We start from the raw sequence: 288358 nt of genomic DNA, 5'->3' as shown, positions 1-288358 counted from the left end.
AGGGGCCTATGGAGATTAGATGACCAATGAATTTTTAGTTCAGATCTTTCTCCCTTCTATGGGTATTTCCCCAGACCCAGAATGCTTAGTTGGAACAGGCATACTCAGGGGCACTTGGGTGGCTCAGTGGTTGGATGTCTGCCTTTGGCTCAGGTCATGATCCTGGAGTCCTGGGATCAAGTCCCACATCAGGCTCCCCACAGGGAGCCTGCTTCTCCCTCTGCCTATGTCTCTGCCTCTCTCGGTGTGTCTCTCATGAATAAGTAAATAAAATATTTTAAAAAGTGAATAGGCATACTCAGCAATCAGTAGAATCCACCCACTGGTTCCCTAACCTGTAGGACAAGGTCTGTAATGGTGGTTTAAAAAACAAAAACAAAAAAAAAGTTAAAGCCACTGAAACTACCTTTTCCAACAGAAGTAGTAAGTCAGGAGCAATACTGCATTCCTGGAGGGATTTCAAAGATTAGTGCCATCAAGGACTTGAAAGATGCAAAGATGGTCATTTCTACTCATCCACATCCAATTGTCCTATTTGGTCTGTGCAGAAGAGAGATCCATCTTGGAAAATGACAGTGGGGGGATCCCTGAGTGGCTCAGTGGTTTAGCGCCTGCCTTTGGCACAGGGCGTGATCCTGGAGTCCCAGGATCGAGTCCCGCGTCAGGCTCCTGGCATGGAGCCTGCTTCTCCTTCTGCCTGTGTCTCTACCCCTCTCTCTCTGTTTCTATGTCTATCATAAATAAATAAATAAAATATTTTAAAAAAGAAAAGAAAATGAGAGTGAATAATCATAAGCTTAATCACCTATTGGCCCAAATGCAGCTGCTATTCCAGATGTGGTTTCATTGTGGGAGCAAATAAACACATACCCTGGTACGTGATATGCAGCTATTTTGTTTAAAGATTTATTTATTTGAGGGGGGACCAGTGGAGAGAAGAAGAGGGAGAGAAAGTGTCAAGCAGACTCTGTGCTGAGTGCAGAGCCCAACACAGAGCCCCATGTAGAGCTGGATCTCATGACCCTGAGATCACAACCTGAGCTGAAACCGAGGCTGATACCTAACCAAATGCACATAGGAGCCCCCTGATATGCAACTACTAATCTCATGAATGCTTTCTTCCTTTAAACCTATTAGTAAAAACAGCAAGAGATTGTTTTCACCTGACAAAGTCAGGAATGCAACTTAATTATTCTAGCTCAGGAGTGTATCAACTCTCCTGTTCTATGTTATAATATAGTTATAAAGGACCTTAATTACTTTTCCTTTCTTTGTCATGTACCATTATACTGATGATATTATGACGATTGGCCTCCTGAGCAAGAAGTATTATGTTAATGTTATAACATTTGTGTGCCAGAAGGTGAGAAATAAATCTCACAGAAAGTCAAGGTCATGACACCTCAGTGAGATTTCTAGGGATCCAGTAGTCTGAAGCATGTCAAGAAATTCTTACCAAAGAGTAAGTTGCTGCATCTGTCTCATCTACCACTAAGAAATACAACATCTAGTAATGCTCTTTGCATTTTGGAGACAAGAAAAATTGCTTCTGAGATTGCTGCTCTCCATCTCAACCCACACCTAAGGCCTCATGGCATGCTCCGTTTGGCCACTTAATTGAGGAAGAAAAAACTCAGGCTTACTGCACAATGTATAGGCACTACCCAAAAATGGACAGTTGCAACCCTTCAGCCTTATTTTGGAATGCCACTGAAGAACAGTGGTGAATGGAAACGGCAGAACTATGAGCAGTACATCTAATTGTTCATTTTGCCTGGAAGGAAATATAGCTAAAAGTATAGATCTGCACTAATGCATGAGCTATGAATAATGGTTTGGTCAGATGGTCAGGGACATGGAAGAATTACAATTAGAAAATTGATGGCAAGGAGATCTTGGAAAAAATCAGGTGTGTATACCTCCCTGATAAGGCAAAAAGTATGAAATATTAGTCTCCCATGTGAATATTCACTAAAGGGTGACCCAAGCAGAAGAAGTTTTTAATAATCAAGTAAATAGGATGACCCTTTCTGTGTCATTTAGCCTCCTTTCCCAGCCTCTTTACCCTCATCAACAAAGAGGCCATGGTGGCAGTAGCAGAGGTTATGCCTGGGCTCAACAACATGTACTGTGAGTCACCAAAGCCAATCTGGCTACAGTCAGTGTTGAGTGTCCAATTTGTCCATAGTAGAGACCAACACAAAGCTCTCAATACGCCACCATTACTCAGGATGATAAGCCAACTACATCAGGGCAAGTTGATGGAAAGTAATCAACTCCATGCTGGAAGAGGCAGCACTTTTACCTTCATAAAATAGACATTTACTTTAGATATGCATTTGTCTTCCCTGAACACAATGTTTATGCCAAAAACTACCATCCAGGGGTGAGCAACTTCTCCACCTTCCCCTGGATAGTCCTTCAACTTCTCTGACTTCTGGGCCAAGACTATGTTTTTAACTCTATGATGAAACATCCTGACATCACCAAGGCTTAAGGGAAAAAGAATACAGGTTTGGGTCCAACCTCACAGAATGCAGCTCATATTTATGCTTTCTAACTTATTCTTGCTCTCCCCCACCTTACTTCTATTTCCCTTCCTGATTGCCTACCTTGAGGACTTCAAGCTCTGGCTTCAGATATGAAGAGCCCTATAGAGACCACTTAAACTAACAGCTCCTACAGTTGCATAGTCAAAACTCTATACAAATTATATACATATAAACATGTAACGTAGAGTTGACCATTGAACAACACAGGTTTGATCTGTGTGAGTCCACTTAAATGGGGATTTGTTTTCAATAAAAACAGTACAGTATTGTAAATGTATTTTATCTTATGATTTTCCTAATAGCATTTATTTTCTCTAGCTAACTTTATTGTAGGAATACAATATAACACATATAACATTTTTATGTTTATTGGTAGGGCTTCTAGTCAACAGTAGGCTATTAGTAGTTAGGTTTGGGGGGAGTCCAAGGTTATATGTGGATTTTCAATTGCACTTGGGTCAGTACCCCAAGCCCCACATTGTTTAAGTGTCAACTGTGTTTGTGTGTGTATCTCCTAGTTTTTCTCCCCTGATTGAACACTAATTAATATGGTTGAGAAAAGAAATATTGGAGGCATGGAAAGAGGTGCAATGGTTATTAAAAAATGGGGAACCACCAGCGTGGAGAAATAGTCTTTATAACACAGGCAGAGGGATTAAAGACTTTTTCTCAAAACTGAAGAGAAATAGATATTTAGGAAAGACACAAGTTAACATGGAGACAATATTAGGGAGTTCACCCAAGGTATCCAAATCTCTGGAAAAGAAGGCAAGGTCTCCAGCAGTGTGAGAGAAAAAATGTTGCAACCAGGAAAATGGTATAAAGTTCTCTAAGCAGCAAATAATTATATATTTTTAAAGTATAGCAGAAATGATCCAGATGATGATGTCTATTAGAAATTCATCCTACTTAATGCTTCTTCCGGTATCCCTTCCCTGCTATCAGAAAAGAGAGAGGACACAAACATTAGGAGTAATTCAGAGTTAAGGAGGCAGAGCAGAAGATAAGGGTCTAGGAGCCTATGGTGTTTCCAAGGAGTAGCATTAAAATAGCAAACCATAATGACCATATTGGGTCAAGATTCTACTGAACTGGAGTAGGCCATTGAACATAATGTATGCTAGAAGTGGAGTGTCCATTGTGGATAAGCAGCAGACTCCTTGACTATTACACATTGAGAGGAAAAAAATTTATTAGTGAAGATATTATCACAGAGAAAAAGAAAAACACCAAGCTCAAAGCTTAGCATTATAATAGTGTCCTATAATGAGGAGAACCTGAGTATGGAACATGGTGATGAAAATCAAGTGTTGAGGAAACTCAGTTCAGACAACAGTCCTAAAAATAGGTACTGTAATTTTTAAACAATATTTCAGGCAATCTGACTGTAGCCTCTGTTTCTAGCCTATGAAAGCTGATGAGAAAAAACCTGATTCAGTCTCTAAGTCTGTTCTCCCAGCTAGGTGATTTAGAGACAATTTCAGGTATACATCACTGTAAGAAGTATAATCTTTAACAAATACTTTCCAATGACCTGTTATTTTAGAGAAACATCATTAGCTTTTTACAAATCTAATCCAAATCTTATGCCATTTGTCTGGAATCTCTTACACATTCTGCCATTGCATCTGAATTACTTAAATGTGTGTTAAAGCTAAGGAAATCTTTTTTTTTTTCTTCCAAGATTTTTTTTTAAATCAAGTTAGTTAACATATAGCGTAGTATTAGTTTCAGGAGTAGAATTTAGTGATTCATCACTAACACATAACACCCAGTGCTCATCCCAACAAGTGCCCTCCTTAATGCCCATGACCCATTTAGCACATCCCCCAACCTCCTCCCCATACAGTAAGCCTCAATTTGTTCTCTACAGTTAAGAGCCCCTTATGGTTTGGCTCTCTGTATTTTTATTTTATTTTTCCTTCCCTTCTTCTATGTTCACCTCTTTTGTTTCTTGAATTCTTCATATGAGTGAAATCATATGGTATTTTTCCTTCTCTGACTTACTGATTTCACTTTAGTTCCATTCATGTCATTGCAAATGGCAAGATTTCATTCCATTGCATATATATACCACCTGTTCTTTATTTACTCATCAGTCAATGGACATGTGGGCTCTCTCCATGATTTGCCTATTATGGATACTGCTGCCATAAACATTGGGGTGTGTGGGCCATTTAAAATCAGTATTTTTTTATGAATACCTAGTAGTGCAATTGCTGGGTCATAGGGTATTTATATTTTTAGCTTTTTGAGGAACCTCCATACTGTTCTCCAAAATGGCTGCACCAAGTTTGCATTCCCACCAACAGTGCAAGAAGGTTCCCCTTTCTCTACATCCTTGCCAACATCCTTTTTGACATTGTTTCCTGAGTTATTAATTTTTGTCATTCTGTCAGATACAAGGTGATACCTTATTGTGGTTTTGATTTGTATTTCCCTGATGATGAGTGATATTGAGCAATTTTTCATGTAAGCAATTTGTGCAACTTCTTTGGAGAAATGTCTATTCATATCTTCTGCCTATTTTTCAACTAGATTATTTTTTAGGTGTTGAGTTTGATAAGTTCTTTCTAGATCTTGGATACTAGCTCTTTATCCAATATGTCATTTGCAAATACCTTCTCCCATTCCATAGGTTGAATTTTAGTTTTGCTGACTGTTTCCTTCACTGTGCAGAAGCTTTTTATCTTAAAAGTCCCACTGGTTCATTTTTGCTTTTGTTTCCTTTGCCTCTGGAGTTGTGTCCAATAAGAAGTTACTATGGCCCATGTTGAAGAGGTTGCTGCCTGTGTTCTACTATAGGATTTTGATGGCTTCCTATCTCACATTTAGGTCTTTCATCCACTTTGAACTATTTTTATGTATAAGAAAAATGGTCCAGTTTCATTCTTCTGCATGTTGCTGTCCAGTTTTCCCAACACCATTTGTGGAAGAAACTGACTTTTTTTCATTGATTAGACTTCCTGCTTTGTTGAAGATTACTTGACCATAAAGTTGTGGGTCCATTTCTGGGTTCTCTATTATGTTCCATTGATCTATGTGTCTGTTTTTTTGCCATACCATCTTGATTCAGCTTTGTAATATAGCTTGAAGTCCAAAATTGTGATACCTCTAGCTTTGGTTTTCTTTTTCGATATTCCTTTGGCTATTCAGGGTCTTTTCTGGTTCCAAACAAATTTTAGAATTATTTATTCTAGCTCTATGAAAAATGATGGTGTTATTTTGATAGGAATTACATTGAATGTGTACATTATAAAGCTGAGGAAATCTAAGAAAAGTTTTTTTTTAGGTTTACCCCACTTACTAATTTACCAATGTTTACTGTTTTACCATATTTCTTGCCATAAATACTGTAATTTATGGCAAGTCCCCTATTAGAATGAAAATTCATATTAGGAGACATAGTGAATGCTAGCTATAGTCTATGGATAAGAGCTTCTTTACTTTGCCTAAATCAATTTTTTACTCACCAGTATCCTCACATAGGCACTTGGGTTCACTCTAGAATCAATTTATCATTTGACCACTTCTTTCCTCTTTAAGCAATAATCCTAAAAATATTTCATTTTGATAAAAATTTTCAGATAAAATGTCTTTTGCAAACCCTCTGAAATCATAAAAGAAATAATAATCATCAAGAGCCTATCACTTCGAAGATGAAGTCACTTTTTCTGCTATTGTCATATACAAATAGCACATTGTGCCTGTTTATTAAGCCCTGAGGCATTGGCCATGTCATCTCCCATGGTTTTTGTTTTCTATTTTTTGGTTTTTATAGCACTGAGTACACAGCTTGTGGTCAACAAATAATAAATAACAATCATTTGCAGGTGGGAGCATTTAAGAAATGGAAATTTTTCATGTGAGCTTGCCAACAAAATCTCCCTCAGCTCATGGAAAATTATCCTAATCCACTCCTTCCCCTGAATGCAGGTTTATTCTCAGACAGATATCCTAGTGTACATGAGGGTACTAAAAAAAAATCCAACAATAATGAACGTAATGTTCCTGAGAATGATGCTACATTGTGCAATAGCAGCAAGCACACAAATACATTTGAGCACATTCCCACAATGCCAGACTGGAGGCAATTAGATGCCTGGGGCCAAACAACCACTAACACCCTCTTTTAAAAGATACAGAAAGTACAGATTCCTGATAATGTCTAGTTCAACAATGTCTAGTGAAATGTCACATTGGGTTTTCTTAATTCATTGAATTCATTCAGTGCAAATTTATTGAATGTCTACTATATGCCCAGCACCATTTTAGGCAATAATTACTAACAGATTAGTAAGACCTGTGTTCATCCCCAAAGGGGTGCACAGTTTTCTGAGGTCAACGAATGTATAAATAAACTATTACAAAACAGTATGGCAGGACAGGTGCTCACATACTAATTTGTACAAAGTAGCATGAAAACATTAAATTCCTTTGATTTGCAGATGTTTCAAGATATTTCTCTCATATTAAAGGACCTACTTTACAAAAAAAAATACATCTTTAAAAAACACATGAAATTATGTCAAAAGTAACAAAAATAAAGGCATTCAAATTGGCAAAGAAGAAGTCAAACTCTCCCTCTTCACCGATGACATGATACTCTACATAGAAAACCCAAAAGACTCCACCCCAAAATTGCTAGAACTCATACAGCAATTCAACAGTGTGGCAGGATACAAAATCAATACCCAGAAGTCAGTGGCATTTCTATACACTAACAATGAGACTGAAGAAAGAGAAATTAAGGACTCAATCCCATTTACAATTGCACCCAAAAGCATAAGATACCTAGGAATAAACCTAACCAAAGAGGTAAAGGATCTATACCCTAAAAACTTCAGAACACTTCTGAAAGAAATTGAGGAAGACACAAAGAGATGGAAAAATATTCCTTTCTCATGGATTGGAAGAATTAATATTGTGAAAATGTCAATGTTACCCAGGGCAATTTACACATTTAATGCAATCCCTATCAAAATACCATGGACTTTCTTCAGAGTTGGAACAAATTATTTTAAGATTTGTGTGGAATCAGAAAAGACCCCGAACAGCTAGGGGAATTTTAAAAAAGAAAACCATAGCTGGGGGCATCACAATGCCAGATTTCAGGTTGTACTACAAAGCTGTGGTCATCAAGACAGTGTGGTACTGGCACAGAAACAGACACATAGATCAATGGAACAGAATAGAGAATCCAGAAGTGGACCCTTAACTACTAAATGTGGTAAATAGCAATAAAATCTAAAATCTATAGACTAATATTCGACAAAGGAGGAAAGACTATCCACTGGAAGAAAGACAGTCTCTTCAATAAATGGTGCTGGAAAAATTGGGACATCCACATGCAGAAGAATGAAACTAGACCACTCTCTTGCACCATACACAAAGATAAATTCAAAATGGATGAAAGATCTTAATGTGAGACAAGATTTCATCAAAATCCTAGAGGAGAACAGAGGCAACACCCTTTTTGAACTTGGCCACAGTAACCTCTTGCAAGATTCATCCATGAAGGCAAGAGAAACAAAAGCAAAAATGAACTATTGGGATTTCATCAATATAAGAAGGTTTTGCACAGCAAAGGATACAGTCAACAAAACTCAAAGGCAACCTACAGAATGGGAGAAGATATTTGCAAATGAAGTATCAGATAAAGGGCTAGTTTCCAAGATCGATAAAGAACTTATTAAACTCAACAGCAAAGAAACAAACAATCCAATCATGAAATGGGCAAAAGACATGAACAGAAATCTCACCGAGGAAGACATAGACATGACCAACAAGCACATGAGGAAATGCTCCACATCACTTGCCATCAGGGAAATACAAATCAAAACCACAATGAGATCCCACCTCACACCAGTGAGAATGGGGAACATTAACAAGGCAGGAAACCACAAATGTTGGAGAGGATGCGGAGAAAGGGGAACCCTCCTGCACTGTTGGTGGGAATGTGAACTGGTGCAGCCACTCTGGAAAACTGTGTGGAGGTTCCTCAAAGAGTTAAAAATAGACCTGCCCTACGACCCAGCAATTGCACTGTTGGGGATTTACCCCAAAGATTCAGATGCAATGAAACGTCGGAACACCTGCACCCCGATGTTTCTAGCAGCAATGTCCACAATAGCCACACTGTGGAAGGAGCCTCGGTGTCCAGCGAAAGATGAATGGATAAAGAAGATGTGGTTTATGTATACAATGGAATATTACTCAGCCATTAGAAATGACAAATACCCACCATTTGCTTCGACGTGGATGGAACTGGAGGGTATTATGCTGAGTGAAATAAGTCAATCGGAGGACAAACATTACATGGTCTCATTCATTTGGGGAATATAAAAAATAGTGAAAGGGAATAAAGGGGAAAGGAGAAAAAATAGTGGGAAATATCAGAAAAGGAGACAGAACATGAAAGACTCCTAACTCTGGGAAATGAACTAGGGGTGGTGGAAGGTGGTGGGTGGGGTGGTGGGGGTGACTGGGTGACAGGCACTGAGGTGGGCACTTGATGGGATGAGCACTGGATGTTTTCTATATGTTGGCAAATTGAACACCAATAAAAAATAAATTTATATAAAAAAAGAAATTATGTCAAAAGTGTGTCTTCTTTTACATCTAAACATTACTATAGCTTTGTTTTTTGCTTACTTTTCTCACTATAAACTTTTCATGGGAAAGAACAGTCTTACTTGTAAGAATTAACTTACTTGGAGACAGTTGCTTGTGGAGTATGATTTGAGGCCCCTGACTCATCCCCTCAAGCAGTTTCTAGACACTGAAGATGCTTACTTTTCATGCTCTAGATTTTTTTTTTAAGCAGGCTTAATAGAGGCCTGCCAACTTTTTTTTTTTTTAATTTCAAGGACCCCTGATAGGTAAAATATGTCTAATCACTTAAATATCTCACAAAATCTCAAAGAAAAATTATATCTGAAACTAAATTCATGGCCATTCCCACTAAGCTGTCCTTTCGATATTACTTTTCTTTGCAGTGGTAACTCTACACACCTAACTGCTATTGTCAGAAATCTAAAAGTCATCAGGATTTCACCTACTCCACCAAAACTGCTCCTTTCAAGGTTTGTCCAAAGCTTCTTGTTACTAAATCCAATGGTCTACTCTCAATATTCATCTACTTGACTTACCTGAAGCACTTGACACAAATAGCTACTCTCTCTACCTTGAAAAGTAAAGACTCCTCCCCATCTTTACTTGGTTTCCTGAACACCACCCTTAGCTCTGCTGACTTTCCTCTTACCTTACTCATTGCTCCTTTTCAATATTCTTAGCTTGTTCTTCCACTTCTATCTGACTTCTGAATGATGGTATATCCTAGGGTTTAGTTCCTAGAACTTTTTCCTTAAATGCATTCCCTTGAAAATCTCTGTCAGTCACATAGCTCTTATTAGCAGCTATGAGCTATGTTATGGACTGAATTATATCCTCCTCAAATCTCTATGTTGAAGTCCTAACCCCTATTACCCCAGATTGTGACTATATTTGGAGATGAGGTCTTTAAAGAGATAATTAGGTTAAAACTGAGTCATTAGAGTGGCCTCTAATCCAAAATGACTAATGTTCTTTTAAGAAGAGATTAGGAGGGATCCCTGGGTGGCGCAGCGGTTTGGCGCCTGCCTTTGGCCTAGGGCGCGATCCTGGAGACCCAGGATCGATTCCCACGTCGGGCTCCTGGTGCATGGAGCCTGCTTCTCTCTGCCTGTGTCTCTGCCTCTCTTTCTCTCTCTGTGACTGTCATAAATAAATAAAAATTAAAAAAAAAAAGAAGAGATTAGGAGACGATCAGACACAGAAGAAAGATCATGTTTAGACTCAGTAAGAAAATGGTCCTCTACAAGGAGAGAGGCCTCAGAAGAAACCAACCCACTGACAGCTAAGTCTCAGATTTCCAACTTCCAGAACTGTATGACAATAAATTTTAATTAAGTCAGCCACTCTGTGGTATTTTGTTATAGCAGCCCTAACAAATTAATATAAGCTAAATGTTTATAACCTGTCTTTTATATCTAGCTGCCTACTCTGTATCTCATCCTAGATGATGGACTAAGCATTTCAACCTTAATGTCCCAAACCAAGTTCTGCATCTCAAGAAATGGCAAAACCATGTTTCTAGTTACTCATGTCAAAAAGTTTGTGGTCATTCTCAACTCTTCTCTTTCTCTCTTGCCCCACATCAGCCCACTAGCAATCATACAGTATCTATCTTCAGAATAGATCCACAATACAGCTACTTCTCACCACCCTCACTGATGCAACCCTAGCCCAAGCCACCATGATCCCTCACCAGGATTATTACATAGGCCTCCTGACTGGCCTTCCTGCTTTTGCTCCTATACCCAATTCATTCTATTTTCAATGTAGCCTATAAAGTAATCATATTTAAACAGAAGTTAGGTCATGCCATCTTTCTACTAAAACCCACCTATGGTTTTATACCTGTTTCCAAGTAAAAGCCAAAGCACTTACAATGGCCAATCAATCAAGCCTTACATCACCTCCCTCCCTCCTGCTCTGATCTCAATTCCTACAGCTCTTCCCTTTGTTTGTATTACTCCAGTCCACTGCTGTCCTTGAGAAATGATGCTCACCACTGTTATTTTGAACTTGGATCCCTTGTACTTGCTGTTCTTCTGCTGAAGGCGCTCTTCACATATTCCACAAAGCTCTGTCTCACCACCCCGCACCTTCTTCATGTATTTACTCAAATGCCATCTCCTCAGAGATGATTTCTATGGTTAGTATATTTAAAACTGCAATCCTCTCTTACTACCTAGTCCCTCTCCTCCTTTATTTTAACCCCATAGCATATCATCTTTAACCATCTTTATTACTTAAAATATAAAGTACTTAAAATACTTTATATTTTTCTTTCTTATTTACTATGTCTGCCCTGCCCTCCCACAACCACCCAGTTAGAATATGAGTTCTGCAAGGTCAGAGATTTTCATTTGTTTGATTCACTGTTTTAATTCATATAAGGCAATCAATAGATTTTGTTGAAGAATCATATAATGATTTGTGGAATTTAAGATCTGTCTTCCCATTAGGCTGTAAGATCCTTAAGAGAGAGACAAAGTCTATTTTGTTCACCAGTGAATTTTTAATACCTAGCACTTTTCTTGACTAGGGAGTCATTTAAATATCATTTTACTATTAAATAAATGAACAGATGGATCATATTTAGTATGAATTATTTCAAAAGATATTCATAAGCCAATCACCTTGAAAGTGACTCACAAATATGCGACTAAATGTGAATCAGATTGACTATTTGATAAAAGTAATAATAGCATAATGTAAAAGAGTGTATAATTACGTAAAAACCACTTAATTACTTAGGATATTCAAAAATAAGCTTAATCTCATAACATTTGGTGGAAAATATACATAATGTGTTATCTATCTCAATATAAAGCATGCAAAATGCTTTACATTGTAAAACATGCAAAACAACTCTACTTATTATTGAGAGAGATGTGCATATGCAAAAAGAAGAGAGAAATGTATGGAAATGATAAATGTCAAATTCAGGAGAGCATATACATCTACAGGAAAGGAGAGGATTGCAACTAGGAAAAGGCACATGAGGGATCTCGGCAGGGTTTGTAATGTTTTCTTTGGATAAGTCAGTTGGGGATTCATAGCTGTTCATTGGAGTATTCTTTATATCTTTTTGTTTTTCTGAAATAATCCCAAATAAATAAAAAGACAAACACATAAAATAAACTGCCTATAATTCAAGAGGCGCTTTAACTTTCTCTATGTTTTTCCCTTACTATACAATCTACACAAGCCCTCTGGTTTTCCCTGGGAGGCATAATTACTTCTAATCAGTAGGTTGCTTGCTTCTCCAAGTTTTGCCTCATTCTGCTGTGCTCTGAATTCTAATAGGTGTTAACACTTTTGTACACAGCAAGGAAACTGTTTACCTGTTAATTGGTTTTATTCCTCACATTAAACTATAATTATCTAATACCATCTATCTTTCCACTTGGTGATAGCTAGAAATAAAGTAAAATGAGAAACACAGGTAAGTTTCTTTCATCTACATATCCAGAAAAATGATCTTTAGGAAATCACCAGGGAATACAGTTTTTAGTCCAAAGAAAATGTCTTCTGTTTAGGCTAACTGGTACCAACCACAATTCTATGTAGTTCTTTAACTCTCAATATTTAGGTCCTGAAAAATGTGAGGGGGGAAAACAACCTTGCAAAATTTTCGGCACTGAGATCAAAAGTGCCAATAAACATTCAAAGTGTAATTAGTTCTTTTATGTCCTTGGGAGGGCCTCATACATTACAAAGTCACATATTGAAAAGCCTGAAATGCAACAAGAAATGAGCACTCTCATTTTACAGAAAACAAAATCTCTACATATCTATAGGTCAGTCAGAGTTTTCACCAGAACTCATGCTTCCCAAATTCTACTCTGATGCTCATGGCATTATTCGCGGAAAATGTACTCTAGCGATACTTCCTCCTGGAAGGGAATAACGGAGCTAACACTGAGAATTCTGTTGTCTCTTGCTAAACAGCTTAGAGAGAACTCTCACAACAACTATATGAGGTAGGAATTATAATTCCATTTTCCTGAAGAGCAAAATGGGGCTCAGACAGGTTATGTCACTTGCCCTTATTCTAATAAGTGATAGAACCAGTAAGACAACCAGAATCCAGGCAGATCTGCTCAAGTCCAAAGCTGTGCTTGCTCCACTCTGCCTCTAAAGACTCTCTAAATATTAGTAATGGGGTAGGAGTTAGGGGCAAGATACTACAATAGTCTATGTTATGCAGCCTCAATGGAGGCAATATTTCCCCAAGGAGGCAAATATTCTGTTACAATGCTTTGTGACCCTCCAAAGGGTCACAGAACATATAAATATATATGATAATTCCATAAGAAGAGGAGCAATCTGAAGAAAAAAGTTTTAATGTCTCCTTCCAGGAGAGATCATAGAAAACAAAAAGGTTGAGACACTGGGTCTGTATGTTTGAAGAAAAAAGATGCACATCAATCTTTTTTAAAGACTTTATTTATTTATTTATTCATGAGAGACACAGAGAGAGAGAGAGAGAGAGAGAGAGGCAGAGACACAGGCAGAGGGAGAAGCAGGCTCCATGCAGGGAGCCTGACGTGGGACTGGATCCTGGGTCTCCAGGATCACGCCCTGGACTGAAGGTGGCACTAAACCACTGAGCTGGGCTGCCTGGTGCACATCAATTTTTAAGTCATTTTTCTTACTATAAATATCAACTCAAAACTAGGATTCCTCTTTCTCAAATCTATGAAATATATGTTTTTAAGCATCAATGGTTCTTTTCTCTCAAACTCCAGGCTTTCTGCCATCAAAGCGTGGATTTCAGAGACAAGCAAATCTATCAAGCTGGAAAATCAGCTCAACTATTCACAGGCTACTTGCATTATTACTTGCATTTTCTGAGTTTCATCTTATAGGACCATTGAAACAATTAACTGGAATAGCACGCAAAAGGCCTAACATACAGTAAACTTTCAGCAAACATGAGTCCCTTCCCCACATTTGCTTATTAATTTCTTTGAATAGTAAATCTCTACAAAAGGAACAGGAATGCAAGAATTGGTTAAAATAAAGCCTTTCTTATTTTGAGGAAAGAATTGATTATTTAAGAATGTTGTAGGATTATGCAGTTTCCAAGTGGCTGGGATTTAGTTTTCAAGCATTTAGAAAAGGAAGAGGGTTGGACAGCAGCAGAATTTGCTGGGGTATTTTGAAGAAGTGGTACTTTAAATGTCCTGTGACAGAAGGAAAAATAAGAGGTTAGATTAACTTCAGGATAATAACCTTCGCTGGCCAAACAGCCTGTATTAGAGCAGTGAAATCGCACAGGATAAATATCTTAAAGGAAAGAAAGTAAGAGGCAGCAGATAGACTGGCCTTTTCAGTGGTAGAAACTGGATTGAGATTTGGGTTTCTGAAATTGTGATGTAGGGTATTATGCCTTGATGCAACTATTTCAGTTCCAGATTATATTAAATGGAAGATTGCATCTCCCCTCCATTGTGCTAGCTTAAGCACATGACAGCAGGAGTCATAATCTTTATAACTGCTCATATTTAATATTTCACCTTACCTTCAATGATAGGCAATATACTTCAACTAAAAACAAATGTATACCCCAAAGCAGATTCCTTAAGGATTTATTTTTAAAATTCAAATAAAGATATTACCTCATAGACATTAGCCAAAAAAAACTTCACCAATAAATTCCATATTTCAAACAACTTATTTTATAGGTAAACTAATATCAATACCCATGCTTATTTTTGTTTATTACTATAATCCCCTTAGTTTTTCCTTTAATTGCTTAGTACAAAGGAATATGCCAAGTAGAAAGGATTATAAAATGTAATATAAAAATACACATATACATAATGTATATTTTTATTGAAGAATATGTATATACATTTATGAGTATGCCTATCTATTTAAATCTTACATCTTATGTATATTTGGCAGACTTGCTGTACATAATCACATAGGCATTACAAATGGGCAGATTTTATTTCTCTCACTAGGAAATAATATCATTTTAATTACATACTTATCACTACCCTATAGCAGCAGAAATTTAGAAATACACCATATAAAGTTATAAAAAGAATGAGTCAAGAACTGAGATACTGAATGAAAGATGATGTAAAGAAGGAGATGACAAAATTTGAAGCTGAGTTTCTATTTGTCAGGAATAAATCATCACTATAATAAAAAAAATGTGAAAAAAAATCATCACTCTAGTGAATATGCAGCCATTGGCTATACAGATTTAAGAATAAAGAAGCTTGTCTGTGGGGTTTTAATTATCTTAATCCTAAATTATCTTAATCTTATCTGAAAAGAGAAGAAATAAAATATTTCATCAAAGGGGTGCCTGGGTGGCTCAGGCCATATCTCAGAGTTCTCCGATTGAGCCTCACACTGGGATCCCTGCTCAGTGCTTTTCCCTCTCCTCCCAGCTAGTGCTTTCTCTTGCTATTTCTGTCTTTCTGTCTCTCAGTCTCTCAAATAAATATATAAAATCTTAAATTTTTCATGAGATAAATAGACATGGTTCTGACTACTATGGGAGCAGCAGTCCACAAGTGTGTTCATTTTAAGGCACCAGTTCCAGGTCCAGATGCTCTAGGTTACTATCCACTAAATATTAGAGGAATCAGACTTTTCTAATCCCATAGTGGTGAAGTGGTGAAAAAAAAAGCAGAGTTTCAAAATCATTCTTTGCTTCTTTTTAACCAATTCTAAAATTTTACTAGAAGTAGATCATCATGGTAAACATAAAAATACCAAAAATGTCCTTCTCTGACATCCTGTCTCATTTCCAAAATCCCTTCCTATGAGTTTTTAAGTATCCTTCCTGGGTTTTACATTATGTCTGGACTTCTCACTAATTATGGTATTGAGTGCTCTGGATGACTATTTTGCTTCATGGTGTTACAATTATATCATAGAACCAATTACACTATGTCAGTGCAATTTTCCACATAAATAGTGTTGACAGCAATTGATACTATGGCTCAGAAGCTTTAGAAATGGGCAAAGTCCCAGTTGGAATAGTAGCTATTTTTTTTCTTTTGCTTAAGTGAATCAACTTATTTCTTTTTCTTTAGTTGCCTTTTTCCTACCTTGTGTTTAGAGCCCAGTAGAATTGAACCATCACCTTAATAACCAGAACAAAAAAACAAAGGACCCATTTAAATGAGATGACAATTTAGCTAAAGAACATCAACACATCCACATTTAACTGTCTTCACTTCTCCATATCTCAGAATTTACATAGCCTTTATAAATTCTTGAGTTCTTAGGTTTGTTTATTTATATGAGTAAAATATACTATCATCTCATCTATGTTCGAGGAGCAAAATATAACAGGCAGCTTTGCATAGACCACAGACATGAGAAAATGAGCTTTCCCAGACTTTTTAAAGGTCAGTTCATTCTGAAATAATTTACAAGAATGATTTTGCTATCTTTTCAAATAAGCATTTCTGTGAATTGTCAAGTTTGAAATGTTATATTCAAAGTTTTCCATTTATATATGGCTATTGCAATTAAAAAATATATTTAACATTGCACATCACCATGCAAGTTACTTTATGAAAAAACGGAGCCATTTATAAGCCCCAAAACAGTAATGCTAGGGAACAAACCTATACTACTATTACAGAAAGAGCTGGGTCTTTCTCCTTTGATCTCAGAAGTTCTTCTGGAATTTATATAAGAGCTTAGGCATGATCAATAACCTAAACAGGGTTTAAAATCTAGTTTTCCAAAATATATCATTAAGCTGAATGTCTACATCAGATACTTTTTATAAATATTTCATATACTTTAGATGAATCATCAGGATCAAAACCCAGAAAGCCTTCATTCCAATACCCACCAAGGGCCAGCCACTGATTGGAAGCTTAGTGTGAAAAGGTGCTGAAAGCATGTTTGCTTCCTATCTGAAACATAGAGGGGGATATAATAGGTTAGCTCAAAGTCTGAGGAAGAGATTCAATTTATTTTATTCATATCTTCACTATATCTTGCATCACTTTAGGAAGTGTTTTAAGCTGCTTTCTTTCTGATTAATTTTAGAACTTACTTGAAAAAAGTCAGTTTTGAACTTTCAGATATCCTAGCAATGTCATCAGATTGATACATTACACCAGACATTTTTAACACTACACAAAAACAAAATACAGACTCATTGTGAACCACAGAAGCAAATGTTCTGCAGCAACAAATAAATTTTAAAATATAGAGATAAGTTAGAATGACAGGTTAAGCTGGTTTAGAAAGTGCTTGTGGACAAGAAGTATGAACTGGGATATAGTTTGATTTCTGGAAACTCTCAAATTAGAAAATGTGAAAGATTTAGTGAGTGAAAAACATCCTGTGATCCAATCCTCTATCAAATATTCATCTTCAATCCTACTTACTAAGAATTCTATACCCATGAGAGAGAGATATGGAAAGCAGGAAATGAGACCATTATGATAACTTTGGGTTGATTTGCCCTTATAACATACTCCCATCTGAAGGATCTGTGCTTCTTTAGAATATGTCATGAAAAATAGGCAGAGAATATAGAAACTGAAAATGCAATCTATGGACAGAACCATTTTAAAAGGAAATGATTTCCTGACTCTTCTTTAAGGAATCAATAGCCCTACAGTATCATGTAATGAAATTCAAAAGGAAAAATCATACTCTCCCAAAGTCTTAGGTATATGACCATTTGTCACCAACAACACAACTATGAATATAGCAGTGAACAAAAAGAGGTAACCACACAAAGACTACAGACAAGAACATTCCACACAAAAGGGCAGTCAGTACGAGGGCCTAAAGTGGGTATATATATGGTCTGTTCATTATGGTTCATTGTGGTTGGAGAGAAAGGAACAAGGGAAGAATAATATAAAATAAAGTAGAAAGAATAGGCAAGGGCCAGTACATGTGATATTTTATAAGTCAGGGCAAGAGATTTGGGTCTCATTAGCTATGGTATTTGGTGATTTTTAACAGATCATTCTAGCTCCTGAATGAATTATAGAGAAAGCATAATAGAAATAAGGGATACCCATTATTGTAGGCCAATTAAAAGGTGATGGCTGATCAATAATAGAGTTAGAAGTGAGCAGACGAATTTAAGATAGATCTTAGAAGTAGGCTCTATAAGACTAAAATGAAGAACTAGAAAAAAAAAAAAAAAAAAAGCAAGGGATGGAAAGTAATTAAGAAGAAGTCCTGGATTTTGTCATGAGTGATTAGATGAAAAATGGTGCCATTTTCTAAGAAGGAAGTTCAGAAATAACTTTAATTACTCAAAGATGAAATAAACTTGTCTCCTAAAAAGAAGCACAACTTCAATTCTTTTTTTTTTAAGATTTTATTTATTTATTCATGAGAGAGAGAGAAAGAGAGGGAGAGAGAGAGAGAGGCAGAGACGCAAGCAGGTTCCATACAGGGAGCCCGATGTGGGACTTGATCCTGGGTCTCCAGGATCAGGCCCTGGGCTGAAGGCAGCGCTAAACCGCTGAGCCACCCAGGCTGCCCCACAACTTCAATTCTAAGTTCCTCATGAGACTAAGTCACTGAGAATCACACTGCAATATGTTAGATACTAAACTTTTTTCATTTTCCTTTTCAGACCTTCAAGCCCTCCAACGTAGTTCATAGATCAATTTGCTATGATCCTGTTGATTTACACAGCAGTGAGAAAATGAATCTTGCCTTCTAAAGTGGAAGCACCACAGGGTTCATGTTGAGTCAAATGGAATTTAAAAGGTTTATAGTGAATTTTACAAGCCAGCCAATAGTAATGCTGTTTCTTCACAGCTTGTTTCAATTTTACTTAATCTACATACACCATTAAATGACATTAAAAGTATTACAGAATATCTATATGACTTTTGTTAAAAGAATAAAAGAATATGGGTTGTCTCCCACAAGCAACCTCCCTTTTACATAAACAGCCATGGTGGGGTGTGCAAAGAACAGTACTGAGTAAAAATTAGTTTTCTTAACAAAAAGAATTACTAACACTTCAAGAATTATTTTTCTTTTTAAGGCCTCAAGATAATATGAAAATAGATAGATACAGGAGAAACATAACAGAAAAACGTAAAGTTCATACTCACAGATACTTAGTACCAAGTGAGGGTCCATGAAGTTTAAACAACTTCTCACTGTCAGGACACTTAAGGACTCTCCAGAGCATATTTCGTCGGTCATATTACCAGAAAAACTTGCAAAATAAATTCTCTTTTAATCTATGTTGGATGAAGCAGGAAAGACCCGCATTAACCTATGTTTAATGATTTCAGAGACTGTCTTTGCCCGAAAGGTTTAGGTAGGGGGCACCTGAGTGGCTCAGTCGATTAAGCCTCTGACTCTTGATTGGGGCTCAGGTCATGATCTCAGAATTGTGAGACTGAGTCCCATGTCAGGCTCCACGCTCAATGCAGGCTGCTTGTCCCTCTCCCTCTTATTCTCCTCCCTAATAAATAAATAAATAAAATCTAAAAAAAAAAAATTAGGCAGAAAAGAGCCAAATATTTCTCTGGGAAAAGAGAAAAGGGTCCTTTCAATTGTCATAGAGTTCTTTATAAATCAGACAGATCCAGAGGCCATATTTTCATTTTGTCTTAATGCCATCTACCTGTATGCCTGTAACTTGTCTACCAGTGTGGACTCTATATTGTAGGGGCTCTAATGTTAGTCATTTATCAAGGAAACCTCCTTGCACTTGTTGTTTTTCCCCTTAGAAACAATCTCCTCAAAGCACCTGTGGCTGTTTAATTTTCTTCTGTCCCAGATTTCAGCTCAAATAGTCTCTCCTCACAGAAACCTATTCACCTGTATTTGTTTGGTAGCCAAAAATTGTGTAACATATAAGCCCAATATGCAATAGTTCAACTACAATAGGAGTTTATTTCTCTTCCACTGAATAGCCCAGGCGAGTCTTGTAGGTTGCAACCAGGATAGGAAGCTTTGCTCCACACAATCATTCAAGGACTCAGGCTGACATTAGCACTACCATTTTTAACACAAGATTTCCAAAATTGCTCTGGTCACTGATAATTGTTATGACTTTCTAGCCCACAAGAAGAAACAAATGTCATTTAAAAACCACATGTGGGGATCCCTGGGTGGCGCAGCGGTTTGGCGCCTGCCTTTGGCCCAGGGCGCGATCCTGGAGACCCGGGATCGAATCCCACGTCGGGCTCTTGGTGCATGGAGCCTGCTTCTCCCTCTGCCTATGTCTCTGCCTCTCTCTCTCTCTGTGACTATCATAAATAAATTAAAAAATTTAAAAAAATTATAAAAAAAAACCACATGTGGAAGGATTTATGATCCAGGCCTAGAAGTGAATACTCTTATTAGTCCCACTTTAGAAATGAAGAAAGTGAGATGTAGAAAGGTTAAGTAATTTGCTCAAGGCCTACAGTGAAAACAACAAAATTGGATTCAAGTCTTGTCCTAGAACTCAGTTTCCTGAGCCCACACTCTTAATCACTAAGCTATAAGCTATATGTCCTCTCATAAAATATTTATTCATTAACAGCAGTGTTTATCAACTGAGACAATATTGGCAATGTCTGGAGACATTTTTGATTATCATAACTTGGGTCAGGGAGTTTCTGGTGTTTAGCGGGTTGAGCTCAGTGATGTTGCTAAACATTCTATACTCACATGACCTCCTCCTCACAACAAAGAATTATTCAGCTCAAAATGTCAATAGTCCCAACATTGAACAACCCCAATTTAGAAGGATACACTGTTATTCAATGACATGTGCTTTGAACAAATAATAAGCAATTGCTCTCTTGCTCTGATTTTCTAAAAGATTGTTTTTCTCAAATAAAAGGCATCCAAATGGGTAAGGAAGAAGTAAAACTTTCACTATTTGCAGATGACATGATACTCTAGATAGAAACCCTAAAGACTCCACTAAAAAACTATTAGAACTGATAAGTAAATTTAGTAAGATTGCAGGATACAAAATCAACAACACAAATCTGTTGCATTTCTCTACATTAATAATGAAGCAACAGAAAGACAAATTAAGGAAGCAGTCCCATTTACAATTGCACAAAAAATAACAAAATACCTAGGAATAAACTTAACCAAGGAGGTGAAAGACTTGTATTCTGAAAACTATAACACTGATAAAAGAAATTGAAGATGAAACAAATGGAAAGATATTCCATGCTCATGGATTAGAAGAACAAATATTGTTGAAATGTGCACACTACCCAAAGCAATCTATAGATTTAATTCAATCCCTATCAAAATACCAATAGCATTCTTAACAGAACTAGAACAAATAATCTTAAAATTGTCTCTATGTTGTTGCTTACGTTCTCTTTACATACCTTAGGATCTAATTTTAATTTGCCCCTGAAAATTTTATGATTATCTTCTTCAAGCTTGTATTATCTTTCGCAACAATACAGGACAGTCTCTATTGTTTTTCATTCTAACATTTTCCAATATCCTGCCTCTTTATGACACCCACTTCTACAGGTTAACAACCTTTGCAATGACCTCCACAATGGAGACCAAAACCAAATGTTCACATAGCTCCTCCTTCCCTCGTTAACACACCAGACATACTTACCTCATTTGAGGCCACTGTGTTCTCCTGAATCTAGACAGGATTTTAAAGACCATCTAATGTAAAACTCCCATCTTATTTTTAAAATGAAATTAAAAGAGCAATAGCAAAGCCAAGATGAAACACCAGGCCTCCTGACTTCCAGTTGATGATTATCTTTAAAATGCCACACTGCCTCCTACCTGACAAGAATGTCCATATGCATTTACATTTGCTTGTATTAATGCTTTTAATCTAGCTAGAGCCAACAGTAAAGTTAGAGGAGGCTGCTAATTTCTAAATAAGTTATTTGGTACAATTTGCTTTGTAGATTTGTATAGTTGCTCAGACATTATATACACTTTAAGACAGTGTTCACAGAAGTCAAATTTGCTGATTTTTACATGTTGGATTGCCTCTTTATTGGTTTTAGAGCTAAACAGTATGATTTTGTGTCTTTTATAAATTAAAACTGAAATGCTCTATTTTAAGTATAGTAGCAGTGAGTAAGCTGAGTAATCACAGAGAACATGAAGAAATTCCAGCATTCAGGAGAAAGGATGGTGAGAATTCTCACATCTCTTCTGAGCTCTACCTAGTTTTGATTCTAACATAAATTGGTTCTGGAGCGGGGTGGATGACAGGATGGATGCAAGAGATAATAGTGAAGATGATGAAAGGGGAAAAAATGCATATGGAAAGATCTATTTGGAGGAAAACAGAGGGAAACCAATTGAAGCAAATCAGAAAGCAAATGGCCCCAAAATGTGAACTTACCACCACCAAACCCAGGATCTCCAGGTGTTTTCCTTTCTTTTCCTACAGAGACAAGATTGTCAGGATGTCAAGCACCTGATTGAACTCTGCTGCACTGCACTGTGAATTCCAGGGCTATGTGTGTCATTCTGTCCATCTGTTTCCAATTTAACATGCTCTTTCTCTCCAGATAGCTTTACAAATAGCTAAGCACATTTAATGTGGTGACCCAACCAGGAAGGATGTGTCAGACTGCTAACTCTGGTGCTCCTTTCGAATGATTGTCTGGACAGGCAAAACATGACCAGCAGCTATTCCTTGCCAGGGATTTCCATGGCAGAGAGCCGTCTAATCTGGATATGATCTTTCTCATGACCTTGGCTGCTGTTTCACTGTAATTATCTTAAACCTACAGGTAAAAGCTAGGCACTCTCATGCATATGGAATTTTTATGGAAATGAACATCAAATATGGAATGTAAGCTTTATAGAACAATGAAGAAGCAACAGATGTGAAGGAGCAAGAAGGGAAAAACAAGAGGAACCAGATGGTTAACATTCCTATGAAAAATGGTATGTGATACGGCACAATTGCCCTCTTGGTAGAAACAGAAATGCTGTGGCTTTAAAGAGAATTCAGTGCCTAGCTTCATCTTTTCATATCCCCCACTATTCTAACTCTTTGCCACTCTGCTGTAGTGCTGACTCCAGGACTTTTACAGTGCCAGAGTATCCAGCTTATCACAGAAAGATGAACCACACAATTAAAGACGAGAACTAACCATGAAGTCACATTAGATCTGAATGGTTGTTGAAGCCTGGAAGGACTAGAAACAAAGAAGGAGAAGGAGAAGAAAAGTCTTAAGATGTTCCTAATAAAAAATGCAGCAAAGATAAGAAGATAAATGCATAGAGTGGTGATTTCATAGAAAAATATCCCATAGTGGTGCAAAGATTTCAAGTCTATGTGTAAATTACCATTAAAAAGTCCACCTATAATTAGATCCACATTTCTCCACCAAAAAAAAAAAAAAAATGTAAGGTATATCTCTACCAATATGTGAAAACACACATGCATTATGAATACAAAATTATGATACACCAATTCCATATGCACACTACATTATTTAAGATATGATTTTTTTTTTTACTGTAAAACCATTCATTGCAGTTTACCATAACACAAGCTAAGACATTATATCTTGTGCCTATAGTCAGAGTTCTCACAAGCATCCCACATATGCAAAAGTCCCATAGAGGCCTCAATAAAAAGGAAATGCAAGGAGACTTGAAAACAAAGAAACAAAGACAAATTAGCCTTAAAAACTTAGAAAATGTTTTGTTTTTTTAAGAGAAGAGGAATGAATGGAGAGGAAAGAAGTGGATTTTACTCCAGCTCTATTTGGTCCTAGACAGGAAGACATGAGAAGGTGATAGTTTGTATGACAACTCTAGTAAAGGGAATATCTGATTAACTGGTATTTCCAGCTTATAATAAATTCCATATAAATAAATCTAACTGCAGTTTACTGTTTGTGAAATTAATGTCAATACAATCTTTATCACCTGTTTTAATAAATATTATACTAGGGTTACTAAAACACTTAAAATTCTTTGAAGACATATGAAAGAAATTTTATGTGTTTTATGATACTATTCCTGTATAAAGCTGGTCAATTCTTTTGAATGTGTAAGCCCAATAGAAGATTTTCAAAACTGCATTTTTAAACAGAGACCCAAATAAAGTACCTTGATCTTGGCAATGTGTTAAATTTGCATGTGTAAGTAATTAGACTATATTTTTAAGCAGTATTCCCTTGTGCAAGTCTTTGTTCTCTACTTTCTGCAAATGAAATTAAAGAAGGATATATGGAATTTAAAAATCTCTTGTTTTCCTTTTAAAAATACTTTGCAGTGGGGCACCTAAGTAGCACAGTTAAGCCTTCCATTCTTGGTTTTGGTTCAGGTCATGACCTCAGGGTTGTGAGATCCAGCCCCACAGGGGAACTCTGTTCAATTGTTTCAGTTTCTCTCTCCCTCTCCTTCTGCCCCTCCCTGCCATGTGCACATTCTCTCTCTCTTTCTTTCTCTTTCTCTCTCCCTCTGTCTCTCCCTCTAACTCTACCTCTCTCATAAATGAATAAATCTTTTTTAAAAAACCTTGTAGTAAAGTGTACTCAATTACAAAGGAAATCACAAAAGACAAGAAGAACTCTGATGATTTCAGAGTGTGACAGCCACACACCAATAGATTAACTCCCAGCAGATGGCAGATGGATTACAAAAATCACAGTTTGTCTTCATCAAAAGTACTTTCAGAATTTAACATTGAATATCATTTCAAGTTCAAAATGTTCCCTCCAGGCACACCTGGGTGGCTTAGTGGTTGAGTGTCTGCCTTTGGCTCAGGGCATGATCTCGGGGTCCTGGGATGAGTCCCATATGAGGCTCCCCACAGGGAGCCACTTCTCCCTCTGCCTATGTCTCTGTTAGTATATATATGTATATATGTATATATATGTGTATATATATAACTTTTATATCTCTTACATTCTTATTATAGACATAATCAAATTCATTATATTTAAAATAAATATTTTTAAATTTATTTAAAGTATTACTTTCATATTCTTTAAATTCTCACTTTAGATATGTTTAGTTTATATGTAAAATAATACTTTAAAAATCTATTTTAAAATTTATTTATACTATGGGTTAATCTTAGAGGCTAAAAATTATAAAATAGAATAGTTGAGGAGACAGAAGGAGAGCTCAAAGTTACACTATTTTAGTCATGAGAATCTCAAGAGAAATTCTCTACGCATGTTGTCTGGATGTGACTTGAAACAACCCGAGATTGTATTCTAGCTCAGTTACTAAATCAAGCAAATTGTTTAGCATCTACATCTCAAGTATCTTACCTATAAAATGGGAGAATTTATTTCTCGTGTCAACTAAGTAATCATGTTATTACACTTCTTAAAGATTGTTTTCAAAGAGATGAAATTAAAAAAAAGTGAAATGGCAAAAAGCATATATGCCAAATATTATCCTTTCTACATGCCATTTAATTTCTCACTCTTCAAGATGGCAGAAATACAAACTTCGTATCTTCACATATCAAGCAATCACTTCTCAAAATATTAATCAAGTGTATGCTATGCGCCAGCAATAAAAAACTAACAACTCTGTTTTCGTGAGTTTTATGTTCTAGAGAAAGATAACAAACAAGTAAATAAATAAACAAAATATAGTGTTCCAGTAGTTTCTTAGGGAAATGAAACACATCTTAAATACTCCAAAACTTAGCACAATATCTGAAACAAAATATATATTCAATGTATATAGAATTAATGGATAAAGGAAAAGAGGAAAATAAAAAGAAAAAAGAATGATTTAATAAGTTGTTATCCTGGGGCACCTGAGTAGCCTAGTCAGTTAAGTGTCCCACTTTTGATTTTGGGTCAATAAATGATTTCATGTCATGCAATCAAGCCCCTCATTGGGCTTGTGCTCAGTGCAGAATCTCCCTGAGTTTCTCTCTGTCTGCCGCTTCCCCTAGTGTGCGCACTCTCTCTCTCAAATAAATAAGTAAATCTTAAAAAAAAAAAAAAGTTCTCACCCAACAAATTAAAAAAAAATGACTTTGGCTATGGCAGAGTAGCATTTTACAGACAAACTATTATACTGAAGACAACAAAAGCTCAGGATAATCCAGCTCATTAAAGGCCTTGGAAAACAACAATGGTAACCAAGATTTAGAAGGATAAAACCCCAAAGAAAAGAAAAAGTATTGAAGTGAATCCATAACTCTCTGTTCCTAGATCCCAAAGGGATTTGCAAATTTCTAAGATGAAGATGGCAAGAAGCCAAGAGTTGATTTTTTAAGTAGCCTCATGATCTCAAGTTGGTAAGAAAGTTCCTACCAAAGAGAAAGGATCTTGGTAAAAAAGAGAGGCTTTCCAGTCAGACAATCCAAAATCTACAATTTAGGAATAAGGGCAAATTAGAAATAATCTGGCCCTTAGAAATACTGAAACTCAGGGGCAGCCTGGGTGGCTCAGCAGTTTAGCAACGCCTTCAGTCCAGGGCCTGATCCTGGAGACCAGGGATCAAGTCCCACATCAGGCCCCCTGCACGGAGCCTGCTTCTCCCTCTGCCTGTGTCTCTGCCTCTCTCTCTCTCTCTCTCTGTGTCTCTCATGAATAAATAAATAAATAATCTAAATTAAAAAAAAGAAATACTGAGATTCAAATTTCTCAATCCTTCCTTGGATCAAGATGATGTGTCCAAATACTATCCCCAAGAGAAGACAAACACATTCTAAAAAAAAGATAATATTACCCAGAAGCTCCATAATTTTTGTATTAAATATGTGAGGTACTCAAAAATTATTAAGTATGCCAGGAGAGAGAGGACCATAAAAGCCAAGAGATAAAATAAGAAACAGAAATAGACTCATAGATGGTTCATATGTTGGGCTTATCAGACACAGACATAAAAATAACTTTAATATGTGAAAAAATTAAATGACAGAGAATTCACCTAAGAACTGGAGTCTGTAAGAAAATTATAAATTGGGATGCCTGGATGGCTCAGCAGTTGAGCATCTGTCTTTGGCTCAGGGTGTAATCCTAAGGTCCTGGAATTGAGCCCCACACTGAGCTCCCTGGGAGGAGCCTGCTTCTCCCTCTGCCTATGTCTGTGCCTCTCTCTGTATATCTCTCATGAATAAATAAATCTTCAAAAAAAAATTTTAATTAAAATTTTGGAACTGATGTCCCAGGTCACTAAGACTCAGAACTCAATATATCATTTTAGACACTCTAGAAAGAAGTATTAATGAGATGGAATACAAGTCAATAAACATACCTAAATGAAAATAGCTTTTTTAAAGATATAAAACACAAAGTGTAAAAAACATTTGGGACATAATGAAAAGATATATTATACATATAATTGAAATCCCAAAAGAAATATAGAAAAAAAAGAAGGAAGTAGCCATAATTTTAAAATATAGGTGAAAATGTTCAAAAAAGGAACAAAGACATCAAGCAACACCATTAAGAAGCTTTACAAACTCAAAACAAAATAAATGCAAAGAAAACAACATTAATATATATACTTCTGAAAACCAAAAATAAAGAAAAAATCTTAAAGGCATGTAGAAACAAAAACTGCTTTCCAATTTAAAAAAGTGATAACTCATTTATGAACAGGAATGAAATTAGAGAATAATGGGATCATATTTTTAAATTTCTAAATCAGGGTAACATCTAACCAGAATTCCTTACCTAGAAAGATACATCTCAAAAATAAAGGGCAAATCAGAGTGTCTGGGTGGCTCAGTTGGTTGTGTCTGCTTTCAACTCAGGTCATGATCCCCAGGGTCCTGAAATTGAGCCCCATTGGGCTCCCTGCTCAATAGGGAGCCTGCTTCTCCCTCTCTCTCTGCCACTCTCCCTGTTTGTGCTCACTCTTTCCCTCTCTGTCAAATTAACAAATAAAATAGGAATGCCTGGGTGGCTCAGTGGTTGAATGTCTGCCTTTGGCTCGGGTCATGACCCCAGGGTCCTGGGATCAAGTCCCACATCAGGCTCCCTGCAGGAAGCCTGCTTGTCTCTCTGCCTATGTCTTTGTCTCTCTCATGAATAAATAAATAAAATCTTAAATTAATTAATTTTCTTAAAAATAAATAAGTAAAGTAAAGGGCAAATAAAGATTATATCAGAAAAACAAAAGTAGAGAAAATGTACTGGCAGCAGACCCATGCAAACAACCAAACAAACAAAAAATTCAAGATCCTTCCAGCCAGAGAAAGTGATTCTAAATGCACAAAAAGGAATAAAGTATGATAAATGAGTAAATGTGTAGAAAAATCTAAATGAATTTGAATTCATAAAACAAAATATATTGTGCATTATGGAATTTTATACACATAATTAAAATATGTGACTAGAATAGCAAAAAGGCTAAAGGAGGTGGGGTAAGGTATGCTTAAAATTATTTCATTGTCACTGCTCCTGGACTCTTCCCAGTAAGCATCATAAAGTCTCCCCTCCCACTGCCATCAGGTCTAAGTCTGTGTCTCCCAAGGAGCCTGAGCAGCTGCAGAAGCTCTTCATCAGAGGTTTGAACTTTGAAACAGCAAATCAAAGTCTGAGGAGCCATTTTGAGCAATGAGGAACACTTATAGACTGTGCAGTAATGAGAGATCCAAACACCAAGTTCTCCAGAGGCTTTGGGTTTGTCACCTATGCCACTGTGGAGGGGGTGGATGCAGCCATGAATACAAGGTCACATAGGTGCATGGAATAAATAGAATCTGAAGAAGAAGAAGAAGAAGAAGAAGAAGAAGAAGAAGAAGAAGAAGAAGAAGAAGAAGAAGGAGGAGGAGGAGGAGGAGGAGGAGGAGGAGGAGGAGGAGGAGGAGGAGGAGGAGGAGGAGGAGGAGAGAGGGAAAGGGGGAGGGGAGGGGGATTGGAGGGGGAGGGGAAAGGGAGGAGGACACTGAGGAACATCATCTAAGAGATTATTTTGAATAGTATGGGAAAATTGAAGTGATTGAGATCATGACTGACAGAAGCAGTGGCAAAAAAGAGGTTTGCCTTTTGTAACATTTGATGACCATGAATTCTGTAGACATGATTGTCATTCAAAAATATGAATATGAAGTAAGGAAAGCCCTATCTAAGCAAGAGATGGCTAGTGCTTCATCCAGCCAAAGAGGTAGTAGTGGTTCTGGAAACCTCAGTGGTGGTTGTGGAGGTGGTTTTGGTGCAAATGACAACTTTGGTCATGGAGGGAACTTCAGTAGACAAAGTGGCTTCGGTGGCAGTCAAGGAGGTGGTGGATATGGTGGTAGTGGGGATGGCTATAACATATCCGGTAATGATGGAAGCAACTTTGGAGGTGGCAAAAGCTATAATGATTTTGGCAATGATGACAATCAATCCTCAAACTTTGACCCATGGAAGGAGGAAATTTTGGAGGCAAAAGCTCTGCCCCCTATGGTGGTGGAGGCCAACACTTTGCCAAACCATGAAACCAAGGTGGCTATGGTGGTTCCAGCAGCAGCAACAGCTATGGTAGTGGCAGAAGGTTTTAATTGCTACTGTGAAACACAGCTTAGCTGGAGAGGAGAGCCAGAGAAGTGACAGGAAAGCTACAGGTTACAACAGACTTGGGAACTCAGCCAAGCACAGTGGTGGCAGGGCCAGGCTGCTACAAAGAAGAAATGCTTTAGACAATACTCATTTGTATGGGCAAAAAACTTGAGGGCTGTATTTGTGACTAATTGTATAACAGGTTATTTTAGTTTCTGTCCTGTGAAAATGTAAAGCATTCCTACAAAGGGTTTTAATGTAGATTTTTTTTTTTTTGCACCCATGCTGTTGATTGCTAAATGTAATAGTCTGATCATGATGCTGAATAAATGTGACTTTTAAAAAAATGTGCTGTGTAAGGTTAGTTTACTCTGAAGCCACTTGATAAACTACCCCAAGAGTATAAAGTTAGAATTCCTTCAGGGTGATGCTAAGTTCTGTTCAAAATTTATTTGCAACCTGCTTGGGCACAGGAGCCATTGTTTCCACAAACCTTGGTATAGATGAAATGACAATTAATGTGTTGTGACCTGGAGTTCAAAGTCCTGGAGTTTATTTGGTTATTATGATTGTTGGCACATCCTATGCAATATATCTAAATTGAATTATGGTATCAGATAAAATTATACATGGGATTTTTAAATAAAATAAAATAATAAAATTATTTCATTGTGTATCAATTGATAAAAGTAGTAAAAATTATAATAGTACTAATTTTAGTAGAGTTTACTGAGTAAAAGATTCATTTTCTAATATCTAGAATAGGTATTAGCAAACTATTCCTAAGAATTGACTTTAACTCACCACCTATTTTTATTTAGCCTGAAACCTAAGAACAAGTTATATCCTTAAATCTTAGAAAAATATTTTTTTAAAAATGCAATGATTATAGAGTGCTTTACAATACGTCATGCATTGCTCTCAATCTTTGCATTTATTAGTTATTTAATCTTTACATCAACCTTGTGAATTACTCATTGTGCACTGAGGAAATAGAAGCTTCTAGTTACTTCAATAGTTAAGTTATTAAATAGTTAAGGATCACACGCTAATGATCACTCCTAAAATTCAAAGTCAGGGAGTCTGATTCTAGAGATTGTGCTCTTATCCAAAACCAGAACAATATACAGATGCAAACATCATATTCTAGCACATTTTCAGGAGGTAATCTTACTGTGGTTTACAGAAGCAAGAAGACGTCGTATTTCTATAATGATGACAAGAATACTAAATTTAAACTCCAAAATAACTGAATACTAAATTTAAACTCCAAATAACTGAAACTGAAACGTTTATTTCCTTAAAGAAAGAATTCCATTCTTCTCATCCTATATTACAAAAAACCCTTACTCAATTATTTTTATTATATTTTGAAATTTGTTTATAAACAGTTTGTGTAAATTTGTTCTTTTTCTTATTATATAAGTAGCTGCATAGTATCCTTGATTTTGCTCCTTGGCCTGAAGAACATAAAGTATTCACCATCTGGACTGTTGTAGATAAATATGCTAACCTCAGTTCTAGAATAACCAGAAAAAGGGTACCAAAAAAATGTACAGCTATGAGATTGGCAAAATCAAATAATCTAAAAGATGTCAAGGAAAGAACATAAAAGGAATAAAAAAACATGTGAAACAAAGAAGAAATAAATATGAAGATTTAAACCCAAACAGGGGTCCCTGGTGGCTCAGTCGGTTAAGCATCCAACTTTTGATTTTGGCTCTGATCATGATCTTAGAGTTATAGGATTGAGCCCGGAGTTGGGCCACATGCTCAGAGTCTCCTTAAGATGCTCTCTCCCTCTGCCCACCATACTCTGCTCATACTAAATAAATAAATAAATAAATAGATAGATAAATAAATAAATAAACAAACAAACAAAACAAAGACCTATGGGCATAAAAATAACTAAGTAGATATTAAAGCAAAAAGTATTAATGGAGACAAAAATGAAAAAAATGACAGAAATATTGAATAAGCATTTCCAAATAGCCAAAGATATATGAATAACATTTGACCTCCCTAGTATGATAAAAAATAAACTCATAATGAGATACATCCCAATATAACAACAAAATGGATAGAATGACAGAAAAAAAAAGTTATTGAACGATTAGAATTTTCATACACTATTAATATCAATGTGGAAAAGGTATACCACTTTGGAAAACTATCAAGCAATATCTGTTAAAACGATACATACATATTCCCCATGACTCAATGATTGTATATATAGGCATACACCCCTAAAAATGTATATGTCTGCTAACCATAAACACATATAATAATACATTTGTTTGTCATCTGTCCCTTATAAGCACTTAGGAAGTAAGAATATATTAAATTTTTATTATAATAAAAATAATAGCTAATATTTACCAAGCGTTTAATATTTTAAATGTCTCTTTTGTGTTACCTCGTTAAGTCCTCACAATGAATCTCTGATATAAGAACTATTACTATCCTTAGTATACACACATTTCTTAAATGGTGGGAACAGAATCTAAACCCTGGAAGTTTGCATCCTGAGCTAGTTTGTATCCTCTACTGTCTAAGACAGAATATTGTCTTTTACTAGGTCGAAAAACAAAGATGAAAGTCAGGCAGTATTTCTAATATCAAAATCTATGTAAATGAACATGGAACTTGACAGATTTTTCTGACTTCTTCCCAAAACCAAGACCCCTTTATCCTAGAATTATAAATTATAATATCATATTCAAAATTGTACAAATACTGTGGAGAATAATTTGGAAACAGCTATTAAAATTTTTGAAGTATTTATCCTAATATAAGAGTTTCAGTCCTGGAGATCCCTGGGTGGCTCAGTGGTTTAGCGCCTGCCTTTGGCCCAGGGTGTGAGCCTGGAGATCCAGGATCCAGTCCCGCGTCGGGCTCCCTGCATGGAGCCTGCTTCTCCCTCTGCCTATGTCTCTACCTCTCTCTCTCTCTCTGTGTGCCTATCATAAATAAATAAAAATTTTTTAAAAAATTAAAATAAAAGAGTTTCAGTGCTATGAATTTACCCTACAGATAAACACACAAAAGTAGGAAATAACACACACAAGAATTTTCAATACTGCATTTTTGTAACTTATTTGCCCCATCAATTAGCCACTCTAAATAAAGCTATTACTGTCATAAAATTAAGTATAATGTAAGCTTTAAAAAAAACAGATAGTTCTATAGGTAGTGATAAGAAATGATCCCATGGTAAAGAGAGATGGTATGGATGGTATGGTAAAATGAAATGAGGTGATGAAACAAAATGGGTTCTCATTTATGTTTTTTAAAAAATGAATATATGTATGTATGTAGAGAAGATTCTAGATGGATATAAAAAGAACTGGTTATAGTGGCTGCCTCTAAAGAAGAAAAAACTGCTTAAGTATCAGTGTAGGGAAACAAAGCATTTTTCAGTGGAATGTCTCTTATGTTTGAAATTTAGTATCAATGCATGTAGTACCATAGAAATATAAGTTAAATATTTTAAATAAAATACAAAAGTAATAATAATTACTATCTTCTGTTCTGGGAAAGTGTGCAATGGAGAAATACAGTACAATTCTTAAATGGGACTAACAACCATGAACTCTAACAACCACAAATTCTCAACCTGGAGAAAATCAAACACAGTCATAAATGATAGAAAACAAACATTTACTTACAGTAAATAGGATTGCCCTTAACTAAATAATGTAGGTAAATGGTCATCTAGTGCAAAGCTAAGCCTTCTAGGTTTCTTTCTAAATTGAATGCAGTAGATTCATTTAACAGTTTCTCAGTCTCCTCACCACCACCTCCCTGTCTCTCTCTCCTCTTATTTACCATCTCACACTTTTTGAAAAGTGTTATAAACACTCCATTGATTTTTTAAATGACAATAAGACAGCAAAATGAAATGATAAAAACACTTTTGTTTTGTATTTTCCCTACTGCAGATGCACATATGTCAATTTCTCTAAAACTAATTTTTTCTAAGAAACAATCCACAAAGAACAAATGTTTGCTGATGAAGACTATAATAAGAAAAGTTTGTTACTATTGCTTAGCATTGTAACTAGTAAACCTACTTTGACTGTTGTGTCTTGGAACAGGCTTATTTATTTAGCTACAGTAAGGGGGGGAGGGAACTCTTCTGTTTCCAATATTCATGAAAAAAAGTCTCAATTTTGGAAAAGATAAATTTGGATATACTGAAATGGGATCCTCTCCCTGCTGAAATGTTCTGGAGACACTCTGCAGACCAGGGCTGCTTCTCTTCTGCTTCCTCTTTCAGCCCTCCCCTTGACACAAGGCACTACTTATTTAGAAGATAAATCTAAACTGCATAATTTGGAAAAACACATACTTAGAAATATCTCCCCTCTTGGGGACTCAGAAAAGGAGAAGCCTATCTCCACTGGAGATCTGCTTATTTTTGTAATTAAAACAGCATAGGAAAGCCTTTTTAAGTGTTTTTGCTCATGGGCTCAAAATTTAATCAGATGCCTCTCATAAAGAAGCCAGTTTTTTTTTTTTCAGCGAGTAAAGGAAGCTAAGAATTTATTAGAAATATGTCTACCTTAAGAAGTCTGACAATGAGGATTTCTACAAGGCTTGGTTGGCAGTGACTGCACATTAACAGGCCCAAAGACAGAAGGGATTCCAACTTTCAGAACATAACTTCTTCACTATGCTACTTTTAATACTGGTCAGCCACTTCCATGGGTTAATTTATGGTAGCAAAATCTTGTTCAACTTAGCCAGGGGCAAAATCTGGAAGCAGTTTCCAAAGATTCTTTCCCTCACTAGTATTCTCTTCATATGCAAATTTCATACTCCTCTGGCCCTTTCTTCATGTAACCCAGCCATGGACCACCTCCCCCAGTTGTAACCTCTAATTCTAATTTGCCCCGGTTCTTTTTTCTTAAGTCTGCAAATTTGCCCCTTTCTAAAGATCTGGAATCTCTCCAACCCTCTTACTAGCACTTATGTCCATGGTTGAGATTTCACTCTACCCGTCACAGATTGCCATCTCTTACTTATTTCCTAGTCATGAAATCCATTCATTTTTCATTCATTAAGTATTCACTGATGACAGTATACCAAGCACTGCTTCAAATACTAAGAATAAAGAAGTAAACAAAACACAAAAATGAGCAATAGCAATCAACAGTGATTGTCTTCTACCTGGATTCAATGTGAAGGGTAGAAAAGTTGTTTCTCAAAGACATCCTAAAAACTCTAGGGACTTCTATGGAAGATTATGGAATGGAAGGAATTCAAGCTCACCTCATCCCACAGATACAACTAGATAACACTCACATCAGTGTAAATAACCCCCAAAAAATGGTATGAAGACTAACAGAACAGACTGTCCACAGCTAAATGTAGAGAAGCCATATTGAAAAGGGTAGGAAGGGCAGAGACACAGTTGGGAGCCAAATGTCCCATGGGACTGTCTATGGTAAGGAGAGACAAAGTAAGTGTGGAGAGATGAGAAAAGCAGACCCCTAACTCAAGCACTCCAGACATTCCAGTCATGGGGACCTCTATTGGGGAGACAAATCTCCATAAAACTTGGTTTTGAAAACTGTAGAGGCCAAACCTCACAAGTTCTTAAAATCAGTAGGACTTAACATTTGGAACATTACACAGGGGTCTCAGCACTGGGAGAGACAGAGGACAACAAGAAATTGAGTCCCTGCACTAGAAAAGACAGTACAACAAACAGCCCCGCAGAGTTACACCATAGAAGCAGCAGTTTGAAAAACCCCTGGGGTTTACAGGAAGATTTATTTACTGATCACAGAGCATGTGCTAGAGGGGCAAGGATATTTGAGAGACTTCAAAAACAAAAGAGCTGGCAGGTACCATTTCTCTCCCTAACCCCCAACTTAAATATATGGACACCTGCAGGAATCAGCACAGCATGAACTCTCTCCACCTGGCTTGCTAATAGCATTCCCCCACCAACTTGGCTGACCTCAGCAGGCATTTTCTTAGGCCACTGCAGGTTCCCCCTTGTATACCCCACCAATGTGTTCTTCTGCAGACTTGTCCCCTCCAATCCAGCCTGAGCAGAGATCATCCAAAGCAATGCCATAAGCCTGGCAATATGCAAGCAGCTTCAAAAGAGGCCAGCAACACCCCAAAGTGACTCCTGCCCTGAGAAGGGGGGAATATAACCACACTCACTAGTCCAACTGCACGTCTAGCAGTGGGTTGGAAGCAGACAGCAGGTCTGACTGCAGACACCATCCATCAACAAAAGCTTATCAGGAAACAATAGAGGAAAAGCACCCTGCAGTTCAATGCTATCATACCTCTGACAAATGACTGGTCTGACTCACCTGAAGCACAAAGTGGCCCCAAACTGGTCCACTAACACAGGAACCAAACCCTGCCCATAACAGGTAATGAGAGCCATTGCAGACAACTGGACTTAAGGTAAACATGGCTCAATCATAACAGTAAATCATCGACAACACATATAGGAGACACTCCTGAAGCACCAGGTCCTGCTGAACAGGGAATACTGCACTTTAGGACCTATTATTCATTAGGCCACTACTTTCAAGAGCAGGAGATGTAGCTAACTTTCCTAACACAGAGAAACAGACACAGAAATCTAGATAAAATGACCACACAGAGGAACATGTCCCAAAGGAAAGAATAGGAAAAAATCACAGCAAAAGAGCTTAACAAAATGCAGATAAGTAACATGCCTGATAGAGAATTTAAAGTAATGGTCATAAAAATACTCACTAAACTTGAGAAAAGAGTGGAGATCTCAGTAAGACCCTTAACAGATAGAAAACTTTAAAAAGAACCAATCAGAGATGAAGAAGTTGATAAATGGTATGTAAAATGCACTACATGGAGGGCCATCTGGGCGGCTCAGTCAGTTAAGCATCCAACTCTTGGTTTTAGCTCAGGTCATAATCTCAGGGTCTTAAAATCAAGCCTTACCTCACCTTGGCATGGAATCTCTATCCCTCTCCTTGCCCTTCTACCCCTCCTCTCCTCTCTCTCTCTTTAATTGATTAATTAATTAATTATTAATTTTAAAAACTATTTTTAAAAATGCACTAGATGGAACAAATAGTTGACCAGGGGAGCAGAAGAATGGATTAGGAACTTATAAGACAGAGGAACAGAAAGCAGTCAAGCTGAACAGGAGAGAAAAAATAAAATAGACTAAGGGAACTCAGTGCCTTCATCAATCATAACGACATTTGCAGTGTAGGGATCCCAGAAGGAGAAGAGAGGGAAAGGGGAAAGAAAATTTATTTGAAGAAATAATACCTGAAAACTCCCCAATTCTGAGGAAGGAAACAGAATTCCATATCGAGGAGGCATATAGAGCCCTCAAAAAAATTAAACCAAGGAAGTTCACACTAAGATACATTCTAATTAACATGACAAAAAGTAGTGATAAAGAGAAAATTTTAAAAAGAGAAAGAGAAAAGAACAAAGTTACATACAAAGGAAACCCTGTAAGGCTATCAGCAGATTTTTCAGCAGAAATTATTCAGACCAGAAGGAGTGATATGATATATTCAAAGTGCTGAAAGAAAAAACTTACAAATAAAAATATTCAATCTAGGGCAGCCCAGGTGGCTCAGCGGTTTAGCGCCACCTTCAGCCTAAGGCGTGATCTTGGAGACCTGGGAACGAGTCCCACCTCGGGCTCCCTGCATGGTGCCTGCTTCTCCCTCTGCCTGTGTCTCTGCCTCTCTCTCTCTCTCTCTTTCTTTCTCTCTCTCTCTCTGTGACTATCATAAATAAATAAATAAAAATTAAAAAAAAACTCAATCCAGCAAGGCTATAATTTAGAATAGAAGAAGAGATAAAATATTAAAATAAAATTATTTTAATTTCAGAGAAACTGAAATTAAAGAAATTCATGATCACTAAACCAACCCTACAAGAAATGTTTTTTTTTTATCCAAATTGCTTTTTGTGGGTTTTTTTTTTTAAGATTTTATTTATATATTCATCAGAGACATAGAGAAAGGCAGAGACATGGACAGAGGGAGAAGCAGACTCCCTGCAGGAAGTCTGATGTGGGACTCGATGGCAGGATCCAGGGATTATGGCCTGAGCCAAAGGCAGACACTAGGGGGGAGGAGCAAGATGGCGGAAGAGTAGGGTCTCCAAATCACCTGTCTCCACCAAACTACCTAGAAAACCTTCAAATTATCCTGAAAATCTATGAATTCGGCCTGAGATTTAAAGAGAGACCAGCTGGAATGCTACAGTGAGAAGAGTTCGCGCATCTATCAAGGTAGGAAGACGGGGAAAAAGAAATAAAGGAACAAAGGCCTCCAAGGGGGAGGGGCCCGCGAGGAGCCGGGCTGAGGCCGGGGCGAGTGTCCCCAGGACAGGAGAGCCCCGACCCGGAGGAGCAGGAGCTGCACCGACCTTCCCGGGGGAAAGGGGCTCGCAGGGAGGTGGAGCAGGACCCAGGAGGGCGGGGATGCCCTGGGCTACCGGGGACACTAACAGCAACTGCGCGCCCAGGAGAGTGCGCCGAGCTCCCTAAGGGCTGCAGCGCGCACGGGGGACCCGGCGGGACCCGGAGCAGCTCGGAGGGGCTCGGGCAGAGGAAGAGGCTCCGTGCGGAGGGGGCTGCGCGGTTCCAGGAGCAGCTCGGAGGGGCTCGGGCGGCGGCTCCGCGGAGGGGGCTGCGCGGCCCGGGAGCGCGAATCCACCAGCGCAGGCGCCGGAGCACAGGGCGCCGGGACACAGCCCAGGATCCCGCCTCCCCCGGGACAGGCAGAGGCCGGGAGGGCCCAGGACAGCGAGGACGCTCCTGCCCCGAGCTGAGCAGATCAGCGGCCCCGCCCCGGAGCCTCCAGGCCCTGCAGACGGAGTTCCTGCCGGAGCTGAATCCAGGTTTCCAGAGCTGCCCCGCCACTGGGGCTGTTCCTCCTGCGGCCTCACGGGGTAAACAACCCCCACTGAGCCCTGCACCAGGCAGGGGCACAGCAGCTCCCCCAACTGCTAACACCTGAAAATCAGCACAACAGGCCCCTCCCCCAGAAGATCAGCTAGACTGACAACTTCCAGGAGAAGCCAAGGGACTTAAAGAACACAGAATCAGAAGATACTCCCCCGTGGTTCTTTTTTTTTTTGTTTTTGTTTTTGTTTTTGTTTTGTTTTGCTTTTTGATTTGTTTCCTTCCCCCACCCCCTTTTTTTCTCCTTTCTTTTTCTTTCTCTTTTTCTTCTTTTTTTTCTCGTTTTTTTTTCTTTTCTTCCCTTTTTTTTTCTCTTTCTCTTTTCTTTCCTTCTTTCTCTCCTCTCTTTTTCTCTTTTTCCCAATACAATTTGCTTTTGGCCACTCTGCACTGAGCAAAATGACTAGAAGGAAAACCTCACCTCAAAAGAAAGAATCAGAAACAGTCCTCTCTCCCACAGAGTTACAAAATCTGGATTACAATTCAATGTCAGAAAGCCAATTCAGAAGCAGTATTATACAGCTACTGGTGGCTCTAGAAAAAAGTATAAAGGACTCAAGAGACTTCATGACTGCAGAATTTAGAGCTAATCAGGCAGAAATTAAAAATCAATTGAATGAGATGCAATCCAAACTAGAAGTCCTAACGACGAGGGTTAACGAGGTGGAAGAACGAGTGAGTGACATAGAAGACAAGTTGATAGCAAAGAGGGAAACTGAGGAAAAAAGAGACAAACAATTAAAAGACCATGAAGATAGATTAAGGGAAATAAAGGACAGCCTGAGGAAGAAAAACCTACGTTTAATTGGGGTTCCCGAGGGCGCCGAAAGGGACAGAGGGCCAGAATATGTATTTGAACAAATTCTAGCTGAAAACTTTCCTAATCTGGGAAGGGAAACAGGCATTCAGATCCAGGAAATAGAGAGATCCCCCCCTAAAATCAATAAAAACCGTTCAACACCTCGACATTTAATTGTGAAGCTTGCAAATTCCAAAGATAAGGAGAAGATCCTTAAAGCAGCAAGAGACAAGAAATCCCTGACTTTTATGGGGAGGAGTATTAGGGTAACAGCAGACCTCTCCACAGAGACCTGGCAGGCCAGAAAGGGCTGGCAGGATATATTCAGGGTCCTAAATGAGAAGAACATGCAACCAAGAATACTTTATCCAGCAAGGCTCTCATTCAAAATGGAAGGAGAGATAAAGAGCTTCCAAGACAGGCAGCAACTAAAAGAATATGTGACCTCCAAACCAGCTCTGCAAGAAATTTTAAGGGGGACTCTTAAAATTCCCCTTTAAGAAGAAGTTCAGTGGAACAGTCCACAAAAACAAAGACTGAATAGATATCATGATGACACTAAACTCCTATCTCTCAATAGTAACTCTGAATGTGAACGGGCTTAATGACCCCATCAAAAGGCGCAGGGTTTCAGACTGGATAAAAAAGCAGGACCCATCTATTTGCTGTCTACAGAGACTCATTTTAGACAGAAGGACACCTACAGCCTGAAAATAAAAGGTTGGAGAACCATTTACCATTCGAATGGTCCTCAAAAGAAAGCAGGGGTAGCCATCCTTATATCAGATAAACTAAAATTTACCCCAAAGACTGTAGTGAGAGATGAAGAGGGACACTATATCATACTTAAAGGATCTATTCAACAAGAGGACTTAACAATCCTCAATATATATGCTCCTAATGTGGGAGCTGCCAAATATATAAATCAATTATTAACCAAAGTGAAGAAATACTTAGATAATAATACACTTATACTTGGTGACTTCAATCTAGCTCTTTCTATACTCGATAGGTCTTCTAAGCAAAACATCTCCAAAGAAACGAGAGCTTTAAATGATACACTGGACCAGATGGATTTCACAGATATCTACAGAACTTTACATCCAAACTCAACCGAATACACATTCTTCTCAAGCGCACATGGAACTTTCTCCAGAATAGACCACATATTGGGTCACAAATCGGGTCTGAACCGATACCAAAAGATTGGGATTGTCCCCTGCATATTCTCGGACCATAATGCCTTGAAATTAGAACTAAATCACAACAAGAAGTTTGGAAGGACCTCAAACACATGGAGGTTAAGGACCATCCTGCTAAAAGATAAAAGGGTCAACCAGGAAATTAAGGAAGAATTAAAAAGATTCATGGAAACTAATGAGAATGAAGATACAACCGTTCAAAATCTTTGGGATGCAGCAAAAGCAGTCCTAAGGGGGAAATACATCGCAATACAAGCATCCATTCAAAAACTGGAAAGAACTCAAATACAAAAGCTAACCTTACACATAAAGGAGCTAGAGAAAAAACAGCAAATAGATCCTACACCCAAGAGAAGAAGGGAGTTAATAAAGATTCGAGCAGAACTCAACGAAATCGAGACCAGAAGAACTGTGGAACAGATCAACAGAACCAGGAGTTGGTTCTTTGAAAGAATTAATAAGATAGATAAACCATTAGCCAGCCTTATTAAAAAGAAGAGAGAGAAGACTCAAATTAATAAAATCATGAATGAGAAAGGAGAGATCACTACCAACACCAAGGAAATACAAACGATTTTAAAAACATATTATGAACAGCTATACGCCAATAAATTAAGCAATCTAGAAGAAATGGACGCATTCCTGGAAAGCCACAAACTACCAAAACTGGAACAGGAAGAAATAGAAAACCTGAACAGGCCAATAACCAGGGAGGAAATTGAAGCAGTCATCAAAAACCTCCCAAGACACAAGAGTCCAGGGCCAGATGGCTTCCCAGGAGAATTTTATCAAACGTTTAAAGAAGAAATCATACCTATTCTCCTAAAGCTGTTTGGAAAGATAGAAAGAGATGGAGTACTTCCAAATTCGTTCTATGAAGCCAGCATCACCTTAATTCCAAAGCCAGACAAAGACCCCGCAAAAAAGGAGAATTACAGACCAATATCCCTGATGAACATGGATGCAAAAATTCTCAACAAGATACTGGCCAATAGGATCCAACAGTACATTAAGAAAATTATTCACCATGACCAAGTAGGATTTATCCCTGGGACACAAGGCTGGTTCAACACCCGTAAAACAATCAATGTGATTCATCATATCAGCAAGAGAAAAACCAAGAACCATATGATCCTCTCATTGGATGCAGAGAAAGCATTTGACAAAATACAGCATCCATTCCTGATCAAAACTCTTCAGAGTGTAGGGATAGAGGGAACATTCCTCGACATCTTAAAAGCCATCTACGAAAAGCCCACAGCAAATATCATTCTCAATGGGGAAGCACTGGGAGCCTTTCCCCTAAGATCAGGAACAAGACAGGGATGTCCACTCTCACCACTGCTATTCAACATAGTACTGGAAGTCCTAGCCTCAGCAATCAGACAACAAAAAGACATTAAAGGCATTCAAATTGGCAAAGAAGAAGTCAAACTCTCCCTCTTCGCCGATGACATGATACTCTACATAGAAAACCCAAAAGTCTCCACCCCAAGATTGCTAGAACTCATACAGCAATTCGGTAGCGTGGCAGGATACAAAATCAATGCCCAGAAGTCAGTGGCATTTCTATACACTAACAATGAGACTGAAGAAAGAGAAATTAAGGAGTCAATCCCATTTACAATTGCACCCAAAAGCATAAGATACCTAGGAATAAACCTCACCAAAGATGTAAAGGATCTATACCCTCAAAACTATAGAACACTTCTGAAAGAAATTGAGGAAGACACAAAGAGATGGAAAAATATTCCATGCTCATGGATTGGCAGAATTAATATTGTGAAAATGTCAATGTTACCCAGGGCAATATACACGTTTAATGCAATCCCTATCAAAATACCATGGACTTTCTTCAGAGAGTTAGAACAAATTATTTTAAGATTTGTGTGGAATCAGAAAAGACCCCGAATAGCCAGGGGAATTTTAAAAAAGAAAACCATATCTGGGGGCATCACAATGCCAGATTTCAGGTTGTACTACAAAGCTGTGGTCATCAAGACAGTGTGGTACTGGCACAAAAACAGACACATAGATCAGTGGAACAGAATAGAGAATCCAGAAGTGGACCCTGAACTTTATGGGCAACTAATATTCGATAAAGGAGAAAAGACTATCCATTGGAAGAAAGACAGTCTCTTCAATAAATGGTGCTGGGAAAATTGGACATCCACATGCAGAAGAATGAAACTAGACCACTCTCTTTCACCATACACAAAGATAAACTCAAAATGGATGAAAGATCTAAATGTGAGACAAGATTCCATCAAAATCCTAGAGAAGAACACAGGCAACACCCTTTTTGAACTCGGCCATAGTAACTTCTTGCAAGATACATCCACGAAGGCAAAAGAAACAAAAGCAAAAATGAACTATTGGGACTTCATCAAGATAAGAAGCTTTTGCACAGCAAAGGATACAGTCAACAAAACTCAAAGACAACCTACAGAATGGGAGAAGATATTTGCAAATGACATATCAGATAAAGGGCTAGTTTCCAAGATCTATAAAGAACTTATTAAACTCAACACCAAAGAAACAAACAATCCAATCATGAAATGGGCAAAAGACATGAACAGAAATCTCACAGAGGAAGACATAGACATGGCCAACATGCATATGAGAAAATGCTCTGCATCACTTGCCATCAGGGAAATACAAATGAAAACTACAATGAGATACCACCTCACACCAGTGAGAATGGGGAAAATTAACAAGGCAGGAAACAACAAATGTTGGAGAGGATGCGGAGAAAAGGGAACCCTCTTACACTGTTGGTGGGAATGTGAACTGGTGCAGCCACTCTGGAAAACTGTGTGGAGGTTCCTCAAACAGTTAAAAATATACCTGCCCTACGACCCAGCAATTGCACTGTTGGGGATTTACCCCAAAGATACAAATGCAATGAAACGCCGGGACACCTGCACCCCGATGTTTCTAGCAGCAATGGCCACGATAGCCAAACTGTGGAAGGAGCCTCGGTGTCCAACGAAAGATGAATGGATAAAGAAGATGTGGTTTATGTATACAATGGAATATTACTCAGCTATTAGAAATGACAAATACCCACCATTTGCTTCAACGTGGATGGAACTGGAGGGTATTATGCTGAGTGAAGTAAGTCAGTCAGAGAAGGACAAACATTATATGTTCTCATTCATTTGGGGAATATAAATAATAGTGAAAGGGAAAATAAGGGAAGGGAGAAGAAATGTGTGGGAAATATCAGAAAGGGAGACAGAACGTAAAGACTGCTAACTCTGGGAAACGAACTAGGGGTGGTAGAAGGGGAGGAGGGCGGGGGGTGGGAGTGAATGGGTGACGGGCACTGGGTGTTATTCTGTATGTTAGTAAATTGAACACCAATAAAAAAATAAATTAAAAAAAAAAAACAAAACAAATTTATAGGCAAAAAAAAAAAAAACAAAAACAAAAACAAAAACAAAGGCAGACACTAAACCGAGGTGCTCCCCTACAAGAAGTATTAAATAGGATTCTTTGAGTAGAAAGAAAGAGCACAAACAAAAATTTTTTTAAAAAAAGGAAGCCAAAAAAAAAGCAGTAAATTATTATATCTAGAAAAATATGCCAAGGGATTCACAAAATAAAAGGATATAAAATAAGACACCACATACTTAAAACATGGCAGATAGAGAGGTAAAGAATGGGTTCAAACTTGAGCAACCATCAACTTAATATAGACTGCTATATGCAGAAGATGTTATATACAAACTGAATGGCAACCAGTAACAAATACACCTAAAATAAAGAGAAAGGAATCTAAGTATATCACTAAAGAAAGCCAACTAATTATGAGAAGAGAGACCAAGAGAAGAAAGAAACAGATAACTATAAAACAAGTGACAAAATGGCAATAATTCCATACCTGTCAATGATGACTTTCAATGGACTAAATAGACTAAACATTCCAATCAAAAAAGACACAGGGACCGATGACATGATACTCTACATAGAAAACCCAAAAGACTCCACAATAGCCAAATGTCCACAATAGCCAAACTGTGGAAGGAGCCTCGGTGTCCATCGAAAGATGAATGGATAAAGAAGATGTGGTATACGTATACAATGGAATATTACTCAGCCATTAGAAACGACAAATACCCACCATTTGCTTCAACGTGGATGGAACTGGAGAGTATTATGCTGAGTGAAGTAAGTCAATCGGAGAAGGACAAACATTATATGGTCTCATTCATTTGGGGAATATAAAAAATAGTGAAAGGGAATAAAGGGGAAAGGAGAAAAAATGAGTGGAAATATCAGAAAGGGAGACAGAACATGAAAGACTCCTAACTCTGGGAAATGAACTAGGGGTGGTGGAAGGGGAGGTGGGCAGGGTGGTGGGGGTGACTGGGTGACAGGCACTGAGCTGGGCACTTGACGGGATGAGCACTGGGTGTTATTCTATATGTTGGCAAATTGAACACCAATAAAAAACAAATTTATATATATAAAAAAAAAGACACAGGGTGACGGAAGGAATAAAAATGCTAGTGCCATCTATATGCTGCCTACAAGACATTCATTTCAGACCTAAGGACACCTACAGATTGAATTTGAAGGAATGGAAAAGCAGTAATCATGCAAATGTAAGTGAAAAGAAAGTTGAGATAGCAATACTTATATCAGACAAAATACACAAAACAAAGACTGTAACAAGAGACAAAGAAGGAACTATAATCATAAAGGGAGCAATCCAATAAGATAAAATAATTATAAATACTTATGCACCCAATATGGGAGCACCAGATACATAAAACAGCTAATAATAAACATGAAGGATGTAATCAATAATAATACAATAAGAGTAGGGAACTTTAACATCCCACTTAGATCAACAGACAGATCATACAAACAAAACCAACAAGGAAACAGTGGCTTTTAATGACACACTGGAACAGATGAATTGAATATATTCTAAGTGTTCCATTCTAAGACAGCAGAATACACATTCTTCTCAAGGGCACATAGAACATTCTCCAGAATAGACACATATTAGGCCACAAAACAAGTCTCAATAAATTCAAAAAGATCAAAGTCATACTATGCATCCTTTTTGACCATGATGCTATGAAACTGGAAATCTAGAAAGAACACAAATACACAGAAGTAAAATCACATGTTCTTGAACTATGAATAAGTGAACACAGAAATCAAAGAAGAAAACAAAAAGTACATGGAAACAAATGAAAATGAAAACAAAATGGTCCAAAGTCCTTGGGATGTAGCAAAACTGTTTTAAGAGGGAAGTTTATGAATACAGGCCTACCTCAAGCAGCAAGAAAAATCTCAAATAAACAACCTAACATTACATCTAAAACCAGTAGAAGGAAGAAAATAAACAGACATAAACAAAATAGAAACTAAAAAAACAAAACAAGAAGAATAAATCAATGAAACCAGAAGCCAGTTCTTTGAAATGATCAACAAAATTTATTAACCTTTAGCCACACACATAAAAGAGAGAAAGAGAGAAGACACAAAATCAGAAATGGAGGAGAAATAACAACAAACACCACAGAAATATAAAGGATTATAAGAGAATATTATGGAAAATTACATGCCAATGAATTAGAAAACCTAGAACAAATGGATAAATTCCTAGAAAAATATAACTTCCCAAAACTGAATCAGGAAAAAATGGAAAAGATGAACAGACTAATTACCAGGAATGAAATTGAGTTAGTAATCAAAAAACTCCCAAGAAATTAAAATCTAGAACCAGACAGCTTTATGGGTGAATTCTACCAAACATTTAAAAAGAGTTAATACCTATTCTTCTCATACTATTCCAAAAAATAGAAGAGGAGGAAAAACTTCAAAATTAATTCTATGAGGCTAGCATTATCCTCATACCAAAACCAGATAAAGACACTACAAAAAAGAGAACTAGAGACGAATATCTCTCATGAACATAGATGCAATGATACTCAACAAAATATTAGCAAACTAAGTCCAGCAATATGTTAAAAAAAAAAAAAAAAGTTAATCACAATTAAGTAGGATTTATTTCTGCAATGCAAGCATGGGTCAATATTCACAACTCAATGTGATACATCATGTCAATAAGAGAAAGATTAAAAACCATACCATCATTTCAATAGATGCAGAAAAAGCATTTGACAAAGCGCAATATTTATTCATGATACAAAAAAAAAAAAAACAATGAAAGAGGTTTAGGAGGAATATACCTCAACATAATAAAGGCCACCTATGAAAAACCAACAGCTAATATAATACTCAATGGTGAAAAACTGAGAGCTTTTCTCCTAAGATCAGGAACAAAACAAGAATGTCCACTCCACCATTATTATTCAAGGTAATAATGGAAGTGCTACCCACAGTAATGAGACAATAAAAATAAAATGAAAGGCATACAAATTGGTAAGGAAGAAGTAAAACTTCACTATTTGCAGATGACATGATGCTATATGTAGAAAGCCCTAAAGACTCCACACACACACAAAAAAATACTAGAACTGGGCAGCCCCGGTGGCCCAGTGGTTTAGCACTGCCTTTGGACCAGGGTGAATCCTGGAGACCTGGGATCAAGTCCCATGTAAGGCTCCCTGCATGGAGCCTGCTTCTTCCTCTGCCTGTGTCTTGCCTCTCTCTCTGTCTGTCATGAATAAATAAATAAAATCTTAAAAAAAAAAAACTACTAGAACTGATAATTGAAATCAGTAAGAACACAGAACATGAAATCAAAATACAGAAATCCACTGTTTTTCTATACACTAATAATAAAATAGCAGAAAGAGAAGTAAAGAAAACATTTCCACTTACAATGGCACAAAAAGTAATAAAATACCTTGGTTAAGCAAATAAACTTAACCAAGGAGGTAAAAGATTTGTACTCTGAAAATAATAAAATACTTGTGAAAGAAATTGACAACACAAACAAATAAGATATACCATGCTCATGGATTAGAAAAACAAATATTGTTAAGATATCTATACTACCCAAAGCAATCTACAAATTTAATGCAATTTCTATCAAAATACCAACAGCATTTTTCACAGAACTAAAACAAATATTCTTAAAATTTGTATGGATACACAAAAGACACCAAATAGCCAAAATGATCTTTAAAAAAAAAAGAAAAAGAAAACTGGAGGTATCATAATCCCAGACATCAAGATATACAACAAAGCTGTAGTAGTCAAAACAGTATGTTACTAAACAAAAATAGAATAGAACAGAATACAGCACCCAGAAATAAACCCATGATTATATAGTCAACTAATTTTCAATAAAGGAGGCAAAAATAGGTAATGGGAAAAAGAAAGTCTCTTCAATAAATGGTACTAGGAAAACTGGATAGCAACACACAAAACAATGAAAGTGGACCACTTTCTTACAACACACACAAACTCAAAATGGATTAAAGGCCTAAATGTGAGACCTGAAACCATAAAAATCCTAGAAGAGAGCACAGGCAGTAATTTCTCTGACATTGATCATAGCAACATTTTTCTACATATGTCTCCTGAGGCAAGGGAAACAAATGCAAAAGTAAAATATTGGTACTACATCAAAATAAAAAGCTTCTGCACAGTGAAGGTGACAATCAACAAAACTAAAAGACAATCCACTGAATGAGAAAAGATATTTGCAAATGACATACCTAATAATGGATTAATATCCAAAGTGTATAAAGAACATATGTAACTCAATACTAAAAAACCAATAATCCAATTAAAAATGGACAGAAGACATGAACAGATATTTCTTCAAAGAAGACAGCCAGATGGCCAAGAGACACATGAAAGAATGCTCGACATCATTCATCATCAGGGAAATGCAAATCAAAACTACAATGACTTACCACTTCATACCTGTCAGAATGGCTAACATCAAAAACACAAGAAACAAGTGTTGGTGAGGATGTGAAGAAGAAGGAACTCTCTTGCACTGTTGGTAGGAATGCAAACTGGTACAGCCACTGTAGAAAACAGTATGGTTCCTTAAAAATTAAAAATAGAATTACCATATAACCCAACAATTCCACTACTGTTTACCCAAAGAATACAAAACACTAATTCAAAAAGATATGTGCACCACTATGTTTACTGCAGCATTAGTTACAACAGCAAAATTATGGAAGCAATCCAATAGATGGATAGATGAATGGATAAAGAAGTTGTGGTGTATATACCATGGAATATTACTCAGCCATAAAAAAGAATGAAATCTTGCCATTTGCAAAATGGATGGATCTAGAGGGTAAAATGCTAAGTGAAATAAGTCCACTAGAGAAAGACAAATACCATATCATTTTAATCATATGTGGAAAGGAAACAAAGAAACAAGACAAACAAACAAAAAATTAAAAAAAAGAAAAGAAACAAGACAAACTAAGGGGGGAAAGAGGCAAGTCAAAAGACTCTTAACTGTAGAGAACAAACTGGTAGTTACCAAAGTGGAAGTGGAATGGACAGAGCAGGTGAAGAGGATTAAGAGTTCACTTATCATGGTTAGTACTATGTAAATATATAGGATTATTGAATCGCTCTATTGTATACCTGAAACTAATATAACACCGTATGTTAATTATACTGGGATTAAAATTTTTAAAAACTCTAGATATTTCAAAATAAAATTAATTAAAGCATTTATTATGTACATTTGCACACATGCATGGGGTTAATTATAGTATAAGTAAATAAGTGGGGGTTTTTTCATTAGTGATAGAATTAGTGCTAAAATGCTTTCAGAAAAGATCTTCAAGTTACCATCATCATTTTGAGCTCGAGCCTTGCTAGAACAATGTCCCTGTTAAATCTTCATTTTCTCTACTTCCATTGGAGCCAGGGGTGGCCATTTAACACAGTCTGAACAATAAGACATAAAGAAAAAAAGTCTGTTAAGCGTAGAAAAAAAAGTGTTTCTGGGGAAGGCTTTGTTTTCAAATTAAAAAGATGTTTGTGACTCTTCTCCCCCCTTCTTGCTTTGAAAATAAAGGTTATGCTTGAGCTGTGGAAAGCACCAATACCATGGAAATGAGAAGCCAACGTGCTAAGGACAGATTCAAAGTGCCTGGGTCTTTGTTGACATCAAAAGGCCACAGCATCAGCACAGGGCTACTTCCCTCCAGATTTCCTCAAATGTGAGAATAAACCCTATTTGCAAAAGTTCTGGTTAGCTGCATTTTTTGGATGCATGTACCCCAAAGGTACTGACACAGTATATGAGTTAAAATCCATACTCAAACATTTGATAACTGAGTGACCTCAGAGACAGTTTGTACCCTCTCCTGGTCTCATCCCTATTCACACTTCTCATATATTTACAGACATTAATAATCTCCCTTCTATGGTTATCATTAGACTGACCACATCAGCATCTTTTCATCAGAAATCAACCTACCTTATCCCCAAATCATACTGATTTTTCTAATGACAAAAAAAGACACAAAGAATATTTAATAAAATCATTCCAGATTTGGAATGATTAGATGGGCATGCATGGGGAAAATGAAAGCTTACAACAGAGAAAAAATTAACTTACTCTTTTGCATGCTGATGTGGTGCTCTACTTGAATTAACTGTTTCCATGTACAGACAAGAGACCATTCAAATGCTAGCACACAGAGAAGTGGGGGGAGTTAGGCCATTAGGGGAGAAGCCAGATGGAACCAAGCTCCAGTCTCTGGCATGAAAAAATAGGGGCTGAAAATGTACTTCAGAATTAAGAGACCAAGAAACCTGGAAGATGGATTATAATACCTGGGGAAGAAAAAGTTCCCAAACTGCAAATAAATCTATTGTTTAAATCCCCATGATCTCTGCACAGACTATGAAAATGTCCTATGTGTTTTCCTCAAGATACATATACATTAGGATTGTCTAAGCAGGGAAAACAAAGCAAAACAAAATGAAGGGAAGACTGTCTAAAGTGTTGGTCAGAAAATGAGGTCTTACAAATTAAAGCCAAGAGACTGAGTAATGAAGGAGAATAAGCATACATGTTTCTGGGGCAAAAGGGCTAAAATCTATACAGAGAATCATTATCAGATTGTAAACCAGCAGGACCTATCTTCAAACTAAAGTATGAAGGTGAAAAAAAGAGAAAGTATTGTTCCCTGGAAAACTCTAACTCTATAAGAGAAGACACCAGAAAAATACTTTTGAAACAACTGGCTCCATGGTTTTGGACAGGAATATTTAATCCATCTCCTTCATTTTATTGATGGGAACCTATGGACCAGAGAGGTTACAGAATAAAGAGTAATCATAAAGTTGTGCTTACTCTCTGTGACCTTTCTCCCTTGGGGCTGACTATATCCTCCCTCTCTAAGAGACACAAGGAAACATTCATCTGGAACATAAGGAGAACACAAAAACAAACTTGCATCATAGATAAAAACCTTATACTGATCAATTTCTTATCATTTGATATTTCTTAGTCTATCTCATTGAGATATAGAAAACAAGGTAAGAATATTTGTGACACTATAAGCATCTTTATTAAAAATAAGTGAAGAAAGGAAAAATAGGGAGGTGGAGGCAAAATTTGTCCACAGTTTATATTTGCATTCACTTTGACTAATTTCAGACCCTCTTCCCTCTTTGCACCACTCACCACACACACGTGTCAAGACCCATCCCAAACAGCTGTTTAATAAGTGTTAAGTGAGACGCTCTTTCTGGCCGCCTCCTGTCACTCAGGTGCAAAGAATGAACCAAAATGGTGGCTCCCTTGGATCTGGAATTGAAGAAGGTAAAAAAGGATCTTAAACAGGCAAAGGCTTCTCTTAAGAAGAGGGAATTGTGGACAAGAATTCTAAGTGAATCCCAGGTCCTGTAGAAGAAAGCAAGAGGTTCCAGGACCCTGGGAAATGGTTTCACAGAGTCCCAAGATAGGTCTCTGGCTGGAATGGGAGCAAGCATGTCTTGCAAGATAAGAGCTGGTGAGCTGAGTCCAGTTGTCTGAGGCCTGCCACTGGCCTGGCCTGTCACTGCAATCTCTAGAGCTGTTTAATTGCACTTGGAGCTCTCAGGAACTCAGTTCCACAGTAATTACCAAAGAGAATGTTTCAAATTGGAGCCCCTTTAGGGCTTTCCTGAGCTGAATCATCTGTAATTCTGCTTCCTCATTCACTTTGAAAAACAACAAACCTGTGCTTTTTAGGCCATTTATTCTATCCTCATACCTAGATAGGATGCAGTATCTTCAGTTCAGAAAGTTAGAAATTCTTATAGCAGTGTTCATCTCAGGACCTTGACCCTCATCCCCACCCAGTTTTTTTGAAGGACTTGTCAAAAAAAGAAACTAAGTCCCATAAAGTTTTCCCAAACAAATTGCTGTAAGAAAAAAATTGGATGTGTTATTCCCCAGAAATATTTTTGGCACCTAAGAGTGGTCAGGATTTTCACACCACTACAGACTCAAAACCATATACCTTATGGAAAGGGAGAAAAAGGAGGGAGATTAGAAAGGAGGCTAGACTTCATCTTGTTTGAATCTATGCTTTCTTGGAAAAGGAAATGGAGTTCCAGAAAGTCTCAGTCAAAGGCTGAGATTAGAATTCAGTATATTGTTTTATCCCTCACATTTTGACTATTTTTGAGAAGAGCAACATGTTACTTCTTAAGACTGCCTTCTGGTCAATCTTTGCATAACAAATAAGCCAGCTGGAATAGCTATTGCTCTTAATTATTAAAACTGTTTGTTATTACTATGAGTGGGGAAAAATTGTTACATGATAGTGATCAACCTAGGTTCCATTGTCAGAGTCATCACCTGAATCCTTGGAGTGACAGACTGTCTTCTCTGGTGTTGGCCATTTTCCTACTGGAAAATTACAGGAAATGACTAAACCTGGCTTCTGACAGCAGCAGACTTTGAAGACAGGAATGCTGCAATGGTACTTGTTACAATTGAGCATGTAAAATGAAAGTTCAAATGAATAAATGGCTAACAACATAGATAAAGACTGAGATGACTAGAGCTGGCATCAGAGCCAAAGATGACCCCTGGGTACTCTCCCTGCTCTGATCCATCCATGCCATCTTTCCTAGGAGGTGTTTCTTCACATCTAAACAGATTTGTGGTCCTCAACACTGGTGACTCTAGGTAGATCAGCTTTCTGATCATGTCAGAGAACTGTGTGTCCATCCATTCATCTATTTGTGATTTTATCCTTTGGATGTTGTTTTGTTTTGTTTTTTAAGTAATCTTTACACCCAACATGGGGCTTGAACTCACAACCGCAAGATCAATAGTTGCATGCTCCAGTGATTGACCCAGCCAGGCACCCTTATTTGTGATTTTATTCTTGTTCCAGAAAGACTTTTAAATAGCTCCTTGTTCCAGAAAGAATTTGAAATAGCTCAAACAAAATGTAACAAAATAATTTAAGTTAAAAGCAGGAAGGAAAGAAAAAAAAAAGTGAAGGAATAAACAGTATTTAGGAATGAAACTGAAAGTGAATGCCTCCAAATTCATTTTGTGGTCATTCATCCAGCCTCACACATGTGCTCTATATACTTTTCTGTATGGATATATGCATAGCAATAGAAAAATCCATTTTCCTTAAAAAAGCAATAGTAACTGACAGAGAAAGACAAATACCAAATAATGTCACTTATATGTGGAATCTGAAAAAAAAAAGTAAAAATCTAACTTATCAATACAGAAAATAGATCAGAAGTTGCCAGAGCCTAGTAGTAGGGAGAGGGCAAAATGGGTGATGAGTTCAAAAGGTACAAATTTCTAGTTAAATATAAATAAGTCCTGGGGATCTAATGTGCAGCATGGTTACCATAGTGAATAATACTGTATAGCATACTTGGAAGTCACTAAGAGAGTAGATACTAAACTTTCCCATCACAAGAAAAAAACTATATGTGGTGATGTATGGTTAACTAGATCTATAGTGATTCATCTCACAATGATCTATATACACATACCAAATCAGTATATTATACACACCAAACTAATGTTATATGCCAGTTATATCTCAATAAAAATAATAGTAACACTTATTTTTAACACTTAGATGTCAGTCACTCTTCTGACCAGTTCATTCACATTATCTCAATTAATACTAACACCTCCATGAGAGCGATTATTGTTAATTTCTCTACTTTAGAAGATTAAGGACTTAAAGAACTTGTTTAATATAAAACATGGAGTCAACTAAGGCATCCATTTAGCCAGGCTGTCAACCACAGAGCCCACACATTTAAACTACTCTGTCAATGGTGCTCTATCTTTATGAACATTTCAGGGTTGTTTTTATTTTCTTACTCATCATAAGGACAAAGCAAATTGCATGCAACAATGTGTCATAGATGGGTATTTGAAAGCCTTGTAATTTTAATTAAAAAATTATATGGAGCTTTCACATAAACTTACAGGATATCTTGTACTGATTTACTTTGAAGTTGTCATATTTTATTAGTGAGCTAGGGCCTTAGGTGAAGCCCATGTTTGTGAAGTTAGCTATTAGGTCAGCATTTGTACAATGGCCCTCTCCTTTTACTTGCCCCAAAAAGTTGAGCATTCATAGCAATCAAATCCCCATCTGATATTTTAGGTATGAGAAGGAATGATAAGGCATCAAAAATACTTTTTTTGAGTATAAGGTGTCACCTTCTTTTTCTCAAAAAAAAAAAAAAAAGAAAGAAAAAGAGGGCAGCCCGGGTGGCTCAGCGGTTTAGCACCGCCTTCAGACCAGGGCCTGGTCCCTGGGGACCCGGGATGGAGTCCCACATCGGGCTCCCTGCATGGAGCCTGCTTCTCCCTCTGCCTGTGTCTCTGCCTCTCTCCCTGTGTCTCTCATGAATGAATAAATAAATTTTAAAAAATATATTTAAAAAAAGAAAGAGAGCTAAAGTTGAAAGTTCAATTGACAGAATCTTGCATTTTATTATGTCTCTTAATCTTATTATTTCATTATCATAATCATTTCATTCATATCTCCCATAAACTAGAAAATGAATTACCAAGAGTTCAAGTTCATAATATAATTATAAATATTCTACAAGGTAGTCACTTGCTATGAGGCCATAGATGACCAAAAAAGGTTTAAAATTTGCTATAATAAAGCACTAATTTAAAACTGGGGCAAATAATAAAATGAAATATCAGTACTTAGAGGAACCGAGACCACCTTTTAGAAAAACAATTAGTGCAACATGGAGCTATAATTTCAAATAGGCAGAGAGTGAGGAGGGAAGGGCAGAGAGAAAGAGGACACACACTTATGAACAGAAGGTTCAGATGCAAGACTTAGGCTATTTTTGTGTTAAGACACATGTTGTTGGGAAGAATTAGTTTTCACCAAAGAACTGTAGCATACTTGAAACATGAAATCTTTGAAAGGGTTCTACTAGAAATGAAGCATAATTTATAAGATGTCACAAAAAATATTTTCTTGGGGGGCTTCATGAGTCACAAACTATCCTAAAAATTAAGAAACTAAAAATAAAACAGCTACATAATTTGACAGCAAATACAGATATGAAATATGTCATCGAGCTGGTAAAAGAACCAATAGATTTAAGTATAAGACTCAACAGAGACTTTACCATGTGAAGAACAATAATAAAAAAAAGCAGGAAAAAATATGCAATATAATAATTTAAATATGTATGACTTGAGTGTTTGCATATCTTCCTTTTTTGGTAATGTTAGTTTACAAATGGCTTGGCCAAAATATACTGGAAAGCTGCTTTACATAAAGATCAGGGATCCCTATTACCTAATGATTTACAGAGATGACACCAGCATGATTCCTATTAAGCTAGAGATTCACCAACCCTATTATGGAAAACTGATAATTGAAATACCCAAAAGTCCATGCAATATTAATAGCATGGTAAACTAGATAATTACTTTAAAATTCTTGCATAGTGGATCTCAAAATTAAAACTTCCTGTGAAATGCTGGTAGGTTCTCACATAAAATGGTTATATGGAAATGCAAAGAAAGGTAGAACTGAACTCATGTAATGTGTGTATGTATCTCTGTAAAGTTCTTTTTAACCCCTCTTGGTCTCACAATTTAATAAAATGAGAATTCATGTTGTGAAGTCAAAAGGTCAACCCAAACTCAATTCTTTTTGTACTCCCAGATGGTCTTAGCCTTTACCACAACACAAGAAATAAAAAAGGGCAGTGTCTTTTTTTATTACAGAGGTATAATTGACATAAAATAAAATATAGTTTGAAAAGTTATGACCTATGTATTCACCAGGGCAACCATCACCATAATCAATATAGTGAACACATCCATCACTCCCATAAGTTTATTCTTGCCTCTTTGAAATCCTCCCCTCTTCTTCTCCACTCTCTGTCTCTTCCTTTCCTTAACCTCCAACCACTGATCTGCTTTTTGTCACTGTGGATTAGATTTTGCATTTTCTAAAGTCTTTTGTAAATGGGATCACACACTATGTACTCTTTTTTGTCTGGCTTATTTCACTCAGCATAATTACTTGGAGATTCACCCATATTGTGTATATTTACCAATATTTCACTTCTCTTTGTTGCTGGGCAGTACTCCATTGTATGGGCATAGCACCATGTGTTTATTCAATCCCTTGTCACTGGACATTTGGGTTTTCTTCCAGCTATTTGCTCTTACACATAAAGCTGATATGAGCATTCATGTACAAGCTGTGTTAAATTATGCTTTCTGTTCTCTCAGGTAAATAACTAGGAATATAATGAATAGATCATATGGTAACAGTAGGTTTAACTTTTTAGGAAACTGACAAATCACTTTGCAAAGTGGTTTTACCATTTAAATTCCCATCAACAATATATGGGAGTTCAAGTTCCTCTGTATCCTGGTCAACACTTGGCATGGTCAGTCACCTAACTTAAGCCATTCCAATAGGTGAATAATAATATCACACTGTGTTTTTAATGTGAATTTTTCTAATGAGCATATTTTCATGTGCTTATTTATCATCAACCAATTTTCTTTGATGACATGTCTGTTCAAAAAATTTTATGAACTTTATTGACCTGTTTAACAATTATTAAACTTTGAGGATTTTTTTAATACATTCTGGATATAAGGCCTTCATCAGACATACAGTTTGCAAATCTTTTCTCATAGAATGTGAATCATTCTCTTAATAGATTCTTTAAAAGAACAGAAGTTTTAACCTGTGATGAAGTCTAATTTTTTTCTTTCATTAATTGTATTTTTTTGTGCTGAATATTAAGAAATCTTTGCCTAACTTATACCAAATATAGAGGTTTAGCATTTTTGCCTCTTAGTGATTGTTTCATATGTGTAACATTTTGGTTAAGATGTTAAATACTGGACCATTACTGTGGATATTGAATTTGGGAAGTAATTTTAATCATGTGTAATTGGTCACAAGGCCTAAGCTGCAGTAACTATTGCTGTTTATTTAACAATGTCTTGTTGTTTATTATGCATTAATGTCTGGGTATAAAGATTGTGTGACAACAGGGAGCCACAATATTTAAATTGCCCAACCTAATGTTACAACTACTTTGAGGTGGCCAAATGTAAACTAAAAGCCTTAATTAAAACATTGCAATTTTGTATAATTCAGCATCAGTAGTTCAATAAGTTTGGAGTGCCATGGGAAGAAGAAAGAGACAGAGGAGAAGGAGGAGGTGGAGCTGGAGGAGGAGGAGGAGGAGGAGGTAAAGGAAGAGGATGAGGAAGAATAAGAAGAAAAAATCTTTGCCTAACTCAAGGTCACAAATATTTTCTTCTATGTGTTCTGCTGGAAAATTCATAGTGTTAGGTTTTACATTTAGATCTATGATTCATTTCAAGTTAATTAAAAGATCAAAGTTAATTCATTTTTCATGTGAATATCTAATTTTTTCAGTTCCCTTTGTTTAAAAAAGTCTCAGGAGTCTACAATCAAGGTGTCAGCACCTCTATCCCCTCTGAAAGCTCTAGGACAGAATCCCTTTCTTTGCCTTATGTAGCTTTTCTTGTTTAGATTTAGCCCACCAGGAATATCCAGGATAATCTCTTCATTTCAAAGTCAATTGATTGGCAAACTTAATTCCACCTGCATCCTTAATTTCCTTTGCCATGTAACCTAACATATCACAGCTTCTGGAAGTTAGGATCACTGGGTATTATTTTGCCTACCACACATTTACTGAAATTCACGTTTTCCTATTGTAAAAACCTTTCTCCATCCTTTAAAATAGACTGGCTAACCATAAGCAATTATTCTACTACTCTACAGATGTTAATTCCCATTCTCTACTGTTAACCCTGTCCTGCAGTAGTTAAATTAACAATGTCCTGCTTTAATGTATGCAAGTTAATGTCAGTATCTCCTAGAAACCTGTGTTGTCTATTTCTATTTGAGAAGAATCATTGAAATAGCCATGCAACCACCATGTAATTGTTTGAGTAAACCTGAGCAAGTATCTATTATAGTAATTTCATAAAACGTATTTTCTCATTGAATGAACTGTCATATGCAATGAATAACCTTTCATGTACTTCTCAATTCTAAGCATATTTAACTGTGTAAAACCAAAATAACTATAGTTAGGATTTACTCAGCGCTTTTTGTGCATCAGATGTCTGTGAATCAGATATCAGATATCTTGTGTAATCCTTACAACAAACTATGAGATAGGTTTTGTTTTCCCCATTACACAGGAAGCTAAAGTACAGACTTAAAGGGGTATGACATAACCTGCCAAAGGTCACATCCTTAATGTACAGAAGAACCACTGTTCGATGTCTAGTACATATTCCTATAACCATGATACCATTTTGCTGTGATACTTAATTATAGGGGTCCACACACAGGCTGGCAGGGATAACGAAGAAACCCAGAAACCTGAACTCTCATTCTTGTGCTCGATCTCAAACTAGCCCTTTGGCCTTTCCGAATCTCATTGTTTGCTCCTTTCTGCTTTATATTAATCAACTTTGGTCAGGTTCTGCTGCGATAACAAATGACCCCAAAATCTTTGTGGCTTTTAACAACAAAGATTAACTTCTCAACTCACACTGCGTGCACATCACTGACAGCTCCTACCTGGAATAGCTTGATCACCTGGCAGAGGGAGAAGATAGAAACTCTGTAATGGTTCTTAAAACTTCTACTTGAAAGGAGTATACATCAATTTTGTTGTTCACTTTGCTTGGCCAAAGTAAACCACAAGGCTAAGCTTGGTATCTGCTAAGCAGACATAAACAAAAAGGGGCAGTACATTTGGGAAACAATAACACAATATATCTCAAACTTCTTGCTCTGGCTTACTCCAAGCTCCCCCACTCAATATCTTTATCCACTGGTTTCTCTAGCTCTCAAACTCACCCTACATCTGTCCTTTGTTGCAATTCCTACTTTTCTCTTCTTCCTTGTCTCTGTGCTTGCCAGATGCACATCTGCTAAATGAACCCCTTCAGTTAGGTCTGGGGATTTTCCCATATAAATGGCTCTAACAGAGCCCCAGTGTCCAGGGATCCACTTCTCTGGCATTAGTTTACATGGATATTTCCTGAATTTACTGAATGACTTGAATCTGAATCTTAAAGAAAAAAAAAAAGAGAACATTTCATATTTAACAATGGATAGCCTGAAGGAGAGATGAAGTATCTCTACTATATGATAAAAATGTATTCTAGTTATAGGAAAAATTAATCAAGAGGAGAATACTTTTTGGTGATAACTTCTACTTCTAATTTCTTGTACCTGTATAGGCTGCAATCATTATTACACATGTGAGGAGAAGTGGATTACAAGCTATGGTTTTTGTCTTTGTGTAAAATATAATAAACTTGCTTTATTATATTCAATTATTATTCAGTAGTAACTGAAAACTCTGTTGTTTTAAAAATTAATTTTAAGATGAGTTGTGCTTTGTGTGCATCTGTACACTCTTAAAAATAGTTTATAGCAATATGATTTGCTTATGGTGTACATATAAAACTGCTTTACATTTTATTTAAATTTGTCCTCTCTCAAGTCAAGAAAGGGCTTAACTGACTATTTTTAAAAGATGTCCATTGTGTCCTCAAAGTTCACATTTATCAACACCAACTAGATACTTAAACATTTCCTTAGAAAGTGCAGAGTCAGTGCCTGGATATTTATCCCGAGCATTAAAACCATATACCTCTTTCCCATTAAAAATTTACTCTGAAATATCCCTTAATCACACCAAACTCAGCATATTTACCATGTTTAATCCATTACTCCAGTGCACCCTTCAGTCTGCCACTCCCAATCTCATTCCCACCAAAACCCCGCTCTTTATCTATTTCTTAGGTTGTTAAAAGGTACCATCATTCACTTAGTGTCCCAGACAGAAATTTGGGAGTCATGATAGACTCTTTTGTATCTCGCCTCCCTCATCAACTCAGTTGTCAAATCCTCTCACCTCCTATACACACTCCCAAGCTGTCTATGCTCACCATTTCTACTATCTGTGCCCTGGTTTAGACTTTCACCAAATCATACTAAAAAAACCATTGAGTAATCTCCTTATTGGACTCACTCTTCATTCTCAGATGACATTATGGTATTTTTGAAATGCACACCTCACTGTGTTATTTCACTACTTAAAATCTTTAATTGTAAGATCTACCACTTATCAAGCCTACCATAGAAATCATTCTAATAAATTTTCATGTAACAACTCATTACGTCTTCACAATTAGCCTGTCATGGAGACACACTATAAGATTCTCTACAACTTGATGTGATGAAATTTATGCACAGAGAGGCCAAGCAATTTGCCCGAGGTCTCAGAACTAGCAAAAAGCCTTGGATTCAAACTCAGTTGCCTCCATAGTCTATCTTTTTAACTATCACACTATATTATAGTTTTGTATTTATATTTATTCACTACACAGAAACCACGACTCCTCTTCAGCTTCAGGATAAACTGCAAGGCGTATGAGGTGCTTTGTGCTCTTATTCAACTCTCCATTTATCACTCTCTATTGGCCTTAGTGCTGTCTACACATTTATATCTGCTATATGTATCTATTTATCAAAACATTTCTTGATCATATCCTTTGTAGCCACTATTTCTGTTCTTATGCTATGCAAACAACAACAACAACAACAAAACACTGTTCTTGTTCTCAAGTAGTTTCAACAGTACGTGGAAACTGATGAGCAGCTCAGCTATTTCAGGAACATGACACGATGACAATGATGGGCTATGCACAGGTACACAGGCACAAGAGGACAAGCACTTGGGACAGGAATACTTTCTAGAGAAGGTGATATTTGAACTTAATCTAAAGAAATGAGCAGGAAGGGTCACCTGGGTGGCTCAGCGGTTGAGCGTCTGCCTTCAGCTCAGGGTGTGATCCCAGGGTCCTGGATTGAGTCCTACATCGTGCTCGTTATGGGGAGCCTGCTTCTCCCTCTATGTCTTCTGCTTCCCTATCTCTGTCTCTCATGAATAAATAAATAAATCTTTAAAAAAAAGAAATGAGCAGGAGGAAACAAAAAATAAAAATATTCTAAGGGGAGTGAACAGTGTAAACAAAGGCATGGCGGCATTAGAAAGCTTGCCAGAGGCAACACAGTTGTACCATTCAATATGGTAGTCATAAGCCACATGGAACTATTGAACATTTAAAATGTGGTTGGTCCAAATCTGGATATACTATAAGTATAAAATGCATGACGAATTTTTAAAACTATTATAAAATATTTCATAGCTTTTATGCTGACTATATGTTGAAATGGTAATAGTTTATATATTTGATTAAATAAAATTTATTATTAAAATTAATTTTATCTGTTTACTGGTTTTACTTTTTTAATGTGCTTCTAGAGGATTTTAAATTACATATGTGGCTTCCTTTATATTTCTACTTTACAATGCTGTCTTAAAGAAATGGATTTAAAAGGTTAGCTAGTGCTGGTTAGCAATGCTGGCTTAGGCCACAAGATGGTGACTTGGGACAATATCAATTGCTTGGCATGAGGTGCAGCTGCAAAGAAAATTCGAAGGGAAGAGTAGAGAGCCATGCCCATGGCAACAATCAAATCAAGACTTCTAGACTATCCCATTACTGAAAGTTGGCATTTGTCGGAAAGACTACTTATTTAGGAAGGGGGGAAAGATACAGATAACTTATTATAAATTGATAGTCTATAACATAATTCATGAACAAAAAGCATGAATCATATCAGTAGGAACTTGAACTCTAGGGGAGGCATAGAAACAAGAAGAGCATAGTCACAGTCAAAGGTAAATCATAAGGCAACCCCTTCATTCACACAGCCATGAACTTGTGCCTACCACAGAGCTGGACACATAGATGTTCAATTCATAATTGTGGAATGAACGAATAACTGAATTAGCACCAAAGCAAGTCAAGGAGCCAGAACAATTGGGTTTCACGGTGAATTAGCAAGAATTACTTAAATTTGAATTAAGTTTAGCCTCCTGATTCCTTTACTTATGGTTCTTAGATGGAAGAACATATCCTGACATTGAGTTTACATAGGAAATGTGATCCAGGTTTTTAGATTCTAACTTCATCTCTAAACTCCTATCTTAATACTGTCTGTTTTCTTTTGCTTTGCTTTATTTTGCTTTGGAATCAAAAACTTGAAATAAGATATTTAATGGTCATAGGATCTGAACAGAAATTCCTTAATAAAGCCTAACTTATCCACAGTATGATTTATCTGGAAACCTTAAATATCCAGGAGAAAGAAGTAATCAATTAGTACATTGAAGTATCAACATGGTTGTCTCAAAATCCATACCTTAATGACCATGCACTTAACTCAGAGAAATAAGTTTAATATTCAGGTTTATTTTCTCTAAAAATTAAAATTAAAAATAATATTATTTTTAATTTAATTAATAATTAATTACATAATTATTAATTATTAATAAACAATTACCTATAATTGTTTATATCATAATTATTAATTATTTATGATTATCATAATTATTAATGAATAATTATTTATTCATTAATAATATTGATTTAATTAATAATAATTTATTCCAGTTATCTCTTACAAATTAAAATTTGAAATAATATTAATTTTAATATTTTTTGAGCATTTACTGGACATAGCACTTTAGTCCATGAAAGAGGTATTATTTTCAGTCCTATTCTACAGATAAATAAAAAGAGGACTGAAAAGATTAGAGTCAAATTCATATGTATCTGACTCCAAATCTAGCAATTAGGGCTAGATTATTAGTGCTGATTATTAGCTAGATTATTAGATTAATTAGTGCTAATTATTAGTGCTGTATTCTGATAAGCTACTTCTGTAGCAGATTAGCAGACCAAACTGGCAGTGGATGGGAAGTGATAGCTGATGAGCAATGCATGGCATCTGCCTTCTGATCTGGTCAGGCAGACTAATTGTATTATGATACGGTTTACTGCTATAATGGAGACATAAAGCACAACAGTGAACTTGTGAAGTAACCAATCCATATTGAATTTGGTGATGAAGAGAGGTCAAGAGTGGATCCTTAGAAAAGGTAGCACCTGAAGAGACTTGAGAGGCAAATTACTTAGGTAAGAAGGGTAGGAGATATTTACTCCTGGCAGGACAAAAACACTAGCAAAAGAAAAAGTTTGTGTCACGTTCAAGACTGCAATGGAGGAGAAAACACTGTGCCAGGTGAGAAAAGAGGCTGAAGAGTTGGGGCAAGGTCAAGTTATGGTGGCCCTTACCTAGTAAATTATATGTGATAGAGTAAAGGAGCCACAAAACCATTTTTAAAGTCACGTGATTGCTTTTTTTTTTTGAGAGAGCGCAACAGAGTAGGGAGGAGGGGTAGAAGGAGAAGGAAAAAGAGAATCTTAAGCAGGCTCCATGCCCAGCACAGACACTGACATGGGACTCAATCTCCTAAGACCTGAGATCATGACCTGAGCTGAAACCAAGGATTGGTGCTTAACCAACTGAGCCACCCAGGATTACACTGCATTTTTAAAAGCTCACTGGCTAGTGTGAGAAATAAGAGAAGAAAGGGAAGATAAGAGACAAGGAAATGACAAAAAGAGCGGTGGTGGCAATCTAGGTGAGAAACTTGAAGAACTAAACTAAGTCTCTAGCAATGGGAATGGAGAAATACAGATGGATTTGAGCACTACCAAGAAGGTAGAATTCAAGGTTTAGTGTTTATCTGGATATAAAGAAAAAGATGTCATGTCATTTACGACTTGTAAACCAAAGGATTCTCCAGAGATTCTAGAGGCAAACTAATGGTTTTATTGTACACTGCACTATAAATTTACAAAGTACTTACATAGATACTGATTCATTTGATTCACAATTATTCCTTGAGCAAAATAGTATGTTATCATTCTCATATTACAAATTAAAAAACTGAAGCTCAATTTAGTTAAGAGACTTTCCAAAAGTCACCAGACTAATGGTTTGTGGAGCCAAGTCCAAATCCTAATTTTCAGATTCCACATTAGGCCTTTTTACTAAACCAAATTGCTATTATTGTTAATATTTGGTGCAAATTCCAATTTAGAAAGAGCATGAATTTTTACTTGAATTGGTGGTGCTGAAAAATGCAAATGAGCCTGAAATTCATCTGTGTCTAGCAAAATTCGACGGTTTGGAGCAATTTATTATCAGTGTTAGAGATACCTAGACTTTTAACCTTTTCTACCAGCACCAAAAACTGTAAGTGTATCTATTGTCCCACGGTCTTTCAGATGAATAGGTCAGCTTGGAAAAAAGCCAAAATTAGCAACCTTCCAGGCTTTGTGACTTGAAAGCTTTCAGATCTTTTCCAACAGAGACCATTAAAAGGATCTTGAGCCCTTGAGGCTGAAAACAAACGTGACATTCTGCTGCATTCAATAATTATTTGCTTCTGAGCATTTGTTTGCCATTATTTTCTGTAGCCCTTTTGTAGGATTTGTGTTGAGATTTCCCATATTGACATACCAAAATGAATTCATTATAAATTCCTTTGGTGGATGATTAATACCTTTCTGAGTAAAATTCAAAATAGGGTAAGGGTAAAGATAGGCATAGAAAAAAATAGAGAAGTGAATTCAATTAATCATTTCTTTTGTCCATGTGAAATTGAAAGCACAAGATTATGAAAGCAGAGCTATCCTGGGTTTAAAAAAAAAAGAAAAGAAAAGTCAGAATATCTTTTTGATTGCCTGGACTTCCATTCAAAAGAACAGATATAGCTAGCATAATGTTCTAAATCTATAAAGTCCTTGGATTCATCTTATTGGAAGGTGAGTTACAAAGTGTTAGTAACTAGCAAGTAATTTTGGCTAAGTATATATTGTAATTAATATTAAGAAGTGTCCTGATTAACAGCCTTAAACAATAAGTATTTTAAACTTGGCTAAGCAAATTACCCACATTTTAGAATTTCTCTCTCCCTAAACCTAAAGATGCTGGATCAGTTAGCTTTTGCTATAGAACAAATCACCCTCAAAACATAGTGTCTTAAAACAATAACCAAAGTGGAGTGTCAGATGCCACCAAGATGATCCTGACCTCACTCCCTTTCACCAGAAAAACAACTAACAATTTTTCAAGAACAAAAACACCACTGAGAGAATCCTAGAACATGAGGGCAAGACTAAAGTACTCACTGTAGAACAGAGACCAAGACAGACTGCTTCAGAAGGCAAAAAGAAGTGATTATATGTTAACTGCATTGCCCTTCATCCAGGCTAGCACAGCACCATTCAGAAAGGTCTCCTAGGAGTCTCCAGCTCCTACAGTGGAAAAAAAGAAGCCAAGAGGGACACTCAGCAGACCCCAGTACTGTCGGTTGTGGTGGGTCACTATTGTGATCTCCCATCATGGGGACTTCAGGAAAATTTATGGGGCTTGACCACTGGGAATCAAACTGACAGAGAAGTGAGAAGGGGCTTACAGTAGCCAGCACATGGATCTTGACAGACTGAGTTCATACCTACAGTACCCAAGTAGTCATTTCAACCAGGAGTTTTGCTCAACTGCAGAACCAAGTCAGGGTGCATTCTGACCAAGGAACTTGGTAGGATGCAGATCTATCTAATTCAGATCCTAAAACAAGGAGTTTTACCAGTCCTCCAGTCCAGTTTGCCCAGGCAGGGAGCAGAATCACAGCCCCACCCTTGTGGAGAGTGCCTTACAGCCCGAACAGACCAGAAGCACTGGCAAAAACTACTGGAAGTAGTGTGGCCCAATGGTGCTCCAGGCAGTTAGGCAGGGCTGATTGCCTCAGAGCAAAGCCAGAACTGGGTGTGGAACCCAGTTCATATGCTAGGCCAAACAGGGGATTAATTTATAGCCAAGGATGAGAATAACTCCCAGGGCCTCCTACCCTGAGAGCCTGTTTAGAAAACTGAGAGTAGCCCAGAGTAAACCCTCTCCTCCTGCCCAGGCAAAGAGTTGATTTATAGGCCAACCAACATAGAGAATGTCTTTTGGCCCCATCTGACCAGTAGGATTGGTAACAATTCCTGGAAGCTGGGCAACCCAGCAGTGCTTGAGCTAAAAGACAGAAAGGCAATGTTGACAGTTTGGAGAACAAAGCTAGTGGCTCTGTTTGGCCAGGGAACTTGGGGTATAGTTGGCTTGAGTTAAGACAGCAAAGAGCTTGCTTTACAGCTGCTTCTCCTAATGTGCCCAGGCAGGGAACATAGTTCATAGTCCACTCATTACCATACATAGCATCCAGACTGACCAACCTAGGAACCTAACCAAAGCACACAGGAAACTTCTTAGCAGTTCAACAGCTCTAAGTACAATGGCACTTGAACAGCAACACTCTTCTGAACAATCAATGGATTAGAGAAAAAAATTACATGAGAAATAAATTTTGAGACAACTAAAAATGGAAACACAATATGCCAGAACTTGTGGGATATAGCAAAAGCAGTTCTAAGAGGAAAATACATAGTAATAAATGCCTACATTGAGAAGCAAGAAAGATCAAAATAAACAACCTAAGTCTATACGTTAAGGCACTAGGAAGAGAAGAGCAAATGGAGCCCTAAGTTAGCAGAAGAAAACAAATAATAAAGAGCAGAAATAAATGAAATAGAGAATAAAAAATAATAGAAAAGATTAAACTAAGAATTGATTCTTGAAAAGGTAAGCCCTTAGCTAGACTAACCAAGAAAAAAAGATAAAGGACCAAAATCAACAAAACTATAGATATAAAGCAAGCATTAGAATTACCACAAATTCAAAGGACTTTAAGAAGCTACTATGAACAATGATACATCAATAAACTGGACAACTGGGGAAAAAATGGAAAATTCTTAGAAACATACAACTTATCTAGCATGAATCAGTAAGATATAGAAAATCTGACTAGATTAATTACTAGTAAGGAGATTGAATGAATAATCAAAAATTTCCCAATGAATAAAAGCCCAGAGTCAGACAACTGCAGAAATAATTTCATCAAACATTTAAAGAATTAACATCAATCCGTCTCAAACTCTTTAAAAAAAAAACAAAAAGGAAAAAAAGTAAAAAATAAAAAAATAAAAATAAAAGAATAAAATAAATAAAATAAAAAAATAAAAAAACAAAGAGGTGGGAACACCCATTTTATGAGGCCAGCATTATCTCAATACCTAAACCAGAAAAGGACACTGTTAGAAAAACAAAAACAAAAACAAAACAAAACAAGAAAAACCTGCAGGCCAATATTACTAATGAATAGAGATGCAAAACCTCCCAATAAAATACTAGCAAAATAAATTCAGCAGCACAGTAAAAGGATCATTCATCATGATCAAGTGAGATCTATCCCAGGAATCTAAGGATGGTTCAACAAATGCAAATCAATGTGATACATCACATTAAAGAATGAAAGAAAAGAATCATAAAATCATCTCAATAGATACAGAAAAAGCATTTGACAAAAATCAATGTCCATTCACAATAAAAACCCTTAACAAATTAGGCATTGAAGGAACATATCTCAGCATAATAAAGGTCATATAAGACAAGCCCATAGCTAACATCACAGTCAATGGTGAAAAATTGAAAGCTTTTTCTCTAAGATCAAAAACAAGATCAGGGTGCCTACTCTCACCATTCCTATTCAGTATGGTACTAGAAGTCCTAGCTAGATGAGTCAGGCAAAAAAAAAAAAAAAAACAGAAAAAAGAAAAGAAAAGAAAAGTTTCAAAATTGGAAAGGAAGTAAAACTGTCTTTATTTGGAGATGGCATGGTTTTATATATAGAAAATCCTAAAGGCATAGCCAAAAAGCTATTAGATCAATAACTTCACTAAAGTTGCAGGATACAAAATTAACATATAAAAATCAGTGCTGTTTCCATACACTAACAACGAATTTTCTGAAAAACAAAGAAAGAAATCTATCCTATTTATAATAACACCAAAAATAAAATGCTTAGGAATAAGTTTAACAAAGGAGGTGAATGATCTCTGAAAAATGTGAGACACTGACGAAATTAAGGATGACACAAATAAATGGAAAATTATATTAACTTATAGATTGGAAGGATTGATACTGTTAAAATGTCAATACTACCAAAAGCCATTTAAAGATTCAGTGCAGTCCCTCTCAAGAGTCCAATGGCATTTTTTACACAAGTACAAAAACTCTCCTAAAATTTTATGGAACCACAAAAGATCCCAAATAACCAAAGAAATCCTGAGAAAGAACAAAGCAGGAAACATCACACTTCATGATATCAAGCTATACTATAAATCTATGGTCATCAAAACAGTATGGTACTGGGATAAAAACAGACAAATAGACCAATGGAACAGAATCAAGAGCCCAGAAATAAACCCAAGAATATATGGTCAACTAATATTTGACAAGGGAGCTAAGAAAATTCAATGGAGAAAAAACAGTCTCTTCAATAAAGAGTGCTGAGATAATTGGATATTCTCATAGAAAAAGAATAAAATAGACCCATATCTTAAATGCTTATGAAAATTAACTCAAAATGAAGTAAAGACTTCATTGTAGTAAGACCTGAAACTGTAAAACTCCTGGAAGAAAACATAGGAACAAAGCTCTTTGGCATGAGTCTTGAGAATGATTTTTTTGGGTATGACACCTAATGCATAAGTCACATAATCAAAAATAAACAAATAGGACTACATCAAACTAAAAAGCTTCTGTAAAGCAAAAGAAACTGTCAACAAAGTGAAAAAAAAGCCTATAGAATGGGAGGAAGTATTTGCAAATCATGTATATGATAAGGGATTAATGTCCAAAATATATAAATAACTCAATTTGGCAAAAACCTGAATATAAATTTCTCCAAAGATGTACAAAAGGCTAACAAGTACATGAAAAAAATGCTTGCCATCACTTTCCATTAGGGAAATGCAAACTAATACCACAGTGAGATATAATTTCACGAACCTGTTGGAAAGTCCATTATCAGAAAGAAGGGAGATAAATGCTGGCATGCATGTGAAGAAAAAGGAACCCTTATGCACTGTTGGTGGGATTGTAAATTAATATAGCCCCTATGGAAGATAGTAGAGAGGACCTTCAAAACTTAAAAATAATACTACCATATAATCCAGAAAATCCATTATATACAATATATATACAAAGGAAATGAAAACACTAACTCTTAAAGTTATTTTCACCCCCATGTTCCAGCAGCATTATTTATAATAGCCAAGACATGGAAATAACTTAAGTGTCTGTTGATGGATGAATGGGGAAAAAGTTGTGATATATATACCATAGAATATTATTTAGCCATTTAAAAAATGAGGAATTTCTACATTCATGACAACTGGATGCTCCTTGGAGGTATTCTGCTAAGTGAAATAAGACAAAGATAAGTACTGTGTGATCTTACTTATGTGTAGAATCTTTAAAAAAAAAATCACACTGATAGAAAGAATTCAGACTTGTATTTACCAGAGGTGGAAGGGGGTGGGAAGAAATTGGAGAAAGGTGTTCAAAATGTACAAACTTCCAATTATAAGATAAATAAGTACTGGGGCACCCAGATGGCTCAGTTGGTTAAGCGTCTGAATCTTGATTTTGCCTCAGGTCATGATCTCACAGTTATGAGATCAAGCCTTACATAGGGCTCCTCACTGGACATGAAGCCTGCTTAAGATTCTTTCTCTCCCTCTCCTCCTGCCCCTCCCCCCCTCAATCTCTCTTTCCCTCTCTAAAAAAAAAGAAAAGGAAAGGAAAAAAGAAGATAAACATAAATAGATAAATAAGTAGAGGGATATAATGTACAACATGATGACTAGCTAACACTTCTGTATGATATACAGGAAAGTTGTTGAGAAAGTCAATCCTGGGGACGCCTGGGTAGCTCAACAGTTTAGACCCTGCCTTTGGCCCAGGCGTGATCCTGGAGTCCTGGGATCGGGTCCCACTTGGGCTCCCTGCATGGAACCTGCTTCTCCCTCTGCCTGTGTCTCTGCCTCTCTCTGTGTGTGTCTCTCATAATAAATAAATAAAATCTTTTTTAAAATATATAAATAAATAAATATTAAGGGTAAAAACAAAATAATGTTAGAATTAATAGATTTCAAAGAACAATTAATTCCACAGACACCACTGGAAAGCTATTGTCACAGAGGAAAAGCTTGAGGTGATCACAAAAGATTTACATAAAAAAAAGAAATAATAACATTCAGAGAAAAATTAATGAATGAGAAAAGCCAAGATGATCGAATTAAGAATATTTGTTTTCCACAAAGTAGTAAGTCCAATAAAGGGAATCAAATTTTTATTCAATGATGTAATAAAAGAAAAATGTTCTAGAATGAAGAAAAAATTGAATTTGTCATTGGAAAAGTAAATGCAATATGCTCCAGAAATTACAATACTGATGATAGATAGATGATAGATGATAGATAGATAGATGATAGATTGATATAGATAGATAGATAGATAGATAGATAGATAGATAGATAGATAGATGATAGATAGATAAATGATAGATAGTAGTCAAGTTTTTATGCTCTAAGAAGGAATAAGGAAGGAATTCTGAAAATATCTAGGCTTTAAAACAAATCATTGACAAGGGGGAAAAGGTGGGTCTCAAGCTTTTGCAAAGCAATATTATATGCCAGGGTTCAACAGAGTAGTATCTATGAAATTCTGAGGGAAAAAAAGTGTGAGCCAAGCATACCGTGCTTAGTTTAGTATTCAGGTATAAAGGCAATAAATAGACAATCATTCTGAAATGTGAAAGAATTTGAGGAATATACAAGCCACGAGTCTTTCTTTCTTTTACTTTTTAAAATGTATTTAAATTCAATTATTCAACATATAGTGTATTACTAGTTTCAGAGGTAGAGTTCAGTGATTCATCAGTTGAATATAACACCTAGTGTTCATTACATCATGTGCTCGCCTTAATGTCCATCACCCAGTTACCCTATCCCTTTATCCCCTACCCTCCAGCAACCCTCAGCTTATTTCCTATACTTAAGAGTCTCTTACAGTTTGTTTCCTTCTCTGATTCATCTTATTTTCTTTATCCCTCCCTTCCCCTATGATCCTCTGTTTTGTTTTTTAAATTCCACATGAGTGAGATCACGTGATAATGGTCTTTCTCTGATTGACTTATTTCACTCAGCATAATATGCTCTAATAATATGCTCTAATTCCATCCATGTCATTACCAATGGTAAGGTTTCATTTTTCGTGGCTGAGTAATATTTCATTATATATATAACATATATATCTTCTTTATCCATTCATTTGTTGATGGACATCTGAGCTTTTTCCATAGTTTGGCTATTGTGGACATTGCTGCCATAAACATTGGGGTGCAGATGCCCCTTCAGATCATTATGTTTGTATCTTTTGGGTAAATACCTAGTAGTACAATTGCTAGGTTGTAGGATAGCTCTATTTTTAACTCTTTGAGGAACCTCCATACTGTTTTCCAGAGTGGTTGTACTGGAACCATAAGCCTTTCAAAAAACTACTTGGCAAATAGATCTATTCAAAGAAAACTCAAAGAATCCAGGAATATGAAAGGCCTGGTAGTTGTTAAAATAGATCTATTCAAAAGAAAACTCAAAGAATCCAGGAATATGAAAGGCCTGGTAGTTGTTAAAAATATAGAATTAATTTTTAAAATCCTGTGAGAAGTCTGGTCACTGAAACAAATGGGTATCAAGTGCTTATGCATTGAAGGAAAATCAGGGAAGCTTCAGGATCACTTAGCATCCAGCTCTTTTACTGTAGGCATTCAATTGCCACTCGTTAAAATTTAACCAAGCAGTTAAAAAAAAATTAAAAACACAATGTCTCTAAATTCATATTTTTCCATTATATATTTTCTTTTTTTAGCAGGATATTTTAGGATATATATCTTTTAATGAAATAGATAGATAGATAGATAGATAGATAGATAGATAGATAGATAGATAGATGATAGATATTCTGTACATATATCCATATATATGAAGTTTTGGGATTCCTCTGTATTTCAATTCAGTATGATTTTGCTTAATTCAATTCAAATTATATATACATTTTTATCAGAAATAGTATCAATAACATGATCTTATTTTGATAAAAGTATATCTTTCCATCTTTCTTCTCTATATTTATGTGAATAAAAAGAAGTTTCTAATGGTATTTCCTAAATGTTAATGATGTTTGTTTCCAGGTGGTGGGAGTGATTGAATTTTTTCAATCTTTTTAATTTTACTTGCTCTGCACTATTTGAAGTCATAGTGTGAGGACATATCAATTTTATAGAAATGGCAAAGTGATTTTTCATTAAAACAAAATGAGAGGGGGATCCCTGGGTGGCGCAGTGGTTTGGCGCCTGCCTTTGGCCCAGGGCGCGATCCTGGAGACCGGGGATCGAATCCCACATTGGGCTCCCGCTGCATGGAGCCTGCTTCTCCCTCTGCCTGTGTCTCTGCCTCTCTCTCTCTCTCTGTGTGACTATCATAAATAAATAAAGAAAAAAAAAATGAGAAGCAAATGCAGCAAAATATCAACAGTAGTACATTCTTGCTGGTGGGAAAATGAACGATTATTACATTACACATTTTTTTGTGGTACTTACTACAATTTTTTTTAATTTCTAAAAAGTTTTGCTTTAATTTGGCAAGAAAAATGGATGTCAATCACAAAAAATTGATGCCTATTAATTTTTTAAAAATATTCTTTGGTCTTCTGCTGTGTTATAGCTCACATCTGCAGTAAGAATCTAGGATCATCTTTAGATTGTTCCTCTTTGTTACCTGATATAAGAATACCTGACTGTGCCTCACCAAGAATCAAGGCACGGCTTGGAAAAAACCTGCTACATATGTGAAATATGCCCATTATATAGTCTGATTAATATGAAAAATCAGGATGTTTAGCTCCAAACCCTATTAAAGAGACACCTGTTTGAAGGCTGTGAATGATGAATGCAGTGGGGCATATTAAAAGGAGAAGATTATGTGAAAGAACGATAACCATAAACCCAACAGTAATCGGGCTGCTATCGAACAGCAAGCCACGGGCAGTAAGTAAACCTTGTAATGAAGTTGAAATAAAACATGGAGCAACAATGATTAACATCAGGAGAAAGAGAGAAAGTAATACGGTAAAAATGCTGCTATTTAAACCTCCTCAATTCTTTCCTTCTTCCTGTCTCTGCCTCCATGCTAAAAGTCCTTCTAGAGAATATTGTCTCTAAGAGACATAAACACAAATTCAGCCAAGCTCATAGGCTGAGTCTATGAATCAGGCAGTGCTCTGAGATCTTTAGGAAGTCAGAGATCTCTAAGCAAGTCCTGCATGAAGAAATATAAAAATACTATTACAGTGAGAACTTAGTAAAGTTCAAATAAAAACAACCAAAAACATCTCTGTATTGTCGAAAGGAATTAAAATAACACAACTCTATCCTCAGTTTTGTATGATAATAAATAAGAAACTGTGCCCTGATAAATGCTCTCTTCTAAGGAATGTGCCTTATGCAGATGGGGTCATACAATCCTGTGAGATAGCAGTTATTACTAATCCAATTTTATAGAGAAATTACAGAATTTACAGAGAAATGAAGCAATTTGCTCAAAGCAATGAAGAGTCAAGATTCAAACTAAAGTAGCTCTGATTCCAAAGCCCACACTCTTTCTAACACCTAGCATTAAAAGTCAATGTTACTTAATCATAAGTATAGAAATTGAGTTTGTTTTAAAATGTGATAAAACTGGATGGAGCCCTAAAGAAATGCCAAGGATTCTTTTTACTATAATTAATCGGAACTTAATTCCAATTTTTAAGGTGGGGTTTTTTTATAGATGATACAAAAATAATTAAATTGTAGTTCTGAAAAATATTTAATTTAGCCAAACCAGGAGCAGATCCTGATGACAAAGGAATTATGTCAATGAAATAAATTTCTGAACTTGAAAATAACCTTGGTGAGCTCTAGACTGAGTTTGACAAAAGACTTTAAACACATTTAATGTTTGTTATAACAGAGTTAAGTATCAACACATTCTCTTTAAACCTCCTCCAGATAGTCTATTAAAAAATACATATTTTCAAAAGAAAAAAGATCCATTGTACAGCCAAGCATAAATGAGCACATATTGGTCAAATCTACCATGGAAATACTAGAAATTCTTCTGAAAATCACTCTTTGCAGTTGTAAAAGCAACTCATCTACAAAAAGCATTGTAGGTCATATTCTAAAACAAATGTTTTCACTTTTCAATATTCCATAGTTAAAAGCATGATTTTTTACAGTATCTACACAGGTTATAGTGACTCTTCCTTGTCAAGGTAATAGTATTTCATACATTGGTGTTCCTTTTTCTATGCTTTTTAGTTGGGAATGCTTTGCTGGACCACTGACCTCTAATTTTGTCTCATATCCCTTATACTTTGTTCTGCGCACTGAGGCTCAGTTACAAGGAGCTTGGGGAGTATAGTAGAAACACTAGACAGTATGGAGTTAAAATGACTGGGCTTAAATTTTAAATTAAACTAGTTAGTAGTCAAATCAACCAAGTTGTGTAAATTTCATGAGTTAAGGACTGTTTGTTACCATAATCCCAGTGCCTAGAAGAGTGAGTAGGCAAACAGTATTTATTGAAAATTAAAATAATATTTTAACCCCAGTACAGGATTACTGTTAAGATTAAGGGAGGAAATACTTTTTGGTAAATGAGTAAACTTTTTTAGAGCAGTTTCAAGTTCACAGCAAAATTGAGCAGGAAGTCCAGAAAGGTTCTATATTCTCCCTGTCTCCACACACACACAACCTCCACCACTAGTGACAACCTAAACTGCAGTGATACATCTGTTATAGTCAACGAACCTACTTTGACACATCTTCATCACCAAAAATCTGTAGTTTACATTAGGGTTAACCCTTGTGTTGCACATTTTACAGGTTTTGACAAATATACTGACATGTATCTACCATTATAGTATCTTACAGAATAGTTTCAGTGCCCTAGAAATCCTCTGTGCTCCACCAAATATCCCTCCATACCCACTAACCCAAGGCAGGTACTAATTATTTTACAGTCACCATGGTTTTTGTCCTTTTCCAGAATGTCATATAGTGGGAATCATATTGTGTGTGTAACCTTTTCAGATTGGCTGCTTTCACCTAGTAATAAGCATTTAAGTTTCCTCCATGTCTTGTCATGGCTTGATAGCTCACTTCTTTTTGGAGGTGAATAATACTCCATTGTCTGGATAGACAGTTTATTCAGAAGTACTTTTAAACAATAAAATATAACACTAATTATGATTACCATAATCATGATTGTTGAAGTGACCTTTCAATATTGTCAGCTTGACTATGCCTCTACTCTTGCTTTTTAAGTCACAAAAACTTGCCAATTTCTCATTTCTTCAGCAACAGAAAAGGTATAAACATATGTTCAATACATTGGCTGAGGTTGTGGTCAAACACCATACCCATAAAGTTGTCAGCTTGCAACTGTTGCTCCATAGAATACTAGTGGGACTTGAACTCAATGTCAAATAGTCCCTCTTCCTTTCATAGAGAAACTATGGCTAAGAGAATTCCAACTAAATAAGTATTTCTTTTTTCTCACTTCCAAAGAGCAATTTCAACATTAAATTCCAAAAATTTGGAAAAAGAAAAAGGAAGTGTTAATTTAGGTCTTCTCTGTTATGTGCAAGCCTAAAACTGAATATATCCTAAAGTAGCGCCAAATCCAGATTTTGAGCCTAGAGTACCTCCAGCTTTCCTGTGGTCTGCCAGGCTACGAATCATTGAAGATGAGATAACAGTTCCTCCTTCCTGGATGATAGAACACAACCATAGTGTTTCTGGACACTGGAAGAAAATTCATTTGCTAATTCATCCTTTGATGTTTTTGTCTGAAGAATTTCTTCAGGTGCCATTTTTATGAAATGAGTTTCCATTTCATTTTGTTGTTTCACAAGCTAAAATAATTTCATAAACCAAATTTAACCTGGCAGCTGGCAAGCAATCAGGGCACCCTTATCGGAGTAAACCCACACAAATACAGAAAGAGAGCAGAGTGCCTCTCCTGGGAGCGTGACCCACACTTTTCAAAATTTGACTATTATCCAGTTCAAGAAAAGATACTGACATAGAAAAGGTCAAGAAAGACAGAAAGATCTTGTAGAAAATTGAAACATGATACCTCTGTGTTCCCTAGGTCATTTTTCATGCAGACATGAGCACAACTCACTTAACCAAAATTATTATAGCCACTCCCTCTTTCTGGGAAAGACACTTGCAGATTCTAAGGAAAACATTTTTTTTTTTTTGCTATATTTTATGTGGGGAATACTTCGAAGAACCATGTCAAGTGTAGTAGGGTTTTACACCTCTTAACCCGATGTGAAGGTGACAAGTGCACCCACTAGAAATGGAAAATATGATACATGTGGTCTAACTCCAAAAAGAAGCAGTTCTAATAATTTCTGGAAATAGGGGAAGATCCATGTGTTCTTTCAGGTCCTTCATTTTAGAGTCACAACTTCACTCACTCATTCTTTATCCAATTTTCTAAACATACATCAGAACTTCACAAATTAAGGCAGGAAAATGTGGTAACAGCTTAAAATTTAGTTCAATGAAAACTATCGTCGGTTCTGAAATATAATGGCAAATATGTCTAAACATCTGGGACATGATCTCCCTATATCTACCCTTACTACATCAAAAAGCTTATACCTACCTCTATATGAGGATCGCCTCAGATGAGCCTTGTTAATTCTGGTACAAAATCATTGTCTTAAAATAACAAAATTTTATTTATCTTGTTCTTATCATCTTTACTTGAACATCTACTCTGAAACAATGTTAAATCTACTTGAGACCTAATGTTCTGGGATTTATGTGCCAAACATTGATTCTCCTATTCTAGAGTTAAATTTAATTACATCAATCTTTCATTTTTATGCATTCTTAGATACAAAAGTCAGGACTAAAATTGAAAGTATTTTTCTTTGTCCCTAAATGAATGTACTTCAGCAACTTCAATTTTCATTTCAAGAGCTGCACTGCAGAGTTACAGACCAAGATAGGATAAATATAAGAAACAGAGGGCTAATTTTATACAGTTTTTGCCTTAGATTTTCTATATAACAACATCTGCTTTCCTTACTATGTCAGAACTACCAAATATTATCCTAAAAACAAAATAAAAACATAGAATAGAGTCCTAGTACAGTAAAATTTCCTCCATAGTTAATTAGTCCTAGAAAAAAAAAATCTCCCCTTTAGTCTTGCTCTTTTCAATACTATTACAGAATCATAAATCCTTTCTATTCCTTACATTACTCTCAGATACTGAAAAAAAACACATTGACATGGCTCTAATTTAGCTAGATACTGAACAGAAGTATCTGTGATGCTTTCTATATTGGAAATGATTTTTTGGAATTAATACTGTTAAGTAATTAAAGCATAGTCCCAATGAAAGCAATTTAGTGGGATTTCTCATGATGAATCTTTTTTGTTGTTTAGGCATTTTTCCTTATTTAGCATTCTTAGAGAATTGTTTCCAAGCATTATTTTCACTCTCTTTAATAGTCAATGAGTTTTTCTGCTCAGTCTAAAATATATCCTTGGTCTAAAAGGCAACAATATATCTCCACTCCACAGTAAATAATGAAGGTCATACTTAACAGTTTAAAGCAAAACAAAAAAAGAAATGGTGTTGGGGGAAAGATTGTGAGTATATATAAAGTGCTGGCTCACTGAAGTTTCTTGTTTATGTAACAGGGTTTTTCTCAAACAGAAATGGGCCTGTGTTTACTGATCTCATTTCAATATAATAATTTATTTGCATGTATAGCTGAGAACTAACAAAATCTTTAGAAATCAAAACTCCTTTCAAATAAATTAACTCCTCTAAAGAAGGAGGGTGTTAATAAGCAGCAATTACTTCTATGTAAGCACTACAAAAGTGCAAAGGGATTTGATAGGTACCATTTTCATGATTAATGCTGCTAGGTCTTATAATCTATTTCTCTCATATAGTTTAGTTCTTCGTTTCTAATTTTCTGGTTCAAAGTAATAAAGCAAGTTAGTAAAAAGCTGGAGAAGTGACTTAAAGGGCAGTGTTACAACAAAACATTCTTGAATCAAAGGAGTTTGTTTGTTTATTTTTTTATTTAATTTTTTTTTTTTTTTTTTTGCCAACATGATCCAAAAAGCCAAGAACTGTATCCTTCTGCTCTGAGGTGTGTAGTTTACTGTTTGTTTTCATTTCTGAAGAAGAGCAAAATTATTTTTTTTAAATGTCAGTTGTCACTTCAAGAATTTGGAACCATCCAAAACCTTTTCCTACTCCCCCAAAGACTTGCAGAACTTGGCTCAGAAACCACTCTATCACTGTAAAAATAAATGAAAAGATTGTGCATAATACCATAGAAATCCAAGTTAGTGGTGTATTGAGAGGGATCTGCTTTCCTATTCCCAGATGATTGAATTAAGGCATGAACTGCAGGGAATGCTTTCAAAATAACTCTGTTCATTATAGATGCTTTTGGAGAAAGAATCCAAAGTGTTCCAAATCCCAAGAGCTACTCTGCTACGCTGAGTGGCCTTTGGATTGACATCCATACTGGTCAATTTAAAACAAGCTCAAATCCCACAACAGCTCTGTTGGCCAGAATATTTTTATCGTAGAAAGGATCAAGAAATTGGCTTGAAATAAGTTGATCTTATATGAGAGCTACATTAAAAAAGGATATTTAAAATCCATGAATTAAGTGTGCACTCTATTAGGAGTGCAATCATGTCTTTGTTTATTGAGACAATGAGTGTGGACAAGACAGTAATAAAATGAATATATACTCTAGTTCTAAGCTCAGGCCCGGCATATAATAGAAGCACAAAAAATACACAACTATTAAGTAAAAAGCAAAAAACTTCAGGTGAAATTTTGTTTCTGGAGAAGAAATCAATCACAATTGAAATCACTTGTGAATCATTTGAGTTACTATATAAGATACACTGTTGGCTTGTGAAAAAAATTATCTTTAATTTCTACATCAAGATATAAGAAAATGAGTTTTGTCATAAAGAAAATTTGGAAGTAATGTAATACCACCTTATGGTCACAAGTCCTTTTCTATTCCAGAAATTCAAAATTCCTACTTTGTGTTTTTAGCTGTATCAGAGTGTACCTGCCAATAAACAATTTTGTTCCACTTTGACTCCTATTTCCTGTACCATAATTCTACTTTCCCTTTTCCTCACTCAATATAATAAACAAATACATATTCATCCTCACAGATTCAGAATAGCATGTAGGTGCAATTAGTTCTCTTCTATGATTCACTGATACTTGTTCCAAGAAATAGTTCCTATCAAAAATCAAATCCTTTTATCGAATTCATCAATCACTTACCACAGACTTGAAGGTGACACATTCTTAAGCTATCCTGCCCCAGGGGAATGTAACAATCTAAAGTTATTTCAAATTTCTCAAGATTTGTTCTCATTTTTATCCTTATATAGACAACATCTGGGTCATATGAGATTGGAAGAACTTGTAGAGAATTCCCTACACAGCTGTCTAAAAAGGCAAAGGGACTTGTTAACAGGAGAGGTAATCCAGTTCGAATAATTGGCATTTGCAAGGCATGGTTATATTATGAAGACTCAGCTTGGCTCTCACCCAACCTCACCTCCTATTGCATAGGCAAGGAATATGCACTAATATTGAAGAGCCACAAATCTCCATGGAAATAAAATGAATCTGGGTCATTTCTGAGTGTTAGTCTCTTCTATGCATAGAATAAGCCAAATTACTCTAGTTTACTTCATTGAGGGTGAGAAGAGAGGACTTAGAAGACTAAAGGAGAAAAAAGGACTACTTTTTTTTTAATAGGCAACTGCTTTTCATCTAAAAAACAGTCTGAACTTCATACCTTTCACTGCTATTAAATCATAATTTCCCCCATTGCATGAAAAGAAATTGTACCATGGAAGTAAATCAACTCATACCTGAGATGTAGCCATCAGAGTATTCCAACTTGCCCTACACTTTCTGACTGATTCAGACCTTGAACTCAGAAAGTTGAGTCTGTTTCTTCTCCTCACTTAACAGAAAGGCAAACATACTGTCAGCACTTGATTAATAAACAATAATATGAGGTCCTGAGAGGCAATTTGTGGTCCATCTCCTTGGCATGGCTCACCATGCAGTGATAGATCTGGCTGTTGTTCCCATTGAAATTATGGAAAATATCTGACACTTTACTTAAGTTAGTGGGGTGGGTGTGGAGTAAATACTCTATGTGAGGAATCACCAACTTACCAAGGAGTTATGTAGTGAGAAAAACAACTTCTTTTCACTGCTTGTCAGAAATAGTAAAACTGTACATAGCTTTTGATGAAACCTTGAGAGATAAATTGAGAAGGATTTATGTCATCAGTATCCAAATGTGTTTCTCCAAGGGATTACATGTTCCTTGGAGAATCAGAGACTTAAAAATCAATATGGCATTGCATGGTATCCAGTCAATTATTAACACCTACAATATGAATTACACTGTATAATTAAACTTTTTTTAAAAATACCAGACACCAAGTGCAAAGTATTTTCAAATAAATAGGCAACATGGACAACTTTTTCTCTCAGAACAAAGACATCTAATTGCCTCTACTCTTGTCTTGTTCAATGAGATTTAAGGAGCAGGGCTCTGGAAAGAAAATGCTCAAACTCATTGTGTTTTGTTGTCCACAGTTTCACTTAAGAAGCAACAAATAGATCATTCTTACCAGCATAACAGATGGTAAACATAGCAAATAAAATGTTAATTTATCAAGATACGACAATTTATCTAAAGTAAATACTATTTTAGAGGTGTCTGCTTCTTGGCCTAGGCCCTCCTCTTTTTCTATGAACTGTCTCTACAACTATGAGTTCATTTGATAGTATCTCTTGCTGTCCTCTGGATGCAACTATGTGGTCCAAGGGTGAGTACCTGTCCTGTTCAGATTTTCTCTTTCATGAATCAAAATGGGAAATATGGAATTCCAGTCAGTCAATTGCTTGTAGTGAGCACAGAGAAAGTGTCACTACAAAATTGGTGAAACCATTTCCTGTCATAAATGGAAAGAATAAGAAAGAAAAAACAGAAAGTGTTCAAAAAGAAGACACAAGAAACTACATACTGCCTGAAAGAGAATCAAAGCATGGTTGCCTTACTTTCTGATGTCATTCCCCTTTCTCATTTCATGTCCTTTAATTTCTTGAGTTCTATTTCATTGTAATAGACTTTTCTCCCTTTTTAAGGCTCACTTGAATGGATGCCTGACATACCAGAAAGAATTTCTCAAATATTTTTAAATTATAAATACTTGTGATGAGCATTTTATAAGGCACCGTGAGATAACTGGGAAATGAAATTTTCTACTCTCAAAGCAAATGTATTTTGAAGGAATTTGCAACACAGTTAGTTGTTAGTGCCATAATAAAAGGCACATGAGGTGCTTGAATCATAGATGAAAGTATCAATGCTGGAATGAGAAATGCTACAGTTGAATCCTACTACTTACTCGCTTTGGGTCTGCTAACAAAAAAGTGGTATAATAATAGTACCTACCCAGGAATAAATCCCACTTGATTGTGGTGAATGATTTTTAATGCTGGATTTGGTTTGCTAATATTTTAATGAGAATATTTGCATTTGCATCTATGTTCATCAGGGATATTGGCTGGTAGTTCTCTTTTTTAGTGGTGTCTTAATCTGGTGTCAGTATCACTATAATGCTGGCCTCATTGAATGACTTTGGATTTTTCCTTTCTTTTCTGTTTTTTGGAATATTTTGAGACTAGGTATTAACTCTTCCTTAACTGTTTGGTAGAATTGGCCTATGAAGCTCTCTGGTCCTGGACTTTTGTTTGCTGGGAGTTTTTTGATTACTGATTTCATTTCTTTGCTGGTTATTTTTCTGTTCAAGTTTTCTGTTTCTTTCTGTTTTAGTTTTGGTAATGTATATGTTTCTAGGAATTTATCCATTTCTTGTAGGTTGTTCAGTTTATTGGCATATAGTTTATCATAATATTCTCTTAGAATTGTTTCTATTTCTGTGGTGTTTATTGTTATTTCTCCTCTCTCATTCACAATGATGATGTTTATTTATTTGGGTCTTTTTTCTTTTTGATAAGTCTGGCTAGAGGTTTATCAATTTTATTAACTTTTTCAAAGAACCAGTATCTGGTTTCATTGAGCTGTTCTATTGGGTTTTTTCTATTTCTATATCATTTATCTTGTACCTACCTTTTAGTAAGTGTATAGTAAATGCTAGCTGTTATAATTCCAAAATAGCCAGAAGATATGGTAATTGTGACTTGGAGGGAATTCAGGGTTAGAGTTTACAGAAAGTGACACTGGAGATGAGTACTGAAAGACATATATATAATTTTGGAAGTAGAAAAGATATTCTAGGCAGGGAAATAGAAGCAGCAAAGATATAGAGATGTGGACATATGTGGGCTTATACACATTGCTTACAATAGAGCGTTGTAGGAGATGTGGACGGTAAAAGAAAACAAGCAGCAAAAGCTTTTTAGTGCCAAGTGATGGCAATTGAACATTATTCTGGAAAAAATATATCATCAAAGACTCACTTTTTAAAATTAGAAAGAAACACTACTGTCTATGTTTAAAGAAAACAAAAATACTAAAATATAGTAATAGGACAGAATGAAGACAATGAGGTCAGTTAGAAGGCTATTGCCGTGGCCCAGGAATTTCCCACTACCTACATGATGGTTCTTACATCAAGAGGAATAGAAAGGTGATCTCTGCATTTGAGGACCAGATGTTTAAAATACCTAGGCTTACCCAAAGGCCATTTTATTCATGAATTTCTACATCTAAAACATATGTTCCACTCTTTAACACCCAGTTCAAGATACCCAGGGGGAAGAAATCATCCAAAACTGAGCTTCCTATATCCAGGCCCTAATAATAGATAACAGATCTGCCTTAATGCCCCATATCCAGGATTTACCAGAAGTTCCTTAAACCGCACCTGGCATATCAAAGACTGGTAACTGGAAGGATATTTTATTTATTTATTATTTATACCTTGCTTTTTCCCAAGATGGTTTTCAAGCAATGTACCCTAAAGTATAAATAAGTACATCCCATAACCCTTTTGAGAATCCAAAAACTACAATAAAAAAAATAAAAAATAAAAAAAAAAAAGACACCTCTAAGTTACAGGCCCATCCTAGATTCCTGTGCTCAGAATGACACTCTTTGGAAAACTCATACAGAACTACATTTTTTGTTCTTTATAATGAGTAATGGCAAAAGGATAAAATGAAGGATTAGATGGGAGCTCAGCTAAACAAAAGATGAAAGAGATTAAGTTAGAGCCCAATGTCCAACAAGAAAATAGGGGAAGGAGGGAAACAGAATTGAGTTAGTGATCATTAAAAAAAAAAAAAAAAAAACCACAGAGCTTTACAAAAGGGAACAAGTTAAAACCAGTCAGAAGGGAGAATATAAAAAATATATATTTTTAAAAAACTATAGGTAATATCATAAAATCGACACAACCAAATTCCCCATAAGTTTTTATTGTAGAAACTAACACCCTGATTCTAAAATTCTTGGGGATGTACATAGAATTAAAGTAGGCAAATTTTTAAAAAATTTTTACTTTAGCAGACTGAGACTACCTGCTTTCAAGATTTATTACTATGCTACTGTAGGCAGTGTAATATGATTAGAAAAATAGCCAAATATACCAATTAAACAGAATAAAGTTCATAATTTTATGTTTATGTGTAGTCAACTGATTTTTAACAAAGATGCAAAAGCAATTCAGTGGAAAAAAAATAATCTTTTCAATAGTTCTGAAACAACTGAACACTCAAATGCAAAAATAATAAAAGAATCTCAAATCATATTGTACATCTTTAAAATCTGAACTCAAAATGAATCATAAACTTAAATGTAAAACCAAACTAAAAAACTTATAGAAGAAACATAACAGAAAAATCTTTAGACCTTGAGGTAGGCATTAATTTAGGTATGACTCCAAAATCATGATTCATAAAAGAAAACGATAAATTATAATTTCTCAAAATTAAGAACTCCTGGTCTTTGAAAAGAAAGTGTTATGAGAGTGAAAAGAAAAGCAACAAACTGCAAAAAAAATTTACAAATCACATATCTTATAAAGAACTTGTATGTAGAATATGTAAAGAATTCTCAAAACTCAATAATTAAAAAACAAACAGTCCAATGATTCGAATGGTCAAAAGATTCAAACGCATTTCAACAGAAACAATCGATGTATAGCAAAGTGCACATGAAAAGACATTCAACTTCGTTACTCATTAGGAAATACAAATTAAAACTACAATAATAACCACTACACACGTTTTGGGATGTCTAAAATTTAAGACTGAGTATACCAAATATGGGCAAAGATGTAGAAAAACTAGAACTCTCATACACTGCTGGTGGGAATGTGAAGTGGAACAGTCACTTGGGGAAATAGTTTGGTAGTTTCTTAAACCATTAAATATATACCTACTGTATGGTTCAGCAATCCACATATATGTCTTACCCATGAGAAATGGAAGCATATCTCCATATAGACTTGTACTTAAATGTTCATAGTAACTTTATTTGTAATAGCCAAAAACTGAAAATGCCAAATATATATATCAATTACCAGGTAAGTAGGTAAACAAATTGTAGTATATCTATCTATGCAGTGGAATATCACTCCGTAATAAAAAGAATAAACTACTAATACATGCAATAACATAAGTGAATCTCACAATAGTTATGCTGAGTGGAAGAACCCAGAAAAAATAAGAGTGCATATTTTATGATTCCATCTATATAAAATTCTGGAATGCCATTATTATATGCCAACTATACTTCAATTAAAAATAAATAGAAATAAAATTAAATAATAAAGTAAAATTCTAGAACATCAAACTAATTTACAGTAACAGAAAGCAGATCAGTAGTTTCCTGAAAATGGAGGGGTAGGAAGAAGCAGGAGGGAGGAATTACAAAAGTGAATCAAATAATGGGTACCTTCATTATCTTGATTGTGTAATGATTTCACGACTGTATGCCTGTGTGCACTTTAAACATGTGCAATTTATGTCAATTATTCCTCAAAAAGCTATTTAAAAATTAAAAATACAATAAGATACCACTATAAACACACACTGGAATGGTTAACACTAAAAAAGCTGATAATACCAAATGTTAACAAGTATTTTGAACAATCTGAATCCTCATCTTTAGCTGGTGATGGGTATAACAAACATGGTAACAACTTCTTTAGAAAACTCTTTGGCAGTTTCTTATGTAGTTAAAAAATGCATCTGCCCTATAACCTAACAGTTTCACACCTAAGCAATTACTCAAGACAAATAAAATCATTCATCCCTCAAAAAAACTTGGTGACATATAGCTGATATAACAGCTCTATTCTAGCCAAAAACTAGAAAACAAAACAATGGAATACTGCTTAGTAATTAAAAGAAACAATCTACTGATACATCTAATAATAGGTGATTCTTAAAAATATTTCGTTGATCAAGAGAAGCCAGAAACAAATGCGCACACATTTTTTTACTTACCTATTTGGATTTAGTTCAATAATAAGCAAAATTAATCTATGGTGGTAGAAGCAGAATAATACCTACCATCAAGAACAGGAAAGGAACAGACTGGAAAAGGGCAGGAGGAAAATATCTGGCATGATAAAAATGTTCTCTCTTCATTGGGTTTGGGTTCTGTGCATTTGTTAAAGTCATAGAGCTGTACAATGCAAATATGAGCACTTCACTGTATGTAAATTATAGTTGAATTTGTAAAAATGAAACATAATTTTAAAGGACTTGGAATCAACTGTATGCCATAAAATTAAATAATAAAGAAGTAAAAAGTCCTAGAAAAACACAAAACTATCAAATCTGAGTCGAGAAGAAATAGAAAATTTGAATGGATGTATAACAAATAAAAAGACTGAATCAGTAATTTTAAAACATACAATAAAATCCCAGGCCCAGATGGCTTCACTTGAATTTTATCAAGCATTTAAAGATTAATACAAATCCTTCACAAACTTCCAAAACACACAAGAAGGAACACTTCCTAATTCATTCTATGAGACCAGCATTAATCTGATACCAAACCAGACATATATCATAAAAAAGAAAATTACAGCCCAAATCTCCTATTAAAAAAGATGCAAAAATCCTCAACAATATCCTAGAAAATTAAATCTAACAATATACAAAAAGAATCATACAGCATGATCCAGTGAAATTTATCTTAGGAATACAAGGTTGTTTTGATGTCTGAAAATTAACTAAGGTAATATACCGTATTAATAAAATTAAAGTCAAAAATCACATGATCATCTCAATAGATGAAGAAAAACCATTTGACAAATGTTTTCATGATAAAAAACTCAACAAACTAGAAATACAAAACTTCTTCAGCCTTATAAAACATCTATGAAAAACCCAGAGCCAACATTATAGTTAGTACTGAAGACTGAATCCTTTCCCTCTAAGATCAAAAAGATGAGGATTTCCATCTTACTACTTCTATTTAACATTAGAGTAGCCAAATCAATTGAGCAAGGGTGGGGGGAGGCAACCAGATTGTAAAGGAAAAAGTAAAACTGTTTCAGATTTACAGATAACATGATCTTATATATAAAATAATCCCATGAAATTCATAGGAATACTAGTACAACTAATAAACAAGCTCAGCAAGGTTACAGGATATAAGATCAATATGCAAGCAACTATTGTATTTATACATACTAGCAACGAACAATCCCAAAATAAAATTAAAAAAACAATTTCATTTACCATAGCCTCAAAAAGATAAAGCATTTGAAAATAAGTTTAACAAAATAATATGTCTAGTCCTCTGAAAGGTATACATATTGTTAAAAGAAAGTAATTAAAATCTAATTAAATGGAAAGATATCCCATGTTCACAGATCAGTAGATTTTAATATTGTTATGACTTACAGGTAAACACAATCTTTATCAAAATACAAGCTAATCTTCTTGCAAAAATTAACTTTTTACTTTGGGTAGTATAAATATTTTAACCTTGTTTTTCTTCCAATCAATGAGCATGGAATGCTTTTCCATTTCTTTGTGTCCTCTTCAATTTCTTTCAGAAATGTTCTACAGTTTTAAGAGTACAGATTTTTTATGTCTTTAGTTAGGTTTATTCCTAGGTATCTTACTATTTTTGGTGCAATTGCAAATGGGATAGATTCTTGATTTCTTTTTCTGCTGCTTCATTATTAGTGTATAGAAATGCAACAGATTTTTGCACATTGATTTATATTCTGCAACTTTGCTGAATTCATGAATGAATTCTAGCAATTTTTTGGTGGTTTTTTGAGTTTTCTACATAGAGTATCATGTTGTCTACAAATAGTGAAAGTTTGATTTGTTCTTTGCCAATTTGGATGCCTATTATTTATCTTTGTTGTCTGATTTCTAAGGCTAAGACTTCCAGTACTATGCTAAGTAGAAATGGTTAGAATGTTTATCCCCATTGAAGATGAGATTATTTGCAGATCTTTCATATATGGCCTTTATGATATTGAGGTATGTTCCACCTATCTCTACTTTGTTGAGAGTTTTTATCAAGACAGGATGCTGTATTTTGTCAAATGCTTTTTCTGCATCTATTAACAGGGTCATATGGTTCTTATCCTTTAGTTTATTAATGTGGTGTATCACATTGATTTTTGAATGTTGAACCACCCCTGCAGCCCAGGAATAAATCCCATAATTCTTTTAATGTACTGTTGAGTCCTATTTACTAGCATTTTATTGCGAAGTAATGATGTCAGACAGAAAATGATGCTGAAATCATTAAATAATCAGGAAATGTAAACAAAAATCATGAGATGCCACTTCATACCCATTAGGAAGACAGACAATAACAAATAATCAAAGAGTCAGATGATAACAAGTGTGGTGTGGATGGGAAGAAATAGGAACTCTCATACATTGCTCGTGGGATTATAAAATGGTGCAGCCACTTTAGAAAACAGTTTGACTGGTTCCTCAAAATGTTAAATATGGAGTTACCGTATAAGCCCGCAATTCCACCATGTCCTTATCCAGCAATCCATTTCCTTACTCAGCAATAAAAAGGGATGAAATATTGATACATGCTACATGATACATAATTCATATAGGGTCTGAAAAATAAAGCTAATCAAAGGTATGGGGGAAGATTATGCACAGTACTAAGTACATAAAAATGAGCAAGACAAGACTACATGGATGTAGCTCTTGAACCACTGCCCTTCAGCAACCATAATACAGATATTCTATTCACATAAACCTTTTAAAATGTTTTAGTGTAGCAAAACCCACTAGAAAAAAATCATAAACTAAGATTCAATTAGTAAGATTAGTTTTTGCTTAAAAGTGGATTTTCCATCCAGAAAGAGTGTATTCCTTTCAGGGCTTTTCTCCCATCGGACAGGAGTTGGTATTGCTTAGTACATATTGCAAAGCTAGATTAGCTAAATCATTTAATCAGTGAACCATCCATTTCTTTATTATATCATATAATAGGGAACTCATTGTCATTTCCATTCATTGCCTAAAACATTATATTATTCTAGAAACAGGATTGTGGGCATCTAGAGAGGCATTCTGGCTCAGGAATTACAGTGAGCAACAATGAAGTTAGCTCTAGCTATTAAAGTAACAGATGTAGTCATTAAGTTGATTGAGTCTAATGGGATACTCTTTGTTGGTACTAAGTACTTAAGTACTTAAGTTGGTACTAAATTGGTATTCTAGGGTAAATCTCTTCCTACAGAAATCTTATGTGCTTAGTAATGCATTGCCATACAATCTCTGTTAAAAATTAATATTTTTGTAAAGATGTAAAGGGCACTTTAAAATCTTTTAGTACATAATGTTATTATTTTACAAATCAGTCAGTTAAAGATAGGCTACAAGTTCAAAAGAAACAAACTTGTTGATTACAGTGTTTGCCTACTGGGAAAAGGCAAATTCTGATCAACTAGAATTTGCAGAGTAGAGAACAGGCAGCCATACTAGGGTGATTGGAGTAAAAGCCAGGAGACTGGGGATATTGCAGATAAATGATCCGAATATACAAAAAAAGTTCATTCTATGGCCTTGCCTCAACCTACTTCAAGAGAGGGCCTAACTCCTTTCTTCTGGGGAGGTTCCTTAGTCAGGTGATACATCCGAGCATTATGGGTTGAAAGTCAATGTTACGTGACTTCTCTGGTTGTGAGGGTAATGCAATCCCTTATTTGAAGCCTGAGGTTTTTTTTTTCCTCTCAACATTTTTCTAGGCTAAGGGGAAGCATGGAGTAATAACTTCTTGATTCCTTTGCCAACTTTCTCTAAGCCTCTAAGAGACTTCCTCGTCTTAAGGAGTAGACTGTTTGCAAATGATCTCCAAATTAAACATTCACCTTAGCTGTATGGTGGGGGTGTGGCCCTCTCCTGCATTGTTGAGAAGGAGCCAGCTCTTTGTATATGCTTTCTCTAAAGACCTGTGCAGTGAATTACTCTTACCTGCCAGATTTCTCATTGTCATAAGAGAACAAATGTCTTAAGTACTTGGAAACTCCAGTAATTGAGTTCTAAAATAGGTTCACATTCCAAAAAAATTAGTTCTGACTCAAGAAATTTAAAAAACACAAAATTTTTTAAATTAGATTACATCCAAACATATAATACACTTATTAAAATGCTTTTCACTCTCCTCCTCAATTCTCTTCCCTAAAATCTTCTAAGGGCTATCATACTCCAAATATAGAAAATTTATCTACCCCATTTCTTCACTATTTTGGTCTCTGTCATTCATGCTCAGATAAGACCTTTATCTAGGATGTACTTACTCACTGTGACATATCCTTCCCAAATACCCCCTGAAAGGCAAATTTGAGCCTCCGTTAGCACTATTATCTTGAGAATCTATCACAGTTTCAACCCCAGTTAACATTCCTCTCCATTCAGAAGTCTGAATAATCAGAACCTAATAATGTTTTTCAATACCTGGATATATTAGTATCCACTCAATAGTAGCCAACTTTGGCCACAGTGATGAATATAACCCTCTATACCCATTTCTAAGACTCCAAATTTTTCCCAAATGATTTAATCAGCAATTGATGGTCATCACATTCAGTAACACCAACATTATTTGCCTGTATCCACTTCACCACATCTGCTCTTTTTTTTTTTTAGATTTATTTATTTATTTTAGAGAGAGCGAGAGAGCATGGGCAAGCAGAGGGAGGGACACAGGGAGAAGAAGAGACCATCCCAAGCTGAGTCCGCCCAAGCACAAGCCCACAGTGGGGCTGATCTCATGACCCTGAGATCCTGACCTGAGCCAACACCAAAAGTACGTCACTCAATGGACTGAGCCACCCACAACCGCTCTTTTTAATGCTAATTTAGAGGCCACAGGAAAGGAATTTATTTGAAATCTGCTTCATTTAAAACATCTTTTTAAAAAATCTTTAAAACATCCCTTTTTCAAAATATACGGGGGAGGAGGGGTCATTTCATCTGTGGCATGGGGAATCTGTCCTGCTGAGAAGATGAAAACAATCTCTGCTTTTCTCAGCACCAACCAAGCATGCTGCTGACTGGCCTTCTCCCTGAAAGTAGTTGATTTGCATGATGAAGTACTTGGCTTTGGTGGGGCTTTTTGAAACTCAAAGGTTTTCTTATGTTGAAAAGCTATTTTGTTTGCTTTTGAGTGGAATGCATTTATTTGAAAGATGTAAACTTCTGGGATTTGTGGTAAATTTGAAATCTTAATTCTACCACATGCTCTTCAATGGGTTGTTTGGTTGGAGGAATATATTTAGCTTGAGATGTAATCACTTAGATTATAACAATTTTAGGAATACTAATTTCAAATCTAAACTGTTGAGGCATAGTCCATATATGTGGAACTAGGAGGCTGCATGTGGGATCATTGGTACAGATTCCTTTTTGGAGATAGGAAAGGTTCTTTCACTTCTTGCTTGAAGCTGTTCATTGACAGTTGTTAGATCCGTGGTAACAATGTCTCTGTGCACTTTAATTTTTTGTCAAATGCTTTTAAATTCTTTTTAGCTAGCTCATTACATTACTAACAGTATACTATTTCAATATAATAGTTCATCCTTTTATGATACCAAATAGATAGCAGAGTCTTTACCAGGTTACTCAGCAAAGCCAGTTTGATCAATGAGCTAGTTTAAGATTTCAGAAAACATCATTTTGATGAACTCAACTTTATCATTGAACATTTATTTCAAGACAGCTAATAATAATAAAATACTTTATTTGCCTTGGGAATTCTTTAGTATATTTGTAGTACCAGATTAACTTTTTAAAGAACATCTGAGGGATGCCTGGGTGGCTCAGCGGTTGAGAATCTGTCTTTGGCTCAGAGCATGATCCTGGAGTCATGGGATCAAGTACCACATCAGGCTCCTTGTGTGGGGCCTGCTTCTGCCTCTGCCTCTCTTTCTCTCTATCTGTCACGAATAAATAAATTTTAAAAATCTTTTTTAAAAAATAAATAAAAAATAAACAAAGAACATCTGATTTTCACTGATAAATGCGAAGTAAACCTCCATTTAATCCTGTGCTTAAAGGACAGGAGGGATGGGCTGGCATGTAATGGGCACAGAATATTCTGAGGTGAATCCTGAATAAATTTGTTTAACAAAGGTTATTGATTCCCTGAGTCTATCAAAACCTATCATGGGGATGCCTGGGTGGCTCAGCGGTTGAGCGTCTGCCTGTGGCTCAGGCTGTGATCCCAGGAGTTCTGGGATGGAGTCCCACATCAGGCTTCCTGCTAGGACCTTGCTTCTCCCTCTGCCTGTGTCTCTGCCTCTCTCTGTGTCTCTCATGAATAAATAAATAAAATCTTTTAAAAACCCCAAAAACTTCTGTGTCTTGCCACCTGTTTGTATCCCTACCTTCCAAGTGTACCTGCAGCCCACAAACAAAAAGTCTAAGAAAGGGGGATCCCTGGGTGGCTCAGCGGTTTAGCGCCTGCCTTTGGCCCAGGGCGTGATCCTGGAGTCCCCAGATCGAGTCTCGCCTCGGGCCTCCCGGAATGGAGCCTGCTTCTCCCTCTGCCTGTGTCTTCTGCCTCTCTCTCTCTCTCTCTCTCATGAATAAATAAATAAATCTTTAAAAAAAAAAAAAAAAGTCTAAGAAAGGGGTTCAGAAAAAAGATAAAGAATTTACCTCCACCTGAACCAGACTTGAACCCAAAGGACCTTCTGTGCCTTGGGATAGACAGATCAGAAACATTGAAACTCATCTATGACTTTTACATCAATGGCGATGAAAGATCTTCCTATAATTTCCTTAGATCAACATACCTTCTTACTTTAGAAGAGCTTAGTATTGTCTGCAGATTTGAGTTCTGTTAACACATTTTTGGATTGTCCCAGCACTGTTGTGCCCAAGATTGCGAATCCGAGAAACCACCAAGGAGCCCACACCGATGCAAACACACGAGGGTTTATTTACAAGCTGGAGCTTGGGTCCAAGTATGCCCGACACGGCGGAGCAGGGACTTGGACCCCGAGGTGGGTTTCAGCTTAGTTTTATGGGCTGGTCTAGGGGACCTCCAGAGGGGGTGGAGGAATTTCTCAAGTTCTGTTTACATTCTGATATGGGGCTTTCAAGGGCATTGAGCTCTGTTCTCATTTTAATATGGGGATTCCTGCCCTTGCCTTGGGCTCTGTTCTTATTCTAATATGGGGCTTTCTAGGACGTTAAGCTGTAAGCTGTTTTCCTCCTGTAACTGAAGTAATGTAAAGTTCAGCCCTTATTCACAGGGGCCTGGGATGGCTGTACTTGTGATAACGCTGAACTTAAGTGGAATGGCCTTAATTTTCTCAGCCTCCACAAGCACCATTTATTGAACAGCCTACCATTGCTCAGTGCTCTGTGATAAAACCTGTACCATACAGGCAATAGAGAGAGGAGCTCTCTATTCTGTTTAACTGGTTAACTGTCTTCCTGGCCAGTGCTACATAATTAGTTACTGGATAACAAGTTAGGACACCTGATCAAGTCCTCTTTCCTTGCTGTACTTCTTTAGCACTGTCTTGACTATTTTGAGCCTTTGTTCTTCCATACAAATTATAGAATCAAATCATCAAGTTCCTATAAAACCCTATTTTGGGGACACCTAGGTGGCTCAGCAGTTGAGCATCTGCCTTTGGCCCAAGGCGTGATTGTAATTCCAGAGTTCCAGGATCAAGTCCCACAACAGGCTCCCTGCGAGGAGCCTGCTTCTCCCTCTGCCTGTGTCTCTGCCTCTCTCTGTGTCTCTCATGAATAAATAAATAAAATCTTAAAAATATATATATATTTTATTTGAATTACAGCTGCATCTATGTATTAGTTTAAACCTTTTGACATTGAAATGAAACTGTTCTGACCAACAAAGATGACAATATCATACGGTTCTACCTAAAAGATTGAAGGGGAAAGAAGTAACATTGTTCTGATAATTGAGTCTGTACTCATGAATATGATATGACCTGAAAATTTGGTCTGATAATTTGTCCCCCACCCCCGAAAAAATTCATATGTTGAAACTCTAACCCCCAAAGATGATGGCATTAAAAGGTGGGGCCTTTGGTTGATGCATAAGTTGTAAGAATGGAGCCCCTTCCACCTGTGAGGATACACTTAGAAGGTGAACCGGGAAGAAGATCCTCACCAGAATGCAACTATGCTGGCACCTTGATCTTGGACTCCCCACCTCCAGAGCTGTGAGAAATAAATTTTTATTTATACTCTACTTAGTCTATGGGAAAGCTACCCAGTCTATTCTGTTATAGCAGCCCAAATGAATAAAGACAATATATTGCTCCATTTACTTGGGTTTTCAATATCTTTTTAAGAAACCCCTATGATTTTTCTATTCAGGCCTTAAACATATGTTATGAAATTTACTTCTAGATCTCTTACTTTTTTCTTTTGCATTTTTTTCCTTTTGCTATTGTAAATGCTACCTTTTTCTTACTACTACACTTTCAGTTTATGCATGTCTGGAAACGCAAATTGATATAAACACTTAAATGCTTATAATAATTAATCTTCATATTCTTTGTGGCTTTCTCTGTAGATAATCATATCACCTGTGGAAGAATGTATCATCTACCTTTGATTTGAAAATTGATTGGATTTTGGGGGAAGAAGGAGCAGAGATTCCTATTCTTGGTAAAATAACATGACATTTATCTCCAAATGAGAGCCCTGGGGTTTCAGGGTCATTTTTGTTTAATTTACAATCAATCTCTTTAATGGATTTTCCCAGCTTTTCCAAACCAAAGAATTTACAATTGATTGATTTTTAACCCAATTTGATCATCAGGAAGAAGGTTTAATTGTTTATATTTCTCAATCTCTTTGAATTTATCTCAACCATATATTTCATTTTTACATGGTTAACTTTAGTCTTTTTCCATGGATTATTTACCCTGAATTCATCCAGTTGTCTTTCATCTACCTTTTCTATTGGTTTTGAGTTCCATAATCTATTTCTATTTCACATGGCTTCTTCCATTCAATGCAAAGCCCTTGGAATGTTTTCTTTAATGTCTTGATTTTATCACTGCCTCTTGATTTCATATTATTGTCAGTATCTTAGTTCCATTTTTTTTAAAGCTCCCACTAGTTAGACATAATTTTGATATATTTTTGTCAATGTTTATTCGAATTACCAATTTCTTTACAAGATATGGTTCTTTGTATTCCACTTCTTAAGTGATTTCATTCTGAATGGTGAAAATTGTCAGAGCTTTTCAGGTTTATCTATAACAAACTTTCTCACAAACAAAATTGAATGTGTTTATTTTGCTCATGGTCATTAACAATAGTTTAGTTGGTTTAGAATCCTAGATAGATGTTTGCTTTTCCTCAGCACTTCCAATATGTGATTTTAGTCTCATTCAGTGTCTATTGGTAGTACCACTATTAATGGAAAGTTTGTTATCATCCTAACTGTATTCCTCTCCAGAAGAAATCTTTTTCTCTCTGGACTTTGATTTGGGTTTCGGGAGTTTTCTTGGTTGGTTGGTTTGTTCCACCATAATATGTCCTAGTGTGGTTATGTATTTTTATTTGTTTGTTTACATTTGGGGCTTTGCTTGAGTTTGATGTTAGACACCCATTATGATTTTTTAATTTGAGGGTTCGTGTCCTTCTTCAATTCTGAAAACTCCCAGTCTTTATTTCCTGGAATATTGTCTCTTCCTATGCCTTGCCTTTCTTTTCTTTTCTTTTCTCTTTCTTTTTTTTTCTTTCTTCTTTCTTTCTTTCTTTCTTTCTTTCTTTCTTTCTTTCTTTCTTTCTTTCCTTCCTTCCTTCCTTCCTTCCTTCCTTCCTTCCTTCCTTCCTTCTTTCCTTTCTGGAATACCTCATTCTATCTCTTCATTCTATCTTCTTTATATCTTATCACTTCATAATTTTTTAAAAACATTTTATTTCTCTGTAATATATTCTGGGCAGTTTACTCAATTCCATATTTCAGTTCTCTGGTTCCCATTTTAATTGACATTCATCTGCTATTTATCCCATTCACTGAACTTGTTTTTTTTATAATTACAGTTTTTATATCCATAAATTTAATTTGGTTCTTCTTCAAAACTGCTTGGATTTTTCAAGCAGCCTGATCTTTTGTTCTGGTTTTGTTGTTGTTGTTGTTGTTCTGGTTTTTAATTCTTTATCTCTCCAATCTTTTTAAATATATGTGATTTGTAGTTTTCTTCAGATTATTTTTTGGTCTTCAATTTTGGGATAGCTAATTCTCCTGGATATGTCTACTAGCTCTCTTTCACAGAATTTCTTTTTCTCAAATTCTTCAAAGCACTCTTACTCTGAGCTTATTTCAATAAAGCTTGTTCTGTGCTGATTATTTTGTATATTTTTTCTTACCCACATTGTAAGCTCCTTAAATATCAATATTTTATCTCGTACAACTTTCTTATTACTATGCACCTAATAGGTACTCTATGAATATTTAAATGGATTATGTTCTGAATTTTACCTCTCAAATCAGATTGCAAATTTAAGGAAAGATGCATTTTTGTTCCTTTGATTCTTCCCCACACCTTTCCCAACTCATAACCTCTTTAGTGAGTATTATTAGCAAGTTATTATAAACATTTATGTTTATAAATATTTATATATACCAGTAAATGAATAAGTTTACTAAATTATCAAATACAGAAGAGTAAGAATAACTCTTGGGAACTCAAATCCTTTCTTAGAAGCCAATTAAAAGGTGCCAAGGGGAATTTGATAAAATTTACAACAAAATGCGTTTGCCATCTGCTTTCAATTACATATTATCTTATAATTCTGTCCCAATTGAATATTTTGCAGTTTCAACCTCTTTATAGTAGATATTATATATAAACAAACATAACTACAGTCTTTGATTTTTTTTAATTAGTGCATAGCTGTCCTGTCAATAGTTGAAAATATTTTTAACAAATAGATGTACCACTGCTAGAGGGAAACTCCTTTTCCTAAGGAAAATAATAAAGAAAATGTGAGAAAAACATAAATATATATATGTTTGTTGTTGTTGTTTTAGTTTAAAACCATCACTTCAATTGGTCTCTATAGCTCTGAATATAAAGGAATTAGAAAGTCTTATGAAGAATCAGTCTATCCACTCAATAATCATTTATAAGTTACCTTAATTCAAGTCTTGGCATCACAGAGCTAAATAATCACAATCCATCTTCAAGATTCACTGTATCCTGGGAATGGCAGATAGATCAGCAAATAGCTTGTGATGACTGCTATCTGAGAAAATTATAGTCTATATGAGACTATAGAAGGGTGAGAAAAAGAAGGGCTTCAGAGAGGAAGAATAAGTCTGAGACAGGAAGATCTGAAAGATGAACAAGATCTGATCTCTGGTTCAGTTATGGTAGATAGGTTCAGGTTTTTTAATGTGACAAAGGGAAATGTCTCTGCCATTTATTCAGCAGCCTTCCTTGCTGACTTGTGAAGTTGTGTAAGGTGTCTACACTCATTGCTCAAGCTGAATTATGTGTGTTGGAGCAGGGATTTACTGAGATGCAGCCAAACTCATCCAGTTGATGTGAAAGGAAATCCTAAAAAGAAGCTTTCAGGTGGCTTCCAAAGAATCTCATCTGTGGTCCCGCCTGCCTAGTTGAGTTGCTCTACACTTCCCTTCTCCAAGACCAAGTAAAAAATGTTTGATGTTTTAGTGAGAGAGCCTTCTGCCTAAGGAAAGACAAACAGCTCATGATCATCAGGGGACCATAACCTTGACATTGGACTCAGGAGAAGTCTCTCACCACCAATCCTCTAGCCATAGGATCTGATTTCCTTGTTTAGGTTTTTCGGGTGTTTCACTATTTTGTTTTGTGTACATAAGAACTGCTTCTGGGAAGAGGTGAGAGAGGAAAAAATAAGGAGATAAAAGACAGCAAGGCTAGAGCTGAAGCAAAAAGAACACTCTATGCACTCTAAAGAATGAAATAGGGCCCATAAATCAGGAAGGTTCTAATGACCTATGAGACCACAAGGAGATTTTATCCAACAGACAGTGTAGAGCCGTTGAAAGATTTTGAGCCAAAGGATAATAGCAACAGTGCAGATATTGGATAGAGGTAGGGGACAGGCAGTACATGAGTGAATTCAGTCAGAAATTATCAGAGTAATCCAGACCGGAACTCACACAGGCCTGACTATGGTGGTGGCAGCAAGTAAGGAGAGAAGTGGATTGCTTCAGAAGAGGTTGAGGGAATACACTTAGTGAGAGTTAGAACTCCAAAAGTATTTTTTCTTTTTAGTCTTGTATCTCATTTCTTCTTTACCAATTAATGATGTTGTTCAATGTACCCTCGAGCCTTCCTACTCTTTTGGTGTCTTGGGAATCTGTTTTTGAGAAGTACTAAGTCTATTTGTTACAAGTAGAACTTTCTGGTTTCTTACCTAAGTGAAAGGCAGATAAGTGGATAGAAATGTACATGAGAAGGTAGTTGTGGTGGTATCAGTGCACATTTATTTCAGCAGATTGAATTATCTATAGGCATCTGATCTCTGCAAACTAAATCAAGATGTTCTATCTACTCTTACCTCTAGGAACAATTACACCCAAGGATTCCTCCAGAGTTTTAGCAAGAAAGACCTGCACTCTCTTAATTTACCCTCCCCCGGGAAATGAGAGAAGAAGAAACTATGGAAATGTGCCAAACATCTCACCTTGGTTTTTTTTTTTTTTGAAGATTTTATTTATTTATTTGAGAAAGAGAGCATGAGCAGAGGAGGGAGAGGTAGAAGCAGACTCCCTGCTTAGCAGGGAGCCCAATGAGGGCTCCATCCCAAGACCCCAGGATCATGCCCTGAGCCAAAGGCAGATGCTTAACCAACTGAGCCAACCAGGTGTTCTGGAACATCTCACTTTATTAAAACTACCTTTCAGAGTAATCCAAAAAGGTCTGGGTACTTTATTCCCTAGAGATTACTGTGGGTTCCTCCATTTAGGAGGGAAAGATCCAAAAAAGTTTATTTCTAAAATTCAGCTTTAGGGATTATTTAATTTTACCACTAAACTTGTACCTTGCCTTTAAAATGTTTCACAGTGCTTTAAACCTTGACTTTTCATTATTTTGACTAAAAATTCTATATTTTTGATGCACAAGGTTATTTTTCTTTTTTATTCTCTTACTTTCCCCTTGACTTATGATAACACAGAAGAATTCTGATTTCTTTTAATTCCCACTAGCAATACTTCTTTCTTTTTGTGGGCTCTCTTAAGATCCCAGAGAAATAGGAATATCTATCTAACTTCTATTTTTTATTTTATAATGATACTAATATATCTTCCATATAAGCAAGGAGCCAGAAGTTTTGACCTGATAAAACATCAAAAATGATGGCATCAAGTTTAGTAAACTGAATTGAATCTTTTAAAGAAAAAAAATAATCCTTTCTCCAAAGATGATGATCCATTCTTTCCTAAGAAAACCTTTGAGACAGTTGTCACATCACCAACCCTGCTTTGGTCACACAGAAAACCTCACGAAATTTCCACTCATGTGGTTACTTTGTAGCTGTTGTTGGAAATAAAAGTTCCAAAACCAGTTGGATACAAAGAGAAGAAAATAAAACTTCACTGAGGCCTGAAATACCAACTTTCACCATATGTTGTCCAACAAAAATCATAAGGGAAAAATAATCAAAATAAAACACAACACAATAGAATCACAGAATCAGGGAGATGGGATTTACTAAAGAGGTTCACCCAAACCTATGAAAATGAAAATCACTTTTACACAGCTGTCTCCCAGACCATAAAGGAATGTATTATGATTTGCATTGATCTGATTAGCGTATTTACATATTGCATCCTTCCTTCTGCACCACTCCCAGTCAGTGGGGCATCCAATACATTAAGAATAATACAGTTCTGAAGTTAGAATAAAGTAAACACTCCCAAAAGTCTTTTGTCTTCCCCCATGCAATTAAAACAACCTGCAGAAAATAGTACAGCATCAAAATGGGTTGGTTTCACTCACAAAATCATAGATTTTATTCTTTTTTTGTACCCTAAGTTTTAACAGTTTGTATAATTAGTCCTTAAGTACACACACACACACACACACACAGGTCCTTACTGGTATAAAGTGAAAATTGTAAAGCAATTAGTATACTACTTAGAAACAGTCCAAAATTATAGAATATTATTGCCTTGCAACCATCAATTAAAGCTGTTAACTCAAAGGATGATGGTAGAAAGAATGAGAAACAGTAGAGCAGACATGTAAATTAAAACATGCTCCTGGGGATCCCTGGGTGGCTCTGCAGTTTAGCGCCTGCCTTCAGCCCAGGGCATGATCCTGGAGTCTCGGGATTGAGTCCTATGTCGGGCTCCCTGTGTGGAGCCTGCTTCTCCCTCTTCCTGTGTCTCTGCCCCTCTCTCTCTCTCTCTCATGAATAAATAAATAAAAATCATTAAAAAAATGCTCCTGTGTACAAGATCTAATGAAAGTCAGCCCAAGTCTAAAGAAATCCAGCAGAAGACCTAACAGGAATCAATTTAGCATGGCCTTTCAACTATCCTTTTGGTGGACTACCATGTAGCTTGTTTTTCTTAGGAAACTCTAAGTATCCAGACATGATTGGCTGGAACTTGCAAGGTGTCCTGGCAGGGAAAGAAGTCTTCCACCATAAGCAAGGATGGGATGCTAAGGAAGCTTTAAGGGCTGTGTTATATGGTAGAAATTAACAATAGCTACAATGTATTGACTTAGTACCTATTTCACAAATTAGAAAACTGAATCTTAAACAGACCAAGAAATTTGCTTTAAAAATCACAATCTAGTAAATGGGAGTACAGGCATAGAAGCCAGGTCAGTATGACTCCAAAGTCCACATTCTTTCTACTCTACAGCACTATTACACATCCCAAAGAGTTTATTCGCTCTTCTGCTCTTCACTAACTGTTAGGGGCTGGCAACAGTATGGTTCTCAAGGACAGAGAACCCATGAGGAGCTAGGTAGGAAACTGGTATTCTAACCATCAGCTAGGCTATAGTGGAAGGAATGTCTAGTCCAAGAGAGTGAAAGGGAGCAGACTAGAGAGTGTGAAATCAAGGCAGAACTCTGGTTCTATGTTGCAACTTGGTGATGACACAGGTACCTGGGACCCAACTAAGGTGTCTAGGTTCCAGACTAATTGTCTGTAGACACTTAGCAGTGATGGGAAGAGAGAAAAAGAGGCAACTAATGGCTGAGCACTTATGAATGAGGAACGTGGGCATGTGAGGACAGTTTCTGACAGTACTAAGATAGAAGTCTATCTTGTGAGAGTAAATGGCTCAATCTATGAAGTAAAATAAAGATGACTCCAAAGCAAAGTAAATGTATGTGGCCAATATACAATTTTCATAAACTGTTTTAATTACCTTTTGCCATATTATATATCATCTCAAAACTTAGTGACCTAAAACAGCAATATATTACTTCCCATGACTCTGTGAGTTGACTAGACTCACAGAAAAACAGGATAGTTACTCTGCACCACATTGTGTCACTAAGACCACTCACTCAACCATATTCAGTAGGGAGATCAGTTCAAGCTGGGATAGCCAAGATGGCCTCTCCTCTTCCAAGGTCTCTCTCATTACTCAGTGGTAAAGCCCACTCTTAAGACTACTTCATTTAATGGAGTTGTAGAATTGGCTGCATTTCCTGTCAATCAAGGTAACTTCAATTTTCTCTTACCTAGCAATCTCATTGACACATCTGCCTGTAGGACATACTTGTCTTTATTCCTGAAATTCATTATCATTAAGGGGAGGAATTTTGAGAGGAGTTGGAGGAACTGTCCAGTTCTCATAGTTCCCAAACCAAAAATGTTTTCTACAGATCTAACAGCAGGAATCATGATGATTGCCAGGAACACATCTGCAATTTCTAATTTCTCCATCTAAACAAAAGTTTACAGCACTGACATGCACCTTTTATCATCAGAAGAGGGGATAAATATTAGATATCCATTGACTTAGTGTGCTCTTGTGAGTTTAATTACAAATCCATAATATAATAGTATATAACTTAAGATTATAATAAAAAATGTATAGAATATAAAATACAACTTCTAGTTTTACTTCAGCCATTATTTTACTATATACAAGCTTAAACACATAATTTGGCCTTTCTGATTCTCTAATTCCTGCTATGGACCAAATGGCCGTGCCCCCCCCACCAAAAAAAAATTTATATGTTGACTCCCTCATTATTGTGATGGCATTTGGAAATTGGACCTTAAGGAGGTAATCAGGATTAGATGAGGTCATGAGGGTGAGATGTTATGATGGGATTACGTCTTTAAAAGAAGAGAAAGAGAGAGAGATCACACAGTCTCCATCATGTGGGGACATGGCAAGAAGAAAGTTGTCTGCAAACCAGGAAGAGAGTCCTCATGAGAAACTGAATCAGCTGGTACCTTCATCTTGAACTTCTCATCTTCTGGAATTATAAGAAATAAATGTCTGTTTTTTAAGCCCCTTATGCTGTGGTATTTTGTTATAGCAGCTCAAGTGGACTAAGACAATCCTCCTCCATAAAATGAGCCGTAGGAATAAGAGATCTCTAAAATCCATTCTAGCTAAAATTGTATTCTATTGTTTTGCTTCCTCTATAAAGTTATATTGCCAAGTAAATATTGCCTGGCCATCAATGTAAAAGTCATCTAAAGAGTAAAAATAACTTCCATTCCAAAGCAAGAACCTGGAAATCATTTCAGAAAATACAGATATTCTGCTTATTAAAACTTCATAGCATATCTGAGTCCATCACTATTCCAGTACTATGACTTAGAAAAAAATGTCAAGCCTGCCTGCTTAGAGAAATCAGAAATCATTCGCCCAGAAAACTACACAGGAACTGGGGAATAATCTTTGCATTGATAGTTATTGTTACCTTGCCTTGGCAATCCAGTGTAAAAAAAATGTTTGAAGGAAAAAAAAAAAAAAAAAAAGGAAAAGAGTACTAAAATGCAGACATTTCACTACTTAACCCATAATTGTCACAAACGATAATCTTTTAATCTCTCTCTCTCTTACACATACATACATACTCATAAAGTGCTTCTCAGCAAAAGGTTGACAGCCTAAGAATAAAATAAATCTTTTTTCATGGTTTCATTAGTAAGATGAAAGTCTATTTTTGATTCTAAAAACTACAAAGATGAAAGTATGTTATCATCCAATTTCTTCTTTAAACAATAATATCCCCATAAGCATACATTAAAAATCGAAATGCATGTCCAAGTCTAGGTCAGTGACTTAGGAATTAATTCATAAGTAGTTACCTTTGACTCTGAAGCCCTTTGTGACTCCCAAATTATAGTATGGAACCAGAAAGAAAGGATCTAGCGGTGATTGAACTTTTAATTTTTCTCATTTTAATGTAGAGATAATGTTTCTGGTACCCCCCCGCCCCCCGCCCAAAATCAGATTTCAAAATTACCACATCGGCAGCAAATCCCACAGAGATCATAAAAAAACAGACTTTTTCTAAGTCTCTCCAAATTTATCCTTATGGTGTCAATATAATATGGTGTCCTAAGGGTATTTTACACCATAAAACACACAAATAAAATTAACTTGATTTATCAACATAGAAAAAGTATTTACATATCAAGGGAAATTGGTAGTTAAAGACTCATAAATCATCAGACAAAGAGAAAATCAGCTTTTAAATCCCCTTCCCCTCACCTTGGCAGAGGCATGCCCTGCAGTGATTTTCCACTTGGCTATAAGGTAATTAGCAAACCTAGCCTGCCCAAATTAGACTATTGCAGAAAAATAGCATTGAAATCATTGAGACAATTACCACCCTATCGTCTTTGATTAGGTACTCAGTACATAACACAGTGATTTACCTGAACCACCCAGACTGATTTATGTAGAGTTTTTCATGTAGATAATGAACCAAAAAAGTAATTCAAGTAAGAGTCTACCATTCATTCACTAAATATTTGTGCCAGACATTTAGCAAAAACTAGAAGCACAGTAATGAACAAATGAGATGTGGACTCTGCCCTTCATGGAGCTTTGAGAGGGAGAAAGGAAGAGAAAACTAAATTCAAATTTAACATTAATTTAAAGAGAATATGTGAAATTTTATTATGGCTAATATTGATTTGCCCTATATTATGAGCTCCTCAAAGACATGAATAAAAATCTTTCCATACCTTTAATGGACTATGAAAAAATAAAGTTGGTGCTCAATGTACCTTTATAAATCTTTTTGCAATAAAGCATTTCTAGAAGTATATATATGAACAAACTGGGCAAAGTTTAAGGAACGGGGATCGCTGGGTGGCTCAGTGGTTTAGCGCCTGACTTCAGCCCAGGGTATGATCCTGGAATTCCAGAATCAAGTCCCATGTGGGGCTCCCTGCATGGAGCCTGCTTCTCCCTCTGCCTGTGTTTCTGCCTCTCTCTGTGTGTGTCTCTCATGAATAAATAAATAAAATCTTTTAAAAAAAAACCTTAAGGAACACTCTTCTTTACTAATTTCTAATTAGTAGTACTAATTTTCATTTCTAATATGGTACACAATCTTCACAGGTAATGGAGGCAAAAAATCTTGAATATTTTTTTGTAATCTGTCTTGAAATACATAGAAATGTAGCCAGTCCATTTGTTTGCCGTGGATAGTACACATGGGAACACCCAGTGCAGGTGCTATGACTTACCAACACTCACAAATGTCAGGTGAATAAATTGAAGTATGATTCAGCAAAGCAATAACTGAACAGCGGCATGCATTCCAAAGCATCCATTTCACAACTTTGGTAGCTTTAAGAAGGACTTTAGGAAATATGGATCATTGATTAAACTTTGGCTCTCATCTGGTCATCAGTGTATTGGTAAGTTCACTCTCTTTATAGTGTGTATATGTAAGATATAGGTTTGTGTATGCTATATTACATAAATGGTATATATTGCCTCTCGTGAAATTCCTAATTGATGGTCCTTCTTTCTGCTCCACTTGTGATAATTGGTTCATCACAGTATAATTTAAAAGACTTTAATGATTTTATTAACCAATCTGTTAAACCACAACTCACCTCCTTCAGGTCTTTGCTTCTTAACAAGGCTTACCCTAATGACTTCATTTGAAATTATATCTCCAAAAAAAATAAAATAAAATAAAAATAAAATAAAATTATATCTCTCCCAGTGCAGCAATCTCTCTCTCCCTTACCTTGCTTTATTTTACTTCGAAGCCCGTATTATCATTTCTTGATCTATAAATTTCTCATTTAGTATTCAGGGTCCATGTAAGAGAGGGATTTCATCTTTCCTATTCATTGCTGTATTCTCAGCACCTAGAATGGTGCTTTGGGCACATACTAGGTTTTCAAAAACTATTTGCTGACCGAATGACAAAAAAAGTCTCAACATCACTCCAAAGTGATTATAGCACTGGATGTCCTACTAATTATGAAGAGTTCAATTAATGTAAACTTGAGTGACTCTAACCTTAATTTTTCTTTTGCAGACCAGAAATATGGAACTACTTTGTTTCCCAAAGACACCAGCCTACCTACCTCCTTTCTATCTTTACTCCTGTTTTCCTTCTTCCAGTAATGCCCTTTATCACCAATTCTACTCTACCTAGATAATTCCTGCTAATCCTTTAAGACAATGTGTGTCCAGGATCTCCTTATCTGAATATCTGAGACATGGTTCTTAGGCATCACAGTCCTAAATCCTAAGGTATCATTGTATTTTGCATTGAAATTATTTGTTACTTGTCTCTCTCTTCAACCAAACTGTAATCTCTTATATAGGACATGGATTGTCTTATTCTTCTTTGCATGAATTCAACACAATACAAACTGAGTGAATAACTGAAACTGAGTTCAGTGCTCTTTGGAGTCAATATCAAATGATTCCAATAGAAGCAGGTGCTTCAGGGAGAAATGGAAGGAAGTCCAAAGATCCGAATTCCAGTACTGACACTGACTACTGGTTTTAAATCTGTAGGAGAGGGCTAAACCAGTTCTAGGGCCACTTCCAAAATAGTAGGACAGTACTAAATGTAACCTAATGAAGTAGTTATTAAAATGTCAGGTTTTCATGCTCCATCTGCTGGTTGAATTGTAGAAAAACTTTGAGGTCATTTTGAAATTGAAAAATGGAGTTAGAAATATTTGTGACCAACAAGGAAAATAATTTTTTTAAACATTGTGTGTACTGTTTGTAAGTAATTAATAATCTAGAAATAAAATAGTTGAGAAAGAAAAATAAACAGGATCACACCCCGGGCTGCAGGCAGCGCTAAACCACTGCTCCACCGGGGCTGCCCATATTCACAGACTCTTATTTTTCATTTTCTTTATTGCCATTAAGGGACTTGCCATAGTGATCCAATGTAGATGAATGAGATGCCAAAGTGAAAAAAGATACATAGAGGTGATTACAGGAGATAACACAAGGTAAAGGTGTTGTGTTATCTAGAAACATTTAATAACATTTTATAGTGAGATTTGGATTTAAAGTTTAAAACCTCAAAAACCTTAGAGATAAAACTAAACTCATAATGGCTTAATTAAAGTTTGAGAAGCATATAAGACATATAGATTCCCAATCTAGCTGATGACTTTTAATGAATTTAAATGGAGAAGAGACCAGAAAAGCAAACAAAACATCTTAGCCATGCTCAAATATCATAGAGAATCATGAAAATGATATTTTTCTAAGGGAAAAGGGAAGAAAAAGATTATTCAAGTATCTAACTCTCCATTAAAATGTTTGGCTAAATAAATAAATAAATAAATAAATAAATAAATAAATAAAATAAAATGTTTGGCAGCACCTTTCACATATTGCAAAATTTGACTAGACCATTATGGAAAGAGATATTTGTTCAAAGGTGATGATCTGTTGTAAAGAAGAGAAAAAATCAAGGATAAAGACATAGCTGTCAGGATAACTTTGAGAAGTTCTCTTTAACATTCTCATAGTCTCAATATCCTCTTGTTCTAGAAGTCTCACCTACATTAGCTTATCCTAGTGTGCATCAAAGGTCAACTTTCAGACTTTCATACTCCAGTGGGCTCAGGTGTGGGTTTTTCCTTCTTTTTTTAAGGGGGGCAGTGAGGGGCAGATGAGGGAGAGAGAGAATCCCCAGCAGGCTCCGCACCCAGCATAGAGTCCAAAATGGGGCTCGATCTCACAACCCTGAGATTGTGACTTGAGCCAAAATCAAGAGTCAGATGCTTAACTGACTGAGCTATCCAGATGCCCCAGTGGGCTCAGACTTTAAACCTGACATGCCTAATAAACTTGGAGAGTTACAATATCCCCTCCCAAAAAACTCAAAAAATGAATGTTTGCATTTCCAGTTTTGGCCTTTATTTCTAGAATCGATGTATGCACTAATGGATTTTTTTTATTCCAGCCTTTTAAATTTAAAGCTTATCTTCCTGCCCTCTCCTAAATGGAGAAAAATTAACTTGCCCGACTGGAATCCAAGGGCCTGGCCAGGCACATATCCCTTTCTCCTGGCTCTGTCCACCAGTCTTCTGGGGCAAGTGCTGGAGCATCGTGGTCGCCAAGGCTCCTGCCCAAACGTCAAGTGGAGCAGGCTCTCACGGGAGGTGGACAGAGCTTTCCACAAGGAGACACCCAGACATAGGTTTTCTGTAGAACTACACCAATTCATTATTGAGGGAAGCCTCGATGGAAGTAAAAGAACCATGTGCCGTTAGAGATGGGCAAAACACAGAAACACACTATATTTTTCACTGAGGCCAAGCAACAGCACGTTCTGTTAGGCAAGTCAAGAATATGTAATGGAATCTGATGCACAGGAAATAAAGGAAAATTGTGCTTGGTCAAAAAAAAAATTGAAAATCTATTGTTCTACCTACTAATGGAGGTAGAACAATAGACTCAACTGTGTGATAAGTTTCCCTCATTTTAGTTTGGGAGAATAGACTGTCTATAATTGTCTTGCCTATTATAAGTTACTTATACTCTCATTTCTTTAACTTGCTTTGGCTCATTCATTTTTTAAAGATATAATTCCAATGAATCTTGTTAATAGGAATGGAGGTGGAGGTGCCATAAGTAGAAATTAAAAAGCTAAGCTTCAAGGAGATGTTAGGGCAAGGCCATATCTTGTCCACTGTGACATTACCCAGAGATGCTTCCTGCCTGCAGACCACATTTAGAACACCATTTAGACCCCCTATTTATGAATGAATTACATTTGTTTCTTCTACTATCAAATCAGAATCAAGGAGGCATATCTGCCAGAAATACCACATAAATGAATAATTGACAAATAGCAGGAGAGCAAATAATGGGTTATTCATAATCATTTGCAAATGCTTCAAAGAGAAATGAAACCTCAAAATATCCAACTTAGCACTTACCTACTTCATGTTTATGCTAAGGTTGTCACCATGTAAAAGTACTCAAAGATCAAATCTTTAGCTCCTGGCAGTACTTAGCACATTTTTTGCGTGCATAATAGATGCTCAAAAAATATTTGTGGGAGAGGGAAGGAGGAAGGAAAGAGTAAGTTGGCAGGGAGGCATATTGCAGCTAACAATTACAGAATACAACTACAAGGCAGATTATTCATTGAAGCTAGTCAATATGACTTGATAAAGATTTATTAACGCCCCCACTCTAGGCTCTGCAGAGTTTAATACTATGTGAATTTACTTAGCTCTGAAATACACTATCCCAAAACTATATCACTCTTCAAAGTGAAGAATTATTCATCCTATTCTGTAGTGGGGAGATATGGCAAAGATGGAAAAATAGAAAGACAAGGCAAAGCTATTTTTCTGACAAAGAAATCCAAAGTTCTCTCTATTCTCTCACTTTGAGAGCCCTCCAAGTTTAGACTAATGCAAAAGGCAAAAGAGAGGGAAAGCAGATGAGTGAGCTTGGTCATTTTTGGCATTTGTCAAAAAAACTAAATATTTTCCCTCAATGTTTTACATTCAATAATGCCCAACCACAATGTGCCAAGCCTGTTTTCCCTTAATGTTTCAAGCCCATGTGTATTCCAAGGGAAATGTAATCCATGTGTCTCTGATTCGCTTACACTTAAATCATTATAAAATGTTAAAATTTTAAAAACGATGTCCAAGATATCTTTTGGGCCATCCTCATGATCCTCCTTCAGGATTCTTCTTAAGAAGATGGAATTTTGAAGAGCCAATGAAGACAAAGCCCTGGGTAATTAATTAGATTGACTTACTCAGGACTTACAATCTCTGCATAGATATTTGTCTCTGTGTAGAAAGTATGAATTTGTTTAATCATTAAAAATGAAGGAATGACTAGAATTCTTAAATTTGCTAAATTGGCCTCTTTCCTTAGAATATACTTTCGATCTTAATAATTAGGCCTAGCTAACTTGGATTCTTCTTCCCACTACTCAAATAAGATACCTGAAATAATGCATGCAAGATAAAACTTTCCTTGAGACTATGTAGGAGAGTGTAAAAGATGGTTGAGCAGCCTGAGCACTCCTAAAGAATTAAGTGCATTATTTCATCAGACAATGCCCCCCAATATGGTAAAAGACAAACACTTATATGATATGACAAACTAAAGTTCTAAAGTACAGAGAATTGGAGAAGCTGACTGTAGAAGCAAAATCAGCTAGGTTTTAGGTGTGAACCCGGGCCCTCTAACCCAGGACAGTCCCGGGGTAATGAGACTTGAATATAGCACATATTCTGTGATTCCCTGGCTCCTTTACTCTGGCTCTCTCCACAGTAGTGCTGGACTTTAGCAAAGGGGGAAGGGGAGAAGTGCACAGCAAATCTGCATCTTTAAAATAAATACTTATAAAAATACTTACACTGGGGCACCTGGTGACTCAATTGGTTAAGCAACCGACTCTTGAGACTCTTGATTTAGGCTCAGGTCATGAGATTCTTTCCCCTTCTTTCTCCCTTCCTCTTTGCCCCTCCCCCTGCTCACATGCATGCACTCTCTCATTTTCTCGCTCGCTCTCTTTCAAATAAATAAAATCTTTAAAAAAAACTTAAATACTATGCTTAAATACCATAAATACTAGTACTTAAAAGAAACGTTTTGCATTCCCTGTTCAAAATGTAGAATAACAAACTAATAACGCAAACCCCTTTGACTGTGTCTACAATTTAAGAAGCAAACAAAAATTAAGAGCTTAAAAGCTATTTTACTTAAAAGTACCCAGAAGGGAGGCTAGTTCCCCCAAAGTGAGAGTGGACAAAGTGAATCTGACCTTTGAGGAAGAAGCACAGAAAGGGAAAAAGGGGGAGGAAATGTGTTTAATCAGTGCTTATGTGCTCTGGTCTGTCATTTCATCCACCTAACAAACATAAATGTAATCCAGGCAGTTTTATCTTAAAAAGGTAGTGCCTCCATCTCTCCTTCTTCTCCCTGGCCTGGGAAGATGCAGCACGTAATTTGCAAACATCCTTGGAGACCAGAGACCTTGTAAAGTCTCAGTACAATCCAATCGATGGCTGCTCAGGAGGAGAAGCAGTGGGAGGAGCAGCTGCACAGATTGGCAACCATCTGGAGACCCAGTCGACTAGATTCTGGCATCTGATACAAAGAGGAAACTGCAGAGACATCCGGGACGCCCTGTCATAAACTTAGTTCCTGACCCAGACTTGTGACTCTGAATTTATTTCATTGGGAAAAAGAAGATCTTAATTTGTTCAATTATGTTTATCTCTATCAGGAAAAGCCTCATACACCCTGCTGCTTCTTTGGAGGAGCCCACAATCAGGAATCATAAAAGTTAGGCAAAATATTTGTAATAAAACAAGAGAGCACTATATCTATTGAGATTATTTAGCATTGCTGGATGTGGTCCAGATAAGGTCCGGCCAAATGTTCATCACTGTCTAGGAGAACGTGAAAGAAAAGGATACTTCACTTGAACGTGACTTTCATTTTGCACTTGAAGTTACAGAAACCAAAATTCTATGGGCAGGAAATTGATTTTAACAAGGCAAAATTTGTTTCCTTTAAAAAATGAAAAAAGAACTAACAAAAGCTCTTTTCATGATAATTTGCACTAGTACTCTTTGTGTTTTTTTTATAACACTGATGACTCTCCTCCTTAAAAGTCTTGGCTCCAGGGACACAGTGTTCTTCAACTTCCCTTGTTTCTCTTGTCAAACTCTTTATCCTCCCAACACCCCCACTGCCATTACCTCTCCCACCTTACAGAGATTCATGAAGATTAATGAGAAATATCCCAACACTCAGACATGGACACCTTGTACCCTCTCCTTAAGAAATTCATTTATTTTCTTAGTTTTGATAGTTTGGGTATTACATCAGATCTATATTTCTAGCACTACAATTTTCTCTCCAGTGTAGTGATTATCCCTGATTCTTCAACATTGGCACTGTGTTCTTCTGCACAACTAACAATTTAACTAAATAAGCTGGACTCAAAGGGGTGCAGTCAGAAAGCAGTTTTATTTCTCTCCACCACCATCTTTGCTCACCATGGAGACAGTTCAGCTAAAGGAAGTGTAAAAAGAGTGCGGAGTAGTAAAAAGCTCAGACCCAGGAGAACCAGAATACCTGAATCTCAATCCCAGCTCCCACAACTAATTATAATTAACATACATGTTAGTTAATAGACTATACTATATCGTATTAGTAGCTATCATTACTATTATTTCAAGTACATCCTTTAATTTTTCCAGCTACTATAAGATGAAAAAGACCATCATTTTCAGATTTTTTACAAATCCAATAAAAATTCCAGTCATTTATCCTATTCAAAGTTTATTTTTTTCCATAGTGCAGACCTGATCTGGGCTTTTGCAAACCAACAATGGGGAAATCAGACATAGTCTGTTCTTCTTAATGTTTTTCTAACTTTTCTTCATTATCCTTTCTCTAGTCATATTTTTCTTCTAGATTCTCCAATATCAGGGTGGGAAGGAAGGAGTAAAGGGGGAAAGGACATTTTCCTTAATGGTCCCATCTGAAGTTTTCTCTGGCAGTGAAATGTCTTCTATCAAGGCCGACATTCAACTGCTGCCTGTTTCACATGTTTGATTCTTTCTCAGTAACTCTTTAGACTGGCTTCATCCATATTAGAACACCTACACTACATAAAACAACCATATGTCTTCTGCCCTGGACAGTCATGGTGCATGTATGTTGGCCCAGCATAATTATTAACACCATCCCTCTTTTAACCTTAAAACTACCCTGATGCAGAGAATAAATTATTTAATCACTTAATACTGTACAATTGCTCAACCTGAACAACATACTCTCCAGCTGGCCTCTCCCACACTGTGTGGCTCTACTATCCTTCAGTCTCCTTGGAATCTACCACTTCGTCCATCCAATCAGCAGGCACATGAAATAAGATGGTGTGGCAGGTTGCCTAAGAGAATTTTAGAAATCAATCCTCAAACTGGCATAAATCATTTCCACCCACATACCACTGTCCATACCATATCTAGCTACAGGACTTCAACTTAGAAATGCAAAGGAAACTGGAAAATCTAATTTTCTTGTGTGTCCAAGAAGATGAGAGCAAATTGGTATCTTGCCAGCCTCTGCATAATCTATTCTCTGGTCACCAAATATCCATTTTAATCTTCTTCCCACACACAGACAACATCGACCCTCTCCCCAGAATGACAACCCAAAATCCCCTCCAGTCATGGTGTCCAAGATTTCAGATGATGTTCAGTCCCCTACTTCAGGTCTACTTCTTATTGTTTGATGTCTGATTGACTAAAATGATGTGTCTTCTACTCCCTTCTTCCTTATGTATACTCAATATTCAATATAACAATGGGAGAACAGGGACAGGATAATCTCAATAAATATCCTGTTCAGAGAGAAGAATGGAAGACATATGATTGTAACTGGGCAGACACTGTGTTAACCCCCTGTTCTGGGGGTGAGGTAGTTTTTGTTTACCCAATTCTGTTCTCAGTAAGGAACATTCTCATTCATAATTCTCTTTTGTCCTTGGCCTTGCCCTCAGGGTGGATACCCATATAAAGTGGGTATTGAGTAGTAGGTCTTCTCTGAAAGCTCTTAAATCTTTGAAAGTATAATCTACTTATAAAAATTTTGGGATCCATGGCATGCCTGGGTGGCTCAGTGGTTGAGTGTCTGCCTTTGGCTCAGGGTGTGATCCTGGAGTCCTGGGATTGAGTCCCACATCGGGCTCCCTGCATGGAGCCTGCTTCTCCCTCTACCTGTGTCCCTGCCTCTCTCTGTGTCTCTCATGAATAAATAAATAAAATCTTTAAAAAAAAAAAATGGGGATCCAAAGTTTGCATTGTTGGGACCAGTCAAAGGCTTCCTAAACTAGTGTTGTGTTTTGGGGGGGAATAAATTCCCTCAAACACTCAGTGGACTTCTAATCACTTTATTTCCAGTCATGCTGTGTATACCAGTAACCACACCCAAAATTATTTGCTAGACATAGTAAGATGTGGCATTTAAAAAGACTTTGAAGAAAAAAAATTCCAGTAAAATGTCTTTGTTGAATGCAGTGATTCAGGCAAAAGATCAAATTAAGGGTGTGTACCTCTCATTCAAGCCAGTTAACTTCAAGGTAGTCAATGCTGAGTTGAGAGGCAGAGAGAGGCATGAAGATAAGAAAGCAAATAAATAAAAGGCTAATGAGATTTAATTAACTCCAGCTGCTTTAACAAATATTCTTTTACTTAAAATAGCCACTTTTCCTTCCTTCACGTTGTTTTGTGCAAATACCTGTCTTTTTAACACCCTCACTAAATAAACATACAAGTTAGGCTTTTTCTTACATGGCAAAAGTTATTAAATACATATCTGCTGTTCTTGTTTGAGCTAGTCAAGTACGTCAAGGTATACTCTATGGAATCTTCTGTCCTGTTATGGTTGAAATTTGGCCTCATAAATATAAGAAAAATATCCACACTCCTGTAAGGAGAGGGGAGAAGGTGTGGTGTCCCATTTTTTTTTTTTTAAGATTTTATTTATTTACTCACAAGAGACAGAGAGAGGTAGAGACACAGGCAGAGAGAGAAGTAGGCTCTCTGCTGGGAGCCCAATGTGGTACTCAATCCCAGGACCTCAGTATCAGACCCTGAGCAGAAGGCAAACACTCAACTACTAAGCCACTCAGGCATTCCAGCAATATATCCCTTTAATCAGGAAGTCATTTAACATTTGAATCTAGTATTTTCCACTCTGCCTGTGTTCTACAAGTTTAAGTCAGGCAGTAGTGCTAAACATCTAAGTTTAAATAAAGTAAGATGGACCTATTAATTAAAATATCAGAATTAGAGCAAAAAATTCACAGTATTCAATATTTAACAAAATCTTATAACTTGAAAATTGGAAAATGGGAAAATTTTTTAAAGATTTTATCTATTTATTCATGAGAGACACAGAGAGACAGAGACACAAGCAGAGAGAAAAGCAGGCTCCATACGGGGAGCCCGATGTGGGACTTCATCCTGGGACCCCAGAATCACACCCTGAGTCAAAGGCAGATGCTCAACTGCTGAGCCACCCAGGCCTGGAAAATGGGGAATGTTAAACAAATTGCTGTATGTTGCCATATGGAATAAGGGAAGTAACTTTTAGTTTGGAGAATAACTTGGGCAAACTAATTTCTTTTTTATCTTCTATGAGTTTTGGAAGTGGACCTGAATTTTTTTAATGCCAAAAATAAAGTCACTTATTATGACTTTGATAAATAATACTGATTTGGTTCAATCAGCCATGGGCAAGACAGATGAGGGTGAATTCGTTCATGATATATAAGGAAAGGAAGGAAGACAGGAGGGAGGAAGAAAGGGAGTAAAGAAAGGAGGGAGGAGAGGAAGAGAGGAAGGAAAGAAAAAAAGGAAAAGAGGAAAGGAGGGAGGGAAGAAGGGTGAATTGCAAAATGGAAGATAGTTTCATTGAAGACTCTATATGGTTAACCAGATTCAAACTGGATTAAAACAAGATTCATGGAGGGAAATTATGTACATCAATTGTTTAAAAGTAGCTTGATTATAAGGTTTGTAGATTCAAATTTAGAGTTGCTTGGTTGAGGAGAAAATGCCAACCACAGGTAAAAGGAAGGCATAGTGAATGTTAGACATTATTCTAGGTACTATTATTTTCATTAGTTGGGTTATTATACTTCATTTGAACTTAGATATTTAATGATACTGCCCAATTCAAATTTTGCAGAACACTGGCAGAAAAGGAACAATAGAGAGTTCAAACATTAAGCCAAGAAATTATAATAAAAGTACTATTGGAACATGAATGAGGAAAGCCTTTTTATTTAGGGGACAGTCATGGGAGCTCTGAAATGATTTCAAGAGTCCATTATAAAGCTACTGAAGTAAGTTTTTTAAGATGAATTGGATCTATCAGGCAGACACAGTGGAGAAAGGGACCCCATGCCATTGGAACAACAGCATATATTGCAGCATGAGCCCATGAAAGAATCTGTAGTGTCTGTTAGATGGTGGATAGCAGTGGCAAGAGCTGGAGCCTGAAAAACAAAGAGATTGGTAAGATCACAAATTACTTTGGGTGATTATAAACTTCTAAAAAGTGCTTTGTCTCTAACCAGTGGACAATAGAGACTCATGAGGGATTTTAACAGATGAATGGTTCTTCTAAAAATAATTTTTTAAAAAACCTATAGATGTGTAGGAGAAAGTGAGATTGGGGGCAGGGAAACTACTTAATTGCTATTTTGCAGGCAAAAGAAGATGCATGCCTGAACTAAATCAGTAGTGATGGGAATAGAGAAGACGAAAGAGACTCAAGACATATTCAGGAGAGAGGAAAAGTCCAACTTACATAAAAACTAAATATGAGTAGAAGAGTCAAGAAAGAACCAAAGCTTCTGACTTTGATGACTGGTGGATGATCGTACCATTAATTGTGGTGTGGAATATTGAAGAAAACAGGCTTGAAGAGGGCAAACAACAGATTTGTTTAGAATAAGTTAAAGTCATAATATGGTAAGCCAGTAGAGGTATCTCCTAGATATTCCGAAAGGAGTACCCAAAGCTCCAGAAATAGACATGCTAAGATGAAGATTTAGGATCCAGCAGTGTGGTGGAATCCAATGAAGATGAAACCCTCTCAGAGACTAGATAAAAGCAAGTATCAAAGAAGTAAATGAAACTTCTGGGACATTAGATAAGAACTGGTCATTTTTAAAGATTTTATTTATTTATTCATGAGAGACACAGAGAGAGAGGCAGAGACACAGGCAGAGGGAGAAGCAGGCTCTTTGAGGGGAGACCCCAATGTGGGACTCAATCCTGGTACTCAGGGTCTACACCCTGAGCCGAAGGCAAATGCTCAACTGCTGAGCCACCCAAGCACCCCAAGAACTGGTATTTTAAGGGATACTTGGGTGGCTTAGTGGTTGAGCATCTGCCTTTGGCTCAGGTTGTGATCCTGGAGTTCTGGGATCAAGTCCCGCATCAGGTTCCCCTCAGGGAGCCTGCTTCTCCTTCTGCCTATGTCTCTATGTCTCTCTCTCTCTGTGTGTCTCTTATGAATAAATAAATAAAAACTTTTTTTAAAAAAAGAACTGGTATTTTAATGCTTTTGGTTGCAAGTAATGGTTTGGCTGGGTCCCTTGTCTTTCATTCGCCTTCTACTGTCTTCCTGTTCTCACACTGTGCCTTTGTACCCGGAAAAACTGAATCAGTCCCCTTGAGACCATTTAGCAGCTCTGATAGGAATTTGATATGAGAGAAAACTGAAGCTGTTGATTAAATCATGCGCAACAGTTAACTGCAGGATTCAATTATGTATACATGGATAATTGAGACTCACATATGTGAAAAAAAAAGTTTAAACATTCACTAAAATCTTATAAAGACATCTAAATTTCTAATTTCCCAGAATGGAAGAATGGATTATTCTCTGTTTTCATAACATACTTCATGACCACCACAATACCAATTTCTTTCAGCCAAGAAATGTGAAGTAGGAAATAAAATTCTTAGTGTCTGTCAAGCCTCAGAAAACACATTGGCCATCAATGAAAGAACAACTCTCTTTACTCCAAACTCCATGTTGTACACTACACCTCCCCACAGACTGTGAATTTCTTCTCTCCTAGTGTCTATCATACTGCAGAGGATATACAGTTTAAGAAAAAAAAAACTAAAAAAAGAAAAAAAAAACTACCTTTCCTTGTCTCTTATAGTGAAATATGAAGTCAAACTTCTCAGAGAGTAAGAGAAAGCCACATTAGGAGATATCTGAAGCTAGACAGGAGCATCCAGTCTAGCTTCAGGTCCAAGCAGAAGAGCCATCCAACCAAGCCTCTGGCAGTCCACAGAATGGTAAGAAGTAATGAATTGCTTTATGCTACTGAATTTTGAGGTAATCTGTAACAATTAACTCATAACTAAGAAAACATTTTTAGACCTAAAGGCTGGGTTGGATCTTGGATCCTAGCCCTTCATCTGATAAGACATTTGCAAATATCTTTTCCCAGTCTGCAGGTTGCCTTTTTGATATGTTGACTATTTCCTTTGCTCTGCAGAAGATTTTAATCTTGATGAAATCCCAATAGTACATTTTTGCTTTTGTTTCCCCTGCCTTTGGAGACATGTCTAGCAAGAAGTTTCTGTGGCTAAGGTCGAAGAGGTTTCTGCCTGTGTTCTCCTCAAGGATCTTGATGGATTCCTGTCTCACATTTAGGACTTTCATCCATTCTGTGGTTATTTTTGTGTGTAGTGTAAGAAGATGGTTCAGTTTCATTCTTCTGCATGTGGCTGCCCAAATTTTCCCAGCACCATTTAGTGAAGAGACTGTCCTTTTTCCATTGGATATTCTTTCCTGCTTTGTCAAAACTTAGTTGATCATAGAAGTAGAAGGTCTATTTCTGGGTTCTTTATTCTGTTGCTTTGAGCTTAGTGTCTGTTTTTGTACTAGTATCAGACTGTCTTGATGATCACAGCTTTGTAGTATAACTTGAAGTCCAGAATTGTGATGCCACCAGCTTTGGTTTCCTTTTCAACATTCCTCTGTCTATTCAGGGTCCTTTCTGGTTCCATACAAATTTTAGGATTATTTGTTCCACATGACAGGAATGTCCACTCTCACCGCTGTTATTCAACATAGTACTTGAAGTCCTAGCCTCAGCAATCAGGCAACAAAAAGAAATAAAAGGCATTCAAATTGGCAAAGAAGAAGTCAAACTCTCCCTCTTCACAGTGACATGATACTGTATATACAGAAAACCCAAAAGACTCCACCCCGAGATTGCTAGAACTCATACAGCAATTTAGCAACATGGCTGGATACAAAATCAATGCACAAAAATCAGTGACATTTCCATACACTAACAATGAGACTCAAAAGAGAAATTAAGGAATCATCCCATTTACAATTGCACCCAAAACCATAAGATACCTAGGAATAAACCTAACCAAAGAGATAAAGGATCTATACCCTAAAAACTACCAAACACTTATGAAAGAAATTGAGGAGGACATAGAGAGATGAAAAACATTCCATGCTCATGGATTGGAAGAATAAATATTGTGAAAATGTCTATGCTACCCAGGGCAATTTACACATTTAATGCAATCCCTATCAAAATACCATGGACTTTCTTTACAGAGTTGGAACAAATAATCTTAAGATTTGTATGGAACCAGAAAAGACCCTAAATAGCCAGGAAAATATTGAAAAAGAAAACCAAAGCTGAAGGCATCACAATGCCTGACTTCAAGCTCTATTACAAAGCTGTGATCATCAAGATAGTATGGTACTGGCACAAAAATAGACAAATAGATCAATGGATAGAATATAGAATCCAGAAGTGGGCACTCAACTCTATGGTCAACTTATCTTCCATAAAGCAGGAAAGAATATCCACTGGGAAAAGGACACTCTCTTCAATAAATGGTGCTGGGAAAATTGGATAGCCACATGCAGAAGAATGAAATTGGACCATTCTCTTACACCAGACACAAATATAAACTCAAAATGCAAAATGGTTGAAATATCTAATTGTGAGACAGGAATCCATCAAAATACTAGAGGAGAACACAGGCAACACCCTTTTTGAACTTGGCCACAGTAATTTCTTGCAAGATACGTCTATGAAGACAAGGGAAACAAAAGCAAAAATGAACTATTGGGACTTCTTCAAGATAAAAGGCTTCTCTGCACAGTGAAGGAAACAATCAACAAAACTAAAAGACAACCTACAGAAAGGGAGAAGATATTCTCAAATGACATATCAAATAAAGGGCTAGTATCCAAGATCTATAAAGAATTTTTCAAACTCAACACCTAAGAAATAAATAATCCAGTCACGAAATGGGCAGAAGACATGAAAAGACCTTTCTCCAAAGACCTACTTATGGCCAAGAAGCGCATGAAAAAAATGCTCCACATCACTTGCCATCAGGGAAATACAAATCAAACCACAATGAAACACCACCTCACACCAGTGAGAATGGCTAAAATTAACAATACAGGAAACAACAAATGTTGGAGAGGATGTGGAGAAAGGGGAACCTTCTCGCACGGTTGGTGGGAATGCAAACTGGTACAACCACTCTGGAAAACAGTGTGAAATTTCTTCAAGAAGTTAAAAGTAGAGCTACCCTATGACCCAGCAATTGCACTACTGGGTACTTACCCCAAAAATACTGATGTAGTGATCCAAAGGGTCACCTGCACCCCAATGTTTACAGCAGCAATGTCCAATAGCCAAACTATGGAAAGAGCCAACATATCCATCAGAGATGAATGGATAAAGAAGATATGGTGTATATATACACAATGGATTATTACTCAGCCATTAGAAAGGATGAATATTTACCATTTACATCAACATGGATGGAACTGGAGGGTATTATGCTGAGCAAAATAAGTCAATCAGAGAAAGACAATTATTATATGACTTCACTCATATGTGGAATATAAGAAATAGTGCCAAGGATCATAGGGGAACAGAGGAAAACTGAATGGGAAGTCATCAGTAAGGAGAGAAACCGTGAGAGAAAAACCATTTCTTGGGATCCCTGGGTGGCGCAGCGGTTTGGCGCCTGCCTTCGACCCAGGGCGTGATCCTGGAGACCCGGGATCGAATCCCACGTTGGGCTCCCGGTGCATGGAGCCTGCTTCTCCCTCTGCCTGTGTCTCTGCCTCTCTCTGTGTGTGTCTATCATGAATAAATAAATAAAAATTAAAAAAAAAAAAAGAAAAAAAAGAAAAACCATTTCTTAATTATAGAAAACAGACTAAGGGTTGCTGGAGGGAAGGTGGGTGGAGGGATGGGGAAATTGGGTGATGGGCATTAAGGAGGGCATGTGATATGATGAGCACTGGGTGTTATACACAACAGATGAATTGTTGAACTGAAACTGATGATGTACTATATGTTAGCTAATTGAATTTAAATAAAACAAAATAATAACATTAACAATAAAAATAAATTTAAAAATAAAGGCAGGGTTAAAACCAGGATGCTCCCACACAAGAAGAAGGAATAATGGCATTATAAGTCATTTACTTGCATGCTGATTTAAACTTAAAGATTTTTTTGGGCAGCCCCGATGGCCCAGCAGTTTGGCACCACCTTCAGCCCGGGATACGATCCTGGAGACCCGTGATCAAATCCCACATTGGACTCTCTGCATGGAGCCTGCTTCTCCCTCTGCCTGTGTCTCTGCCTCTGTGTGTGTGTGTCTGTCATGAATAAATAAATAAATAAATAAATAAATAAATAAATAAATAAACAAACAAACTTAAATTTTTTTTAATGGAAGTACTGATACTTATTGATTCATCCATTCTACAAGAAATTATGAAGTGCTGTAACACAATAGACACTCTTCCAGATGTCTGGGTACCCAGTTGTAAACAAGATGAGAAAGATCCTGCCCTCATGATGCAGCTTACACTCAAGTAAAGGGTGGGAAAAGTAGATAATTAGTAAACTGTAAATGAGCAAAAGAGTTTTGGGTCACTAAAAATACAACATGGTCATGTGAAAGAGAAAGAGTGGGTGAGGAACCTTCTTAAATTGGAGAATCTAAAGTGTTGTGTAAGAGTAGGGTTATGTGAGATGAGACCAGAATAATGAGAAATAACCAACAATGAGAAGATCTGCAAGGGAAGAAGAGAGGAGAGCTGTCCAGAGGAAACCACTGGTGCCAATGCCCTGCACAGGATTGGATTAGGCTCACTGGAGGACTAGAAAGGCCACTGTGACCAGAGCAAGGTATGCAAGAGGGGAGAGATATGACCAGAAGAGGAGGCAGAGGCCAGAGAAATCATGCAGAGGGCTTGCAAATCACGGGGAATCATCTGGGCTTTATTCCATAGAAGATGGAACCCATTGGAGAATGTAACTATGGGCTGTTGTTAATTTGCTTAAAGAGTACCCTTGAAAAAACTTTTCAACTCAGAGGCTGAGGACCTATTTCAAAGGTTACCTCAAAACAGATGAAAGAAAGTTTACACTGATGCCAACCAAGGGAGAGGGAACATGCCAGGAAGGAGGCCTGGAACACATGCAAAACTCAGCTCCTCTGACCACTACAGCGATTGTAGCAACGGCCGACAGAATACTGAGCTAAGGAAAAAAACAAAAAACAAAAAACAAAAAACAAAAAACAACCGCCGCCACAAAGAAAAAGGCCAAATTCTATATTCCCAATGATAGCAGTGACTTAATACTTTCATGTCAGAGACTACAGAGAAGCCACATCATCTCACTTGATCCTTACAGCCACCCTGTGAAAAAAGCTAAGAAGGTTTTATTGCCATCTTAGAGATGGGAATCAAGATTCAAGGAAGCTACACTGCTCCACCAAAGCCACACAACCCAGGGTAAAATGCAGATGCTCTGTCCTACTTTCTTATTCCCTTCATTAAGTCACACTGCCTAACTAGATCCTAAATAAAGTACTCCAGAAACATGTGGAAAATTATACAACATGGGAAATTGTTTCAAAACTCATCAGCAACAATATACTGAAAAGCAGCCTCCCTTTCATCTGCATGGGACCCAAGGTTGGGTTGTGGTGTTTGGGGATTCAAAAATGGATATGCCAGGGGCGCCTGGGTAGCTCAGTCAGTTAAGTAATTGCCTTCAGCTCAGGTCATGATCTCAGGGTCCTGGGATCAAGCCCCAAGTTGCATCTGGCTCCTTGCTCAATGGGGAATCTGCTTCTCACTCTTGTGTGCTCTCTTTCAAAAAAATGGATTTAAAAAAAAATCTTTTTAAAAAAATAGGTATGCCCTTCTGAATAGGATATAATAAACCTCACCTGACTGACCTGATGAGGTCTATGTCCTCAACAAATGTGAAAGAGAAGTTCATGTCCCATTAGTGGCTTAAATTTGAAACTTTGCTCAGCAACTTAAATTTCAAAAACAGTGCCTAACTCATTTGGCAGTCTTTTATGGAGTTTCTTACCGTTCTCAGCAAACATTGGAAATAACTACTGAGAAAAAGACACTATGTGTAACTCTCTCTTGTTCTGGTCTGTTCTCCATTTTCATTTACATTTTCCTCAAACAGAATAAAATCATGTTACTAAGGAGCCTGAAATTCTCAGAATAATTCTGCAGCAAATGAGTAAGTCCACCAAGTTTACAAATAACTGAATATTATATGTAAAAGTTCACAAAGAAAATATTAGCAAACATACAGCAAATAGCTTTCAATAAATCAGAAGGGCCTTTATCATGGATTATAGTGACCCCTTTCCTAGAGTGCTCATGGATAATTTGGGAGACAAATCCTAAACTAATGTTTATCTTCAAGGAATGTTTTAATTAATGTCTACATCTTGATAATGAGGTGCTTTGAAAGGCTGAAAGTACAAACATTCCATGTACCAAAATATTTTTAATTAAGTATTTAATAACCACATATGCTATGAGGAAACATATGGGTTTTGATTTATTATTTATTTTTAAAGCAATGAATTTTAAAACAATATTTTGTGTTGTACAATAGATTATTTGATTCATAATCTGACAACCTAGTGTAAAAATTCCAATCTATAGGTCACTGAGTCATTTTCATAATGTATTTTTCAAAGCTGAGGGACTCAAAACTACAAAAATGTTTTGGGGTTTCTACATCACAAACTTTGCTTCCCTAGTGGTATTTAAGCAGTCCCCTACAGAATTCACAAAATGATATGCCCCTCAAGTTTTTAAATTATATCCAGAAAGAACATTATGCTTGCATTATCCCTGTGGACTACTTGCTTTTGACATGATTCAACTTGTTTTGTTTTCTAGTGTTGAAAGGGGTGGAAAAATTGATCTGTTTAATGAACATTTCTGAAAAATATTAACACACAACAAGTGAAAAGGGACGTGCTTTTAAAAGTGTAGAACTTAGAAGAAACAAAGCCAGCTGTTACGGGGGTAGAAAATGAGTCTACTGAAAAAATGAGCACAGTTTTATTTTCAAGCATAGTCCCAAGTAACAGCACTGCTTTGAAACATTAAGAAAATAAGTTCCTGTGGAAGGAGACTCACAAAGAGTAACCAACCATAGTAATAATAATTATCATTACCACCTAGAAGCCTGATGTGTAAGGTACTGTGTACACACTGCAGAGTGAGTTTGTGTGAACATGAACAGGTAAGCAGATCGCCAGCAGTGAGCACATTTAAAGGACTTGGTGGGACAGAGAAAAGATTTCTGAGCTCAATACAACTGAGTTCTCCTGGGTCTTTGGCTAATTAACAAAAAGACTGGTGCCTCCATTCCTCAACTCCAGAATGAAGGAGGGACAGCATTGGGCAACCCCTATGGTGCTTTATAAGTCATCCTATAATATCATTAGAAAATAAACATAGAATTAATTATAAGAACAAAATAATGATACACCTATTCCCACAGGCAATAATTTGGAGAACTTTTTAGTTGAAATATGGCAAATTACCTAGCAATACCATAGCCACACATTATGCTTTATCCTATAATAAGTCTTGGAAAATTATTGGAATTTGAGTCCCTATTTCTTTCTAGCCATTACTGTTTTGTCACCAGAAAATTTGTACCCCTGGGACACTTGGGTGGCTCAATGGTTGAGCATCTGCCTCCAGCTTAGATCATGATCCCAGAGTCCTGGGATCAAAGCCTGCATCAGGGTCCCCACAAGGAACCTGCTTCTCCCTCTGCCTATGTCTCTGCCTCTCTCTGCATGTCTCTCATGAATAAATAAGTAAAAAAAAAAAAATCTTAGAAAAAATTTTTAAAAAATTGTTCCCATCACTAGTGTCCAAGATGTAACAAAGAAGATTCCCACATCAGTAGGTAAGTGCTGGCACTTTCCACACACTATCTCTTTAGACAATATGCATAGAAAGTGTTATCATCTCTGTAATGTACATGAAGGAGCTGAAGCTCAGAAATTCACTCTGCTCATGAGCTGATATTTACACCCAGCTTTAAAAATGGTACATTTTCCCCATACCATCATTTGATGCCATCACAAAACTAAGAAAACATTGAGTAATGAAAATACAGTTTATACTACATTTATGTAAATCACTGGATCTTTACAAACATTTAAGAAAATATCATTTCAAAATTTTTCAATTCATGGTCATTTGCTTATGGCTCATTGTCTATTGCTCCTGAACAAAATGAAATTATCTGTGTGTCTATCTGATCCATTGGATTGGAAGATCATCAAGGTCAGGAGTTGTGTATGATTCATTTACATATTTCCAATCTAGCACTCTGCCTGCCCAATGGTAGTGTTTAATAAATGTAGACATAGGGGCACCTGGGTGGCTCAGTGGTTGAGCATCTGCCTTTGGCTCAGATTGTGATCCCAGGATCCTGCAATGAAGTCCTGCATCAAGCTCCCCACAGTGAGTCTGCTTCTCCCTCTACCTATGTCTCTGCCTCTCTCTGTGTCTCTCACAAATAAATAAATAAAATCTTTTAAAAAATAAATAATAAATGTAGACGTAATTTGAAACATTTGAGATAAATTTATGGACAGTAATCTGAGAAAATCCTAACCATGATATTAGTTTGTTTCACTTATTTTCCTTTACTACTACTTTTACTAATTTAGGAATTAGGGGAAAGCACCTTTGTTAACTTTTAGTGACAAACCAGGTTGAGTGGGCCACCCGCATTTCGTATAAGCATAGTTTGGGAACCACTGGTCAGAGATAGAGATAGAATCTGTGTTGACATCATCCCTCAAGATCTAGTGAGTCCTGCCTCTGGGGAAATCAGTGAAGCCATGTCAGTCTCTACTTTTGACTAGTTGGTTGGTTGGTTGGTTGGTTTTGTTTTGCACATCATAATGTAAGCAACTCAAACAGATCTCCAGAAATGGCTTTTCACATTCCACATTCTTCCCTATAGTCATCCCCACCCCCACCCAAAGACAGGAGGAAATTAGCTCTTTGGCTGACTATCCAATCTCATGTCCACTGAGATACATTAGTAAGTCTCAGTGGGGCAACGGTAGTGAATCTGGCTGATGATAGCTGAGCTGAGTAGTTAGTTGACCTACCTGCTGATGAGCTCATCCCCAAAGCCATTCATGACTCTAGCAGATGTTTAAACTTCACATAGTTGTAGCCTTCTATCTCAGTCTCCAAAGCCAACCAGGATCCCATGCAAATCTGCTAAGCAATGTGGCACACACAGCTAGACCACGGAGAATGAGGAGAAAGACATCCAGAGGACCTGCTACTGTACTACTTCCTCACACCCAAAATCATACTACTGTAACTGCAAATGACTTTGCTATAGTTCACAGCTGTGTGAGCTGTCTGCTGGAAAAAGAATAAAGAAAGAGAGAATTTATACCGAGATCAAAATTTGCCTGCTTACATAAAGGGAAAATATCCCTATAGCAAACAAATCATAGTGATTCTGAAAAAGCTAAATTGACAGCTTCAAAGACCAGCACCTCTTCTTTATCCACAGGAAAAGCATTATCCAGGAAGCTAGTTGTCAAAAAAAAATTGTTAAAACTTTCCTGGCACAATTCTTTCTTTCACCAGAAATAAGTAGATAGTTCACACATCCTGGTGTACAGATCCCAACTGTTTCAGTAGGAATTAAGGTACATTACCAGGCTTTGGTAACATTGGATTGGAGCGTGTAAACACCTTGCCAACCAGGCCAACATATACCAATATCTAGTGATAATTTGATATTGCTGAATTTGAATGTGTGTGTCTACACAAATATATATATGCATACACATATACATATTCATTTTAAACGTGGGCATTGAAAACTAAAAAGCTCTGTGCTAAAATCCCAATTTCTGGCTCAACTAAAAAGAAAGTCATGTACTTCTTAAATTTTACTTTTATTTTAAAAGAATATTTTTCAAATACATGGTATCAATGTTTTCAAACCAAAGAACAATTGTCACCCTATTGCAATGCGTGACTTAGAGATTGTACAACTGAAAAGTCTATGTAATTCTAGCTGAATAGATATACTTTTGATAGATACACAAATGAGATACAAATCAACTGCAAACTTTCATTCAGGCTTGTGTTCAACAACACAAGAAACTCCTCAACAAAAATGTTTAGGTAGTCTCTTGCTTTGGGATTAAATTCCAATGATTTCCAGTCTTGGTTTTGTCACAACCCAGTGAGTTTCTGAAATTTTAAAGTGTGTTAAAAATCTTTCAAATAAAAAAAAAAATAAATAAATAAAAAAATAAAAAAAAAATAAAAAAAATCTTTCAAATAAAATATGCAATTAAATTTGGAAAACCACTCATGCTTTTTAGTGTTAAAATGAAAATGTACATTATGGATTTTGTGGGGGAAAGTTTTGTGAAGTCAACAATTCTGAAAAGGTTAGAAATAGAGGACTAGAGGCTAAAGGCATGTACACTTCAGGTCTTCACAACTAAAAAACTAAAAAAATAATGAAAAAAATCCATCAATGGGACTGCTGCCTCATCTAAACAAAAGCTTATTATTTTACTATAAAATACTTTCAATTTTGAATGTTACTCCTAATACATTCTCCATTTTTCTTAAGTAGAGCAATTTCCTTTTAAGTGAAAGTAGTTGCATCTTCACATCTATTTGAAAATGCAATTAGATGGAAACCTAATACACTACAGCTGGAAAATGAACAATCCATTTTTCCTCTTCTTAGACAAGGTCACACTGTTGAGCACACTCAAGTTAAGCGTGATACAGAAGTTAAGCCATAAATCCATTGAGATGGAAGACTCTGGCACCCAAGCCACAGCAAGGCCTAGTGTCAAAGGGGTTCACACTTGATTCTGTCTGTCGCATTTAAAGGCTCTCAGTTCTTATTAACAAATAACTCCTCTCTTAGAAAAAAAAAAAAAACTGTAGTATTTTATAGACCAGATAAACAAAAGACACTGTCATTTTTAAACCAAAACATATTTAGGGGAAAAATGTAAGTGAAACTAATTTGCTACATATGTTTTATACATACAGTACATAAGGGGGTTTCTCCAACGCCATATGGAAAGCATCTGAACTTGTAAGACAATGACCTTCATAAATCACTCTAGGCTCCAACTCCAAATTATGTCTTGTTCCCTCACTCATGGGATAGTCACTATATCTCATATAAATTCATTATGTTATATGTGCACAATAATCTATTTCTACCTTTATAAGGAATGATGTCATAACATACGGGCGAGGTTTTTTAAAAAGGAACAAGTTCTCCCACCAGATGGGCCAGCCCATAGCACTGCTTCTCTAAATACATTACGTTTCACAATGTAGAGTATCCATGCTGCTCAAAGGAAAGGCAAGTCAATGGGAAAAAAAAAAAAAAAGAATATTGTGAGAACAAAATGTTTTCTGAGCCTTCCTGATTTCTTCTTCTTCCAAACTAAATGTAAAATAAAATAGTCATATCTTTTCACATAACTTTCCTTTTATATATTTTCCATTTATGTTCATCAAAATGGAGTCTATCTTCTGCCTAGTAACTTTTATGTGTACTGGATCACTAACTATGGTACTAACAGGTTTTTCTCTAAACAAATGTCTGGCCATGACAAAAGTTTAAATTAAGAGAGCAGCAAGTTTTTGCCTCTAGTTTGACAAAGGGCAAAAAACAGATATTCTCCATTTCTAGCCTCATTTTCCATAGAAAGTTGATTTTTACCAACTTCCTTACGAATCCAATCTTTCTTCTATTTTTTTCTAGTCATGAAATGCAGTTTTATCTGTCCCCCTTATTCACTTCCAATCATCTGAGGAAATGAGTACTGAGCTAAGATGAATACCAACTGCTTGGTCACTTGGTCCCTCCTCTAAAGAAACTTAAGGCTCTAAAATCCATAACTTTATTGATAACTACAAAAACCATGTGAACCTAAAGAAGTACTACTTTTTCAGTCTTTTGAAATTGTCTCCCTCTTCTTACTTCTAGCTTTCTCTTTCACCCCAGATAGGGGATCAAGCCTGTAACATAAAGGTATAAAAAGGCAAGGTCAATGGCCACAAAAAAAATACATGGTGAGTGAATTCAGTAAACATTATGGCCAGAATGAAGAGTTATTAGGAGAATTACAACCTGGAGAAATTATACCCTATTTGAACTGGGCAGTTCTGGAAAATTGCTGAAACTCAGGATTGCTCTGGGGGTAAGTAAAAACATTACATTAATGGCTGAAAAATTTTGTCTGCAGCCTGGTTCAAACAAAACTGTACAATCTCTGACTTAGAAGTTAAATTTGCTGAAGGAAGAAAGTATAGTTGGAAATACTGGATCCCAATTAACTCTAGCTGCTATACAATGCTAGACATTGTTATAAATATCTAAAAGAGACCAGAAAAGAATGACGAAGTAGCAGACTGTAATAACAGCAAAAACATAAGTAACCTCTATCCTTAATATTCAAATTCTGCATAAGACTATCAGGAGTAATGTGTTTGATAGGAAATTTACAGTTGAAATTATTTTCTACTATTTTTAAATATTGTGGTAATTAGATTAAAACCATTGGAGTCCCTAATTATAGAAAGTATCTTGAAAGCCTGCAAATTCATAAGTAAGCACATGTGTGTACACACAGAGTACTATATATAAGGAAATGTCACCAAATCAGATTTTTCTATTATTATAATTTTGGTGCTTCCCTTGAAAACTCAAATTTCTAAAAAATAAATGTCCTTAATGCCCCTTTTTTATTTAATTACTTACTGGAAATTCAGCATTAGTAGGGAGAAACAAGTTTGCACGTAAATGGTATATAAATATTATCTTATAAAGATTCTGACTCTATTATGTGAAATTAAAAACCGTACTATATTAAGACATATAAAAAAATAAATATCACTATTGCTTTATAAATAATTTCAATCACTGGGTATACATTTATAAGATCAGGCTATTCAATTCATATACCCATTCATATATTTTCATAACTAATCCAAAATTTAACTTTACTTCTACAATTGCCACCACTTCTAACCATTTGATAAAATCACTGCATCCTTATTCACTTCTAGTCATCAGGGAGTAACAGGATCCAGAGTTACACCCTTATTATAAATAACTACAAAGCTAGGCAAAATGGTAAGACAACTTTTTTTAAACATGGATAACAATGCAAGACTGTAATCTTTCAGAACAGGCAAACAAATTAATTGATCCTACAATTGCCTCAGATTTTGACTGGGGAAAATTTTCAGTCCACGGGCTAAAGATGAAGAATACAAATAGAGCCTAGAAGGCTTGCTGAATTAAAGAGACAGAAATCAGAGTTATGAGAGACTAAAGTGCCTATGATTTGTTGGACAGAATACAGAAGAGGGACAAAAAGTTTTAGAAATCTGCATAAAGGTTCCCTGAGACTTAGGATAAATAACAAAGTTTCATGCCTAGAATAAAATACACGTGAGTCTGGGAAGAGAATAATTACCAGGGAGCTGTAAGCTAAACAGTTCTCAGAGCACACAGGACTGATAATCATCATGAATAGTTCCACAATTCAGAGTAAAGAGACTTCATTATGTACACAGGGAATTGAATGGAGACCCAAAAAAAATTATATCTAGCAGAGGGACTTAACTAGTCATGGAATAAAAGTTATTCTATACTTGCACAAAAGAGTTTAAAAACAAACCTTGAAAGGATCAGTCTAATCCACAGGCACCCTGAGGGCCTGCCAAAACAGAGTCCAACAATCTTTAAAGGCCACAACCAAATCAAGCAGTCAACAAGACAACTTCACAATGTCTGGCATCCAAAAAATAAAATTTTTAGACATAAAAAAAAAACCTAGACACATGACCCATAACAAAAGAAAAATCAACCAATAGAAACAGAAAACAGACATGATAAAGATGACAGAATTAACAAACAATGCAGTTAAAATGGCTATTTTCAATATGCTCAAAGATTTAAAGGAAATTATGAATACAATAAGCAGACAAATGGAACATATAAAAACATCTGATTAGAACTTCTAGATATAATACAGCATCTAGAATAAAAATTCCATTGGGTTGTATTAAAGGCAAATTAGATACAGCTGAACAAAAGATGACTAACACTGAAGACAAAACAATAGAAATTATCCAAATGAAATCTGGAGAGAAAATAGACTGAAAAATAAAATGAAAAGAGCCATAGGTACCTAAGAGACAATATCAAGTATTCTAACCTATGTATAATTGGAGACACGATTACACAGAAAAGCAGATGAGGAACAGAAAAAATAACCGAAGCAATGGCTAAAAGATTATTTCTAATTTAATGAATACTACAAATGTACAATTTTGAAGATTCAATGATGCCTAAGCAGGAAAAACACACCAAAAAAGTGTACCAGAGCAGAGAGTCAAATTGCTGAAAATCAGGAATAAGGAGATAATCCTAAAAGCAACAGGATAAAAAAGGGCATATGGAATAACAAAAATGAAAACATTTTCATTTGTTTGTTTCAATGAAACAAGTCTTCTTGTTGTAAACTATACAAGCTAGAAGACATCTGAATGCCATCTTTAAAATGCTGAGGAAGAAAGATCAGCCTGGAACTCTATACTCAAACAGAGATAATTTATTGCTAGCAAACTTTCACTGCAGGTAATCATTCATGGAAGTTCTTCAGGAAAAGGCAAGTGACACTAGATAGAAAATTTTATGTAAATCCATTTGCAAACTATGCAACTTAATGAAAGATGTCAAAAAATGATAAATATGTGGATAAATATTAAGAGATTTTTTTTAGATTTCTTTAAAAGTTAACTGTCTAATGAAAAAATAGCAAAATGCAGTATGTTGTTTATAACATATGTAAATTATTAGAACATAAATAAATGATTAGAACAGTAGCTCAAAGAATGAGAGTGGAAATAAAATACACAATTATAAGCTTTCTACATCATATATAAACTGATTTAGTGTTTTTAAGGTAAACTGTGATAACTTAAAGATGTATATTATAAGCCATAGAGCAATTGCTAAAAAATAGATATATTTTATATAGAAGTAAACTAAAAAAACAAATGGAAACTCAAAAATGGAATAATTATAAAATCAGAAAAGAAAGAGGGGTAAAGTAATAAAAAACATATGGAGTGGGGACAAATAAAAGCTGAATAGCAAAATGGGTGATTTAAATCAAGTTATATCAACAAGTGCATTAAATGTAAATAATCTAAACCCTCCAATTAAAAAGCAAAGATTGTCAGACTGGACAAAAATCAAGACTCTACTGTATGCTATCTCCAAGAGACCCACTTTAAATATAGAGATACAACCAGTCTGAATGTAAAAGAACAGAAAAGGATATACAATACAAACACTACTCATAATATAAGACAAGACAGACTCTACAACAAGGAATATTACCGCAGATAAAGAAGAACATTTCATTATTATAAAGGACTCAATTCATCTAAAAGACATAACAACTGGTGAAACAAGTAGATAGAAATCAGTGGAGATACAAATGGCAATCATCTTCAATTTCAACTTTTTAAAAAAAGATTTTCTTAATTTATTTGAGAGAGAGAGCACACGCACACAAACAGGAGGGAGAGGGAGAAGCAGACTCCTCACTGAGCAGGGAGCCTGACTGGGGGCTCCATTCAGAGCTGGGCTCAATCCCAGGACCCTGGGATCACAACCCAAGCCAAAGGCAGACACTTAACCAACTGAGCCACCCAGTGCCCCCAATTTTAACTTTCTGACATGTCATTCATTCTGTCCCCTTCCACCACCTCCCTTGCTTCACTAGTTATCTCCTCCTTCTCCTGTTTCTCCCATTGCTAATTTACCTTTTTCTTTCCCCTTTGTTCAGAAACAAGTTCATGACTTCCATTCTAAAACAAACTTTTTCTGCCTCCACTTCATTATCTACCTAAGACCGTTTATATTTCCTTCCTCTTCCTAATCCAGTTTTCTGAAAAGTAGAGAGTAGTCCGGGCCTTCTGAAGATCCCCTAGGACCCTGGGTAGTCTTTTGTTATTCAGACAAAAGCAGATCCCCTTCCATGAGAGGATCCCAGCAGTTGCAGCAGTGAGTGTTCTGGCAGCATCCAGCTGCTGAAAGAGACAAAGCACTTTCCTTCTGATGAGGCTGTGTTTCTTATTAGTTACCACCAGATGTGCCCAGCTGGTTCATTCTCCTTTATTCAAAATTTAAACAAGAATGTAGACCTTCTTAACCAATTGAAAAATTATTTACAATTTTAGGTCTAGAAGCTTCATTAATTTATCGATATTTGGAAAGAGTTTCAAAAAAATAAAAAAAATAAATAACTAAAGAGAGCTTCATATCCAGGCATTGAAATCAGGACATTTTTTAAAAGATTAAAACCCCCAGGTCAAGAAGGATGTTTCTAGGATTTCAACCAGTTAAACACTTCACTTTTGAGCCTTTACCTATATGATTTCCACCTTCATATAGCACATCAAATCTTCATGGAAACCAATCTTATATTTCAGCAACAAACTCTTAATTGCTAAAACCAATGACTGATTTACAATCCCCATGCTACTCGACTCCCTTTATCATTTTGACACCATCTAATTCTAAAAACACACATCTCCATTAGAAAAGGGAGATCTGTCATAAAATTAACAAAGTTTAAGCCTCAGGTACTTGGGTGTGCTCAGTCAGTTAAGGGTCTGACTTTGGCTCAGGTCATGATCCTGGAGTCTTGAGATCGAGCCCCACATCGAGCTCTGTATCAGGCCCTGCATCAGGCTCCCTGCTCAGTGGGGAGCCTGCTTCTACCTCTCCCTCTGCCCCCTACCCTGCTCATGCTTGCTCTCTTCTCTTTCTCTCTCTCTCAAATAAATAAATATATATATATTTTTTTTTTTTAAGTTTAAACCTCAAGACCATTTGCTTACACAGGATCAACATGCTGGGAGTGGTGCTCATAATGTATTCGCATGATATTTTCTTTTTACTTGAAAAGGTGAGATATTAGGACACCTGAGTGGATCAGTGGCTGAGCATCTGCCTTTGGCTCAGAGCATGATCCCAGGGTCCTGGGATCGAGTTCCGCATTGGGCTCCCTGCGACAAACTTGCTTCTCCCTCTGCCTATGTCTTTGCCTCTCTCTGTGTTCCTCACGAATAAGTAAATAAAATTTTTTTTAAAGTGGGATATTTAACCTTGATCAACTAAGACTGCTATCTCTCTCCACCCTGAACTCTCCCTTCATAACACTCTTCTGACTTGATGTAGCATTTGAGTGAACATAGGCATTTGAGAGATCCTAACTAAGAAGAAATTCAGTTGGAAATATATTTAGCTTTAGTTTAGAAGACTATATTTGTATGGTTGACAATCAATATATAATTAAGTAATTGTTAACAAGATCTCATAGACTAATAAGTGGCAGAGGTAGGATTCAAATAAGGATTGTCTAACTCTTATCTAACAATCTTTACAAAACACTATATTGCCTTTCATTTATTTACTGATCCATCAGCAGGCCCTGGATTCCTTAATGTAGTCTGTCCTCAACCTCTCCGTAGAATCTGACAATCTGAAAGTTTATTCTCAGGCACATTCTAGTATCTGGTTCCTTTTCCTTCCTCTTTTCCAGGCTTCAATGCACTGATCATTCTTTTTATATATATATATTTTTTTAAATTACAATTGCAATTAATGCTAGATTTATTATTTAAATTTTATCTATTTTTATTTAAATTCAATTAATCGACATAAAATGTCTTATTAGTTTCAGAGGTAGAGTTCAGCAATTTATCAGTCTTATATAATACGCAGTGCTCATTACATCACATGTTCTCCTTAATGTCCATCACCCAGTTAAGTTACCCCATCTCCTTGCCAAATTCCCCTCCAGCAACATTGTTTGTTTCCTATGATTAAGAATCTCTATGGTTTGTCTCCCTCTTTGATTTCATCTTGTTTTATTTTTCTCTCCTTTCGCCTATGATCTTGTTTTATTTTTTAAATTCCACATACGAGATCACAGGATAATTATCTTTCTCTGATTGACTTATTTCACTTAGCATAATAGCCTCTAGTTCCATCCACATTGTTACAAATGGCAAGATTTTTTTTTTTTTTGATGGCTGAGTGGTATTTCATTGTGTGTGTGTGTGTATGAGTGTTTATGTGTTTGTATCACATCTTCTTATCCATTCATTTGTTGATGAACATCTCAGTTCTTTCCAGTTTGGCTATTGTGGACATTGCTGCTATAAACATTGGGGTGCCCTTCAGATCACTACATTTGTATTTTTGGGATAAATATCTAGTAGTGCAATTGCTGGGTCATAGGGTAGTTCTATTTTCAACTTTTTGAGGAACCTCCATACTGTTTTCCAGAGTGGCTAAACCAGCTTGCATTCAACATCAACATCCATCAACAGTGTGAGTTTCCATTTCTCTGCATCCTTGCCAACATCTATCATTTCCTGACTTGTTAATTTTAGCCATTCTGATGGGTGTGAAGTGATATCTCATTGTGGTTTTGATTTGTATTTCCCTGATGCTGAGTGACGTTGAGCATTTTTTCATGTGTCTGTTAGCCATTTGTATGTCTTCTTTGGAGAAATTGTCTGTTCATGTCTTCTGCCCATTTCTTGATTGGATTTTTTTTGCTCTTTGGGTGTTGATTTTGATAAGTTCTTTATAGATTTTGGATACTAGCCCTTTATCTGATAAAGCATTTGTAAATATATCCTCCCATTCTGTCAATTGTCTTTTGGTTTCATCCACTGTTTCATCTACTGTGCAAAGCTTTTTATCTTGATAAAGTCCCAATAGTTCATTTTTACTTTTGTTTCCTTTGCCTTTGGGTACATGTCTAGCAAGAAGTTGCTACAGCCAAGGTCAAAGAGGTTTCTGCCTGTGTTCTCCTCTAGGATTTGGATGGATTCCTGTCTCACGTTTAAGTCTTTCGTCCATTTAGAGTCTATTTTTATATATGGCATAAGGGACTTGTGGGATGGAATAGTTTGAACACTGGGCTCATCTGGGATTGTCCATCAGAGTCTACACATGGCTTCACCATGTGCCTTAAGGTTCCTCAGAGCATGACACCTTCAATGTCGACATACTTCTTTCTTAAATATTTGTTTATTTATTTGAGAGAGAAAGAGAAAGAGAGCAGGTGAATGAGTAGAGAGGGAGAAAGAGAACCTCAAGCAGACTCCTCACTGAGCATGGAGCCTGACTTGGGGCTTGATCCCACAAATCATGTGACCAAGACCAGAGCCAAAATCAAGAATTAGATGCTCAACCTACTAAGCCCCCAGGCACCCCTATGTAGTCATATTTCTAACATTCTAACTTCTAATATCCAGGCACAGGACTCAAACTGCAAATATTCTTCTAACCAAACAGAAAATGCATGATCTTGACTGAGCCTCAGAAGTGACAGAGCTAGGGCAGCCCCAGTGGCTTAGCAGTTTAGCATGGCCTTCAGCCCAGGGTGTGATCCTGGAGACCCCAAATGGAGTCCCACGTCAGGCTCCCTGCAGGGAGCCTGCTTCTCCCTCTGCCTGTGTCTCTGCCTCTCTCTCTCTCTCTCTGTGAAATAAATAAATAAATAAATAAATAAATAAATAAATAAATCTTTTTTAAAAAAGCGACAGAGCTTCATTTCCACTATACTCTATTGATTGAAGCAGACACAAGCTCACCTTGATTCAAGAGGAAGGAACATGATCTACTCTACCTCTCAATAAGAGATGAGTCAAAGAACTTGTAAACATGCTTAAAATTGTCACAGAAACTATAAGGGAATAGTTTAAAGGTCCTGAAATCTTAGCATTCATGTATAAAAGAGACTTTAGATAACACTTCTCAAATTTGATAATCCTAAAAATTTGCTATTAATCATAATGAATGATAAAATCAAAAGAAATTAATAATAAAAATTCCTAAATGCAAAATTCTTAATAATAAGTTATTCAAGATAAAAACTGAAGCTTTACCATCCATCCTAGAGTAAAGACCAAATATTTTTCCTGTCTTTCTAAAGAGAGGAGGCAATTAATAATGCAGTCAAAAAGCATTGGGAAAATACTACACAGGTGTGTTAAACTGTTAACTAACAAAAATGTCGCATTCTTTTTTCTAAATTTTATGATACTTTTTGGTATTTATTTTCTCTTTATAAGTAAACATCCACTTTTTACCTAATCTGCATTAATACTTGAATAAGCATCAGGCTCTATAGAACCTGGATCTTCCAGGTTCCCTATTTCCACGACATTATTTTCTTTTTGCCTTCTTCCACTTCTGGCAATGCCTTGTCACTCTCTACATTCTTTTCCCTCTGCTCATCCTATTCATATAGGTGACTGTCCCCCAAGGTACTGAACAAAACCTTCTAGTCAACTTATTCAATAATCCATTGCCATCAATCTCATTATTTCAATTATCATTTGTAAGCTGATGCTCTTAAACATACATGTAGTTGATACAGTTAACAAGCCGAACTATTAGGGTGTAATCATAGGACAGTTTTATATTGGTATCTTCCTGTGGCTTTAAATCTTTTCTGCCTATGGTGATGAGCCTAACCCTGCCTCTGATGAAAGCTTCAAGTCCTCAAGACTTTTCAGATCATGTGATCAAGATTCAGAAACTAGGATTCTCAGACCAATGTCAATTCACAACTCCAAACCTGACTGAATTTTAATACTCTTCTTTCTTCTTTTTCCCCTTCCTGGGCCTTGTGAATTGTGAATTGGCCATTTGCCCCAGAACTAAGCCTGGCTTTCTTGTCTTTCCCTACTGACTATGTCCATGAAGGGGAAGGAGGCAGTAAAAGAGATTGGAAACTTAATGATACTTGTCACTAGAGAAGGTGCCTTCTCACTCTCTGGGCCTAGCAGGTGCTTACCCCTGAATCTTTCTGTCACAGGTACTACTGTGGATTCCTCAAAGATTCCACTTTTGGATTTCACAAATTGTGACTACCACAGAAATGAGCAATGTCTCTCCTTTACGGGGCTGTCCTTCTTTCCCTCAGATTCAGTTCCCATAGCCTCTTCCCGTTGGGGATACATTGGCCCAAGGGGCTTCTCTCTTGATCAGGATTCTTTCTAAAATACCAATGATTGCCACTCACACTAGAAGTCCCAAGTGTCATGGTTCCTGGAACACCTTGAGCCCTCCATTGGGGGAATACAGCTTCCCAGATGCAGCTGTCTGCTTGGTTACCATGAGCTGCCTCAGCTTTCTCAGGTTCAGACCAATCACCAAGTCCCTGTGTCTTCCCATTTCAGAGCACACATAGAAAGCTCTCCATATGGCCCCAGCAAAGCCCCTGACACTGTACACTGAGTTTAGAAGCAGCAACCCCCTCCCACCACAACACCACCACTTTGGGTAGAAGGAGAAAGGGAGACTCACATCACAGCTTTTTCCCAATGTTTTCTCATAAAAACCCTATCTGTTTTCACTCTCCAGATTTTTTCATATCTTTGAAGTTTTAGCAGATGGCCTAGCACTCCTTTTGGAATGCAGCATGTGCTCTATCACATCACTTCAGATGAAATTTCAGAATGGGCTGCAGAAGTTTAACTCTCCACTGCTCACTCCTCCTCATTCCCTCAATTAGTTGCCCAATCTAGAAAGCTGAACTATGCTAAAACCCTTCCATTACCAAAACTCAACACTTACAGGGACACCTGGCTGGCTCAGTCAGCTGAACATGGGACTCTTGATCTCAGTGTTGTGAGTTCAAGCCCCACGTTGGGTGGAGAGGTTACTCAAAAATTAGAAGAAAAAAAACCTCAACACTTATACCTAAAACATGTCACACATTTGGCAACTTTTTCCTTACTTTGGATCAGGAACCCAAATGTCCTCACTTGGACTATTACAAAACCCTTAGCATTTGTTAAGAATCTGTTGCAAATCTACTATATTCCAATGTACTTTGGGCATAAGATTAAAAATGCAATCCCTGCACTCAAGAATTTTACATGGTAATGAAGGAAATGATAAGTGAACATTTAAAATGTATTATAATCTTATATATCTATGAGGGTAGGATTTCTGTTTTGTTCTCTACTGTACTCCCAAAATTTTAACAGGATCTGGTGCATAATAAAAATTCAATAAATAAAGGAGTAACATGACATTTGGATTCGGATGCTATCAGAGCACACAGCAATGGCCTGTGGATGAGACCTTAGAATGAGAAAGAGACCAGGGAATGCAATGCTTCAGCTAGGTTCAAATATAAGCATCCATTCCTGGTCAAGCAAATAGAATGTGCAAAGGAAAGGAAGCAGAAAGGACATGGGGCAACTGGGAAACTACAAAAAATACAGTATGCTGTATGTGTTGAGGAGGGAAGGGGGAAATTAGGCTAAAGATTATCATGCATCAGACCATACAGAAAACCCTGTCATGCTAAGGAATTTCAACAAGAACTTGCAGGTGGTAGGAAGTCACTGAAGGGCCTTAAGCAAGCACATACCCTGATCAATCTTTCTTTGAGAAAGCTTGCTATGAAAGCAGTGTTGGACTTGAATTGGAGAAAAAGTCTGCAGATAGAGAAACCAGCTTGATAACAATGGTATTTAGGGGTTTAAACAGTGAAATAGAAAAAATGCTACTCCTTTCTCCTTTCAAAAATTACTCCTGAACCACAAATAGAATGAGAAACAGGAACATAAATGCCATTTCAACCAAATTGCATATAATTTTGAACCACAATATACAACAAAAGTTCCCAGATGCAGTGAACATTACAGTGAGGGACCATATCTCTATCATGATGAAAGACACTCCAAGGAGGCAGATGTCTGCAGCTGCACCTCAGACAAGACCACAGAGTGATATTCTACAAAACAGGTGATCCTTCCTGAGGGCCACCCTAACAAGATCTTATTTGCAACAATGGCAAGTATGTGCAAGGACTTTGCCTGCGACCCAGAAGAAATCAGGATGAAGGAGAAACCACACAAACTCCCTGCTCTCCCTGGAATGATCTTTCGGTAAAGCAGAGGCGATTAGATGGATTTTGCATGGCAAGTAATCTTGCAGAGTCTGATTCTTGTTGACTGGAGAGAAGAAAAAGAAAGAAATCACAGAAACAATTTGAATCACAGCGAATTTTGAATAAGCATTGACACTTATAAGCAAAATAATACAAGAACAGGCAAACCATTAATGGTCAAAATTTTATTTTACCTCTCTCTGTCCAAGATCAAGTGGACAAAAATGTATGGATAGGAATGACCTCAATAGAATAATTATTAAGGCAACATAGATCTCCAACTTTATATCCTAAAACCAAAGAATGCACTTCTTTTTTGATGCCAGTAACATTGCCAAAAATTCACTCTATATGACAGCACAAAGAAAACTTTAATAAATTTCAAAAAGCAAGAATGGTAAAGGTGGTAATTTCTGATTAAAACCAACAAAACCGGGCAGCCCGAGTGGCTCAGCGGTTTAGCGCCACTTTTAGCCCAGGGCGTGATCCTGAGGACCCGGAATCGAGTCCCACGTTGGGCTCCCTGCGTGGAGCCTGCTTCTCCCTCTGCTTCTCTCTCTCTCTCTCTCTCTCTCTCTCTCTCTGTCTGTCTCTCATGAATGGAAAAAAAAAAAAAGAATTAAAAAACAAACAAAACAAAACCGAACATACAATTAAATCAAGAACCCTACCACTTGCTTATATAATTTAGCACTAAAGGTAACTGCAGAAATACAGGCTAAAAGCTATGATAGCCTGAAATAAGACAATGGGAAAGAGGAAACAATTAATTGATAGAACTCTGTGGTGATCAGAGGTGGGAGCTGAAGGACATGAAGGGTTTCTAGAAACCCTAAAGCTTTTCACTTGGGAAATGCATAGACCATATCACCACTTGTTTCCATTGAGAATACATTAGGAGAAACAGCTTTTGAGGAAAAAATGAGTTTGTTTTCAGTCAAGTTGAGTTTAAAATGCCAACTAGACTTTAGTTTAGGGTAAAGTTAGAACACGCAGCTGAATATATCAGTCTAAGTCTCAGGAAAGAGATAGAGCAAGAAATGCATATTTAGAAAACAACTGTGTACACTGGCTAAGTGACCTTTGGATTTAGATGAGATTCTTCAGAGGCTTTGAACGAAAAGATAAGAGGACCCAGGCGAAAGTCCCGGGTTTCACGAATGCTTAAAGAAAAGTAGAGGAAAAGTATTTAGACCCAGAAATATGGTTCTCCTTTGATAGCATTTACCATACATATAATTACTGGTTTCATATCCACATTTCCTGCTACACTCTAAGCTGTGTGAAGATTGGGACCCATGTCTATAATAATCACGCTTCACTCTGAGCCTGGCGGGCCCAGTGATAGGAGGTGATCAAAAAGTATTTGTTGAATAAATGAAATATTGAATTAATCCAAACTAAAGCTTCCATTTGAACCACTTTGTCTCTCCCCTCTCACTCTGAGTGAATCTGATCTTTTACCCCTCTCTTTTCTATACATCCAGACTTCTTTTTGTTAGTTCTTCTCTTATTCTATAGAATCTAAGAAAGCATTAAATTCATGAAATATCAATCTTTACAGATACAGTGGCCAAAAAAAGAAACTCAAGAACTAATACTGGGTCTAATGGACCCTGATAGTATACCAAGGATATACTAGTATATTGGTAGGGTGAACCAGTACTCCTAACCATTTTCATGTCATACAGCATATAGAAAATGATCCAGCACACTGGAGTAAATTGAAATATCTTGCAGGAACTAAGAGGAGGCTGCCCATGGACTGATGGAATTAAATGTATAGATTTGTTAATCATCTGTAATGCACAGGTAACCATCTTACAGCCCTCTTGTAAGGTTTGCCCTCCATTTTGAATATTGTTGTTTCCAGAGTATTATGAGATTTGTGGGCATATATTCAGACTGCTTATTTTTATATACTATAAGACTGGTTCAGAGAAGATTGCCTAGGCTTGAATCTAGCTCTGCTACTCACTAGATGTGTGATGTGGGGCAAGTTACTGATCCTCCATGTTTCTGTTTCTTTTTTTATAAAATAGGATATTGGAAAGTACCTACTCCATATGGTTGCTGTAAAGATTAAATGGTTAAATGAGTTGAATATATCTGAACTGCTTAGAATAGTGATGAGAAAATATGGCATTCTTATAAGTTAATCACTTAACATAAAAGACTTCATCTTATAATAACTCACAACAAGAATCTGGACCATATTGTTTTGCAAAAGAGATAAGTCTTTTATGATGTTTATGCACCAAAATTTACTTGACATAATTTATATAATGTAATTTATAAGTTAAAAAAATACTAGAGCAACTCTGTGCACAAAGATAATTGGAAGGAAATATATAATGTATAAATGAAAAAAAATCACAGAAATAACCATTCTCATTGGGGTTTATAAGTCTAAAATAAAAATGATTTATAATTATGGAAGAAAAACGATATCAGTCCTCTCCAAAAAAAATTATTCATCAAAGTTTTCAGAAGCATTGCACTTTTACAGTGCAAATACTGTTAAATCCTTATTAAAACTTCTACCAAACTATTTTTCACTATCCCTTTAGTCTTAATTCACAATTTCTTTGATAAATGCCCTAACTATATTTTTTTAATCAAAGGGATCCATTAGACAGAGAAGATAAAAAGTGATGACTCAATTAAACTCAGGATTTAAGAATGAATAGATTCAGGATCTAAAAGGGGAGAAGAAAATGGAAACATTTTCTCCTTAGGGTTGATTTTTATCAATGTATTCATTATATTAAGCAATTTGATACAGGACTGAAGAAAGCAATAAAAATAAAATTTTTCTTTAGACAAAAATAAGAATAAATCACCAGTTCAACAACAAAGCTGAAAGATGTGAAATGAGGAAATATATGCCAATGGTGATTGAATTATGATTCCATGCAAAAATCCCCCTCAGACCTATCTTTGTAGAGACAACTAAGCTCATGAACCCAGTTGAGTTTAAATAATCTGAGCTAAGAAATCTCAGCTTAGGGAACTCACCAGCAGCCATTCCACTGAACTCTTTATTTGTTGATAATGTCATTGGATAAAACTCATGATGTTCACTGCATACAAAACCACATAAAATGTATAAATTTCTGAATTAAGCATATCAGCAACCTTTGTAATGCAGAATTCTAATGTTTAGTTATATTTTCTCTCATTTATCTCTATCTCCCAGTGTTTTTCATTATAATCATAAAAAAACGACTTTGTTTTTAAAAAAGAAAAGGAGGACCAATTTATTGAAAGGTTGCTGTCGGCCCAGAGAATGAATGGAAGGCTAAACAATCACTAAAGTGGGAAATAATAATGTGGGAAATAATGGAGAGGATTCCTTGAAAGAAAATTGAGATACTATTCAGAAAAATGTGAAAGGGAGCTATTAGTAATTAAAAAGAGAATCTATCATGTTGGAAGAAGGAAGGAATGAAGGTAAGCTAGAAGAAGTGCTAAGTATAAAATCAGTAACTTCAGAAGACCATATGCAGGTCCTCAGGATCTTATAGAGTCAGACTAATAGGAAGTAAATGCAAAGCTTGGATCTCTGCCATTATCATAATGAGGTAAGCCAAGAATACCCCTGAGTCCAGTGGAAACTGAACTATGCCTACATCACTTCTAATTTACTTATTAATAGAATAACTAGCTCAGGCTAATTATAGGATAATGAGAAAATCTACTTGGAAACGAATAATACTCTCCATCCCCACTCCCCGCAAAATTTGCTGTCTCTACAGTCTTTCCCTCTTTTACTGAAAGCATCTGTCTCTGTTCTTCCAGAGGTTCAGGCCAAAGTTATAGAATCCACCTTGATTCCTCTTACTCTTTCACACCCTCTTGACTACATCTTCAAATTATATCCATAATCCCACCCCTTCCTGTCATGTCCACTGGCTCCCCAGATCTGAGTCAACAATATAACTCAATTGCAACATCTTCTAACAGATCTCTCTGCTTCTCTCCTTGTTCCCACCCCAGTCACCTCCATGGCCCAGTCTCAGCATTGCAGCCAAAATAATTATTTTAATTTAAGTCAGAATATGACTTTCCTCTGCTCAAATTTCCAAGCACTCTGCATTTCACTTGAGAAAAATGCCAAATCCTGACAATAGCCTAATGGGTCCTATATGCTGCCCCACCATCATCTCTTCTCCTACCACTTTGTTCCCTGCTCACATTGGACTCTGTTGTCCACCTGCCAGGGATACTCCTACCCTGAGGCCTTTGCTGTGGTTTTTATCTCTGCCTGGAATGCCATTCCCACAGATATCTGCTTGGCTAACTCCTTCAAGTCTTTGTTCAAATGCCATCTACTCAATGAGGCCCACCCTGACCACCTTATCTCATACTGCAAGCCAGCCTTCCACGCCTCCAGTACCTCTGAATCCCTTACTTTGCTTTACTCATCTGTGCTCCACAACACTCGTTAATCTATACTATTTTTTGTTGTTATCATTTATTGTCTCTCTGCTCCTATTAGAAATTAAGATCTAGGAGGGCAGAGAGTGTTATCTGTTTTGTTCACAGTGTGTCCCAAGAAAAATAATTGCAATGTATTGTCTTACAGATGTGATTCTCAAAATATTAGTTGAATAAATGAAATACCTAGGGAGCAATGTATGGAGCAATGTATTTCAATCATGGATCAGGGCGTAAGAAGAGGTTGGATGGGATTTGTCACAGACTAAAAGGATGAGAACATGGGTGAAATAATGTGAGCAAAAAAATTAAACTGTACCTATATATTTGGGAACTATAAAGTGCAGAGAGCCCATCATTTTACAGGAGGAGAATATCTTTGTCTCTATATAAAGGATCTTGGATTAGAGTATTTCTTTTCATCCTTCTCAAGGACCAAATTTATCCAATCCAAGTGTTACAGGAGAAAAAGAGAGTGGATATTTTAATTTCTAAGGACTGCCATAACAAATTACCACAAACATGGAGAATTAAAACAACAAAAATTTATTTTTTCACAGTTCTGGAGATCAAGAAGTCTAGAATCAAAGCATCATCAGGGCCATTCTCTCTGAAGGCTCTAGGGGAAAATCCTTCCTTGCATCTTCCAGCTTCTGGTAGATCCATGTAGTTCTTGGCTTGTGGCTGTGAGATTCCAGTCTCTGCCTCCTTCTTCACATGACCTTGTTCCCTGTGTTCCTGTCTTCTCCTCTTCTAAGTATACTTGTCACTGGATTTAGAGCCCATTCAGATAATGCAGGATGATCTCATATGGAGAGCCTTAACTTAAACATCTGCAAAGACCCTATTCTAAATAAGGCCACATTCAAAAGTTCCAGGAATTTGGAAGTGCACATATCCTTTTTTTGGGGGGGTGGGGCAGGACACCATTTAACCCACTGCAGTTGGGAATACTCAGGTCAGCATCTTTTCTCTTAAGATCCCTGTATCTAGACAAAGTAGCTTCTAGCCATGGGGGAACTCCGTGGTTATTGCCAACCCCCTTGGCACCTTGTGCCAACCAGACTAGCTCTAATATAGCTCTAATAGACATTTGGAGCCTCCATACCCATGTTTTGTAGATATTGCTATGTAAAACAATATGTGCTGCTCACATAGTTTCTCAGCAAGGTTTATAGTGGTTACATATTAAATGATAACCAATATAAAAAAATATTGATATATGGGACACTTGGGTGGCTCAGCAGTTGAGTGTCTGCCTGTGGCTCAGGGCGTGATCCTGGAGTCCCAGGATCGAGTCCCACATCGGGCTCCCTGCATGGAGCCTGCTTCTCCCTCTGCCTGTGTCTCTGCCTCTCTCTGTGTGTCTCTCATTAATTAATAAATAAAATATTTAAAAAATATATTGATATAATATTCTACCATCTTTTTTGTGTGCTATGTCTGTAAAATCCAGTAAATACTTTGTACTTGGAACACATCTCAATTCAAACTAGTCATATTTGAAGGACTCAAATAGGTACATGTGGTTAGTAACTTCCATATTGGAAAGCACAGGCCTACAGCAAAATCTAGCACATAGTTGATATTGAATAAATATTATTGAATAAATAAATGTTTGAACAAAGTATTCTATCTGCTTCCATTGCTACAAAGAACAAGGCCCCTAGAGTGCATAAAAGATCAATTGATAAGGAGATTTATGCTGCACATCCAAAAAACAATGATAAAAGATCCTTCCAATATCTATTCCATAAGACAGAAAGGACCTAGTCTTGCAGAACTGGGGCCATGGCAAATTTCTTTAATACTATTTACTTGGAAGGAAAAGCCAAAAATAGTATGATAGAGGCTTGGAATTAAATAATGACCTTTATTTTTAAAGAATGATCCAATTTTTATCCTAGACCTGAATTCACAAAACATGAGAATTTGACTCCCACAAATCCATACTCACAAATATGGAATTAGTAATAGGCTTAACCCAGCAAAAACTGTAGTCCAGCTGTTGAGCAAGTCTTCATGCTTTACAACTTTTTTATGTTCTAAAAAAACAAACAAAACAAAACACATGGGCTTGTCTGGCAGACGCTGGAGAACAGCTTCTGCTCTTAGGCCTCAAATGCACTGGTGCAAATTAAAACATGAAAGGTAGTCTATGTCTTTATGGCCTTGATTACCACCATGTTCACCCCCTGGGTTCTTGTATGGCCATTTCAGAGTTTCCCAAGACTGGCATGCTTACTTAGTGCTGGGAACATGATTGCGTAAATTCAGTTCTCTGACACAAACATACCATTAGCTCATTCTAAATTGGATGATCACTAATTTCTCATAATTTACTGTGTATGAATACTATAGCACTTCTTAAAGTGCCAAAATAAACTGTCAACAGTTTTAAAATATAGCAGCCCATTAATCTATTTAAACCAAATCCTAGGATTTCCCTTTTGTTAGTATAATGAATGAGAAAGCAGCTCACTTCCTAAATTCTTATACTGAGAAGGACCTCTACCTTGAGCCACTAGTCCAACCTGTTTCTCCTCTCGACACTTAAACCGCATTGTGGAACTTAGGTTTGTTAGCCAAAAGCCTGTCTGCCTGGTATAATAAATTAATACTGAGTCATGTCAAACAATTTCTACTCTGATAAAGGCTTCACAGAAAGTATTTTGAAGAAACTTCTGAAGTCTGAAACAGAAAACTTCACTTACAAATAAGTTCCTTCATGAACTTTGTAAGTTAAGACTAAGTACAGACTAATGAATTGTTTAACTATCAACCCTTGCCCTGCCTTTACATTTGACTTAGAAAAAAACTCTTGTGGGCACCTGGGTGGTTCAGCGGTTGAACATCTGCATTTGGCTCAGGTTGTGATCCCAGGGTCCTGGGATGGAATCCCACATCAGGCTCCCCACAGGGAGCCTGCTTCTCCCTCTGCCTATGTCTCTGCCTCTCTCTGTGTGTCTCTCATGAATGAATAAATAAAATCTTTTTTAAAAAAAAAGAAAAAAAAAATCTTGTTTCTGAACAGTTTAATTTCACCTCTAAAGTCAATGAATGCTTTTACCTCTCACAGTTATTATAATAAAAACCTACCTTTGGATTGTCCTAAATCTCTTCTTTGATGAAATATTTGAGAATTTAAAGAGACTATAAAGTGTTAAACTATCACAAGAAAGCCTACATCTTGTTGCGCCATGATTGTCCCCTCTTTTTAGAGTCTCAGAAACAGTCAGCCACAAGACAGATCTTTGCAAATAAAACAGCCTAGAAGATGATGAACTGGTGAATGTTCCAGCAGTGGCTTATGTTTAATATGATATTCACTTTCTTTTGCTTGAAGTCCAAGTCAGTGCTTGTAAGTAAATGTTAACATTTTTTATTATTTAAAAGGCAGAGTTTAGGGAAGTCAATCTGACTTTAAGAAAACTTCCTTTACAATGAAGATACTGCTTTAGCAGTTGGACTCAATCCAACTTTTATACAAATGAAAATTCCTTAAGTATTATAGGAGGCCACCTGAACCATTCAAACTTTATACCTTTCAAATATAATCATTTCACAGTCAAATGTGTATTATATCTCTATATGTTTAAATACCCATCTCTTCAAAATACTTTTCCCCATGCTCATTAACTCAGCTTCCTCTGTGGACTATTTAGGATTATGTAAGTAATTTTCTGCATACATTTTTTATTTTTATACTATCTATACCTAGAATCATTGCATTTTTGCCACCAAATTTCTATCCAAAAAGAACAGAAGTATCTTGCCAAAAGTTCTCTTATTGGCTATTATTACTCATGGCCAAATATAGCAAAATCACCTTGTAATAAAGGGCATATTTTGCCAAGTTTTGAAATAGTTTTCAATTTAATGATATCTAGTTTATACAGATATTAGATGATTTTAAATACGAGCTACAATATTAAGTCAACTTTTTGAAGTTTGACAGTTTACTGATTTTTTTTTCTCTAGAAATAAAACATTTTCACAGCCTTGGCCATTTCTTTAATAAATAATAATATATATGTATATATATTCTTCAATAAATAAAAATAACATATAAATACGATTCTATGCATATATATATTTAGTGTCAAATATCACTATATACCTTATGGCAAATGCTCTGTACTTCCATTCCTTTTTCCTAAAATTTTACACCCTACCCCAGTCCCTTCCCTCTCCCTCCCTTACCTTAGAGACCATTTTAACTGCTAGCAGATTTTATCATTTCCTCTCAGATTTTGCATGACAAATATCTGAGAGTCAGTCTAGGACTGAGAAGCCTACAAAATTATGGATTCTTTTTAATATGGGGAAAGAAAGAATAAGTTTGTAAAGGTTTATACTAATAAATTGTATTTGATATAATGAATAAATTATGATAAGCATTACTTTGAGAGAAAATATAGATGGAGGTAGACTCTGAGAACCCTTCTCTATAAAAGTTAAATTTGAACTGAACTGAGACCTGAAAGATAAACCAATTTCTGTTTTCAAGATCCTCACAGTTAAAATAACAGACCAGTAAACACAGTGATTAAATGTTCTGTCAATTGACTGAGAAAATGACCTTCATAATTTCCCTTTCAGCATGTCAGGTTTTCATTCAAGAGAGCCTCTTAGGAATAAAACAAAATGTAGTACCACTAGTTCACACACTACCAGGCAGACCAAATGAAGTTGCTGATGTGTGACATTTTTTTTTACCTACCTAAAATAGGGAAATGAAAACAAAGCCTCTCCTTGTAGTCCCTTCACATGCCTTTCATCCCCACATTAACAGTGATGGTAACACCAGAACAGATTGTGGAAATTCTCTGCTTTGTACAATCTCAGTTTAAAAAAACCAACTTGTCCCACTGCCATAGGTATAGGTTGTTAAAAATGATCTCGATCCCAAAAAGAGTTCATAGTTCCCAAAGGAATCTGATTCTCTCACCTAAAAGGGAAATTACATTCGTTACCCATCCAAAGTTCAGGATAATCATTGACATCAGAATATCTGAAAAAGTAAAAATTATCTCTCCAGTTATTTTTGCTACTTGCTCCATTCCACTTCCAATATTTTGTTTTGTTTTTCCTTTGGTGTGTCATATGGGCAAGTTGTAAATGTATGCCTTAGACCAGACTAACAACTTTATAATTAAGAATATTACCTATTGATTGGTTATCTTATGTTTCTATTTGGTTATGTTTGAAGAGTTATAGCGAGGGAAATAAGAGTATGCATAGATAGATTTCTCCTTAGAGGCATCAGGGCATGAATTAGCCTACTACATAGATACAAATGACTATAAAAACATAAAGACATGGACAGAAGAGCATTTCTCTTCGTGCAATGTTTACTTTGAGGACTCCTGATAACTTTCCAGGTAGTTTTGAAAGTATTTGCTTAGGTTTGTGTAGGGGTTTGGGTCTAGTTAGCTGACTTGTTTGATGCTTCCTACATTCTCTACTGTGTTGTTTTATATGTTTGAAAACTGGTCACTAAAAATTAAGATGGTAATTAGCTAACACCCACCACCTCTGTGGTTACCATAGGCATAATTCACGCCTAGTCCAGCATGTATGTGAATTAAATGAAGACTAAAGCAATTTCCTGAAAACAAGGACTATGTGACAGAAAAGACAGGAATGACTGAAATAGTAAGAGCTTTAAAAAAAAAAAAAAAAGGATACATTGCTAGATATTCAGGACTTACAGTCTGGTGTCTCTTCCTCAAAGCACTTTAAAAACAAAAAGCAAAATAATATTTCTTTGAAGAGAATAATACTTATTATCCCTATTCAGGATTCTCTCTGTAAAACACAAAAGCCAAATCCCCACTGGGCAGTATTTCTCATTTCCAAAGTCTTTGCTTCTTTGACTACAGTTAGTGCTAATGGCTGGGGTTTTCTTTATAGTATTGCCACCAGACACAAACAGCACTTTTGCCCTGAGGAAATTTAATTCTGGAGATAAAAAACTTGAGGCATATCAAGACTGAGTGATGTTATTGTTCATTAGTATGTTAAACAATTGTAATTAAAGCTGCCATTATTTTCAGCGGACTACATGCCAGGTCATATACTAGGAATGCTACATTCATGAACTTCTTTCACTCCTCAAACTGGCCTGCAATTTCAGCATCATTTTCCCTATTCCACACATGACAAAAACCTTAAGAAACTGATGATCTTATCACAAAGCTAGTAGGTAACAAAGTGAGGACATTGAATCATTCAATTCACTGCCTCCTAAATAATATAAATTATTTATTGAGCACCTACTACACCAACTATTTCACTCACTTGCTACATTGCATCTTTTAATACTCACTCTACAAAACAGACTATTGTAAACCCCCGCCCATTTTATAGCTGTGGCAATTGAGATTAAGGAAGATCAGTTATGCTATTTCTTCTGTGTCACCATGTCTCTGAAAGATACAGAGGAAGTGACATTTTAAACTCATGGGTCATGATTTATAAATCCCTCCTTGTCAAAGCCTTGTTCACCCATCAATCATTAGCACACTTAGTTATCCCCACATTTAATCATACTGCCAATCCTTTACAGGTAATTATTTATCCTCTGTGGTCATTAGAGTTATTCCTGATATATAATCACCTGTGCTTTAAACTGTTTAAATAGAACTTTAAACTGGTTCTATTGAAATATCTCCAAATGCACTGAAAGTTAAACTTCCACTTTTAATTATCATATCATTAATAATTATTAATGTAAGAGACAGAATGGGCATTTCAATATAAACAGCATCAGTGACTGTAAAATTATGAAAGCAAAAGCTCATAGATTCCAACTACCAGAACAGACAAGGGCTCTGCTAAGAATAACTCTGATCACAGCCAGAGAGAGTCCCTAGAGAGTTTTTTATTTGATATATGATATGATGGTTTAAGACATAACATTTTTGAGAGTTAACTTATTTATCTCTTCCATGTTCCAAATTTAACTTCTGGTTTTAATTTAAAATCATCATAAACTATTTATAACTTATCAGTAAAACACACAGTTATAGAAAGTCAATCCTAGGTCATAGAATAATTCTATGTTGTTTTTTTTTTTAAGGAGGGGAAAAAATGAGTCCAGAGTGTCAGTATAAAAGACTATTAAAAATATGTACACACATCCTCCTCTCTATCCCTGAATCCCAAAATGGAGGATTTTCTTTCTTTCCTCAGTTTGCATATTTTATAGTAAATCCAAATCCAGGTTAACTTTTAATTAAGACTTATTGATTTTAACATAGACTCTCTGCCTAGTGGTCAAGATACCTTTTTATTGGAACTTGATTTGAATTCACCTCCCATCCATGGTCCACAGTCAGTCCCTGTCTTAATAAAGTTGTATGAAATAGTGAATTTTTAACCTAAACTCAGTATATGACTAGTTGTGAAATAAAAATTTTTGATCATATTTGTTTAACTGACAGGTGTATATTATTCTTCCAGAGGCTTACAAAGGGGTAAGAAAAATATAATACTATGTACATTTCAGCAACACTGTGAATGAACTGAATTCTTGTAACATACAGCTGTCCTCAATTTCAAAAAAACAATATTACCTTCTAGATCACAGAGCTTTGGTTTTTAATTCCAAAATGAATTAGGATGGGAGGAAAATCATGAGGAACAGAATATAACATAGCTCAGGGTCAAATAAAGATTTTGATCTTTGCTTTAGCCAGAGATAAAGAATATGTATTTTGGTAAAATATCTGTTTGGATGGTTTTAAATGTGGTGGAGTAAGGAGTGTGTTATTTATTTACATGTAGAAAATTTTAGGGCCATATGTGTCAAGGATTGAGCCAATAAATGGGGATATTTGTGGTGAATATGATGAAAGCTGTTTCTAGTTCTGATAAATCCTATGGTCTATTAGGGAAGACAGGCATTAATAAATAATCACAAAATCAGTATTTAAAACTGAAAGAATGTAAAGAAAAGTTCAGGGACTTGTGAGAACATATACAGGGAGAACCAAACCTAGTTGGGTTGGGAAGGAAGTGGTGAGGAGACAGGGCAGGGTTCTCTGAGGAAGTCTTACATGCGAAGGGGAGTAGCTAGCAGGAAGAAAGGATGTAGGGAGCAAGGGAGTCTCACATTCCCCAGAGACTTTGTGATACAATTAATGACAAAGGAGCCATATAAATGATATCCCTAGAACAAGATCTATTTTGGATGCATAGCGAAAATAATTGTTCAAAAATAACCAGTCTCTTAAATTCATCCCCATATTTTACCATTGGTCACATATTTTTACTAAAAATATAATGTTTGATCTTTATCACTCATGCCCCAGAAATTAACTTATTAAAAAACTAGTTAAATTGTTTGACTTTCTTTTCCCTGTGGTGGGCATGACTCACTTCCCCATTTACATTGTTCTTGCCAACCCTCCCTCACATGGACTCCCCAGTCCCAGAGAGGATTTAGCACCTGTTCCCTGAGGCCATCTCAATACTCTCCTCCATTCCACCAGCCCATCCCCACTCAAAGTGTCTTCCCTAATGATGAACTCACGTATGAGCTTTTCACTGACCAACTATGATAAAGAGCACAAACCTACAGAAAGAACAAATGGCCTTCACGCAAATAGGGCAAACACCACATTTTATGTTCCAAAGCTATCAATTGGTGGGAATTTGTCGATATAAATATATATTTTCTTAAACTGGAAACAGAATCTTGATAAGGAAACCTGGGCCCCAGCATGAACAAAGGAGTATATGTTCCTGTCAGTGAAGAAATACAAACAATTGCAAAAAAAAAAAAAAAAGAAAGAAAAAAGAAAAGAAAGACCTATAAACATTACAAAACATTCCTTTGGCTTGGAACAGAAACTCAAATACTAAGACGTCTTATTTAGGATTGCTTCAATCTGGTACATTCAATATTTCCTTGTTTGTATGTTCATCCTAATACATATGTGAGAAAGAGGTAGAAAATGCAGATGACTTATTGCTAGTGCTTCTACTTATTTTCCAAACTAGGAGAATTAAGAGTAAAATTTATTTTCTTTCTAGTACTATGGGGATTCATAGTCCTTGATTCAATGATATTTTATTGCCCTATTTAAACCTGAGGTAAAGTAGATATGTAAGGGATGATCTCTCTGTAATTTTTAGATGATAAAAAATATGGAGCTACATTATTTTAATAGCTATTCAGTCCACTGAGCATTACCAAATAATTAAAAAAGACTTTTGTCATCTTCCTCCAGACTGCCCTCCAGTCACTGATAAAGAGCACTACTCTTTCTCAGTGTTTCCTGGAAATCACATTCAAGTTTTCAAACTTGATTTTAAGGAGTTTGATCACTTTTCATGTTTTTACTTCCTTTCCCACAGCTTTTTGCCCTTCAAATCCCTAAGAAGAACCAACCCCTTTAAAAAATCTTCAAAAGAGCACTTTATGCAAGGTTTGTTGAACTCACCAAAGTACCTAGATGTCATGAACTAGGAGGAGACCCTTCCTATGGAAATCTTTTGGCAAACCAATGACAACCACCTGAAGCCAAGTGTAATTTAGAATTAATAGAAGAATTGAAAGACATTGGCTTTTACCTAAATCTTAAAATGAATCAAACATCCCTAAAGATTGATCACTTTTCAGATGGAGACTTTTATAGTTATATATTTCATGTATATTGTTTTTCCTGGAACTAATATAAGATATGTGAAAATACCAGAAGAAATACTTTTATTTGTAGTATTTCCAATCTGGTTGGCAGGAGAAAGTAAAGACACATCATAGGAAAATCTATCGTTATGAGCTTTCCAGCACAGCTTTGCATCCTCCAGAGAAATATTCCAACCAAAGCCTCCAATCCTTTTGCCATCCTTCCATCACTGTGGTGCCATGTCCTCCAACACTCTTGTACACTTTTGCTTCTTTAATGGGTAGATGGATATTACATAATAGGCAACATTAAGAATCATTCCAAATAAAAAAAGAGATTTAAAAAATTCAATACAGATCTGACTGAGCCCATTCTATCAACTCAGGCTAAAAGATTTTGGGACTTGGGATGCCTGGGTGGCTCAGCAGTTGAGCATCTGCCTTCAGCTCATGGCATGATCCCAGGGTCCTGGGATCAAGTCCTGCATCAGGATACCTGCAGGGAGCCTGCTTCTCCCTCTGCCTGTGTCTCTGCCTCTCCCTCTGTGTCTTTCATGAATAAATAAATAAAATCTTTTTTAAAAAAGATTTTTAATTATGTACTTAATGAGAGAGAGCAGGGGAAGGGGCAGAGGGAGAGGCACAGCAAGAATCTCTAGCAGATTCTGCGCTGAGCATAGAGCCTGACACAGGGCTCAATCTCACAACCCTGAGATCATGACCTCCACTGAAATCAAGAGTTGGGCACTTAACTGGCTGAGCTACCCAGGTGCACTCCTAGTGCATTTTTTGAATGCAAAATGCAAAAATGGCTTTTATCCATTGCTGGAAACAATGGCTGCTTCCCCTGACAATAGGTCAAATACCTTATATACATGTTTTTCTGTAGTCGAGTTTACAATGAGGCATAATCATCTACAGTGGAAAGAAGAAAAAAAGAGAGTTTATTGGTTTTAGGACTTCTCTTCAATGATTCAGTATGTAATTGAGGACCCTGCCCTACTGACAGAATCAATCTGCAACAAACAAAATAATCTTACCTACCAGCTCATTAAGAAAAATGAAACCAAACCCACCACTACATTGACTATGGACTTTATGTCCTGTAACTGGTCATGGTAGCAATGATTACATTGGGACAACCATAATGCATTCATTCATTCATTTATTCATTCAACATACATTTACTGAGTGCCTACTATGTGCCAACCATAATGCTGTTGCTTTATAATTTGCAAATCTTTACAAAGCTTTTATTCAAATCATCTTATTACAAGAAATGCTAGCTACTAATATGAATTATACATCTCTGCTTATACCACACAACTCCAAACACAGTCCTCTCTTTCCTAGAATCAGTCTGCTTATTTCAGCTTATTACTGTCAACACCCCATTCTCTACAAACTGACAAAATTATATTTTAAAAATGCAAATCAGATCTTATCATTCCCTGTTGAAAATACTCTAATCAGTGGTTCTCAACCACAGACAATTTTGTCCCTTTTTCCAGGGACATTTGACAAAGTCTGGAGACATTTGAATTGTCACAGCTGAGGTGAGTACTATTGGCCTCTGCTGGGCAGAGCCCAGGAATACTGCTAAACATGCACAGGACTGTGCCCCACAACAAAAAATTATCCGGCTCAAATGTTAATAGTGCTATCGCTGAGAAACCCTGCTCTCCACCAAAAGCCTTTGCCCTATTTGCAAGCTCACATGATCTTATTCTAACCCAACTCTCTCTTTAGCTGGCCTAAGATCACACCTCCATTGCTCTTTATTCTCCAGACATGCTATACTTCATCTTCCTTGAAAAGTCCAGGCCAGTCTGTGCCTTGGGACTCTTTTAACTTGCTAATCCTTGGTTCCTTTCCTACAATGTTCTTCTACCGATATTTTGCATGGCTGACTCCTTCTGAACATGGAGATTGCTATTCAAATGTCATCTCCTCAGAGACTGCTTCTCTAACCATTCCATATGAAGCAACCCCATGCTCTCCACCTTCATGCATCTCTACCCTATCACTGTTTTATTTCCATCTGGGTACTTGGCACTCTCTGAATTTTCCTTGTTCACTGCTGTTGTGTGCTCCCCTCAGAAGGCAGGGGGGTGGGAGACTAGCCAGTCTTACCCTTCTCTTCCCTAGACCTGGAACCCTGTCAATCACTCTTTATCACCTGCCAGGCCCTGTTATAAAGCCAAAACACAGGAAAAAGAATGGGACAAAAATGCAATTGTAACAAAAATGAAAAGAACATGAGTGCAAATGGAGAAGTTAAAACTTAGAAGAAGTAGTAATTTTTGTATTTAGGTGCCCTTTGTTTAGGGCACCATTTTAAGTGTTTTAAATGGATTAACTCATTTAATCTTCACAGCACCACCACCCTTTGAAAAAAAAAAATGAACAAACCTGCCATGTCAGCACTATTATCCTGACTTTTCACAAGAATGGAAGCACAGAGAAGTTAAGTAACTTCACACAGTTCACACAGGTTCACACAGTTGTTGAGTGGTGGTGCTACAAGGTAAACACAGGCTCACTGCATTCACAGTCCTGCTCTCTTAAGCCCCATGCCCTGTGCCAGACAAAAAAAAAAAAACCATTTAGGTACACAGAATGCAGTTTGTCCTCTTGCCATTTCATCCTTCTTCATGTACTCATGATCTTGAAGTCAGTGAAGCTATAGGAATGAAGTGAGAGGGAAAAGAAGAAAGAACTGGCAAAAATAAAGGACATAAGGAAAGTGCAGATTCAGAGACTTAGTATATGGGCAGAGTTAGAGTAGTTCACATGTAAACTCATACCAATGCATGCTTAAAATGTATTGAAAGGAACAACCTCTACCAAATATGAGAAAAATTGTAGAATGCTAACCCTGATAACCATGCTTTGGTACCATTTTTTCTTGAACACAGTTTGTGATGAGACTCTAATGGGGCTTCACTAAATAATCCTTTTCAAATAGGAAGAGATGAACCTACTTTATCCTGGTTTGCTTTGAAGCAAAGAGTCCAAATAAAGAGTTCCCACCATGTTTTGAAGCAAGAATATAAAAACCCTCTAGCTCAGTGGCAAATGAATAAATTTAAGTATCCTCCTTTTTCAGTTTCTTGCTGTTCATTCTTTAAAAAATGAAATAGCATTAGGATGTCCCTATTTCAAGGTTCCAACATACTATATTTAAAACACGTGGGTTTAAAAAAAAAAAAACACGTGGGTTTATTTGTCAGGACTCATTATATCCTCCCTTCATATTAACAGGAAGCAGGGCTCAAAATCTCTGATCCCTGTAATATTATTATGGCTAGAGGAGAAAATGTGGGGAAATAGTTCTTCTCCCTGTGGTTGGCGGGTCACATATTTTATCTTGAAAATGTTGGCAGTGAGTTCAGCAGACCATTCACAGATAATGTGTACTGAGGCGATCATGCTAATGATGAGTAGACATGGCTTCCTCCTTACACAAACAGTTCACAGTGACTGAAAGGATTTGTTCGTGAAAGTTCTCTGTTACTTGAACCTTACTATTTCAGTATTACAACCCTCTCAACACCTTCCTCTCTCTATCTCCAAAACCTAGATCAATGTTTCATCTCTAAGATCAACTAACCAATGACCAGCCTTCCCCAAAAGTATCTGAGAGGCTCACTTTTAGTTTTTTAGTTTGGCTATTTGTGAGCATGCGTGTGTGTGTGTGTGTGTGTGTGTGTGTGCATGTAACCAGTACTGATTTTTGCAGTACTGAGTAAGGATGAGATATCTCAGCTAATCCCTTTACTTCAAAAATACATTACCTCTAGAATGCATTGGATAATAGAACAAAGGGAATACAAGGCCCAGATAATTATAGATAGAAAACACCATCTCATTGCTATTGACAATACTTGCAATTGACTACTCTTGCAATGAGAATACTTCTACACCTGGGATGATGCCTATAAAAATTTTTAAATGGTAAATAGGTAAAAAGCCTCTCATGCTAAAAGATGGTGATATAAGGCTCCACTCTGCCATGAACTTTTATATAATCTAGAAATGTTCTATGTCAGGGTATAAATATGTTTGTGTATGTATACATACCCAGGACACACACACATATGTGTATATATATAACATACAATCACATGATTCACTTCTTAAACACTATCATGTTGATAAAATGAACAAAATATTTTTGAATATTAAACTAAAGTACTTTCATTCTGGACAATTTCTCCTTCTTGGGGAAAGTGGAACCCAGCTTCAAGGAAAGAAGTTGTTACTGACTGAATGTTTGTGCCTGCTTCTTTGAAAAAAAAAAAAAAATCTTCTGCTGCGATCCTAACCCTCAAAATGATGTTGTTTTGAGTTGGGGCCTTTGGGAGGTGATTAGGTCATGAGCACAGGGCCCTCATGAACAGAATTAATGCCCTTAAAAGAGGGATCCCACAGGTTCTCTAGCCTCTTCTACCTATATTGTAGTGAGAAGGTGCCCAACTATGAGGCAGTAGACACCAAATCCACTAGCACTTTGATCTTGAACTTCCCGCCTCTAGAACTATGAGAAATGTTGTTTACAAGCTACCCTGTCTATGGTATTTGGTTATAGCAGCCCAAACAGACAAAGACAGAAGTCAATTTTAAGTCTTAAATTCATTTGTCTTATTCAAACAGCTTGTATCCTGTACAGCAAAACATGCTCAGATCTTAAGAGATTTTTACAAAAGTCGGAAGATAGTACCCAAAGACAGTATGACATAAGAGAGGTCTCTCCTGGGTACATGTAGAGTGGGGAAAATGAGCCAATAAGACAGAAAGGGCAAAAAAAAAAGTCAAATTCAGTGTCCTCATTTCTCCCTTCCCAGACACAGATAAACCTGTGATGGAAAAGTGTGGCTGAATTACCCAGACACACCTGGTAGGATGCAGGAGGCGAGCAGTTCATTCCCAGCTCATTCTCTGCTTCCCAAGAGGCTGCCTCTCTGTGGGGCCAGGCTTCACAGGGCATTGTGTGACAGTGGAAGCAGAGCAGCAGAGAAGTGGCCCTGAGAGCTGCTTAGGCAATCTATTCCAAAGTCCAAAAATCTTTGAAAGCCAAAAGTGCACTTAATAACTCCAAATGTAACTAAACTCACAGGCAAATATTTGCAGTTTTCACATACCATGTCTTTGATTATGCTGTGTTGGCCATACATGGTATAGATGATATACAGTCCATGTCCCTACTGCCTTCTAAATCCTAGAAATATATGTACAAATTTCAAAGTATACCTGGCCCCACTGGTTGCAGCTAAGGGAGATGGATTGCATTGAAAACTGAGAGCAATTTTGCAGGCTTTGCTTCTGTAGCACCTGGATGCTTTCCTGGCACACCCTGCATCCTGCAAAATGCTCACTAAAAATAATAGGCTTATGGGGAAAATCAAGTTGCAACCCATCATTCAAATTCTGTGCAAGTCTGTGAATAAAAGAATAACAGAAATAATCATTGTTACCTTGTAAGATAATTGGCAAAGTAAATAAATAAAAATAAACATAAACATCATGATCTTAGCAAGGCTGCAGGTTGCCTCAGTTGGATGTTAAATGCGCACAGAAACATGGTGGGGACCTAGATTCAAGGGGGCTCTGAGAACAGGAGGAACTGTGACTGCTCAGAACTCAGAGTCCTGAGGCACTAGGGGTGCTCCTTGCTGAGGAGAGTCCACTGTACAAGTGTTTCTGTTAGATATTCATGGAATGGAGCTGAAAGGGCTCCTGTCTGTGCAGAAGCCAAGTTGGAGAATTTCCTTTCCTGCTGAAAGTCATCTTTCCACTTCCTTTGTTCTGGATACTCTTGCATAAGAAAATTGCGACACAACTTTCACTTTAATCTAATTATTCTGTTATATACCAATCACAGGCTCAACTGTGCTTACGATCACAGGCGTTGGGAGTCAGAGCAACTGGGAGTGAACCCTGACTGAGCACTGGAAAGGACAGAAGACGTTATAGAACCTACCCACGGGGCACCTGTGTGGCTTTAGTGGTTGAGCATTTGCCTTCAGCTCAGGTCATGATCCCGGGGTCCTGGGATCAAGTCTCGTATGGGGCTTCCCGCAAGGAACCTGCTTCTCCCTCTGCTTATGTCTCTGCCTCTGTGTGTGTGTGTGTCTTGTGAATAAATAAAATCTTTAAAAAAATAGAACCTGCCCACATCCTGACCTCAAGGAGCTCACAAACCAGCCAATGGTAAATGACAGCTCTGAAAAATGACAAAAATCTCTCTAGACTAAGGCTTGACAAAAAAAGCAAAACTCTGGCCAGACCTACAAGAATCAGCAAGCCATCATTTTTCCTCCTTTTATTTTGAGATTGTTGGAGTGTTAGAGGAGGGACACTGAATTTGCACTTAATCGGCTACAATCGGCTACATCTCCTTGGACTTAACCTGTTTGGGCCTTCATTAGCAAAAGCCACCCAACAACATTTGTGATAAAATCAGATCAAATGAGATGCTAGATGGGAAAATACATTGAGGAAAGGGCTTCCCAGAGGTGAAATGTCAAGGCTAATGTGAATGCTCTCCAAAGCTATGCACGTATTGTTAAAGTGCCTTGTGCATATGTTTCATGTAATCCTCTGTTAGATATGCCCTATTACAAATCTGCATTCTCATAGGTGAAAAACTGAGGGAGAAAGAGGTTAAGAGTTTAAACCAACTGAGCAAGCTCAAACAGCAAGTGGGAAATGTCAGAGTCCAACCCAGGGACAATAGGACTTAAAATCCTTGATTACTCTTAATAGTTTCCTGGCAGAGCTGGATACTATAATTACTTGGAAATAACAAAGCTGTATTTTATTTATTTTTTTTTAAGTGGGAGAGAGGGGCGGGGGAGAGGCAGAGGGAGAGGGAGAGAGAGATACTTTAGCAGGCTCCACACCTAGCACAGAGCCCAACACATGGGCAGGGGGTGTGGATCTCATGACTCTGGGATCATGACCTGACCCAAAATCAAGAGTCAGACACTTAGCCAATTGAACTGAGCCACCCAGGTGACCCAGCAAAGCTGTATTTTAAAAATATATACACTGATTCAAATTGTTTTTATTATTCAAAGAATCTTCCTATATAAAAATTCTTAAAAAAATACTTTTCTCTTTTCTTGCAAAACATGAAGACTTTCCTATTTCTACAGCATTGATTCCAGGTAGCAGTCATTCTCTCCTGAATTACTACATTTGTCTTAAATAATTGAAAAGTTAAAAATAACTGTATCAGCATCCTCTAAGCCAAATGACAGATGCAAGTACAGGCAATCAATGACCCATGATCTTCACATACCAGTGTTTTGTCAATGTGCACTTTCATGTATAAAACTGAAACCCAAAACTACCTTTCACACGCAGAAAGGAATCTTTCCTAACTACATGATGAAGGATGACACCAAGATGTTGTATGATTAGGTCCATCACAATCAACGGGGTAAAGGCAGAGGTTTAGCTACAATGGCAGAAGGATGTGCATACAGAACCAGCTAAGTGGGATCCCTGGGTGGTGCAGCGGTTTAGAGCCTGCCTTTGGCCCAGGGCGCGATCCTGGAGACCCGGGATCGAATCCCACGTCGGGCCCCCGGTGCATGGAGCCTGCTTCTCCCTCTGCCTGTGTCTCTGCCTCTCTCTCTCTCTCTCTCTCTCTGACTATCATAAATAAATAAAAATTAAAAAAAAAAACTTAAAAAAATTAAAAAAAAAAAAGAACCAGCTAAGTATGAGGATAAGCAGCCTGCAGACTTTTGTGTCTTCCTTATACTCCCTTGTCAAACCGAAGGCATCTCTGGGTGATTGTATGCACCCCTGCCTTGGCAAGGCAGCTTGAGCGTAGACTTATCTCTATCATCAGCCTCTCCATATGGAACATGACTTTCTGCTTATGATCTGTCACCACTAGAAGATGAACTTCTTAGGGGCATGAGCTATGAATTAGTCACTTTTATATACCCAGCACAAGCACAGTGCCTACGATGAAATATCTACTCGAGTGTTGAATATATGGATACTTACATTGTCTTCAACAAAAAGAGTTATTTTATATTTACATTGCCATGTTATATAATGAATCACAGTAATAGTAATATCCAGATGGTAGCATGACTACATTGAGCATTTCCACAGATTCATCATGCTTGAAAAGACATCAGAGATTTTTATACAGAGAGGTCAGGTGATTTATTCAATGGAAAAAAGTCTCGCTAGATCTCAAAATTTCCTGCCCAGCACTTTATGTCCCAACTATATACTAAACAAACAAGTACACAAGTTATTTTGGCTAAAGCAGAGCTTTCGAAATCAAGTCAAATCAGAAACTTATTATAATTAGAAATATTCGGAACTCAGAAAAGGATATATATGTTGTCATGCATGGGTAGGTGCAAGGGGAAGTCTTTGATGGAAGAAAGCAGATTTGGAAAATATCCAATGAAGTAAAGCACAGCATATATGACCCTTGACTTCTCCTTGCATATTTCAGGCCATCAAAGGAAACTAAAAGTATTACTCAAAGGAAAGAGCACTGCTTCTCAAAATGGATGCAGCATTGTAAGTTTGTTTACACAATGATAATTGTATGGCAACACTGAGGTAAATAGACAAATCATCTCTAGCCCAAGGTGACTGTCTGGCTCAACGGCTAAAGCCACCAGTAGCTAACATACCTGTAACCTGTTCTTTGCAGTTGATCTACTATGAAGTAGAGCAAAATAGAGCTTTAAGGAATTGAGGTTTGAATTCAAACTTCATGAAAACAAAGGGGAATTTTTGCATAATAGTAATGAACTGGCTGCATAAATCCTCATGAAAGCAAAGTAGTCCCACCTCTCTTCTATCATTTATATACACTGCTAACCAAAACTTTCACTCAAACTCATGAGCCCTTTCTCTATCACTCTAGCACTAAATCTTTAACTTCATAAGAATGGCTGTATCCTATCTGAGGTTTTTTCGGTCATATGGAAGTTTCTGAAAAAGGACATTCCTGGATCAGTCTAAACCCACAGGTAACAATGAGTGATGAATATCCTTGGCATGAACACCACGTATCCCATTGCAAGCTTCTTATTTTGCAAGCTGTCCATACTGCAGCGTGAAAATTTCTATTAGATTCCCCAGAGCCATGAAGCAGGTAGAAGATTTTAGCAGCCCTGAACGCAAGGCAGCCCACAGAAATATGGATCCAACTACAGGAAATAATAGTCACCATTGAAAACTATTTTATGCCTGGAGCCAACCCACAAAACTAATGCAATAATAGAGATTCTAAGTTAAAGCTGGAAATTGCTACCCAGGTCAGGCTACTCCCTGGAGCCCAGATAGGATTACTTTGGGTACATTCTGGAACATTGCAGCTGGTCTAGGTTTTCATTGTCTCATATAATGAACTTTCACTATTTCCTTTAATAATCCTCAACCCCTGTCTTGGGTTGTATAGTCAGTCTGAATTTATCTTTCCCCAATTTCAGTTTTTCATTCTTTCCTAATGTCAGACAAAGCTAAAAAAAAAAATCGCACTATCCTTGGAATTATACCTAGATTTTCTTATTTAGCTCTTACCTTTCTATAGAGCCTTTGCTCTTTCAATACATTGGCCACTTTTCTCTGAAACTTGGCCAACTTGTTGAGTTCCCTCAGGTCATTCTGAGATCTAAAATAGATGCATTATAATAAAAAGAAGAGATGATTGGTCTGGGTGCTGGAGCATAAAGTTAGCCTCTAACTATTACTCACATATTTGTTAAGAGAAAAGAAATGATTCTGGTACCATATGTTTTGGTTTTCCTGTTCATAAAATCTAAAATAATACTTCTGTGGTTTCTACCTGCCTCCTGTTACACTGGACTTTCTCCCAAATAAAGACAATTCTCTATTAATCTGGTGGAGAATCAAACAATTTCTTGCTAGTTGCATGGCATTGTACTTTGCTAAGACAAATGAAGTACCTCGTATATTTTCACTTTTATACAGTCTTTTAACCCCAGATTCAAATGTACCAACCTTGAAGTCTGCTCTCAATAACAGGAATTGCTCTGATGCACTTGTCTGAGCAATTGATGTGAAACATACCATCTTGTTTGCAGAAGGAAAAAAAGTGTAATGCTATTACACTATATGTTAACTAAAATTTAAATAAAAATTGGAAAGAAAAAATATTAAGACAAAAACAAAAAAAGGCATGTATAGTAAGCAGCCTTTCAGATGGCCACCAGTGATCTGCACTTCCTGGTGTTCATGCTCTGAGTCACCTTTACGTGGGCTGGCCAAGTGCCTTACTTTTAATCAATAGATTATGGGATATATAATCTATATGGAATATAATCTATAATATAGATGGGATATAATCTCCTTGATCAAGCTATAAAATGTTGTGATTTCCATCTTGTTAAGGACTCTCTCCTCTCTGATTAAATGAGTCATCATAGTGGAAAGACTCATGAGGCAGAGGACTAAGGCAGGCCTCCAGCCAACAGTCAGCAAGGAATTGAGGCCCTCAGTTGAATAGTTCACAGAAGCTAGATCCTGCTGGTCTTTCTGCAAGCAGACTTCAGAAAAGACCCAAGCTCCAGCTAACACCTGATTGCAGCCATGTGAGAGACCCTGAAGCAAAGGACCTGTCCAAGCCATGCCCATATTCTGGTCCCATGGTAACTGTGAGCAAATAAATGCATGTTGAAAGATGCTAAGTTTGGGGATCACTTGATGTGCAGCAAAAGATAACTAACATAATATGCAGGTCATATATTGGGAAAGGAAGCAGAAGAAAGCAAGCAGGGCCTTGTAACCATGATGCAGAACTGACACCTAATAAAGAATAGAGAGAAGAAAGAAGTAATAGGCTGGAAGAGTCCTGGACTACAGTATAGTACTAGGCAAGTTGCCCATTGGAAGAGTTCCACATCTTGCCAGAATGATCCTTCCTTAGTACCCTAACCACGTTCAGTCATTGGCTGGGAACAAGCTGAAAGTATCAGAATCCTGTTGCCAATGTTGTATTGAATCCAGAAGGGCAGCAGCTGGAGCCCCACAGTGGAAGATATGAGTGGTGCATCTCAATGCTACAGAAGAAGCATCATTGAGACACTCAGGGAGGTTGTTTTCTGTGGGCCAAGAGTGATAGTAAAATGTGCTTGCATGGAATCATGGGACTTCCATGGGACTCTGTAATGTCAATATGAATGATATAATCTCAGAATAGCAAAGACCATGTTTCAGCACTCAATAATTAGAAGCAACATAGATGTAATTCTGTTAATACACAGCAAGATCAGAGTAACCATCAGGGATCCTTGACTGTGGGGAATCTATGGCAGTAAACCATCCTGTTCCTGAAGGTAAGATAGAGGGCAGCCAATGATAGTAGTAATCCTCAATCTATATAAACATAAGAGATCAAGAGCTGGTGAGCAAAGACCAATGACAACTTATCTTCTTGGAAAATCATGATCCTTACACAGGATCTGAACCAATTCTCAGAAACAGAGCCAGTGAACTAAAAGGCCAGATCCCCTTGAGAAATGGCCCCACAGTGCCAAAACAAGAATATACTGGTATTAACATTATACTCTAAAGGAATAAACAGCCATTTTTCAGAGTAACTGCATTGGAGAAAATGAGATACCAGATCTTTTGAAAACTATTGGATACAGAATTAGAGCTGACACTGACTGTAGAGGACACAAAATACCATAACGACCCTTCTACTATCCTGAGAATAATTGGTTCAAAGAATATATGGATCCACTTCTGGTATTTTCCCAGTTTCTGAGGTCATACTCAGAATGGATATAGTTTGCAACTGTCAGAACCCTCATGTTATTTCTCTGACTTTTGGAGTAACCACCATCAGAGTGGAAAGGGTCGAGTAAAGTCCCTGATACTATCCCCAGTAGCCAATATAGGAAATCAAAAGCTATACCACATCCTGTTTGAAATTTCAGATATTACTGCAAGTCTCAGAGTCAAGATGCAGAGATTTTGCTCCCACAACTGTTCCCATTCAGATAACCAGTATAACCCTTACAAGAAAGAGAGGAAAAAATAGATCTTTGCAGACATGTAGAGGATTAAAGACAAGGATGTCTAGGAAGAGACAATACACAGACCTATGGAAGTGGGGGAAAACTGTGCAGATCTTTGCCTCATCTTCATGCTCAACAGAGAGCATCTACAGCAGAGGAGACACTGAAGACATTGGGGAACAAGCTAACTTATCCAGTGGAGGTAAGCCAGCTTTTATCCTTACCCACCCTAGTGCTAGCACAATGGGTCCAAAAACAGAGTGGCAATGGTGCCAGGGGTAGAGGCAACACATGAGGCCATAACCTTGGGACCAGCTTCAGCCATAGGGCAGTGAATTCCACCAACACTTCCATTAAAAGTGTTTTGGTGGGATCTTTTTTTAAGTTTTTATTTTAATTCCACTTAGTGAACATACCGTGTTATATTAGTTTCAGGTGTACAATATAGTAATTTAACACTTCCATACATTACCCTGTGCTCATCCCCATTACCTATTTAAACCCATTCCCCCACCCACCTCTCCTCCAGTATTTTTGGTGGGGACTTTTTTATCTTCATTACCTTTATTTTGCTTTTATGGAATTGTGGCCACTCACCACAACTGAAACATTAATAACAGAATGGAAAATAGCATGGGGCATGAATGTATCTAAGTAACATGATGGATGCTCTGTAGGAGACACTAGTGATTCTCCACTCTATTTTCCCAGCAGCAGCAATGGAAAAGAGTTTTCAGCATGATGATAGATTCCCTTCTCAACTGCATATTTCTCCTTCCTTCTTAGCCTAAGGGTTTTCTCTACCAACTTGGAAGCTCACTTAGCTATAAGCAGTTACAACCTGGAAGTATGGGAAAGTCAGCACCTTAGGGGCAACTCTCAGTCAGTAAAGGATGACTACTGGTGGCTAAATGGCCCAGGACCTTCATCACTCCTGTAATGATTATCAGATGTGTTCCACATGGTTTCTTTGTAGAACAGTGTTGAGGCATGTTTGCCTACCATACTAATGCACTCATTGATGCATCCTTCATTAACATTTCTCGTTTGTTTTCTTATTTCCTACCATCGTTTCTGGGATCACCTCCCATATAGACAATCGGCCACCATATTCTTGTCTTAGATCTACTTTTGAAAGAATACAAGCTAAGGCAATAATGATGGTTTAAAACAATAATGCCTTGTGTAGGTTAAAATACAGAGAGAGAAATAAAATACATAGTAGCAATAGCATAAACTTCAGTGGACTGACAAAGGAATGTTCTATGATTTTTATTTTGTCTAAGACAAGGGTAAAATTACTAACTAGCATTAGACTTTGATAAGTTAAGGATACATATTGTGATTTCTAAAATGACCACTCAAATTTTGATAAAAGAATGTATATCTTCCAAACTAAAATATTATAAAATACAATTCAATAAGGGCAATAAGAAAACTAAACATAAAACAGGCAACAAAAAAAGAGAAAAGAATGTGCTAATTGTTAGATTTAAATCTAAATTTATCAGTAGTAAAAGCGTAAAGACCTAAAGCATCAATTAAAAGACAGAGACAATCAGACTAGAAAGAAAAATATATCTGTATCCTCAGATACAGGTACATTGTGTTTGCCTGATTTCCCCAGAAGACAAAGCAGAGTCAAAAACATCTGTGCAGTTCCAGTGTGCAGGAGTGAAAGATATAGGGAGTGATTCAGAGAAGGAGGGAAAATAATAAAGCATTTCAAATATAGGAATATAACTTCATGATCTCAAGGAAGGAAAATCTTGGTAATGAAAAAGACCTTTAACAAATTCTGTGCATGTAATGTACAGCATGGTGATTATAGTTAATAATGCTGCATTATTATATAGTTAAATGTTACTAAAAGAGTAGATCTTAAAAGTTCTCACCACAAAAAAGAAACGGTGATTATGTGAGATGAGATGAAGGTATTAGCTAATGTTATTGTGGTAATCATTTTGCAATATAAAATGTATCAAATCAACACATTGAGGACCTTACCTTACACAATGTAATATGTCAACTATATGTCAATAATGCTGAAAAAATTTAAAAGATGAATAAAAATTTTTTTAATTAAAAAGTACTAATTATAAAGGTAAAAATTGACAAATGAGTCCATACTAACATTAAAGTTAAGAATATTTGTTTATTAAAATACAAACCTAAGGAGCTAAAGGGCAAACCACAGGATGAGAAAAAATATTTTTAATATATAGTGAAAGGGCTTTTAAGATAATATATAAGGAACTTTTTGAAATCAACCAGAAGAAAGACAAAGACAGACAACCCAATAGAAAAATAGGAAAGAGAGTTGAACAAATATTTTTGGAAACAGGATATATGACTAGTCAGTTAAAATGTAAACAGGTGCACATCTTCATTGTAATAAGGAAAACAAAAACTAAAATGACATGAACTATCAGTGCACAATGTCCACAGGCTAAAATTTAGACGACTGATTTGGTAAGCATGTGCATCAACAGGAACAATTTTTTTTTTCTTTAAGTAGGCTCCACAGCTAGGGCAGAGCCCAATGTGGCGCTTGAACTTACAACCCTGAGATTGAGACCTGAGCCCAGAATAAGAGTCAGATATCAACTAACTGAACTACCCAGACCCCCCAACAGGAACATTTTTATGGTACCTTCAGGAGCATGGTTCAGCCCCCTTGGAAAATTGTATTATCAACTACAAACAAAATTATACATTCTCCATGACCAATGTCACTCCTACTTAACAGATATGCATGCACATGAGATCCAAGCAACATATACAAGAATCACAACAGCACTATGTTCATTAACTATAGAATAAACAAAAATTGTGATATATTCATAAATGGATTACTATAGTAATGAACAGTCTACAACTATACTCAACAATGTGGAGTAATCTTGAAAATATAATGTTTAGTGAAAGAAGCCAGATACAAAATAATATATAATGTATAATCCAATTTACATAAAGTTGAAAGAAGTGAAAATTAACTTTTTTGTTTAGAGATGCATTATTAGATGACACTCTATAAAGAAAATCAAAGAGATGATTCCCATAAAAGTTAGGATAGTAGTTCCCTTTGGGGCAGAGACAGGGTAATAACTGGGTTGAGGGAGAACTTCTAAGGTTCTGACAATATTCTATTTCCTCTCCAAAAGATGGTTACACAAGTTTATACTTTGTGATAATGAACAGAGCTATGCATTTATGTTTTCTGTACTTTCCTATACATGTGTTACATTTCATAAAGAAAAGGTTTTTATAGAACAATCCAACAAACCACCTTTGAAAGAACTAAGGGACTATTTCTCTTTAACTGATGACCATAGACTTATATTCTTGGGCTCATTCTCTAGTGATAAGTCATAAATGCATCTATTATCTGTATAGAGGAAAAATTCACTTCCTTGTTGTGTGATAAAATTTGACAGACAAATTCAAGTTATGTTCCCCTACCTTATAACTGTATATTATCAATGTATCTTTAAACACAATCCTGCTAATAAGCACTTAAATTATCTTTATCACTAAATTTAAATCAACATCTGCCTGGAAGTCACTTCTTTTCTTGAACAGTCTGGCTATTGTTTTTTGCAATGCTATGAGACAAGTTTTGTGAAGCTTCTTTGCAAAATCCCCTACTGACCTAATAGCTGTTTCATTCATTCGCATGCCCATGACACTCTCCTTATACTGTTTTCTTAAATGTCATGATATCCAGGGACTCTAAATCCAATTGTTCTTATTTTGTATTATTCGTATTCAATCTCTCTGCTTGAGGCAATACTTTTTTTCATCTTCAATTTTCAAAGCACAAATCAAATTATGCTTCTATTATACTTCAACTCTAATAGCTTCCCTACAGAACAAAGAAAAAACTCTAAAATGTGTTCATGGGTGTCTGGAATACAAGTTCCAATCTTTCGCTCCAACCTCATTTTCTAAGAAAACTATACTTTCGTTCATAAATCCATTCCTCTAGAAAGACAGATGTACACACACACATTATTCCCCAATACACACTTCACTTATCTTCCATAGACCTGTGTTCAAACTCATTTTGTCTGTAATAAATGCAACAAAACCACACTAAAATGAAAATTAACTCAAATCTCATTTATAAACTTTGATGGAAATAATGTAATACTAACCAATTTAAAAGAATAATACATCCTGAAAAAGTTTTAATCCGAGAAAACTGGGAACATTCACCGAAAAATTTATTCATGTAATTCACAATTACCACAAAAGGAAATGACTTTCAACTTTACAAAGAATATTCATCAACAACCTTTAACAAACACCTCAATAAATACAGAAAAAAAGCAAAGATGTTCATGACAACATTACGCCCATATTAACTATATTACCAATGAATAAAACCAAAAAGAGCAAAGTTTTAAATATTTGAAATGAAAACTACAAATAATTTATAAATAATAAATTTGCCTATCAAAGATAAGAATCAACTGAAAAATTAGAACTAGTAAATCAGTAAAATGGCTAGTGATATATCAAACATACTCCAGAGACAGTGCAGGAATAAAATAAAATTCAATGTTCAGAATGTAAGCCATAGAAAGAATTCAAGTATATACAATAATTAGGTATATAACAAATCTCACATTTCAAACTCAAAGGCTAAACTTGTTTTAAAAAATGATGCTGGAAGAACTGGATACCTATTTAAAAATATATGTCAAATCATGCATAAAACACATTGTAGATGAAATAAATAACTAAATATGAAGAAAAAACTATAAAATAAGTAGAAGAAAATATAGAAGATTATCTCTTTATACTCATAGAACAAAGAGGGCTTTCTTTAAAAAAAAATAAGTCATAAAGGAAAAGATAGGTTAGACTATCTTTAAGTTTTCTAATGTAAAAGACACCCATAAACATAATTGAATGGGCAGAGCTGACAGAGAAAATAATTACAAGACAGATACAAAGAATTAACTATCCATATTTTTTTTAATTCTTTAAGTCAATAAAAAAGACCAGCAAGGTTAAATTTTTTTTAAAGATTTATTTATTTATTTGAATGAGGAAGGAAGAGGGTCTCAAGCAACCTCCACACTGAGCAGGGAGCCCAACACAGTGCTCAATGTTGGGCTGCATCTCATGACCTCAAGATCACGACCCAAGTAGAAACCAACAGTCACTTAATCAACTGTGCCACAGGTAACTCAAAGACTAGCAAATTTTAAAATGGGCAAATGACCTGAACAGACAATTAAAATTTCTAAAATGAAAGATGTATCATTAAAGGAATTAAAAATTCCACTAATGTAACTTTCAAATTTGTCAGTTATATTATCATCCAGAAAGTTATTTCAAAACTTTGAGTTATTATCAATAAGACCAAAACCTTAAGTCTGTTCTTTGGAAAAATTAAAAGCAATAAAGTTTGATACTTTGTTAGGTATTTAAATTTTAACCATAAAAAATATAAATGTTAAAATGAGAAATAATCAATATCTATATAATCCTGGAGGTATCATTTTTACCTATTGAAAACTAGAATATTTGTCAACTTACACAATCCTTTAAATAAAACCAACAACAGCTTTTTGCAAAGGGTTTGCCACCAGAACACAGATGTCATGAAAACTACCACTAAACCTAAACCAAAATGGGAAAGGAAAAGACTCATATCAACATCGTCATCATTGGACACATAGATTGGGGCAAGTCTACCACTACTGGCCATCTGATCTACAAATGTGGTGGGATCGACAAAAGAACCATAGAAAAATTTGAGAAGGAGGCTGCTGAGATGGAAAAAGGCTCCTTCAAGTCAGCCTCAGTCTTGGATAAACTGAAAGCTGAATGTGAACATGGTATCACCATTGATATCACCCTGTGGCAATTCAAGATCAGCAAGTATTACGTGACCATCATTGATACCCCAGGACACAGAGACTTTATCAAAAACATGATTACAGACATATCTCAGGCTGACTGTGCTGTCCTGATTGTTGCTGCTGGTGTTGGTGAATTTGAAGCAGGTATCTCCAAGAATGAACAGACCCACGAGCATGCCCTTCTGGCTTACACACTGAGTGTAAAACAACTAATTGTTGGTGTTAACAAAATGGATTCCACTAAACCACCCTGCAGCCAGAAGAGATACAAGGAAATCGTTAAGGAAGTCAGCACCTACATTAAGAAAATTGGCTACAACCCCAACACAGTAGCATTTGTGCCAATTTCTGGTTAGAATGGTGACAACATGCTGGAGCCAAGTGCTAACATGCCTTGGTTCAAGGGATGGAAAGTCCCCCATAAAGATGTGAAAGCCAGTGGAACCACACTGCTTGGAGCTCTGGATTCCATTCTGCTGCCAACTCGTCCAACTGATAAGCCCTTGCATCTGCCTCTCCAGGATGTCTACAAAATTGGTGGTATTGGTACTGTCCCAGTGGGGCGAGTGGAGATTGGTGTACTTAAGCCTGGCATGGTGGTCACCCCTTCTCCGGTCAATGTTACAACTGAAGTAAAGTCTGTTGAAATGTACCATGAGGCTTTGAGTGAGGCTCTTCCTGGGGACAATGTGGGTTTCAATGTCAAGAATGTATCTGTCAAAGATGTTCATCGTGGCAACGTGGCTGGTGACAGCAAAAATGACCCACCAATGGAAGCAGCTGGCTTCGTGGCTCAGGTGATTTTCCTGAACCGTCCAGGCCAAATCAGTGCTGGATATACACCTGTGCTGGATTGTCACACAGCTCACATTGCTTGCAAGTTTGCTGAGCTGAAGGAGAAGATAGATCGTCTTTCTGGAAGATGGTTCCAAGTTCTTGAAATCTGGGGATGCTGCCATTGTTGATATGGTTCCTGGCAAACCTATGTGTGTTGAGAGCTTCTCTGACTGACCTCCTCTGGGCCGTTTTGCTGTTCGTGACATGAGACAGACGGTTGTTGTGGGTGTCATCAAAGCAGTGGACAAGAAGGCCGCTGGAGCTGGCCAAGTCACCAAGTCTGCCCAGAAAGCTCAGAAGGCTAAATGAATATTATCCCCAATACCTGCCAGCCCAGTCTTAATCAGTGGTGGAAGAATGGTCTCAGAACTGTTTCTGTCAATTGGCCATTTAAGTTTAATAGTAAAAGGCTGGTTAATGATAACAATGCATCGTAAAACCTTCAGAAGGAAAGGAGAATGTTTTGTGGACCATTTTTTTTTATGTGCGTGTGTGGCAGTTTTAAGTTATTCGTTTTTAAAATCAGTACTTTTTAATGGAAACAACTTGACCAAAAATCTGTCACAGAATTTTGAGACCCATTAAAATAAAAGTTTAATGAGAAAAAAAAAAAACAACAAAAACTGCCTGATTTAGTTTTAAATGAAAGTTTTTCTGTGACAAATAAACTAACAAATACAGTAACCAAAGTTTAAGGAAAGATGCTCAAAGATAAGAGATCTTTTGCACATTAATGGATTAACTGGCAGACTCACTAAAATCATCCTCCAGAACTTGGAATCTTTTAGGGTGTCATTGTGATAGTTTAAAATGCACAAAACAGGAGTGATATCACCAAGATGGGAAAAAAATTATTTAAGCACAAGACACTACTGAGATAATCCTACAACATGGAGTGAGGCTGAAGCATCCCCTGTACCAGAGACCAAGACACACTGTTAGAAGGGTAAGAGAAGCAGCTACACATTGACTGCATTGCTTTTTCCTGCAGGAGAGAGCAGTAGCATGTAGAAAGGTCTCCCCTTGAGCCTCCAGTTCCCCCAATGGAAACTCAGGTAAGACTCCAGCATTAGGGTCACCTTATGAGAGCCCCTACTCTGATCTTCCACCATGATGAGATTGCCAGAGAGTCAGCAGGCAGGACTCAACCATTGGGAATCTAGTTGTAGTGGAGAAGGAGAGATGGGTTTGTAATAGTCAGCACATGGATCTTCACAGATCAAGTTGACACCTGCTGTGCCCAAGTGGTAATCCCAACCAAAGGCTTTTCTCATGGGCATAACTAAGTTGGGGGCACAGTCTGACCAGTGAATTCAGTAGGGTGCAGATCTGCCTGATTTGGATCCTCAAACAAAGAGTTTTTCTTGTCCTAGAGGCTGTTTTGTCATGCCCAGGTAAGAAGCAAAGCCACAACCCCACCGCTATGGAGAGTGATGTATGGTCCCATCTAACCAGAAGAGCTAACAAGAACCTCTTGAAGTTGTGTGGTCCAGTGGCACTCCAGCTTAGAGGCAGGCAGGCAGAGGCAATCGCCCCCAGAGAGTCAGTGCCAGTCATTAAGGGTTGCTAGGGGATTAATTCATAGCCAGGGCTGATGGTAGCTCCCTGCTCCTCTCAACTGGAGAACCTGTTTGGGAAATTGAGAGGAGATCAGAGTGGCCTCTCCCCTTCCTGCTCAGGCAAGAGACCTAAGATATGGCCTCCAAGTGCCGTGGAAAGTGTTTTCTGGCCCCATAAGACCAGAAAGGCTGGCAACAAATCCTGGAAGCTGTGCAGCCCAGCAGTGCTAAAGTCTAGAGAAAGGCAGCCAGAGCTAATAGTTTGCAAAGTAAAGCTAGTGGCCCTGTTCAGTCAGGGAACTTGGGGCACAGGTCAAATTAAGAAAACAAAGAGCTTTCCTAGCTTTAGAGGAAAGCTTCCTCTGCTCCATCCAGGCAGGGAATCTAATTCATAGCTCTTCTTATCACTGAATATAGTCCTCAGCCTATATAACCACAGAACCTAATCAGAGCACATGGGAAGTTACCTAGGACATTCAACAGCCCTATGTACAGTGGCACATGAGCAGAGAGAACAGCCCATTTCTTCACCCATCTGTATAACCTCACCTGGTCAGGCAATTCAGTGCACACTGTGGTCTGACTCAGGTTCCCAAGCGGTGAGTTATACAGGCCATGGGTCCATCTTCTTGCCTTACCAGGGCAGGGAAGCTAATTCATTACCCCATCTACTATTGAATATAGTACCCAGTCATGACTATCTAATAAGCCTGAACAAATAATCCAGACAACTGTGGAGACCATATAACAACTTCACAAGTAGGGAACCAAGCCACCAGTGCTATCCAACTGTTCCCAACCAGTGGCAAACTCCTCCATCCCCATTCTCAGAGCTCAAACAGTGACAGTGGCCTCACCCAAGAAATGACCATAATAGCAGAAGGACATTACCAATGGACACATCTAGGAACCCAAACTGAACTGACTGCTGAGGAATGCTTTCTGCCAAAACAAAACTGTAAAGTCTTGACAGAAACCAAATTAATCAAATGCATGGATACCAAAGCATCAAGGATTACGAAAAATCAGGTAGTATGTCACTACCAAAAAAAAAAAAAAAACCTAATAAAGTTACAATAACTGATCCTAAAGGAATAGAGATCCACAAACTAAAGAATTCAGAATAATCCTCTTAAGGAAGTTTAGTAAACTAAAAGAAAAAACAAACAGACAACTAAACAAAATCATGAAAATAATCCATAGACAAAATGAGAAGCTTGACAAGGACATAGAAACCATCAAAAAACAACAACAACAACAACAACAACAACAACAGAAACAGTTGAAAAATACAATAACTGAAGAATTGGATAGAGTTGAGTTTCAAAAATAGACTCAGTCATGCAAATGAGACTGGAAGAAAAATGATTGAAAACAAGTGAAGAAAGCCCACATGGATTTTCCAACAAGGTTTTAAGGCCAGAGAGCATGAGATAACATATTCAAAATAATGAAAGAAAATTACCATTAACCAGGAATTCTATACCCAGTAAAGCTTTCCTTCAGAAATGAAGGAGGAATTAAAATCTTTCAAAACAAAGAAAAGCTGAAGGAATTCATTACCATCAAACCTACTTTACAAGAAATTTTAAAGGACATTCTTTAAGTGGAAATGAAAGAACGCTAATTAATATCATAAAAACATTAAAAGGTAGCATAAATCTCACTGGTAATTGTAATTATATAGTCATAGTTAGATTCTGCAATATAACGGCCATGCATAATTCACCTACAATTCTAGTTTAAAGGTTAAAAAAAGACAAATGCAGTAAAAATAACCATAACTACAATAAACTGTTATTACTTACAAAATATTTTATTTTTTTTAATTTAATTTTATTTATTTATTTTTTTTTATGATAGTCACACAGAGAGAGAGAGGCAGAGACACAGGCAGAGGGAGAAGCAGGCTCCATGCACCGAGAGCCCGACGTGGGATTCGATCCTGGGTCTCCAGGATCGCACCCTGGGCCAAAGGCAGGCGCTAAACCGCTGCGCCACCCAGGGATCCCACAAAATATTTTAAATGTAAATTATAACAGTAATAACCTAAAATATGAGGAAGAGAAGTAAAACTGTAAAGTCTACAAATTCTACTAAAGTTAAATTGTTATTGGAGCACCTGGCTGCCTCAGTTCGAAGAGTATGTGACTCTTAATCTTGGGGTCATGAGTTCAAGGCCCACATTGGGTGTAGAGATTACTTAAATAACTTTTTAAAAATGTTAATTTGTTTTCAGTTTAAAATAGAATGTTATATGTTTAAGATATTTTATGTAAGCCTCATGGTAACCACAAGGGAAAAATCCTGTGGTGATTACACAGAAGAATGAGATAAAAAAAGTCAAAAGCAAACTGATGCCAAAAAAAAACATAAAAAAAAAAAAAAGACAGCAGGGTAAGAAACAAAAAACAGTGGATCTACCAAACAACCAGAAAAAAAAAAATGGCAATAGGTCTTAACCTATTAGTGATTACTTTAACCATAAACTGATTAAATTCTCCAAATAAAAGGCATAGAATGGCTGTATGATTTTTTTAAGATACAACAAAATACTGCCCATAAAAAAACTCTCTTTAGCCTCAAAAACACACATAGAGATTAAAGAGATGAAAAAAGACATTTCAAGTAAATGGTAATCAAAAAAGGGGGATAGCTATAATTGTATCAGACATAAAACATTAAAAATGGTAAAGAGAGACAAGAAGATCATTATATAATGATAAATGGTGGTCAATATATCAAGAAGATGTAATAATTATAAATATTTATACACCCAACATCAAAGGATCTAATTATATAAAACAAAATCAACAGAACTAAAAGGAGAAATAAACAGTAATACAATAACAGTTGAGGACTTATCTCACTCTCAACAACAGATAGATCATCCAGACAGAGAATCAATAAGAAAACAGTGGATTTGAACACTATCAACCAAAGAGAGCTAACAGATATACACAGAACATTCTCTCCAACAGCAGCAGAATATAGACTCTTCTGAAGTGTACATGAAACATTTTCTAGGCTAGACCATATGGTAGGCCACAAAACAAATCATAGCAAACTCAGAATGATTGAAATTATACCAAGTATCTTCTCTGACCACAATAGCATGAAACTAGATATCAACAAAAAGAAAACTAGAAAAGTCAAAAACACATGGAAGTTAACACTCTCCAGAACAACCAATGGATCAGAGAAGAAATTAAATGGGAAATTTAAAAGTTTCTTGAGGGGTGCCTGGGGGCTCAGTTGGTTGAATGTCAGACTCTTGGTGTTTGGCTCAGGCTGTGATTTCAGGGTCATGAGATCAAGCCCTGAGACAAGCTCCATGCTTGCTGCAGAGTCTGCTTGAGATTATTTCCCTCTCCTTCTTCCCCACCCCCTGCTCTCTCTCTCTCAAATAAATTAATAAAAAAAATTTTTTTTAAGTTTCTTGAGGGCACCCAGGTGGCTCTGTGGTTGAGTGTCTGCCTTTACCTCAGGTTGTGATCCTGGGGTCCTGGGATCGAGTCCTGCATCAGGCTTCCTGCAGAAAGCCTACTTCTCCCTCTGCCTATGTCTCTGCCTTTCCTTGTATGCCTCTTATGAATAAATAAATAAAGTCTTTAAAAAAATAAAAAATAGAAAAATAAAGTTTCATGAGACAAACGAAATGGGAACACAATATACTAGAACTTGTAGGATATGGCAAAAGGAGTTCAAGAGAAAATGCCAAAGCAGTAAATTCCTATACTAAGAAGAAAGAACAAAAATAAACAACCTAACTCTATACTTTAAGGAGCTAAAAAAAGAAAAACAGAACCCTAAGCAGAAAAAAGGAAATAATGGAGATTAGAGCAGAAATAAATGAAATAAAGAACAGAAAACAATAGAAAAGATTAACCAAACTAAGAATTGATTTTTTTCAAAAGATGAACAAAATTCACAAAGCCTTAGCTAGATTAAGCAAGGAAAAAAGGAAAAGGACCAGATCAACAAAATTATAAATAAAAAGAAGGCATTATAACTGATATCACAGAAATTCAAAAGATTGTAAAAGCTCCAATGAACAACCATATATCAACAAATTGGACACTGGAAAAAGACTGAATATTCTTAGATACTTACAACTAAGCTAGACTGGGTCAGGAAGAAATAGAAAATCTGAATAGACTAATTACTAGTAAAGAGATTGAATTAGTAATCAAAAACCTCCCAATGAAGAAAAGCCCAGGGCCAAACAGCTACACAATGAATTTTATCAAATATTTAAGAAGGTTAACACCAATATTTCTCAAACTCTTTAAAAAATCAAACAGATAGGAACACTCCCAAACTCATCTTATGAAGCAGCAGCATCTTAATACCAAAGCCAGAAAAGTGCACTACTCAAAAAGAATATCCCTGATGAATACAGATGCAAAACCTCCCAATAAAATACTAACAAACTGAATTCAGAAGCACACTAAAAGGATCATTCACCATCATCAAGTGATATCTATCCCAGGGATGCAAGGATGCAACAAATGCAAATTGATCAATGTGATACATCAGATAGAATGAAAGAAAAGAACCACATGATCATTTCAATAGATACAAAGAAAGCGTTTAGCAAAAATCAGCATCCATTCATGATAAAAACTTCTAACGAATTAGGCATAGAAGAAACATATATCAATATAATGAAGGCCATATATGACAAGTCCACAGCTAACATCATAGTCAATGGTGAAAGGCTGAAAGCCTTAGGTTGTTCCTAAGATCAGGAATAAGCAAGGGTATCTACTCTCACCATTCATTTTCAGCATAGTACTAAGATGTCCTAACTAGGACAATAAGTCATATAAATAAATAGTATCAGAATTAAAAAGGAAAAAGTAAAATTGGCTTTATTTTCAGGTGACATGATTTTGTACATAGAAAATCCTAAAAACTCAACCAAATTTTGATTAGATCTAATCAGTAAATTCACTAAAGTTGAAGGATACAAAATTAACATACAAAATAAGTAGTGTTTCTATATACTAACAACAAATTTTCTGAAAAAATTAACTCATCCCATTTAAGATGGCAACAAAAACAATAAAATACCTAGGAATAAAGTTAACTAAGGAGATGAAAGATCTCTACTCTGAAAAATGTAAGATACCGATGAAAGAAATTGAAGATGACAGAAATAAGTGGAAAGATATCCCACATTTGTGACCTGGAAAAAATGATATTGCTAAAATGTCAATACTACAAATGCCTTCTATGGATTCAGTGCAGTCCCTCTCAAGAGTACAAAGGCATTTTTTACACAAGTGTAAAAACTCTCCTGAAATTTATATGGAACCATAAAAGACCCCAAATAACAAAACAAAACAAAAAAAAAAAATTCCTGAGAAGAACAAAGATACCACTCTTCCTGATTTTAAGCTACAGTCGTCAAAACACATACTGGCATAAAACAAGACAAATAGACCAATGGAAGAGATCTAGAGCCCTGAAATAAACCCAAACATAAATGGTCAACTAATATTTGACAAGGAAACCAACAGTACTCAATGAAGAAAAGATAGGTTCTTCAGTAAATGGTGTTGGGATAATTGGATATTGGCATATAAAAGAATGAAATGGATCCATATCTTACACCACTCATAAAAATTAACCAAAAATGGATTAAAGAGTTTAATGTAAGACCTGAAGCCAAGAAATACCTAGAAGAGGGATCCCTGCGTGGCGCAGCGGTTTAGCGCCTGCCTTTGGCCCAGGGCGCGATCCTGGAGACCCGGGATGGAATCCCACGTCGGGCTCTCGGTGCATGGAGCCTGCTTCTCCCTCTGCCTGTGTCTCTGTCTCTCTCTCTCTCTGTCTCTGTGTGTGTGTGTGTGTGTGTGTGTGACTATCATTAAAAAAAAAAAAAATCCCAGAAGAAAACATAGAAACAAAGCTTCTTGACATGATCCTGGTAATGATGTTTTGGATATGACACCTAAAGCACAAATAACAAAATCAAAAATAAGCATGAATACATCAAGCTAAAGAGCTTCTGCATAGCAAAAGAAACCATAAACAAAGTGAAAAGATAACCTTTGGAATGAGAAAAGAGATTTGCAAACCATATAATTGATAAGGGGTTAATATCCAATGTATAAAAAGAACTCATACAACTTGATAGCATAAGAAAAAAAAAGCTACAAAGTAGGCAAAGGGCCTGAATAGACATTTTTCCAAAAAAGATATGCAAAAGACCAACAGGTACATAAAAAGATATGCAACATCACTGTTAATTAGAGAAATGCAAATTAAAAGCACAATGAGATATCATTTCACACCTGCTAGAATCACCATTGTCAAAAAGACAATTGCAAATGGTGGATGCATGTGGAGAAAAGGGAACACTTCTGTACTGTTGGTGGGAATCCTGACCAAAAAAATAACCCAGTGATAAATTATTTCAGACCCAAGTGTTGTAATAGCACCATCCACTAGAATTATAATGTAAGCCACGTATGTAATTTTAAATTTTCTAGTAGTCACATTTTAGAAAGAAGAAACAGGTATTAACTTATGAATATATATTACGTAAGCCAATAATTCAAAATATTCATTTGAACATGAAATCAATAAAAAATTAATCATCTTGCATTCTTTATTTTGTACTACATCTTTGAAATCCAGTGTATGTTTATACTTAACAGCATTTCTCAGTGTGGACATGCCATATTTCAAATACTTGATAACCACATGGGGCCAGTGCCTGTTCTACTGGGAAGCATGGTTCCAGAAGCTCAGAGGGGGGAGAGACCAATGTGTATGTAGTAAAAGGGTCTTGGAGAGGACGTAGGCTTTGGCCATCCTGCAGAGGCAGCTCGAGGAGATGCAAGAGGAGAAAGGACTCTATTAGGGCATCCCAGGCAAGAGGGGCCACAAAGTGAATGGATGGAGACTAAGATTAGGATAAACAAATGAGAAGAGTGAGGTATTTTGCCACCATTATCCCAGAGAACAAGGCTAGATCATCTTGAGTGTGAGCATGCATGCTTTCCTGAAACACATTTCCATTTGAAAGATGGAGTGGGCATTCTATTTATCTCCTTCAGTAAATTGAGAGCCTCTCAAATCTGTCATTTTGCTATTCAGTGGGGGGCGGAGGGGCTCTTGTGGCCTTTCTAATTCAGAGACCAGTGATCTCTGGACTTAAGAACGACCTGCAAAAAGGAATAGAGTGGTTCCCAAGGTCACCATCTTTCTGAAAGTAGATATATCCAGGCCTCAAAATCAGAGGCCTCTCTAATCAATGCTCTTCCCCTCACCTAACTGCTTCATCTAAATCCACAGAAAGTTTCTGAGGCTATGAACTGGTTTTCGGAAACTGGTGGTTTTACTGAGCCAGCATGGATAAGGCCTTATTTTTTCATCTCTAATTTGTCAGGAAGAGTCTACTACTGCAGGAGTGGCAGTACATAGCAAGCCCACAGAGCCTGAGGAAGAGTCACTGCTGGAAATGGATGGGAAAATCTGTGAGTGCATCACAACATCCAAGTGATCAAGAGGCTCAGGCTGACACTATCTAGCGGAGCAGGGACACTGTCTAGTAGGCTGGAATGGGCATGTGTCTTCACTGTATCTTTTATCCTCCCAATGCCAGACTCGGTACCTTCACTAATTAAGTGACCAAAAGAAGTGGAAGAAATAAATGAATGAATGAATGAATAACTGTATAAAGCTCTGTCCCTAGAATACAAGCTACAGTTTGGGAGGAGTTTGCTATGGTCCCTTTCTGTGTGATCCTAAGTTCTTGTGGATGGTTATGGGATAAAAGCAAAAGTCACACATCTGCAAAAAGCCACTATTCCTAACAGACCTATTATCTCCAAGGGCTCTTGAGAAATTTCACAAAGCAGTAGAGCTCCCTGACTTCCTTCCCAAGTCAAGGTGGATGGACAGAGAACTCTGGCATTTACTGTCTCTTCTGGCTGCTAAATTGACTCCACAATCCTGTACACATTCAGATTTGGGCACATTATTGCCCTCTCTCCTTTTCTCCAACAACCCCCAAATCACTCTTTTGACTATTTTGACATTGGTGCTCTAAAAGCAGGCAGCTGAGGGATCTCTGAACCAGAGCAATTTAATGTAGCTTTGCATTCTACCCAAAGCATACTTTGTTCTTCTTAACCTTTCTGTGACTGGTTCTTTACTACACGGGTTATTATACTGCCATGGTGCTCCTTTCTCACCTATTCCCCACTTGTACTCTTGAAAACTGCAACTAAAGAGACCAAGGAAATCATGGATTTGGAGAGACTATCCTTTGGCATCAATCATCACTCCCTGGAAGCCTGATTAGGAAAAAGTGTAAGCGCAGAGAAGCTATACACCTCCTGATGGTGGCAGACATCAGGCAGATGTTAGGAGCACAGGACCCAGAAAACAAAATACTATGTTTAATTGTTAACACTGTTTCTGTTCCCATGAAAGAAGCTGGACTGAAGTCCTGTGATTATGTCCTAAAGCTCAATGTTTGCCCCATGTTCATGAGTTCAAAATAAACCATCTGTGAAAGCTCTTTAAGCTGAGCATCAAACTGCAAAATATGTAAGATGTTGCTATCTGATGTGCGTAAGCACGTTGCTTTTATTTAGGGTGGATTTTTTGTTTGCTTTTTGCTTTCTGCATTCTAAAACAGACCTGCTGCCTGATTTATACACTGTGTTCCCAGAATTCCTTGCAGTTCCTGGTGTGGTAGTGATTTGGGGCTTTCCTAGCACAGTTGCTGAAATAAAGGCTGCTGCCCTGTTTTGTTTCTTCTTTCGTACTGACTAAAGGCATGCTGACCACTACTTATTAGTGCTTTGATCTTTTTTATTTTTGAACATACGGTCAGGACCTCACCAGTGCCCAGAATGGCAGCCTGAAATTCTAGTAGACTTGAGCCCATGTGATAAACTGCTTTGCTCTGGGAAGAAGTGAGTGCCTCGCAAAGACTGATGGGCTGATACATATTAAACATCCCCTCCCAGCGGGAGAGAACTTGCTTTCCTGAGCATCTGTTCATCTGTTTTGTTCACATAGAACCGCTGCCACTCCATTCACATAAAAAGGCCTCCACTTCGAGTCACTTTCTATTAGACACTTGGATGTCACAAATGTTGCCAAATACAGTAGAATTTAAAAGCTGTATTGACTTAAGGAACTCTATTTCACAAGTAAAAGTGGATTTAATTGAACCTGCTTTTGTTTCTTTTTTCCATTTTATTTCTCTTGCTTTTTCTAAACACTATTCAAATGAAACTTTATTCCCTAAGAAATTAAGTCCACTGTGTACCCCAATTCCATTTCAACAAGCCCCATTTCTCTTAATGGCATTTAATGACCGTAATATGTACTGCTGAAAAAAAAAATCCACCAAGTACTTTTGTTGAGCAAGAATACTGTTTGTTGAGTTTTCAGTATGACTTTATTCAGAGCCCTGCAGTGCTAATTTAAAAAATCTGTCATTCTGTCATCAAAGCTTAGCATAAGGCTCATGACATCAATGTCCAAAGCTCTGAAAACAGGTATAACCTTTGGGCAATGATAAAGGATAATGTGGTGGTTCATGAAAGGTAAAAAGGGTAGTCACCAGGCCTCTAGCCTCTAGTGGCTAGAGGGACTAAAATGGAGTCTGATCCTGCCATTTGTTGACCTTAATTAAGTCACCTCCACTTCTCTGAATCTCATTTCTTCATCTATAAAAGAGAAATAATGAATAACCTATGTCATGGGATTTTTTTAGGGGAATTAAAGAATATGTGGAAATTCATGGTAATTATGCAATGAAATTCAAATAACACATTGACTGAATAGAAAGAAAAAAAAAAAAAACATGAGGGATGGGGTGTGTTGCAAATTCTTCCTTACTTGCTTTGGAATAACCCTTTATCAATTGTCCCTTTTTGGCTCTATGAAGGGATTTTTCTTTCTTTTTTTTTTTTTTTTTTTAATTTATTTATGATAGTCACACAGACAGAGAGAGAGAGAGAGAGAGAGGCAGAGACACGGGCAGAGGGAGAAGCAGGCTCCATGCACCGGGAGCCCGACGTGGGATTCAATCCCGGGTCGCCAGGATCGCGCCCTGGGCCAAAGGCAGGCACCAAACCGCTGCGCCACCCAGGGATCCCGGGATTTTTCAAGATTTTGAGATTTTCCCAAAAGTAGAGATCATTGACCCTATAACTTACCTCTACAATATAAGCATGCAGTCATGCTTGCCCTGACCACATGAACAATACAGAGGCTATGAGCCCAGCCTTGTGAAAGCAGTTAACACGCATTGCCTCACCCTCATGCTGCCAATCCTCCCTCATCATAGCCATCACTGCCACTGCCAGCCACCACCACCACTACTCCTCAGATGTTCCCTGGTCCAAATGTCTTTACCATTCCATTCCATTCCATTCCATTCCATTCCATTCCATTGTAAGAGCCCTCTCTTCCTGTGCTCCTGCCCTCTACCTCCTCCTGTCTACAAGCAATCTAGAGAACAGAAAAATGAACCTTCCCTCTAAAACTTTTCCCTTCTCAGACTTTTTTCATTTCATCATAGTCCGGATCCGTGCTCCCCAATGCCGGTGATATTTACATTTTCTCCAGCAATGCAGGTTTGTATCCTCATCCTACTCAAAGAATGAGATCTTGTCTTGATCCTTTACTCCATCTCTGATAGAAATGTCTATATTCAAAAGTCTGACCCTTACCCAAACAGTATCTGAAGCTACAGTTGTAAAGAGGTTGGTAGGTGGACTTTTGAGGGGATAATGGGGTGAGAGGTGAAGAATAGGCTACTGTGATGGAGAATTGAACGAATGCTCATTCTTGAGATTTTGCCTGGGGCCCAAATTTTGATTTTTTTTTTTTCAGTACCACGTAAAGCACATAAGTTCCATGTTTTGGCTACCACTCCATTTATGTATGGAAAATGACAATTCTGTTTATCTACTTAATGATGGTATTGGTGTGAGGATTAATGTGTTGACATATTCGATGTAAATTGAATCTCTGACTTAAAAATGATATTGCTTTAGTGCTTCTACACATAGGCAAATCTTAACTGTGTGGATCCCCTCCTCCATTCTCCCCAGTGCTCAGGTCAATAGGGAAGGAACCTGAACATGTATGGAAGATATGTTTACCCTGGTAGATGAGATTCTATCTCAACCCCATTGAATCTAAATTTGGCCTCTAGAACAATCCCCTGAGACTTGTTTCCTGTGAGATTACCAAAACAAAAACAAAAGAAGGGGAGGGTGGAATTCACCTGAAGGACCTTGAAACGTTTGGAAAAGTACTCAGGGAAATTAATGTCACAGCCTTTTTGGCTCACTAAATCATGGATGTATTGTGTTGCTGCATTTTATATCAAGAATGAAAGCCAATGGCAGTTGGCTCTGTCTCCTGCCAGAGACAGCTTTCCATATGCTAAGTTCCCACCAACAATAAGTCCAGTCACCTCTGCACCTCACTGAACAACTCTCTATGAAAAGAACGGAGAAAGGCAGATTAGTGGAACTTCTAGCATTTCACAGAAAATATGAATGAGATGTCCTCACCCCTTTTTCTTCCCTCTCCCCCAAGTATCAAGTGATTTCAGTCTCCAGGACCCAACTTTCTCTCACCTGAATATGCGAGTGTGTTTATTGTAGTCATGCTGCACTGTAAGACAGTAATAAATGCTGGTTGCTAAGAGGATTTGAACAGATTTCCAAAGCAGATTTTAAGAACATTCTTGGTTTCTTAAGTCACCATGTTGGGATAGCAGATTTAGCAGATGGGAGAGTCTTCACTGGCACTAACCTTCCACTGTCTTCAATTCTAGTCTTTCAGTGCAGCACCTTGATCTATGCCCACGGGTTCTCTTTCTTAGGGTAATTCTTCCAGGAAAAGAAATCTAGGGCAGCCCAGGTGGCTTAGTGGTTTAGCACCACCTTCAGCTCAGGGCCTGGTCCTGGAGACCTCGGATCAAGTCCCACATCAGACTTCCTGTGTGGAGCCTGCTTCTTCTCCCTCTGCCTGTGTCTCTGCCTCTCTCTCTGTGTGTGTCTCTCATGAGTAAATTAAAGAGAGAGAGAGAGAGAGAGAGAGAGAAAGAAAGAGAAAGAGAGAAAGAAAGAAAGAAAGAAAGAAAGAAAGAAAGAAAGAAAGAAAGAGAAAGAAAAAGAAAGAAAGAAAAGAAAGAAAGAAAGAAAGAAAGAAAGAAAGAAAGAAAGAAAGAAAAAAAAAAAGAAAGAAAAAAGAAAGAAGAAATCTACTGTCCTTATCTGAATATATTTTTGCAAAGTAACTACTTTCCACTTTTGCAACATAGATGTCAGAGTGAAGCAAAAAGTGAAAAATCCACTCTGCATGGAAAGAGGAAACTGTCCCTTATTTGGATACTTCTTGTCTTATTTGGATATGTCCTATTTGGATACTTCTGATTTCAAGACAGATCTGAAGAAGATTCCAGGTTATAGTACTATTCCCCCAAATGAAAAAAGTGGTGACTTGTAAGACAAAAATGACAGATAGAACCACGAAATGTGACCGTTATGAGAATTTCCTAAAATGAGGTGCCCATGTAATTGCTTTACTTGGGTTGCTTTTATATGGCGGTTTGTACTAACACCCACAAGTGAGGACACTGATGAAATAAAGGAGACTTGGACTGCCAGAGGCCCATTTTTGAGTTGTCCTCATGAATGCAGCAAGCTCGAGTCCAAATGGAAAAGGGAATCACCTAGAGATCAACACTTGTGAGTTCCAAAGTGCTGCTCTGAAGTTTCATTTGCAATATGATTTCCCAGGAAAAGTGTTCACTGTGTGTAACACAAACAAACTGGGCTTGGTTCACAGGCCTGGTCAGCACCTGTGCCTCTGCTTTCCTGCACTGTTTTAGATCTCCAATGTGAAGACAGGTCTGTACAATGTTTGAGAGAGTCAAAGCAATCCTTCCATGGACTCTGGCCTCTTCTGAGTCTCACTCAAATGCCCTTTCTTTTTCACCTGGAGAAATCATGTGCTATATCAAATTAGAAGCCAAATGATGTTTTTAGGACCAGAGTGTTTTCCTTTGATGATGAACATTTTTTAAAACCACGAATTCCTGTTAAATACTTTGATCTGATTCATAAATAAAATATAATCTAGGAGCATGAAATTTAAAATCTCTGCAATGAATCATTTTAAAAATCAGTATAAGTGGACCTCTTGCATATGCACACACACATATGCACACACACACACCCATTTGCTTTTGGAGAATAATGTAACAATTGTGGTTCTTTCCTACTTATGTGGGTTTTTTTGTTTGTTTTTAGTTTTTATTTATTTATTTACTTAAGAGAGAAAGAGAGAGCAGGAGAAGGAGCAAAGGAAGAGGGAAAAGCAGACTTGGTATTGAGCACAGAGCCCTACTTGGGGATAGGACCTACAACCCTAAGATCAAGATCTGAGCTGAAATCAAGAGTCAAACAAGTCGGACGCTTAACTGACTAAGCCACCTAGGTGCCCTTCTGTTTACATTTTCTAAATAAGTCTTCTGCAAGGTGGGTGGCTGTGAGATCTCTCCCATATATGTTGTTAAATTCTCGAAGAAAGAAAAGAAACTACCTTTGGAACTACATTATGTCTAATTTTGTAGTTCCTACCTACCTTAGGAGAAGCAAGTGTAAACTGATGTGAGGCTGGGCCTCAATCATGCACATACGAGCTCAACCAATGGCACAACCATTCAAGAGACAAAACTTAATGAGATTAAGTCTGAGATCTGGATTCTAATTTTCAATGGGCTGAAGCAAAGGTTACTCTGATGTGCAGGACAGTTCCATGTCCAGTAAATGCTGCCTATATGCTCTTCATGGTCACTTTATCATCACTGATCCTCCGTCACCACATTGCTACTTAATCCTTGTTATTTACTGACTCAATAATAAAAGTAGAATATACTTCAAAGCCACAATGAGAAGAGTTTTATTTTTAAAGATGTTATTTATTTATTTATCTATTTATTTATTTAATTATGAGAGAGAGAGTATGTAAGAGCAAGAGAGAGAGCAAAAGCAAGGAGAACAACAGAGGGAGAGGGAGAGGGAGAAGTAGGCTTCCCACCAAGCAGGGAGCCCAACTCATGGATCTCCATCCCAGGGCTCTGGGATTATGACCTAAGCTGAAAGCAGATGCTTAAGCAACTGAAGTACCCTTGAAGCCTTTCTTAATAAAGTTTTCCATGCTTCCCTCACTTTTTCCATATCTGAGGGCAAATTCCTTTGTCTCTATTCACCTTACCTTACAGAATAGCTCATCTGGCAGTAATTGCAGCAAAAGAGTAACTATTCTATTCAAACAAAATCTGGTGATTTTTTTTTAAGCTTTAAAGACTATCTTAGTCTGCACAGATTGCCATAACAAAATACCATGAGCTGGGTGGCTTAAACAACAGAAATTTATAATCTTCTGGTTCTGGAGACCGGAAGTCCAAGATCAAATTTCAGCAGGCTTTATTTCTGGTGAGAGTGCCCTTCTTGTCTTGTAGATGGTTGCCTTCTTGCTGCAGTCTTCAAATGGCCATCCTTCTGAGCACTGACATGGGAAGGTAAGCTCCTGGTGTCTCTTCTTAGAAGAATGCTAATCCTATAAAGGCCCTACCACAATGATCCTATTTCACTTTAATTATTTCCTTATTCCAAAGAGCACACTAGGGAGTTAGCACTTCAGCATATGAATTTGGGTGTGATACATACATTTTAGTCCTAACAAGGGTACTCAAACTCTCTACTTGGAAATCTCTTTTCTTGATATGCAGCTAGAATACTCACTCATAGATATGCCTTCCTACTCTAAAATAGCTTTCAGGTGTACAAACTGCTATATCAAATAGTCGGCACACAGTGAGAGCCACCATCCTAGATAAACCTTCCCTAAGCTATAATCTATGTAATATGAATAAGAGTTCCTCAGAAAAATGGTTCTTGGTTCAAATACATAAGACAAATGCAACATACTATTATTTTTCTCCTTTAGTTAGTTATAGGGCACATTAAAACTTGAAAGATTCTGAGCAGTCCTACAGTAAAGATAACTACTTTATATACTTTATACACTATAAACTACATACTTTATCATATAACACAATATTTCAAAAGTTTTTTGAAGAACTCCCAGAATGTTGGAAAATAATGTCCTAAATCAATCTAATTAAGAGAGTTTGCAAAAAAAGAGAGAGCAAGAAAAAAGAGAAAGAGTTTATAAATTTTTCTCACTAAATTTTTTTAAATTTTATTTATTTCTTTAAGAGAAAGAACATGAGCAGGGGAGGGGCAGAGGAACAGGTACAAGCAGACTCCCTGCTGAATGCAGAGCCCAATGCAAGGCTCTCCACAGGATTCTATCCCAGGACCCTGAGATCATGACCTAAACCAAAGTCAGACTTTCAGTCAACTGAGCTACTCAGGATCCCCACCAAAAATCTTTTAAACAATTATCTCCCTAATATTTTGTAGCCAAAGATCTGTGGCACTGCACTATATCTTCTATGGTAACAAAATCAACATGCACCTAGCAATTAAGCACAAACTAAAGAATATGAAGCTCTGAATTCTACTCCTGGTTTCTACTACCTACTTGTTTACTTTTCTCATTTTTTTTTCTCTTTTCTACAGCTATTTATAACCAGTAAGATTATTTTGTACTATGGCTGTTAAACATATTGAAAATATGAAGCCCCAGATCTAGAATATATCAAAATAGACAAGTCCATGATCAGGATCACCTAATTCATCCTTTTTCATTTGCAAGGATATTAAAAAAGGGGGGAAAAAACTATCCTTAGAAAGATAATCTATGCATTCAGAAAGCAACCATTCTGATGTTAGTACTATTCCTGTTTCTCATGTGTAATAGAATATAGCTCCAAGATTCTGTAAGGATACATTCAATTATATGCAGACACATGTCAGCACACACCAACATTCGTGTGTGTGGGTAATGAAGTAAGTTAATATGAAGAGAGCTGTCACATCATCCAAAATGATTACATAAGCTAATTGGTCTGTGCATGCAAAAAGATACAAGACAACCATTACACATCCTAATAAATCTGCAAAATATTTACTTCACATTAGATACAATTGCAAACACTATGCAGTTCTGGAAAGTATCAAATGTTAGCTTTTATTGGTTTCTTTAAACACTAGATCATATTTAGGACTTTCACATTCAAATCACCTGTCATTCATCACTGTATTTGGCATGAGACAATAGCTAAAAAGAGACTGGGTCAGTGAAATTTTTGAATCACACCCACGAATAAAAGTGGTTAAAAGTTTTCACATTCACAGTGAAAACAATTAATGCAAAACTGCTCTAACACAATATAAAATTAATCTCCCTTTTAGATATGGATACAAATTAAAATAATACAGGATATGGACACAAGATTAAAAGAAACACAGAAAAGCAAGCAGTGCTTTTTGTCAGCCTCTTTATCATGGTCTGGCTTGTGTGAACATGAAAAGCAGGAAGATGTGGGCTCAAGCAGAGTGGGAGACACGGGGCCCAGAGACCTTCTTGGCTTCATTCCACTGGAAATATGATTACATAATGCTTTTCTTTAAAAAAAAAAAAAAAGGAGGGGGGAATTCTCACAAATATACAGAAGTCTGTTGAATTTCTATACACTAATAACAAACTATCAAAAAGAAAAATTAAGAAAACAATCCATCTTAAAATTGCATTAAAAAAAAATCCTAGGAATAATATAACCAAGCAGGTGAAAGAACTGTACACTAAAAACTATAAGACAATGATGAAAGAAATTGAAGACACAAATAAAAGGAAAGATATTTCATGTTCAAGGATTGGAAGGATATTATTAAAATATCCATATGACCCAAAGCAATCAACAGATTCAGTGAAATCCCTATCAAAATTCCAATGACATTTTTCATAGAAATAGAACAAGCAATTCTAAATTTGTATGGAACCATAAAAGACCCTGAAGAGCCAAAACAATCTTGAAAAAGCCAGAGGCATCATGCTCCCTGGTTTCAAATCAATTACAAAGATACTAATCAAAACACTATGGTATTGGCATAAAAACATACACATAAAACAATGAAGTATAAATGAAGAATAGAGTCCAGAAATAAACACACACCATCATGGTCAATTAATTTATGACAAAGGAGCCATGAATACATGATGGAAATAGGATAGCTCCTTCAATAAATGGTGCTGAGAAAACTGGACAGCTACATGTAAAAGAATGAAAATGGACCACTACCTGACCATACATAAAAATTAACTAAGAGATTAAAGATTTAGACATAAGACCTGAAGCCATAAAGCTTCCAGAAGTAAACAGGTAGTAAGCTCCCTGACATTTAGCTTGGTGATGTTTTTTGGATTTCACACCAAAAGCAGAAGCAACAAAAGCAAAAATATACAAGTGGGACTACATCAAACTAAAAGAGTTCTACACAGCAAAGGAAAACACCAACAAAATGAAAAGGCAACCTATGGAATAGGAAAAAATATTAGGAAATCATATATCTGATAAGGGGCTAATATCCAAAATACTGAAAGAAATTACACAACTCAATAGTAAAAGAAAACAATCTGATTTTAAAATGGACAGTGGAGGGGTGCCTGGCTAGCTCAGTCAGTAGAGCATGTGACTCTTGATCTGAGGATTCTGAGTTGAAGCCCCATGTTGGGCATGGAGCCTTCTTAAATAAAAATGGACAGAGGATATCAAAAGACATTTTTCTAACACGGACATACACTTGGGCAACAGGCACATGAAAAGATGCTCAACAGGAGGTGGGACAACATGGCAGAGGAGTAGGGTCCTCACCTCACCCGACCCCCACCCCAACTTACCTAGATAACTTTCACATCCTGAACACCTACAAATTCCACCTGAGAGTTAAAGAGAGAACAGCTGGAACACTACAGGGAGAAGAGTTTGTGCTTCTAATAAGGTAGGAAGGTGGGGGGGGGGGGATAAATAAATGAATAAATAAATAAATAAATAAATAAATAAATAAATAAATAAAAAAGAATCCAAGGGGGGAGGGGCCCCACAAGAAGCCGGGCTAAGGCTAGTGGTGAAAGCCTCTGGGGCAGGAAAGCCCAGCCCTGGGGAAGTGGGAACTCGGGCAGGATCGCAGGAGGGGCAGTGAAGCCTCAAGATTCCCGGGGGGCTATAAGAGGAGGGGCGCCGGGGACAGCTCACAGCAAACTGCGGCCTGATCTCGGTAAAAGTCTGGAGCGCTGCAGCCCTCAGGGCATTTGGGAGCATCTGCTCTGTTAGGCGGCCCGGCTCCAGACCGAGGTGGCCGTGCCCTGTTCCCTTCGGGAGAGGCGGTCCCGGAGTGCAGTTCCAGCGGCACAGGACCCGATCCCAGGGAGCCCAGTGGATACAGCCGGCGATCCCATGTTCCCCCCAGGACAGGTGGAGGTGGGGAGGGCACAGGACAGGGAGACTCTCCTGCCACGGGGCACCCCGAGCTGTGCAGGTCAGTGCCCCCTGCACCTGCCTCCAGGAGCGCATCCAGGCCACTTCGGACTGGGAGACTGTGGTAGTTACCGGGGGAGCTGACTCCAGGGCTGGAGAGCTGGCCACTGCCATTGTTGTTCCTCCTGGTTTCACCCTGCGCCTGGGAGGGGCGGGGCCACCAGGGAACAGAGGCCTCACGGGGTAAACAGCTCCCCCTGAGCCCAGCTCCCGGCAGGGGGTGGGGCATCTCCCCAGGTGCACACACCTGAGAATCAGCACAGCAGGCCCCTCCCCCAGAAGGCCAGCTGGAAGGACAGGGGAAGGGCAAGTTCTTGACCCAGCGGGGCTGGAAAGCTCCAGGGGAAGTCGAGGGACTTATAGTATATAGAACTAGAGGGTACCCCCCTCTATTTATTTATTTTATTTATTTTTTATTTAATTTTATTTATTTTTTTATTTTTTATTTTTTATTTATTTATTTTTCCTTTTTCCATGTCAACTCATTTTTATATCAGACTAAAACTTTCCAACATATTTTCTCTTTTCCCACCTTAACTATAATATTTTACCAGCTCTTCATTTTTAAATTGCTTTCTTTTTGACTTTCATATTTCTACAATTATATGTCTTAGATATATTTTTCACTTCTGGATTCCCTTCAACATATTCAATTTAACTTTGAGAGATATACAAGATATGGGCTTTTGTTTTGTGTTTTTTGGTTTCTCTGCCTCATTTTTTGTTCTACAATGGCGGAAGTTAATACCTTCTAAGACAAGACCAGCATGCACCCAGAACCAAGTGGTATACTGTGCTGGTTCATTCTGTGAGATTCCTCATTCCCATTCTGCCCTCCTCTTTTATCTTGTTTATGTTTTGCTGGTCAATGTTGGGACTTTCAATAAGTATTGCTGGTTTATATAAATTTAGGATTGAACATCTTCTAATATATAGAAATTAATACACTCAGAACCAAGAAGATCACCCTCTAGGACCCCTCAGGTAAACTACATTCTCTCTCCACTACCACTACTTTACCACCACCACCCACCAGGCGCCCCCCCCTTTTTCCTTTTTTTTTTTTTTCTTTTTTCTTTTTCCTCTTTATTTTTTTTTCTTCTTTTTTTCTTTTTCTTTTTTCTTCTTCTTTGGGGTTTTTGGCCTTTTACTTTTTATGACTTTAATTTAAAATGTTTTTCATGTTAGTGAACTTTTTGTTATATTTTGTTCTGATCTTTTTCATTTTCTGGTCTCTGACCTCATCAGAATCATCTAGGGTGGAATTTATTTAGGTCGTGGATGATATTTTTGACTCATCCCACTCATACAGCCACTCTGCACTGAGCAAAATGACTAGAAGGAAGAACTCACCACAAAAGAATCAGAAACAGTACTCTCTACCACAGAGTTACAGAATATGGATTTCAATTCTATGTCAGAAAGCCAATTCAGAAGCACAATTATAAAGCTACTGGTGGCTCTGGTAAAAAGCATAAAGGACTCTAGAGACTTCATTACCGCAGAATTGAGATCTAGTCAGGCCGAAATGAAAAATCAATTAAATGAGATGCAATCCAAAATAGATGTCCTAACTGCTAGGGTTAATGAGGTGGAAGAAAGAGTGAGTGACACAGAAGACAAGTTGATGGTAAGGAAGGAAGCTGAGGAAAAAAGAGAAAAACAATTAAGATACCTTGAGAAAAGACTAAGGGAAATAAATGATAGCCTCAGAAGGAAGCATCTAGGTATAATTAGGGTTCCAGAAGACACAGAGAGGGACAGAGGGCCACAAAGTATATTTGAACAAATCATAGCAGAGAACTACCCTAATCTGGGGAGGGAAACAGACATTCAGATCCAGGACATAGAGAGGCCCCCCCAAAAAAAATCAGTAAAAACTGTTCAACACCTCGACAGTTAATAGTGAAACTTGAAAATTCTAAAGGTAAAGAGAAAATCCTTAAAGCAATAAGAGACAGAGACTCTTAACTTATATGGGGAGAAATATCAGATTAACAGCAGACCTCTCCACAGACACCTGGCAGGTCAGAAAGGGCTGGCATGATATATTCAGGGTACTAAATGAGAAGAACATGCTGCCAAGAATACTTTATCCAGCAAGGCTCTCATTCAGAATAGGAGAGATAAAGAGCTTCCAGGATAGGCAGAAACTGAAAGAATATGTGAGCACCAAACCGGCTCTGCAAGAAATATCAAGGGGGATACTATAAAAGAAAGAGGAAGTCCAAGGAAACAATCCACAAGAACAGGGACTTAATAGCTATTATGATGACACTAAATTCATATCTTTCAATAGTTACTCTGAACATGAATGGGCTTAATGATCCCATCAAAAGACGTAGGATTTCAGACTGGATAAAAAAGCAAGACCCATCTATTTGCTGTCTACAAGAGACTCATTTTAGACCTAAGGACACCTACAGCCTGAAAATGAAAGGTTGGAGAACAATTTACCATTCAAATGGTCCTCAAAAGAAGACTGGGGTACCAATCCTCATATCAGATAAATTAAAGTTTATCCCAGAGACTGTAGTAAGAGATGAAGAGGGACACTATATCATTCTTAAAGGGTCTATCCAACAAGAAGACCTAACAATCATGAATATTTATACCCCTAATGTGGGAGCTGCCAAGTATATCAATCAATTAATAACCAAAGTAAAGAGATATTTGGTTAATATACTAATAGTAGGAGATTTCAACATGGCACTTTTAGCAAATGACAGATTTTCTAAGTACAACATCACCAAAGAAACAAGAGCTTTATTTTTTTTTAAGATTTTATTTATTTATTCATTAGAGATACAGAGAGAGAGAGAGAGAGAGAGAGATAGAGAGAGAGAGGCAGAGACACAGGCAGAAGGAGAAGCAGACCCCACATAGGGAGCCCGACGCGGGACTCGATTCCGGGTCTCCAGAATCAGGCCCTGGGCTGAAGGTGGCGCAAAACCACTGAGCCACTTTAAATGATACACTGGACCAGATGGATTTCACAGATATTTACAGAACTTTTCATCCAAACACAACTGAATACACATTCTTCTCAAGTGCACATGGAACTTTCCCCAGAATAGACCACATACTGGGTCACAAATCAAGTCTCAGCTGATACCAAAAGATTGGGATTGTCCCCTGCATATTTTCAGACCACAATGCTTTGAAACTAGAGCTCAATCACAAAAAGAAATTTGGAAGAAACTCAAACACATGGAGGTTAAAGAGCATCCTACTAAAAGATGAAAGGGTCAAGCAGGAAATTAGAGAAGAATTAAAAAGATTCATGGAAACTAATGAAAATACAGATACAACCATTCAAAATCTTTGGGATACAGCAAAAGCGGTGCTAAGAGGGAAATATATTGCAATACAAGCTTCCCTCAAAAAATTGGAAAAAACTCAAATACACAAGCTAACCTTGCACTTAAAGGAACTGGAGAAAGAACAGCAAGTAAAACCTACACCAAGCAGAAGAGAGATAATAAAGATTCGAGCAGAACTCAATGAAATAGAGACCAGAAGAACTGTAGAACAGATCAACAAAACCAGGGGTTGGTTATTTGAAAGAATTAATAAGATACATAAACCATTAGCCAGCTTTATTAAAAAGAAAAAAATTAAAATTAAATCATGAATGAAAGAGGAGAGATCACAACCAATACCAAGGAAATACAAGTGATTTTTAAAACGTATTATGAGCAGCTATATGCCAACAAATTAGGCAATCTAGAAGAAATGGACGCATTTCTGGAAACCACAAACTACCAAAACCAAAACAAGAATAGAAAACCTGAACAGGCCAATAACCAGCAAGGAAATTGAAGCAGTCATCAAAAACCTCCCAAGACACAAAAGTCCAGGGCCAGATGGCTTCCCAGGGGAATTCTATCAAACTTTAAAGAAGAAATAATACCTACTCTACTAAAGCTGTTCCAAAGGTTAGAAAGGGACAGAATACTTCCAAATTCGTTCTATGAGGCATCACCTTGATTCTGAAACCAGATAAAGACCCCCACCAAAAAGGAGAATTATAGTCCAATATCCCTGATGAACACAGATGCAAAAATTCTCAACAAGATACTAGCCAATAGGATCCAACAGTACATTAAGAAGAGTATTCACCATGACCAAGTGGGATTTATCCACAGGATGCAAGGCTGATTCAATATTCATAAAGCAATCAACGTGATAGATCATTATCAACAAGAGAAAAAACAAGAACCATATGATCCTCTCAATAGATGTAGAGAAAGCATTTGACAAAATACAGCATCCATTCCTGATTAAAACTCTTCAGAGTGTAGGGATAGAGGGAACATTCCTCAGCATCTTAAAAGCCATCTATGAAAAGCCCACAGCAAATATTATTCTCAATGGGGAAGCACTGGGAGCCTTTCCCCTAAGATCAGGAACAAGACAGGGATGTCCACTCTCACCACTGCTATTCAACATAGTATTAGAAGTCCTACCCTAGCAATCAGACAACAAAAAGAAATAAAAGGCATTCAAATTGGCAAAGAAGAAGTCAAACTCTCTCTTCGCCGATGACATGATACTCTACATAGAAAACCCAAAAGACTCCACCCCAAAATTGCTAGAACTCATACAGCAATTCAGCAGTGTGGCAGGATACAAAATCAATGCCCAGAAGTCAGTGGCTCTTCTATACACTAACAATGAACCTGAAGAAAAAGAAATTAAGGAGTCAATCCCATTTACAATTGCACCCAAAAGCATAAGATACCTAGGAATAAACCTAACCAAAGAGGTAAAGGATCTATACCCTAAAAACTATAGAACACTTCTGAAAGAAATTGAGGAAGATGGAAAGAGATGAAAAAAATATTCCATGCTCATGGATTGGAAGAATAAACAATTATTTTTCTTTTCTAACAAGAAAAACAATTTTTTTTCCTGGTCCACAGAAGATGCTTATTTGATGTAACAAAACAATACAGTTAGTGTTAGATCCAACACAAAAAGCAAAAGAAATGAAAAATTTGTACAATGCACATAGAAAAACCAGATGTTTACTGTGACAACTATATATTTCTAAAATAATGCTTCTAAAATTACTCATTTATTGAAATCTACATGAAAACAGAAAGATGTTAATAGCAACAAAGTGGATAAAAACCAAACATCAAATTTTGAGCAAATTAACATACTGGGCAATTTTGCTAACAAAGCATGATTTTTTTTTTCTTGTTCACAATCTGCTCAAAATATCTTTATACCGACAGGGTGGGCAGAACATTTAGGTTTAATATCAATTACACAACATTAGCATAAACTTCCACAACTACAGATAGGGTATTGTTTTCTTTTGAGCTGGCAAAGTGACTTTCACGTTTAGGAAAACGTCTATGCTACCCAGAGCAATTTACACATTCAATGCAATCCCTATCAAAATACCATAAACTTTCTTCACAGAGTTGGAATAAATAATCTTAAGATTTATGTGGAATCAGAAAAGACCCTGAATAGCCAGGGGAATATTGAAAAAGAAAACCAAAGCCAGGGACATCACAATGCCAGATTTTAAGCTGTACTACAAAGCTGTGATCATCAAGACAGTGTAGTACCATCACAAAAACAGACACATAGATCAATGGAACAGAATAGAGAACCCAGAAATAGACACTCAACTCTATGTTCAACTAATATTTGACAAAGCAGGAAAGAATATCCACTGGGAAAAGGGAAGTCAATAAATAGTGTTTGGGAAAATTTGGACAGCCACTTGCAGAAGGATGAAACTGGACCATTCTCTTACACCAGACACAAAGGTAAACTCAAAATGGATGAAAGATCTAAATGTAAGACAGGAATCGATCAAAATCCTAGAGCAGAACACAGGCAACACCCTTTTTGAACTTGGCCACAGCAACTTCTTGCAAGATACATCTATGAAGGCAAGGGAAACAAAAGCAAAAATGAACTATTAGGACTTAATCCAGATAAAAAGCTTCTGCACAGCAAAAAAAAAAAAAAAAAAAAAAAAAAAAAAACAGTCAAGAAAACTAAAAGACAACCTACAGAATGGGAGAACATATTTGCAAATGACATATCAGATAAAGGGCTAGTATCCAAGATTTATAAAGAACTTATTAAACTCGACACCCAAGAAACAAACAATTCAATCATGAAATGGGCAAAGACATGAACAGAAATTTCACCAAATAAGACAAGCACATGGCCAACAAGCACATGAGAAAATGCTCTGCATCACTGGCCATCAGGGAAATACCAATCAAAACCACAATGAGATACCACCTCACACCAGTGAGAATGGGGAAAATTAACAAGACAGGAAACTAAATGTTGGAGAGGATGTGGAGAAAGGGGAATCCCCTTGCACTGTTGGTGGGAATGTGAACTGGTGCAGCCACTCTGGAAAACTGTGTGGAGGTTCCTCAAAGAGTTAAAAATAGAGCTACCCTATGACCAGCAATTGCACTGTTGGGGATTTACCCCAAAGATACAGATGCAGGGAAACGCCAGGACACCTGCATCCCAATGTTTATAGCAGCAATGTCCACAATAGCAAACTGTAAAAGAAGCCATGATGTCCTTGGTTAAATATACAATGGAATATTACTCATCCATTAGAAAGGATGATTACCCACCATTTGTTTCCACGTGGGTAGAACTGGAGGGTATTATGCTGAGTGAAGTAAGTCAGTTGGAGAAAGAAAATCATCATATGGTTTCACTTATACGGGGAATATAAGAAATAGGGAAAGGGATTATAAGGGAAAGGAGGGAAAATGAGTGAGAGAAATTAGAAAGGGTGACAAAACATGAGAGACTCCTAACTCTGGGAAACAAAGGATAGTGGAAGGGGAGGTGGGTGGGGGGATGGGATAACTGGGTGACAGGCTCTGAGGGGGGCACTTGACAGGATGAGCACTGGGTATTATACTATATGTTGGCAAATCAAACTTCAATAAAAAAATAAAAGTAAATAAAATAAATTTTTTAAAAAGATGCTCAACATCACCAATCATCAAGAAAAACAAATCAAGAGCACAATGAGATATTACCTCATACCTGTTGAACTCAGAAAAACAAAAAACTAGTGTTGGCAAGAATGTGGAGAAAAGGAAGGCCTTGTGCACTTTTGATGGGAATGTAAACTGATGCAGCCACTATGAAAAATAACACAGAGTTTTCTGAAAAAAATCAAAAATAGAACTACTATATGATCCAGCAATTCTACTACTCAGTATTTATCTGAAGAAAACAAAAATGCAGGGGCATCTGGGTGGCTCAGTTGGTTGAGCATCTGACTCTTGATTTTGGCTCAGGTCATGATCTCAGGGTTATGAGATTGAGCCCCCTCATTGGGCTCCATGCTGGGCATGCAGCCTACTTAAGATTCTCTCTCTCCTTCTCCCTCTGCCCCTCCCTTCTCTCTAAAAAAAAAAATGAAGGAAACAAAAACACTAACTTGAAAATATATACACACCTCACCATGTTTACTGCAACATTATTTACAATAGCCAAGATATGGAAACAACCTAAGTGTTTATCAATGGATAAATGGATAAAGAAATTATGGTGTGTATATAAACAGACACACACACACTGAAGAATACTATCCAGCCATAAAAAAGAAAGAAACCTTGCCATTTGTGACAACATGGGTGGACTTAAGAGCATTGTGCTAATTGAAATAAGGCAAACGAAGAAAGGCATATACCATATGATCTCATTTACATGCAGAATTTAAAAAACAAGGCTCTTAGATACAGAGAACATATTGGTGGTTACAGGGGGAGGAGGATGAAATGGGTGAAGGGAGTCAAAAGGTATGAACTTCCAGTTGTAAAAGAAGTAAGTCAGGGGTATGTAATGTATAACATGGCAACTCTAGTTTATAATACTGTACTGCATATGTGAAAGTTGCTAAGAGAGTACATCTTAAAAGTTCTCACATAAAAAAAAGTTCCATAACTGTATGATAACTGATATTAACCAGACTTACTGTGGTGATAATTTCACATCATATACAAATACTGAATTATTATGTTGTATACTTGAAACTATCATAGTGTTGCATGTCACCTATACCTCAATAAAATAAAATTTTAAGAGCATTCTCATAGCACCTTAAAGTTCTTCTTTTACAAATTCTTTATTATCTGAACTGCTTGATAGACTATAAATTACTTGAAGGGCAAAGATTGGGTCTGTTTCAGAACTGTGCCTGGAATGTAGTATATGCCCAGTAATTATTTTTAATTGTAATGAAGACAAATTGAGTTTTTGAACATTTTGGAGAAGGAATTTTTCTTTGACTAAAAAGACTCAGAAAGTTATAAAGGCAGAAAAGACAATATGAAAAAAATTCTAACACCGTTATCATATCAGCACATTTATTCAGAGCAAAAAAAAAATGTCTTATTTTAAACGGGTTGAAATCTAAAATGTATAAAATGTATGTTACATGCAGAGAATGACAAACTGCTGCAGAAAGACTACAAGAGCAGAAATAGCAGTGAGCTTACTAGGAAAGAAAACACACCTATCTTGAAGCTCAGTCATCATTACCTTTGGCATGAGAAACCCAAAAACATGCCACAAAATTGGAATCTCTTTCTAAAACTAAGATTTGGCAATTTACTAGATATGAGCTAGGATGAACCACAGCACTCAAAGGGGAAACTTCAAATGATTGTGTCTTAATGCAGTAATTAGGTAGAAGGGGGGAAAACACACACACACAAAGGAGGACAAAGGAATACAATAAAACAAATCTTCAAAATGGGTAGAAGTGAAAACACTCATTGTTTCAGCATGCTAGCATCTGGTAATATTACAAGGCTCCCAGGCAGTCCTGTTTGCTGCCCAGGTATTACAGCAAGAAGAAATTCTGACAAAGACCTTTGGAGATCCCGAAACATAGTATGGTTGCTTGCATATCAGAAAAGGAAGACTTTCAGGAAGATAAATGCATGCAGGGAAAATGTAAATTCAAAGTTCTGACGTATTATTAAGTTGCTTATTTTTTAAAGTTATCTTAGAGTCTAAAATTTAATGCTCAAGAATATAAATAAACAGGAAATATATTTTAAAGCACCAATAGGATTTTTTAATGCATACACATGTATGATAAACTATATACATGTGCTACCATTCCCTGTGTTAAACAATATATTAGTAAATCTTAATTTCTTTCTTGATTTTTCACATAAAAACATATACAAATTATATTCCTTTCTACTTATTCCTCAGTTTATTATCATCCACTCTGCTAAAGCTCTGTGCTGCCTGCATTATGGACCATTGCCCTGAGAATTTGAAAATTTGTAAATAAATCCTCAAAGGCCATAAAATATACCCTAGAATAAGTGGCAAGATATCTGAAAGAAAAAAGAACATTGGAGGATTAGGTTGATTTGCCCTCCATAGGGACATAATCAGAAATTCATTCTCACAATACCAATTAAAAGGGAGGGGGATGCTCCTGGCTGGCCCAGTCAGTAGAGCACATAACTCTTGATCTCAGGGTTTTGAGTTTGAGCCCCATGTTGGGCACTGATATTAGTTACAAGTAAAATAAAAAATAAATAAATAAATAAATAAATAAATAAATAAATAAATAAATAAACTTTAAAAAGTCATGTAATTAATGGGATGATTGTATTTTTTAGGACTCAAGGATGAGTTTCTTAAATTGTACTCAAATTTATTTCTTTTCAATATTAAATTCCAAACAAACTTAGCAAAAAATACTTCATGACAATTTGACTGATAATATAAATGTCAGAATGGATAGAAGTCTGGAAACCCCTGTTTCTAGACAGAGGTCAGAAAATGGGGAGAGGAACTGATGACTATACAAGAAAAAAAGAAAAACAAGGGAATGTGAATGGCATAAACAAAAACTTTTTTTAATGGCATAAAAAAAAAAGTTGTAGAGATATTATCTCAGTGATTTCAAAGGGATGTATTTTAAACAAGAGGAATCTGTTTTATTTGTATATAGACAAGAACATTCACACGGCCAGTGTACACATACCTTCATTTCTGCATAAACCCCTATTACCTCTAATAGCGTCCTTATTACTTGACTTCAGCTGCCTGAGTTTGATAATAAATCCACCAAAAGAAATATCCAGTGACAGGAAAAGATAGATTTACAGTTTTCCCATGGGATCCCAGGCATAAATTCAGTTTTTTTTCTTAACGCCCAAAGTTGCAGATGCTTTCCATTTTTACAAATACTTTTTGTATGACTGTCTACTATGGCATGTTATAAATTTTAGTTATTTCACTTCTTATAAAAGGCCGTACATTAAAATCTCATTTCAACTATTAAGCCTTAGAACAAAAGGAGCGCTATTCCACCCACTACCAGGTTCTTCACCAGTGCACTGTTTTATTCATCAAGATCTTCCTGTGGTGGCTAAAGTTCTACTTCTAACCTGTTCAGTGTATTCTTTCCCTTTCAGGATATTTGTTACTCCGAGACTTCTTTTTCTCTAAGAATCCTTTCACTTAAGCAATACTGACTCATTTTTCAGCAAAATTTTTGTTCTCATTCTTCCAAAAGAGAAAATAATCCCTGCAGTTGCCACCTGTTGAACATTTTCAATTTCCACAATTTCCTCTCAATAAAATGCTGACCAGAATTACAGTAATTCTGAAAGTGTTCTCTCTGGCTCCTTCTTTAATGCTGGAAGAACTTACCACTGATGGACTATTTCTTTTGATAGTTGTACATTCTAAGGCTGCATTTTACTACTGCCAAATCGAATGCAGATGGTTTCAATGTAGAAGCCACAATCTAGCCTCAGTCTCTTTCCTGATCAGTATTCTTCTTGGGGCTTTCACTTCAAACTGTTGATCCCAGGAGTCTCTGGCCTTGTCTGTATGACTTATCAATTCTCTATACAAACCACCTTCCCCTCTCAAAGGGTGAAACACTGAGATTATTACAAAATGGCCCCCTTTATAACATCATAACCACTATTCTTTTGCATTTGTCATCACTCAAATCACTATGTTTCAAATACCCATCCCTAATATATCATGCAGACATCATCAGGTTGAGTGTAACATTACTGCTTGAGCACTTACTTAACTTCCTCTCCCTTCCCACTGGTTTTCAACATTCACTGGACTTTTCCCATCCACAGATGAAATGTTGATTTGCTTTTCCCAACCTCCTAGCCTAAATTAGACCAAAACCCAAACCAGGCCCACTGCCTTCTCAGCTACAAAGACTTCATAAACTCTATACAGTGGCGTCATGAGAAACACTAGTCAAGGGAAAGATAATCCCACTATACATGTTGAAAATTTCCATTACCTCATTGCAGTGGGTTAATGGTGGCCCTCTGAAAGACATGCCTATATCCCAGAAAGTGTGATTTTTATCTCATTTTGGAAAAGCAGCTTTGCAGATGCAGCCAAGGTAAGGATTTCAAGACAAAATCATCCAAGATTTTTCAGGTGGACACTAAGTCCAGTGGCAAGTGCCTTCCGAAGGTATACAAGGGAAGACACACAGAGGAGTAGGCCATGTGAGGAGGGAAGCAGAGATAGGAGCGATGCAGCCACCTGCCAAGGAGCATCTGGAGCCACCAGCAGTGGGAGGAGGCAAGGAAGGATCCTCCCAGAGCCGCCAGAGGGAGCACGGCCCTGCCAACACCTTGATTTTGGACTTTTGGCCCCCAGGCCATGAGAGAATAAATTTCTATTGTTTTAAGCCACCCCATTTGTACAAATGTGTTAAGGCAGCCCTAGGAAATTAACAAATCCATTATAATTACATACAGCTTAGTTAGGAAGGAAACACTCAAGTCAGGATCCTTGAATACAAATACTTACTAGGATCACAAAAATTTGAGTTACCTAGGTTCATTCACCCTATAAGTATTGACCATCTCTTGTTTGCCAGGTCCCATACTAATTATTGGGAATACACAGGACTTACTAGGATCACAAAAATTTGAGTTACCTAGGTTCATTCACCCTATAAGTATTGACCATCTCTTGTTTGCCAGGTCCCATACTAATTATTGGGAATACACAGGAAAACAGGGGGAAACCGTTGTTCCTGCCTGAATAGAGCTGATATGTTAGTGTTTCCAGTCCAAAATTAAGCCAAAGGCAATTCTGATTTCTAAAAGAAAATAATCTTGGAAATGCTTTTTAACTGGAAGTCCTTAATTATGTATAAAATAATTAATACCACATGAATAAGTTTTCTTCCATGCATGTAGCTTCAAAAATGAAGTAAAAAAGCATTTGGCCAAATATATTTGGGACTTTCCTGAGTTTAAGTCTTTAGGAAAATGGTTGGAAGGACACAATGAACTCCCAAATGACAGTGGTGATAAAAATGACTATGCCATCATTTGTAAGTGTTGTTTGTTTCTGAACAACTTGTACGCTATGTAAACATTTGTGTGGGGGGGAGGGTTTGTATGTTGTGTAAACTTTTTTTCTTCACCCTCACCCAGACAACTTGGGGAAATCCATGAGGTGGAATGAAGCATGGAGATTACCTGCTTAACTATACTCACATGTATTAAGAACAACAATAACTATCATTTATTGTGATGATTACTTTCCAGTCACTTTGCCTAAATGGTTTATACACAGAATCTCATTTGACCTACAAAACATCCCTAAGAGACAGTCCCAATTATCTACTTTCTTTGAGGTCAGCTATTTGCCTGCATTCCTGAAAACCTCATTCCCTTGCCCAGATAAGTGACCATGGATTTGGAAGTTCCAATAACTTCTGACTTTCTTACTGTTCCTCTCTGCCTTTGCCTGGCCTTCCTGCCTTGCTGTTAACTGATGAAATGACTATCACAATCCTAGAAATATGACCCAAAGTGACTGTGCACCTGCAAAAGAGTCTCCATTCTTCATTAGATAGAGCTGAGGACAGAAACAGCTCCAGGCTTGAAGGGACTTTTTCCTAACAGCCTGGGATTGACCACTATCTGCTCTGACCTCCCATGTTACATTCAGACATAATATACACATGCCAACAGACTGTCATTCAGATTGTCTCCACCCTCCCTGCCCTTCTATCACTTTCTTTCTGTTTAATCCTGCCTGTTACCCAAAGGAGTGGCAATGCCAAATGGATTTGATGGCAGAACTAGCACAAAATTTGCAGATTGTCTGAAGCCTAATCTGCTCATAGTAAAAACCCAAAGGATGGGGACTTTAACAGAGCCTAAAGGAATCTGCTGCTATAAAGTTGCATCTTAAAAAGTAGTCATAAGACCACCTGTTTTAGAATCTCCTACAGTGCTAAAAATTCAGCTTCTCAGACTATACCCCAAGCTCACTGAATCAAGAACAAAGACTTGAGGTCTGGGAATCTGCACTATTAAGATTCCCAGGTGTTTTTTAATATGCTCGGAAGAGTGGAATCCACAAGATGAGGAAACTCCCCTAAGAAGTCATCACTAAATGGATGTATGCTGGTGTCAGTATAAAGAAGGCAAAGGGGGGCAAGGAAAAAGGACAGAATGACCTTAAAAGATGACCACCGGAGAATACAAAAACTGTGTATAGTAAAAAGAATACTGGATTGGGACTTGAAAGACCCAGGTTCTGCGCTCAACTCTACTACTCATTCATTCAAAATGTATGTATTAACTAACTACTATGTAGACAATTTTGAAAGAGGCTCTAGGGATACAGCAGAAGGCAAATCCCTGACCACAAGGAGCTTGCAAGGGAGACAGACAATAACAAGTAAGCATATTGTTCAGTAACATATGAGTGCTCTGAAAAGAGACAGAGTTAGGGATAAGGAGTAATGGGAGTGAGCAATCAGATCTGGAAAGTGGATGAAATGAGGTAAGCAAACTATTCCAGTATCTATCGAGAGAGCATTTAGCTGGAATGGAGCTTGTATGCAGATGGAATACCAGGTAGGAAGCTTTGAGGAAAGGAGTGTTGTATACAAGGAAGAGAATGAAGCTAGCATGTCTGGAACAACATGAGTACATCAGGGTCTAACTCTCTTCATTCCCAAAACTTTATTTCATCAACAAGCATTTATAGGTTAAATTTAATTTCCTGTGCTTTGACCCATAGCAGGCGTGGTCTGTGAAATTCTGATTTAATTTTCTTAGTACAAGGGTGACTTGAGAAAGATCCAAGTTTTTGCACAAACAAATTAACAGCTAGCCATCTACAATGCCATGGTTTTTACAACCTTCCCCTGACATCTCTATCCATAAAGTCATCCTATTAAGTAAGTCAGAAAAGTTCATTTTTTCTCAATAGCTACTATTTCTAGTAACTTACTCTTTGGAATACATGGAGAACACTGGAGTTCTAGTTTCCAGCCATGAATATGTTAGCTCGGATTTGCCTGATTAGCTGAGGGTCAACAACCTAGATGCTTACACAGGCACAGAATGGTTTGGGAATGGAGATGGGGTAAGGAGGAAGAGTTACAATAAAATTGTGTTCCTACAGGGAAAAGGACAGAAAAAATAAAGCCAGAGATACATCTTCCTGTGACCAGGATTCATCATGGAATTCCCACCAAATCCTGGGCAGCTCAGAAGGCAGTATAAAGACAGCATGAGGATCCCAAATGTGCACATAACAGGCTCCAAATGATGAAAGCCCTTGAGTGGAACTTGAGGGAAAAATTCAAAAATAAATTTCAAAACTGAATCTTTTTATTCTGTTTTACTTTTATTTGCTATACATAAAGTAAATCCCATTCCTAATTTAACTAACATTAGTGAGACTTTCTAATTCACCATCAGCTGCCTCTCCCCAGCCTCATTTGTCTCCCTCCCCTCTTCTCTGGGACCCAGCAGTGTGCCTAATTTATAGGCACACAGAATCCCATTGCCCACCACTGCAACACTTTTAAATAAAACAACAGACATCTACAGTTCCTTCTGGTGTATTTGTTTGTATTTAGACCGTAGCTTTTGACTTGGGAAAAGGAAAAGGAAGCATCTCAAAGATTAAGTTGGCCAGAGATCATCTTCTTGGTTTGAAAATGAAGACTATCAGAGTGGGGGGAGGAGAGGGTGGAGAGAAAAGGTCTTGAGAATAGTTCTCTCCATGTAAAGTACTAAATTGAACGATGTACCAGTAACAACAGCAACACAAGAACAACCACAAAAACTTGACTAATGTTTTTGGATACAGTAGAGAATGAACCCAGGTTTTCAAAATCTATCAAGTAACTATATTCTACATCACAGAGCTCATAACCACACTCCATGAGGTTCATCAATTCAGAATTTGGGTTCATCGGTAGGTACACTTTTAGAAGAACCAACAATAATCAGCGCTTCAATCACCCTTGTCTTTGTGTCACTACCAAAAAAAAAATTACCTCACAATTGTGTCCCTCCTGGACTCCACTGAATGAAACCAGTTGTTTTCACAAAACCGTTGGCATGTTTCTCAAGCCAAATTCTAAACATCCAATCTTCTCTCCACCTGAAACATGCAGTTAGAAATGTAGCATAGAAAACAACATATTTTAATAATTCTACACCCGTCTGTCCTTTTGATATTGATTTGCTCCGGAGTTCAGTTCTTTGCCTGCTCTTTTTTCCTTCTACATATGTGTCTCTGGGCAATTTCATCCATTTCCATAGCTGAAACTACCATTTCAATGTTGATTAATTGCAGACCTATTTCCAGTGCAAACTCACATGCCTAATGCCTACTAGGCATCTACGAATATTCCATGGGGAAAAGAAACAAGAGAGAAGACTGCACTAACATTTGTTGAACATCTACAAGGCCCCAGCACTTCAGACTTTCCTCAGTATCATTTATTACCCCAAATCTCTGCCTCCTCTTACATATACTTCATGCTTCATGGCTCCACCTTCCACCCAACCACCAAAACCAGAACCTGAAGAAAAGTCAACCTAGACTCCATGTTCTCACCTGGCCACACGTTCGACTAGTAAGAAAACATTATAGATTCTGCCTCAAAAAACATAAAAATTTTTATTTTTTAATGTAATCCTTTGTCTGCATCCTCATGGCTACTGCCACCATCCAGGCCCTTTTTCCTTTTTACACGGGATTATGTAGCCACCCAACTCTTCTCCCACCCTCTTATCTTGGCTTCAGCAAGTTGTCAAAAAGGCAAATATAATCACGTCCTTCTCTTGGTTAAAATCTTTCAATGACCATCAAGTATCCTCACAAGAAATCCAGATTCATTTCCTGCTGGTCCCTTTGACACAGCATCAATGCTAATCTGCACACATTTTCCCAAGTATGCAACGTTCATTGCACAGGGCTTTTGTACATGCTTTTCTGATACCTCCAGAAAACTCTCCCTGTCTTCTCCTCCCCCTCACCTTCTCAAGTGGCCATTCTCTGTGATTGTACAGCTCTACAATAACATGTCATGCTGCATTCTTTTCCTCAGAGTGATCTTTTGGAACTTTTGAATTGAGAACTTCTTGAAATCAGACACTGTCTCTTTCACCCCTATGTCCCCAGCATCCAGCACAGTGCCTGGAACGTAGTAGGCTCTCCAAAGAAATTGAGCAAACAAGTTAATGTGCCCCAAGTTCCTTTACCCACCTGTGACATAGGAAGCTATGACATGTTTGAAAGGTCATAAGATGCATGGAGCAATGCATCAACTGCTAGTTGATACCTTGACTACTGCATACTCCTAATTGAAGTTCTCCTAGTCACTCAGTTATGCACAGTTAGGAGTTTTTCTCTCAACTCTTATACAAGCATATTTCTAATCAAAAGACAAATCTAGCTAATCAGAACAGATGAATTTTGCATAAAATTTAAGGTGCCTTTGTGACTTAGGATGGCAAACAGAGACTCAAAAAGAATGAAAGCTTTGGAGGTGACCCTATAGAAAAGAGTTGCAAAGCTAGAAGGAAGAAGGGAGGATGGGTGCTCTATTCTCTACACCACACTGCCTCCCTGTGGGAGTTTTCTGGGTAAGGATGTACCTAAAGAAAAGCAAATCCAGTTTTACATGATTGTAAAGTGGTTGTAGCCAGATTTTATGTCCATTTATACCAAAAATCCACTCCCAAATACTAGGTTATGAATGGTGCCAGTGGGGTGATTTATTTTCTGAAAGACTGATGCCCACTTTTATGGATCTGGAATAGAAACATTTTGTTAATTTAAGAATAAGTAGTCCTGGGAATGATTTTTTGCAAATGTCAAAACCAAGAAATGAAGCAACCACAGTCTAATTGTTTTCTTTTTACTACTTTGAATAATAATTATACTTTAAAGGTCTTAATCATTTAATTTACTTATGAGAAATATATAATCCTAAAATCAATGTCCCTAAAAATCAGAAATTGCAAAAGGAAGACCTTCCATTTGCTATGTACCAAACAGAACATTTTTAACTTAGTTTTTAAATTATTTAATTACAATGATCAAAAAATCAACATAGTCATTGAAATGAATGTTTCCTCCCCGCCTGGTAGCTCTCCTGAAGCAGAGATTGACAAACTTAAAAGACATCAGACACACTTCTTTCTGCAAGTTAAAATAGTACAACCAGTGTGAGAAACATATCAACAGTCCATTTTCATTTACCTGGTAGAAGTAGTAATTCAGGAAATGGAACTTTTCAAAAGAAAAAAATTTTATGTTTTAGGCACAAAATACATTTTTCGTGACCTCAAGACTTATTTATTTAAACATGCCCCAAGTTTCTAACAACATTCAGGCATCGTGGCAGAAAATGGTCTTAGTCTTTTGTTTCCACAGAAGGCTTTGAGCAATTTCCAGAAATGAAATAATTGCTCATGATCTACCTTAATACAAATATCTAAAGCCTCTGCTTTTGAATTTCCGGAAATCTCAAAAGTATTCAGATTCATGACTTGACTATTTCCTGACCAGTTCTCTTTGAAGTGGTTCTGGATCCACGCTATTATTTGAAAAGTCTGGCTGCCAGTAAATAGTTGCTATTTCCTTGATGTCTGTGGAGCTGCTTTCTTTCCTGTGACCTTTACCTGTGGTACCTCTTGCCGAGGCCTCAGATTCATGTACATGTCTGTGTGCTCTGGTCCATACATACGGTCCTTGTTAGATGCTTTTACTGCTTTTAATCTTAATGGGAGGAGAAATGTCCACAGCTTCGACTCCGCTGAAACTACATTTCTATTTTCTCCACAGGTCAAGTTGCTTTATTTACTATACACACACAAATAAAAACTTGAATAACATTTTCTTTTTAATGATGGGCAATGAAAAGTACACATGCCATCCACATGACAAGCACATGAATTCTGCATTTCTGTACTAGTATTATTAAATACCTCAGAGATTAATAGACAATGGTGTGCATAATGTTTTCTTATGAGCAATCAGAGGCATTAATTCAAGACATTGCAAGAGAAAGAGTTAGCCTGAGGGGAAGATTAAGAGAAAAGAGAGAGGAGAGCTAAGGGAATCTGCCTGGCACTCTCTCAGAAAAGAGAGGCAGATACTTCAACATACTATAAACTCAAGCCAAAGGGGGAAATGGGATTGCTAGCATGAGGAAAAATGTGGAAGAGGAAGTAAAGCAAGACTATTTTCCATTTTCTCTCCCTTATACGTCTGGGCTTAAAAGGTACAAAAGAGAGACTACACTTCCGAGTCAAACCACCTGGACTTAATCTGGAACTTGTCACTAATTAACTGTATGACCTTGGCCGAGTCAACCTCCCTGGGACTGAATTCCCTTATATTTAAAATGAAATAATAATTAGATAATGACTAGATAAATAGGACTGTTTGGGTAGTAAAAATCAAAAGCACATTCAAGGACAGTTGGAGGCCATTCACGGATGATTCAAGGGGGATTGACTTGAGTCTCTATTCTCATGTTTTTTTAATCGGATGTTGAACACAATTTTTACTTTTTAAAGAAATACTTCACTATTCTTCATTAGGAAAGAAGGGAAGAGATGGGAAGGAGAGAAATAGAAGCAAAAGAACTAGCCCAGAACAGAAATAATTTGTGGGTGAGGGAAAAGATAAGGGAGAAAGCACCAGCTCGACAATAGAGAGACAAGGCAGGAGACCCAGGAAAAGGGAATGCTTTGAGACCCAAAGATATAGATTGCCATGGCATATGCAGGTAGCAATATGTTCTTTGGTACTGATAAATCTGGCATGTAAGGAGCTAGAGAGGAAGGTTTTCTGTGCTAAGAAGCATGGACTTAATCCTGTCATCAATAGGACTCACTAGAGGGTTTTAAGCAGGTTAGCAAAGTGGGTAAGAGCATGGCCTCAGAAGCCAGACTGCTCAAACCAAATCCTAGCTCAGTCACTTGCCGCTTAGGTCATTTGGGGAAAATACTTTACCATTCTGTGCCTCAGCTTCCTCATCCAGAGAGTAGGGATGATATTAGCACCCACCTCATAGGGTGGTTGTATTTGTCTGAGTTGATGCATACAAAGTGCCTAAAGTGGTGCCTGGCACAAAGAAATCACTCCATAGATAAGCACTGTGACTATTACAATCAAATTTTCAATATATCAAGGTAATTCTATGGGATGTTTCTTAAGGTCCTATGCGTAATTCATGTGGAGAATTGAGATGAAACTATGAAGCAGGTGTTGGACTAAGTTTGAGAATTTTCTGTAAATAATATATTTTTCTCCCTCTGAATGAATAAAGCAAGTCACAATGACCTGTTGAGACTCAGAGAGGAAATATGTTTGGGATTGAAAATATACAATGGATTAGAACTTATTTATACTGGTCAACATGACCTAACCATAGAAATGTTTTTATTATATCATTCATCAGTAAAGTTATCTCCCTAAATCAGATTAATCACTGGAGGTAAAAACAACTATCCACTAATCATCTGTGTGGCTTCTGGGGTAAATAAGCCAATGAAAATGAAGACATTCTCTTGTAATATCCAGCTGCTGAAGAGATGGTTCAGGAAGAAGCTAGCTTTGGATGCTAGGATGGAGCTAAAGTAGGGAAGCCATCTCTGAGAACCGGGTCCTGTGAGCATGGGACCCCTGTGAAGGATATACTGTCAACCTGCTGGCATGATGGCTCAGTACCCAAGCCACTCCTCTTGCTTTCCCTGGCCAGTAAGTATGGGAGCCTGTACAATGAAGCCATGGACTAGAAGGGAACTTTAAGCCTACAAGATACATTTCTATTGGGAAGAATGCATATATCCAAAAAGACCCAACCTGGGATCACAAGAGAAAGAATGGGAGTGTAGAGGGAGATGATGACTAATATCAATTTAATGTTTTCCCATGTATGGTTTCCTGAATCCAACAAGTAGGTCTCCTTTCCATCTTTAAATGTCTGGAGTAAAGAGCAGTAGACTTGGTACAATCATACATGTGAGCTAGGGAGAATTGAAATCAGCTATCTCTCAATTATTCAAGTCACTCAGAAATAATTCTGATAGTATTAAGTCTACAGCTCTGATGGATTTATTGAAGGCAGGAAGACCAGTTAACAAATTATCACAATAGTCCAGGCAAAAGATCATGAGGAGTTGAACAATGGAAGTGAAAAAAGCAGATTTAAGAGTCATCTGAGGGAAGAGGAGCATGCTGCATGCAGAGCAGTGTGGGCTAACACTTGAGCTTGTACACTCTGGAATCAGACTGAACAGATTCCAAATCTCAACTCTGTCACATACCAGCTGCATGAGCTTGGACAGATTATTTCACTCTTCTGTTCCTTAGTTCTGTCATCTAAAAATGAGGTGCAACATAAATCAGGCCAGAACTAGGACAGAACAAGTATAAAGCCCATACTTGCACAACCCTGAGAGTGGGCTTCCTTCAATTTTATTCCCGAGGCACCTCACTTGATTCATCCTAGTTCCAGCGCTGATAAAGAATACTGACTTCATAAGGTAATAATAGTGATTAAATAAGTTAACATATGCAAAGTATTTAAAAGCACTGCTTCTATGTTTAAGAACATATAATAAATGCTAGATCATTAATTGACACTATTATTGATTAGGTTTGAAGGGTTAATAAGAGGAAATAAAATTTTAGGCGGACTCTCATTTTTCTGGCCTAGGTGTTGTGATGAATGCTGTTGTCACATGCCAAAGGAGAGAGAGAGAGAGAGAGAGAGAGAGAGAGAGAGGAGAAAGAACAAGCTGAGGCAAAGGGTAAATTGATGGTTGGATTTGAGGTATGTATGGAGCAATTGGGTGCAGATTACCAGCAGCAGTTAAATAACCATCTCTAGGTACCTTATTGGCACCTAAAAGTGAGGATTAGACATACACTCTCAATAAGAGTGAAAGATGCCTTGGTGGTAGCAACAACAGAAGTGGATTATATCACCTAGGAAGCCAAAGTAGGTACCTAGTTTGTTCTGGGAAAGAAACCTGACAACTTCTTACCAGAATACCCATGAAGACATAGAAAGAGACAAAACCTCTCAGTACCCTGAAGCAGGCCAAATAAGCAACCTAATTCCAGAGTCCAGAAGTATTTCTACTTAAAATCAAGCCAAACCCATGAAATAGACCACCAGTGCTAGATCTCCTTTTGCCTACTTCCCCAAAAGTCAGTAGGAAGATTTTTCATTCTGGAAGTCAGGAAATATCTTAGTTGCAGTGCATGTATGGAATTTTAGGTTTATTTCTCCCTGTCCTACTGACTTTACTAATACTAATACTTGGGTTTAAGAGATATAATGAATAGTCTATTTCAGTAAAACCAACTGTAGTCAACTAGGGGCTATAAATCTGTGGGAAATGGGCTAGCTGTGCACATACATTCACTTGCCTTTAGCACACTGGAGGAGACTCCTCTAAAACCACTTGGCCACACATCTTGCTTTGTGAAACTCTAAATATGGATAGATTTATCTTTTGAGAACACAGAAAATATAGAGCTTTATAAGGGAAAATTCTTCAGTCTAAGGAAATGAAACTTTTTAATGAAGACTCAGATGATCCATACTGCAGGAGGCTGGAAATATTTTAGATATTTTGGTATCTTTAGCAGAATTTAGGGAGATATTGTCTCTAACAGACAAGAAGAGACTGAAAGAAAAAAAAAGAAGAGAGTAAAATACAAAAAAGTAAGATAAAATATATGTGGTACGGAATGATGGAAAGAAATGAAACTTCAGTAATATATATCCTTAAAGAAGGCAGTATTATTGAAATGTTGAAAAATCAAATCAATGTTATAAAGGAAAAATTTGAAAAGATCTACCAGAGATTAGATTTTTTTAAAAGACAAAGAGATAGTGATAAAGAAAAAATAGCATACTCGGAGAAAAGAAAACAAAGATTTAAAGTAAGAATTTTAGCATCCTAAACAAAGAGATTATCATAACTGGATCCCACACAATACTTAAAAACATAATTGAAGGGGCACCTGGGTGGCTCAGTGATTGGGCGTCTGCCTTTGGCTCAGGTTGTAATCCCCGGGTCCTTGAATCGAGTCCCCGCAGGGGGCTCTCCGCAGGGAGCCTGCTTCTCCCTCTGCCTATGTCTCTGTCTCTCTCTGTGTGTCTCTCATGAATAAATAAATCTTTAAAAAAAAAAAAAAGACTGAATTTAAAAAAACTTTGTTGACTTGAAAATAAAACACCCTGAGTTCTCATATGAAGAGACACTGTATTTTGGTAAACTCAATAAAAGGATATAGCTAAAATACACTTGGCAAAATTTTGAACGGCAAAGAAAAACACAAAAGGTCTACAAGAAAAGAGAGGATATTTTTTCAAAAGAATAAAGCTCCATTGGTCATCAGATTTACCAAAGAACACTTAATGCCAAAAAGAGAGAAAAAGAGAGAGAGTCTATAGACCAAAACTCTTATGTTCATCCAAACATGTAAAGGCAATAAAATATATTCTCAGTGATACAAGAGCTTAGAAAACACACTATTCAAAGATCTTCTTGGAAAATCTTAGAGACTTCTAGCAAATACAATCAAAATTAGAGATAATCACTGTCTGTGAGGATTTCCGTGTTCTGTCTCAGAAATACAGATGGATGATGCATGGTCAGGTGGATTCTGCTGCCTGGAGAGGAAAGCTTGATTGTGCTTCACCCAGCTTCTACCTGCTGCTTCCTCTCCTTCTCCAGATCAGGAAGTTGACCTTGTGCCACCCTTTATCCCACAGTTCATATGAAACCTATTGCCATCATTGACAGCACATAAAATAATTGCTGATCCTATTCTGCTACCTCCTTGCAAATAATAAAGGAAATATTTAAATGATTAGACATTGCGGTGAGAGAATAAATAAATTCTTTTTATTTATCCTCCAACCAAGAACTGCATAAGGCAACATATTGATTATTTCTATTGCAAAGGTTACTTGAGTGATGATTTTCTATAACACTAGAACCCATATTGGCCAGACAAAATCGTTGGGATTTTTTTTCCTTTACAAAAGATTAATAGAACTCGTGCTGTAGATGTTAACTTGCCAAGCACCTCTTCCTGCTATATCTTAACAGTAAGGAAATGCACAAATGCCAATTGTAGCTATCTCTGGGGGGATAAAATTAGTGGGGGTTATCAGTGTGGATGATGACTAATCAGTGACATCAAGGAAGTCAAAGGAGAAAACATAATCAGATTATCAGATATTGCAAAGGCCAAGTATACCATGACTTAGAGGTCTCTATTGGATTTGACAAGGCAAGAGCTGTGTCAGTAGAATTGTGGTCACAGAAATCAAATGGAATAATTTGAAGAGTGAAAGGAAAGAGGAGAGAGGTAGGGTCTTGAAAAGTTATCAGAGGTTGAGTGCTCAAGGTAGCTGTCATGGGGCAAAAGGAAGGGTTCTCATCCAAAGCATCTAAAGCAGTATACTGTTGGTTTCATATGCAATTACCATTCTTCTCTTGCCTCTTAAAAATCATCCCCAGGGATCCCTGGGTGGTGCAGCAGTTTGGCGCCTGCCTTTGGCCCAGGGCGCGATCCTGGAGACCCAGGATCGAATCCCACGTCAGGCTCCCGGTGCATGGAGCCTGCTTCTCCCTCTGCCTATGTCTCTCTCCCTCTCTCTCTCTCTCTGTGACTATCATTAATTAATTAATTAATTAATTAATTAATTAAAAAAATCATCCCCAGTATCTTTTGGAAATCTATGTGGTTTCAATGAATCTTACTCTAGTTTTCTATGAGAGTGGCTCCCATGGCCCTCGACCGACCCAATCAGGGCATTCTATTCTCCTGACACAGGGACTTGTTCATGGGCAGATATTGGGTCTATACTGGTCCAAACACAGGGACAATAAATATTTTTGTCAGGAATTCTAGGCATGGTTGCCAGTGCTGCCTATGTCACCCTTCTAAGAGCTACATTATATTTCATGTGAATTGTGCCCCCTAGAATGGGAACACAGTGGCCCTGAGAGATGTTCTCTCATGCTCTAGAAAAAATGTACTGTGAGGATACCATCTTGTTTGTGGCCTGAAGAAAGAGAGGAGAAGGACAAAACCAGTATGTGAAAAAGCTGAGTGACTTGAGGAGAGAGTAAGTCACAAAGCAATACAGCAAGAACCTAGACCAGACTTCCACTGCAACTGTCCTATCCAGATTTTTTCATTAACATGAGCCCATAAATTTTATTTATTAACCCAATTAGAGTTGAGCTTTCTATTATGTACAATAAACATTATTCTTTTTTTTTTTAATGATATGATACCTTCCTTCCTTGTTGGTTCTTACTGCAAACATTCTATGCAAGGCTTAAGTTCCTTTCCCCCACCCCCAAACAAGCAGGCAAAGTCACCTACATTCTCTAGAAGAATAAAGATTAAAATTTCATAGGACATTTCAGGAATTTACCCATGCCTGGGCCAGGAAGGAAGACAAGGCAGGGCTTTGAAGCCCATCTTATAGTAAAATCAGTTTTGCGTCAGCAAGCATCCTGCGGTTTTTCTTCTTTTTCCCATCATGTACATAGTCCCTGGGGAGATGTCCAGGTATAAGGACCCCTAAGTTCCCATTCTCCACATTTCCACTAGAGTAAGCCTGTGTTCATGTCTCACTTAATGCATTTCTTACCTTACTATTAGTAAGCTTTCCATTTTCTTCTGTATATGTATTATCTTTGTGTACTATTTTATCAGTTCAGGAAAGTTTATTCTGAAAAAAGACATTCAGTTCAGATTTATTTCCATTACATCATCATAGACAAATGAGTGTCTTTTCCACTGGACAAAATTTACTGAATATGTCTCAATTTAAAGAATTAAAATGAAAGGAAAATGTATGTTAAACCAAAAAAGAATTTAAGAAAAAAAGGCAACCCTCAAACCCCAAAAATAAGACTCTCTATGCCACACTCTGGAGGACATTAGCATAATCCTCCCTACTCAACTTTTGCCTTTAATCATACTTTGTCTAATGGGAGGTTCTCTCTCCTCATGTGAAAGTTGTTAAGTACATACAAGGTAAAATCAGCCCATATTTTCTTGATCCTAATACTTCCCAGTAGTCTAATTTGCAGAGGCACAAGGCCATGTTCAACATGAAGTACAGCATAATGATTCCCTCCCCTCTGAGAAGACAAAATTACTTCAAAGTGCTACTCAGAGAGGGGAGGGGGGAAACTTCGGCTTGATTTCTAGCTATATAGTCATTTACCTACACCATACTCCCCTCCCAAATACACATACATATACACACATGCACACACACACAATAATGAACATCCAAGAAATTTTTATCTGGACCCAGGAAAACAGCTTCTTAAAGACTTGGGGATGAGTAAGTATGGAAAATAATGTGTCATCCATGCATTAATATCCAGAGGAAATTCCACTACTAAATCTGTTCTGTCATTATGAGCTGAAGAGATTATATTCTACAGCCCTCAGAAATGTAGTTACCAGCTGGACTGCTAAGTAGTCTACTGGATATAAGGTAGGTCTCAGGAGAATGACCTAGATATATAAAAAAACACAGTGAAGAATTTTTAAATTGCTATTGTTGAAAAGACACAAAAATGATTGCTTGCTCATATTAACTTCAACATCACTTTCTAGAGTACAAATAACCTTTAGAGTATTTAATTTTTGTTTTTTTAATCACACTATTTTAATCATATAATACATTCAGCATTTGACTACTGATGTCCGTTTTACAAAAGGTGCTCTCCTATAGAAACCTTGGGTACTATACAAATCAGGTACATTTATTTAGAGTGTGATATAAGACCTCTGAATTAATTACACTGAATTCTATAAAATAGATTGATTCACTATTAGCAATAAAATATAGGAAGATACACTTACCAGATTTACTAATATATCTCAAGGTTAATACTAAACTATTTTAAAGGTTTTTAAATGTTATCTATTCTATATTTGTGTTAACCCAGGCACTCACTAACTTTCATAATACCAAGAGCCAAGAAGAAATTATAAACAAATATTTTTAGAAAAGCAAACCACTGAAGAATTAAATTGTCCAAAGAAGTAAGGCACCTTTGGGGTACCTGGGTGGCTCAGTGGTTGAGTGTCTGCCTTTGGCTCAGAGCATGATCCTGGGGTCCTGAGATCAAGTCCTCCATCAGGCTCCCTGCCTACGTCTCTGCCTCTCTCTCTGTCTCCCATGAATAAATTTTACAAATCTTAAAAAAAAAAAGAAGGAAAGCCCACATTACCTATTAAATTTAACATTAGATGCTGGTTAATGACTCCTTTTTGGTGGAACATTAATTACATGTAACCTATGCTCTTAAGAAAATTATGACATTATGTGACTCAAACATGAAATTCTGCTGGATGGTGCCAAAGATGTTTTCTTTCCTTTCTTTCTTTCCCAGGAAAACACATTTGAAAGTCGTTTTTAATAGCTAGTAATCTCTATGATAGTTGTAAGAAAAAAAAAAAAACAACTTTACTGCATCCATATGGTGCTGTTGGGCTTCTCTACACTCCCGAGCAGGCAGTTCAATCGTCTAACATTAATCGTAATGGCCCATCAATAAACACATTCCGTCCTACTCAGATTCCATCCTACTTAGAAATTCAGAATTTTATATATATTTTTTATGTATAATTTATTCTTCTTCACTGAAAATCCTAAAATCAATATCTACTTATTTCAACTGGCAGTAACAAGCTTAATCGATTTCTTTGCAGAACTTGAACCCATGATTAAAAAGATAAAATGTGAAGTTGGTACTTTGTGAAAATGACAGCCTAAAAAAATTACACTAGTATTTATTTAGTTAGCCTTGATTGCTGTAGAATAGCCTAGAGACCTCCAGTCCCATAGAAAGAGAATTAGTACTAAAGCATGTCTTGTCCTCATAGTTTGGAGATGTTTTTATAGGAAAGCTAAACTATGCAAATGTTGTGTAGTCTTTGTGTCAAGCTGGAGAAATAATAAAAGAAGCAATAGAACTGATAAACCCAGGCCTAATGTCCATGTGCCTAAAGCTACACACTTTAATATATTTGTGTAAAATAAAATTTTAACCCCAAACTAATAAGCTAAAAGATGTATTTGATATAGAAATGGCACTTATGGCAACCTGTAAGGTCAGCATGTTGGGAAGAAAGTTTGGAAAAATGTATGCTCAAGATCATTCATTGCAGCATTGTTCTCAACAGCAAAAGACATGTATTTGTTAAGTAGTTATGGATATTGGTTTTTCCCACATGCCTTATCATTCATGGGAATAATCATCTGATTTGTTCATCTTTAGTTTATATAGTGAATTATTATACCAGTAAATTTTTAAAACTTGAAAATTATTACATTATTGAACTGACCTACATTTTGTTGAGGTTTGTTATTTTATTGTGAAGATGGACTTAATTGCTAATATAATGGTGTTAGACTCAGGTGAATAATGAATATTTCCTTTAAATTTACTTAATTTTTATATTCTGTCCTCATCCATACTTGCACTGCCCTCACCTAAGTAGTATAAAGGGCTCGGAGTCTTACTAAGGACCAAAGCTTTGAGACAGGCTCGTTAAACCTCAACTATTGTTCCCCCAAGGCTCTGTGGTCTGCCCCACCTACTCCCGCAGGTCCAGCAGTGGTTCTGCTGCTCCTCTGCCACATGGAATGAGTAGAACAATGGTAAAGCCAGACTATATGCAGATGTTCCCCAGGAGCAGGAGCAGGGACAGACCTGTGCAGTTCATGGAACCCATATGGTTTCATTTCCCCTCCCCAGCCCCAGCATTTCTTTAATGGTAGTCTGAGGGAAAGTCTTCCCATTTCTGAGTTCCACTTCCTTCCACCTCTCCCTCCAAAGCCCCCTAACAGATCACCTCAGCAGCCCCCAGCTTTTAGAAGCCAGACCTGGAGGGCACCTGGGCGGCTCAGTGTTTTGGCACCTGCCTTCGACCCAGAGTGTGATCCTAGAGACCCGGGATCGAGTCCCAAGTCGGGCTCCCTGCATGGAGCCTGCTTCTCCCTCTGCCTGTGTCTCTGCTTCTCCCTCTACCTATGGCTCTGCCTCTCTGCTTCTCTCTCTCTCTCTCTGTATCTCTCATGAATAAATAAATAAAATCTTAGAAGAAGAAGAAGAAGAAGAAGAAGAAGAAGAAGAAGAAGAAGAAGAAGAAGAAGAAGAAGCAGCAGCAGCAGCAGCAGCCGCCGCCGCCGCCGCCGCCGCCAGACCTGGGAAAGAAGTGCCTGCCAGGCAATTCTGGCTTTCCACAGACTTCAAGTACAGAGCTGGCCACCTGCTCTATTGTAAAGGGAAAAATTAGATGAGAAAAAATACATAAGTTAAAATGTTTTGATTAAATGATTCAAATATGTCAAAAAGTCTCCTATCACATTAGTATTTTATTTAATAAACTGTTATAGATATTCATAAAGGAGACTCATCTGTGGTTTCCTTTTACGTGCCATCTTTGTATAGTTTTGGTAGCATTGTTATAATAGCTCTTAAAGAATTTAGAAGCATACCTATACTCTCTGGACTCAAATTTAAATAGGATTGGAATTATAAGTTCCTTAAAAGTATGCTAAAATAAACCCATAAACTCATCTGAGCTAGGAGAAGTTGACATTTCAAAATTTATCAATATGTTCCATAATGAATGATATATTCAGTTATTCTCTTTCTGAACAATATTGGTAATCTTTATTTTCCTAGAAATGTATTTCTTTCAGATTTTCAAATAAGTTATTATCTTAAAATTTAATTTCCTCTTTAGTAATTCCCCTCTTGTTTCTAATTTGTGGGTTTGTACAAAATATTGTTTGTAAACAAAGAAGTGATAAATCATATTAAACAGAACAATCTATGGATATAAAAGAAAGAAAATTCACAAACTTAGGGAAAAGTAGAGAGAAGAACCAAATTCTGAGCTTCCTCATATGCCTTCTAAATTGACAAATGACATCATATTGATTTTCATTTGCACATCAGTTTGAACTCAAGTTATTCTGAGTCCTGCTTAGGAAAGATTTAGTCATTTATGTGCTTAGAATGATTTACTGTTTAATAAGTATTAAATGCTATCTAATCTGGAAGAGATATTTTCACACTCACATTCATTGCAGCATTATTCATGATAGCTAAGATGTGGAATCAACTAAATGTTCATCAACAGATGAATAAAGAAAATGTGGTATATACGAACAATGGAATATTAGTAAACCTTTAAAAGGAAGGAAACCCTATCATGTGCAACATGGATGGACTTTGAGGGCATTATGATAAATGAAATAAGCCAAACACAAAAAGACAAATACTGCATGATTCTATGTATACATGGTAACTACAGTAATTAAACTCATAGAAACAGAAAGTAGAATGGTGGTTGACAGGGAATGGGGGTTAGGGAATGATGGGTGTTATTCAATGGGTATAGAATTTCACTCATAAAAAATGAAAAATTTCTAGAGATCTATTGTACATGTGCATATAGTTAAACACTACTATATTGTACTAATAAAAATTGTTAAAATGGTACATTAATGTGTTCTTTGCTATGTTAAAAAATGCTATCTACTGAGAAAGATAAATACCATATGATTTCCACATATGTGGAATCTAAAAAAAAAATGAAACAAATGAATAAACAAAAAGCAGAATCAGACTTATAAATGCAAATAATAAACGTATGGGTGCCAGAGGGGATGGGGAGTGGGCAAAATGGATAAAGAGGAGTGGGAAAAAAAAATAATAAAAAAATAAAAATAAATAAAAAAATAAAAAAAAAAAGAGGAGTGGGAGATACAGGCTTCCAGTAATTGAATGAATAATTTACACTAATAAAAAGTACAATAAAGGGAATATAGTCAATGACGTTGTAATAGTGTTGTATTGTGACAGTTGTTAGCTACACTTTTGGTGAGCATAGCATAATGGATACAGAAGTTGAATCACTATGCTGTACACCTGAAACTAATGTGACATTGTGTGTCAACTATACTAAAAAAAAATGTTTAATGATATCTAGTGACATTCTGAGGAAAGTTCCCCAGTTTTTTGTATTTGTGTGTGTATCATTTTGTCTTTTTTTCCCAGTTGTAAAGGTGGGTTTGTACTAACATATCTGAATTCTCTCACCAATTGGTGCTTCTCCAAATAGGTTTGGAGTAGATTGCTTATAACCACAATTCAAACAACGAAATTGTAAGATTCTGGTTATTTTCTTTCTAATGATATCTTTCCATAAATACCAAACTCAGGGTTAAAAGGGCCTTGAAGAGAGGGGTTTCTCAGTAAGTGTTCACTGAAATAAGTGGAATCATAGGTTTTGCCAGGTTATATAAATTACAGGCTTTGCCCAAGCAATTTAATCCTTAATCTAGACCAGTAGTTCTAAACCTTGCCTAAATGTTAGAATCACCTGGGGAACTGTCAAACTCTTGCTCAAGGCAGGGCTCAGACCAATTAAGTTAAAATAATCTCTGGGGTTGAGACCCAGGCATCAGTGGTTTTTTTTTTGTTGTTGTTTTTTTTTAAAGCCCTCCAATAGGCAAAGTTGAGAACTCTGACATGGGCCCATCCATATAAGTCATCAAAAATGAGAAAGTTTATTTAACTAAAATGCATTCACCATTTTATATATCAAACAGAATAACTATTAATCTCTCAAAAAGACTTTTCACTGAGCTAGGTGCCAGTCAAAAATTCTAGATTATTCAGTATGACATGAATGTGCTATAAAGAGCTCCAAGTATAAAGGGTATTCAAGCAAATTGTCCATTTTCCTGTACATGTTATGAAATATCTCCCTTCCATGGGCTGTATTTTAGTGAGGATAAATAGGGCTGGTCATGGCAAAGTTGTAGAATTTGCAAAGGACTTCCAGTCTTTCCTGTTTTTTGCCTTTCTTCCCACCTCACTCTGCCCTAGCTCTACTGCCTAAGGTGATCTCTCTAAGGAAATAGGCAGAATTTTGAATTTTGTTTATTTTCCTCCTGTCATTCATACCAAAGTGTTACCTACCTTGCATTTTAGGCTTCTATTTTTAATTGTGTAACTGAAGGCTTTCACCCAACATGTTACAAATAGAATGTGGGTTGCCATCAGGATGCATGGGGGGGTGTGATTGTGGGACTCCATTTTTGCCTCCATCAAGGTCTCAAATCCTTGTTCTAGTGGGTTTGGGGAAATGCCTAGAGAAAAGAGAGCTAAAGTGATGGTCTGATATTTCTCAGAGTTAATGAGATGTTGCTTCCCAACTGTCCTTTATCAGCTGGGAACAAGGAACATGGAAGACTCAGGACCTCTCTTTTAATCTTCCCAAGAGGGATGTCTGGGTGACTCGGTCAGTTGAGCATCCAACTCTTGGTTCAGCTCAGGTTATGATTGCAGGGTCCTTAGATGGAGCTACATGTTGGGCTCTATGCTCAGTGGGGAGTCTCCTGGAGATTCTCTCTTTCTCCCACTGCCTCCCCACTGCTCGCACACTCTAAAAATAAATAAATCTTTCATCTCCCCAGGAATATTCCCGTATGGCATCAGATCACCGCAAGACAAACCAAGGATAAAGCCTGAAAGCTACTAAATGTAGGGAAAGGTACACAGGAAGCCTCAACTCAAGGACATGAGAGAGGCAGAACTTCAGGGACCCTCAAGGATGATGAATTAGATGCTATGTAGGGTTGGTACTTACCTGGACTCAGTGCTTTACCTGCTTACAAGTTTAATCCTCCCCACAGTGCTGGATAACAAAATTATTCTCATTTTGAAGATGGGAAGGATTGAGCCTCAAAAAGTTAAGTGACTCACTCAAGGTCACTCTGTTATTAAGTACCTACACAGCTTTGTGCACATTCAAAAACTTAGAATTAGGGGTTCCTGAGTGGTTCAGTCAGTTAGGCATCTTGCCTTTGGGTCAGGTCAGAGTCTTGGGGTCCTGGGATCAAGACCCATGTCAGAATCCCCGCTTAGTGGGGAGTCTCCTTTTCTCTCTCCTGCTGTTCCCCCCACCTGTGCTCTAACTTGTGCTCTTTCTCAAGTGAATATTTAAAACAAAAATTTAGAAATAAACATAAATGTACAAAGTACATAAGTGTCTAAATCATGGCCAAACCCAATCTTCAAAAAATTGGTACCTAACAATTAAGTTTCATTTGACCCTTGTCACTCCAACTTAAAATTATAAGATTAAAATGCGGTGTACTTATTTCCATTGTATATTGTAAAAAAAAAAGCAACAGAAAATTTAAAATGTATCACATTGTACATAGAGCAGGGGAAGGGTAGTTACTGATTGTTGAATCTATGGTTACATCCAAAACAAAACTTTTTTTTGTTTTGGTCTTGTGCAGGCATTTACTCTCTCATGTCCTAATTTCATCAAAGGCATTCTTTTTTAAGCCAAAGCTAATTTTTCAGATTTCCATGGAACATTCTAAATATTAAAAGCCACGAAGCCCAGAAACACAGACTGTGGCCTGAATATCCCAGGTGGATAAAGTCCCAAAAGTGATAATGTGATTTATTTTGAACAGTAATGTAACAAGTGTGTGTCAAATTTTTATCCTTATACTTTATAAACTTATTCACCAGGCATAGGCTATAAAACATACATAGATATATTCCTGTGGAGGAAAGAAATACATAGAAAAGTGTGATTTGTCCAAAAAAGCAGAGAAAATAATGTGTGCATACATGTCATTTCTGACAAGGCTGTTTTGACAAAGCTGTGTGTTGATGCAGCTGTTTCCATGCAGAGGATTTTTAAATACTGCCCAAAAAACAAACCATTAGACCTTCAGCTGTTTCTATTAACAAGTAATGTGTGAAACAGACATTTTCTTCCCATTCTAAAATCACTCCACAACCTTGCACCTCACCCTGTTGTAGATCCCCGCCCCCCTGGGGTAGAACACAAGGATTAAGTGGGGATCTGGAATGAGGTGGGGTCAGAGATGGGTTGAGGATGAGGGATGGGGTGAAGTTAGGCATTGTCTGGCAGACAAATCATATGTGACCAGAAGTTATATGTTTACCACACTTACTCATCTCAAAGAAGGCCATCCATCGTTCCTAACAAAGTGCTTGCTTATTCTGAGAACTTGCTTATATATTAAACAGTGTGCTAAAATTATAACGGGCATACTCCTTTGCAATCATGAATAAACAGTGTGTAAAAATGATACTTCATCTGTTTCACATTTGAACTTTTAGAGAACTCAAATGTGGGTAACTCTGAGTTTCGAGATTTCCTAATTATGCACATTAGATTTGGTTGGATGCATTCTGCACTCTGAGATGGGAAAGGATCTTGGAACTACCATGATTCCCACACAGAAAATGTTCCATGTATTTTCTAGCATTTCTCTCAATTCTCAATGATATTTTTTTCTATTTACAAAAGTAATGCATCCTTAAAGAATTTCCCAAATTAGATAAAATAAAAAGAAAGAAGGGATCATGGATGGCCAGAGGTATCCCTTGCACCCATTACATAGTAACAAGTGATTTGACATTCTAAAAGAGAAATGTAACTACCACCATGTCAAAGAGGGTAAGTCCAAAGGACCATTTGAATCCAGCTATTTTAGAAAAGCTACATCAACTTGTCTGATTTGGAGAAATGCCTACATATGGTCACACCTAAATCCTCTTCTCCAAAATACTGGAGACATGTCTTTCTCATTTATACTCCTTTTGCATTTTTTATGCAATTCCTTTATGAAGCCTCCATGGAGTGGGATCAATACATGTTTTATGTCCTTGCTCTAAGGGAAGCTCTGATGATAGACTTTGGCTTTCTTACTAAAAGGAAATATAGGGATCCCTGGGTGGCGCAGCGGTTTGGCGCCTGCCTTTGGCCCAGGGCGCGATCCTGGAGACCCGGGATCGAATCCCACGTCAGGCTCCCGGTGCATGGAGCCTGCTTCTCCCTCTGCCTGTGTCTCTGCCTCTCTCTCTCTCTCTCTCTCTCTCTCTCTCTGTGACTATCCTAAATAAATAAATAAAATATTAAAAAAAAAAAAAAAAAAAAAAAAAAAAAAAAAAAAAAAATAAAAGGAAATATATACAAGTTGCTCACTATGGTACAAAAGGAATCACCTACTAAATTAGTTAGGACTACATTGTACAGTATTGCTAATTAAGCAGATAGTCCTGATTTGGTTATTTGTCTAATTGAAAACACTGTTAGGGATGCCTGGGTGGCTCAGAGGTTGAGCGTCTGCCTTCAGCTCAGAGCCCAATCTTGGTCCTGGGATTGAATCCTGCATCGGGCTCCCTGCAAGGAGCCTGCTTCTCCATGTCTCTGCCTCTCTCTGTGTCTTCTCATGAGTAAATAAATAAAATCTTTTTTTTTAAAAAGAAAGAAAAAAACACTGTTAGGAGGTGAGGGCTTTCCTAGCTGTAATTTAGAACAGCAAAATCTATCTTTGGGCTACTGTGGAAGCAAATATGTGTATCCATTGTTCAGTATGGAAACTATTTCTCCTGAAAGAAGGATTTGGTGCTTTACCTTTGGGGAATTCTTTGTATATCATCTGGTTTCAATTTCTTCATGGGCTCCATGCCCCAGTGAGTGTATATATATGTGCGTGGGTAAAACTCATACACAAGTAAACCAAATATATCACTTTGGATTCATATATGTATGAATATACATCCACTTTGTTTCAAAGTAAAACTATTACACCAAAGTACATACACACAGGAATGGGAGGAAATTGAAACCTAAAGACACAATGTGTAAGGTTATAAAATCGGAGTTGAGTTTACAAATTCCATTTATTAGGTCTAAAGCACCACTGCACAACTGACAAAGTGAAAATTAGAAAATCAAGTGTGGCTACTCTGTATAAAATTAATATTAAAGCACTGTCATTTCACATGGAGCTGCATAGCACATAAATATATTAGTTTCTTAAATATCTTTGAGCCCTTTCTAAATGCCAGGCACTATCTGTGATAAAGGATATCTTGATGCTCAAGATAGACCAAGTCCCTGCTCTCAAGAAGCTTACAGTCTAGCAGGGTAGGCAGAAAAATGAGTAAACAAATAATTACATAATTTCAGATCATGATAATTTCCTTAAAGTAAAATAAAGCTAAGTGGGGGACTTCAGAAAATAAAGCAAAAAGGGGACCTCTGAGGAGAGGGACAGGGTAATGATATTTGAGCAGAGACTTGAATGAAGTGAGAGTCAGCCATGCCTATGTAGGTGGGAAAAGTGTCAGATGAAGGGGAAAGCAAATAACAAAGCCTGAAGGCAGGAAAAGCATGATGTGTTCAAGAATCAGCAAGGCCAGTTTGGATGGAGCAGAGTGGGCAAAGAAAGATGTAAATAACGAGACAGGAGAAGTAGGTAAGAACTGGATGGTGTCTTCTCAGAAAGAGGAGGAAGTGGTAGACAGCAAAGGAGAAAGAGGGGCCCAGAAAGTAGGAGTGTGTGACATCATGGAAACCAAGAGAAAAAAATATTTCCAGAAGGAAGAAGTGATAAACTGTGTCAAAGGATACCAAGAGACCTAGTAAAATGAGCACTGAGAATTAACCTATAAGATCTGGCAAACTGTGGTTGTTTCAGTGAAGAAGTAAGAGATCCTTCCAAGAGTTTCATGAGCAGGGAAATGGAATATTGGCTTCCACAGAACATGGGATCCATAGGTGTTTTCTCTAAGATGAGAGACACTAAAATATAATAAATGGCCAATGTAAGTTCAACAATAATGAAGATCAATCTTGTGCTCTCTCGCACTGCATTAGTGTGCAAATATCACACACACGCACAAATTCCCAAACACCGACTTCTTTAGTAATGCTATCAGATCTTTAACTTTCTGTAGTTCTCATCACCCTGCACCCTTACGTAGAGAGTTATTGGCTTCCCAGGGATACTAAATATAACATATAATTAACCATATAAATTACCATAAAAATCTCAAAAATGCCACCTTGAAGAGCATTCCAGAATAAGTTAAAAATGATCATTTCAGTCACAAACTGCATATATAATTGTTCACTTTTTTTTTTGATTGTTCACTTTTTAAGATCCATTAAGATCATGTTAATAACCTTTTTATTCTGAGCACTATTTTGGGTGGGATATGTGTACCCTCCAAACACAAACAGATCTGAAGGACACTGCAGAATATATAATATCAGCACATATATAAAGACAAATGAATTTCTGGAAAGAGTACAGGTAAGAAACCTGAGAGAAGCAAGATGGCATCCTAGTTCTGCCGGGTAATAGCACATTACCTTGGCCTCCCTGAGCCTCAATTCCCTCATTTGGGAAAAGGACATAATAACGTCCAGCTCATAGCAATGCTATAGGAAAATATGAGTAAAAAAAATGTAGGTAGGTGCCTGGTGTGATCAATAAATGGTAGCACTGATTTTTATTATCAATTCAATTAGGTGTGTTTTAATTTATACTACTATAATATTTCTATCCTCCTTCAATATTCTTTCATGCATTAAAGCACAATGAGGTACAGTAAAGCATTAAATCCTTAGGAATTAGTTTCCCACAATCAGTTGGAGCTGATAGACCATAAAAGAACTGTTATCTCTTGAGTGATAACTAATAATTCCTTTAAAAAAAAGAAAAAAGGAGGAGGAGGAGAAGAAGAAAAGGAAAAGGCACATTAAACTTTCTACTAGGGACACCGAGGTGGCTCAACAGTTAAGCATCTGCCTTCAGTCCAGGGCGTGATCCTGGAGACCAGGGATCGAGTCCCACATTAGGCTCCCTACATGGAACCTGCTTCTCCCTCTGCCTCTGTCTGTGTCTCTGCCTCTCTCTGTGTGTCTCTCATGAATAAATAAATAAAATTTTAAAAAAAAACAAAAAAACTTCCTACTAGAATGAAAATCTGTTTGGGAAATGATTATGTAGGAAATTTATCCTTGTAAAAGAATTAAAAGATTCTACAGCAGTAGTTTTTAAACGGGTTCCCAGACCTATGGGTTTCTCAAGGTGTCTCAAAGTCCCCAGTGGAGGCAGGACTTGCAGAGGGGATGTTTAGTTAGTGGGTGGGGGTTCACTCTGCTTCAATCAGAGTACTTCTACTGCCATCTATGTAGATATTGGACTCTGTTAGATTTCATTTGAAGAAATGCTCTTAAGCTAGAACATTTGAAATCCTTAGCCCAAGAGGCCACAGTGATTCACTTCTCACTCAAGCTCTTTAACTCTAATTCTATGAGTCAACAAATGTGATTTAAGTAATCACTAAAACCAGGCATAAAATTAAATTACAAACACAGTGCATAATTCAAGTTAGAAGTGAGGCTTAAAATTAAATGAGTGGCATTAAAGAGAGAGTTGCTAGATATCTCCAATTGTTTATTCATGAAACACCATATCACTGAAGACACAAGTAAAAATTTGCTTAGCTTTACATCTTGTATACTGTCCCATACAGTCAGTAATAGGATTTTCTCCTCTTCAATAGTCTCCAGTGTAATGGTGAGTTGGAAAATTAACTCTAAATTTCCTCTTTTCAAATGCTCATAACTCATCTAACCCTTGAGGGAGAAATTCTCACACACTTTCTCAGGGTGAGGGCCATGTGATTCCCATCGTCTTAATGGAAATCACACTTCTCAAACCCTACAAAAGACTTTAGCAATTTAGGTATACACATTTCCATAGCCAAAGCTGTTGCTTTTAATTTCCTCTGGGTGTTCTTTTCCTCCATTAAAACTGTTGTTAGATATTTATGATGCGTATCCATGCAAAAGATACTCCATGGAGCCTCCCTTTCCTCCTCCCATTGTGTCTGTCCATATAGCACCATAGTTTGTTCACCCCAGTAATCTTCTACTTAGTACAAGAATTATGTACTAGTCAAATCATATTTAATATACATAGTCCCACTTATCATGAAGGCTATGAACTCATGTAATCTGTTAGGTACAAAACTTTTCAAATGTGAAACCTCTCTTAACTTCAAACATAACCATGAATTTCCTCTTAAGAGTAACTGCACTTCTGGTACCTGAACATTGAGAAAATACACAATGGCAAGAAGATGTTACAGATTATAGTCCTACTAGTGAACTTATGCTTTCTTAATTATAGAGTAGGTTTGTGTATGTTAATCACAGCATACATCTGAAAATAGTACATATCATACATTCAATCCTCAGACAAGCTTAGCACAACTATGGATTTAAAAAACTTCATGCTAACTATGGGCCCTCCAGAAATCCTTGTACTACATGTCAAATTACTTATAGAGGAGAAAATACATGGTCTTTAGAGTCAGAAAATCCTGGTTTACATCACAGGTGTGCCTCTTCACAGCTACATGAATTTATTCCTGATTGCCAGCTTCCTTATATGATAATTTTAATTTCAGAGTAAGGGCTATGTACATTAAAATACATATAGCACTTAATATGCAATAGTAATAATGGCTAATACTTTTTTTAATGGCTAATATTTATTGCATGTTTACCATGCATGACATACTAGGCTTCCATAATTTGCATATCTATATATTTTAAGACAAACTTGTAGACAATAATCTCATGAAATTGTTGCGGTCAAGGGGACCCACATCAGAGTCTAAGCATCTGGGTTCAAATCCAGGCTAACGGAATCTAAAATCTACTAGCAGCATGACCAAGTTACTTAACTTTCCCAATATTTTCTTCCTTATTTGTAAAAGAAGATAGCATAGTCCTTACTCTATAGATATCTTAGGCGAGTGCTTAACATAATAAAAGTACTAGATAGTACTATCATTTTATAGGTGAGGCAATTAGGTTTAATAAACTAACTTAAAAGTACTAGATAGTACTATCATTTTATAGGTGAGGCAATTAGGTTTAATAAACTATAACCAAGGTCGCATAGGTAATAAAAGGCAGAACTGGGACTCTAATAACATTTATCTGTCTGGGGTGCGTGAATGGCTCAGTTGGTTGTGTCCAACTCCTGGTTTAAGCTCAGGTCATGATCTCATAGGTCATGGGATGAAACCCTGCGTTGGGCTGCATGATTGGCAGAAAGTCTGTTTGAGGATTCTCTCTCTCCCTCTCCCACTTTCCCTCCCACCACTCGCACCCATACGCGCACACTCTCTCTAAAAAGAAATAAATCTTAAAAAAAAAAAGACTTCTGTCTCTAATACACATTTTAAAGGTGTTATCTTCTTTCAAACAGATACTTGCTCCCCCTCCCATGAGTCCTTCTAGGTTCACCTGTCCGGACTAATTGCAAGGGACAGGCAACTTAATCTAAACAATAAGCAGCTAATATGGCTCCAGTCATGTGCCAACATACACAGACCAGGAAAATGAACTCTGTTCTCCCATGTGAAGCCACTTCCAGGGAACAATGAAGACAGAACAAGTGAGGCAACAAAGACTTGAAAAGCCAGCAGTGGGTGAGACAAGCAGCAAACATAGTTCCCAGAAGCACTTTAGCACACAGACCCAATAAATCCTTGAACACACAACCCAGGTCTATGCCCAATGATTTCTTATCTTCCTTGGCTATGTAAACCTCTCTAAGATGCCTTTGCTAAATTTCCCTCAACATGGAGTTAACCTAATCAGGTTTTCACATCTTTCCTGAATATTAATGCATTGATTTACATAAGAATAATCTCTTCATAATATAATTTACAGAAGGAAAATGCCCTCATGCCAAGCCAATTTTGAGTGGTGCACACACAAGTCTTTGCAGAAATCTGGACTCAACTTGGTTGAACCCCAAACATCCACTCTCCCCACTCCCAGGGAACAAGTATCCAGAAACAGGACAGACCCCTTCCTCTATATCTCACTGGCCAGATTTATCTCATTGCTAAAGATATTTCCACTCGAAATCCCCAGCCCTACATACTTTGTTATTATTAATTCAACATGAAACCAAAATTAAGAATTCAGCCTCAATGTCTTTCATAAGACCTTCTACCACATGCAAGTGTGACTTATAATCCTTAAATTATACTTCTATTTTAATATATCCCAGCCCCACCACATAGCCTTGGTATAATCTCTCCTCTCCATCAACACAGTGGCATCCACTTCTCATCAATACTACATGGGACTTTCTATTTGAACTTGACATCAGAAGTATCTGAAAAATTCCAAGGGCCTGGAAGCTTAATGATGTTCTCAATATCCGTTTTGTACATTTGCATGATGCAAAGCCTGAACTTGGATCACGTGACCTTAAAGCCCTTCATAGTCTGTTTTCTCTCTCTGCATACCCCTAAGAATTATATTTTTTTGAGACATTCCTTCTCAAAGTTATTCAGAGATTCAAATTTGGGGACTGGTCTCAAGTTTTCACATACTCCTAAAGAGCCCTCATTGCTGAGCAATATTTTAATAGCCATATTTTCTGATGAGTACCACAGACTCTCTACTATGTGCCTCTATGAGACAAAATTGTCATTCACGTACAAGCACAGTGGATTGACAAGCCCTCAGTAAAAAAACAGATAAACACTGTACTGAAAGCAAGGTCTCCATTACCACAGAGATTGTTAATAGAGCCTTTCAAAATATTATAATTAAAATTTCCATTAGAGGCATGCAAAGCCTTCTTTGCCAAATTGAAAAGGACAAAACTAGTACAAAGAGAATTTCCAAGTTTTTGAAAGGTCATTATGAACACTAAGGTTTTTTTTTTTTTTTTAACTATTTAAAAAAAATTTTGGCACTACCCCTTGAAACAAGTTGAAAGACAAAATAAGTTAAAATGTGAAGCCTGTAACCAGGGTGCTCAGTCAGCCAGTTCCTTGCCAAAATAGTCCCAGAATCATAATTCCGATGCATTACTCTTGCCTTTCATGTCTGAAGAACTTTCCTTTGATTAACTCTCCTTACCGGGTGGCACCCTGCAGTATTCTGAAGGGAAGCTGGAAACCTGAGAGGTTTCACAGCCCAGGCTCTCTCCCTGGGGCAGGCCTTCAGGAGAAGGAAGACAGATTAGCCCAATTTAGGATGCTCTTCTCAAGAAGCCCCCAGGATTTAACAATCCAAAAAATGGGCTAGGAGGAAACAGTAAGGCTCAATCTGGAAGACACCCAATCAAAGCTGTTTTCTTCCCCCAAAATAAACTCAAAACAGGTGTATTACTTTTTTATTTTAACTCTCTGATAAATGCTCTGAACTTTCTGCTTTATATACAGGACTAAATTTAACCACTAATTCCACCAGATGGTTGACAATCAAGTCAATCACTATTATTGATTGCAGGATAATAATCACAGGAGTTTAGAAGTCACCTCCATCCAGCTGGAGCCCAAAGAGCCAAGAGGCTTTGCAGGGGCATCTGTAAGGAAGCTGAGGGAAGAAAGTTTCTTTTAATCTTGTGAGGAATCAGGTTTCCAGGCAGCTCTGTAAACACACACTTGTCAATCAGCTGGACTGCCAGTCTCATTTATAATCCTTCTTAAAGAGCAAGGAAATAGAGTATGAAGACTGAGAATTTATTTCAGGAGCTATACGCAGCATTGCTCAGTTAGAAGGAAATAGAAACAAGTGCCATGGCCTAACGGGAAGCTGGTGATTATGAGCAAAATGGCCTCCTGGCAAATCCTTCTCTAAACCAAACCTGTTTCTTTTTTTAAAGTATCAAATAATCGGCACCATTCCTACCCATCCATCCCCATCCCCTCCCCACCCACCCCCCATACACACACACAAATGTTCTCAAGTAACCAGCTATCTTATTCTACCAAATAATCATCACTATCACATAGTAAGCACCAGGCTAAATGATTCCCATATGTTATCTCACTTAAATCTCACGACACCCCAAAAGGTAAATGTTTTCCCTTACTGCAGAGATGAGGAACATGGAAATGTAATTTTAGAGAGGCTAAGCAACTCGCCCAAGTTTGCAAGTAGTAAACTGTAAAAGTGAGATTTGGACCTGGGTATTTCTGATTCCACAGCTACCTCTAACTACCATTAGGTCTAATATAAGGAACAAATATCTAGTAAAACCCTACAACATTATACTTCACTTTTTATAATTTCTTTTATTAATACTCCATCACTGAAAAAGGTGTGAGCCAGAAAATATCATTGTTTAAAATGTTCAAAATCTAACAACATGAATTACTCTCCATAAACCATGAGCTATGGGGTCCTAATGTGCCGCAAAATCTTGTAACTTCCAATTTCTTGACCACAAAATCTTTAAGGATGTTTCTGATTTTAAGGCAAGAGGTGCCATTTCAAGTAGCTGAGTTTCAGAGGCAGTGGAAAGATTATCTATTTCCTTTTTTAAAATCCAAGCAAAAACTTCATGGTACTTGAAATTTCTTTAATCCTAATACAGCTGCAAAATAGGTAACATATATATATAATTCAAACTAAGATGTGAATAACAGAGCTCACAACCATTCACTTTGAAGTGAAAGAGTGAGGCAGGACCTTAGGACAGTACTTCTCAAACTTTGTGTCTACAGAAACACCCAGAGAGAGTGTAAAACAGACTTGGGCTCTGCCTTCCATTACTGATTCTGCCATGGGACTAGAGAATTTGCATTTCCAGAAAGTTCCTAAATGTTGCTGATGTTGTTGGTCTCCAGACTACCCTTTAAGAATCACTGCTGTAGAACAACTAAGACAAATTGAAGCAGAAGGTGTCAACAGAAGCTGCTCAAATCATAGCTAGATTTTCAAAGAGTAATTTGAAAAATACTAGTTCCCCATCTCAAAACACTTCACACTGCACTTCGTCAAGGGTGAAAGGGAGATAACGGATGACTTATTTGGTCAAGAATGGAAAAAAATTAAAACGCAGAAGCTCAGATTTCTCTAGGCATGAGCATGTTTTTGGTTGTGCTGTGTTTACTCTTAGAAAAATGTGGCATCCCGTTTTTATTCTCAAAGGGCTTTAAATGCTTATTAAAAAATGTTCTTTGAAATCAAATAGCTCTTTAAAAGCTGTATTTGATGATTTGATTGTAAATGAATGAGAAGCATATGGATTAAGTCACACATGGTTTTAAAGAGTTACAAAAGTGTCTAACGAGACACACTGAGACTTTACCAAATTCAAATGTTTAAAAGAAAAAGTCACAGGATAGAGGAAAGCAAGCTGATTTTACTGTAAATGAAAGGTTAACACACTTATATGTAAATATCTATATGTTAAGAATTTGAGCATCACCATTAAGTATCTCCATTTATTATTTCTGCAAAGGGTCTAAATACTCTCTTACAGTATTCTAGTTTAAGGTAATCACTCCAATGCCCAAATATAATTTTAAAAAATTCTAAAATAGGAGTTTCAGAAGAGATAAATAATATTTTGCTTTCTGACCAGGCCTGAAATTCAGCAGCTAAAGTGGCTATTGTTATTATCATTAGGGAATTATATACATATACAACATATGTGATAAAGAATATTTTTAAATCTTTAATATTTTTCTCTTAAAGATTCACTTTAACTCCGCCCAAACTGCACTCTAGAATACTGTTTTCCTGTGCTTATGGCAAAGTGAAGGGATAAGGCACAGCACAGGAGAGTCAGAGGGAGATCTACTCAGATTTGTGTTTCAAAACCAATGAATTTAAGATACCTGAGAGAAAAGAAAAAGGGTTGAGGTTAGGGGTTTGAACAGGTGCTTTCTATGGCTATGGGGAAAGAAATAGAAACCATGTCATTAGTGAGGAGAGTGGCCAGACTAAGAGGCTGGACCTAAAAGACCCAGAGACAGAAGACCACCACCTATCATGAAAGCCAAATCAGCATCTGGGCTGCACTTGAGTGAACGCTAAACATGTCTTCTGTTCTAAATACGACCTCATCATCCTCTCCTGGACAGCAGTTAGAGCTCTTTTGTTGTGGCTTACATTATTGATTTATTCCTTCTGCTTATTTTTCATGGTCAGTCTTTCTAGAAATTTGTCTATGTCTTTAAAATTATCATGCTATTAAAGTTTTCCAAGAAACAGCTTTCAGTTTGATGTTCATCTCTTTTGGTTTTTATTTTGTTTGCCTGCTTGCTTTTTATATCATTTTTCTTATTCCTTTTCTTCTTCTATTTTTGTGTTTCTTCTGTATTCTTTTCCTATCTTTGTGAGTTGAATGCTTAATATTTTTTGAATGCTTAATATTTTATATCTTTTTTAAAGAAATACATTGTAAGCTATAAATCACCCTCTGAGTGCTGCTATAGCTGCATCTCACTAATTTTTATATGTACTAGCTTTATTGTAATTTATTATAATTATTTTAAAATTCCAATTTATATTTCCTTTTTAACCCTTAGTTTCCTTGGAATTATGTTTGTTAAGTTCCAAGTGTATCAGTATTGTTTAATTTTTTTATTGTCAATTTATGATCTAAGGGTATTTTGGACAGGAAATCTGCTCCTTATGAAATCATTTAACTGGGCAATCTTTATACATTTCATGTTCCTGAAAGAAAAATGTGTGTTCTCTAATTTTTTAGTTGTCAGCTAAATCAAGCTTTTAATCATTAAAATTTTCTATATAGTTATTAAATTTTGCTTTACTAATCTATTATTTGTGACACTCCATACATCCTATATATAAGCAATTTTATTAATTTCTGCCTCATCTTTCTTTTATTTCTTTTTTGCATACACATACATATGTTTTATTTCTCCTTTCTCTTACATAAAAGATAGTATACTATATATACTTTCTTGTGCTTTGTTTTAATTAAAAATATATCCTAGGAGAAGGGGCAAGATGGCGGAAGAGTAGGGTCCCCAAGTCACCTGTCCCCACCAAATTACCTAGAAAACCTTCAAATCATCCTGAAAATCTACGGATTCGGCCTGAGATTTAAAGAGAGAACAGCTGGAACGCTACAGTGAGAAGAGTTCGCGCTTCTATCCAGGTAGGAAGACCGGGAAAAGGAAATAAAGAAACAAAAGGCCTCCAAGGGGGAGGGGCCCCGCGAGGAGCCGGGCTGAGGCCGGGGCGAGTGTCCCCAGGACAGGAGAGCCCCGTCCCGGAGGAGCAGGAGCTGCACCGACCTTCCCGGGCGGAAAGGGGCTCGCGGGGAGGTGGAGCAGGACCCAGGAGGGCGGGGATGCCCTGGGCTCCCGGGGACACTAACAGGCACCTGCGCCCCGGGAGAGTGCGCCGAGCTCCCTAAGGGCTGCAGCGCGCACGGCGGGGCCCAGAGCAGCTCGGGGGGCTCGGGGGCTGCTCCGCGGAGGGGGCTGCGGGGCGGGAGCAGCTCGGGGGGGCTCGGGGGAGGAAGAGGCTCCATGCGGAAGGGGCTGCGGGGCGGGAGCGCGAATCCAGCAGCGCAGGCCCCGGAGCACAGGGCGCCGGGACACAGCCCAGGATCCGGCCTCCCCCCGGGACAGGCAGAGGCCGGGAGGGCCCAGGACAGTGAGGACGCTCCTGCCCCGAGCTGAGCAGATCAGCGGCCCCGCCCGGAGCCTCCAGGCCCTGCAGACGGAGAGCTCCGGAGCTACTGCGGGAGCTGAATCCAGGGCTCCAGAGCTGGCCCCGCCACTGGGGCTGTTCCTCCTGGGGCCTCACGGGGTAAACAACCCCCACTGAGCCCTGCACCAGGCAGGGGCAGAGCAGCTCCCCCAAGTGCTAACACCTGAAAATCAGCACAGCAGGCCCCTCCCCCAGAAGACCAGCTAGACGGCCAAGTTCCAGAGGAAGTCAAGGGATAAAGTACACAGAATCAGAAGATACTCCCCCGTGGTTTTTTGTTGTTGTTGTGTTTTTTTTAGGTTTTTTGTGTTTTGTTTTGTTTTGTTTGTTTTGTTTTGTTTTGTTTGCTTTTTGATTTGTTTCCTTCCCCCACCATTTTTTTCCTTTCTTTATTTTTCTTTCTCGTTTTCTTTTTTGCTTCCTTTTTTCTTTTTTCTTTTTCTCTCTTCTTTCCTTCTTTCTCTCCTCTCTTTTTCTCCTTTTCCCAATACAACTTGCTTTTGGCCACTCTGCACTGAGCAAAAACACTAGAAGGGAAACCTCACCTCAAAAAAAAGAATCAGAAACAGTCCTCTCTCCCACAGAGTTACAAAATCTGGATTACAATTCAATGTCAGAAAGCCAATTCAGAAGCACTATTATACAGCTATTGGTGGCTCTAGAAAAAAGCATAAAGGACTCAAGAGACTTCATGACTGCAGAATTTAGAGCTAATCAGGCAGAAATTAAAAATCAATTGAATGAGATGCAATCCAAACTAGAAGTCCTAACGACAAGGGTTAATGTGGTAGAAGAACGAGTGAGTGGCATCAAAGACAAGTTGATGGCAAAGAGGGAAACTGAGGAAAAAAGAGACAATTAAAAGACCATGAAGACAGTTTAAGGGAAATAAACGACAGCCTGAGGAAGAAAAACCTACGTTTAATTGGGGTTCCAAAGGGCGCTGAAAGGGACAGAGGGCCAGAATACATATTTGAACAAATCATAGCTGAAAACTTTCCTAATCTGGGAAGGGAAACAGGCATTCAGATCCAGGAGATAGAGAGATCCCCCCCTAAAATCAATAAAAACCGTCCAAAACCTCGACATCTAATAGTTAAGCTTGCAAATTCCAAAGATAAAGAAAAGATCCTTAAAGCAGCAAGAGACAAGAAATCCCTGACTTTTATGGGAAGGAGTATTAGGGTAACAGCAGACCTCTCCACAGAGACCGGGCAGGCCAGAAAGGGCTGGCAGGATATATTCAGGGTCCTAAATGAGAAGAACATGCAACCAAGAATACTTTATCCAGCAAGGCTCTCATTCAAAATGGAAGGAGAGATAAAGAGCTTCCAAGACAGGCAGGAACTGAAAGAATATGTGACCTCCAAACCAGCTCTGCAAGAAATTTTAAGGGGGACTCTTAAAATTCCCCTTTAAGAAGAAGTTCAGTGGAACAATCCACAAAAACAAGAACTGAATAAATATCATGGTGACACTAAACTCATCTCTCTCAATAGTAACTCTGAACGTGAACGGGCTTAATGACCCCATCAAAAGGCGCAGGGTTTCAGACTGGATAAAAAAGCAGGACCCATCTATCTGCTGTCTACAAGAGACTCATTTTAGACAGAAGGACACCTACAGCCTGAAAATACAAAGTTGGAGAACCATTTACCATTCAAATGGTCCTCAAAAGAAAGCAGGGGTAGCCATCCTTATATCAGATAAACTAAAATTTACCCCGAAGACTGTAGTGAGAGATGAAGAGGGACACTATATCATACTTAAAGGATCGATCTAAGAAGAGGACTTAACAATCCTCAATATATATGCCCCGAATGTGGGAGCTGACAAATATATAAATCAATTAATAACCAAAGTGAAGAAATACTTAGATAATATTACACTTATACTTGGTGACTTCAATCTAGCTCTTTCTATACTCGATAGGTCTTCTAAGCACAACATCTCCAAAGAAACGAGAGCTTTAAATGATACACTGGACCAGATGGATTTCACAGATATCTACAGAACTTTACGTCCAAACTCAACTGAATACACATTCTTCTCAAGTGCACATGGAACTTTCTCCAGAATAGACCACATACTGGGTCACAAATCGGGTCTGAACCGATACCAAAAGATTGGGATCGTCCCCTGCATATTCTCAGACCATAATGCCTTGAAATTAGAACTAACTCACAACAAGAAGTTTGGAAGGACCTCAAACACGTGGAGGTTAAGGACCATCCTGCTAAAAGATGAAAGGGTCAACCAGGAAATTAAGGAGGAATTAAAAAGATTCATGGAAACTAATGAGAATGAAGATACAACTGTTCAAAATCTTTGGGATGCAGCAAAAGCAGTCCTGAGGGGGAAATACATTGCAATACAAGCATCCATTCAAAAACTGGAAAGAACTCAAATACAAAAGCTAACCATACACATAAAGGAGCTAGAGAAAAAACAGCAAATAGATCCTACACCCAGGAGAAGAAGGGAGTTAATAAAGATTCGAGCAGAACTCAACGAAATTGAGACCATAAGAACTGTGGAACAGATCAACAGAACCAGGAGTTGGTTCTTCGAAAGAATTAATAAGATAGATAAACCATTAGCCAGCCTTATTAAAAAGAAGAGAGAGAAGACTCAAATTAATAAAATCATGAATGAGAAAGGAGAGATCACTACCAACACCAAGGAAATACAAACGATTTTAAAAACATATTATGAACAGCTATACGCCAATAAATTAGGCAATCTAGAAGAAATGGTCGCATTTCTGGAAAGCCAGAAACTACCAAAACTGGAACAGGAAGAAATAGAAAACCTGAACAGGCCAATAACCAGGGAGGAAATTGAAGCAGTCATCAAAAACCTCCCAAGACACAAAAGTCCAGGGCAAAGGGCAAGATGGCTTCCCAGGGGAATTCTATCAAACGTTTAAAGAAGAAACCATACCTATTCTCCTAAAGCTGTTTGGAAAGATAGAAAGAGATGGAGTACTTCCAAATTCGTTCTATGAGGCCAGCATCACCTTAATTCCAAAACCAGACAAAGACCCCGCCAAAAAGGAGAATTACAGACCAATATCCCTGATGAACATGGATGCAAAAATTCTCAACAAGATACTAGCCAATAGGATCCAACAATACATTAAGAAAATTATTCACCATGACCAAGTAGGATTTATCCCTGGGACACAAGGCTGGTTCAACACCCGTAAAAAAATCAATGTGATTCATCATATCAGCAAGAGAAAAACCAAGAACCATATGATCCTCTCAATAGATGTAGAGAAAGCATTTGACAAAATACAGCATCCATTTCTGATCAAAACTCTTCAGAGTGTAGGGATAGAGGGAACTTTCCTCGACATCTTAAAAGCCATCTACGAAAAGCCCACAGCAAATATCATTCTCAATGGGGAAGCACTGGGAGCCTTTCCCCTAAGATCAGGAACAAGACAGGGATGTCCACTCTCACCACTGCTATTCAACATAGTATTGGAAGTCCTAGCCTCAGCAATCAGACAACAAAAAGAAATAAAAGGCATTCAAATTGGCAAAGAAGAAGTCAAACTCTCCCTCTTCGCCGATGACATGATACTCTACATAGAAAACCCAAAAGTCTCCACCCCAAGATTGCTAGAACTCATACAGCAATTTGGTAGTGTGGCAGGATGCAAAATCAATGCCCAGAAATCAGTAGCATTTCTATACACTAACAATGAGACTGAAGAAAGAGAAATTAAGGAGTCAATCCCATTTACAATTGCACCCAAAAGCATAAGATACCCAGGAATAAACCTAACCAAAGAGGTAAAGGATCTATACCCTAAAAACTACAGAACACTTCTTTTTTTTTTTTTTAAAGATTTTATTTATTTATTCATGATAGTCACAGAGAGAGAGAGAGAGGCAGAGACATAGGCAGAGGGAGAAGCAGGCTCCATGCAGGGAGCCTATGTGGGATTCGATCCCGGGTCTCCAGGATCACGCCCTGGGCCAAAGGCAGGCGCCAAACCGCTGCACCACCCAGGGATCCCTACAGAACACTTCTGAAAGAAATTGAGGAAGACACAAAGAGATGGAAAAATATTCCATGCTCATGGATTGGCAGTATTAATATTGTGAAAATGTCAATGTTACCCAGGGCAATATACACGTTTAATGCAATCCCTATCAAAATACCATGGACTTTCTTCAGAGAGTTAGAACAAATTATTTTAAGATTTGTGTGGAATCAGAAAAGACCCCGAATAGCCAGGGGAATTTTAAAAAAGAAAACCATATCTGGGGGCATCACAATGCCAGATTTCAGGTTGTACTACAAAGTTGTGGTCATCAAGACAGTGTGGTAGTGGCCCAAAAACAGACACATAGATCAATGGAACAGAATAGAGAACCCAGAAGTGGACCCTGAACTTTATGGTCAACTAATGTTCGATAAAGGAGGAAAGACTATCCATTGGAAGAAAGACAGTCTCTTCAATAAATGGTGCTGGGAAAAATTGGACAGCCACATGCAGAAGAATGAAACTAGACCACTCTTTTTCACCATACACAAAGATAAACTCAAAATGGATGAAAGATCTAAATGTGAGACAAGAATCCATCAAAATCCTAGAGGAGAACACAGGCAACACCCTTTTTGAACTCGGCCACAGTAACTTCTAGCAAGATACATCCACGAAGGCAAAAGAAACAAAAGCAAAAATGAACTATTGGGACTTCATCAAGATAAGAAGCTTTTGCACAGCAAAGGATACAGTCAACAAAACTAAAAGACAACCTACAGAATGGGAGAAGATATTTGCAAATGACGTATCAGATAAAGATAAAGGGCTACTTTCCAAGATCTGTAAAGAACTCATTAAACTCAACACCAAAGAAACAAACAATCCCATCATGAAATGGGCAAAAGACATAAATAGAAATCTCACAGAGGAAGACATAGACATGGCCAACATGCACATGAGAAAATGCTCTGCATCACTTGCCATAAGGGAAATGCAAATCAAAACCACAGTGAGATACAACCTCACACCAGTGAGAATGGGGAACATTAACAAGGCAGGAAACCACAAATGTTGGAGAGGATGTGGAGAAAGGGGAACCCTCCTGCACTGTTGTGGGAATGTGAACTGGTGCAGCCACTCTGGAAAACTGTGTGGAGGTTCCTCAAAGAGTTAAAAATAGACCTGCCCTACGACCCAGCAATTGCACTGTTGGGGATTTACCCCAAAGATACAGATGCAATGAAATGCCGGGACACTGCACCCCGATGTTTATAGCAGCAATGGCCACGATAGCCAAACTGTGGAAGGAGCCTCGGTGTCCATCGAAAGATGAGTGGATAAAGAAGATGTGGTCTATGTATACAATGGAATATTACTCATTCATTAGAAACGACAAATACCCACCATTTGCTTCAATGTGGATGGAACTGGAGGGTATTATGCTGAGTGAAATAAGTCAATCGGAGAAGGACAAACATTATATGTTCTCATTCATTTGGGGAATATAAATAATAGTGAATGGGAATATAAGGGAAGGGAGAAGAAATGTGTGGGAAATATCAGAAAGGGAGACAGAACATAAAGACTCCTAACTCTGAAAAACGAACTAGGGGTGGTAGAAGGGAAGGAGGGCGGGGGGTGGGGGTGAATGGGTGACGGGCACTGAGGGTTATTCTGTATGTTGGTAAATTGAACACCAATAAAAAAATAAATTAAAAAAATAAATGAATAAAAGCGTTTTGTAAATAAAAAATAAATAAAAAATAAAAAAATAAAAGAATAAAAAAAAATATATATATATCCTAAAAATACCCCAAATAGCCAAAGCAGTCTTCAGAATGAACAAAAATGAAAGTATCATACTCCCAGATTTCAAACAACTGACAAAGCTATAGTAATCAAAATTGTAAGGTACTGGTACAGAATTATAAGGTACTTGTACACATAGAATCCATGGAACAAAATGGAAAGCCCAGAAATAAACTCACATTTATGTGGTCAATTAATCTACAACAAAGGAGACAAGAATACATATGGAAAAGAGTCTCCTCAATAAATGATGTGGTGAACACTGGACAGCAACATGCAAAAGAGTGAAACTAGACAATTTTCTTACACCATACACAAATATAAACTCAAAATGACTTAAAGATTTAAATATAAGACCCCAAATCATAAACACCTTAGAGGAAAACATAGGCAGTAAGCTCTTTAACGTCAGTTCCAGTGATTTTTTTTTTAACTGTCTCCTCAAGCAAGGACAACAAAAGCAAAAATAAACAAGTGAGACCACATCAAACTAAAAAGCTTTTGCACAGGAATGGAAACCATCAACAAAACCAAAGGGCAACCTACTCAATGGGAGAATATATTTACAAATGATATATCAATAATGGGTTAACATCCAAATATATAAAGAATTCCTACAATTCAATAGCAAAAATAAATAAATAAATAAAAATTAAAAAAATTCTGATTTAAAAACAGGCAGAGGACCTGAATAGACATTTTTCCAAAAAAGATATACTGATGGTCAACAGGAAAAGACACTCAATATCACTAACCGTTGGAGAAAAGCAAATCAAAACCACAATGAGATATCACCTCACACCAGTTAGAATGGCTAATATCAAAAAGATAAGAAATAACAAGTGTTGGCCAGCATGTGAAGAAAAGGGAACCCTTCTGCACTGTTAGTGAGAATGTAAATTAGTACAACATAGAATTTCTTCAAAAATTAAAAATAGGGATCCCTGGGTGGCGCAGCGGTTTGGTGCCTGCCTTTGGCCCAGGGTGTGATCCTGGAGACCCGGGATTGAATCCCACATCGGGCTCCCGGTGCATGGAGCCTGCTTCTCCTTCTGCCTGTGTCTCTGCCTCTCTGTCTCTCTGTGTGACTATCATAAATAAATAAAAATTAAAAATTAAAAATAATTTAAAAAAATTAAAAATAGAACTACACTATGATCCAGCAATTCCACTTCTAGGCATTTATCCAAAGGAAACAAAAACACTAATTCAAAAAGACATTTGCAAAAAAAAAAAAAAAAAAAAAAAAGACATTTGCATCCCTACGTTCAGTGCAGCATTATTTACAATAGTCAAGATTTGGAAGCAACTTAAATATCCATCAATAGATAAATAGGTAATGAAGATATGGTATGTATATGTGTGTGTATATATGTGTGTGTATAACAGAATATATATATATATATGTAAGTATGTATATAATGGAACATATATGTAGTATATAATGGGACACACACACATATATGTATGTACGTAACATTCCATTACATACATAAGTTTATCTTACTCAGCCATTAGAAGGAATGAAATCTTGCCATTTGCAACATGGATAGACCTAGAGGGTATTATTATAAATGAAATAAGACAGAGAAACATATACCACATGATTTCACTTACATGTAGAATCTAAAAAACAAACAAACAAAATAGAAACAAACTCAGATAAGAGAACAAACTGATGTTTTCAGAGGGGAAAGAGGTAGGGGAATAGGGGAATAGGTGAAATAAGTAAAAGTGATTAAGAGATATAATCTTCCAGTTACTAAATAAATAAATAAGACATGGGTATGTAATGCATAGAATAGAGAATATATATATTCTGAACAACACTGTATGGTGACAGATGATAACTAGATATTATGGTGTTATAAAACGGCTGTTTTATACTGTATATAAGTATCAAATCACTATATTGAACATCTGAAACTAATAAAATATTTTATGTCAATTACTCTTCAATTTTAAAAAAAGCACTCCACGTGAGTTGATAGATTTGGCTTTTATCCTTTTCTATAGCTCCATAGTACTCCGTTGTATAAATGTACCATAATTTAATCACAATGTACCAGTCTATCACATATGAGTATTTAGAATGATTATAATATCTTGCAATTACAGCTAACACTTCAATGAATAATTTTATAGATATATTTTCATATTTAGGAAGGTATATCTTTAGGATAAATTCCTAAAGTGGGGTTGCTGGGCCAAAGAGGAAATGCAGTTGTAGTTTTATTAGATATTGCCAAATGGGGCAGCCCTGGGGGCGCAGCGGTTTAGCGCTGCCTGCAGCCCAGGCAAGATCCTGGATATCCTGGATTGAGTCCCACGTCAGGCTCTCTGCATGGAGCCTGCTTCTCTCTCTGCCTGTGTCTCTGCCTCTCTCTCTTTCTCTGTCTCTATGAATAAATAAATAAAATATTTTAAATATATATATATTTTATATATATATATATATATATATATATATATAGCCAATATATATATATATATATTGCCAAATGCCCTCCAAAGAGAATGTAACATCTTGGCATTCCCATCTGCAATGAATGAGAATGCAGCCTGGCACTCCCTCACACTCTGGCCAACAGAGTATGTGGTTAAGCTTTTAAATTTTTGCCAACCTAATAGGTAAGAAATATTATCTCAGTATACTGAGTATCTCTTACTATAAGTTGGACATATTTTCATGCTTGAGAGCCATTTTATATCATTTCTGTTCATTATTCAACTGAATATTTGGTCTTTTCTCCTCAAAAGTTATTTTTTTCTAATATATATATGTGTGAAATGTAAGCACTTTATCTATCATACATATTTTAGATAGTTTGCATGACTTGTTATCTGGTGCTTTTTTTTTCCAGGAGAAAGATTTTTTTAATATTGTAAAAATTTCAATCTTTTTTTTTAAGATTTTATTTATTATTCATGAGAAACACAGAGAGAGAGAGAGAGAGAGAGGCAGAGACACAGGCAGAGGGAGAAACAGGCTCCATGCAGGGAGCCTGACGTGGGACTCAATCCAGGGAATGGATCCCGGGACTCCAGGATCACGCCCCAAGCTGAAGGCAGGTGCTAAACTGCTGAGTCACCCAGGCATCCCACGAAAATCTTTTCTTTTACAGCATTAGGATTTAAGTCATATTTAAGACTTTCTCCAAATGTAGGCTATAAAGGAATTCACCAATGTTTTCTTTTAGTTTCATTTTTTACTTTTAAATCTCTGATCTGTTTAATATTTATTCTTGTGTATGGTATGAGGAATAGATCTAACAAAAATTTTTTCCAAATAATTATCCAGTTGTCCCATTTATTTAAAATTCCATCTTTAGAGGGTAGAGGAGCAAGATGGGGGAAGAGTAGGGTCCCCAAGTGACCTGTTCCCACCAACTTACCTGGATAGCTTTCAAATCATCCTGAAAACCTATGAATTTGGCCTGAGATTTAAAGAGAGAAGAGCTGGAACGCTACAGAGAGAAGAGTTTGCACTTCTAACAAGAAACTCGTTTTTAGCCACTCTGAACTGAGCAAAATGACTAGAAAGAAGAACTCACCACAAAAGAAAGAATCAAACAGTACTCCCTCCCATAGAGTTACAGAATTTGGATTACAATTCAATGTCAGAAAGTCAATTCAGAAGCACAATTATAAAGCTACTGGTGGCTCTGGAAAAAAGCATAAAGGATTCAAGAGACTTCATGACTGCAGAATTTAGATCTAATCAGGCCTAAATTAAAAATCAATTAAATGAGATGCAACCCAAACTGGAGGTCCTAACAACAAGGGTTACTGAGGAAGAAGAAAGAGTGAGTGACATAGAAGACAAGTTGATGGCAAGGAAGGAAGCTGAGGAAAAAAGAGAAAACAATTAAAAGACCATGAGGAAAGGTTAAGGGAAATAAATGACAGCCTCAGAAGGAAAAATCTACATTTAATAGGGGTTCCAGAGGGCGCTGAAAGGGACAGAGGACCAGAAAGCATATTTGAACAAATCAGAGCTGAGAACTTCACTAATTTGGGGAGAGAAACAGGCATTCAGATCCAGGACATAGAGAGATCCCCCCCTAAAATCAATAAAAACCGTTCAACACCTTGACATCTAATAGTGAAACTTGCAAATTCCAAGGTAAAGAGAAAAATCCTTAAAGTAGCAAGAGACAAAAGATCTGTAACTTATATGGGGAGAAATATTAGATTAACAGCAGACCTCTCCACAGAGACCTGGCAGGCCAGAAAGTGCTGGCAGGATATATTCAGGGTCTTAAATGAGAAGAACATGCAGCCAAGAATACTTTATCCATCAAGGCTCTCATTCAGAATAGGAGAGATAAAGAACGTCCAAGATAGGCAAAAACTGAAAGAATACATGACAACCAAACCAGCTCCGCAAGAAATATTAAGGGTGACTCCGTAAAAGAAAGAGGATGCCCAAAGAAATAACCCACAAAAACAGGGACTGAATAGGTATTATGATGACACTAAATTCATATCTTTCAATAGTAACTCTGAACGTGAATGGGCTTAATGATCCCATCAAAAGACGCAGGGTTTCAGACTGGATAAAAAAGCAAGACCCATCTATTTGCTGTCTACAACAGACTCATTTTAAACCTAAAGACACCTACAGCCTGAAAATGAAAGGTTGGAGAACAATTTACCATTCAAATGGTCCTCAAAAGAAAGCAGGGTAGCAATCCTCATATCAGATAAATTAAAGTTTATCCCAGAGACTGTAGTAAGAGATGAAGAGGGACACTATATCATTCTTAAAGGGTCTATCCAACAAAAGGACCTAACAATCATGAATATTCATGCCCCATATGTGGGAGCTGCCAAGTGTATCAACCAATTAATAACCAAAGTAAAGACATACTTAGATAATAATATACATATACTGGGAGACTTCAACATTCCACTTTCTACAAATGACAGTTATTCTAAGCACAACATCTCCAAAGAAACAAGATGTTTAAATGATACACTACACCAGATGGATTTCACAGATATTTACAGAACTTCACATCCAAATGCAACTGAACACACATTCTTCTCAAGTTCACATGGAACTTTCTCCAGAGTAGACCACATACTGGGTCACAAATCAGGTCTTAACTGATACCAAAAGATTGGGATTGTCCCCTGCATATTTTCAGACAATAATGCTTTGAAACTTGAACTCAAGCACAGGAAGAAAGTTGGAAGAAATTCAAACACCTGGAGGTTAAAGAGCATCCTGCTAAAAGATGAAAGGGTCAACCAGGAAATTAGAGAAGAATTAAAAAGATTCATGGAAACTAATGAGAATGAAGATACAACCGTTCAAAATCTTTGGGATACAGCAAAAGCAGTCCTGAGAGGGAAAAATATCACAATACAAGCCTCCCTCAAAATATTGGAAAAAACTCAAATACACAAGCTAACCTTGCACCTAAAGGAACTGGAGAAAAAACAGCAAATAAAACCCACACCCAGAAGAAGAGGAGAGATAATGAAGATTTGAGCAGAACTCAATTAAATAGAGACCAGAAGAACTGTAGAACAGATCAACAAAACCAGGAGCTGGTTCTTTGAAAGAATTAATAAGATGCATAAACCATTAGCCAGCCTTATTAAAAACAAAAGAGAAAAGACTCTAATTAATAAAATCATGAATGAAAAAGGAGAGATCACAACCAATACCAAGGAAATACAAACGACTTTAAAAACATATTATGAGCAGCTATATGCCAATAAATTAGGCAACCTAGAAGAAATGGACACATTCCTGGAAACCACAAACTACCAAAACTGGAACAAGAAGAAATAGAAAACCTGAACAGGCCAATAACCAGGGAGGAAAGTGAAGCAGTCATCAAAAACCTCCCAAGACACAAAAGTCCAGGGCCAGATGGCTTCCCAGAGGAATTCTATCAAACGTTTAAAGAAGAAATAATACCTACTCTACTAAAGCTGTTCCAAAGGATAGAAAGGGACAGAATACTTCCAAACTCATTCTATGAGGCCAGCATCACTTGAATTCCAAAACCAGACAAAGACCCCACCAGAAAGGAGAATTACAGACCAATATCCCTGATGAACACAGATGCAAAAATTCTCAACAAGATACTAGCTAATAGGATCCAACAGTACATTAAGAAGATTATTCACCATGACCAAGTGGGATTTATCCCCAGGGTGCTAGGCTGGTTCAACACTCGTAAAGCAATCAACGTGATAGATCACATCAACAAGAGAAAAAACAAGAACCATATGACCCTCTCAATAGATGCAGAGAAAGCATTTGACAAAATACAGCATCCATTCCTGATCAAAACTCTTCAGAGTGTAGGGATAGAGGGAACATTCCTCGACATCTTAAAAGCCATCTACGAAAAGCCCACAGCAAATATCATTCTCAATGGGGAAGCACTGGGAGCCTTTCCCCTAAGATCAGGAACAGGACAGGGATGTCCACTCTCACCACTACTATTCAACATAGTACTGGAAGTCCTAGCCTCAGCAATCGGGCAATAAAAAGAAATAAAAGGCATTCAAATTGGCAAAGAAGAAGTCAAACTCTCCCTCTTCGCCGATGACATGATACTCTACATAGAAAACCCAAAAGTCTCCACCCCAAGATTGCTAGAACTCATAAAGCAATTTGGCAGCGTGGCAGGATACAAATCAATGCCCAGAAGTCATTGGCATTTCTATACACTAACAATGAGACTGAAGAAAGAGAAATTAAGGAGTCAATCCCATTTACAATTGCACCCAAAAGCATAAGATACCTAGGAATAAACCTAACCAAAGAGGTAAAGGATCTATACCCTCAAAACTGTAGAACACTTCTGAAAGAAATTGAGGAAGACACAAAGAGATGGAAAAATATTCCATGCTCATGGATTGGCAGAATTAATATTGTGAAAATGTCAATGTTACCCAGGACAATATACACGTTTAATGCAATCTCTATCAAAATATCATGGACTTTCTTCAGAGAGTTAGAACAAATTATTTTAAGATTTGTGTGGAATCAGAAAAGACCCCGAATAGCCAGGGGAATTTTAAAAAAGAAAACCATATCTGGGGGCATCACAATGCCAGATTTCAGGTTGTACTACCAAGCTGTGGTCATCAAGACAGTGTGGTACTGGCACAAAAACAGACACATAGATCAATGAAACAGAATAGAGAATCCAGAAATGGGCCCTCAACTCTATGGTCAACTGAAATTTGACAAAGCGGGAAAGACTATCCTCTGGTAAAAAGCCAGTCTCTTCAACAATGGGTGCTTGGAAAATTGGACAGCCACGTGCAGAAGAACGAAACTAGACCATTCTCTTAGACCAGACACAAAGATAAACTCAAAAAGGGTGAAAGATCTAAATGTGAGACCAGGATCCATCAAAATCCTAGAGGAGAACACAGGAAACACCATTTTTGAACTTTGGCCACAGCAACTTCTTGCAAGATACATCTATGAAGGCAAGGGAAACAAAGCCAAAACGAATTATTGGGATTTAATCAAGATAAAAAGCTTCTGCACAGCAAAAGAAACAGTCAACAAAACTAAAAGACAACCTACAGAATGGGAGAAGAAATGACATATCAGATAAAAGGCTAGTATCCAAGACCTATAAAGAACTTATTAAACTCAACAGCAAAGAAACAAACAATCCCATCATGAAATGGGCAAAAGACATAAATAGAAATTTCACAGAGGAAGACATAGACATGGCCAACAAGCACATGAGAAAATGCTCTGCATCACTTGCCATCAGGGAAATGCAAATCAAACCCACCATGAGATTCCACCTCACACCAGTGAGAATGGTGAAAATTAACAAGACAGGAAACAACAAATGTTGGAGAGGATGTGGAGAAAGGAGAACCCTCTTGCACTGTTGGTGGGAATGTGAACTGGTGCAGCCACTCTGGAAAACTGTGTGGAGGTTCCTCAGAGTTAAAAATAGATCTGCCCTACGACCCAGCAATTGCACTCCTGGGGATTTACCCCCAAAGAGGCAGATGCAGTGAAACGGCAGGACACCTGCACCCCAATGTTTACAGCAGCAATGTCCACAATAGCCAAACTGTGGAAGGAGCCTCGGTGTCCATCAAAAGATGAATGGATAAAGAAGCTGTGGTCTATGTATACAGTGGAATATTGCTCAGCCATTAGAAACGACAAATAGCCAACATTTGCTTCGACGTGGATGGAACTGGAGGGTATTATGCTGAGTGAAATAAGTCAATCGGAGGACAAACAGTATATGGTCTCATTCATTTGGGGAATATAAAATATCGTGAAAGGGAATAAAGGGGAAAGGAGAGAAAATGAGTGGGAAATATCAGTGAGGGTGACAGAACATGTAATTTCACATGAGAGACTCCTAACTCTGGGAAATGAACAAGGGGTGGTGGAAAGGGATGTGGGTGGGGGGTTGGGGTGACTGGGTGACAGGCACTGAGGGGGGCACTTGACGGGATAAGCACTGGGTGTTATGCTATATGTTGGCAAATTGAACTCCAATAAAAAAAATTTTTAAATAAATAAAATAAAATTTAATAATTAAAAAAAAGAAATTCCATCTTTGTCCCAGCAATTTTAGACACACTTTTATCCTATGATAAATTTCTATATGTACTTGGACCTATTTTGAACTTTCTATTCTATTGCATTGATCTGAATGTACATGCACCAGTACCTCACTGTTTTAATTACTGATTACCTTAATTATTGAAAACCTTTTTTTATACGGAGCCATTGTAGTCTTTTCCCAACAACAACCATAGTGCTTCCTTTTCAGTGTTTATTAACTATGGTTATGTGTTTCTTTTTTCATATAAATTTTATAGTTAACTTGATTACCTCCAGGTAAAAGGTTTGATGATGTTTGTTGGGGTCACCTATGTATAAGTTAATGTCAGGAGAATGATATTAAGATGTCTTATCCAAGACCAAGGATGTTCCATTTATATTATTTAGGAGTACTTTTCAATTTCCACATAAGTTTAACACATTTCTTAAGTAATTCCCAAGCATTTTATCTTTGTAAATGGGCTTTTCCTTCCACTATAACTGCTAAATAATTGTTATTTGTATTTATGAAAGATATTTCTTTTAGTCTGTTAATTTTATATCTTGCTATTTCATTAAATTCTTTTAATTTTATCAGTGATTCTCTAGGGCTTTTTAAGTATACTATCTAGAAATACTTATTTCTTTTTTTCCAATTCTTATGTCCCTGCTTGTTTTCCTTTATCTAATTACATTGGTTTATGCTTTAAAAAAAAAAAAAAAAAAAAAAGCTAAAGAATAGTAGAGATGGCAGGCTTACTTATCATGTTTCTGGTCTCTGTAAGTATGTGATTTTAGGATTAAGTATAATTTTTATTATATTAAGGAAGTATCTATTTAGTCCCATTTTCTAAAGTGTTTTTATTAGAATGGAATTTTATCAAGGTCAATGAAAATATTCATATGATTTTTTTCTCTCCTGAGACTTATTATATAGTGAATCATATCAATAGATTTTCTAAGATTGTGTCATCTTTGCATTCTTGATATAAATCTAAGTTACAGCTTATTGGGTTTTTTTGATGTGGTAATGGGATCTAATATTTCATTACAGATTTTGAATAATGGTCTATTTAAAAAAAAAAATTCTATCCACTCACAGCAATGGACAGCTCATCTAAGCAGATCAATAAGGAAACAAAGCTTTGAATGATACACTGGACCCGATGGGCCTAACAGATATATTCAGAGCATTTCACCCTGAAGTAGCAGAATACACATTCTTTTCAAGTCCACATGGGACATTCTTCAAAATAGGTCACATACTAGGCCACAAATCAGGTCTCGACCAGTACAAAAAGGCTGAGATCATACCATGCATGTTTTCAGACCACAGTGCGGTGAAACTTGAAGTCAACCACAAGAAGGAACTTAGAAGGACCATAAAAACATGGAGGTTAAAAAGCATCCTACAAAGAATGAATGGGCCAACCAGGAAATTAAAGAAGAATTTTAAAAATACATGGAAGCAAAAGAAGATGAAAACACAATAGTTCAAAACCCTAGGATGCAGCAAATGTGGCCCTAAGAGGGAAGTGTATAGCAATACAGGCCTTCCTTAAGAAGCAAGAAAAGTCTCAAATACACAACCTAACCTTATACCTAAAGAGCTAGAAAAAGAACAGCAAATAAAGCCTAAAGTCCAGTGGGAGAAAAGAAATAATAAAAATTAGAGCAGATGTCAATGATATAGAAATCAAAAAACTATAGAACAGATCAAAAAAAATTAGAAGCTAATTCTTAAAAAGAATTAAGAAGATTGATAAACCCCTAGCCAGATTTATTAAAAAGAAAAGAGAAAGGACCCAAATAAATAAATCATGAATGAAAGAAGAGAGATCACAACACTAAAGAAATACAAACAATTATAAGAGAATGTTATGAGCAATTATATGCCAACAAATTAGGCAATCTGGAAGAAATGGATAAATTCCTAGAAATGTATAAACTACCAAAGCTGAAACAGGAAGAAATAGAAAACCTGAACAAACCCATAACCAGCAAAGATACTGAATCAGTAGCCAAAAATCTCCCAACAAAAAAAAAGAGTCCAGGGTTGGATGTCTTCCTAGGAGAATTCTACCAAACATTTAAAGAAGAATTAATACCTATTCTTCTGAAACTGTTCCAAAAAATAGAAAAGGAAGGAAAACTTCCAAACCCATTTTATGAGGCCAACATTACCATGATCCCAGGCCCAGACAAAGGCCTCACTAAAAAGGAGAATTACCGACAAACATCCCTAATAAACATGGATGCAAAAATTCTCACCAAGATACTAGCTAATAAGATTCAACAGTACATTAAAAGGATTAATCAATATGACCAAGTGGGATTTATTCTTGGGCTGCAGGGGTGGTTCGACGTTTACAAATCAAGGTGATACACCACATTAATTTTAAAAAAGAAAGGACAAGAACCATATGATGCTCTCAATAGAAGCAGAAAAGCATTTGACAAAATACAGCATTTTTTCTTGATAAAAACCCTCCACGATGTAGAGATAGAGGGAACAGACCTCAAAATCTTAAAAGTCACATACAAAGGACCCACAGTGAATATCATTCTCAACAGGGAAAAGCTGACAACTTTTCCCCTAAGATCAGGAACACAACAGAGATGTCACTCTCACCACTGGTGTTCAACATAGAACTGAAGTCCTAGCCTCAATAGACAATAAGAAGAAATAAAAGGCTTCCAAACTGGCAAAGAAGTCAAACTTTACCTCTTCACTGATGACTTGATATTCTATGTAGAAAACCCATAAGACTCCACCAAAAAATAGAACTGATACAGGAATCCAGCAAAGTGACAGGATATAAAATCAACACACAGAAGTCAGTTGCATTTCTATACACTAATAATGAAGCAACAGAAAGACAAATCAAGAATCAATACCATTTACAATTGCACCAAAACCAATATCATTTACAATAACATACCTAGGAATAAACCTAACCAAAGAGATAAAAGAGCTATATTCTGAAAACTATAGAACATTTGTGAAAGAAAATGAGGAAGACACAAAGAAATGGAGAAACATCCCATGCTCATGGATTGGAAGAACAAATATTGTTAAAATGTCTATGCTACCAAAAGCAATCTACACGTTCAGTGTAATCCCTATCAAAATGCCATCAGCATTTTTCATAGAGCTGGAACAAACAACCCTAAAATTTGTACATAACCAGAAAAGACCCTGAATAGCCCAAGGAATATTGAAAAAGAAAACCAAAGCTGGAGGCATCACAATTCTGGACTTCAAGCTGTATTACAAAGCTGTAATCATCCAGACAGCATGGTACTGGCACAAAATCAGACACATAGATCAATGAAACAAAATGGAAATGGCCCTCAACTCTATGGTCAACTGATCTTCGACATAGCAGGGAAGAATATCCAATGGAAAAAAAGAGTCTCTTAAACAAATGGAATTGAGAAAATTGAACATCTACCTCAGAAGAATAAAGCTGGACCACTTTCTTACACCATACACAAAAATAAACACAAAATGTATAAAAGATCTAAATGTGAAACAGGAATCCATCAAAACTCTAGAGAAGACAAATAGAAACCTCTTTGAGCTCAGCTGCAGCAACTTCTTGCTACACACATCTCCAAAGGCAAGGGAAACAAAAGCAAAAATGAACTATTGGGACTTCATCAGGACAAAAAGCTTCTGCACAGCAAAGGAAACAGCGCACAAAACTAAAAAGCAACCTACAGAGTGGGAGAAGATATTTGCAAATGACTTATCAGATAAAGGGCTAGAATCCAAAACCTATAAAGAACTTATAAACTCAACACCCCAAAAAATGAAAAATCCAGTCAAGAAATGGGTAGAAGACGTGAACAGACATTTGTCCAAAGAAGACATACAAATGGCTAACAGACACATGAAGGAAATACTCAACATCCTTCATCATCAGGGAAATACAGATCAAAGCCACAATGAGATTCCACCTCACACCAGTCAGAATGGCTAAAATTAACAACTCAGGAAATAACAGATGTTACTTGGTGAGGATGCAGAGAAAGGGGAACCCTCTTACACTGTTATAGAAATGCAAACTGGTGCAGCCACTTTGAAGAACTGTATTGAGTTTCCTCAAGAAGTTAAAAATAGAGTTAAGATAGACCCAGCAATTGCACTACTAGGTATTATCTAAAGGATACAAACGTAGTGATTCAAAGGAGCACCTGCACCCCAATGTTTATAGCAACAATGTCCACAATAGCCAAAATAGGGAAAGAGCTCAGATATCCATATGACTGGTTAAGAAGATGTGTGCATACACACACACACACACACACACACACACACAAATGGAATATTACTTGGCCATCAAAAAGAATGAAACCTTGCCATTTGCAACAACATGGATGGAACTAGGGGGTATTATGCTATGCAAAATAAGTCAGTCAAAGAAAGACAAATATCATATGATTTCATCCATAGGTGGAATTTAAGAAATAAGACAGACAAACATAGGAGAAGGAAAGAAAAAATAAAATAAGACAAAAACAGAGAGGGAGGAAAGTCATAAGAAACTCCTAACTGTAGAAAACAAACTGAGGTTTGCTGGAAGAGAGGTGGGTGGCCGGATGGATTATAGGCATTAAGGAGGGCACTTGATGGAATGAGCACTGGGTGTTATATGCAACTGATGAATCACTAAATTCTACCCCTGAAACTAATAATATACTATATGTTAACTAAATTGAATTTAAATTAAAAATTTTAAGAAAAGGTTTTTTTCCTACTAGGATCAATTTTAGTAAATCTGATTATTCTCTATTATCAGTGTTTAATGTTTAATACATATCCAATAGATCTGCCTCATTGGTTATGTTCTTTAGCTCCTCTATTGTTGAATTGTGTCCCCCCAAAAGATGTGTTCAAGTCCTGTACCTGTCAATATAATCCAATTTGGAAATAGGATCTTTGTAGATGTAATTAGTCAAAAATCTCCAGATGAATCATCCTAGATTTAGGGTTGGCTCTAAATCCAATAACTGGTGTCTTTTTAAGAGAAAGAAGAAAGCAGCAATGTTCACAATAGTCAAACTGTGGAAGGAGCCATGATGTCCTTCAACAGATGAATGGATAAAGAAGATGTGGTGTGTGTGTGTGTGTGTGTGTGTGTGTGTATAGTATATATGGAATATATATGACAGAATATATATATATATATTCCGAAACCATATATATATATATGACAGAATATTAGCCATCAGAAAGGACGAATACCCACCGTTTGCTTTGATGTGGATGGAACTGGAGGGTATTATGCTGAGTGAAGTAAGTCAATCGGAGAAGGAAAATCATTATATGGCTTCACTCATATGGGGAATATAAGAAATAGTGAAAAGGATTATAAGGGAAAGGAGGGGAACTGAGCGGGAAAAATTAGAGTGAGACAAACCACAAGACACTCCTAACTGGGAAACAAACAAAGGGTTGTGGAAGGGGAGGTGGGTGGGGGGTTGGGGTAACTGGGTGACAGGCACTGAGGAGGGCACTTGATGAGATGAGCACTGGGTGTCATACTCTATGTTGGCAAATCTAACTTCAATAAAAACAAATGAAAAAAAAAAAAAAAGAAAGAAAGAAGAAGAAGAAGATTTGGATACAGACAAACGGACGCAGAAGGAAGAAGGCCAGGTGAAGACAGAGGTTGAAATGCTATAGCTATAAGCTAAGGAATGCCAAGAATTGCCAAGAGCCACCAGAAGCTAGGAAGAGGCAGGAAGGATTCCTCTCTAGAAACTTCAAAGGGAACGTGGTCTGCTGACATATTGATTTCAGGCCTCCAAACTCTGATAGAATAAAATTCTGTTACTTTAAACCAACAAGTTGCTTAAATTATTAAGCCATCCATATGAAACCCATATAGCACTTAAGATATAACTCAGCTGGATAGAAAATACTTGTCTCTCATTTTCTTTTCTTGAGTTTCATGAAAATGCTGCCCAATTATATCCTGATTTGTCTTGATAAATCTAATGCTAATTTAATTTTTTATGCTTACAAATAATTTAAATGTAAAAATTTTAAATTTGTCTTTATAGTCTCATAATTTTATTAGAATAAGTCAGAGTTCATTGATTTGAATCAATCTTCCCAGATTTACCATGGGCTCTTTCAGTAGTTAGATTTAGATTTTCTCTCATTTCCATAAAGTTTTCTTGGATTATAGTTTTTTAAATATTCATTTGGTTTCATTGCTATGTTTTATTTTATTTTTTCCAGTGACTCTAATTATACTTAATTTGGATTTTCATTGTCTTTTTTTCATCTTTGCTGGCCCTTCTACTTCATTCTTTATATTATGTTCTCTTGGGTATTTTCCTATCTTTTAAAAATGCCTTTTATTAAAGTGTCAAGCAAGTCTATTCTCCATTGGGCACTTTGTAATTTAACACTCATTTCTGAGATTATTTTTTCCTTCAATTTCTTTCTCAATTCAATCAGCCCTCAGTACATTTCTCACACTTTTCACTATTTCTGTTATTATTCTTTGACTTTTTTATTCTAAATTGATTTTTTAATAGCTCCAAATACTTGTGTGATATTAAATTCAGTGTGGGGTATAATATTATGACTTTCTTCTACTCATTATTCTCTGGGGGAAGTTTTCATCAGTTGAAAAAAATTTATCTTTAGTTTTATTTTCTTCTTCCAGTACCTTCCAGTTGAGTTAGTCTGGTTTTTCCTGTTATGCATTAGGATTTCTAGTTCAAGATCATTGTCTTCTAACAACAGAGTGAAGTGCAGTTTCTTTAAAGGGATGACAGTTGGGAGAAGTGAAAAGGAAGTAGGGTATATTTTCCTTTTCTTTTCATTTATTGATGATTCTTAATTCTCCCCTCTTCCTTCTTTTCCTTCTCTGCTCCTTCTTCAGGGAAAATCCATTTTCTCTATTTGCTTAGAAGTATTAAGAGTTTTAAAAGGTTATATATGAGTGCTTCAATAGTTCCTGATACCTAGTAGGTATACATTAAACATCAGGTATTATCATTTTTTTTAGAATACTGAACTCTAATGTGCTACCTGGGTGACTCAGTTAAGCATCTGCCTTCGGCTCAGGTCCTGGGATCAAACTCCACATGGGGCTCCCTGCTCAGTGGAGAATCTGCTTCTTCACCTACCTCTGCCCCTCTCCCCTGCTCTCTCTCTCTCTCTCTCAAATAAGTAAAATTTTAAAAAATACAGTAAAAAAATAAGAATACTGAAGTCGGTCTCATTCCCAATAGAACCTTCAACCTAGACTTCTCTTCCTCTGCAGACAAAATCCTAAGCACCAGCTATTTAGACCTTTATCTACTTTATCTATTTTCCATAATTCCATCATCCAGTATGATTTCAGCTTCTACACACCACTCTAGCTTTCTGAAACCTCTTTTGGATTCTGGCTTGGTTTTGTGTGTCCAAAGTTCCCTTATTGTATTTTATAATAACAATAATAAAAAAAAAAAACTAAAACACTTATAGGACTCTTCATAGCTTCCATTTGGAAGCCAAGATAACTGTCCTTTCCATCCACATCTGATAAGAAATTCCCTGCAGCCACACTGAGGACTAATGTTGAAAGCTGTCCATTGGAATTTATACTGGTCCAAATGCTCAGAATATATTTGGTTCCTGTCTTTCCATTTTGGATTAATTTTGTTGCAATAAGCTAGAACAGTCTATGTTCCAAAGAAGGTGAAGCTCCTGACAGCTGTATGGGGAGATAAGAGAACATTCCCACATACATATGTGTATAGAAACAGCTCAAGTACTTTGAGTATAATTGCTTTACACTGTAATTGTTGCCATCTATATAAAAATAAATGTATTATGAAGATAGAGTTTCACATCTCAATTCCCTCTAGAGAATTTATTTTATTGCTTCTATAACCTGAAAACAGTGGCACCTGGGTGGTTCAGAGGGTTAAGCCTCTGCCTTTGACTCTTGTCATGATCCCAGAGTCCTGGAATGCAGCCTCGGTTGGGCTCCCTGCTCAGTAGGGAGTCTTATCCCTCTCCCTCTACCACTCCCACACTCCCCCATGCTGTCTGTCTCAAATAAATAAATAAAATCTAAAAAAAAAAAAAAAACTGAAAACAAAGTGTCAAAAATAATTTTTTTAATTGGTGGCAAATAGGAGATAAGAAGGGAAAAAAAAACAGCAGGGAAAGAAAGAAAGACACCAATTCTAGTGTAAGGCTTAGAGAAAGTTTCAGCATATCTATTGACAGTCAACAACCTTTTCAGTAAAAACTCTTTTTTATGCCTAGGGGTCAAAGCCAGCTCTGTTTCCTGTTACAAAGGTACCCTGCTGTGACTAATGTTAGAAGAGAAAAAGTGGAGTCACAGGAACTGAGTGCAGCTTGTGCAAAGAGTGAAGGAAGAGATGAATCTGGGGATAGGGCTCTGAAGGAAACACTTGAGCTATATGTTGCAAAGGGAAATGCAAAACTACATGAAAACTACCAAAAACTACCAAAAAGTATGCTTGGATTTTTTATTTTTTGGTGGAACCTGGTGAAAGGCCTGAGTTTTGCATCAAAGTCTGTATGAAGCTGGAAAGGATCCCAGCCAGACAAGGAAATTCCTACATCTGGGTTATGGTAGGAATTGAGTCTCTTAAAAGGTTATAGTAGGAATTATGTCTCAACATAATAAAAATTTTAATGTATAGAGTGGGAGGAAATAAATATGTTTCTGTATGGAAAGATGGAAAATCTAGAGAAACAACATTACAAAATGTTGTTGTTTAAAACCAAGGTCTCTTTTCACAGCTCCCTCCCCACTCCGCGGCTTCAGTTAGGGACACTGGATCTGAAATACTTTTGGTAAGTATTAAAGGTATTGGTCCCATCTCCCAGGACCACCATCAGTAGGAATAGAATTAATACTTGCTAATCAGCCCAGCATTGTATTGCCTCCAGCAGGACAGGTGGCCAAACCTAGATGAAATGCAGAAATCACACATCCTTTCTATTCCTGTGTGTTCTTGCCTAGTAATCTGTAATTCTCCTGGCTATAAACTAGTCCTTCCTAGCAACAACATACCATGATTTCACTTATTCATTAATACCAGCTGCTTAGCAGTGCCTGAAGGTATCAGAAGAAATATGTGTCGATGTTTTTACCATATGGTTTTTTAAAAGCCAATGAAGCCCTTTCATGTAAAGCTGGAGTTGACCAGGCACAGTGTACACACAGCAAAATCCAGCAAAGTGAAACGAGGACCAAGGCTCCCTACAAAAGAAGAATTCTTTTCTCCTCATCACTCTTGACTTATGACCTTCTTGGTACCCTGGTACTAAGACTGTCTAAAAATATCTCAGGCAGTGTCACTGCTGTGACTGTATATACCATGTTCCAAAGAGTACTCCTTGACTGCAAGCATTACTAAAGGCAGGAAGTATGATCACTCTTTTGAGAATAAAGAAATCTCTCGTCACAAAGCTGTCTCAGGTTGACAGTTATTTGCATTATAATTTCTTATTTGAGAGTCATGCTCAACAATGATGTTTTATCAGAGATGTTTCTGTTATCTGGAACTTATTCAGCTTTTCAGTAACTAAGTGCCTTTTCATGCAACTAAGTGCATACATAGTATGTGTGAGGACACAATGTGAGTAAGTTAGACATGGTCCTTACCTGCATAAAACTAACTCTCTAAGAGAAAACTAACACAGTCCCAGTGATGTGAGTGCAATGAGCATGACCAGGTAGAGAAGAGGGTGTAACAGGTGGGCCAAGTCTAGTCTGTGGAGCCAAAGAAAATGCTGTCCTGGAGATTGTGATATTTCTTTCTTTCTTTCTTTCTTTCTTTCTTTCTTTCTTTCTTTCTTTCTTTCTTTCTTTCTTTCTTTCTTTCTTTTTTTTTATGATAGTCACACAGAGAGAGAGAGAGAGAGGCAGAGACACAGGCAGAGGGAGAAGCAGGCTCCATGCAGAGCCCGACGTGGGATTTCATCCAGGGTCTCCAGGATCGCGCTCTGGGCCAAAGGCAGGCACCAAACCGCTGCGCCACCCAGGGATCCCGATTGTGATATTTCAACTAAGACTCATTGGGCACAGAAATGTTGGAGTTAGCTAAACAGTCAAGAGAAAGATTTTACTGGAAGAGGGCACAGGCACATGGATAAAAGCCCTGAGTAGCAAAGAGGATGTGAATTCAAGTTACTTGCAAATGTTTGGTATGACCTGAGCTAAAGGAGTGAATGAGAGATGGTGAAGATAAGTCAGGACGTGTGGATCCTGTTCCAATCATGGTAAGGAATTTCGACATTATGCCAAGGGCCTCAGGAAGTAATGAGAGCCGGGGGGAAAAACGTGATCAGACACATAGTTTCAAATGATCATTCTGGCAGTTGCTGGGGAGAGGAGGAAGTGGATGAGTTGCTGATGATCTGGACTAGATGATAGTTGTAAGGGTGGAAAGAATTGCAATCTCCTGAGGTATGGGAGGGACAGATTGTTTTGCAGGCCCCAGGCACTGGTTTCCCCATTCTGCCAAACATCTCCAACCCCAAAATCCCCACATTATCTATCCATTCTCTCTATGCTAAGAAGACCCTGCCAGGTATCAGAAGCCATGGCTGTTGATAATAAAACTTCAGCGAGAGCTGCCAGACAAATAGAACTAAAGCACACCAAGGCAGGGCCTATGGGGACAGGGTTATGAGATTTACTGTGGGATCAGAATGGAGGTGATGGCAGGGAAGAGAAAAAGAGTGGTTAAGAAAGGAATCGCCAGTCACTCCTTTATCTGTCCTCCAAACAATGATGAGAAAAGCACTTCTTTGGTAAGTGTGGGGTGTATGTTCACCAAGGAAACCAGATTTCCTTCTGCCAGATAGATAAAGCCTTGCTGAATTCAATTACCTAAAAATACTCTCTGCCATGAAGATCTAAGAAACAAAGAGCAGAAAACCAAATAAAAGTAATTATCAGAAGATGCTTTTGGAAGCCATTTTACACTGAGGCAGAAGGATATAAGTGAGATCCCAAGACTAAACCGAAGGCTTTCCATTTAGTGGGATGGTTTACCTTCCGTTATGACTCAGAGACCTAGACCCAGACGATCATATGGTATCATGTGAACATTATTGATTAATGCCGATTGGCAAGACAAAATTATTAACAGCAATCTTGGAATGCAGTCAGCCTTCAAGGGGAGAAGCAATGTTCACCTGAACATAATTTTCTTGAACAAGACAGGTGGAAGCTGGCTGACAACAGGATATCCAGGCAGATGTTTTATAATCAAAGAAAGTTGATGCTAAACTGAAGAAATGTTTTGAATGTATAATGAAATACAAATCAAATGAGCAAATGTATCTGTAGAGCAACATGAGATATCCAAAGATACACCAAGTTTATGTACTGATAGAAACTGATGAAGTTTTTGCTAATCTCAGAATATTAATTTTAAAAAAAGATCAACTTGGTGCTGAGTGTGGCAGAAAAAAAGTTTTATTTTTTTTTAAAGATTTATTTATTTATTTATGATAGACATAGAGAGAGAGAGAGGCAGAGACACAGGAGCAGGGAAAAGCAGGCTCCACGCTGGGAGCCCGACATGGGACTCGATCCCGGGACTCCAGGATCGCACCCTGGGCCAAAGGCAGGGCCAAACCGCTGAGCCACCAGGGATACCCAAAAAAAAGTTTTACAAAAAGACAACACAGCCACTAAAGCTGCATCAACAAAACCAAAAATTTAAACAATTATTACATTTTTTGCACAAATTAAAAACAAAAAACAGCATTTATATAATGCAGTGTGGAGAGGACTTTTGACCAGAATCTGGTGTTCTCAGTCATTTTAGAACCAAGAAGATGACCTCAGCTAATGGAATGGTGTTAGCTCCATGAAGCTGAATGTTGAGTTAAAATAAAAACACTAAGTTTCTCCTCATATCTGAGGTTCCCAATTCAGTTTAGACATCATCAAAAGCCCCACAAAAGCACAAAATTATTTGCTTTTGTCATTTTGGGGGCCTTAAGATGAACAACTAAAATCACTTTTTTTTTTTTTTAAGATTTTATTTATTTGAAAGAGCACACACATGAGTGGGGGAGGGGCAGAAGAAGAAGAAATTTCCCAGCTGAGTAGGAGCCTGATGCAGGGCTGGATCCTGGACCCAGATCATGACCTGAGCTGAAATCAGACACTTAATGAACCCAGGTATTTTACTTTATTGGTCAAGTAAAGAAGGAAAGGAAAAGCATTTGCCTTCACATTTTTCTACCATTTGAACTTAGAAGAATTTGCCACTCTACAGAATAACTCTGGAGAACTAAAATTGGATACAAAATTTTTTTAGCTCCTTCCCATCCAGAGGGAGGATCTAAGACAGCTTTGCTTAAATCTAGACAATCTCTGTGATTACTCTGATCAATAGATCACAGAATGAGGAATGCTGAGCCAGTTTCCGTGCCAGAAGAAGCTCCTATTTCTGTCTCCTCAAACACTCACCCCAGGAGAACCATATACAATGCAAAAATTTAAAGACGTGAGACTGTCATGCTGTGAGAAAACCCAAGCTTGTCACTTGGGGAGAATTCATGAAGAGACAGATGCCTAGCCAGTCCCCACCTGTTCTAGAAAAACCAATCCAGGTGCCCAGGCATGGAATGGGAAACCATGTTGGACATTAGTCCACTTGAGCCTTCAGAAAACTCCAGCCCCATGTGACATCTGATAGTAACCACCTGAGAAACCCCATGTGAGAATTATTCAGCTGAGTACTCAACCCACTAAATCATGAGCAATAAAATTAAATCATTGTTTAAGGTACTAAGTTTGGCATGGTTCATTACAGGAATAGACTTTTGTCAAAATCTTGGTGCAATTTTCAAGAGTTAAATTCTACAGACTGGTCTTGTGAGAGTAGCCCCTAGCCATAGGGAGCTATTTAAGTTTGAATTAATTAGATTTAAATAAGATTTAAAATTCATTTTCTCAGTCACAATAGCCATACTTCCAATGCTCAAAAGGCACAAGTGGCTGGTGGTTATCTTATTGCATAGAGTGGACTATAGAACATTTCCATTATTACAGGAAGTTTTATCAGACAGCACTATTACAGAACAACCCAAAGCTACACTCATACTCCTCTGTAGAAGGATGAGGCTGAGAGGGAACACTTTGACAATGCATTTCTGTCAACTTATACATAAAACTAATTCAAAGCATAGTTCTAAGACCTAGATCTAACTGAACTGAGGAAAGAAATGAAAAGCTAGATTCAAATGTAGAGTAAGGTTGATAAAACTTGACCAATTTTAATTTTTCAAAGCCTAAATCCTACAACAAAACAAAACAACACAACACAAAACAACAACAAAAAAACCTGTTTGTTAATGGCATTCCTCCAGCAATAACTAGTCTCATTTTGTCACTGAATATGGGAGACATTCTTAGAGGAAAAAATCATCTCAAGCTTAGCCTTGCAAAGCCAAGGCAAGCATGCTGCTGTAATTGAATAGGACGTTATGCAGAATTCATAAAGGCTTTTGCCTGACAGAGAATCATTAAGATAAATCAACTGGAAAAGAACAAGGATCCGGTACCTTGGCAAGGATCCATAAAAAATGTTGCTTTTCATTATGAGATTCCCTTTGTTCCTTGTGGAAAATTCTGAATCTACACGGATGTATATGTATACGTCTACATGGGAGAGCTACAGAAAGAGAATAGACAGTTAGGCATGCAGACCCGTTATGCATATATACATGCACGGGTATGTTTCTAGAAAGAGGATACTTAAGATGTCATCTTTTTAAATGCCCTTGGAGCAATTTGATGGTTTTTGTAGGTAAAGATCAAGCTATACAGTTTCAAAAGTGAAGATTTCTAATGACATTTAGGATGAGAATAAAGTTTAAATCCAGTGTGAGGTGAAGATTCAAGACACATGAGAATGCAAGATATGAGGTATTTCATTTTATCTTGTGTGGGACCAGAAGGAATTCCTGCCTGTGCTGCTCTTCCTTTTTATGTCCTTAAGAATGCTGTTTATCTTCATACACCAATAAGCCTCAACCACCACCCTCTCTTGAGGGCCACATGCTTATTCTTCATTTGTGGATGAGGCGTGAGGGTGTACTTAGAGCTTATTTATAGACATCTAGGACAAAAATAATGTCTGCAGAACAGTTCCAAGTATGGCAATTTGACTACCAAAACTAAAACTAAAGAGACATCTTTTTTTTAATATTTTATTTATTTATTCATGAGAGACACAGAGAGAGAGAGAGAGGCAGAGGGAGAAGCAGGCTCCGTACAGAGAGCCCGATGTGGGACTCTATCCTGGGACTGCCGGATCACACCCTGGGCCGAAGGCAAGTGCTAAAACTGCTGAGCTACCCAGGCATCCCCATCTTTTTCAATATAAATATCTAATCATTCATATTTTCTATGAAAAGTCCGTTTTAATGTCCTAAATTCCATATTTGCTACATGGAGCAGGGAATGAGGGGAAAGAGTTTGATGGAGGTTTGAACTCCCAACCCAAGAGCCTCAGAGACAAGCTTAGTGTTGCAAGTCATCACAGTAATCGGCTAACCATACATATTTAAATGTCACGGGAATCGAACCTCTAAGGGTCTCTTTATCCATTGTTCCCGTGTAGAGGAATCATTCCTGCAACAGCAAAGCATACCAGATAACAGTGAGCTGCTCCAGTTACTTCAGGAAATGAGCTGAATGAAATGATCTTAGGTCTAGGTCATAAAGGCCTTTTAATGGTTCTAGCTGAATACACAAATACCATACCATATACTAAAATCTTTCCCTTTTCCCCCCTCTTGCCTACATTGAAATTAGAAGAGGTATATATGATAGCCAAAGGAATAGCCTTGCAACTTTAAAAAAATAATTTTTTAAATACCTTTGAGCTTAAACCAGGCATGGAAAATTTCAACCCAAAAGATTAAATTTGGAGAAAGTTACTAGCAGATGAGGACTAAAGCTATAATGGAAACCATATTGCAGACACTATTATATATGAGTCATTACTAAAAATGTTGCTTCATATATACAATAAGCTGTGTGTGTGTGTGTGTGTGTGTGTACTCACTGTATGCTACAAATTTATTGAGATCAGATCTAGGCATTATCTTAAAAATGTCCACTAATGTTTGCAAAGACTATAACTTCATACAAGAAAGATACTATCCTTTCCCATAAAAGTATTCAATACAAATTTGTGGCATTGAATTAAGTTTGGATTTCATTATTTTGATTTTGTGATAACTTCATCAGTACTAGAATTAGGGTTATCTTTTTTGTAACTACAAAGAAAAGCTCTGATTTCCTTGAATAGTGCCAGCAAGATGCTAGAGATGAAAGTGGACATATTTAATTTGAAGCCAATTTTTTAAATTAAATAAGTTATGTGTGCAAATACATGTTACTGATAGCAAATAACTTCAAACTACCAAAACAGACCAACTTTCAGAGAATTTAGCCCTCAATTTTGTGTGATTTGAAACTTAAACTCCCCTCCTCCAATTTAATATGGGAATGGGGCACAGAGGGGAGGAAAGATGGGATGAGAAGAGTCAGGCTGCTCATCAGAAAGCCTCATTCCATTGGTATTATCCATCCTGAATAACTAAAAAAAAAGCCATTTGCATCTGATATAGAGACCCTGTTAATATACACCAAACAAATTAAGAAGTCACAATGCACCATAGTATTTAAGGACCATGAACGCAGGAACTTTTGTCTGTTTATTCACTGCCACGTTCTCATTAACTACAATAGTGACTAGCACGTAACTGGTGCTTGATAAATATTTATTGAATTCTTCCATGAATAACTAAATGACACCAGCTTTTTCATTTCACAAGAAACAGGATTGAAGTTATTTTAACAAAAGGAATTTCCTTTGCTCTTATGCTGTCTAGGGTAGAATTAATCATGACCTTAGAAATGTGTTTCGTCCTTGGGAACTAGTGAGGAAGCACCAACAACTCCAACTGGTGGGGACACTGAACTGGAACTGGAATCCACATTCCAGGCAGGACCTCCCTTGAATATGTGCAGGACCCGGAGCAAGCCCTCTAACCAAAGACCACCATGAAGGCCTTGGTATTGTGATGGGAATATTGACTCATTGCAACAAGGGAGAATGTTCATCCTGGAGAAGGTAAGCTTTCTTATTAAGAGGCTACTAGAAGGAATCTACAGGATTTGGGCTTGTATTAGGTAACTCTAAGGAGAATTTAAGGCAGTGAGACTTTGCTCAGGAATACAGACTGTCAGGACACAGGAGTAATTGTATGTTTGAGAATCTTAATATTCTTATCTAGCAAATAAGAAGAGGGTGAAAACTGAATTCTCTTGGTAAAAAGTAGTAGCTTCGGGCAGCCCAGGTGGCTCAGCAGTTTAGCGCCACCTTGAGCCCAGGGCCTGATCCTGGGGGGACCAGGGATCAAGTCCTAGGTCAGGCTCCCTACATGGAGCCTGCTTCTCCCTCTGCCTGTGTCTCTGCCTCTCTCTCTTTCTCTCTGTGTCTCTCATTAATAAATAAATAAATAAAATCTTAAAAAAAAAAAAGTAGTAGCTTCTCATAATAACTAGGAGAAGGGGATGTTTGGTCATTTTTCAGCTTGGAAAATATTCTTTTTTTTTAATTGAAGTGTAGTTGACACTATACTTGACACTGTAGTGAAGTGACTTTAATTGAAGTGTAGTTGACACAGTTGACACTGTGTACAATTTTGTACACAGAACATAATTCCAGAGTGGTCCTGTTTCTGTCTTGCTCCATCCCAGGCACAGAGTGACTTGGCCTGATGTCAGCGCTCTGTGAAATTGTCTCTCCCATGGATAATGTCATAACCTGGTTGTAACAAGTTTGGTTCATAGCCACCTGAAGCAAGCTCTCAGATGTCTGAGGCTGCTTTTCCCTTTCTAGGGAAAAATGCAGGCCACATAATATTTATCTAAGTATTTAAAAGTTAAAACTCAACCTAACTGTTGAATGAAGTATGTTTTCTCCTCCTTTGACAAATACATTAATAAAAATAAAGCTGAAAAGATTGTGTAAAGCTATGGTTTTTATATGACTTAAAGTTGACAAAATATTTTGAAAGACAGAATTGAATCACTATACTGCATATCTGAATGTTCCATTGATGAATCAGTGATGTCTGTATGATTAACTCTTTTTTTATAAGTTATTATGTATTTACTTCTTACCTACATTTTCTTACCTACATTTCAGAAAATCATTATATTGTTTATAATGAAGACTTTTACATAATGTGTGTTCTACCAACAATAATAATCTAACAAATTTAAAATGTAATATTTAAAACATATAAAACTTGTCTATACCATCATCAAAAATAAGAAAGATTTTAAAGATCTGTATATTATTTCAAAAACAATGATTTTCTTCCAATATGGTCAAAATTATTACAGAAATAAAAAAACAAAGTAAAAATTATTGTGGAATATCAAAATATCAAATAAAATTATATAAATTAATATAAATTTTAGTACTTTAAAGCTATAAGTAAATCTTATTAAATATATTTATACAAATCAAATCATTTGTGATTCTAGCACTCAATGTCCATCCAATTGCCAATGTAAAGAACTGCTATCACTCTTCACCAATATTACATCTATACCTACATGTACAAAATGTGATAGTAATTGTGATGTTGGAAAGTGATCTTCAGCAACCAGGTACAAACTGTTGGAAATAGCTTGCTGATTTCATAAGCATCTCTGGATCCACAAATTCAAACATAAAGAGAAGAAAATGGACTCTCAGCATTACTGGGAAATGATATTTCACTATGCAAAGAAGCTATTGCATTTATGCTACCTGAAAAGCTGATTTTGAGGAAGAAGCGTTTGGTGAATTATTATTTTTTAGACTTTATTTTTTAAGCTTTATTTATTTATTCATGAGGGATAGAGAGAGAGAGGTAGAGACATAGGCAAAGAGAGAAGCAGGCTCCTAGCGGGGAGCCTGATGCAGAACTCCATCCCAGGACCCTGGGATCACGACCTGAGCTAAAGGCAGATGCTCAACCACTGAGCCACTCTGGCATCCCTGGTGAGTTAATTAATTCATCTTTTCTCTTACTGGGCATCTTTGCCATTCAAATTTTTCCTGCATGTTGAAGTAGTTTATATCTCTAATAATCAAAGCAGCACAATCCATGTGGCATACGGATATGGTCACCTTTTGTTTCAAGGACAGAGGGCAAGAGATGAAGAAAGCCACAGGCCCTGGATTGTGCTGTAATTGCACTAAGTTCCAGAACTCAAGGGGCAGAGGTGCCCATCCACTCTTAAAATAAATAAATCTACTTTGTGTGTGTCTATTTATGATAAACAGGTCTTCCAGAGCATGAGGTTTAGTCCAGGGTCCCCTTTTGCTCACGTCCCCTATATCTCCCTCTTCTCTTTCAACATCAACCAAGTTTGGCCAGAGGAGAGTATCAATAAGACAAAACCAAAGCCATTGGAGTTTGCAAAACTCTGTAAAATGGGAGAGGTTTCCCAGAACAAAGAAAAACCATATCAGGATTTGAGGTCTGAAACTAGAAGTCTGCAGAAAGAGGAGCAGGGATCAGAGAGACAGAGAGAGCAAGAGAGAGAGGGGTGCTCAGAAGGGTTATTCTTCTATGGACACCTAAATCTATAAGGCCTTGTGTGGCACAGGGGTACTCAGTAAGTTATAGGTTTGATGCACTCTTCACTGAACCACTGTTTTTGAGGTACAGGTGACCCTTTAGTAAAATCACTTTTCATATCTTCCTTATAGTCCATTGGAATGTTTGACATGGGGAAGACAAGCAAGTTAAAACTATTGGGAAAATGGAGCATAATGGGCTCACTCTGGGAGGGCTCTGAGGTTAGGGACCATTGTTGGAGGAAAGGGCCATTGAAGAGTTTCCCCTGGTGACCAGCAGCAACAAAGAAACCACAGAAACATATAAAATCTCCTGAGTTAAATTCCCTACCACCACTTATTAGCAGGAATCGTCTTATGAGACAGAAACAAGGATTAGGGATGCTTCCTAACCCAAGTTATTTGTGAATGTAAGAAAGTCATTTCTCTTTTAATTCTGTAATGCCAACATTCTGTAATTGAGAACCCCCATCCTGCTACTCCCAAATATGCAAAATTTTATTATAGCAACCCCATTCTTAGGGAGCACATCTTTGACTCTAAGATCCAGCCTTTCACTGGGTAGGTAGTTCCATCTATTGTAGATAAAATGAAATTCAAAATCTATCAAACATCATTGGCCCAGTAACCTCCACTCCCCCTAGATCTTCTTTTATTAATATTTTAAAGATTTAGGAGATAGATTCTATGCATCAGACATTCTCATCAACCTCTGAAGTTGCAAAGATGATATAACAGTCTTCAGCCCCAAGTTGTTTAGTGGAGTCTATTAAGAAATTTTAAAAAGGAAGGAAGGAAGGAAGGAAGGAAGGAAGGAAGGAAGGAAGGAAGGAAGGGAGGGAGGAAGGAAGGAAGGGCCAAGACCACTGCTGTCAGAGGGCAGGAGTAGATGGATGTCTCAGCTCAAACAGGAAATTTACCCTTTCTCTGCCTTTTTGTTCTATTCAGGCCCTCAAGGAATTGGACGATGCCCCATTGCATTGGTAAGATGGATCTTTACTCAGTCCACCAATTCAAATACTAATTTCTTCCAGAAATAAGCCCACAGACACACCAAGAATGAAAGAAAAAGAAGAAAGAAAGAAAGAAAGAAAGAAAGAAAGAAAGAAAGAAAGAAAGAAGAAAGAAAGAAAGAAAGAAAGAAGAAAGAAAGAAAAGAAAGAAAGAAGAAAGAAAGAAAGAAAGAAAGAAAGAAAGAAAAGAAGAAAGAAAGAAAGAAAGAAAGAAAGAAAGAAAGAAAGAAAGAAAGAAAGAAAGAAAAGAAAGGCTAAGTCTCAACATCAAAAGTATCCACTCTTAGAAATGTACAGAGTCACTCAGATCTCTGACTTTGCAGAAAACATAATGTTTGCTGTAATCTAAAGAAAAATTGCAGTAAGTGAAAGAGAAAGTCTTTTAAGTCACCTGGGTGTTAACTTAGTGGTGCATGAATTTTGGCAATTTATTCCTGTTCAAGGATATTTTACACTCTTAAACTAGTAAGTGTTTGCTGATTTGGTTGGTGGTTTTATGTCAGACATGCAGATGCTAAACTCAGATAAGTCCCATATTTTGAGTCCTTAGTTTACTATGGGTCTCTGTTTTAGTCAGAGTTTCCTAGAAAAACAGAAACAATAGGATACACATAAAGAGATTCATTGTAAGGAATGGCTCGTGCAATTATGGAGACTGGAAGTCTAAATCCTCAGTGTAGTTCAGCAGACTAGAGACCCAGAAAAGCCAATGATATAGACGAGGTCCAAAAACAGTTCGCTAGAGAATTCTCTCCTGCTTAGTTAGACTGGTCTTTTTGTTCTCTTCAAGCCTTCAACTGATTGGTTAAGACCCATCCGCATCAGGGAGAACAATCTGCTTCCTCCAAATTCACTGATTTAAATATTAATCTCATCCAAAACACTTCCAAACTGTCATAAAATTAACCATCACAGTCTATTATGTGATAGGTTTTTATACATTTTTGTGTCATTTTAGTCCTTATTATAACCCTCTGAAGTAGTTACACTAATCATCCTCTTTTAACCAATGAAGAAAAGAACATTGGGGTTCAGAAACTTGCTAAAGATCACACAGCTTGTAAGTGGGGAAACCAGGATTTGAAATCAGGTCTGTTGGCCCTCAAAGACAATGCTTTTTTCTAGTTTGCCCACACTGGTAAATGTCACTTGGCATCTGCTGTGCTAATATCAGTCACATAGAGATTTACTCCTGAAAACCCATAAGAAATGCTGTTCTGGGCCAGTTCTGCATTCCATCCTCCCTCCTTAGAGTTACTGCTCAGTTCTCCCCCATATACCATATGTATAGGTATCCCCCATATCCCACCATATGTATAGGTGGATACAAGTAACAAAATCTCAAGATGCACTACTCCTATTTTGGGATAGGCTAGAGGCCTCTGGAGATTAGGGAAAACAGAAATAGAAATGGAACTAACACCATTATGAAATTACACCTGCACATCTGCAATGTAAAATGGCTATTCCTACAAACCACTCAATGATAGTAAACACTCAAATATCAGAATTTAGTTGATTAATGACTCTACAATTAAAATAGAGTCTTATACAGTCATATACTACAGAATATCTCCCTAGGTAATGTATGATGGTGGAACATCTTTTGGTTTTAAATACCTAACTTCCTATGTATCTTTCAGCACAACTTATTTTGGCTGATGTTTATATAATAAAGACTTACATTTATATCTCTAAAATTCATTCTATCAGATTTCTCCATAGATAGAGAACTAATAGAATATATGCAGATATGTTACATAATAGAAAATTTACCCTAGGAATTGGCTCAGGCGATGATAGCAGTCCAGAAATCTCCTGATCAGCTGTCTGCCTGTTGGAGACCCAAGAAAGTTGGTGGTGTTTAGTCTGAGTCTGAACTCCCAAGAACCAGGGGAACTGGTGGTGTCAGTCCCAGTCCAAAGACTCAAGAATCAGAAAGATCAGAAAGCTGATGGTGTAAATCTTAGTCAAGAGAACCAAGGTCAGAGAACCAAGACCACTGCTGTCAGAGGGCAGAAGATGGATGTCTCAGCTCAAACAGGAAATTTGCCCTTCCTCTGCCCTTTTGTTCTATTCAGGCCCTCAAGGGATTGGACGATCCCCCGTTACATTGGTGAGATTGATCTTTACTCAGTCCACCAATTCAAATACTAATTTCTTCCAGAAATAAGCCCACAGACACACCCAGAAATAATGTTTTACCAGCTATCTGGCCGTCCCTTAGCCCAGTCAAGTTGACACATAAAATTAACCATCACATTCATTACGACATATTAAACAAAATGATGTATAGGAAAATTCTGCAATTCCAAGTACAATTGTTAAGTGTCAGACTCTATACAGACTTTTTGAAAGCTGAAGAATGCTAACACAAGGGAAATTCAATGTGCTACTACATCCAAAACAACTCTAATCAATGACTATTTTTATTGTTTGGTGATTGTGATGCAGTATCGTAAGCATTTTATACTCTATTACTTAAGTAATATACATAATTACTGGTTTAGTTCCATTTAAGGAAATAGGTGGGAAGCAAGTGGTATATGATACCTATATTTCCTATTTTTTTTAAAGATTTTATTTATTTATTCATGAGAGACAGAGAGAAAGGCAGAGACATAGGCAGAGAGTGAAGCAGGCTCCATGCGGGGACTCCAGGATCAGGCCCTGGGTCGAAGGCAGGCACTCAACCGCTGAGCCACCCAGGCATCCCTATATTTCCTATTTAAATGAGCACCAGGTCAGCATTTGTTGTACAGAATGTCAGAATTTCAGAAATGAATTTCTGATGTTAAGAAAGTTACATGTAATTTACTTCAGTAACTCAGGTAGCAAGGAGGATTTATTGATCACCCTGTCTTAAGGGGAACATATAGCACCCATCCATGTCTATTGTTATACTCTGGAAATGAGCAAGCTTTAATTGCTTCTCCACTGTGGTACCTGTTACTAGATAAACAAGGTCAAAAGATTGCTTGATTTTCCTCCATGTCAGCAAACACCATGGTGGCAAGAAGGCCTCTTGGTGGCAGAAAGACCTTTGTAATGTTGCCAAATCTCCTATCAAAGGTTGTGGATGCCATAATAAATATTGTTTGCACAGATGCTGGTTGCCAGAGCTCAGTAGCCTAAAGTAACAACTTCCAAATATTTAACTGAGTGTTTCCCATGAACTGAGATTATTAATTAGTTGTTTAATGGTTTAAACACAGGTAATAAACGGAAAGTCCTGATTCCTCTTCTCTTAGAGTCAAAAATGGACACATTAACATGCTAAAACAGCATTTCACAAGTGGATAAAGTACCCGATGTCAAGCCCACATGATCTTCTTTGTTTCACCCAAAGGGCATATTTACCACCCTGTGAATGAGTAAGTTCACTTTTGTGAACTATGAGCATGGAAATGTGCTCAAAGTTGCTGGGACCTCATTTCATGATGCTTCTGATTTAGACTTTGATGCTGTCAAAGATACAAAAAATCATTCTTGATAAACAAAGAGAGAATAATAGTAGAGGTGCTTCTATCTCTACAAATCCATCATGTCGTTCCTCACTGGCAGAGGTATGAGCTGAAGGTCTATTTTTAAATGAATCAGTACATAAAGATGGATCTGCTTAAGGCATGTAGAAAATAAGACAGGCATGTACTTTGTAATCTCTGTATTTTATAAATGTAAAGGTTTTGTGTGCCTCTTTTTGAATCACATATATAGAATTGGATGGATTTTATCAATAATCTTATCTTCCATTATCTCTGTTCTTGGGGAGGAAAGATCGTAACTGCTGGTCTAAGTTTGTAACGAAGCAAAGTACATTTCTATTAATGCCATCAGCACATTAAGGTATCTAAATACAGGAACAACATATTTTCAAAAGGGGCTGATAATCTACTGCGTGAAGCATTTTTTTCCCTCTCCATGCACAAAATAGAGGTTTTCACAGATAGCCAAGCAAATGCACACACATAGCAATATGACTTTGTATTTCCAAACTAAGGAGCAAGCATTTAGATTTGAGATTATCTTCCATATGTTGTTTATCAATTATTTCCCTCACTGAACACTCCACAAATAAAAACCAAAGCACACAGCATAACATTCACTTTTTTCTTCCAAAAACATTCAAATTTATGGTGTCTAACCTAGATACTCGAACTTTTGTTTCTTTCCTTTACTGATAAAGAAATATAAAAATAGAAAATAAAATCCCTTCAGGTATAACATAATAAGGGCAGACCACAGCTCATAATTCTTACCCAGACTGGGAGACTTTCTGGCAATGAAAATACACACCTTACCAGCTACAGGTAACAAGAAGAATGAATCTCACGAACATAAAACCAAACATTAGAATCCAGACAAAAGAATGCATAATGTATGACAGCATATATTAAAAATTTTAACAGCAAGCAAAACCAAACTCTGGTATTTAGGGATGCATGATGCTTCAATGATAAAACTATAAATTAAAGGAAGGTCATGACCTCCCCAAAGAAGAGTCTGGTTTCCTCTGTGGAGAATGGAGAAATAACAACTGGAAGGGGAAGGTTAGGCATCTCTGGAGCAATAACAACGTAAGTTTCAGGGGGTTCATGAAATCTATAAACTAGTTTTAAACCCCTGCCTACTTGAACCTGAATTGCAGAGGGCAATAGACTCCGTATCTGACTGGCAGGGGAAAAAATACAGCTAAATTACACAGAAAGGAGCTAGGAGCTCCTAGGAGCTTTTTTTTTTTTTTTTTTTTTTTTTCCTCCACAAGCTTCAATAAAACCCAACAATGAAGATAGTATGAATTGTACCATTGGTAGTCCACTGTGAAATTTTGAGGATGGTGGCTCTTATTCTTTCTTTCCCATATCCAGAAAAATGGTAGTCTTATGAAGAACTCCTCAAGACCAATGTATAATCCCTACTTCCCCCTCTATATTGTATATAAGAGAAGCTGAAAACTTTCTTTGCAATTACTTCTTCCCTGTGCATAGTCCTGGACCCAGATGGATAAAAATAGAAATGTAGTAAAACAAAGTCGATGAGACAGCTCCAGGCATAGGACCAACCTCTCTTGCTCAGATCTTCCCTGGCAAACGGATCTGAGATACTTGAAGGAGAAAGAGAACAAAGGAGACCCTCAGAGCCCTGACATGGTCCATGCTGTGCTTGCCAAGAAGCCCCCAGCACATCACACTGGTCAGATCCTCATTCGTGGATGCATGGCCATATTGTCTCATCTTAGCTCATTATCCCAAAATATACTCATTGTGTTATGACTATAAGCCTATTTATGCTGCCCTCTAACCCTCCACTCTGTTTTTCCCTCATAGAACTGAAAAACTCACTTAAAACTTGATGATGTTTAAGGTTATAAATATGAATATCTGGAATCCCACATATTACAGAACAAGCTGACTACCATATGCTGTATCATAGATTTGGGGAACCAGGTTGTAGTCCTTAAACTTGTGTTTCTTTCCTCTGTAGCCATGATCTGTACCCTGAATGCAGGCTCTGGCTAGAAAATATGGGAAGACCAGAACAAAATTCCAAATAAACATTTATGAATCCCTTACTATGTGCCAGGAACTTTGAGTTAGCCACTTTCAAATATTTTAGCTTATCAAACCCCAAATCCCTGTGAGACCCTCATTTTATAGGTGAGAAAACTAAGGCTCAGGGAAGTGAAGTAACTTCCCCAAAGACATACTTGGCTTTGACTCTTGTCAGGGAAATAAAACATTTGGCTCAGAGTCCTATTGAAATAACCTTTTAACCATAACCAACCATGGGCTGCAATCAAGGACACTGCCAGTTTATGAGCTTAAAATTAATATCCCTCAACAGCACTCGGCTAAGGGATCCCTCCTAGAGTTACCCTCAATCTGTCTTGGGAACTTGAACATTGTGACAGTTCCTTGCATGACAAAGTTACCTAAGGTTTCTATGCTTCCATTTTATAATAAAATGGGCCGGTTTCCAAAGCAGACTCTTTCCTACTTTCTAGGCAAAGAGCAAAAGTAAGTTTTGTGGGTGAGGCTAATTAAACAGAATTTCCTCTTTGATGCCTTATTTAACTCAGGCACAGAGACATTGATTTGGAGTATGAGTTCTGAGTAGGTACAATGAGGAAAAGAACAGCTACTTTGGTCCTATGATAAATAAGGACCAAGCTCATAGAATATAAATGCCTAGTATAAGATACTAGAGTTGGACACTCAGCTGACTATACTACTCAAAGCAACCTACAGCTTCAATGCAATCCCTATCGAAATATCAATGGCATTTTTCACAGAACTAGAACAAATAATACTAAAATTTGTATGGAATCACAAAAGACCCCAAAATAGCCAAAGCAATATTGAAAAAGAAGAACAAATCTGGAGGTATCACAATCCCAGATTTCAAGATATTTTACAAAGCTGTAGTAATCAAAACTAGTATGGTACTGCACAAAAACAGACACATTGATGAATGGAACAGAATAGAAAGCCCAGAAACAAACTCACATTTATGTGGTAGTTAATCTATGACAGGGGAGGCAAGAACATACAATGGGAGAAAAACAGTTTCTTCAACAAATAGTGCTAGAAAAACAAGACAGCTACATGCAAAAGAATGACAATGGACTACTTTCTTATACTATACACAAATATAAACTTAAAATGAATTAAAGATCTACATGTGAGACCTGAAACCATAAAACTCCTAGAAGAAAATATAGGCAATAATTTGACATTGGCTGTAGCAACATTTTTCTAGATAGGACTCCTAAGGCAAGAGAAACAAAAGCAAAAATGAACTATTGGGATTACATCAAAATAAAAAGCTTTTGCACAGCATAAAACAAAACAAAACAAAAAGCCACCAACAAAATGAAAAGACAACCTACAGAATGGGAGAAGATATTTGCAAATGATATATATCTGATAAGGGGTTGACATCCAAAATATATAACTTATACAACTCAACACCAAACAAACCCCCAAAAAACCCACCAAATAATTTGATTAAAAAGTAGGCAGATGAGATAGCCTGTAACACCCACTCCTCTTCACCCATTGTGGCTATTCCCTGGCCCCTTCCCTTCGGCAACCATCAGTTTGTTCTCTGTATATTTGTGTCTGATTCTGCTTTTTATTCATTTGTCTTGCCTTCTGTTCATTTGAGGTTTTTTTTTTTTTTTTAGATTCTATATATAAGTGAAATCATATGGTATTTGTCTTTCTCTGATTCATTTCACTTAACATAATACCCTCTAGGTCCATCCATTTTTGCAAATGGCAAGATCTTATTATTTTTATGGCTGAGTAATATTCCATGATATATATATTTACATATATATCTCACATCTTCTTTTTCCATTTATCTATTGATGGGCATTTGGGTTGTTTCTATATTGTAGCTATTGTAAATAATGCTATAATAAAGAGGGGGGGTACATATCTTTTTTAACTGGAAGCCTGTATCATGTGTCTGTTGGTCATTTGTATGTCTTCTTTGGGAGAATGTCTAAGTCCTTTGCCCATTTCTTAAAAATGTTTTATTTATTCATTTATTTGAGAGAGAGAGAGAGAATAGGGAGAAAAACGAGGAAGAAGGGCAAGCAGACTCCATGCTGAGCATAGAGCCCAAGGTGGGGCTCAATCTCATGACTTGAGATCACAAACTAAGCCAAAATCAAGAGTCAGATGCTCAATCAACTAGGCTTCCAGCTATGGAATAAATAAATCACAGGGGAAAAAAAAGAACAGAATTCAAAATAGTCAATGGTATTGTAATAATGTTATATAGTGACAGATGCTAGCTACCCTTAGGGTGAACATAACATAAAATATAGACTTGCCAAATCACTATGTTGCACACTTGAAAGCTAATGTAGCATTGTGTGTCAACTATACTTACAAAGGATCTTTTTTAAAGTTGTGACAGATACTAGCTAAATGCTCAGTAATATCTTTAATTATTCCTAGAAATTCAGGGAAACTACCTTCTATGAAGTTAAATTTGGAGCCATGTAACCACTCCCGGCCAACAAAATGCAGAAAAGAGGCCCTTAAGGCCACTTTCAGGCTTGGTCCTAAAAACCTTTGTATGATCATCTTTGCTCTGTCTTCTCTCCCACAGAGATCAAGGAAATCCTAGGTTGAAAATAATAATGTCAAAAAATAGAATGATCTAGGGACACTTGGGTGGCTCAGTCAGTTAAGTGTCTGCCTTCAGGGGATCCCTGAGTGGCTCAATGGTTTAGCGCCTGCCTTCGGCCCGGGGCATGATCCTGGAGTCCCAGGATCGAGTCCCACATCAGGCTCCCTACATGGAGTCTGCTTCTCCCTCTGCCTGTGTCTTTGCCTCTCTCTCTCTCTCTCTCTCTCTCTCTGTCTTATGAATAAATAAATAAAATCTTTAAAAAATAAAAAAATAAATAAAAAATAAAGTGTCTGCCTTCAGCTCAGGTTATGATCCAAGGATCCTGGGATCCAGACCCACATCAGACTCCCTGCTCAGTGGGGAATCACTTCCCTCCTTCTCTGTCCCTTCCCCCTGCTCATGTGCTGTATCTCTCTCAAATAAATAAATAAAATATTTAACAACCCCCCACCAAAAAAAAAAAAAAAAATAGAATGATCTACGTGAACCTGCAGACTGTGGTAAGTGCAAGAAATAAACTGTTTTTGTATTAAGCCACTAACATTTTGAGATTATTATAGCAGTTAGTATCGCTTATCATGATTATGTGGTAAGAAAGTTCTGATTGTTCCACCTTTTACTACTGGCAAAACAAAACACAGAAAAAATCATTTTGAAACCTTAACAAAGAATTATACAAATTTATAGCTCATAAAGTGCCAGGGCATATTTCAGGTTCTGGAAGAATTCCTAATATGATTCTCTGTTACTCGTTTCTGGTTCCATATATTTGGCTTTTTCTTTTGACAAGCTACCAACATCTTTTTAATATCTTGAGATCTTTAGTTGGTTGAATGGTACCTATTGCCCACCCCAACCTCCAAAAAGGTATGTTCACAATCCAATTCCCCAGAACCCGTGAATATGACCATACTTGGAAAAGGAGTCTTTGCAGATGTCATTAAATTCATGATCTTGAGATAGGATCTTCCTGGCTTACCCAAGTGGATACTAAATCCGATGACAAGTATCCTCATAAGAGATGTAAAAGGAAACACAGACATAGAGGAGGAGTTCATGTGAAGAGGGAGGCAGAGATTAGAGTTAGGCACCTGTAAATCAAGGAACACCTGGAGCCAGCAGAGGCTGGAGGGGGGCTGGGAAGGATTCTGCCCTAGACCTTCCAATGGGAACATGGCTCTGACAACACCTTGATTTCAGACTTCTGGCCTCCAGAATTGTGAAAGGATAATATTTTGTTGTCTTAAACAACCAAGCTGGGTTCGGGTGTCTGGGTGGCTCAGTCAGTTAAGCATCTGTCTTCAGTTCAGGTTATGATTCCAGGATTCTGGGATTGAGCCCCCACATTGGGTTCCCTGCTCAGTGAGGGATCTGCTTCTCCCTCCGCCTCTGCCTATGCTCCCCCTCCTTGTGCTCTCTCTGTGTGTCAAATAAATAAATAAAATCTTAAAAAAAAAAAAAAAAAAAAACTACTGAGTTTATGGTAATTTGTTATAGCAGCGTTAGGAAACTAATACAACAGAGTTCACCTTCCTATAATGTGACCGGAGAGTATAATGCAGCATCCCTAGTTGCCCTTGACCTTCTTCTAAAGAAAATCTTTTTTTTTTTTTTTTAGATTTTATTTATTTATGATAGACATAGAGAGAGAGAGAGAGGCAGAGACACAGGAGGAGGGAGAGGCAGGCTCCAAGCCCGGAGCCCGACGTAGGACTGGATCCCGGGACTCCAGGATCACGCCCTGGGCCAAAGGCAGGCGCTAAACCGCTGAGCCACGCAGGGATCCCGACCTTCTTCTAAAGAAATTCTTATGGGCTCTTTTGTCCTAATGGTTTTTACTGTTAAATTACTATTAGAAATAAGCCAGGGATGACCAAAAGTAGTTTGTGACCTTTTGATAAGAGCTAACTTAATAGGTGTGATCAATTTATTTTTTAATACATGTATTAATTGTACCATAACACGTTGTTAATTATGGAATGTAAAAATAGAAAAATCTGAATTTTATTTTATTTTTTTTAAAGATTTTATTTATTCATTCATGAGAGACAGAGAGAGAGAGGCAGAGGCACAGGCAGAGGGAGGAGAAGCAGGCTCAAGGCAGGGAGCCTGATGCGGGAATTGATCCTGGGACTCCAGGATCATGCCCTGGGCCAAACGCAGGCGCTAAATTGCTGAGCCACCCAGGGATCCCGAAAAATCTGAATTTTAAACTTGAAAAAGATAAATATAACCTGTTTTTAAATAAATCTAAATTGCATTTATTAATGCTTCTCAGAACAGTTTTATACTTAAAATTTAACACTAATATTAATGATTTTAATGAACACAAAATTATATATTATTTGTTATGTTTTTATTTTTTATTTTTTATTTTTTTATTTGTTATGTTTTTAAACCTCAGTTAAACATTCTGTGATGTCACTGAGTTTTAGTTGCTATCATCTGAAAAGTGTTCCTTATGCAGATATTTAGATCCACATGGAAGAACTATATAATTGGTTGTAAAAGCGGGACTTAATTTTCAATGTTCTTGTTAAAACACTACTAGCAAATTTTCATCTTTCTGATATCAGTCTGTTTCTTTGTAAATGAATCTTATTTTCTTATTACCAAAACATTTCAAAACTCACTAACATCTCTATTTGAAGGATGTTTTTAAACAGAAAATTTAGATTCCAATTTTTTAGGTTTGAGAGAGGAAAATTTGTATGTGACGCATTCACATTGTTTTTGACAATAAAATCACATAACAGCGGGAGCGTTTCCAAACATCCAATTTCAAAATGCTTTGTTCATAGCAGGAGTTTCTTTTGAAAAGCAATTACTTTTTCATTGTTAAAACATCACTTTAAACTTGGAGGACAGATTAAGTGTGTTTATATTTTCAAGAAATGTCGGCTGGGTAGCAAACTATTGACAACAACTTGTCAGCACAGAAGAGGACAGCAAATTTGGAACACTTGTCTTTTTTGTTTAAAAAAATGCAAAATGCATCTTTAAGTTGAACAACTTTTTAGTACTTTGCCAGGAGACATATAGTGAGTGCAACTGTTAAGGTACAAAAGGATTTCCACAGTCTCTTTCCATCTCTTTACAAAATCCATTGTTTTATTTTCTTTTTGTAAAATTAAGTGTACCAGCATTCTGTATCATGGAAAATGCAATAATACTTCAGGACAGGATTGTAGTACATGAAAGAGAGAGGGAGCAACATCAAGCCCACTGCCTGGTGGGACTCCTGCTTTAATAAAGTGCAGAAATAACCACAACATATCTCCCTCCTAGCCTTTGCAATGTGACCTTGCAATTTGTCTTTGCAGCTTCCTCCATCAAGAGATAGAGACTACAGTGCACCCTTGAACAACATGGAGGTTAGCGGTACCCACCCTTGCACAGCCAAAAATCCACCTACAACTTTGGACTTCCCCAGAACTTAACTAGTAATAGCCTACTTTTAACTGGAAGCCTTATTGATAACAGAAGTCACTGATTAACATATATTTTGGGGAGGTACCTGGATGGCTCATTTGGTTAAGCAAGCAACTGTTAATTTTGGCTCAGATCATGATCTCAGGATCCTGAGATCGAGTCCACCCACTGGACTCCACACTCAGCAGGGGGTCCTTGAGATTCTCTTTCTTCCTCTTCTTCTGCCTTCCCCCCACTTGCATGCTCTCTCTCTTAAAAACAAATGAGTACATCTTTAAAAAACCATATATTTTGTATGTCATGCATATTATATACTGTATTCTTACAACAAAGTAAACTAAAGAAAATGTTATTTTAAAAAATCATAAGGAAGGGACGACTGGGTGGCTCAGCAGTTGGGCATCTGCTTTTGGCTCAGGGCGTAATTTTGGAGTTTCGGGATGGAGTCCTGCATTGGGCTCCTGCATGGAGCCTGCTTCTCCTCGCTCTGCCTGTGTCTCTGACTCTCTCTCTGTATCTCTCATGAATAAATAAATACAATTTTTAAAAATAAATAAATAAAAATCAATAAATAAATCATAAGGAAGAGAAAATACATTTATGGTACTGTGCTGTATTTATCAAAAACAAAAAACCTGCACAGTTTAAACCCATGTTGTTCAAGGATCAAGTGTAGTTTCCCTCCCTTTAAATCTGGGCAGCTTTGTGACTTGTTTTGGCCAATGGAATATGGCAGGAAAAAAAAAAAAGGAATATGGCAGGAGCACCAGGGTGCATGTTTCAAATCTGGCCCACTAGACACTGAATGCTTCCGCTCTTGTTCCTGGAACTCTGTCCTCCCACCCCCACGCACCCCCACCGTGATCAAGTAGGGACTTCTTAGAAATGCAAATCTCTCCACCCCTTCCCTCTAGAGATTCTGCTTCAGTGGGTCTAGGGATGCACATTTTTATCAAGCATCAGAAGCCATTCTGACCAGGAGGGCTTCAGATAACACTTCAGAAAAACCTGTGAGTCTTGATTACAGAACAGCCTCAACTCTAAGCATATTATAAGAATCAGAAAGTACATATGAATTAGTGTTCACTCATAGACTGAAACATGTGCCATCTTTGCAAAATTCCTGAGTTTGGATCTAGTCCTGACTTTGCATTTTATTAGCTCCCTGATCTTGAATAATTTCCCTAACCTCTCTAAACGTCAGTTTTCCTATTTATAAAATGGAAATTTTATTTAGCTCCAAGGTTATGCAAGAATGAAATAAGCACTCAACATAGAACCTCGTGCACAGTAGATGTTCAGCTATTTATTATTCTTGTCTCATTCATATATTGTTACCTTAAAGTACCTACTCCTCTCAAAGGGTTAATTTGTGATTCTGGACACCTCTAAACCGCTCAACAGAAACTATCTCACACAAAGTTAGGCTCTGGGATCAATCACACCCTGGTTCCTATTCCAAACTCCACACCTATTAGCATGTGACCTTAAGACTTAACCCAAATGTCAGTTTTTGCATCTGTGAAACAGAGACAAAGGCATTACCTTATACCACAGGGCTATGAAGATTAGAAAAATTAATGTACAAAAAGCCCTTTACCCAATGCCTGGCACATTGTAATCCACAGCAAATACTGCCTGTTAGCATTATTTCCTCAGGGCTCATCCTCATACACCCTAAAATTCCAATCAAGGAAATTTTGTGTGGCTAGCTGTATCCTCTCTCTCTCTTGTGAGGAAAGCAAAGCCCCCACTCCAAACAGAATTCCTCTTAGGTCTCGGTGGCCCAAATTGGTCCTCATGGCTGATGATAGCTACAAGGGAGGCTGGGAAAACTGGATCAAGATCAGCCTAAGTGCTTCCTGAACCTTCCTCTAGGGCTTGGCACATTAGGACCCTGTCTGTAAAGAACGTGGAATGAAGACAACTCATAGTGTCCACCTTGAAAGGGAAGGAAGCAAACATATGTTCAACACCTACTATATGGAAAGTTCTGGAACAAGTACTGAAACATTTTTAAAAATATCATTTAACATAATACCCCAAACTCCCCTGTAAACAGAGCTCTTTGCTTTTACCATATTGTCTCTGCTCTCTTTCAGAGTTATCACAGTATAAATCCTCATTCTAGACACCTTTCTAAAAAGACTGTCTTTTAAAAGTTTCCACTTAATGTAAATTTAATCACTCAAAACTGAGTTTTCAAGTTTGTCTCTAAGCTATGTTATACTTTCTTTTCCTTTATTAAGGTTCTTTGTTCTCTTTTATTTCTGGCAGTAAGAAAAACTTTTTATGAAAATCTTGAGCACAATACTTTTAATCCATTAGATATATGAATAAAAGGAACCAAATCCCTTCCCTATTGTTCCAAAGATTTAAAAATATAAAGAACTTAAGACTCCCAGTACAGCTATTATTCGCTATATCAGGATCACCTTGAGAGATTGCAACATTAAGATTTTTCTTTTGTTCTCATGTTTTAAAAGGAAACTAAATGCAAAGAAAAATGTTGATACAATGCATATGATACAAATTAAAACATGGAAGTCAGGAAATGCAAAGGTGAATGATCTCATAGGAACCTTAGCTCGTGTACACTGACCACATGCATGATGATCTATCAGCACTACATACTTGGCGTTTCTGCTGATAAATCTGATGTTCTGACCACCAACCTTTGTGAATTTGTAATTGCCTGGACAGTCATTATAAGTGCAGAAGTGAAAAACTACTATTGGAATTATTGCTTTTTAAAATTCTTATTTTTACTATCTGCATTTTATCTACTTAAAAAATATAATTATTTGTATTCACAATTTTTTAGTTCCTATGACCAGAAGAAATGTTACTGAATCAATATGTTGCTAAAAACTGGTCTAGTGGTGCCAGGGTGGCCCAGTCAGTTAAGTGTCTGCCTTCAGGTCAGGTCATGATCTCAGGATCCTGGGATGGAACCCTAAGTCTGGCTCCCTGCTCAGTGAGGAGTCTGCTTCACTCTCTTCCTCTGCCCCACCTCCCCAACTCAGGCACACTCTCTCTCAAATAAACAAAATCTTAAAAAACAAACTGGTCTATACGGTGAACAGTTCAGTCAACATAGCCCTGAACTGAGTCAGGCTGAATGTCTGACAGTTGGATTATTTAGACGTTTTAGTTTCATAAACAACCAATCTCACTTCCATCATAGGAGGCAACTGAGCATACATCACCCTGATTTCTTTGACTTTGTGAGGTTAAACCTGCTGAAGGGTCTGGGTCTCCTCCCCTTAGCCATCGCCTCCTACCCACCCACTCCCCTCCAAGTCAGAGAAGGGAATGAAAGAGCGAGAGACACAGACTAACTATGGTGTGCATTGTTTCATGCCCCAAGCCTGTCTCTTCCTCTGGTAGAAACTCCATGCTGTAGAAGTGTTGGTCAGTCTGCTTTCCAAGCCAAAAGGTCTCTGACTCCACTATTCAACTCTGCTCTCGGAGCACAAAAGTAGCCATAGACCATGCTTAAACAAATGTGTATAGCCATGTGCCAACACAACTTTGTTTACAAAGACAGGAAGCACGCCAGGTTTGCCAACTCCTGATCTGGGGAACTCTGCTTATCTTTTTCGTATTTTATCAGGAATATGGTCTATTTTATAGCTCAATAACTCAGCACCGTTGTTTTTTTTTTTTTTAAATATACACTGTTGCCTAATTCTATTCTGTATCTTGTCAACACTACTCTGATTCTATAATTTATCCTTCTAATTATAAAGCTTCTAGCCCTTGTACTCCTGATCCTTTTATTTTTCTTTACCTTCAACAACAATCCCAATTTCCCCAGCCTTCATCTGCTGGGGGGTACAACTGAGTCAGGATACATGAGCTTTAATACCCGTATTAATTAGTGATTGCCATAAAACAAAGTGGCTTAAAACAACTACTTATTTTTCATGAATCTTTGGGTGAGTCAAGTCTCCCCCTCACTTCTCATAATTTTCTTGCTTATTCTTGGTAGTTATTATTCCAAATGAACTAATAAAATTATTTCATCTAATTCACACATACCCCCTAAAAAATTGAGGTTTTAAGTACCTCAAACACTTATTAACCTTAGGAAGATTAATTTTTAAAATTCTTATTTTTACTATCTGCATTTGGTATGGTATACCATATACCAAATACTATGGTATTAAGTCTTTTCATCTAGTACGATAGTATACTGCTCCAGTTATTTTAGATGTTTTATATCTTTTCATAACATTTTATAGTTTTTCTCAACTAGATACTGTTCTTAATTTTTTGTGAAGTATTTTACAGGTTGTGTGGCTATCTTCATTGGGACATTTTGGTTCCTAAACATGGGAAATTCCTGGAGAAATCTGAAACCAGCCCCCACACAGGGAGGGCAAGGAGAGGGGAAGAGGCAGGCTACTGCAGAGGGGAAGTGGCAAGTTTAAGGAGCAGGGGAACCTATCTAGGAGGCTTGTCTAGGCAGTGTGAAGACGGATAGATCTCCACACCAGCCTACCAAAATCTTAAAAGATTATATACAGGGCTTAACAGGATTTACTCACTTGTACTTTCCAGATAGTCCCCAAAACATTGCTCTCTCAAGTCTGCATCCTTGAAAAGGGCTCCCACTCTGGCAGTGGGGGGTCACAAAAGCACATTTCAAAGCACAGGATGCAGGTAGGAGGAGCCCTCAGTTGACTGGGGTCATTGATCGCTGGGTCAATCAGTGGTCATGGTCTCCCTATGACTTCCTTCAACAGATATTTTCATTTGTAGTCAATTATAATTAATAGAGATTTTTGGTTTTGCACATTTATCTTATATCCAACCTCTTTAACAGAGTTATCTTTTAATTTCTCTTCTAGCAAAATGATGTTATACTCAATTTTTATTTCAATACTCATTTTTAAACATTTGCTTTTCCCTTCTCCTTTCTTCATATTCTTTACTATGCCAGTTATTATTATAAGCCCTAAATAAAATAATACATGTAAAGCACACAGTGTCTGGCAAATAAAATTAAACATTCAGTAAACATTAGCTATTAAGATTTTGATGATGTTTATTCAAGATAAATTTAAATTTTACACTATTTTTTATTCATCATCCTACTCTTAGCTATGAGATCTT

At 37.0% G+C, this 288358-nt stretch overlaps 3 long non-coding RNA genes and 2 pseudogenes across 4 annotated transcripts; 3 read left to right on the top strand and 2 right to left on the bottom strand.

The window, feature by feature from the left end:
- The first annotated feature begins 28664 nt into the window (after positions 1-28664).
- LOC106558131 lies at positions 28665-29565 on the top strand (annotated as a pseudogene).
- Positions 29566-48437: 18872 nt separating this feature from the next.
- LOC111093653 lies at positions 48438-76697 on the bottom strand. Its single transcript, XR_005382723.1, has 3 exons — positions 76624-76697; positions 49269-49367; positions 48438-48499 (listed from the first exon to the last, which is right to left on the bottom strand). It is a non-coding gene; the product is annotated as an uncharacterized LOC111093653 (long non-coding RNA).
- Positions 76698-78093: 1396 nt separating this feature from the next.
- LOC111093649 lies at positions 78094-183697 on the bottom strand. The gene is made up of 3 exons (XR_005382716.1): positions 183521-183697; positions 80218-80299; positions 78094-78284 (listed from the first exon to the last, which is right to left on the bottom strand). It is a non-coding gene; the product is annotated as an uncharacterized LOC111093649 (long non-coding RNA).
- LOC106558144 lies at positions 170690-172077 on the top strand (annotated as a pseudogene). The gene has a single exon (XR_005382715.1). The product of XR_005382715.1 is annotated as an elongation factor 1-alpha 1-like (transcript).
- Positions 183698-183770: 73 nt separating the features above from the next.
- LOC111093648 lies at positions 183771-206476 on the top strand. Its single transcript, XR_005382520.1, has 3 exons — positions 183771-183940; positions 187849-187908; positions 206299-206476. It is a non-coding gene; the product is annotated as an uncharacterized LOC111093648 (long non-coding RNA).
- Positions 206477-288358: the final 81882 nt, after the last annotated feature.

This window comes from Canis lupus, chromosome 32 (genome assembly GCF_011100685.1).
Source record: "Canis lupus familiaris isolate Mischka breed German Shepherd chromosome 32, alternate assembly UU_Cfam_GSD_1.0, whole genome shotgun sequence".
NCBI lineage: Eukaryota > Metazoa > Chordata > Mammalia > Carnivora > Canidae > Canis > Canis lupus.
This window is presented reverse-complemented; position numbering and strand designations above follow the sequence as displayed.